General features: G+C 44.1%; 2 protein-coding genes across 2 annotated transcripts; one reads left to right on the plus strand and one right to left on the minus strand.

Moving 5' to 3' along the window:
* The first annotated feature begins 24,342 nt into the window (after positions 1-24,342).
* On the plus strand, positions 24,343-30,976 carry RMI2 (RecQ mediated genome instability 2). Its single transcript, XM_054042465.1, has 2 exons — positions 24,343-24,663; positions 26,050-30,976. The coding sequence occupies exons 1-2, from the start codon at positions 24,393-24,395 to the stop codon at positions 26,196-26,198; spliced, it is 420 nt and encodes a 139-aa protein (XP_053898440.1). The 5' UTR covers positions 24,343-24,392; the 3' UTR covers positions 26,199-30,976.
* Positions 30,977-37,519: 6,543 nt separating this feature from the next.
* Positions 37,520-226,245, minus strand: LOC128844959 (uncharacterized). Its single transcript, XM_054043145.1, has 74 exons — positions 226,110-226,245; positions 217,193-217,243; positions 210,990-211,150; positions 208,229-208,299; positions 205,300-205,465; positions 203,954-204,091; positions 202,335-202,524; positions 200,418-200,545; positions 186,314-186,417; positions 181,903-182,068; positions 177,268-177,447; positions 170,427-170,579; positions 162,412-162,556; positions 157,864-158,022; positions 156,769-156,887; positions 155,314-155,595; positions 151,271-151,426; positions 150,579-150,763; positions 148,170-148,352; positions 145,142-145,233; positions 144,744-144,913; positions 142,751-142,910; positions 142,039-142,118; positions 140,090-140,270; positions 138,479-138,634; positions 136,375-136,508; positions 135,519-135,677; positions 132,694-132,874; positions 131,092-131,303; positions 129,680-129,868; positions 127,463-127,602; positions 125,401-125,563; positions 125,202-125,288; positions 122,984-123,118; positions 122,342-122,461; positions 120,950-121,042; positions 118,874-119,091; positions 116,758-116,951; positions 115,395-115,697; positions 113,898-114,127; positions 111,191-111,352; positions 110,192-110,269; positions 105,709-106,065; positions 104,072-104,428; positions 102,409-102,759; positions 98,137-98,268; positions 97,190-97,339; positions 96,266-96,382; positions 85,629-85,802; positions 84,658-84,865; positions 81,776-81,942; positions 79,580-79,692; positions 78,238-78,319; positions 76,734-76,871; positions 73,376-73,538; positions 72,535-72,656; positions 70,668-70,808; positions 66,905-67,018; positions 66,240-66,368; positions 65,448-65,609; positions 63,545-63,709; positions 61,957-62,122; positions 60,868-61,052; positions 59,189-59,281; positions 55,090-55,294; positions 53,503-53,690; positions 52,520-52,617; positions 51,990-52,174; positions 51,020-51,222; positions 50,242-50,431; positions 49,637-49,746; positions 44,715-44,837; positions 43,948-44,089; positions 37,520-38,640 (listed from the first exon to the last, which is right to left on the minus strand). The coding sequence occupies exons 1-74, from the start codon at positions 226,207-226,209 to the stop codon at positions 38,636-38,638; spliced, it is 11,709 nt and encodes a 3,902-aa protein (XP_053899120.1). The 5' UTR covers positions 226,210-226,245; the 3' UTR covers positions 37,520-38,635.
* Positions 226,246-239,750: the final 13,505 nt, after the last annotated feature.

Raw genomic sequence — 239,750 nt, forward strand, 5'->3', positions numbered from 1 at the left:
CAATGTCCTAAAATTGCTTCATGATAACATGAAAATGACTGTTCTGAGCAGCACTGGCTCCCAGAGTGAACCTTTCAGAGTACAAACAGGAGTCAAACAGGGCTGTATCATCGCTCCAACCATGGCATTCAGATACTAATTACAGAGATAGGGGCCATATAAGTACCTAAGGGAAATCAGCCTAATTACATTGGAGGAATATTACCGTGTTGCTGTCCATGCTGTAACAGCAGATACGTGAATATTACTCTCATTGGCTCTCAGTCTAACCCGTCCTTCGTAAACAACTAATTCACTTCTGAAGGCCAGTCTTTAGGATATACCTGCACTTATGTAACAATGTCCTGTATGGCTCACTATACACATGCCTTTGGGATTAAATAATAGGGCATATAACTTGCAATATAGGTGCAGGTTTGAGTTCAAGAACAGAAACCGAACCTTCTGCCACCATTCTAGACAGTCACAGCATGCCAATAACTCTCGTTCTGAGCTGGTGCAGTTTAAAGGGCGTCTTCCTAACTATCAGTTTACAGCACATGGCTACTGCAGGAGAGATTTGCAGAAGCACAAAGGCAGCTACAGTGATTGGTAGCAGGGAAACTCCCTTTATGAGAATGGAGAAAAGGGCACAACAATAAGTGATTTTCACCTTAAAAATCATGAGATGAATGGACAGAGTCCTGCGTCTGCTTTCACTTTTGTTCCCTTTGGTTGGGATTTTTTTTTCCTGAGATGATCATGCCTCCAACCAAAATTCATGGCAGTAAACCATGACATTTATAAGAAAGAGAAGAGAAAGTAACCGCAACTGACAGAAGATGTGTGTAATGGTTCACTGAAGAGTGAAGGCATCTTAATGGGTGAAGGCAGCTAGTGGCAAGCATACATTTGAGGCAGGGGTGGGCAAATTTTTTGGCCCGAGGGCCACATCGGGATTCTGAAACTGTATGGAGGGCAGGGTAGGGAAGTCTGTGTCTCCCCAAACAGCCTGGCCCCTGCCCCCTCCCACTTCCCACCCCCTGACTGCCCCCCTCAGAACCCCCGACCCATTCAACCACCCCTGCTCCTTGTCCCCTGACTGCCCCCTACCAGGACCCCCTGCCCCTAACTTCCCCCCCCCCGGGACCCAACCCCCATCCAACCCCCCCGCTCCCTGTGCCCTGTCTGCCCCGACTCCTAGCCACACTCCCACCCTCTGACAGGACCCCCCAGGACTCCCATGCCTATCCAATCCCCCCAGTTCCCCGTCTCCTGACCGCCCCCCCACCCCAGAACCTCCGCCCCATCCAACCGCTCCCTGTCCTCTGACTGTCCCCCAGGACCTTCTGCTCCTTATCCAACGCCCCCGCTCTCCGCCCCCTTACAATGCTGCTCAGAGCGACAGGACTGGCTTATTGGAAAGCCTGGGAAGTGGGCGGGTGCAAGCTGTGATACCTGCATGGCGGCGTAACTGCGGGGGAGGAGGGACAGCAGGGGAGGGGCCAGGGGCTACCTCCCCAGCTGGGAGCTCAAGGGCCGGGCAGGATGGTCCCATGGGCTGGATGTGGCCCGTGGGGCGTAGTTTGCCCATCTCTGATCTGAGGCATAATGCTGTGACCTTGCCTGAATGAGGACTGTCACACCCACAAGTGACAGCAAAATCAAGCCAGCTATGACAGAGGTGGAGATTTTTCACACTCCTGAGAAACATAGCTATGGAGACGTATGTTTTCAGTCTAGACCAGGCCTTAGACTTTTCCTGGTATAAAAGTGTCATTAAAATACCACACACCCCAAGCGACCCCACTATACCGGCAAAAGTTTTAAGTGTAAATCTGTGCCTAACTTCCCCATCTCTAGCATGGGGATCCATCCCTACAATTTTTTATAAGGATAATTACATTAAGGATAGTGAGGCATTCAGATGATGATGATGGGCGATCACTCGTTACCGAGTATGATCATCTTCTATGGGAGTTATGGGCTCTCAGGTGGCTAATGAGGCCAATCCTTGAACCACGAGTTCTATTGCAATGAGGGCAGATGTTTTCAGGCTCAGCAGGAGGATGTTGACCATGCCTGGAAGCCAGTGTCTCCTTCCTCCTGTGCCTCTTGTCCTCTTCAGCTTGTCATCGAGTAAGTTCAAAATGCAGGGGACCATCACATAGGACTTCACTCCATTTTAAGTGATCCTGGGAAAGTGTCTCCCAAGTGTCAATGTCAATATTACACTTTTTTAGGTTGTCCTTCAGCAAGTCCTTATAATGCTTCCATTGTCCACCCACGTTACGGTATCCTTCTTTCAGCTGAGAGAAGAGGGCCTGTTTTGGGAGGCGATGGTCTGGCATCTGGACAACGTGACCAGTCCAGCAGAATTGCTGACGGATTATCATTGCCTCGATACTGATGGTCTTTGCCTCTTCCAGAATACTAATATTGGTGCACCTGTCTTCCCATTTGATCTTCAGAATTTTATGAAGGCAGCATTGATGGTGCCTCTGAAGGACTTTCAAGTGGTGTCTATAGGTTGTCCAAGTTTTGGACCCATACAACAGTGTTGGAAGAATAATGGCTTGATAAACAAGAAGCTTGGTGTCTGTTTGAATGTTGTGATCTTCAAAAACCCTGTGCCGTGAACGAGAAAAAGCTACACTGGCACAGCTCAGGCGATGTTGAATTTCTGCATCAATATGTTAGATAAATGTCTATCAGGGATGGTCTAGACAGTATTTGGTCCTGCCATGCAGGCAGGGGACTGGACTGGATGACCTCTCGAGGTCCCTTCCAGTCCTAGAATCTATGAATCTATGAATCAATATCTGCTTTGGATGAAAGATGACTTCCAAGGTACAGGAAATGATCAACATTCTCCAGTGCCACTCCATTGATTTTGATAGATGGGGCATGTAATACCTCATTTGGAAAGGGCTGATAGAGCACTTTAGTCTTCTTGATATTAAGAGTGAAACCAAGACATGCGTAAGCACTGGCAAACACATTCAAGATAGTTTAAAGATCTTTCTCAGAGTGAGCAAAGATTGTGTTGTCATCAGCATACTGAAGTTCCACAATAGATGTTGGGGCGATCTTATTCTTGGCTTTTAGCCTGATAAGCCTGAACAGTTTTCCGTCCATTCTGCAAATGATTTCAATGCCAGCTGTAAACTTCCCAGCAATTAGGTAAAGAATGACAGCAATAAAAACCACATTTTCATATTTTCTGTCTTATTATCTATCACTTTCCTAATGATTCCTAACATTGGTAGCTTTTTTAACTGCCACCGCTCATTGAGCAGATGTTTTCAGAGAACTACCCAAAATGATTCCAAGATCTCTTTCTTGAATGGTAACAGCTCATTTAGACACCATCATTTTGTATATATTGTTAGAATTTTGTTTTCCTATGTGCATCACTTTGGATTTATAAATATTGAATTTCATCTACCATTTTGTTGCCCCATCACCCTGTTTAGTGAGATCCCTTTGTAACTCTTTGTAGTTTTCTTTAGACTTAACTACCTTGAATAATTTTGTATCATCTGCAATTTTTTGCCATCTCACTGTTCATCCCCCCTTGTCCAGATCATTTATGAATATATTGAACAGCACTGGTCCCAGTACAAATCTCTGGGGGACACCACTATCTATCTTTCTCCACTGTGAAAACTGACCATTTTTTCCTACCCTTTGTTTCCTATCTTTTAAACAGTTACTGATCCATGAAAGGACATCCCTCTTATCCCGTGACTGCCTACTTTGCTTAAGAGCCTTTGGTGAGGGACACTATATCCACTGGATCATCCTTGTCCATATGTTTATTTAACCCCCTCAAACAATTCTGATAGATTGGTGAGCATGATTTCCCTTTACAAAAGCCATGTTAACTATTCCCCAACATAGCGTGTTCATATATCCGTCTGATAATTCTGTTCTTTACTACAGTTTCAGCCAATTTGCCTGGTCCTGAAGTTAGGCCTACCGGCTGTAATGGTCAGAATCGCCTCTGGACTCGCCATTTTTTAGAAATCAGTATTGTACTGCCAATCAGTAGCTATCTGCCAATCATCTGGTACAGAGGCTGATTTAAGTGATAAGTTACATATCACAGTTAGTAGTTCTGTAATTTCATATTTTAGTTCCTTCAGAACTCTTGGATGAATAACCTTGGGTCTTGGTGACCTACATAATAGTAGCTAATCTGAATCTAATCATATCTACCTATGAATTACTTTGTCTACCACTGTTCAGTCACTTCTATGGTAAAAGTTGGGCAGTATTTAACAACACACTGCAACATTGTACAGTAGATTAGGACAGAAAGTGAAACTCACTGAATCCAGCTGGGATCGCAGAGTGAAATCATGTGAGTTATAGTTTCTCCAAGACACCAGTGGTAACAACCCTGATCTTCTAAACAGTGCCATCAGTTTTTACTGGCCTGATTTTCATATAGTTAGATGCACTATTTTAGTAATTGCACAAAGACATGACCAGTCGTGATTTGAAATGGCAATTTGCAGACACAGTAATGAGTGAGTGTGGAGTTGCAATATTTATGTGCTGTAGCAGGGTGGTCACCTGCTCCTGCCTTAAAAGGCTTAAATCAGCCCTGGGAGAGTGCTGAGGATGTTAGAGTGTTGCTGCTAGGAAAAGGAGCAAGCCTCGGCTGATTGGGGAACCAGCCACAAATGTGGCCAGGCCCCAATCAGGGCCTAGCTGGCCCTTATAAGCGGTTGAGAGGGATGGGACTGGTTGCTGGGAGCTGAGCAGGATATTTAGACTGGAGCAGGGCTGGGGAGCGGCCAGAGGAGCTGGGGAGCTCCGGCCTGGAAAAACCCTAGGCTGCAGGCCTTGCTAAAGGCTGGAAAAGGTACTGGGGTTGCAGAGGGCAGCCCAAGGGTAGGGAAAACAGCAGGTCCAACCCCCTCCCCCCCATGCTGGTGATGAGTGGCATTTACACTGCGGTCTGCCCCAGTGAATGGGGGCTAGATCGAGACTGGCAGTAGCCATAGTCTGAGGCGAGGTGGGGGTTTCCTGGGAAGGGGAGACCCAGATCTCTGGGGGTACTGCCAGGGAGCAGCACCCTGGCCTGCAAAGGGCACTGGGGTCCAGGAGGGACTCGGGCCCAGCAGCAAACAGGACACCGGCTTGCAGAGGCCGCTCTGGAGGCTCGCAAGCTAATTCCCTGGACGACCAGCAGGAGGCACCGCCGGGTGAGTTGTTGCCCCGTTACATGTGCAAACTTCTATACTTGTCTGCACGCTTAAAGTTCTGACAATCAATCCCCTTGATGACCAGGACCTTGATTCTATATCCAAAAGATGGCAGGTCACTGTTTTGGTTCTGCTCTTTCTCCTTTGCACTGCTTTGGTAGCTCAATGGAGACTTAAAGATGCCCTAATGAGCCCAGAGGACTCTGTACAGCTGGAGTAATTGGCTCTACTCCATCCCTTCCAGTCCCCATGGTGTAGAAAGGGGGTGTGACTGGCGTGGGCTCGGCTCCAGTGGTCTCCACTGGTAGGTTAGCCTTTAGGGAGCCATTAGAAGATAATACAGTTTTAAGGGATGGAGGCGTGAGTAGGGATAGGAATCTTTCCCCCCTCCCTCAAATAAGCAGAGTGTTGCTCCACCTGCACATATCTCTGATTTAGCGCTTCCAATATAGCAGCACCTCCAACAGTCTGGGGTGCTGGGTCACTAAAAAAGAAAACCAATTCATTTTGGATTACTGGAATGCAAAAAGCTGCAGTGGCCTGTATCAAGCAGGAGGTCAGATTAGATTATCATAATGGTCCCTTCTGGCCTTAAAAGCTAGGGTTACCATTCGTCCGGATTCCCCCGGACATGTCTGGCTTTTTCGGGTTAAAAATAGCGTCCGGGGGGAATTTGTCAATGTCCGGACTTCCCCTCCTTCCCCCTCCCATGCAGAGCGTGCGCGCGCTTACAAAGCAGCCGGTGCTCCGACAGCCAGAGCCAGAGCTCGGACAGCCAGAGCCCTGCTTGCACTTCCCCCTCCTCCCTCCTGAAACTTGACACCCCCCCTCCTCTCCCTCCCTCCACTCACAGATCGCCGGCTCGGACACTGCTGCCCTCCCCCGCTGTCGAGCACGCTGCTCTGCAGCACAGTAAGGGGGCCGGGGGCCAGAGAAGCGGCAGGGAGGTTCGGGGGGGGTAGTCAAGAGACAGGGAGCAGGGGGGAGGGTTGAATGGGTCAGGGAGTTTGGGGGGGGCTGTCTGGGGGTTGGGGGTGTAAGGTTTTGGGTAGTCAGGGTACAGGTGGGGGGTCTCAGGAGGGGGCAGTTAGGGGACAAGGAGCGGGGGGGTGTTTGGGAGTTCTGGGGGGGGCTGTCTGGGGGTTGGGGGTGTAAGGTTTTGGGCAGTCAGGGTACAGGTAGGGGGTAGGGTCCTGGGGGGCAGTTAGGGGATAAGGAACAGGGAGGCTTAGGTAGGGGGTGGGGTTCTGGAGGGCAGTTAGGAGCAGGGGTCCCAGGAGGGGGCAGTCAGGGGACAGGGAGCAGAGGGGTTTAGATGGGTCAGGAGTTCTGGGGGGGGCTGTCAGGGGGTGGGGGTGTGGATAAGGGTTGGGGCAGTCAGGGGACAGGTAGGGGGGTAGGGTACTAGGGGGCCAGTTAGGATGTGGGGAAGGTCTCAGGAGGAGGCAGTCAGGGGACAAGAGGCAGGGAGGCTTAGGGAGGGGGTGGAGTCCTGGGGGGCAGTCAGGGGACAAGGAGTGGGGGGGAGGGTTGGGGGTTCTGAGGGGGCAGGAAGTGGGAGGGAGTGGAAGGGGCAGGGGCGGGGCTAGGACAGGACGGGGGCGGGGCTAGGACAGGGGCGGGGCTCCTCCCGTCCTCTTTTTTGATTGTTGAAATATGGTAACCCTATAAAAGCTATGAAAGAAATTAAAGTGATAATTTAGGACAAAATCTACTACAGATTAATTTCGGGTATCTGCAAAAATAATTATCTGTAACCACAGTGTTATCTGTGCTTGTAAAGATAAAGTGTGGTTAAAAACATTGCTAGAGTATACAAAGCTGCATTAGTAGGAAAAAGAAACTGTTTGTTAGTTTCTCTTTCACCTGGATGCTTTCCCGTAAATCAGGCTGTGTGATCAGCAGCTGAGGTTCAGGAGTCCAGGTGGGTTTGGTTTGCAAATTCATGTTCTTGTTTCATTCTCAATGGTTAGAAAGTCTCTCTTATCTGAAATTGATATGAGCTTAAGTTGTATTAGAACTATTTGAATTTAAGAACTTGATTTTCATGTCTTCAAAAGCACAGGACACAGTGCAAAAATGTGTGTGCGATTTCACGCCTAATTTGCACAAGCATTTACCATGATTGTGCATGCAAATTAAGTATTTACATGTGTGACTAGCCCAGGAGGCATGTTCTGCCCATTTGCCCTTGTGAATAAACAATGACTGCAAGTACCCATAAGAGAGCAAACAATTGTGGGTACATTTTTATACATGGACCTGCACTTCTGAAGTTTTGCAGATCAGGTCCATTGGCTTTGCTTTTGTGACTTATGACTAGGCCTTTATCATCCAGCTTTTTCTTATTATGTCATTCTCTCTCTCTCTCCCCTCCCCCACCCCACCCTCCTGATTGGTTAAAAAACCTGGAGTCAGATCGTCCTTGGTATGAACTGGTGAAGCACCCTTGGTTTCAATAGAGCTAAGCTAGTTCACACCAGCTAAGAATCGGCCGCTTTATATTCCTGTCTAGCTTGTAAGATGGGACATTCAAGATTCAGTTATCAGCCTCAGCTGTTCAAGATTTACTGTGTTGGCAATAAATAGTCTGATCCCTGTCCCATCAAATTCTTATTTGACCCTACCTGTTCTAGACATAGTGGACACAGATGTTCCTTAATTGGGCTGGAAAGCCTTAGTCAAATGTTTAATAACAAATGGTGTCCAGAATACAAACCAGTATCTTTGCTTAAAATCAAGACATGGAGGAGGTTTGTGGCATTTTATATTAAAGTACATTTTTGATTTGACATTTCCACTTGAATCTGGGAGATTGTATCAGTAAATGGGCTAGATATTTCCAACTTGTGTCTTAAATGACCGATTTGTCTTCAAAAAATACCAGAAACCCAACCCCCTGTGCAAAAATGCACAAGCAATTGAGTACTAAAGTTGTGCACTCAGTGAATGTGCTTCTGTGACGAAGGCCTGCACGAGACCTGTCTACCATGTAGATCTTACTTAAGCCCTGTTCTGAGGGATAGGCCTTGGGCAGCCCTCTGCACTGGGGTGAATTTCATCCAGAATTGCCGTTACTGTACACAGCAATACTCAATATGCATGACAGTAGCCATATTTTAGATATTCTGTTATCAATTTGCATGTGTAAATGCATATCATATAAATAGTAAATGCATTCTAAGGTTGGGCTTGCAATCTCACTCTCATTTTGCACATCGCTGTATCCCACAGATAGTTTGAAAACTGGGCCTTAAAAGAGTAAGAAGGAGGAAAATTGAGTTCACTGAGACACCAGTCCTGCAAAGCTCTTAAGCAGACACTTAACTTAAAGCATGTGAGTAGTACCATTGAAAGGGCCCTAGGCAAGAGATTCCCTATTCTCTACCTCAGTTTGCAAGCCGCGGTGCATGCACCACTGGGGGTACACAGAGGTCTTCCAGGGGGTACTCAACTCATCTAGAACAGTGTTTCTCAGCCTGGGAGTTGCAACCCCCAGGGAGGTTCTGGGATGGGTTTAGGGGGGTTGCAAGTGCAGGGCCAGCATTAGGGGTGGCAAGCAGGGCAATTGCATGGGGTCCACACCACAGGGGCCCCCGCAAAGCTAAGTTACATGCATCAGCCCTGGGCAACGGGGCTCGGCTTCAGACAAGACTCACAAGTGAAAAACAGGCTTAAGTATCACACTGAAATCTAAGTACAATATTTATATTTCAATCAATGTATTTAATTATATGATAAAATGAGGAAGTATGCAAATTTTTCAATAATATTGTGCTGTGACACTTTTGTATTTTTATGTCTGCTTTGTAAGCAAGTAATTTTTAAGTGAGGTGAAACTTGGGGGTACGCAAGACAAATCAGACTCCTGAAAGGGGTACAGTCATTTGGAAAAGCTGAGAATCACTGCTTGACCTTATTTCCTCTTTTCACTCATTTGTACTTTTGCACAGTTACTCAGTTGTCCCTTCTACATTTATGTACTGCTTCCTCCTCACATAGAATCTACAAACCACCTCACTTCCTTGGCTTTGATTTCTGCTCTTACCTTTTGCACCTGCCAATAACAACTTATCCCTGATAAATACTGAGTAATACTCAGGGCTGGCCTTATGGGTGGGCAACCACAAGAGGCAAGGAGCAGGGTGGGCCTGGAGTAAGAGGCCGTGGAAGGGAGCTCAGAGCAATGTGGGGAGAGAAGGCAGCGGATGGGGGGTAATGGAGGGGTGGGGACACCTGGGAGGCAGTGGGGACTGGGTGGGGACAGGGGTGATGGTGGGGGGGGGTGAGCCTGGGGAGGTAGTGGGGGCCAGGGGCAATGGGAGGATGGGTAGGGAGCCCGGGTACACAGCAGGGGTCAGATGCTATGTGAGGGGAACCTGGGGAGGCAGTGGGAGCCGGGGGGGATGGATGGGGAGGCAGTGGGGTCCAGGGGTACCAAAATACAAATTCGTCTGGGGTGCCATTTTCCCTAAGGCTGGCCCTGGTAGTCCTTTTAATCTCCATTTGTTTCTTCCTCCAGCCCTGTCGCTCAGTGAATAGTGAAAGAAGCAACTTACAAAGTTTAGATCATCCAATCAAGGACCAAAAACAATACCATGTGACTTAAGTGACCAATCACACATCTCGAATATAAACTCATTAAGTCTCCACAAGCTCTTTATTAGCATTTGACTCAGTATGCTAATAGACTTCTATAAGAAACACAGTACATAATGGGCCACTAGGAAAATATGTCTCCTACGTCCTATCTGGAGAAGTTTGTCTCCAGGCATGCTACCTTTGAGTGACTTGTCTGTGATGTTTTACTCCATATTCTCTATGAAAATATGCTTATGTTATGAATATGACATAACTGAGATGTACTAATGCAAGATGAGTCTTGTAAGATATCATTGGAAAAGTTATAATTTACTGAATGTGATTATCCAATTTGTATGCCTGTATCATTTCTGTATCTGAAGTTAGGAATATTGACTATGTATCTGTATTTCAACTTTGCTACTTTGGGTGGCACCCACTGCTAACACTTGAGGTACAGCAATGGAAAAGCCAGACAGGGCTGATGGCCCATCAGCGAGGACAATGACTGTGAAAAGGCTTGGCCTTCCTGGGGACTCTCCATACAGCCACTGACTCATGGAGGCTGTGATACTACAGAGTCAGGTGGACTTGTCACCTGATACTAAAACATTACCTGGGACTTCTTTTAACTTTCCACTGCAAGGGAACAAAGGATTGGGGAAGAAAGGATTCCCGCCTTATGTAAATCCTACTTAAGGGTGGGGAGGAAGGCAAATGTGACTAGGGAACAGGAACGGCTAAAGGGAGTTTTGCGAGGGAGTTTAGAGGGGGAGTCTGAGCAGGGGCTAGAACTCAACATTCTTTAAACTTAAAAGCCAAAAACACCCCTTGATATAAACAAAACAATAACAAAGGAACCACCTGCAGGAGTAAAAAAAGAATGCAGGCAAAAGTCCAGCAACAGAGTTGGGGCTACCCAGTTTATTGCACCCAATGCAGCATGTATGATTACCTGCCTTACGGCAGGTGGCGTATGTGTGCATTCAGTGCAAGGAGCTCCTGGCCCTCAAACCATGTACAGGCTTTGGAGACCAGAATGGCTGAACTGGAGGAGCTGAGGGAGACTGAGTGGCATAGGCAGGGCACGAGCACCCCAGCGCCAGTGGGTGCTCATGCCCTGCCGCCCCTGCCCCCGACTCCACCGTTTCCCCACCCCTGCCCCACCCCCATTCCAACCTCTGCCCCAAAGTCCCTGCCCCAACTCTGCCCCCTCCCTGCCCCTATTGAACCCCTTCCCCAAATCCCCGGCCCCGCCTCTTTCCCCTTCCTCCCAGCTGCACAAAACAGCTGTTTTGTGATGCAAGCGCTGGGAGGTAGGGGGAAAACCGGGCACACGGCACGCTCGGGGAGGAGGCGGCGGTGGAGCAGAGGCAGAGGTGAGCTGGGGGGGGAGAGCTGCCGGTGGGTGCTGAGCACCCACTAATTTTTCCCTGTGGGTATTCCAGCCCCAGAGCAACCATGGAGTCGGCGCCTATGCAGTGTGGTACATAAATGAGACTTTCCAGGACACAGTAGAATGGTCCTACCCCCGCTCTAACAGCCTCTGTGCTGTTGAGGAGGATGAAAGTCCCAGGGAAGGAGAACATCTAACTGGAGCAGAGGGAAACAATCCCCTAGTTGGGACCCTCCTTCCAGATGATGTTGTAGTATCCTCTCACACTGAGAATACATCTCCAGGGGAGGGAACTCCAGCTATTAGGAAGAGACAGGTATTAGTAATGGGCGATTCGATCACACTGGTCTACAATTTTTGAGAAGTCGTCTGCTTCAGAGATAAAATGTGCTATTATGTATTTTGATGTGCTGAATTCAAATATGACAATTAAAACAACTGATGGGCTACTGTTTCTAAGATATTTAAGTTTTTACATTTTATGTCTATGTATATTGTGTAGATAGTAGAGTTTTAATCATAAATTGTAAACCTAGGTCTTTTCATGTGTTTATGGTTGCTTTACATGATAATATTTCACCTGTCCTGTTTATGTAACACTTTAAAAATCAGCAAAAGGGTTATAGAAATAAAATTTATTATGAAACAAAAGGCAAAAAAAACTATTATGTCCATAGTTTAGTCCTATTCAGTGTCTACTCGGCGCTTCTTGGCTTGTCTCTTGTATTCATGAAATGGAGCATCTCTTGTCACTGTCCAGCAATAGTCTACAAGCATTGATGGGCTCCATTTGCCCTGATAGCGTTTCTCCATTGTTGCAATGTCCTGGTGAAATCACTCGCCGTGCTCGCCGCTCACTGCTCCGCAGTTCAGTGGAAAAAAATCTAGATGGGCGTGCAAAAAATGTATCTTTAGTGACATGTTGCAACCAAGGCTTTTGTATGCCTTGAGGAGGTTTTCCACCAACAACCTGTAGTTGTCTGCCTTGTTGTTTTCGAGAATTTATTGCCACTAACTGGAAGGCTTTCCATGCCGTCTTTTCCTTGCCATGCAGTGCATGGTCAAATGCATCATCTCAAAGAAGCTCACGAATCTGAGGACCAACAAACACACCTTCCTTTATCTTAGCGTCACTTAACCTTGGACATTTTCCACGGAGGTACTTGAAAGCTGCTTGTGTTTTATCAATGGCCTTGACAAAGTTCTTCATCAGACCCAGCTTGATGTGTAAGGGTGGTAACAAAATCTTCCTGGATTCAACAAATGGTGGATGCTGAACACTTTTCCTCCCAGGCTCCAATGACTGTCGGAGTGGCCAATCTTTCTTGATGTAGTGGGAATCTCTTGCACGACTATCCCATTCGCAGAGAAAACAGCAGTACTTTGTGTATCCAGTCTGCAGACCAAGCAAGAGAGCAACAACCTTCAAATCGCCACAAAGCTGCCACTGATGTTGGTCATAGTTTGTGCACCTCAAAAATTGTTTCATGTTGCCATAGGTTTCCTTCATATGGACTGCATGACCAACTGGAATTGATGGCAAAACATTGCCATTATGCAGTAAAACAGCTTTAAGACTCATCTTCGATGAATCAATGAACAGTCTCCACTCCTCTGGATCGTGAACGATGTTGAGGGCTGCCATCACACCATCAATGTTGTTGCAGGCTACAAGATCACCTTCCATGAAGAAGAATGGGGCAAGATCCTTTTGATGGTCACGGAACATGGAAACCCTAACATCACCTGCCAGAAGATTCCACTGCTGTAGTCTGGAGCCCAACAGCTCTGCCTTACTCTTGGGTAGTTCCAAATCCCTGACAAGGTCATTCAGTTCACCTTGTGTTATGAGGTGTGGTTCAGACCAGAAGTTTCATCCTCTTCCTCTTCCTCGTCTGACTCAAGTGAGAATGATTCTGGTGCATCAGGAACCGGCAGTCCTTCTCCGTGGGGTACTGGGCGTATAGCTGATGGAATGTTTGGATAATGCACAGTCCACTTTTTCTTCTTTGACACACCTTTCCCAACTGGAGGCACCATGCAGAAGTAACAATTGCTGGTATGGTCTGTTGGCTCTCTCCAAATCATTGGCACTGCAAAAGGCATAGATTTCCTTTTCCCGTTCAACCACTGGCGAAGATTTGTTGCACAAGTGTTGCAGCATATGTGTAGGGCCCACTTTTTGTCCTGATCTCCAATTTTGCAGCCAAAATAATGTTATAGGCTTTCTTAACCATAGTGGTTATACTGCGCTTTTGTGATGCAAAAGTCACTTCACCACAAACATAGCAGAAGTTATCTGCACTGTTCACACAAGTACGAGGCTTCTCTGCTCACTTGGGCTAAACAGAAATGTGTCCCTTTGCAAAATCAAACACTGACAAATAAGAGAGCATGACCCTGTATGATTTTTAGAGATGATATAGGGCAATTTGTTTAGCAGAGTGATGTAAGCTTCGTTATGATTACATCATCCATGACTTCTAGGAATAACATGATGCAATTCATATCATGTATGACGCAATACCAGCTTCAGATTGCATCATTCATTGTTTTGCCTAAAAAGCAAGTACTGTCCAAACCCAGTCATAGATTTATTCATAGATGCAGTCAAAGATGTATTTTAGTCATTTCTGGTTTAAATTGAGATCCCTTCCCTTTCTAACTCACTTATCCTCCACCATTCCCAAGTCAAGGGTCATATATACTGACCCAATAGCATATCTTGAAAACTAGAGCCAATCAACAATTTTAAGCATCATTTTCGTTCTCAGTGACCCAGAATTAGTAAAGTTTGACTACATTTATTTCAGAAGCATTTTGGCTGTAGAGCAGTGTCATTAGAAACATAGCTGGGTTTGCGATAACCAGGAGAATCGCATTGTGACTTGCCTGCCTGGTGCGAAGGTTGCAGATCTCTCAAGACATCGCAATAGACTTATGCGTAGTGCTGGGGAGGAGTCGGTGGTCATGGTACATGTAGGTACCAATAACATAGGGAAGGATAGGAGAGAGGTCCTGGAAACCAAATTTAGGCTGCTAGGTAAGAGACTGAAGTCCAGGACCTCCGTGGTAGCATTCTCTGAGACGTTCCCAGTTCCACGCACAGGGCCAGTTAGGCAGGCAGAACTGCAGAGTCTCAATGTGTGGATGAGATGATGGTGTAGAGAGGAGGGGTTTCGATTTCTTAAGAACTGGGGAAACTTTTGGGAAAGGGGGAGCCTATACAGGAAGGATGGGCTCCACCTAAACCAAAATGGAACCAGATTGCTAGAACTTAACATTAAAAAGGTTGTAGAACAGTTTTTAAACTAGGGGCTGGGGGAAAGCAGACAGGTGCGGAGGAGCACATGGTTTGGACATCGCGTAGGGGAGGAACTATTAATAGAGAATCTCTATATCCTAGTGAGGACGAGAAGATAAAAAATGATAAAATACAGGCAGGATCTGATCAGAAACAGTCAAATAAGAGTCCCATTCAATTACATCCTGTAATGGCAGATAGCTAAAAGGAGACAAGATTGAAAAGTGCTTATATACCAATGCTAGAAGTCTAAATAATAAAATGGGTGAACTAGCATGCCTTGTATTAACTGAGGATATTGATAAAATAGGCATCACAGAAACTTGGTGGAATGAGGATATCAATGGGATACGGTAATACCAGGGTACAAAATATATCAGAAGGACAGAACAGGTCATGCTGGTGGGGGAATGGCATTATATATGAAAGTGTAGAATGAAATGAAGTAAAAATAATAAATTAATTTCTATAGATAGAAATTCCATGCTCTAATAAGAATATAGCAGTAGGGATATATTACCAATCACCTGACCAGGATGGTGATAGTGACTGAAATGCTCAGGGAGATTAGAGAGGCTATTAAAATAAAAAACTCAATAATAATGGGGGATTTCAATTATCCCCATATTGACTGGGTACATATCACCTCAGGCCAGGATGAAGAGAAAGTTTCTTAGACCTTAAATGACTGCTTCTTGGAGTAGCTGGTCCTGGAACCCACCAGAGGTGGCAATTCTTGATATAGTCCTAAGTGGAGCACAGGATCTGGTCCAAGAGGAGAATATAGATGGACCGCTTAGTAATAGTGACCATAATATAATTAAATTTAATATCCCTGTGCCAAGAAAAACAGCACAGCGGCCCAACACTGTAGCATTTAATTTCAGAAAGGGGAACTACATAAAAATGAGGATGTTAGTTAAACAGAAGTTAAAGGGTACAGTACCAAAAGTGAAATCTCTGCAAGCTGCATGGAAACTTTTTAAAGAAACCATAATAGAGGCTCAAATTAAATGTATACCCCCAAATTAAAAAACCTAGTAAGAGCACCAAAAAAGAGTCACTGTGGCTAAACAACAAAGTAAAAGAAGCAGTGAAAGGCAAAAAGGCATCCTTTAAAAAGTGGAAGTTAAATCCTAGTGAGGAAAATAGAAAGGAGCATAAACACTGGCAAATGAAGTGTAAGGGGAAAAAAAAAAAAAAAGCAATTAGGAAGGCAAAAAAAGAATTTGAGGAACAGTTAGCCAAAGACTCCAAAGTAATAGCAAAAATTTTTTAAGTACATCAGAAGCAGGAAGTCTGCTAAACAACCAGTGGGGCCACTGGACGATCGAGGTGCTAAAGGAGCACTCAAGGACAATAAGGCCATTGCAGAGAAATTAAATGAATTCTTTGCATCAGTCTTCACGGCTGAGGATGTGAGAGAGATTCCCAAACCTGAGCCATTCTTTTTCATAACACAAGAACTAGGGGTCACCAAATGAAATTAATAGGCAGCAGGTTTTAAACAAATAATAGGAAGTATGTCTTCACACAACACACAATCAACCTGTGGAACTCCTTGCCAGAGGATGTTGTGAAGGCCAAGACCATAACAGGGTTCAAAAAAGATGTAGATAAATTCATGGAGGATAGGTCCATCAATGGCTATTAGCCAGGATGGGCAGGAATGGTGGCCCTAGTCTCTGTTTGCCAAAAGCTGGGAATGAGCAACAGGGGATGGATCACTTGATGATTACCTGTTCTATTCATTCCCTCTGGGGCACCGGGCCCTGGCCACTGTCGGAAGACAAGATACTGGGCTAGATGGACCCTTGGTCTGACCCAGTAGGGCCATTCTTATGTTCACCTCTCTCCATGGCCTGTCTGCCCAAGAAAGACTGCTAAAGCCACCTGAAGGGAAGGCAGGGGGAGTCCAGTCTGAAAAGAAATATAACTGGAACTCAAACACAGAAACTTTGCAATCTGCCTAAAATAACATTTAGGGCAGGGGTTCTCAAATTGGGGGTCGGGACCTCTCAAGGGGTCTCGAGGTTATTACATGGGGGGGGGGGGGGTTGCGAGCTGTCAGCCTCCACCCCAAATCCTGCTTCACCTCCAGCATTTATAATGGTGTTAAATACACCTCTATTCCGATATAATGCTGCCCTCGGGAGCCAAAAAATCTCACCGCCTTATAGGTGAGACCCCATTATATTGGGTTAGGTCCGGTACGGCGTACCGGCTAAAGCCGGTATGCCATGCCGGACTGGACCGGCTTCCCTGGCAGTGATTTAAAGGGCCCGGTGCTCCAGCCGCAGTGGGGAGCCCTGGTCCCTTTAAATCACCGCCGGAGCTCTGGCAGCTGGGATCGGGCAGGGTTTCAAAGGGCCCGGGGCTCCCCGCTGTTTTACCGCGTTGTATCCAAATTCATGTTATATCGGGCTGCGTTCTATCGGGGTAGAGGTGTATATAAAAAAGTGTTTTTAATGTATAAGGGGGGATCGCACTCAGAGGCTTGCTGTGTGAAAGGGGTCACCAGTACAAAAGTCTGAGAACCACTGATTTTAGGGTAAGAATTTACATTTTTGTAACCCATTTCTTAAGTACATTGAGCTTAGCTTCGAATTTTGCTTTATTTAGTCAGCAATCTGTTTTGGTCTGTCAGCTATCTCCTATATTCACTTAAAATTCACCTTTTGTAGTTAATAAACTTATTTCTTGTTTATAATATAACCCAGGTTATGTAACTTCTAACTGAGGGGGGGCAAGAAGTTGTGCACATCGTCCTCCACATTGAGGGAGGGGGCGAATTTCATAAAACCTTTGGGTTTGTACTCCTAAAAGGGAGAGGGCACCAGAGTGTTGGGGGTAAGCCCCTAAGGCCGAATCTTTCCAGAGCGGATCTCTGTCTCTCTATGCAGCTGGGTGTGGTCCTGCCTGTGTGCTTGGCTGGAAGAGGTTCGTGAGCCTAACCCAGCAAGGCCAGGTAAAGGGGGCCCAGCCTGTCAGAATAGGCTGACTCAGTAGCATCCCAGCACATCAGGTGACACCCCAAAGGGCCCAAACCCATCACACTGCCTTTAACTATAAGGCCTAGAGAACATAATTTTCAGTATATTGACACAACTCCTCACATATTTTCTGTACGTACATCTTGCAATGAGTATGATGATTGATGTGACACAGGCTTTCATTCGGGACTGCACATGAAATTCTTTTGGTGAAACCAGGGGATCGCTATACCCCTATGTACTCCTGTGCCCTCTGCCAGATGGGATCAAGAGGTCCATGGATCACAAGAATAGGTTAAGTTTGGGTCGTGGTGGGGACAGCAATTAAATTGCCAAGTATGGTAAGGTTGGCTTTGCGTGCTGAAATTTCAGCCCTCTCTGAGGTTGGGAGTGAGCCAGCTCCTGCATACTCATCTGCAGCACTGTGGGGGTATCTGTCATTGCGTTGGCAGCCGTTGTAAGCAGACTCCCTGCGTGTGTCCCCCACGGACACCATGTGCAGCATGCACTACATTTTTTCCTGCAGCAGCTCTCCAGCAAGCACATGGGGAGGTGGTGTTTTGCACCTGTTGTACTGTATGGGAGTCCTGCAGCTGTTGCCCCTTTCTCCCCATTGGTTCCTGTCTGATTTACATAAGGAAATATCATGTGTAGTGCCAACTAAGACTGATAATTTTTGAGGGATCCCATCAATTTTTTGGCAGCACTTCACTGTGTAAGAATTGGCTTCTGATGCAAGGCTGGTTTTGTTTGCTGCTCACAGTTACACTCCTCCTCTTCCAAAAGTTGCTAAAAATCTCATCTATGCAGGGTTATCTATCAGCTAATACTCTGGCAGATCACTTAGAGTTTTCATGTCTCACCATACTATTTGCTTGTCTCCTAGATTAGCATTCTAGACAAATCGGCTCCAAAGTTTAAAGGAAAGGTAGCAGAATCTCATATTAGGAAGGTGGAATGTCTGATTGTTAACCTATTAGCTTGGCACTAATTAAAAGTCAGTGATGATAAAAATGCCATAAAAAGCTGGAGGCTGAAAATATCTTCCCACATCTGGCTCTAATATTTTGTCAGTTGATCACGGCAGCATCTTCTGTGCAGTGCAAAAGCAAGGACCAGCAAATATTAAATTTTACAGATGTGTGACTGATTTATATTGCACCAGCCACACACAACTACATAACACAGTGCTTTCACAAAATGAAAACGTGTGACCTCTAATAAGAGAACCCTGGTCCTCTCCCACAACCTGTCTGCCAAGCTGCTGTCATCTGAATACAAAGGAAAGGAAGATGATTTAGCTTGGATCCCTTTTTCACTTACAGAAAGTAACTCATTTTCATGAAGTACTGTTGTCAGCCTTGTTCCTATTGTACTTCATTTCTATAGACTACTTCCTTTTACTGAAAAAGGATCTGAAAGAAACAACCCTGTCACTTGACTCTACTGTTTACAATATGGTTTGGGACAGTAAGGCCCAGATCTACAAAGGTATTCAGGTGCCTAACCCCTCCCATCTCACTCTCCCCCGGCTCAAAGATTGTTCCACTGTGGATACTTAAATAGTCATTGAGTGAGAGAGAAAGAAAATGACTCTGTAGTCTGGTGGTTAGGACATCTATGTGAAGGTGGGACTCTTTGGGAGCCACACATCAGAATACCCTACAGTGGTTAGCACACTCTCCTGAGAGGTAGGATTTGAACAGGGGTCTCCCTTCATAGAATATCAGGGTTGGAAGGGACTACAGGAGGTCATCTAGTCCAACCCCCTGCTCAAAGCAGGACCAATCCCCAACTAAATCATCCCAGCCAGGGCTTTGTCAAGCCTGACCTTAAAAACCTCTAAGGAAGGAGATTCCACCACCTCCCTAGGTAACCTATTCCAGTGCTTCACCACCCTCCCAGTGAAAAAGTTTGTCCTAATATCCAACCTAAACCTCCCCCACTGCAACTTGAGACCATTACTCCTTGTTCTGTCATCTGCCACCACTGAGAACAGCTGAGCTCCATCCTCTTTGGAACCCCCTTTCAGGTAGTTGAAAAAACTATCAAATCCCCCCTCATTCTTCTCTTCTGCAGACCAGTTCCCTCAGTTTCTCCTCATAAGTCATGTGCTCCAGCCACCTAATCATTTTTGTTGCCCTCCGCAGGACTCTTTCCAATTTTTCCACATCCTTCTTGTAGTGTGGGGCCCAAAACTGGACACAGTACTCCAGGTGAGGCCTCAACAATGTCGAATAGAGGGGAACGATCACGTCCCTCGATCTGCTGGCAATGCCCCTACTTATACAGCCCAAAATGCTGTTAGCCTTCTTGGCAACAAGGGCACACTCATATCCAGCTTCTCGTCCACTGTAACCCCTAGGTCCTTTTCTAGAACTGCTGCCTAGCCACTCGGTCCCTAGTCTGTAGCAGTGCATGGGATTCTTCCGTCCTAAGTGCAGGACTCTGCACTTGTCCTTGTTGAACCTAATCAGATTTCTTTTGGCCCAATCCTCTAATTTGTCTAGGTCCCTCTGTATCCTATCCCTACCCTCCAGCGTATCTCCCACTCCTCCCAGTTTAGTGTCATCTGCAAAGTTGCTGAGGGTGTAGTCCACACCATTCTCCAGGTCATTAATGAAGATATTGAACAAAACCAGCCCCAGGACCGACCCTTGGGGCACTCCGCTTGATACTGGCTGCCAACGAGACATTGAGACATTGATCACTACCAGTTGAGCCCGATGATCTAGCCAGCTTTCTATCCACCTTATAGTCCATTTATCCAGCCCATACTTCTTTAACTTGCTGGCATGAATACTGTGGGAGACAGTATCAAAAGCTTTGCTAAAGTCAAGGAATAACCTATCCACTGCTTTTCCCTCATCCACAGAGCCAGTTATCTCATCATAGAAGGCAATTAGGTTAGTTAGACATGACTTGCCCTTGGTGAATCCATGCTGACTGTTCCTGATAACTTACCTCTCCTCTAAGTGCATCAGAATTGATTCCTTGAAGACCTGATCTATGATTTTTCCAGGGACTGAGGTGAGGCTGACTGGCCTGTAGTTCCCTGGATTCTCCTCCTTCCCTTTTTTAAAGATGGGCACCACATTAGCCTTTTTCCAGTCATCCAGGACCTCCCCGGATCACCATGAGTTTCCAAAGATAATGGCCAATGGCTCTGCAATCACATCCACCAACTCCTTTAGCATCCTCTGATGCATCCGGCCCCATGGACTTCTGCTTGTCCAGCTTTTCTAAATAGTCCTGAACCACTTCTTTCTCCACAGAGGGCTGGTCACCTCCTCCCCATGCTGTGCTGCCCAGTGCAGTAGTCTGGGAGCTGACCTTGTTCGTGAAGACGGGCAAAAAAAGCATTGAGTACATTAGCTTTTTCTACATCCTCTGTCACTAGGTTGCTTCCCTCATTCAGGAACGAGCCCCCACTTTCCTTGACTTTCTTCTTGTTACTCTTAACATCCCTTGGTAGCTGCAACTCCAAGTGTGAGTTGGCCTTCCTGATTTCACTCCTGCATGCCCAAGCAATATTTTTATACTCCTCCCTGGTCATTTGTCCAATCTTCCACTTCTTGTAAGCTTCTTTTTTGTGTTTAAGATCAGCAAGGATTTCACTGTTAAACCAAGCTGGTCGCCTGCCATATTTACTATTCTTTCTACACATCGGGATGGTTTGTTCCTGCAACCTCAATAAGGATTCTTTAAAATACAGCCAGCTCTCCTGGACTCCTTTCCCCCTCATGTTATTCTCCCAGGGGATCCTGCCCATCAGTTCCCTGAGGGAGTCAAAGTCTGCTTTTCTGAAGTTCAGGGTCCGTATTCTGCTGCTCTCCTTTCTTCCTTGTGTCAGGATCCTGAACTCGACCATCTCATGGTCACTGCTTCCCAGGTTCCCATCCACTTTTGCTTCCTCTACTAATTCTTCCCAGTTTGTAAGCATCAGGTCAAGAAGAGCTCTGCCCCTAGTTGGTTCCTCGAGCACTTGCACCACGAAATTGTCCCCTACACTTTCCAAAAACTTCCTAGATTGTCTGTGCACCGCTGTATTGCTCTCCCAGCAGATTTCAGGGTGATTGAAGTCTCCCATGAGAACCAGGGCCTGTGATCTAGTAACTTCTATTAGTTGCCGGAAGAAAGCCTCGTCCACCTCATTCCCTGGTCTGGTGATCTATAGCAGACTCCCACCACGACATCACCTTTGTTGCTCACACTTCTAAACTTAATCCAGAGACTCTCAGGGTTTTTCTGCAGTTTCATACCAGAGCTAGGGTGACCAGATCAGAGAGATAAAATATTGGGACGCGGGGGCGAGCAAAAAAAAAAAAAACAGTTTTGCTGCACACGAAGGGCCCGGGGCCAGGAGCGCAGCGCAGAGGCTGCTCCAGCCCTGCGGCCCGCAGGGCAGCGCGGTGGATCCGGGCGGGGGCAGCGCGGAGCGGGCAGGGGCCGGGTGGGCGGCGCAGGGGTGGGGGCCGAATCCCTGCTGCTGCCGCCGCCGGGGGAGCCCCGCGCCTCTCCCTCCTGCTCTCGGCTGCGCTGCGCTCCAATGGCTGCGGCTCCTTCCCCACACGCGCTGCCCTCCCCACGGAGCCTCCCACCCCCTGGGCACATGCGGTGCATGTCCTGCCGCTGGTGGGGAGCCCCGCGCCTCTCCTGCTCGGCTGCGCTCCAGTGGCTCCTTCCCAGCGGGTGCCCCGTGTCCTGACCAAACATCAGTCGGGACGTGGGACAAAGAAGCAAATATCGGGACAGTCCCGATAAAATCGGGACGTCTGGTCACCCTAACCGGAGCTCTGAGCAGTCATACTGCTCTCTTATATACAATGCAACTCCCCCACCTTTTCTGCCCTGCCTGTCCTTCCTGAACAGTTTATATTAATCCATGACAGTACTCCAATATTCCCCCTTCTAGGGGGAGAATTGCAACTGGGTCCCACACATCACAGGTGAATACTCTAACCGTTGGAATAAAAATTATACGGTAGGCACCACCTCCTCTGGCGATTTTGTGTGGAGTGAGGCAGGAGCGGAATTCATTCCTGCAAGAAACTACTTAAGTTTCTAAGCTGCCTGACTCCAGGCAGTGGGTTCCCATTCGTGGATTGCTAAGCAGAGAGAGATACCTATCTCTGGGAAAGGGACAGGGCTTAGCACACAACCTTGTCCATGGCATCTCCCACTGGCTAGCTCAGGCAGCTCCTTGCCTAGCATTCTGGCTTTTGTGGACAGTGTTCTGAGCTGCCTATCTCTTTCCATTCATTGTATAGGGAGCCTAGGTGCCTACTTCCTACTTTGTGGATTGCAGAGTTGTTCCTGTAATTTTCTAAGCACCTAAAAGTTCAGCACCGTTACTCTCAATGTTGTACCAATTGAGTCGCTTTGTGGACCCCACCTTCAGTGTCCGGAAGTACACAAAGTATTACAGAATCTGCATGCTGACACTAGAGCTGTAGTTAGCACAATCCCTAGGGGATGCTCCTCTGAAGTTCTGGGGCTGGCATCAACAATGTTTCCTAAATCATTTGTTTTGAGAGTTTCTAGGCCATTCAATTGTTGTCATTTTAGCCCACATGTTGGTTGGTCTTATGCATCATGTTTCATCTTCCAGTCACCTACAAGTCATCTATCTAATGTTAGTATTTTTTTTTTTAAATCAGTGACAAAAGTCTTGGTTGTTTGAATTCCATAACTGCTTTTAAAAGTTGTTTGAAAACTAGTTAGTGTGGCTTGCCAGACCTTTTGGGTTTTTGGGGAGAGAAATTGTGAAGAAAACTCAAGTAACTCTTCTATGTAACATTAACCAAGGGCTGAGATAGAACTCCATCTCTTCTGTCTGATGGGTATGTTGTTGTTGTTTGTCAATACAATGAACTTCTGGTCTGGGCAAAAGTGATTTTCTTTTCTTTTTTTTTTAATTTGCCGTTTCTGCTTGTGAAAAGCTGCTTTCTATTTTCTACAAAAAATAGAGGGGAAAATTAAAGAGGCTTAATAGGTCAGCTGACACTGTGATTGGTGGGTAGTGGGTGAAGACATATGTGTTGGGAAAAAATTTCAAGCCGCTTTTTCTTAAAAAGCAAGGATCATAGTCTTTTCTCCTTTACCCTACCACCACCCCAGTGGAGTAGTGCCAGTTGTAACTGGGGAGAATTTGGTGCCAAATATCTATTGGACTATATATAATATTTGTGTTTGTATTGTCTGAGTTTATTACCCAAAGAATATGATCCTCTCTCTCATTGGTGTCAATGAGAATAATCTGGACCTCCTCACCAGTTTTTTCAAAGCATGACATATGGTGCAAGAGTGGGCAGAAGGTGATGGCTTGCTTATTTTTTCCCAAGGTTAAACGCAAGATCAAAGCAACAAGTAGGCTAGAGTAAACAAACAAAGCACATAAAAAAGCAAACAGGAAAAAATTAAACAATCAATTAAAACAGTTTTGTTGGACACCCCCCTCTCCTCTGACTGGAGCCTGTGTGTGTCCCCTCCCCAGCGAGCCCTACTCATGGTGCTTTACCGCAGGCAGCGTGGGCCGAGCAGCCCCCTCGGCTCTAAGGAGAGAGCAGCACGTACATAGCGGCCAGGCCTTAGCGTGTAACGCCCGGGCGGGGGGCCCAGAGGAGAGACCCCGGAGAGCCAGGGCTGGAAAGAGCTGTGCTCAGGGGCTTTCTCCCCACGACAATGTGGGGCGCTGGGGCTAAGCACGTGCTAGCGATGGGGCCGCGAACCCCCCGGGCCCTGAGGTACAATCGCACCCGGGCAGCCTGTGGTTGGAGCCCCGGGAGCCCTGAGCGCGCACAACCCTCCGCCCCCCACGGCAGCCCGGCGTCCGCCCACGCCCCTGCCCGCCATTGGGCCCTGTGCCGGGAGCCCCTCCCCAAGCGGGGCTGCAGCCGGGCCCGGGCCGCGCTGGGGGCAGCATGGCAGGGGAGCCGCGCAGCCCGCCGGTGAAGGTGCTGGCCGCCCAGCTGAGGCAGTGCCGGCGGGCCGCGGGCGGGCCCTGGCTGCTGGGACGGGAGGAGGCCGGGCAGGGCCCGCTGGCGGTGCCGGTGGTGTGGATGCAGGGCACGGTGCTGGCGGTGGAGGCCGGGGGCGCCCGGGGCGGCTCGGCCCGGCTGCAGGACGAGAGCGGCCCCTTCACGGTGCTGGGGGTGGAGCGGGTCCCCAAAGGGCGGCCGTGCCTCAGCGCAGGTACCTCCTCGGGGGGCGGCGGCGTGTGGGGGACCCGCATAGAGGGTGTGTACTCCCGCCTCGAGGGGCACAACAGTCCGGCGGGGACGACGACCCCCACGTCCACTGCCATTGTGGGGGGAACTGCGCCTGCCCCGTGGGGTCCCCCCCACCAACTGCCACCAGGAGGACCCCCCCCAGCGCCTTCAGGGGGAGGAGCCCTGCTCCTCCTGTCCCATGGGGAACCCCCCACACAGGGGGGCCCCCAGACACAACTGGGGGGGAGGGCTTACTGCTCCCTTGCCTTGGTGGGTACTCCCCCACATACTGGAAGCCCTACTGTATTTGCCTTGTGGGGTTCCCTGCACACACACACCTGGGAGGGTCTACTTCTCCCTCCCCATGGGTTTCAGTCCTAGGATTCACACGCATACACACAGCGACTCACTACATGCATACAAGGGGGTTATATTGCAGAGGATAGGCAACCTGGAAAGATGTTTATGCCAGATGCTTTCAGGCCCAGATGTTCAGTGCACATAATCATATCTCCAACATTTCGAGAGGGTAAAGTATGCTTCAGGACTAGGAGGCCCTGGCAGCACAGGTGGGTGCTGCCCCAGTGTGGGGAGGCCCTGGTTGGGGCATTACAAAATGAGCCTGTACGACGCTCAGCACACAACAGCAGGTCCTGATGAGGCTCAGCTATCCGCTCCAGGCACTGCAACCTGGCCCCTGGCGCACAGGGTCGCGTTGCACATCACGGCTCAGGATTGGCCTGGCTGCCCCCAAACTTGTATGAATGGTGCTGTTACCTATCACACATGGTCACAGTGCCATTCTAATTTCTCACAGTCAGAGGGCCAGACACACCTGAGCATCACTGGAACCCTGTGTGTCAGGCGCCAGGTTATAACACCTGGAGCATGAAGCCAAGCCCAGCCAGCCCCATGAGACAGAAGCATCTTCAACCAGGACAGGAGGTTTGGGGGTCAAAAAGTCCCGCAAAAGTTGGGACTGCTGGGAGGTATGTATAATTGTTGCATGGGGGAAGGAATTTCTTCCTAATTCCCACCTGGTGATCAGTTTATGCTTTGAAGCAGGAGGATGTAATAGTCCACCATATATGAGCTAGTGGGACTGCAGATGCTGTTCTTACTCATACTAATACCTAATCCTTTTTCTTAAATGTATGGCCTAATTTTGTGACATGGTAAGAAATTCTCAGCTCTTCACACTATCAAGCCTTTGATGACTCTTAACATTTTTCTCAGAGGCTCTGCCCTGCATCACATTTTGGCAGGTTTGAAACAAAATAATTGAATAGTTTAAAATGAAATAATATTGTTTCCTGAGCAAGAATAATGAAAATGTTGAATGTTAATTGTTTTGTTTTCTCTTTTCTAGGAAAGTATGTAATGGTGATGGGCTTGGTACACTCCTGCAGTCCAGAGCCTATTCTTCAAGCTGTGAAGATGACTGATCTTTCTGATAATCCTATACACAGGAGCATGTGGAGTTTTGAAGTGGAGGATTTGCACAGAAACATTTCTTAGATGCTGGGTATTTTTGTCAGCAGCCCAAAGGACCTGGAAACATAAATGTTTGCTTTTACACCACATGGACCTCAACTCAAAGCATTAGACTCTCAGGAGTAGTTATAGCCTCATCTGGAGAATGCTTTGATAGTCAAATAACTTAGTCCACTAACTAACAGTTTTAAGAGTTATGGACAGGAGACCAAATTTACCATTGGAGAAAATGGGTACAGCTCTACTGACTTCAGTGAATTTGACTGAGATTCAAGATTTTAGAGATCTTTATGCTCATGATAACTCATAGGGAGATGGTTCATTCTCTGCTCCAATAATGTTTTATGCCAACAGACTAAACTGCATTAACTTTCCAGATAATCGTGGGTATTTCAATACTAGCTCCATTATTGTAGCTGTCATGTGTTAGAATGTAGGGCTAGGCAGTCATAGTACCATATTCTGTCCTCCATTTTGCATTACACTCTTGCTGCCAGTGTGAATTCTATACCTGGAATAAGGGCAGAATGTGGTCCATACTGTTTAGATTGTGTTTATGGTAAGGAAATGGTACCTTGGCTCCGTGCTTTTTCTTTCAATAACATCCGTATCCAGTTTGCTTTGTTGACAAGACATATGTCTTTTCTAACTGTAACCATAGTTCGGTGCCTAAAACTCTGCGGGTACAGCATTCATCTCTACAATATTAAGAGTAGCATGGTAACAAAACCTATACTTCCAGTAAACTAAACAGAGATTTGACACAGACTCACAGGGAGTAGATTTATCCAGGTCCAAAAAGTAAGTACTCTCACCACATCACACAGTAAGATTATCTCAGTCTAATTATGCATCTTTATATTAAGTTTTCTTTCCCTGGAAAGACAGTGTTCCAGCATACACTCTCTCTTTAAAGTTACTGTTAAATGTATATTATTTTTACCTTTGTTACACTTGTCCTTTACAGGAAGAGGATGTATGATACTGCTCTTTTGCCCCCAAAATATTGTATTTGGTCAAGTTTCAATGATAATTCATGTGTCCTAAATAAATACCACGTTATCCATATACTGTAGCTCTGTAGGTTGTGGGGAAAGAGACAAGTTCAACAGTATCAAATAACAATGTTAACTAACTTTGAGCCTATGAAAACAAGCTTTTTGCCTTACTATAAACCACAAACTGAATTTAAGATCAGGTATTGCACTTTGAACAAAGCTTTTTCTCACAATTCTATCTTGAAGTAAATATTGTCCTCATATTTGCAGAGGCCCCTTTGAGGGTGTTGATGAAAGCACTTCGATTAGAACTTTGGGACTGCATACTTCCATCCTTGAGTGACCATGTCACTTCAGAGGCCTGGGTATAACTGAGAGGTTGTATTAAATGAGACCTTGTTGATTATATGTGGGATAAGCCAAGACGGGTGTACAGAATTTTGACAGTATGGGTTAAATTTTTTTTTTTTAATGTTGGGGAAAAAGTCCACTTGTAAAATGTAGCCTGCCAGCAAATTCTCCTCGGTGTCAACATTGTCAGACAACCATTTTTAGTTGTTTTGTAACAGGTCCCTTCACTTCTTAATGGTTCTTATTCTAAGAACTTGAATTTCATCTCAGAATGAAGAAAAATAAAGTTCACCTTGACATGCATGGGAATTAGATTGTGTGTAAAAAGTTTTGATGAAAGGGGCCAAATTCAAACCTTGTGTAAGGGAGTGCAACTCTGCTGGCTTCAGTAGACTTGTACCACTTATATCGCAGCTAAATATGGCTCAAAGACCTTTTACTCATAGTTGGCTAGTACATAATGCAACAGATGTGAGTAGTGCATGTTCATTAAATGTATATCTCAGAAGCAATCTTTACTCAGTGTTGACTTAAGTATTGCTGACTTGAATTTAATTAGCAATATCTCTATATCCTCCCCACCCTCCTGGTTCATAAGTCAGGGAAGCCCCAGGGATCCTGCTGACGCTCCGGCTGCTGCCAGGGGCAAGCTCTGGGGTTCCCGCTGCCACTCCTGTCACTGCCGGGGGGGAGGGGAAACCCAGGGGGCCAGCCACTACTCCGGCTGCCCTGGGACCGCTGCTGGGAGACACCAATCTGTGGCGGCTCCCACTGCCCCCGGGACCACTGCTCAGGCAGTCCCCGGGGCCAGCTGCATCAGCCACTGCTTGGACAGTCCCCAGGGCCAGCCACACTCTTCACTACAGAAATCACAGAGCCCTACTTATGAGCAAGCTATGCAGCTCTAGTTTTGGGTTATTAACTATTTTGTTCCTTAAAGTTGAGATTGTCCCAAACTAAATCACTAGATCTGATCACCCCAAGCTTTGGGATGTTTCAGAATCTACATGTGGATCTAAACTTTGTAGTTGGAGTTCTCTACTTCTATAAAAACTCAAAACTGGAGACAAAACTCTTGGAAAATTGGTGACCTTTGTTTGGCCTAAAGCAATTACTATATTTGACAATCGTTGGCTTGTAAAAGTTGCCTAACTGTAGTGTGGCTTCAGAGTTTCTTTGTAACAAAAAGCAACTTACAAAGTATACTGCAAAGATTTTATGTGGATTTTTTTTATAATAGCATTAGATGGTTAGACCAGCCTGAGTCGTTGAAACCAGGTTCTTTTCTGGGAACTCAAAACTGAAACAGGTTCCTAAAAAAGTTGAACTTGGAGCTTGTTAGCAAATGAACAGTTCTCTCTTTTCAGAGCTTTTGCCCTTGCTTCATATTTATAAAACAGCAACAATGTTGTGTTTTGCTCAGTGAATTGCTGTTGACTAGGCACGTGGACAATATGTCCCAAGTTTTATGGTATTGTCTGTGGTACTTGTCTGTGGTTGTGTAACTTATTGTGCAACAATGCAAGTGGTGAAATAAGTTTCCTTCAAGTCTTTCCATTTCCTAGTCCACACACTGACTTTCTTTTTCTAGAGCCTAGGACTTGGAAGGGGAATGGGAGGTGTCCATGTGAATTTGAGTGCTTTGGGGTAAATAAAGGAAATAAGAAATGCTTACTATATGAGTTGTAGGCACTAGAAATACTGAGTACTCACTATTTTTCAAAGGGCTTGATACTCTACATCTCCCTGCAGGGAAGGCCAGTATTGATATGTATGGTTGTTGAGGTACAATGAAGTGAACTGATGTAACTTACCCAAGCTGACACAGACTTTGTGATAGATATCAGTTAAGAACTCAGGAGTTCCTGGCTCTTGCATTGTGTTCAAACTGCACACCTGGTCTGACTAAACCACACGCTTACTTGAGAGAGCATTGATATGTTCCTTACACAGCCTTTCTGCTGTTTGCCATTTTACAGTCTCATTCGCATACTAAAATACTGTCTTTATGTGAAGCATAAATATTTCCACAATACCTTTGGCAAAAGCACTTCACAAATCAAGCTGTCCTAAAATTTTCACTAACAACTTACAACATCACTAGTCCCACTCTAGTTAGCAGCTTAGTGGCCAAGCATCATTTTTTAAATACCTAAAATCCTGAAACTGCAGGTTTGAATAGAAGCAGGGTCAAATCCCAGTGACTCTGAAGGGACATATTCTAGGAGGGCTTGTGACTTCTGAGAATCATAAAAAGATTTTAGGTGGTCTGAGTGATGGTTTTTGCGCTCTCATAATCTCTGGCCACTGTCTGTTTTACTCTTCTTGTCATGTTCTATAGATGAAATAGCAATGCACTGCTGCCATTTTAGCTGCAGAGCTCCCTAAGCCAGTCAACAGGAAGTGCAAGAATGTGTATTTTGCACTCTCCTCCCCAAAGGCTCTGCCAGTTTGATACATGAAAGACCTGATCTGACCCAGTTCAGGGAGCTACTTTTCCATCACGATGGCATCCTGCCATCGTTTCTGGGGAAGCTATAAATTGCCCACTTAAAAATCATCAAGAAGAAAACTTACCGTGCAAAACAGTAACACAAGAATGCTTAAAAAATGATTGGCCTGTTTTGTTAACAGAGGAATGGATAAGAAAGATATTACAGGTTTCAGAGGTTGCTGCTGTTTTAACTCAACAGTATTTTTGTACAGATGTCTACTTTACAAGAAGCACTGCTCGATGGGTACTTATTGGCATCTCTGTTGGCAGTCTCTGCAGAGAATGGGCATGGAGAATGGAGTAGTCCCTCCAAGACACAGCTGGTACACAATTATGGGGCAAAGTGGGGAAACTTGTGCTGCTCTTGCCCATGCTGTACTTATTCTGTGGATAAAGCAAGAACGTCAGTTCAACCCTAAATTCACCAGCAAATAATTTATTTAAAAAGTAGCTTTGTTTTTTAAATTGGTATCTTGTTTTCAGTAAGTGCATTGTACAGACACTTTGAGAACAACCTGTTTTTCTTTCTTGGTTTGAGTTCTATATTAATATCACTTACAGTTTACTTTGTTGTTAGGGTGTTTGGAGAGAAGCTTTTCAGTGTTTGAACAGCAGAGATAGGAGGCAAAAATCAAAAGTTTTCTGTTGAACTTGGTGTTAGCACCACCTCCTGGTCATTCAGTGGCATGAGTGTACTGGTAATACATGTCAGCATAGCTCAGTATGCATGTATGACTTTAGGTATATTACTGAATGCCTGTTAGCTTTCTCACCTATTGTACTGATAAGTATATGGATGCTCACCCTTTCATTTCTATAAGGTGGATAGATCTCAGAAAGGCTCACGATGGGTTTAGTGTTGCCCATCACACCCCAATTGTATATCATATTTGACTTTGTTTGTAATATAAAATGTGGAATATTTAAACACTAATTAAAGAGTAATGTTTTTTGATGGATACAGTTATTTTAATGTATTAAGGCATGATGCAGTCTGTTAAACAGGTGTTGCATTTTGTGCCAGAAGTGTCCGCACCTTGTACATCACCTAGTATCTTACCTATCTTGCAGGGGCATGATGTGAGACTTAATTTTTTAACCTGTGGAAAGCATTTTGAGCTTGCCAGATACAACAGCAGAACAAAATACTCCACCACTAGGCTTTTGCTTGGCAAAACCCATTTGTCAGTGTCTTGCTTAATCTCCTCTGGGCCTTCTTCCATGCACCACCCTCCTCTGTGGGTACAACCACTCAGTACACCTCCACAAGGTCCCTCTTAAAGACTCCCTTCTGCCTTGTCATCTACAATTTCTGTGTATAAAAAAACTCCTCTGTCTACTTCTCTGTATGTCCTTAGATTGTGAGCTCTTCAAAGCCAGAACCATCCTCTTCTTGAATGTCTGGCAGGGGCCTAGTACAGTGTGGATGCTAAACTAATAATTGGCCTCAATCTCCATTGTGGGCTCTAGCTGTACTTTAATATAAATACTAAAAAGTATTAATTTAAAGCAGCAATGAGAGCTCTTATTAATTTCTATCTGACTGTTCTCAGACTCTCTATGTGCTGACATTTCACGTTGTCCTTGCAGTTCAAATGTTTCCATGAGTATGATCTCAGCAGGCATATGAGTGCTTGGAATTACCAGCACAAATTGGCCGATTTTTTTTTTTTAAAAGAAGAAATTTGTATAACAAAGTCCCTATTCACCATTTACAAAGCTCCTATAAATCGTCAGACCAACTTCCAAATAATTTCATGGCAACCTAATCTTCACATGTTTAAACCTCAGACTTGCTAGCACCACCTTTTTGATCAGCATGGGTGGGATTTTTTTTGTCTTCCTAAAACTATGGTATAAAACCACACTGTAGACAGTCTCTCAAGGAGCTTAGACCTTGTTTTTTGTGAGGGGGCGGGGAGAGTCCCTGTCCACATTGGTTAGAGAAACCAGGCTAGCAATGGTCATATTTAAATGCCTTATAAACAGCCCTTACCATAGTTTCATATATGTGCCCTGAACACGTATCTACTCCCAGGAAGTCTCCTGTGCTTGCAAGAACTCCCACTGACCTGAATGGGGCTTCCAATCTGCCCATGTGGAGCATCTTTGCAGAATTGGGTGTGTACAGAAGAAGCCTCTCTATTAACATCAAAACTGTATTAGAACCATGATATGGAATTGTACATTAGCTCTGTGAATGCTGCTTAAATATGATAAAATACATAGTGTACACAGGACCTTAGAAACTAATAAGGTTGGCAAAAATGGTGGAGCCATAGATCACATCCTGGATTAGAAACTTTTTCTACTGTTGAGCTATGTTAGCCATGAAACTGGGGATATCCCCATCTATTCTTGGATAAACATCAAGGACAAAAGCAAATCATTCTTGTTTGAACACCTCGGACAGACAGCACCTGCTCTCATCCATTGATACAGGTAATGTGGAATTTGACTGTTTATCTAAGGTATTATTTGTAAAGCACCTATAATCTTGCTACCTAGATATGAAAGAAATAGTGTAGCAGATAAAAATTGCAAAGAAGGAAGTTTTCCTGTTTCCATACCACCACCATGGCCTTTTGCCCAGCAGACAGGCACATGGATTTGCCTGCAAGTTAAAGCCATTTTAAAATGTAGCTATTTGTTTGGAGTACTCCATACCCTGTCTTTCCCCTACTCCTCTTTGAAATCTATTGTTATTTATAGACACAAATTATAAAATAACTCTGGCCATCAATATGACTTTACTTCTAAGTGATTGGACTTTTCAGAGACCATAAATGGAGAGCAAACTGCAAAGTACTAATACAAAATGGCTGTGTGATGAGATAGATAGATTAGATAGCTCTTGAGTTTAGTAATGCTTTTGATACAGTCCCACGTGGCATTCTCATAAGCAAACTAAGAAATGTGATCTAGGTGAAATTACTGTAAGGTGGGTGAACAACTATTTGAAAGACCATACTCAAACAGTAGTTCTCAAAAGTTTGCTGACAAAGTGGGAGGTGAGTCCTGGGTCTTGGAATTTTCATTAATAATTTGCATAACGGAGTGGTGAGTATGCTCATAAAATTTCAGATGATTCCAAACAGGGAGGGGTTGCAAGCACCTTGGAGGACAGAATTACAATTTAAAATGACCTTGAAAATGGGAGAATTGGTCTGAAATCAACAAGATGAAATTCAATAAAGACACGTGCAAACTACTTCACTTAAGAAGGAAAAATCAAATGTACAACTACAAAATTGTGGGTCACAGGCTAGGTGGTAGCACTGCTGAAAAGAAGCTGGGGGGTTGTGAAGCACAAAGAATATAAATCAATGATCTATTCCAATTGTGGGAAAGGCAAATATTTTGGGGAGTATTAACAAGAGTGTCATATGCAAGGCACTGGAGATAATTGTCTCACTCTCCAGTAACTCCTTGCTTAACATTGTAGTTATGTTCCTGAAAAATGTGATTTTAAATGAAACAATGTTAAGCAAATCCAATTACCCCATAAGAATTAATGTAAAGGGCGTGGGGGTTAGGTTCCAGGGAAATAGTTTTCACCCAACAAAAGACTCTCTCTCTCTCTCTCTATATATATATATACACACACACACACACTATAAGATTTAAACAATTTAATACTAGCACACAGCGATGATGATTGCGAAGCTTGGTTGAGGTGGTGAAGTCAGAAGGTGGGATATTTCCCAGGGAATGCCTTACTGCTAAATGATGAACTAGCAATCGGCTGAGCCCTCAAGGGTTAACCCGTTGTTGTTAATGTAGTCTCACACTCTACAAGGCAGCACGAATGGAGGGAGGGGAGACAGCATGGCAGAGAGAGAGACACACACCATGTGTGAGAGAGAGAGCTGCGCATTGCCCCTTTAAGTATGCTGACCCCACGCTAAGTACACTGCTTTTTTAAGTAACTTGGCAAGTTGAGACAGCAGCTGCTGTCGGCAGGCTCCTTCCATCCTGAGTCCTGTCGTGTCCCCCCTCTGCTCTATGGAGATGGGGTAAGTGGGGGGCAGGAGCAGGGGGACACCTGACAGTACCACCTCTTCCTCCCCCGCCCCTGCACAGCAAGCAGGAGGCTCTGGGGAGCAGCTCCAAGGCAGAGGGCAGGAACAGCACATGGCACTGGGGGAAGGGACAGCTTAACTGCCTGCAATGGATGGTTGCTGCACAGGGAACTTAGGGTAACTGATGCGGGGGGAGCCTGCTGGTCCACCCTGGTTCCAAGCCCCCACCAGCTAGCTCCAACAGACTGCTCTTCCTGCAAGAAGTGGCCAAAGCAAGCGGCTGCCAAACGATGTTATAAGGGAGCATTGTGCAACTTTAAATGAGTATATTCCCTAATTGAGCAGCAACATAACAACGTTAACCGGGATGACTTTAAGTGCGGAGTTACTGTACTTGGCACTGGTGAGGGCCTAGATGGCGTATTGTGTGTGACACCTTAGGAAAGATGTGGACAAATTGAAGAGAGTCCAGAGAACAGCAATGAAAGTGATAAAAGTTTAGAAGCCCTGACCTCTGAGGAATGGTTGAAAAACCTGGGGCATGTTTAAGCTTGAGAAAAGACAACTGATGGAGGGACCTTACATAAGAACAGCCATACTGGGTCAAACCAAAGGTCCATCCAGCCCAGTATCCTGTCTACTGACAGTGACCAATGCCAGGTGTCCCAGAGGGAGCGAACCTAACTTTCAAATATGTTAAGGGCTGTTATAAAGGTCTATGCCTACTGAAGGTAGGACAAATAGTAATGGGCTTAATCTGCTGCAAGGGAGTTTCAGGGTAGCTATTGGGGGGGGGGCGGGAAGGGAGGGGTGAATTGACAATAAGAGTCATTACGTGCTCAAACAGATGTCCAAGGGCTGTGACTTTCCCCTCATTGGAGGTTTTTAAAGATCAGGTTGGACAAACACCCATCAGAGTTAGCCTAGGTTTACTTTGTCCTGCCTCAGTGCAAGGGCTAGAGTTGATGACGTCTTTTGAGCTCCCTTCCAGCCCTATAGTTCTATGATTCTGTGATATAGCTGTCCTTTCCCCAGCAATACCTTATTTCCTATCCACCTTGTTTCTGTTACCTTCCCACAGTGCAGTTACCTATATGACCTTTTTCCCAGCATGCTTTTCTAGGGAGCTGGCCCTTTATAGTTGGCAGAAACAAACAGCTGCAGCCTTACCATGGCCATTTTGGAACTGATTACTGCTTCCTTTTCTTTCCTAGCTGGTGAGCACTTTTAATTTTTGTTATATTTTCTGTGTTTTGTGCCCAAGGAGATGGAATGTTCTCAGAGACTGCAAAATGATTTGGGGGGCTGTGTAAGGTTACCGTATCTAATAAATAAAAAAAGAGGACCCTCCACAGGCCCTGGCCCCGCCCATTTCCCCACCCCTAACTCCGCCTCCTCCTCCCTCCCACTCCCAGCCACGTGGAAAGGGCTGCCCGAGCGTTACCGGCTTCACAGTTTGCCAGGCAGCCCCCAGACCCTGCGCCCCCGGCCGGCGCTTCCCCAGCGCAGGGTCTGGAGGCTGCCCAGCAAACCGTGAAGCCGGTAGTGCTTGGGCTTCGGGCAGCCCCCTTGCCTCCGGACCCTGCACCCCCAGCCGGGCACTTCCCCTCCCGGGCTCCGGCGGTGCAGGGTCCGGAGGCATGGAGGCTGGAGGCTCTGCTCCTCCCCTGACTCTTCGGCTCTGTTTAAGAGCCGAGCTGCCCCAGCACTACCGGCTTCGGGCAGCCCCCATGCCTCCGGACCCTGCGCCGCCGGAGCCCGGGAGGGGAAGTGCCCGGCCGGCGGCTGGGGTCCGGAGGCAAGGGGGCTGCCTGAAGCCCATAGCGCTTGGGCAGCTCGGCTCTTAAACAGAACCGAAGAGTCAGGGGAGGAGCAGAGCCGCCATTTTCCCGGACATGTTCGGCTTTTTGGCAATTCCCCCCGGACGGGGGTTTGAGTGCCAAAAAGCCGGACATGTCCGGGAAAAAGAGGACGTATGGTAACCCTAGGGCTGTGTGACTAGTAGTGTTGCGAGGGACAACTCACTTACTCGTTGGTTGTGAGGCTATCTTTTCTAGAAGAAATGGCTAATTAAGATTCTCTGTAATGGAGTTTATGTGAAAATGAACAGTTTCTCTTACACAGTTTCTTAGTGAAATAAATTATACTGATTGCCTGAACCAATCCAGTTTCTCATTTACATAGTCATTAGCTGGTGAGTAAACAATGCAGTACTCACAAACTACTGGACGTCTCTTGGCACTGATGTAAATGAGCTGAAAAATCAATATATTCTACTTCAGAGGCAGTGTGAGCTAGTGGTACAGGGCAAGCTGGTTTCTAGTCCCAGCTTTGCCACTGACTTGCTGTGTGATTTTTTGGCAAGTCCCTTAACCTCTGTGTAACTTTATCTTCCTCTGGTTGTGATGTGAAGGCTGAGACTGCTAAAAGTTCCAAGTATGATTTACTCTCCCTATTCATTGGTAACCAATGTGTCTAATCATCTCACTCACTCACTCATGCCCATCACCCCAATCTGGGTATGGGCCGCCTACCACAGATCTCCAGAGTCCTCTATCCTGGGCCATTTACTCTAGCTGGTTCCAGGTATAGCCCATTTTTATGCTATCAGCCTGAAGTTTGCGTTGCTAGGTGTTTCTTGGACGGGTCTCGCTAATGCCTAGTAGGGTCAGGTTGTTTCTCCTCATCTCTGCTGCGACCTGCGCCGTCTTTCTTGACTCGTACATGGTCCTCACGTTCCATGTACCAATGGTAATCCTCCTAGTTGCAAGAAGGGTAACCAGCTTAGTGGCTTCCTCACGACTTTCACCATCCAGCATCATGCGTCTTCGAGTTGAAGGCCCTTCTTTTCCAGGCTAAAAGTCTCTGTTATCTCTATTGTTGGCGTTTCTGTAGCAAGTTAATTTTTTTACGGGGTGGAGTTGCTAGCCCCACGCCCAACCCTCCTCCTTTATCCTGACTTGGGACAGGCAGTTGGCCCCCAAAGGACCTCTCTGGTGGAGATTTTGATCACCTAAGCATTATTAAATATCAGCAATTCTCCTCATGACTCCTGGAATATCACCAGAGCCGGCCCACAACATTTTGGCACCTGAAGCGGATTATATCACACATTTTGTTACACTGACTCTGCTTTTCAGGCATTACTAATATGCTTTTTATCTTACCAGCAAGTAATGTTGACTCTAACATGATTGATACATAGTCACCTTTCCTTGCCTATACAGTTGCCTACGGTATTATGAAGATCATGTAGGCTAATAGTATTGAAAAATGTCACTGACAATCATAGTATAAAATAATAAAGGTTTTCAGATATTGTGGCGATGTTTAGGGTACTCAGCATTGCCTCACCTAAGTCTCTTTGTGGATTTGGGCCTTTATTCAGAATTACATTCTTTTAATGAAAATTTCCCTTCAGGAACTGGCCAGATATCTGCATGCATTTTAAACTCCATTAACTAGATAAACACATTTTGCTCCATAGATCAGGACAACTTTATTTTTAAAGACAATTAATGAAAGTGCATCACAGCAAAAATAAGGAAAGGAAGTAAAAACTTTCATCAACATAATATATATTGCAGGACCCTGTTATTCCAATTTATGACAATAATGCTGAGTAATGGCTATTGAATATTTGCTTTGTGTTTCCCTCACTAAAAATAACCACTTTGAGGTATTCCTAGTGTTGACTGGAAAAATGTGTATTTCAAAAAGAAAATGAGCTTTTCTTATATAAAGATCAAAATATTGAAATCCATTTGATTTAAAATATCAAAAGTAGTTTAGCAGTAAGACTTCAAACAGTGATGTCTAAAGATGCCATCTGCATCCTGTTTATAACTACCAAAAGGTATGGATTAGCTCTGTCACACTATCTAGCACACATGGAAAGATATCTGAAAGTGAGTCTGAAGGAAGGAAGGGGGATGTGCAACTGATAGGTGGGACACTACGGAGAAGATTGTTTCTCTTTGAAAGTGGTGTGCTAATTGAGTTTCATACTGGGAATCAGGCGGGAGAGCACAAGGAATGGCTATTTTTCACCATCTCAAAAGTCCTACTTTTGGAGGGGGTTCTCTTTAGTAAGATGGGTTAGACATAAATCTCTCCAGAACAGATCAAATGGCTGAATTGGATTCCTAGAGAACAACAAAAGATGGTACTTCCATACAATCTTAAGGCTTAGTGTGCTGACAGAGCAGCCAGATTTTACTGAACTGGGGTGGAGGAGAGACAATGTGATTGTTTAATTATATTCAAATTATGAAAATGAGATACTGTAGCTGAAGAGGAGGGCAAAACAAGAGGTTTATTTAAAAAAATAAAAGTTACTCTAACGTGCTCTCTCTCATGTCAGAGTTATCCTGATGTGATTAATATAATGACAAGTAACTGTAAAAATTAAATTTTCTTCAGGCTCTTTAGCCTGAAAAGCTTTTCTTCTTATAATCTGTGCTGTAAATGCTGGCTTTCATGGACACTGTTGCTGTTTTTCCATACTGTTGCTTCTAGGTTATCAAACCAGGGTTTTTTCAGATGTTGAGAGAGCTTTTTCATCTTCAGGGTTCATAGTTGCAATTAAGAGCAAATTCAGACTGCAAGTGAAAAGAGATACAATACTAGACAGTGTTCTCTGGAATCTCAGATGATAAAAAGGCAATTAGTGAATCAAACTATATAAAATAAATACAATCAAATGTCACACTGAATTAGGACACCAATAAAAGGGATCAATGGAAATAAAAGTTTCATTGGGTTATTCCAAAGCAGGACAGGAAGTTTTACTTACACTATGAATATGTGACTTTGTACACTTAAAATTAAATCAGGCCCAGATCTACTCCACCCTAAGTTATATTTAGAAGAAGGAAGTCTTTTTTTCTTTTTAACTAAAGTTTGGCAACACAGATAGGATCCAATGCTGAAATCCCTACTCGGGAAAAACTAGCATTCAAGTCAGGGCAAGTCTTGTTTGAATGAGAACTGCTAGCATTGGCCCAAATGTTGATAGGTCCCCAACAGTACTGAACTCTTAAGGAATTATATAGGTTAATGTTACTAGCTGATTTCACAAACTTCATAGAATATCAGGGTTGGAAGGGACCTCAGGAGGTCATCTAGTCTAACCCCCTGCTCAAAGCAGGACCAATTCCCAGATAGATTTTTACCTCCGTTCCCTAAATGGTCCCCTCAAGGATTGAACTCACAACCCTGGGTTTAGCAGGCCAATGCTCAAATCACTGAGCTATCCCTCCCCCCTTGACAAACTTGGTCATCGGCCTATTGTAAACATGGTTTGCATACATTAACTGAATATTCAGTGTCAGGCACTTTTTTAAAATTTAAACAAATATCTGTCTTTGTATTTAGAGAAGTTAATTCCTCTCTGTGGGTCTTAAATATGCTATTAGAGATGGAGCCCAAATAAAACTGAATACACCTGAGATTTAGTGGGTTTAGAATAAAATCCAGATTCAAATTTTGCAGTTGGGTATTGTCCAGGGGCGGCTCTAGACACCAGCAAAACAAGCAGGTACTTGGGGCGGCCCATTTGCAGAGGCGGCAGGGATCCAGCATGGGAGCTGAGAACCAACAGGGGGCCCTGGGAGCTGTAGTTCCTTGGTTAGCTCCCTGCCTATAGAGCCAGCCCTGGAGCAGGGAAAGAACTACATTTCCCAGCATTCCCTTGGCCACTACCAACAGGAAAGGGAGGGGGAGGGAGTGAGGTAGCTGAGACCTCATGCTGCAGCTTGCTGTGAATGGAGAGCTGCACTGTGAAGGGTAGAGATACCATATTTTAATATTCAAAAGAGAGGACACTCCACTGGTTATGCTGGTCTGAGTGGCACGGTAATGGGGTTGGGGGGTTAGAGAAGGGGTAGGGGATTCAAGAGGGGAGTCAAGGGACAGGGAGCTGGGGGGTTGGATGGGTTGGGGGTTCTGGGGGGGGCCTGTCAGTGGGCAGGGTGGGGAGAGGGGTCAGGACACTCAAGGGACAGGGAGCAGGGAGGGTTGGATGGGTCGGGGGGGGTCCTGTCAGGAGGTGGGGGTCTGGAGAGGGGTCAGGGCAGTCAAGGGACAGGGAGCAGGGAGGGTTGGATGGATCAGGGGTTCTGGGGGGTCTGTTAGGGGGCGGGGTTGTGGAGAGGGGGCGGGGCAGTCAGAGGACAGGGAGCGGGGGGGTTGGATGGGGTGGAGGTCCAGGGAGGCAGGCAGGGGCAGGGAGCAGGGGGGGTTGGATGGGTCAGGGTTCTGGGGGGGGCAGTCAGGGGACAGGCAGCAGTTGGATAGGCATGGGAGTCCCGGGGGCTCTGTCAGGGGGCGGGGATGTGGATAGGGGCCAGGGCAGTCAGGGGACAGATAGGGGGTGGGGTGCTAGGGCAGCAGTTTGGGGGGTGGGTCCCGGGAAGCGGCGATCGGGGGACAAGGAGCAGGGGGGATTAGATAGAGGATGGGGTCCTGGGGGGCGGTTAGGGGCAGGGGTCCCGGGAGGAGGTGATCAGGGGACAAGGAGGAGGGGGGGTTGGATGGGTTGGGGTTTCTGTGGGGGGCAGTCATGGGGTGGGAATTGGGAGGGAGTGGATGGGGACACCCCCAGTGGAGCACAGCCCCCCTCCCCACCCAGAGTGCTGCCGGGATGATGCGCTGAGGCTGCAGGGGAGGGGGGGAGCAAGGGAAGGGCTCTGGCTGCTGGAGGCCCCATGCGAGCAGCTCAATCCATCCGAGCTAGCCTGTCAGCCGCACCGCGCTCTGCATTGGGAGGGAAATCTCGGACCCTTTGAGCGTTTTACAAATTCCTCCCGGACGGCCATTTCCAACCGAAAAAGCTGGACATGTCCGTGAAAATATGGACATATGATAACCCTAGTAGTATGCCCAAGGAGTAGGCTTTGGCCCAGATATCCCCTTCAGAGACTTCCCCAGACTGGATTAGGGATACTGGTGTGACCTCACCTTGCAGCCCCCAAAGAAGGAATTGGGTGGACTAAATGGACAGTGCCCCTCTCTATCTGAAGCCTAGCAAGGGAGGTACGTGGATCCCACTAGAATTTAAAATGAAAAGTAAGGGAGGGGAGGCTCTACTAGGGGACCTGGGCAGCTTTAGATACAGTACCAGGCACATAGGAGGATTTCCACTTCTGAGCCATGGAAGCAGAAATTGACTTTTCCTTTCCAGATTTAGCAAATATTCAGAAAGGGAATCTAGCACCTGCCTTCCAGATTTGAACACCTCATAATTCAGGAGTGCTCAAGCTCAACTTGGGCTGCTGTTACTTCATTTCTCCCAAATCAAATGTACTGATCCACTGTAACTTGCTGTAGGAAAAAGTAGGATAAAATTGAGCAAGAAATGCTTCCCAGTGGTTATTAGGACTGGAATTGCTATTTTCAACAGCCATTGCCATTTTTTTAGTTTTATTTGTTTAAAAGGAAGACAGTGATATTGCATTGGCAAATTCCCCATAGAAAGAAAGATTGGAACAAAAGAATAATAAAGGCACCTCAACTTTTCCTCATTTATGTAGGCCAGTCTTATAATATGCATCCAGATATCCTCCAATCACACAAGCTGAAAATTGTTCCACTTTACTGCAGTTCTGTAACCATATGGGAACCAATCCTGTCTGTGTTCTGTGCACATCCAAAATTCCTGCTGAATGACCTGCCCTGGGAGCGAGTTACCAGTGACCCAGGGCTGGGGTGGAAGGAGGGTGCAGGTGGGGGGAGGGCAGAGCCCAGGGCTGGGGCAGCAGAGGGTGCAGGTGGGGGTGGGGAGAGCCCAGGGCTGGGGTGGGGTGCAGCCAATTTTTTTTTTTTTTTTTTTGCTGGGGGCAGCAAAAAACATAGAACCGGCCCTGGTATTGTCTATACGCTGGGCAGCCCAATCCCCCATATTCCCTACTGATTTATCACGATCTCCTATGAGAAGTATGTAATACTCATGCACACATCTAGAAGTATGCATGCACATACATGTGTACTGAGCGTTCTTTTGATGAGGCTTTATTTATGTGGCCTCATTCACAAATATCTGATGATCGTCCCCTGTGGTCATGTGTAAAAGAATCTTATATCCTTGTAGTTTTTCTAGCTTGTTAAAAATGGAATTGTACGTTTGTAGTCACCAAATCAATTAATGTGTTTACAAATGCCAGGGAATAACTCGTCATATCATTTCATGTATCAAGAGAGCCTCCATTTTCTCATTTCCAAGCCTCAGCAGTGCATACAGCAGACAAATTAGCAGCGTAAATTTAAGTGCTTCAATCCTAGCAACTGCATAATTGCCTTATCTGCATAGTCCTATCACTTACTTACAGTATATGCTTTTCTTTGTAGTAAACAAGTTGTAAATGGGTCATTACATCTTACATTATTATTTGGACAAGTGTGGTAGTAATTAGGATGGCAATGATTTGTATGTCTGTTTCCTTTAATGTTCTCAACAAGTGAAAGTGATGTAAGGACTTCTTTTCTTCCAAATAAAGGACTGTACTCTACATGTAAACAAAATGGTAATTATTGGGGTCAGTTTCAAAGATTCATATGGCCGTTTGTCTCAGAAGATGATTATAGCCTCAAATGTTTCCATATTTGAAGCCATTCTTCATTGCGCTTAGGTGGCATATAATGCAGAACAAGGAACCATGTCAGCAGTTGTAGTAGGTTTTTAATTATTTATCTATCTACTGTAGTCAATAAACAGCACATACAGTTCAAGAAGGGTGCTGTTATCTATAATATCAGGAAACAAAGAGCCAAAACAAATTCTTTGTGCAGGAGGAAGTTGAAGTGTGTTGTAATAATTCAGGAATGCATGTGATTCTGTAGGAAACACCTAAAGTTCAATGTGCCGTTATTTATAATCCCTAAACTACAAGATGTATCAAAACATTGCAATTCTGCCTAAACAGATTGCTTTTCATTTAGCTACTGGTATTGCACACTTGTGTTTACAATGGCTGAGGATCAGCACTAGAGCTACAATGTATGGAGGCAGAGGACAGATGATTCCATACAATGTAAATGGGAATAATAGTAGTTGTCTCTTGCCATTGGGAAATGATCACTATAATTCAGCTGCTTAGAAGAAACGGAACAAGAAGGTAGCCAGAATATAGATGGAATAATGGAATGCGCTACTCCATATGCTGTTGGGCACCATCACTTAGATCAGGTGATGGGCCTGATTCTAATTTCCACACCAGCGTAAATCAGGAATAAGTCTGTGGAGATACATCAACCGACAGCAGTGGCCCAATCTTTCTCTAAATTACTCAAGAGTAACAAACATTCTTTCATCTTGGCAGGGACTCTGGTGTAAATGGTTACAAACCCCAAGGATCACTCCTATGAAAGTTTTCTACCTCTGCGTTCTAACGAGAGAGCAGCGGAGAGATGGATCTGAGATAACTGATGGTCAGATTAAAATAGCGGTTTTTTAATCTTGTATTCTAAGGAATGCAGATCTCATTAAAAAGAGTGGAAGGAAAGGAACCTTTTATGTCTTGTTTGTTTTTTGAATCACAAAATATATATTTTTGATAATATGAATCCAGATAAATATTCAGAAGAAAAACAAAGGAACAAAGCAAAAAGATCATCAAAGAATTAGAAAACATGGAAAAAATAAATTTATAATACTGTAAAAATGTTTTCACTAAGCAAATTCAGAGGAAATAAAGTAGCCAACAGGGAATAAGAAACAGCGGTGGTGTCTGCTCTACTGAGTTAAAAACAAAGGCTGAAATATAAACTGGAGGGACAAAACTGTGGAGATAAGCAAAAAACTGTGGAATAGTGTTTCTGTGATTACTTATAGCCACGTTACTAGATAACATTTGTATGTTAAGTCTGACATCCTAGGCAGAGTGTTTGGGATGAACAGAAATGAAACTTACCACATTGAGAAGGAATTTCCAAGGGGACAAAATTCCTGCTGCACAAGTGGACAAATGCAGCTGCCAAGTTGCAGGCAGCTTTCAACTCACTGGAGTCACAAGCATCATACACGCACATGCTGTAGAACAGCTCAGGGTCCACCTTAAACATGAACAGAATGATACGTAATGTCTCAGTTACATGAAGCAAAGTATACAACTCTTCTAACAGGTTGATGATAATTTGGAAATGTGAATAAACCTTCTTTTAGCTTGTCTTGCGTTGTCAGCCTCAGCTGCACATGAGAATTAACATAGGTGAAAGGAAGGTATTTAGACCATATCAACAGTCTATAAAATAACTCTCACAGTTAATTTGCCTGATTTGCTGTAAAGAATGAAATCAAGAACTTCAGAGGAATTGACTTTTTTCATTCCACATGTCTGGTTTCTGAAATCATTATTAATACATCTTTTATTATGACTGATTCTAGGGCTCTACTGTATTTCCATATTCTACACCAATATGATAAACTACAATGTCAAGCCAAGGTAACATTCCATAGATCAGAGAAACGTATTTATGTGGTGGAGAGAGTGTGACATTTGGTTAGTCCTTCTGTGATACTGTTCTGATCACTACAGAGGATGAGTTTCAACTAAACTCCCGATAGTTAAAAGTAAGGACACTGTGGAATGTTCACCTTCCCTGCAATCTTTCATAATTCATTAATGCAGCTTTGAAGAGTGGTGTTAGGAGGTCCAAACTGATTCCTAGTAATACTTACAACTTTGAAGCAGTTCCTAAGAAGAGAGTGGGGTTCTTGAAAAAACACTTTACAAACTTTTTGCTTAGCTGTGATGGAACACAGTTTCACCTTCTTCTGTACGTAGCTGCAGTGACTGCTCACCTGAGAAAACAAGACTAGTCAATGAATAAACACCCTTTTTTAAAGCACTAATGCACTGTAAACCCCTTCATTTACATTGGGAGAGATCACTGCAAGCACTATAGATCAAGGCTTGTTAGACTTTTTTTTTATGCTGCTCTGAATAATTTTTTATTGTTTCATTAATATTAGGATGTGCCATGCAGTCTTTATAAATGAAACAAAGATTGTATCATCTTATAAATATTACAGGTTAGAAACATTGTTTCCTTTTCTTATCGATTTTTGTGATTCATTAGCTGCTGAAACAAGTTGTTGGCTAGCTGTCTTTTTTTAATCTATCATTTATAACATTATTAAAAGTAGTGCTTTTATTAGGTCCTTTTGTAGAGAGAAAAGTTACTCAGATTCTTTCTGACTATTGTACTTATTAACAAGAATATTTATAAAGTTTTAAGAGAAAATAATCACAAGTGGAAGGTAGTGGCAATGACAAACATTTCTGCACAATGAGATGTGGATGGATTTTTGTGATGCTTGGTTCAGGTCCAAACACAAAATAGTGATAATGCAACATCAACAAAATCAGAAATGAGCAGCATTCACTGCAATGCTGTGATTTGTTTGGCACAAACATTGCAAATGCACATTTGTAGATCAGATCAGTACGCCATGTGGTCAACCCTATATTCAGGCAGAACACAAAGGTAAGCTCCCAAACAATTATTTTTCTATGCAGGTGTTCAATTGCATGGCTCCTGGCCTGCAAAGTCTCCTGTGGCCTCACGTTCTGCAGTTCAGGGCTCTCCTGGGAACTGCACCGGGGAAAGGAGCAGAACACCAGCAGCTCCTCCGGCCAGGGGCGGCTCTAGGCACCAGCAAAGCAAGCAGGTGCTTGGGGCGGCCCTTTTTCAGGGGAGGCAGGGATCCAGCATGGGAGCTGAGAAAGAACAGGGGTCCCTGGGAGCTGTAGTTCCTTGGAAACTACATTTCCCAGCATTCCCTTGGCCGCTATCAACAGGAAAGGGAGGGGGAGGGAGTGAGGTAGCTGAGACCTCATGCTGCAGTTTGCTGTGAATGGAGAGCTGCACTGTGACGGGTAGGGATACCATATTTTAATATTCACAAAGAGGACACTCCATGGGGGGGGGAGAAGGGTAGCCCCACCCTGCCCCCATCCACTCCCTCCCAATTCCCCCTGACTGCCCCACACAGAAACCCCAACCCATCCAACCCCCCCCTTCTCCTTGTCTCCTGATTGTCCCCTGATCACCCCCTCCTGGGACCCGTGACCGTAACCACCCCCTGGAACCCCACCCCCTATCTAAGCCCCTCTGCTCCTTGTCCCCTGATCGCCCCTTCCCAGGACCCCTGTCCCTGATCGGCCCCCGGGACCCCACCCCCTATCTAAGCCTCCTTTCTCCTTGTCCCCGACTGCCCCCTCCTGAGACCCCCGACCCTAACTGCCCCCCTAGGACTCCACCCACTACCTTTCCCCTGGCTGCCCTTGGCCCCTATGCACACCCCCGTCCCCTGACAGACCCCCAGGACTCCCACGCCTATCCAACCCCTCCTGCCACCTGTTCCTTGACTGTCCTGACCCTGTTCCACAACCCCACCCCCTTACAGGCCCCCCCAGAACCCCCAACCCATCCACCCCCCCCCCAGCTCCCTGTTCCTTGAGTGCCCTGACCCCTCTCCACACTCCCGCCCCCTGACAGGCTCCCCCGACCCATCCAACCCCTCCGCCACCTGTCCCTTGACTGTCCCGACCCCTCTCCACACCCCTGCCCCCTGACAGGCCCCTTCAGAACCCCCAACCCATCCAATCCCCCCCCCTGCTCCCTGTTCCTTGACTCCCCCCAGGACTCCCTACCCCTTCTCCAACCCCCCGGCCCCCTTACCGTGCTGCTCAGACCAGCGTGTCGGGCTCCGCATGGAGCCCATCACGCTGCCACAGACACGCTGCTGCGCTCCCCTGCGGAGCACACAGCCCCCCTCCCCCCCAGAACGCTGCCGGCGTGACACGCTGAGGTTGCAGGGGAGGGGGGGAGCAGGGGAAGGGGCTCTTGCTGCTGGAGGCCCCATGCGAGCGGCTCAATACGTCCGAGCTGGCCTGTCAGTTGCGCCGTGCTCTGCATTGGGAGGGAAATCCTGGAGCTTTTGAGAGTTTTACAAATTCCTCCCGGATGGCCATTTCAAACCAAAAAAGCTGGACATGTCCGTAAAAATACGGATGTATGATAACCCTAGTAGTATGCCCAAGGAGTAGGCTTTGGCCCAGATACCCCTTTCAGAAGACTTCCCCAGACTGGATTAGGGATACTGGTGTGACCTCACCTTGCAGCCCCCAAAGAAGGAATTGGGTGGACTAAATGGACAGTGCCCCTCTCTATCTGAAGCCTAGCAAGGGAGGTACGTGGATCCCACTAGAATTTAAAATGAAAAGTAAGGGAGGGGAGGCTCTGCTAGGGGACCTGGACAGCTTTAGATACAGTACCAGGCACATAGGAGGATTTCCACTTCTGAGCCATGGAAGCAGAAATTGACTTTTCCTTTCCAGATTTAGCTAATATTCAGAAAGGGAATCTAGCACCTGCCCTCCAGATTTGAACACCTCAAAATTCAGGAGTGCTCAAGCTCAACTTGGGCAGCTGTTACTTCATTTCTCCCAAATCAAATATACTGATCCACTGTAACTTGCTGTAGGAAAAAGCAGGATAAAATTGAGCAAGAAATGCTTCCCAGTGGTTATTAGGACTGGAATTGCTATTTTCAACAGCCATTGCCATTTTTTTTAGTTTTATTTGTTTAAAAGGAAGACAGTGATATTGCATTGGCAAATTCCCCATAGAAAGAAAGAGTGGAACAAAAGAATAATAAAGGCACCTCAACTTTTCCTCATTTATGTAGGACAGTCTTATAATATGCATCCAGATATCCTCCAATCACACAAGCTGAAAATTGTTCCACTTTACTGCAGTTCTGTAACCATATGGGAACCAATCCTGTCTGTTTTCTGTGCACATCCAAAATTCCTGCTGAATGACTCGTCCTGGGAGCGAGTTACCAGTGACCCAGGGCTGGGGCGGAAGGAGGGTGAAGGTGGGGGGGGGGGGGGAAGCCCAGGGCTGGGGCGGCAGGGGATACGGGTTGGGGGGGGAAGAGCCCAGGGTTGGGGGGAGGGGCATCCAAAATTTTTTTTGCTTGGGGCGGCAAAAAACCTCGAACCGGCCCTGCCTCCGGCATTGCTCTACCATCCCCAGCCCTGTCCTCCAGCAGGGCTGCTGTAAAGACCCTAGAGAGATGCAGCTGCGTGGAAGGGCTGGGGTGGTAGAACCACGTCAGAAGAGCTGCTGGCGTTCTGCTCCTTTCCCCGCGAGAACCCTAAACTGCAGGGCTCTCCCGGGAACCGCAGCGGGGAAAGGAGCAGAACGTGGGGCCACTAGGCAGCCTCATACAGCAGTTCCTCTAGCGCAGCTGTACTGCCCCCAGCCCTATCCTTCTGTGGAGCTGCTTTACAGACGGAGGAGACCCTGTGTGGAAGGGCTGGGGCGGTATAGCTGTGCCAGAGAAGTTGCCGGCATGGGGCCGCCCAGTGGCCGTATGTTCTGCTCCTCCTGTGTCTTTGCGGTACGCTGTACCAGCTATAAATATCTTGCTGGTATGGCATACCGTACCGTACTGCCCTACTTGCACTGCTGGAGAGATGTAAACTCCACTTTACCAGTACAACTAAATACATTGTCCAGCAGGTTATTTCCACTGTATTGTCTCATCCTACCCCTTTAAAAAGGTTTGTAGTAGTTGGAATGAATTCCTGACTTGGCATATTTGTATTCCTGGCTATTGCTTTAATGATGTATATCAATGGTACATTATCAGCAAGTAAATCTTTTTATTACTTTTTCAGAACGGGATAGGAGTCAAACTGACTGCAAGCAGCACACAGAGTTCAGCTAAAGTCATCTATAGATCCTTCTTGGCAGTGTTCAGCACTCCAAAGATGCTGTGTGGCATATAAATAAAATGTAGCAATCAATAGTATAAGCAGAATCATTATGACATCAGCCACTTAAAAAGGTCATGCATGCCTCCCTAGCTTGTTTACGGTATTACAAAAAGTTTCTTATATATTGTGTTAAATTGATTATTTTTACTAACTCAACTTGCCCAGGTGCTTTTGCATTGGGTGCTAATATGTATTCTTAAATAAATGGAAGGAAATTAATAATAAATAAATAGTTTACATTAACAATACACCTCTGTCCGTCCCACCGAGATCCTGGCCATATTACCCACATAAGTATACTCTGCACACTCATTAGAATCCATCTGATTCTCCAATAGCAGAACAGAAGTAAGATATCTTGAACCCTTCTGCTATTTGGGGTAGAGTTCAGAAGCCCTGAATTGGAGTTAGATGGTTGCAGTGGTTCTGGGTGTGGAATTAGGTCATGGTCTTGCAAGTGAAGAGAAAGGGAAGAGCCACAAAGTCTCAGTGGCATCATCTGCTTTGGGTATTTTTTTTGAGTAAGCTCTTTAGTAAGTGATGTGGAAAGGCCACAGGGGAGTTAATACCAACCAGAGTTGGTGCTCTCAAAGGCAAACAACTTGGCCAGGCATTGCAAGCTTAATTTTCCTTTTTCTGCGTTAGTCCTGTAGTACAGCTTATGAGCTCTGTTCATTTTTCCTGGAGAGCATGCTATCAAATATATATTAACTAGTCACACTCTTTGTGTTCCAAGTGCCACATGTGATCTCAAAAGACAGATATCTTGCAACAGTGCTTGCTGATAGCAGTGAGATAGCCAGCATACCTGCCAGCTCCGTGTGAATTCCTTCACGCTATCAGTGTAGGAGTGATTGGGAAGCATCCATTCATTTCCAGCTTCATTATCATTGGTACCAAAAAGACCAGCTGATACACCTGGAACCAAATGAAAGCAGAGGAAGATAAAAACAGAGCCACGGGAGAATTCTGGTTTTAAAAGCCACCTCTGGCCTTTTACTATCCTGCCTAATGGAGCTCAGGTGTAATGCAGAGGTGATATGTTTGGGTTCCAGAAGGATGGTATCCCTTGGCAGAGTAACAGGTTGAGGGAGCTACGTTGTCCTCCCATGTGTTAGCTTTTCCCTCTGCCCTCCTGCCAGAGAAAGGAGCTGCCATGACAGAAGACATGTATGTCTATAAAGATACAGGGTGGTACGCTGTAAAGTTTGGGCATCAGTTTGCTGCTGTTACTATAGGAACATATTTTATGTCTCATCACATTCACTGGCAGTGTCTTGTGCCATCTCCAGGGCTTGAGGGAAAGGCTGATGCAGGGCAGCCTGTATTCTGAAACCTGAGGTTTCTAGAATTCAGAGAGAGAAACAAATTAGAAGCAGAAGGGAATGGCTATGCTGAATGTTTAGTACTTACCATGATGCCATCCATCCAGGGTAACAGTACAGAGATCATAGTGAAAGTCGCAGGAGACAGAAATTCCATTCTCGTTCAATACTTCTATTCTGTTAGCTTCTTTTCTCACAGTGATGCCGTTCATTTCAAGGGACTGATCCAGACTGAGGCAGTTCTCTTCCATCAGGGAAAAATTATACATCTTGTATGTCTATTTTAAGATGATGATAAAAATGTTCAGAGTAACTAACTTAGGATGGACCTTGCAAGGTGTTGATTCCCCTAAACTCCCCAATGAAGTTGTACTTTCAAATATCTGGAACATAACTTATGTTAGAAATGGCAGCTCCAGGTTACCGGGTTGGCTCACAGTTTGCACATTTGAAAATGGATGGTGCCATTTATGCACAGCCCCATGTGGAGGATAGAGTGGAGCTCCTGAGGGAGCAGTGAAGCACAAAGCCTCCCAAGTGGACACAAGGAGTGAGGTACAGCTTGTTTCTCCAAGCACAGGTGCTGTAGTTCTTCCTGGCTTACATGGATCATGCAAGAGTTGGAGAAAGATTCCTTGAGCCTTCCCCATCTCATGTATCCACATATGGTCCAGGCAGACTGTGGTCCAGGATTGATGGTATTAGTTTCTCTTATTGAGGGCTATTCCCTTTTGCTGATATATTAGTGGGATTTTCCTATCTTTGCATTAACTTATGTGAGCCACTGTATGCTAAGTCTGAAGTGCAGATAAATTCAGGGTTTGGCTTCTTTGTCAAAGGGCAGTGATTTCAGTGGGCATACCTACCTTCAGTCCTGGGTAGATATCAATGGTAGTCCGGTTCATCTCCACGTGCAATGATCTCAAGCCACTACTCTCCTGGTTCAGCACTACAGTAAAGGTATTGTGAACAAAATCCTTGGCAAGAAGCACACTGCACTTCGATGTCAGATCATACATTCTTCCATCAAAAGTCCTAACGTGCTTTTTGCCCATCAGCACAGCATGATCTAGAGGATGATATTGCAAAAGCAATGTCACTGTGTTGTTCACAGAGCTCAATGGGTGGCACTTATTAACTGCTTGCCAGAATCAGAACATTTTCTTTGCCTGAAAATCTTATGTCAGAAGCCTCCTTTTAAAGCCCTCCATTCTGCCCAGGTATTGGCGCTAATGAAGCATGAGATACACTGTCCAAAAACGACTGCTTCTGGAAGATCTGTTGTCTACTAATTGTTGGTCAGATGTTCAATGAGAACTGCTCCTATTAGCAATACTCCCTATCTAATGCGGTCTCTGAAGTGTCTGCAGAGCCATCTTGTGCACTCTGAAGTTAACAGGAGTTATGTCATTGACTTCAATTAAATTAGGATCAGGCCCTCAATATGAGACCCAGATACTACCTCAGCCAAAATGCATGCTCTGAGACCTCATCACAATGGGATGTAGGTAAGATATAGATATATTCTACCTGCTCATTCCCCATTTCTCAACATAGTGATGTTATAACACAGCTTTTTTGTACGGTATGTAATTAAAAAAATAAGAAAAATTCTCATGGAGATTTGCTGGAGTTGAAAGTTCACAAAAATGGCTTATTTACTGGTAGGTGACTGTTACGCCACCAAAATACCAGTCTACATAAAATACTATAAAATGCCATCCATCGAAATATGGTGTTAATTAACAATCCTCTCTAGTTATGCAAAATTCTGTCTGGAGCTCAGAGGGGACTGGGACCTGCTGAGAAATATATTAGAGCTGTCAAGGAACTTACATTCAAAGGGACTCTCCATCATCCTCTGTTTGATTCTATAATACTCAGCTACTGGGTTGATGTTGTAGAGGTCCCTGAGGGGCCTCATTAGCTTTTCTTCAATGAGGTAGTTAGTGATGTTTGCCAGGTCCACAGAGTGGTCTCCTTTAGGCAGCATTGGCAGTTTCACTGCCATTGAACAGTTCCTGTGGGACACAAATGATTCACTCGTGTTGTTACTGGTGTTAAATTGATTCAATGCAGTTAATATATCAAATGTTATAAAATGGGAAAGAAAAGTGCTACTTAAGGCTGAGTGTTCCAGAGTTATTCTATTTGCTGGTGGATATTTATTCTCCGAAGTGGAAAAAGCAGGCCATGATAGTAGATGATAACTTACATTGTCAATATTAACTGGTATAAAGGGTGTCCAAGGATAGTTGCTTGGTTCTGTACCCTAATAATGTAACTTGATGTGAAAAAAAAATGTAAATATCTGTTTAGAAGACTATACTGCAGGAATACCCATATCCAGGAATACCCACTGTTACCTGGCAGAAAAACTGTACAGGTTTGATAAAGGCTTTCGGATCTTGCTCACAGCTCTGGAAAACTTGGCTTCTGCCCACCTCAGCATCTGGTGTGTTGCCTAGTGGGGAACCAGAACAGCACATTATAAAATCAACTGTGACATTAACGTGATTTTTGGACCAGCCAGAACGTTGCTTTGATATCAAAAGACTATTCACAAACACTCAATCCTCCCTCACATTTGTCACTTGCCTGACTGCATGTCATCCTGTTATTTAGAGGTAGCTTGTGAATGAGAAGTTAGCCATGTTGATATCAGAGAGAAATACAGCCTTCCTATGATGATATCATTTAAAATGTACCAACACTTCAATGAGTTGATGTGCTACGGTTGCTACTGGAGAGGATTGAGATCTCCATTATATGCATTGGTTCTGCAGCACAGACAACCTCCTTTAAATAGTTTTAGGTATATCGTACCTCTGAAGGTCCCCAAATCTATTTACAAACTATAGACTGACAGGAATTACACAGGTAGCTCTGGGGTGGGAAGACAGTAACCATGTGGACAAGCAGCACACTGCTAGTGGTGTCATTTTGGCCAAAGATACCAGAGTGACAACCCTCTAATATGAAACATGTCACTGAGATACCAGGCCACTTTTTCAAAATTTGCAAACAGCCATACCCATATATTAGCGGTATGTGAACAAAGCAGGAAGGTGGAATTCTACCTGTGTAATTTGCATAAACAAAAATGTTGCTTAAAATTTTAGGTGTAATTTTAGTAGCTAGTTTGAGAGCAGGTTGAGGAATATGGCCCTTGATGTTCACACAGAGCAGACAAAACCTTGAATTTTATTAAGATCTCATTTGAACAGCCTGAGTGGGACCTGAACCAGACCTGCGTATAGAGAGAGACTTGATATTTCAAAGCTGATGCTTAGGCCTGTAAGCCATCCCCTCCGACCCATATAAAAATGAAGTGTTGTTTTATACTAACCATATCCAAGCCTGTTTTCATGGCTCTTAATGTCACCTGGATTGGTTCCATTAACCATACATCCTTTACAATACTGGGCACAAAAGCCTGGATTTTCTTCATATATCCCTCTGTTTTCTCTTGCCAAACTTCGTCCAGTGGCTTCAAAGTCACATCATAGTAGGCATCCTTCAGAGTTGCTAATGGCTCTGCAACAAGTGTGAAACTGACCTTAGCAAATAGATTTTAAAGTGGTCCCCAGCTGTACCTCAGGACAAAATCTTCACTGCCCCAGCACAGGGGGAGGATGGGAGTGCAAGAGAGAGAAAAGGGGATTTTTCCCTGCACAGGAGATGGGTGCTTCAGTCCTTTATCTTCTCTGTAGGACAGGCTATTGAAAACAGGTATGGCCCTGGTCCACCTTTCCAGCATCCAGCAGCAGACACTGAGATGGTGGGGAGCGCATGCTGCTTTTTCAAATCCACTGTAAGGAATGTTACATAACATGCTTTCCTCGGGCTCCCTCAGTCTGTCCCTATCTGCCCTGCATGGACAGAATGCCTCAGCACCTGGCTGCTCTATCATTGCAGCTCTACCTCCCACCTCGTCACCTTCCAAGGAGGAGCAAGGGGATAATTTGGTTATTATAACCGAAAGTACAAATACACATTGAACTAGAGTCCAAGGACTAAGTCCTGGTATTGGCAATAGGGAGACAGATCACATTCTGGGACTCGGTTAGAAGTTTTCTCTTGTGCCATGATGAAGGCAGCTGTTAATCACAAATTAATACAGTTCACATGATTTTCCTCTTAGTTTGACTGCAAATGTCATCCATCTGAAACATCATGTGAACTGCTAGCAATGGAATGGCCTGGCAGCATACTAACCATAGAACAGGTACAGTGCCCAGAATCTAGCTAACACAAGTTCCAGCAGTCTAGTCCTCAAGTTAATGGTTCTTTGGTTTAAATGCTGGGGGTCGGGGTGGCATTTTCAGCATGTGCTCCTTGACTGAGGAATCCGCTGCCAGTCTTAAGCCTTGTCTACACTACGGAGGGAGAGGGATCTAAGTTATAACGATCTATATGAATAACATAGCTGAAGTTGATGTACTTAGATCTACCTACCGCGGGGTCTCCCGTCGACTCCCCTTGCACTTCTTGTTCAGGTGGAGTACAGGAGTTGACGGGAGAGCGATCTGCCGTAGATTTAGCGGGTCTAGACCCACTAAATCGACTGCCGATGCATCAATCACCACGCATCCTTCCCCTGGTAAGTGTAGACAAGCCCTAAGTCTGACGGAGCCTAGATTTACTGACCTTCAGGGCATGAGTCAGACTATACTTCCAGGATTTCATTAGAGGGTTTGCTAAACCAAGGTTATTTGGCAGTTTTTTTATGATCTATGTGAATATGGATGCAGTGGAGTTTGTATAGATATTTATAAATAATCTATCACAGCCCAGAGTCTAGATCAGCGCTTCTTTAGAGATCAAAATAAAACCTATTCAGCATCTTATTTATTCAGTTTTCTAGCCCCTGCTTATTTCCTGCACTGACCTGACCCGTGCAGAATACCCCCTTGCTTTAGATGGCTCTCCTTACTTTGAAGTTCATTTTGCATTTGCTGGACAGTGTCTTGAATTTTTTCCAAGTACAGTGGGAGGTTATTCCTCAGGGTTTGCCTGATTCCACTCTGCTTCCACATCTGGGCGACAGCTTTCCCCACATTTTGGAGGATTCCGGCAATCTCTTGGGAGGCTTTCAAAGGCCAACCAGCTGCTTCATACAGGAAATCAATTTTCTGCACCTGCAATGGGCCCCAAACAACAAGAAATGTAGACATATGCGGTGATTTTTAGCAAACTTTTGGAGCTTGTTTTCCTACGACAGTCATCAGCGCTCCAGAGCTTCAGGACTACCCTGTCTTTAGCAGCAAACCTCACAGCTTTCCCATAATGCTTTTGTGATGAATGTGGGAATTTTCTGTACTATTTGTAAGAACTATCTGTATGACTCTGTACCCATCATCTTGGCATCACTATCCATGGGGGGGAAGAACTGATTTTCTCCCTAGGCATGGGAGATCAGGTTAGGTATGTGAGACATACAGCCACTAGAACTGTCTGGGCTGGAATCAATACATTTGACTGGAAGACCCTACAGAAACAATAGGAACCCCAATGACCAAAAATTACCACTTAGCTGCACAGGCAGCTGCGGATGTGAACACAGCATGGCTGTGTCTGGAGAACAAGACAAGAGGTGTCAGGTATCTGCATTAAGAGGAGCAGGGTACACAGAGCACTCCTGGAACTGAGAGACAAAGGAGACAGAGCGGGCGAGGATGGGCTCAGGTATAGTACAGAAGTACAGCATGGCAACACCATGGCTTCCACAAATAGGAACCATATCCTAAGCCTGATCCTCTCATGCTAACCCAAAGACTTTGAGATTCTGCATGCCAGGTGACTAATACATTGTTAGCTCATGTTGAAGAGGCTGCCGGGTGTAACTGCGGATCACAGAATCATAGCCGTGCGCAGCCCATTTCATTAGGGTGTGCACCCAGGGAGCCCCGCCCCTGCCCTGCCCCCATCCACTCCCGCCTACTTCCTGCCCCCTGACTTCCCCCCTCAGAATCCCCAACCCCCCCTGCTCCTTGTCCCCCCCTGACTACCCCCTCCTGGGACCCCTGCCCCTAACTGCCAACCAGGACTCCACCCCCTACCTAAGCCTCCCTGAGTCTTGTCCCCTGACTGCCCCCCTAGAACCCTACCCCCTACCTGTCCCCTGACTGCCCCGACCCTTATCCACACCCCCGCCCCCAGACAGACCCCTGGGACTCCCACACCTATTCAACTGCTCCCCACCCCGACAGAACCCCCAGAACTCCCAACCCATACAGCCCCCTCACTCCCTGCCTCCCCCGACCCCTCTCCACTCCCCTGCCTCCTGACAGCTCCTCCCCAGAACTCCTGACTCATCCAACCCCCCCCAGCTCCTTGTCCCCTAACCACTCGTTCCAGAGACCCCCCCACTTACTGCCCCCCAGGACCTTCCTTGCTCCCTGTCCCCTGACTCCTATCCACCCCCTGCCCCCTAAGAGACCCCAGGACTCCCGTGCCCCATCCAATCCCCCCTGCTCCCTGACTGCCCCCTCCAGAGACCCCCTGCTCCTAACCACCACCACCCGGGATCCCACCTCTTATCCAACCCACCCTGTCCCCTGACTGCCCCCACCTCCTATCCAACCCCCCTGGCCCCAGATCCCTTACCATGAGATGAGGCTCCTAGCCTCTCCGTGGAGCTAAACAGTGCCCCACAGGAGCACGCAGTCCCGGCCCACAGAGCGCTGCGCGCAGCAGCATGGCTCCAGGGGATGGGGGAAGGTGGAGGAGGGGCCGGCAGCTTGCTGCGCTCAGCCAGGTGCTCAGGCCCGGGAACGTGGACCTCGCGGCTTGCCACGCCGGGGAGTGAAGCCATTTGCCCACCCCTGCATTAGGGTGTGCCTAGGCACACCCAGTGCGCACGCCTATGCATAGAATATCAGGGTTGGAAGGGACCTCAGGAGGTCATCTAATCCAACCCCCTGCTCAAAGCAGGATCAATCCCCAGACAGATTTTTGCCCCAGATCCCTAAATGGCCCCCTCAAGGATTGAACTCACAACCCTGGGTTTAGTAGGCCAATGCTCAAACCACTGAGATAGAGTAGTGCACCTTGAAGGCGTAAAGAACAAGCCTCCCACAGGAATGTGGCCTGTCTGGGCTCACTATAGGGAGTCACAGAAAGAGGCAGGGATTGCTGGTGCCCAAGGCCCAATTTCAGACTTGTGGAGGCCATGGGCCTGCCCCTGTGGGACTATGGGGACCCTTGTGGTCTAGCATGCTAAAGGGATCACTCCCGAAGGACGGCTACAGGCTGGCACATAGATCAGAGCTGGTGAATCTGTGACAGTTTTGTATCTTTCTTCCTAGATTCCTATAGAAAAGGGCTATCTGATTTATTGAAAACTGAAGGTAGGTTTATAGGACCAAATCCTGGAAGGTACTGAGTGCCCATAATTCCACTAAAGTCTCTGGGAGTTGAGGTGGGTCAATATTCCTTAGGGTTTGTTACAAAGACATGGAACCTTTATAAGGCTGGAGTGTGCTTTTCCTTTATATGAACAGCAGTGTCCACAAAGGCTGAACCATTTAATAGTTCAAATTAAACAAAACAACCAGAGTTAATACAATGGTGTTTAATTTGTATTAATGACTGTGACCGAAAGACCTGTATTCACACCATACACACTATTGTCATAATCTCTGTACAAAATATGCCTTGTGAGGTATCATTTGAAAACTAATAATTCACTGATCAATAATATGATTATGAAATGCAGGTAGCAAAATTATATGTAAAGTTCTAATTCCCCCATATGATGTTGTTAGCATGTATTCAAACTCACGTAGCCCTGACTAGGCAGAAGATGTTAAACAGTCTGTCCTAAACAAAGGCATGTGTGTTTACCTCAGTTTACATATAAGTAGTAAACAGAGTCCTTGAGACAGCAAGAGAGGGTAAATCAGTTTTGCAAAGATAAAGGACAAGCTCATGCCTCTAGCCAGGTGTCATCAAAGTTGACTGTAAATCACCAGTCAAGTGGCCATTCTTTGGCAAAGAAGGGGGGCAGGACCAGATTGATCTGCATTTTAACAAATAAGATGGAACCTCTTTCACCACGAGCCTCCATGTCTCAGTCTTCATAGTGGGAAGGAACTTTATCTAGGGGTAACCCTCAGGAAAATGCATTTCAAAGGGGGACTGGACTATAAAAGTGAGGGTCAAAAACACCCCAGGTAGTCTCTCTCTCTCTCTTTTTTCTCTCCCCCCCCGTCTCCGAAGAAGACAAAGGGACCAGCCTGTTGACTTTGGAAGGGATCGTGACATGAACATTTGCAGGGAACACGTGGCAAGGATTTTACCTTGAACCAAGAGTAGCCTAAGTTTTAGCTACTAGAAAATGTTCTATTCCTCTTGTAACCATTTTTTACTTTAATACTTTGTACTTGTACTCACTTAAAATCTCTCTCTTTGTAGTTAAATTAATTTGTTTTGTTTTTGTTCAAAACTAAACCAGTGTTGGGTTCAAACTGAACTGTTTGGGTAATCCCAGTTAAAGGAGCAAACTGCTGGATACTGTCCCCTTACAGGGGCAATGGACCTCTAATATCTGCCCAGGAGAGGACTAGACTGTGCAGAACACAGATTTTTGGGACAATTTGGGACTGGGAGTGTGTTGGGATCACCCTGCAAGTAGTAACCAAGGCTGGTGGAAGCCAGAGTGTGACTGGAGTGTTACTGACAGGCTGCTGGGGTCAGAGCTGTTGATCCAGAACTGCAGCTATACACAGACCCTCAGGCTGTTACCTACATGCTGTTAGGCTGTTTGTGAGTGGACTAGCTTGGGAGCTACACCAGCAAAGCATGTGAGACACCCAAGGTTGCAGGGCAGGTGGTGAGACAACCCCTCACTGGTCTGGATTGCACCCCACAATGACTCCTTCCCAGAGAATAGCAAGGATGCTTCTTGCACAGGATTTCATGGTGCTCTCCGGTATACTGCATGACAGAATGGGACCATCCTGCATTAGCTGATTTAGCCATTTCTAAGATGTTAACAATCTTTAAGCCAATTGGTCATGTTCATTACTTACTGATCTCCTGAATTTCCAAACAGATTCATCAAACTTCTTGATCTTCTCCATGAGTTTGGCTTGAAGGTGGGACCCAATTTCATTAAGTTTATTCTGTGAAAATATGAAATATCAGGATTTTATGATTTAGGAACCACTTGTGCTAGGCCAAAATCATTAAGAGTCAAACTCCAGCACAGGCCCCTGGTGGTTGAACTTCCAGCCGGGAAACAAGCTGCACATTGCTCCAAAAGGGTGCAGCCTGGGCTAGAAAGGGGAACAGGAGAAATTTGCAGACTCCACAGCTCTCTGAAGACTCTCTTCCTTACAGCACTCCTAGGGAGCCCTGGTGGGAGTTCAGAGTCTCAGGAACTGAACTAGGATTCAGTAAACCTGGGTTCTATTCCTGCTGGATGACATTGGGAAATTGCTTCCCTCTCCCCTTTGGTCTGTCTCTTCTTTTATACAATCAGCTCTTTGGGGGCAGGGTCTGTCTCTTACTATGTTTGTACCTAGCACAAAGAGCCCCCAGCTGAGATCAGGGCCCCTAAGTGCTATTGTGATACATATAATCTCCACCCCTCCCCCAATGGATAGCACACAGGAGGCTGCAGCAGAAACCGTACCCGCCCTCCACGAGCGTGAATCTTGCAATGCAAGAGGCCTTGCCATTGCAGTAAGGCATGTTTTCCATATCCCTGCCGAGTTTGACCCACTATCTTCTTACAGTAACATTGTCACGTATGTTCTATATTCTCCCTGTGGTCTGAGCACAGAGCTCCCATTGATCTCAGTAGGATTTTTATGCTGGGACAGTGTCCTTACTGTCTAGCTCTAGGTGGGTTGATCTTTTCAACTCCACTTTTTGCAAAACCCACCCAAATGCTGACTCATCCCAGATATAAAAATGGCAGCAAAATATACATTGTTATCAGGGGAGAATCCCAAACACCTCTAATGTGCCATGTTATTGGATACAATCTACAAATGAAACCCATCTGGAGGATGTTCCACTAATTTGCTGAGGTTAAGACCGAGGTGGGCAAACTATGGCCCATGGGCCACATCCGGCCCGCGGGACCATCCTGCCCGGCCCCAGAGATCCTGGCCCAAGAGGGTAGCCCTGTCCCCTCCCCCGCTGCTCCCCTTCCCCAGGGGGCAGGGGGAACAGGGGGTTGAATGGGGTCAGAGGTGTGGATAGGGGTCGGGGCGGAAACAGGGGGTTGAATGGGAGCGGGGGTCCCGGGGAGAGGGGGCAGTTAGGAAGGAGGGGGGGTTGGATGGGGCAGCAGGGGGAAGTCAGGGGCAGGGGTTCCAGAGACAGTCAGGGGACAGGGAGAAGGGATGGTTGGATGGGTTAGGGGTCCCAGGGTGGTTGTAAGGAACGAAAGGAGGGGTTGGATGGGGCAGCAGAGATCCAGGAGTGGTCAGGGGACAGGGAGCGGAGGTGTGTGGATGGGGCAGCGGTCCCGGGGGGGCCGTCAGGGAACAGGGGGGGTTGGATGTGGCAGGAGTCCCTGGGGTAGGGCAGATAGGAGGTGGGGGTTGGGCCACGACCCCCTCCCCTAACCAGCCTTCCATGCAATTTATGAAACCCGATGTGGCCCTCAGGCCAAAAAGTTTGCCCACCCCTGGGTTAAGAAAATATTCTGTAGCTCAAAATGCAGCACTACTATCAACTGCTGCTAAAGGCATCTCACCTCAACTTTAACTACTGGATCTCCACACCCATGAGCCACCAAACTCAAACTCTGGTTAACAGCAGTTAGGGTCAATTGTCCCATTCTTTCTTGCCTTATGCCATTAACGCTGAGATAAGTATTAATGGTAGCCATCTGTTGTCCATCAGTACATGCAGTGAGCTCTATTCCTTCCTCCAAGTCCCCTGGGAGAGTAAAAGGAGATATACATTTGCACAGACAACATTGGCAGGCATTGGTGTTTTAAAGCCAGCTTTATAATTAATTGAATAGAGTGGTATTTATGCAATAGCTATAGGGGTTATGTCCTTGCAGAGAGAAGCAAGGACTAACTAGCAGAAACGTCAAATCAGCTTCATTATTAGGGTTTCTCCTGTTGTGTAACTTGTATATATTTTATACTAAAAGCGTGTAGTCTTTTTGAAGCATTGGCTTAATATAATAAGGTGACATTCTTCTCTCAGATCTCCATAATGACTATTGTGCTCTCCCTTTGACTTCCGCAGTCTTTCACTGCTGGAGACTTTAATTCAAATCCTGCGTAGGTCACAAATGAAAATGTGTTGGGCAGTCTAATCACTCATTAACCCTCCCCAAAAATGACTTTATGCAGTAGTTCCACACACTGAGCCATTTCTGTGCAAGAGAATCCCAAGAAGGGAGAACTGAGGTGTTGCATGGCTTTTGCAGGCATTTCTCACAGCCTCTACATGCACAGGTTCTGAGTCAAGCCATTGCTCTCAACCCTTCATTTGCACATTAAACCCCATATAGGCAAGGGGAGGATCAGTCACTCAAGACAGCTTTTCAAGTACATCACCACCTATTCAAATCCAGACTTGGTTGGGAGTTATTCACAAGTGACTACCACCCAGCCTATATGAAATGAGTTGTTGGGCTCAGTATACAGGGTCCATATAGTGGAAAAACTATCCTCATAATTGGCACCTTTGTTGATAGGCTCAACTCCTCAGATTGAATGGCAATGAAAACTGAACTGAGCTGGCACTCTTTCCTCTCCTGTGTGTGCAATGCAACTGGCTGTCAATCGCAGCTTATTTTTATCAATTGCAGCCCTTATATACTTACCCTTTACATATCCCATGTAATACTGATGACACTCCTTTCCTTTAGAAGCAGCTACTTTTACTTTCTCTTTTTGATCAATATTTCCCTCCATCAGGACTTGGCTTTGAACAGCTGAGGAAGTAGCAGTTCCTGTCAGGCCTAGCCAAATCTCCTCAGATGCTTTTAGCTGCATTCATAAGAAGAAGAAAAAATACATTGATACAGAGCCAAGGCAAATAATAAATGAAGCAACATTCAGTGATGATGTCGGAATGCCAATGGATTCTACATAAGACTAGATGGCAATGGAGATATTTTTCAATGCCTGTGCTTTACACACAAGAGATCGTGTGTTGAAAAGCTCAAGCAATAGGATTATTGACTTGAGACAGAACAATTTGATAGCAAAGTGGGTCAATCAATTACAGCATTGCACATTGTGCCAGGCAGGTGGATAATCTTTTAATGGTAGCAATGAAAGAATCACTGATAATCAGTTACTTGCTATGCTGCCAGCTTGTGCCACTCATTCACAGTGCATGTGCTGGAGTATATAGCCCATATGCACGAGTTGAGTTTCCCACTTTTAATATCTCTTCTTTTGATATAGTTCTTTTAGAAGAATGTCCAAATCATTAAAATATTTGAAGTGGTAGCTAATGTTGCATAAAATAATTATGGTTAGCTATCAGTGTTCCTCCCTAAACATGCTCAACAAACGTCAGGTGCTTTTCCCTTCCCCATGAGCTCCTCTATCTTACTTGCTATCTACAAGTTAAAAGCGAGAAAGAAAGGTGTTTGCCTGACTTATGATCATAGTATCAGGCAGTTCTCCATCTCTCTTGCAGAGACCAGTGTTGTTTTCTGGCAATGGCCCCTTTGTTTGAGTCTAACATTTTGTTTCCCCATTAATAAAACATGCTTGTTTTGGCTAAGATCCAGTTTTATGCTTCACCAACTAGGGCAGTCACTTAAACTGCAGGTGCTGAATACAGTAGCTAGGGCCGGCTCCAGGGTTTTGGCTGCCCCAAGCAGCCAAAACAAAACAAAACAAAACAAAACAAAAAAAGCCGCGATCGGGATCTGCGGCGGCAATTCGGCGGGAGGTCCTTCACTCCCAGGCGGAGTGAGGGACCGTCCGCCGAATTGCTGCCGAATACCTGGACCTGCTGCCCCTCTCCGGAGCAGCCGCCCCAAGCACCTGCTTGAGAAGCTGGTGCCTGGAGCCGGCCCTGACAGTAGCAGGCAGTGGAGACCATTTAAAAAGTATAACATACACTCCAGTAGAGGTACACTTACTGCATTTGTCACCAAAATCTGCAACTGTCAAGTCTTGGTACTTTCTTTTCTCTTGTGGTCACACTGCATTTGCAGTGCACACCAACACGGTAAAGGGGGTTGCTACCAAAATCAGGAAGCGCAAAATCCTTTTTGATTTTAAGCCTGCATTTCCCCCCATTTCACTGTCTTGTTAGTCATTTACTGCATTCACACAGATTGGAAGCTAGATGGCAGTATGTCTTCAACAGAGAAAAAGTGACACTGGGAGTGCTATAAAGCCCTGATTTTAAAAGGCTTCACAGATGTCCGTGCCCAGTATTAAACTCACTTCAAATTCCATCAAATATTTCTTCACTTTAGCTGTGCTGTTATTCTTTAAGGCTACTGTGAGCACCCCATCCTCTCTGCCATCACCAGTATGGTGGAGTCTGCCTTCTGACTGCAGGATGATATCTCCTCTGTTGAGCTGATGCCTTCCAGAGAGAATAATTACCTAAATATGGAAAATGTCACTATTTAGGCTTAGTTTTACTATGGAAATTAAGAAGAGTAAGAGAATCTGCAAGAGTTGCCACAGATCTTGGCATTCTCTCAGTCACTCAGCAAAACGATGAACCACACTTGTCATTTCAGAAACCAATGCCTCTTAAAACTTACAGCTCCCTCTTACTCTATTGTGCCTCTAAATCTTTGTGATTTAACTACTGTACATTCAACGATCACTTATGTCTACAAGACTAGATGAATGGCTGAACTAAAATTGCACTTCTAATAAAACAAGTGAATTTCTTTCTGGTCTTGTACTGAACTACTGTAGCTGTCATTCTTGTAGATACTTTTTTATATATAAGCAGAAGATTTTTAAAGCAGGAGGATACATTAGATTTTAAAGTGACATGTTAAAGATAGGCCCAAACTTCAGAAATAAACAACCCCCAAACTTTGAAAAAGTTTTACTGGGACCAAGATGAGAACCCTATTTTTAACTGGGCCCAAACCAGGGGTGAAAGTGAGCTGGTATGGGCGGTACTCTGTACCGGTAAGAACCCGCACTGGCCCATACCCAGCCCACATTAAAGCGCTGCCATGGCAGCGCTTTGAAGTCCCTGCTCCTTTTGCCTCCCCTGTCGGCAGCTCTGCCGGTAGGGTCCGTACCAGCAGAGCCGCTGACAGGGGAGGCAAAAGGGGCAGGGACATTAAAGCGCTTTAAGGATGGTCCTTTGCCGCGGCAGCACTTTAACGTTTCAGCACTGCCACGGCAAAGGACCCTGCAGTGCTTTAATGTCCCTGCCCTTTTGGCCCCCCCCCCCCCCCCCGGCAGCCTCCGAGGGGTGGGGGGGGCAAAGGGAGCAGTTGCCCTGGGGCTGATTTAAAATTACCTGTGGCTCCGGATGCTGCTGCTGCGCTAGCCCTTTAAATCAACACGGGAGTCCCGGGGCCAGGGGGCCTGGAAGGCCTGGTTGGGGGATGCTGGCTCCCCAGCCCCGCCCCTTCTGCCTGAGGCCCCGCCCCTTCCAGGGGCCAGAGGGCCGCCCTGGCCCATACCGGTAAGTGTCCTGACTTACTTTCACTCCTGGCCCAAACCTGCTGTTCTTGCCAACAAGGGAAGCAGCTGGGAAGAGACCAAATTTATTTTACAAATACAGACCTTAAGTATGCTGGTGAATATTGTGACGCTTTTAATATCTACAGGGAGCTCTGGATTCTAAGCATGAAAACAGGACAGAACACAGAAAGATGACCAGTTTATGTGTGTAAACTAAAAACGAACATCAAGCATGGGACCAACGCTTGACCTCCAAATTCTACCACTAGCACCAGAGCCAGCAAAGGCTGGGAATGCTCTCAAGGCAATATAGCCAGGGAAGAAGGAGAGCCTGATATATTGCTCTCTGGTGACCTCTCTGACCAACTACTGGAACTGCATAGACGAGCTTGGGAAAGGCGAGGGCCTTTGAATGAGGGCATGGGAATGGAGTGACTGGCATTCTTAAGGGGGACTAGAGAATCTCTCCAAATGGGGCATACATAAAGTAATGAGAGTTTGGTGGTAACAACTCTTTTTCCCTATCCCAAAATGCCATTCAATTTTTATTTATATTTTGCTAAACTCTAGAAACAAATATCTGGTGGTAATTTTTGTGAAACACTGAGGCTCCATGAAAATCAGTCATTTAACTGGCAAATACTTGTGAATTGCAGTAGCAGCAATATACTAATATCTGACTTACATTTGGAAGGTCACACAGTGCAAGACTCATGTAATTATCCAGCCAAGTTGAGAAGTCTGTTTCTATTTTACCCAGCATATGTTGCTTGCTGCATGAGGTCAGAAAAACATTTTCCAAAGTGGCTTCTAGCTGAATTTTATCTGGATACAATGGTCTGTTTCTCTGTATTAAACCAAGAAAATACTCTGTTAATGTAGCAATTGAATGAAAAATTATAGTTATCCAAAACAACAATTTTCTCCCACACATCAGGTTGCCAGCTTCACTCCCCATCCCATGCTCACGGTTTGCTTCTGAACCAAAAGAAGGTCCAATATACATATATAGCCAGCTAACTGATGGTGTCAGTTCCATGTCTCACCCAACTTCTGTCACCCAAAGAGCCAAAGCTTCAACATAATCCAAAAATACAGTTCTTTCATTAGGAAGCATGTTGGTTTTTCAGCATAACTACTGGGCCCCAATGTATAGCATCACTACAGTATCATTGACAGGTTTCAGAGTAGCAGCTGTGTTAGTCTGAATCCGCAAAAAGAACGGGAGTACTTGTGGCACCTTAGAGACTAACAAATTTATTAGAGCATAAGCTTTCGTGGGCTACCGCACCATAGATGGGTATTCTGTCCAAACCTGAACTAACTGCAGCTGATGCTTCAAAATCCATTCTAGAGTTTTCACTGAGTTCTAAGGTGATTCATGTGAAATTCAAAAACTAAGGATAAACCCCGTCAACACAGAAATTGCTTCTGCAAAGTATACGATGAGTAAACAGATATAATAGCCTTTTGATACCTCATATGTCAAATTCTGTGAGATCTTTTTTCCATCCCAGTCCAGATCTAGATATTCAGTAAACAAGACTGTTGCTTGTTTTATAGACCCACATGCCTGAAGACTTCCTACAGTTAATACTTTCTGAAGCTGGAAGAGAGAAAAATGGCATATACATGTTAGTGCCTTTGCCTGTCTTATATTTTTTTTCTGGAAAATTAGTTTGCAGTTATACAAAATGCATTTTATAAACTCTTAGAGAATTGCTATCGTGGCACGTGCACCAGAATAGAATCCATCCCGGTGCAGAGAGCTATCACAAGTGGAGCCTATGCACCATTTAAGTTCTGCTTTGTTCCTGTTGCGAAACTTAAGTGGTGTGTAGTCCTTGCCATGGTCATCAGCACAAGAGTGCGTTTCATCCCGAATGTACAAATTATTTTTAGGCTTGAAATGGAATTTGTCTGCACAACTGTGAGAACACTTTAGATGGGAAAGGAATACAGTTAAGATTCCCCAGAGGTTTTATTTTACCCTCCCTAAAGGTCTGCTAAGAAAAAGTCTCCTTCAAATACAATCAAAACTCAAGTTTTCATGACAACAGATGGGAAGCACTTTCAATTATCATAGCTGTTAAAGCTCAGAAAGTAAAATATGCCTACTCATATTGAACTCCAAATTCATACCTGACCCGAAGAAACTGCCACACAAGCATCCCAGAGGGTGATGTTGAACTTAGATTTATCTTCCAAAGTAATTTTGAAGTCAGCAGGCTGCCCACCATTCCAAGTGAGCTGTATCTAAAACCAGAAGAGATGGATTTCTACATTGATCCTGGGCTGCAGGACTAGAACTAATGGAACAGCCTGATAGAATCCTCCCAAAGATAATGTCCAGTGGAAACAATCATATTTGTTGCAATGACTACTATGGAAGGCCAGTATTTTCTATTCACAAAATGTTGAGGCATTTCTAAGTCTGTCCATGTTCCATGTCCTAGACCTAGTCTACACTACGGGGTTAGGTCGAATTTAGCCGTGTTAAGTCAATTTAAAAATGAATGCGTCCACACAACCAACCCCGTTCTGTCGACCTAAAGGGCTCTTAAAATTGACTTCTGTACTCCTCCCCGGTGAGGGGAGTAGTGTTAAAATTGACTTTGCTGGGTTGAATTTGGGGTAGTGCAGACACAACTAGACGGTATTGGCCTCCAGGAGCTATCCCAGAGTGCTCCATTGTGACTGCTCTGGACAGCACTTTGAACTCCGATGCAATAGCCAGGTACAGAAAAGCCCCGGGAACTTCTGAATTTCATTTCCTGTTTGGTCAGTGTGGCGAACTCAGCAGCACAGGTGACCATGCAGTCCCCCCAGAATCGTAGAGCGTAGAATGTTTCTATGCTCCCCTTATCATCTGTCCCTGAAGTTATCACAGATTAGAAGGCGAAAAAAACGCACTCGCAATGACATGATTTCCGAGCTTATGCAGTCCTCCCGCACTGATCGGGCACAGCTTAATGCATGGAGACATTCAGTGGCAGAGGCCCAGAATTAAGTGAGCGTGAAGAGCGGAGGCAGGATGTGATGCTGAGGCTAATGGGGGAGCAAACGGACATGATGAAGCATCTGTTGGAGCAGCAGGAAAGCCAATAAGAGCACAGACCCCCGCTGCATCCACTGTATAACCGCCTACCCTCCTCCCCATGTTCCATAGCCTCCTCACCCAGATGCCCAAGAATGCAGGGGGGGAGCCACTCCACTCCAAAGGATGGCCCAAGCAACAGAAGGCTGTCATTTAAACAGTTTGATTTTTAGTGTGGCTACAAATAAGGAATGTGGCCTTGTCCTTCCCTCCTCCCTCACCCCACCCGGGATACCTTGTCCGTTACCTCATTTTTTTTTTTAATTAATAAAGAAAGAATGCATGGTTTCAAAACAATAGTTACTTTATTTCAAAGGGGGGAGGGTGGTTGGCTTACAGGGAATTAAAATCAACAAAGGGGACTGGTTTACATCAAGGAGAAACACACACAACTATCACACCGAAGCCTGGCCAGTCATGAAACTGGTTTTCAAAGCCTCTCTGATGCGCAGGATGCCTTGCTGTGCTCTTCTAATCGCCCTGGTGTCTGGCTGCTCAAAATCAGATGCCAGGCAAATTGCCTCAACCTCCCACCCCACCATAAACATCTCCCCCTTACTCTCACAGATATTATGGAGCACACAGCAAGCAGCAATAACAATGGGAATGTTGGTTGTGCTGAGGTCTGACCAACAGCACCAGTGAGCTTTTAAACGTCCAAAGGCACATTCTACCACCATTCTGCACTTGCTCAGCCTATAGTTGAACTGCTCTTTACTACTGTCCAGGCTTCATGAACGGATCCCCCGAGCTTGTCGCTGGGGAGCAGGAGAGCAGAGTTGCAGGGGAAGTGATGGAGCCATATACCATGCTCTGGAGGTTGCTAGGAGCCGGGCAGGGAAGACATTCCCAGAACCCCCAGCTAAGCTATATGTTCGACGAGGACGGTTACCAGTCCTACTGCACCGTCTGCTGCCAGCAGCACCCAGGATGACCAGTACGGATCCCCCGAGCTCGTCACTGGAGAGCAGGAGAGCAGAGTTGCAGTGGAAGTGGTGGATGACGACGGTTAGCAGTCCTATTGCACCGTCTGCTGCGAAGGCAAGGACCTGCTGCTGTGTAGCAATGCCAGCTGCTGCAGGTGCCTCTGTGTCGAATGCTTGGAGGTCCGGGTACGGCAAGGTACCTCGGCCAAGGCAAAAGAGCAAGAGCCCTGGAGCTGTTACATGTGTCAACCACAGAAGTGCTATGGGGTGTTACAGCGCTGACCGGACTGGAATGTACGGCTGCAAGACTTCTTCACCAGTGACAAAGGACAGGAATATGATGCACCTAAAATCTAAAAAGGCCCGCACATTTCCCAGAGTCATTACCCTTGATAACAGAACATCAATGATTGCATTGGCTACTTGGATCACAGCAGTCCCAACAGTAGACTTGCCCACAACAGCAGCGGTAATGGTGAGCTGAGCGGGCTCCATGCTTGCAGTGGTATGGTGTCTGCACAGGTAACCCAGGAAAAAAGGCGCGAAACGATTGTCTGCCATTGCTTTCACGGAGGGAGGGGCGACTGATGACGTACCCAAAACCACTCGCGACAATGTTTTTGCCCCATTGGGCATTGGGAGCTTCACCCAGAATTCCAATGGGCGACGAAGACTGCGGGAACTGTGGGATAGCTACCCACAGTGCACCGCTCTGTAAGTTGATGCTAGCCATGGTAGTGAGGACGCACTCCGCTGACTTAATGCACTTAGTGTGGACATATGCAATCGACTGTATAAAATCGATTTCTAAAAATCGATTTCAATTAAAATCAACCTAATTTCGTAGTGTAGACATACCCCTAGAGAGTGTGAATGTTCTACTGAATTGCATGTTGTCAGGCCTCAAAAAACACCTTCTGCTTCTCTTGGCAAGTCCATAGGTAAACTGCACTTTTAGAATGAAGTCAATGAAAGTCTTTCTGTTGACTTCATTGGGAATTGGATTGGGCCCATAGTCCTTCCTCAGCAAAACTACCTTTGACATTAATAATTCCAGTGGGAGTTTTGCCTGTATAAGAACTTGACAAACAAGACTTATCCCTAGACAAATACTGATCACTACAGATACAATCACTTTTGTATGAAAACAAGTTGAGCGCGCTCTGTTATCTGTGCAAGCATCGGAAAGAAATCCCAAACCCCAGAGAGAGTACTGCACAATTCATGCGGCTTATTATTGGCATTATTATCAGCTTCAGGTGATAACTTACTGTGCAAATGCTATGTCATGCATACATCTTTCAGATAGGTCATGTAATATTTTCCATTTTTCTTATTTTGGGGGATGATTTGCAAACTATTTTTTCCATTCCTAGCATAAGCACTTTGCAGACAAACCTGGCCAAAATGTATTTTAAATCCTTTTTCCTTTCATGCAACAGATTTTCTCATTGCTCCCTACCTTCTTTTTTGTGTGGGACTTTCATTTGTAGCCTAAAACCTTAAGTTCTGTCCGCGCTGTATATGCATTAAAGAACTCAGAGCAGTTTTTATAGGAATAGGGATTTATGTGGCCGTTCTAGGCCAAAATTCATTTGACCCCCCCACTGCTGTGCCCACCAAAGTGTGATATGTACACTGAACATCAGTAAAATGTTATCAGTTCCCAAGAGTTACATGCAAGGGTATCTGATAAAGCAGTTATGTGTCTATACTTAGAAAAGGAAATAATCGAGGTATCTGTGACACTAGGACACAGCAATGTTTGGTAAATTACAGCTGTATAATGGTGACCACTGTATACGACTCTGGAAATGAAGGATACAGTATAAATATATTATTATAGATATTATTTAATTTGCAGCACCTCCCATTATCGTACCTGCTGGTTGTACTTTCCACCTTTTCTTTCAGACAGGGAACTGACCTCCAGTTGCCTCAAGGTGAAATTAAACGGGTGCACGACAGTGGCTCGGTACTTTACATGCTCTTTTCCAAATTTCAGGGAAGATGAAACTAATACCTGGGCAACATCAACAAACAGAAGTGGCATGAGCAACAAAACTCCTTACACGCACTGAACTGGGATATCCAACATAAAGCTGGGTTTGTAGTTTTTACTCACATGAATGACATGCTGAGCCCTAGAAGTCAATTTTAGAGCATTCTTACTATCTAAATCTTCTCTGTGGTTTCAGCAGGATTAAGCATTTCTCTTTACCAGTGCAGTAAGGCCATGATCTTGCAAAGACTTACGTATATGTAACACCAACAGACCCCGGTCGTCAACAGGCAGGATCAAACCAAGGACCTTTGGGGCTAAATACATGAGCCTCTACTGCATGAGCTAAAAGCCATGGCTTTTAGCTATGACTGTAGAGCAGACTCATTAAATCTTTCTCTAAGTGGTCTCAGTGCCACTAGATGGGACAGAACACCATACCCAGGTGGTGTGTGGGTTACATACGCACTTAACTTTAAGCACTGCGAGCAGTTCCATTGGCTTCAAGAAGACTTCCCATGGCATGTGAAGTTTAAGTATATGCATAAGTTATGCAGAATTGGGGTCTAACTTGTGTAGTGTTATGCGAGAACTGTTTAACATCACACACCACACATGGAAATGGCAGCATACATTTCAGCAGTGGTTGAAGGGTTCCCTGTATATTCCTCTTCTACATTTCATTTGGGATTTTGGTGCTTGTACATTATTACTCTAAGGGAAGCTTGACTCTTTATGGAGGCAAATTCATTTTCCGTTACGGTAATGAGTTTTATACTTTACTTTTCCCCTTCCCATCATTAAGAAAATAATACTCTTTGAAATATACCTGTCTTGAGTAACATTATGCCAGTGTAACAACTTGTTTAGTGCCTCAGTATGTTGGCAATTATACCTTTGATCCAAATTCAGAGTATACACAAATTGCTTTAAGTCAGAGCTTGATATGAACTCAACTATTCACCCATGTTTTTATGTTATAACTGAGATGATTCTGATTAAATTATGGTCCTTTACTTTACCAATTATTTTTAAAGGCAGATTTGCTCCTTTATTTTAAAAACTGAAACTGGTTTACCTATTACAGTGTAAAATGTATTAGACATCTTATGCCAAATGTATCATTCTTATTGCTAATTAGGAGAAATCAAAGAAGAAAAGGCTGTAATGAAGTCACTGATGCTAAAAATGCCTGCCACTTGGGGTATTTATTGTCTAACTCCTGTTAGTATGAATCTGACCCACTTCATTGAAAGAAACAATCTCTTAATCCCTTACAACCACCTCCCCCACTTCAGTGCCTTCTCACCTAATTCAAAATTCTTTTTTTGTCTTTGAAATTCCCCAAAGACTTTCTCCATTCTACCTCTTTGACCCTATATCCATCCTCTGCCTCATCCTGGTCATTTGCTCCTCCAATCTTGGCCTGCATGTTATGAACAGCTGTTTTTTGCCCTTTAATTTTGGGTTGAAATTCCTATAGTCTTCTACTCTGGACCATTTCCATTTAGCCTTTGGTTGCCTCTCTTTGTAAAGCAGTTTGTAGGGTTGCTGTATGTAGGATGTTGCACACGATAAAAGGCACTGCATTTAAGTAGCTCCACTAAGAATAAGGACTGCTCCACATTGGTAGTTTTTCAAAGTTATCTTAATAAGTCTACAGTTTTTCTCCTTCTCAAATTCCTTGACTATCTTTCTGTCTCATTTAGTCTTCTACAAATCTCTGCTGTGCTATGTGCTGTTTTACCTGGTCCTTGTTGTTCCAACCAATGGTGATGTCATCCTGATGCTTGTGTGTTGAATGCTCCACATACAGGTTGACCTTGGAATGCCAGGGAAAAGGGATAGAGAGAGGATGGAAAAACTCCACTAAAAGAAAGAGTTCAAACAGATTAACTTCAGATTACCGTGCTGGTTTTCTGTTACTTTTAATTAGTGACAGGGCACATGCCATAGCACCTCAAGAAGACAAGGACAACATTTGGCACTTAGCAAGAATATCTTTTTCTTATAAAATCATTTTTTTGCGCCATGTGTTGATTTCTACTGAACCACAGAAGGTGTAAAAATTCTCTATTTACTAATAAATCAATCATGCATTAATTAAAATGGTGACATCTGCTCAGAAGAAATTCCCATAGGGAACACCAGGAAAGTTTGTTATTTTCAAATGAAGAAATCTCAGCATCGGGGGGCTAGATGGTCTTTCTAGACAGATCCCTTAGGAAGGTGGGAGCGGTAGAAGGCCACTGCCCTAGGGAGAACACCACAAAGCAATGTGCATAATGCCCCTGGGGCTCCTGGACTGCCTTGGTGGAATGTAATTTACTACAAGCAGTTTCTGAAGAAGGCCATATGAAATAACCTAGCTCGCTTTACAGTCTCATCCCAAAGGATAGAAACAAAGGACCCAATCTTGAAGTCCTTATTCCTTGAATTCATTGGCAACTTTGCCTGAGCAAGATCTCTAGGATTGATCCCAAAATGTTTGAACCTATCTGGCATTAAAATATTTAGATAACCAGCTTTTGTGTCCTTCACTTTTATGTTTCTGCTATCAAGGCTTCCTAGAAATTTGAGAAACCTACCCTTAATGTCATGACCTCCAGATAACCTTGGGAAGAGTCCAGTGTAAGTGCCTGTTACTTTTACCTCCTTGCAGTCCCACAGCACAATGTGTCTCAACAAATGAGTTCTGTTACTTTTTTGGTAAACCGTCATGAACACAAGCTGCCTTGGAAGAATTTTTAACTGAAAATAGAAGGGGAGGGGGGGGGAGGAATCCATTAAAAACCAGGGCTTCGGAGACAGAAAAATCTAAAATGTGTAATTTGGGATTGAATTCACTGGGGCCAGTAGTCATCTATTAAATAAATGTTTGTATGGTGTCAATTCAATCAGGGCCGGCTCTAGGTTTTTTGCTGCCCCCAGCAAAAAAAAATTTGGCTGCCCCCCACCCCAGCCCTGGCTTCTTCCCCCCCGCACTCCCTGCCGCCCCAGCCCTGGGCTCTCACCCACCCGCACCTGCACCCTCCTTCCGCCCCAGCCCTGGGTCACTGGTAACTCGCTCCCAGGGTGGGTCATTCAGCAGGAATTTCGGATGTGCACAGAACACAGACAGGATTGGTTCCCATATGGTTACAGAACTGCAGTAAAGTGGAACAATTTTCAGCTTGTGTGATTGGAGGATATCTGGATGCATAATATAAGACTGTCCTACATAAATGCGGAAAAGTTGAGGTGCCTTTATTATTCTTTTGTTCCACTCTTTCTTTCTATGGGGAATTTGCCAATGCAATATCACTGTCTTCCTTTTAAACAAATAAAACTAAAAAAAAAAAATGGCAATGGCTGTTGAAAATAGCAATTCCAGTCCTAATAACCACTGGGAAGCATTTCTTGCTCAATTTTATCCTACTTTTTCTACAGCAAGTTACAGTGGATCAGTACATTTGATTTGGGAGAAATGAAGTAACAGCTGCCCAAATTGAGCTTGAGCACTCCTGAATTATGAGGTGTTCAAATCTGGAAGGCAGGTGCAAGATTCCCTTTCTGAATATTTGCTAAATCTGGAAAGGAAAAGTCAATTTCTGCTTCCATGGCTCAGAAGTGGAAATCCTCCTATGTGCCTGGTACTGTATCTAAAGCTGCCCAGATCCTCTAGTAGAGCCTCCCCTCTCTTACTTTTTATTTTAAATTCTAGTGGGATCCACGTACCTCCCTTGCTAGGCTTCAGATAGAGAGGGGCACTGTCCATTTAGTCCACCCCCTTCTTTGGGGGCTGCAAGGTGAGGTCACACCAGTATCCCTAATCCAGTCTGGGGAAGTCTTCTGAAGGGGATATCTGGGCCAAAGCCTACTCCTTGGGCATACTACTAGGGTTATCATACGTCCGTATTTTCACGGACATGTCCGGCTTTTTCGGTTTGAAATGGCCATCCAGGAAGAATTTGTAAAACTCTGAAAAGGTTCGGGATTTCCCTCCCAGTGCAGAGCGTGGTGCGGCTGACAGGGCGGCTCAGCCAGACTGAGCCGCCCACATGGGACCTCCAGCAGCCAGAGCCGCTCCTCTGCAACATCGGCGCACCACGCCGGCAGCAGCGTGTCGGGCTCCGTGCGGAGCCGGACACGCTGGTCTGAGCGGCACAGTAAGGGGGATGAGGGGTTGGAGAAGGGGTAGGAGGTCCCGGGGGGAGTCAAGGGACAGGGAGCTGGGGGGGTTACATGGGTCGGGGGTTCTGGAGGGGCCTGTCGGGGGTGGGGGTGTGGAGAGGGGTCGGGGCAGTCAGGGGACAGGGAGCAGGGGGGTTGGATGGGGCGGAGGTTCAGGGAGGCAGTCAGGGCAGGGAGCAGTGGGGGTTGGATGGGTCAGGGGTTCTGCAGGGGCAGTCAGGGGACAGGCAGCGGTTGGATAGGTGTGGGAGTCCTGGGGGTCTGTCAGGGGGCAGGGGTGTGGAGAGAGGTCAGGGCAGTCAGGGGACAGGGGGTTGGATGGGGCGGAGGTTCAGGGAGGCAGTCAGGGTCAGGGAGCAGTGGGGGTTAGATGGGTCGGGGTTCGGGGGGGGGAGTCAGAGGACAGGCAGTGGTTGGATAGGCGTGGGAGTCCTGGGGGTCTGTCAGGGGACGGGGGTGTGGATAGGGGCCAGGGCAGTCAGGGGATAGGTAGGGGGTGGGATTCTAGGGGGGGCAGTTAGGGTGGGGTCTCAGGAGGGGACAGTCGGGGACAAGGAGAAAGGAGGCTTAGATAGGGGGTGGGGTCCCGGGGGGGTGGTTAGGGGCAGGGGTCCCGGGAAGGGGTGATCAGGGGACAAGAAGCAGGGGGGCTTAGATAGGGGGTGGGGTCCTGGGGGGTGGTTGGGGCAGGGGTCCCTGGAGGGGGTGATCAGGGGACAAGGAGAAGGGGGGGGTTGAATGGGTTGGGGTTTCTGTGTGGGGCAGTCAGGGGGAATTGGGAGGGAGTGGATGGGGGCAGGATGGGGCTACCCTTCCCCCCCCCCTCGGAGTGTCCTCTTTTTTGAATGTTAAACTATGTATCCCTACCCTTCACTGTGCAGCTCTCCATTCACAGCAAGCTGCAGCATGAGGTCCCAGCTACCTCACTCCCTCCCCATCCCTTTCCTGTTGATAGCAGCCAACGAAATGCTGAATGCTGGGAAATGTAGTTCTTTCCCTGCTCCAGGGCTGGCTCTATAGGCAGGGAGCTAACCAAGGAACTACAGCTCCCAGGGCCCCATGCTGGATCCCTGCCGCTCCTGCAAATGGGCCGTCCCAAGCACCTGCTTGCTTTGCTGGTGCCTAGAGCCGCCCCTGAATTCAGTGGAACCCTGATCCCTCACTGAGGCTTTTATTTACTACCATTATATAAATGAAAGTGCATGTCTGCTGTCAACTATCCTACTCTCTCTACTGTAACCAAACATACACAGTAAAGTACTGTAACCTTTTTACAATATCTGTTTTTGTACACTTATTGCATACTCTGCCATCTCTAGCTGACCACACATATTAGGCCAGGGTATTCTCTCTATTGCACCACAATGTCACCATTTAAAAAAAAAATCCAGCGTTTGCACAAGCAGTTACTACAAACAGTGGTATAAGAAGTTTTCACAGTTTTCTTCTCTACTTAGACTAGGAAGTATGTGTGGTAACTGTGTAGCAAGAGTTGGCTAATATTCAATTTTAAATATATTACAACATTTTCTCTACAGCATGTGTTTGTATATAGTGTGTACTATGTATATGCATGTGCAGACAAACCCCAAACCAAACAGTGGTTACATTGTTGGACACTAAACTAAACTAACTGTGATCCGTAGAATACTACAGGCCCACTCCTGCTGCTAATGTAGTTGATAGCAAAACTCCTAATGGCTCCAACAGGAGCAGGGTTAGTCCTGAGCATGAACACAAAATGATAGTGGCTATTTAGCTGATGGTACCAACCTGGGGTACTGTGTGCATCATTTCAATTACTTTTCTGTAGCTGGTCCCAGTGAAAGTTAACTTAGTTGTAAGATGGAAATCCTTTTTTTCCATCCTGATAGAGAACCCACCTTCTGCTTCCTTCATGGAGTAATTTACCTACAGGAATTGCAGTTAAAGTGAAAGAGAAAACTGACTTAATTAGATTCAGACTCTTGTTTCTGTGACAGGTAATATTGCATGGAAAGGTGGATGTGATTTGTCATTTTCTTTCTTACATTCATATTGTAGCATGTAAGGTTACAAAACAAACTCTGTTCTCAATGCTACGCATATGTAAGGCTGTGTGTCTGTCACGGAGGTTACAGATTCCGTGACTTTCCATGATCTCTGTGATCATGTTGGCTCAGGGACTGCTCGAGTCGGGAAGCCCCTGGGCCAGCAGCAGCAGTTTGGGTGTGTAGGAGGGGGCTCAAGGCTATGGGTGGGGGTGCAGGGGTGCTTACCTCGGTGTGGGAGGGGTTCCCTGGCTCCCACCAGCACGTCCCTGCAGCTCCTAGGGGGATGGTCCAGAGGGCTCCGCACACTGCCTGCAGCTGCAGGTGCCATTCCTGCAGCTCCCATTGGCTGCAGTTCCCGGCCAATGGTAGCTGCGGAGCCAGCGCTTGTGGCAGGAGCAGCGTGCAGAGCCGCCTTGGCCACCCCTCCCCCTAAGAGCTGCAGGGACATGTGTAGCCGGGTAGGGAGCCTGCCAGCCCTGCCAACTCTTCCCCCACCCCAGCACCAGCAGGGATCCCAGGCCGTGCGCCACCTGCCTTCCCCTCGCCCTCCCCCCAGCCTCCCATCTCTTGCCCCAGCACCAGCTGGGGGTCCCGGGCCTCCCCCGCCAGCACCTGCGGCACCTCGGACCTCCCCACCAGAGCACACCCCCACCCCCTCTGGCCCAAATCAGACAGGTCACAGGCCGTGAATTTTTGTTTATTGCCCGTGACCTGTCCATGACTTTTACTAAAAGTACCTGTGACTAAAACATAGCCTTACACATAAGGAATTACGCTTTGTTACTCTGGTAATAATTACTCACACACAAGTTGTCTCCTGTGGACAAATGACCATGTTATCCTTTTCTCCCACTTTGCTTTTGTATTCCACACCCACTGCTACTAGCCAGTTTCCAGAACAGTTTCCTCACTGACCATTGTTGGTTTTTTTTTTAAATAACCAACATAATACAGCTTTGGGACTGCAAAAAAAAATCTTTATGGATACAAAATTCTGGCATTGCTTTATCCAGTGCTTAGGAAGTGGAATCTATGGATATAAATGAATCCCTCCTATTGTGTTAGGAATGCTGATAATATTGTTTTGGAACATATCCAGCATCTTGGAAATGTGCTGTGCCAAAAAAAGCACCAATAATAAAAAATTAATAGCAGTTAGTGCTAAAAATCCTGCTGTTAGAATCTTGAAAAATTAGATGGGTGTAGCAAAAGACATGGAGAGTGGATAACCTGTAGATAGTTACCTTTGAAGAAAGTTCAGCTGTGCTGGGGAAGTACTGAAGAAGGAAGGGGACATTCTGTAGGGCTTTTATATTCAGTTCTTCACTAGAGGAAAGAAATACATTGTTTGGACAAAAATATTTCTAAAACTACCCCTGAGTCACTGGAACATAACACTCAAAAGGGTCCAAACCACTGCTGGGATACGTGAGTGCCACTGCATAAGCCTCTGAATCTACCAGTCTTGTGAATTCTGAATTGCACTTAATAGACTTGTTCAAGGCAAAAGAAATGAAACAACAAATTCTGACCTCTATGGAAGATGTGCATTCCAAGGAAGTATTTGGCCCAGTATATAGGAATATGATTTTTTTAGATTGTATCACATGCGCATCACTGGTTTGATCATGGGACTTGTACTAGGGAATATGGGGCTATTAATATATTCAGTCATTGTTTCCAGATGAAAATTTGCTATTGTCAGAATTCTAGTTAAATGTGAATGAGTTCTTAGTGCAAAGGTCCCTGGCTGGAATATACTGAAATACATTAGTAATTTTCCAGAATTTCCAAGAGACAAAATAATACAACCTCTCTTAGACCCTTTAAAAAGCTCAGAAGTTTGTGCATTAGTCTTTCCAAGTCCTTTCTATTATGATATTTTCTATCTAATCCCTCTGAAGTGAATCACTTTTCTATTAATCTTTCTTAGAACATCCTTGAAAAGTTTTAGAAGAATTCTGGAAATAAACACCGTAAATACCACAAGTGTTATGCATCAGAGTGCCCCCAAATTAGAAGAATCAGGAAGTCTTCACTATTTTTACTGAAGTTTAACTGTGCTGAAGTGACTTTAATGGGAGTTAAAACACATGCTTAAGTACTTTGCTGGGTCAGAACCTCAGTCGTCTGGTCACCTCCAAAGGAATACAATGGCAAAACTCCATGGAAATGCTGCCTTTCTCCTGCATGGTTAAGTAGGGAAGTGGAAATTTCTTGCAGAGGGATTTTACTCTCCATACCACAGCTTCTTCATAGAAATGTTGGAGGTGGCGGCGGGTGGTCAAGAGGCTAGTACAAAACATGCATCTACTTTCCCAAACCCCTGTGTTTGGAGCAGGCGAGGGGAACAGCAGACCATGCCTGCTAAATTTTCCCATCACCAGCAGTAAGGGACTGATACCATTCTTCAGCCCTGCATACATTTCCCTGAGCTAACAGCCTGTTTATTAGGGCTGTGTATTTTATTTAAGGATTTATTATCCACTTCCTTAGTATTTGGGCCATTTAATAAGGCCTTAACTGTATTTCTGTGATCTCATCAGCCTAATTGAATCTTTACAATTACCAAAATCACCCTCTCACCTTTGCTGTTCATTTTTCACAGTGATGGTGACTGAGAGGTTTGTATTTGGTTCACAGGTCAACTTCAGAGAGCCTTCAATTTCATTTGCAGTCAGGACTTTGAGGAATGCTATCTGGGGAGTAAGCAGAAAGATAGCAAACAGAATGAGTAAAGGGCAGTCTCTCACTACAAGGCTCTCTGGTACAAGGCTAGTCTCTAAAGCTGTTGTGTTGGAGCTGCTAACTCAAGCAAAGCCCAATGCAAAGTGCCCCATTATACAACACAGTAAAACATGCAGGGTCTTTTAGCTCTTCACAATAAGTTATATGGGTTGTGTGCCCTTGCAATGTTCCTCAGAGTTGCCCAAGTCTTGATGTTGCTTTAACGTATCTTAAAGTGCTGGGCAAAGAAGTGAAGAGCTGACTGGCAGATGATAATTCTGCTTTGTGGCAGCTTTCAAGGTTTCAACATTTGTTTTCATTCCATGAACAAACCTTCCGAATGATTTAATGAAAGTGGGAGTGTGCGTGTGTCAGTCAGTCTCACTCAATGTAGCCTGGTGGTCCGAGCACTGGCCTTGGGAGGCGGGAAGTCCAGGTTCAAATTGCTGCTGTCTGATTCAGCGCAAATGTTTTCATCCCAAATCAGACAGAGCAGAGACTTGATCCAGCGTCTCCCACAAAAGGTTTGTGGAAACTGACACAGCTCTACAAAGTGTCTCCGCTTTAACAAAGCAGCGTATTTGCTGAATACTCTACTGCTCACATTTAATGATTTAATAGTTGGTGACTTTAACACTGAGCTATAGTGGAGCTGCGGGAGACTTAAGTCATATTAAATGGTATTTCCTGCCTTCGCAGTTATAATGCTGACTTACATATTTTTGAACACGTTGGTTTAGAAGTAGATTCTCTCCATTTTCCACCTGGATCCCTTGATTATCATAGTTAATCATATTGAAACAGACAATGCAGGCTTAACTCCCTTAACCTCATTTGTACCACACTCTGATGCACTCCAGAGCTGTACTACATTACTACTGTGTCCATGAACACCGGTTAACATAAATGTATCCATAGGACCTACATGCTTATAGACTTATTGCAAGATACCTCATTTAGAGCTTCATCCTACAAGGTGCTGAATTCTCCCTCATGGTACTGAATACCCTCAGCTGCCACTGAAGTCAGCATGTGTCGTGTATGCTGAGTCAGCAGGAGCTGAGGGCACTTAGCTCGTCGCTGGAGTGCTCAGTAATTCTGGATTACACCCATGCTTCCTACATGCATAAAGCACTGAAGGAGTCAGCCTCTCAGTGCTCTTCCTTTTCTCATGGAGACTTTTAGAGGATAAGACGTTACAATAAAAGATCTCAAGGTGGGAAAAGCGAGAGGGTAGTTCCTGTCCTCTTTAGTAAGATGTTGGTATTAAATACTTAATATTAGTGTCAACATTGATAATATGAGGATCTAATATGGATCTAATATTTATTTTAAGAAGAATGTACCTTAATCTACATCGGTCTCCTAGCTACATATTATCTCATCTCAGGTAGGAGGCTACATCAGGAGCTTACTAGTACTGCTTCTATGCGTTACCCAACAGATGGTAAGGAGACATTCCAACCAGTACCCTTCCCAAGAGATGAATGTGTGCAGTCTTTGCTGACCCCTTGTGGGTGGCTTGGAAACTTCAAAATATTGCTTGAATAGTAAACTTGAGTATGGCGAGAGACAGTGAAACGTGCGGCAGTCATTGCATCTGGCCAAACGTCCCTGCTGAAGTGCTATAAATGACTTAAACCAAAACACAGGAATTCTATATCACGGTTGTGTGTATAAAGCTGTTTTCAGTAAAGTCTTTCTGGTTTGCTAAGAATCTGTTCACATTAGAAAATGTGATCACCATGGCTTATTTTAAATCTGCTCCTTTTTGAAGTGCATGTTTAACCACGTAAGAACAGAAATATCTACTACCTACTGGATTTACTTGGAAGTGGACTGTTAGCTCTGCATGATATTTATTTATATTAAATAAATATTTGGCTACACTAAGCCAAGACCTGCTCTCACCTACACCATTTTAAATCTGGAGTACTGCCATTGAAGTTACAACGGATTCGTGCCAGTGTAACTAAAATTAGAATTATTATCCATGGTAACTCAATACACTCCTCTAATCAAAGCACACAAAGCTGTCTATCTATGTTTTATTACCTTAATCATGAAGGGAAGTCCCAGATGCTTGAGAACAGTTATTGAATGTTTTACCTCTGCCATCAGTTCAAACGTATCATACAGTTCAAAGTCAGTAACAACATCCATATTCAGAGTTATATATTTGTCATCATATTGAATTTCAAAGGTTGTCTTGGCTTTGTTTTCTAAAAGCAATGAACATAACATTAATCATGCCATTTTAATGGGCTCCATTCCATTCAGTGCAGGCTTATACAAAACCAAAAGTGCCAGTGAATATGCACCTTTTGAGTAAAGCCATAAAACATCAGACACTCTAGAATGGCATAGGCTGTGGTCTTGGGTTTGCTGAGCCCAAACACTGGCTTCTTTAATTGCGTTTGTATATATCAAGCCAGGATCTAGCAAAGCATTTAAGATTGACTCCTATGAGACCAGTTGCATACTTAAAAGTTATACACAATGTGCTTTGCAAGATCAGGGCTTTATTGTCTGTCAATACACATGGTTTTTATACCACCCAGCATACTGGTATAGTTTCCTTTAGCAAATAAGACCTGTTTTGAGGTCAGTCGCGCCCCTCTATTACAAACAGATATCATAATATTTCAAATTAAATGTTTTGTTCTTTCCCCCCCTTCCACTCCCACTTTTTCAGTAGCAAAATGGAAAAAGGACATAAAAGGAGGAGGGAAAACAGGAGGGAAAAAGGGGGGAACCTGAAACCCAGAAAAGCTTTAGAGAAGCAGACAAAAATGTGGAGAGGCATGCAGTATGCTGGCTTGTGATCCAGTCTTTCCTTAGTGGTTGGCTCAAGTGAGAGTGAGCACCTATTAACAGCTAATGGAGTCCCACCTTTTGTTTAAGTAGTAGGGCTTTAGCTATTGGTACTGAAAGTATTGGCTTGGTCCCTGCTGACCTCCATGACACCTGTGCTTACGTGACTGTGGGTTCCTTACATCACACAGAGTTTACCTAAATGTGACCATTCTTCCATTTGGGCACAAAAGACACTTGTTGCAGTGGGAGATAGGAAGTGAAGATGGAGATAAGGTCTGCAACCTCTAGTGCCATGCAGCTGTGGTGGCCCCTTCTGTGTTTATGTTTGGAGGGCAGGCTGGCAAGTGGCTCTGTCTGCACCTAAGCAGATCCACAGGCCAAGCCATGTGGTGGTGGTAAGGTTTAAGGTTGCCATGGAGACTACTATAGCCCTTCATACACAACTGCTGGCCAATTCACCTAGGTCAAGCCTGCTTACTTGCTCTTGGTGCAGGGACCAGGTTTAGACCAGTGGTGCCAACTGAGAGGGCTGGGGTGGGGCAGGGGCAGTTTGTGTCACCTCTGCCCCTAGGCTTTTGCCTTGCTCAAAGTTCCGTAGGCCCCAGAGCCAGAGGCCAGGGCCTGACCACTCCAATGCAGTGGTACCCGGCACACAGGGTTGCAACGCCACTCAAATTTGGCCTGGCCATGCCCCCGTCCAGATGACGGGCAGCTGGGCCAAACGGTGTTGGCAACCCGGCACAAAGGAAATCTGTTCCTGTACAGCTGAGCACAGGGGAGTCTGCCAAGAATTCGACTCCTAGCAACACCAGGTGTGTGAGTAAGAGAGGGGGAACTCCTTGCCCGAGAGAGACCCGGGATCCCCATGGAAAGAAGGGCAGGGGGAGATGAGCAGAAACCAGCACATGCTATTAGTGTCAATGGCCCTTTCATTTTATCTAAGCATTATGAGGCAAATGTTAGTGGTGGTGTGTGGCCTGAATAACTGGGCTGTGCGCTCAGGAGTTCCATATGGGCTTGAGGGAAGGAACCTTTCTCTCCACCTATGCTCTGTTGCTAGGACTGCAGCAATGTGTGCTCCAACAGAGTCCCTGTCATCCGTATTGACAAATAAACCCTGCACTGTAAATCCCTTTGGACCTGTGCTCTGCCGCTGCACACAGTGGTTGGTTTCTGCACCCTGTGTGGGGGCTCCCAATCCTACTTTCCCCCCTGCATACAGCAAAACTGCATTGGTTCCCTGTGGTCAGGGCCCTCCTACTAAACTCCAAATGGAAATCTCATCACTCTTGGATGCACTGCTATTTTGGGGAGGTAGGGAGAATTTCATGCTGCAAGTGGTGTTTTTTGGTTTTTGGGTCGGGGGGTATGCAACAGATGACGATGGGCGGGCCATTAACCAGGTCATTAATTGGTCAATGTTTGCCTTGTATCTCAGTTCTTCTCATTGTTACATAAAGGGAAAGAATGTATGTGATGGAGACATATGTGCAATAGTTTGACTGCTTAAAAAAACCCCTAGAGACTCATCTTTCACGGCATTAATGATTCCAGAACTGCTGAATTGTTTTCAAATAGCTAAAATAGCCTGTAAAAGCTGATTGGAAGCTGAAAACAAAATTATACCTGAAGCAATTTGTGGTAGAGTGAGTGCCCTCTTGGGGTTAAGGCTCTGACCTGGGACTCAGGAGATGTGAGTTCAATGCCCAGCGCTACCACAGATACTCGGTGTGACCTTGGCAAGTTATTTTCCATCTGTGCCCCTCATTTCCCCATCTATAACACAGCAATAATGCTGACCTTTCTCCCACACTTTATCAATCTTGTCTAATTAAATTGTGAGCTCTTGGGGTAGAGACTAGTGTTTTGCACTGTGTTTGTACAGCACCTAGCACAATGGGGCCCTGACCTCAACTGGAATACAAAAAATAATATATCTAACTCATCTCATGACATACACATTTTTAAGTGCTACCATTTTTATTGGAGAAAGGAAACACTGACTTTTTAGACAGTATCGGTGGCACACAGCGAATCAACTTGCAAATAATTACACAAACAGTAGTAACAACCACAAAGTCCTGTTGCATAAAAAGACTGCGAAAAAAACAGCATCCTACCTAGTTTCTGTAACACAAGAGTCAGATTGGTCACCTTAGGGTAGCCAAATGTCAGTAGTGCCTCACTGTTATGTACACTTTGGCAGAAAATTTCCATTTGCTGGCCAACGTAACGAGAGTTAACTGTGTACGTGACTGATGTTTCTCCAGCCATAATTTGCACACGTCTCCCTTGAGTGGAATTTAATCTTTGAAGGGATACAACCATCTGATAAAAGATATGTATAAGTACTGAAAACAGACATTCAAAAACAATATCCTGGCCTGTTCCTTTTCAGAGAAGGACAGCAGAAGGAAAAGTTACTTTTATCTATAATTGTTACTAAAATTGACCCATAAATAGCAGAGCTTTACCCCATTCATTCGTTATCGATTAACATTTCTAGTATCAAATAGATCCATTGGAATGAACTGCCATTTAACTTATGTTTAATCAACTGTAGGAATCAATTTTATGTCACATATTGCTTAAGTTACACCTTATCCCATAAAAAGATGAAAATATAACTAAGATTATACAATAAACCCTTGACGTGTGCGCACACAAAGTTTAGAAGACAGAAGGATTTTTCTCTTAATTCCATGAGGGGATATTTATGGAAATATTTCCCTGTGAAGTACACAATTACCATAAAATCATGGGTGCTGTGTCTCACTGAGCAATGCAATGCTCTGAAAATCTATTTCTTCAGGACTTGCATTGCATTTTAAATTCCTGATCATCATATACGCTATACTATCAATGATCAAAACGGAACAGACTGGTTCACAAACCAGAAAATTCATCCTTAAGGCTCATATTTTGGCCTTACTTAGATTGTAAACTTTTGGGGGCAGATACTATCTTTACGTTGTGTGTGTGCACAGGGCCTAGCACAGCAGGGTTCTGGTCCATGACTGGAGCTCCTTGGTGCTTCTAGATTACAAATAATAAATAATAATTCATCAAATTATTTTAAAATGAAAAATACCTGGATTGATGCTGAGACTCCAAGTTGTGTCAGCCATGGCCAATTGTGCTGGAAATTCCCAGTCAAGTCAGTTCTTGCCTCAGTCTTTTGGATTTGTCCTCCCAGAACCATCAGGCAAGAACCATAGAGTGTTTTGATACTGAAACTCTTGCTATCTTTCAGGTCAATGGTAGCCTGTGCGTGATAATATCAACAATATGAAAAAGGGTGAGTTTACAAAAGTTAGAGCTCTCATTAGTCAGGATTCCTTTTTCAGTTCAGGATGGATCTTTGAGATGAGGTATAAAAGAGACATCCCAGGAGCTTGTGGGTCATTAAGGATCACATGACACTTTTAGAAAGGGAAAGTTAACTTTGGTGTTTAGCAACAAATTCCAATTTGGGTAATTACATTCTGGTTACCTCAGTGTTCCCAGCCTCCATCATGTCCAGACAGTTTGTTTCTTCTCCCCTTGTTTTTCTGTTCAGTATTGTTAAACACATGGTGCCCTGTTTCTCTGTTTGCTCTCAGGTGCAATTCAAGTAGTATTGACATTGATTTATAAAGCCCTAGCAGGTTTGGGCCCTGATACTTGAGAGTTTGCCTCTCTCCTTGTGCATCAACACAACAGGGGAATTCAGCTCACACATCCTCATTCTTAGTCACTGATTGCCCAGGTGCTGGCATAGTGGTGGGCTCTTGGTTCTGGAATTGATTTTCTCCCTGACAGAGCCCAAATCTTGGGGTGTAAGGCAAAGCCAGTCTTGCTTGAGGTGGCCCCTTCACTTCCCTTGTTCCTTTCAGCTTAATTAATAGAATCAGCATTGAAACCGTGCATTGATGTTTATCCAAACATTTCTGTATTGCTTTGCAAATGTCTGTGCATGTGCCCAGAGACCTACTGTATGAAAGAAACTTTAAAAAATAAATAAGGAAATAAATTTCTCCTGCATTTTCAATTCCATCAGCTGTTCTCTCTTCCCATCCTAAAATGCTGTGTTGCTACATGCTGTTAAACAAGTTGTGTTTCAACCCAGAGTTGGCCTTAATATGGAGATGGATCCTTCTGTATAATGGGTGATGCGCTTTGAGAGGAAAGGCATTATGTACATGTCATATTACTAAATAGAAGCATATTACCATAGTGAGGCCAGGACAGCTAATTGCAATTATTGCTCATTAATTAGTACATTATGAATTTTTTAAAAGCATAAGGTGTGATGTTTACAAACAGAAAAATAAATTCTATTTTCCAGAGACATAGTGTATTATAAATGAACAGCATACCTTTCATTTGTCTGTCTAGTTTAAAAAGCCAGTAGTACCAGACAAACTTTTACTGGGTGTCTGCGATGATCGAGCTACTATTGGGAGGAAGCATTAAACTGTTTTCAGCTTCTGCTTCCTACCCCATAAACAGGGCGTGTGGTTCTCTCCATTTACTTCCAAACCCTCTGAGGGAACCTGGTGTTCTGCAAATAAATGTCAAGCTTCAAAGCCACGTTTCCCAAGTATTTATGTGGCATGCTCTCCTCCCGTCAGGCCGCTTTACTGCAGAAGAGTAGTTGGAGATATTTCAAAAGCCGCACATTTTTTTCATCTCTCTCCAATTTAACCCAGACATTTATTCGTAAGCTTTTACCCTAACCTCTTCCATGCAGCTATGGTGTTAATCAGCAGCTGGTGCCATTTCATGGGTCTCTATCTCACGAAGGTTCTCAAGTTTTTTAATTCATTAGTTCATTTCAGCTACATATTGTTGAAACGGAAGAGCCCAAAACCATATGAATAAAACCCTGTCCAGTTCTATATATAGCATTGCTGAAGTGGCTCACAGCATGTTGATAACCTGGGGACTGTGCTCACACCTTGCCAGTGTGCTGCATGGGGCGGTACATGACTCCTTGGATTAGATTGTCCTGCTGCACCATTATCTCAGGTGGTGTGTGTGCACAGGAGCAGCAGCAGGTGCGGGGCATGTGAGGGAGAAACCTAAATGCTGACAGTTTTAAAAGGGGAAGCAGGGCAGACTGCTTCAGTTTTTCACAGAAAGGGAAAAAATAAAGACAAGTGCAAAGTGCTTCACTTAGGAAGGAAACATCAGATGCACAACTGCCAAATGAGGAATAACTGAGTAGGTGGTAGTACTGCTGAAAAGGGATCTGCGGGTTGTAGTGGATCACAAATTAAATATGAGTCAACAATGTGATGAAGTGGCAAAAAAGTCAAACATCATTCTGGGGTGTATGGACAGGACTGTTGTATGTAAGACACAGTAGGAAATTGTCCTCTTCTACTCAGCACTGGTGAGGCCGAGGCTGGAGTACTGTGTCCAGTTCTGGGCACCACACTTTAGGAAAGATGTGAACAAATTGGGGAGAGTCCATAGGAGAGCAACCAAAATGATAAAAGTTTTAGAAAACCTGACCTATGAGAAAAGGTTAGAAAACCTGGGTATGTTTAGTCTTCAGAAGACAAGATTTAGGAGAGATCAAATAACAGTCTTCCAATATGTTAAGGGCTGTTATAAAGAGGACTGTGATCAATTGTTCTCCATGTCCACTGAAGGCTGGGCAATAAGTAATGGGCTTAATGTGCAGGAGATTTAGGTTAGCTATTGGGAAAATCTTCCAACTATAAGGGTAGTTAAGCTTTGGACTAGGCCTCCAAGGGAGGTTGTTAAGAACAGGTTGGACAAACACTTGTCACGGATGGTCTAGGTTTACTTGGTCCTGCCTCAGAGCAAGGGGCTGGACTATACAACCTTCCGAGGTCCCTGCTAGCTCCACATTTCTGTGATTCTATGAAAAGGAAAGTGGAGGCCATCAAGTGTTTTTCTTGACACCAGGAGGAGAATCTCTTCCATTTTTTGAAGGTAAGTATTACGCGCATTCACTTTCCTTCTGTTTAGTAATACATGTTTGACTCGTTCCAAGCAGGCTAATTCGCCATGATGGAACTATGCAGGAGTCATGCTTGTAGTTGAATCTCTGGATTCAGGTCAAGAGTGTGACCGTTGTCCAGAAACAGCTGGTCCAAGCAGCAAGGGAAAGCTTGAGGGGCGCATATTGCCATGCATAGCAGGTAAGGGTACCATGCCTGTTTGGGTCACGTCAGGACTATCAGGATGACTTTGGCCTTGTCTATACATATCTTGTGTATCACACGTGAAATTAGGGGAATCGGGGGGAATGTGTACATGAGTTGTGCATCCCATGTGATGAGGAAGGTGTCCCCCAGTGATCTTGGTCTCATTCCCGCTCTCCAGCAGAACATTGTGCATTTGTGGTTTGTTGGGGATGCAAACAAGTCAATGAGGGGAGTGCTCCACTGGTGAAATATGGATTGCAGGACTTCCCTGTTCATTTCCCATTCATGGTCCAGAGAGAAGTACCTGCTGAGCATGTCCGCCATCAAATTCTGACAGCTGGAAAGGTAGGAGGCCAAAATGTTTATGTTGTGGTGTATGCACCAGTTCCACAGTTTCATGGCTTCGGTGCATAGTGAGTGTGATTGAACACCCCCTTGACGATTGATGCAAAACGTACAGGCAATGTTGTTGATCATTATGCAGACTGATTCGTTCCTTATGTGTGGTAGAAAATGTCTGCAGGCATTGCGTACCGCACATAACTCTAGTAAATTGATGTGCAAATGAGACTCCACAGGAGACCTTTAGCCTTTAGCCATGTGTTGATGCATGTGGGCTCCCTAGCTATCAGCAAGGCGTCCGTCATGATTACTATTGATGGAGGTTCCTGTTGGACCAGGATGCACAGGCATACATTTTCTGGTCTTGTCCACCAGTGTAGAGAGTCCAAGACACAGGGTGGTACTGTAAGTTGTTTGTATAGGTTGTGCTTGCTGCGTATGTATACCGAGCTCAACCAGCACTGTAGGCAGCGCATATGTAGTCTTGCATGTCGTACCACAAACGTTGTGACTGCCATGTGTCCTAACAGTTGTAGGACAGTACGAGCCGGTATTTGGAGACTTACTCTGACCTCCGAGATGAGGTTTGTCAGCGTTATGAATCTGTTCAGAGGTAGGGATGCCTTGGCCTCTATGGCATTTAGATGTGCCCAGATCAACAGTTGTTGAACAGGGATTAGAGTAGTTTTTCATTCATTTATCTGTAGCCCTAGATCCCTGAATAGTTTGATCGTCATCTGGACTGTGTCCAGTGCTTCTTGTTGAGATGGAGCTTTGAGAAGGCGATCATCCAAGTATGGGAAGAACATTATCCCTTGTTTGCGTAGATGTGCTCCTACTGCTGCTAGAGTTTTGGAGAAGACACTTGGCGCAGTGGACAGGCTGAATGGTAATACTCTGTACTGGAAGTGGTCGTGTCCTACTGTGAATGGCAGGAATTTCCTGTGAGCGGGGTGTTTGGTAATATGGAAATAAGCATCTTGGAGGTTGAGGGCAGAAAACCAGTCAACCTTTTGCAGTGCTGGAATGATCATGCCCAGTGTGAACACCTTGAACTTGTTAAGTGCAAATGAACTTGTTGAGCTTCCTGAGGTCCAAGATAGGTCTCCACCCCCCATTCTTCTTCTGGGTCAAAAAGTAGTAGGAGTAGTACCGCTTCCCCTTGTATTACAAAGTACCCGTTCTATGGCCCCTAGTTGTAGAAGATGATTGACATCTTATCGTAACAGGTGCTTGTGAGAAGGGTCCCTGAAGAGAGACAAGGAAGGGGGTACGGTAGGTGGTTGGGAGGTAAAAGGGATCGTACTATCTCCAACACCCATTGGTCTGCGCTTATTGATGCCCAGATATGGTAAAATGAGTGAAAGCAATGACCAAAACATGGGGATGGATAGGGTAAGCGCTGCCTGGTGAGAGAGGTCTCTCAAATCCAGGACCAAAACTTCTAAATTGTGGCTTGGGCAGAGATTGAGATTGAGGTGCTCTCCGTCGCTGCAACCGTTGGTGTTGTCATTGGTTCTCGTATTGCCGCTTTTGTTGTCGGATAGAAAGGGAATCTCTGGTTCTCTGATAAGGTTGGTATCGTCTTCTCTTCACAGGTGGAATATAGATTCCCCAGAGCGTGAAGGATGGCTCAAGAATCCTTGTCTGTCTTGGTCAAGAACAACTTCTCTCGGTCAAAGGGCAGGTCTTCGACCTTGGTTTGGAGTTCTTTGGGAATGCCCCAGGATTGCAGCCAGGTTGCCTGGTGCATCACTACAGTCATGGCCATGATTATGGCTGCCATGTCAATTAGGTTCAAGGACTCTTGGAGGACTGTGCAAGTGACAAGTTGGCCCTCGTTTAGAATGGCCTTGCATTGTGCTTGTTGCTCTTCTGGAAACTCCTCAGTGAAAGAGCTCAGTTTCCCATAGTTATAATTGTATTTTGCTAACAGAGCAGAATAATTGGTGACTCTGAATTGTAATGTCGCTGAGGAGTAAACTTTTTATCCAAAGAAGTTGAGCCTCTTGTATTCCTTATCTTGTGGGGCTGATTAAAACTGTTGTTGTTTGCCTGGTTGATTAGCGACGTCAAACATGAAGGAGTTGGGAGGCAGGTGGGAGAAGAGGAAGTTCACCCCTTTGGTGGGGTCTTAATACTAGTTCCTATCCGCCCTTTTGCATATCAGCAGAATCGAAGCCGGGGTCTGCCAAATTGTCTCTGCCGGTTCCAGAATCGCATAATAGATGGGCAGAGTGATCTTGGAAGTAGAGGAAGGTTGTAGAATTTGTACCAGTTTGTGCTGGTTTGTCTGAACTTCCTCCAATGGGTTATCCTGGGTGATCCACCTAAACAGTTCCTGGAACTGTTTGAAGTCATCTGCCGAAGTCAGCGGTGGTGGCATGATTGCTTCATCCGAGGAGGAGGAGGAATTGTGAGCAGGAGATGTAACTTCCTGATCTGTGCCTGTTTCAGTGTCATCTCCAATGTCCTGAGCCTCCTTTGGCTGCGGGGTGGAGGACGCGGGATTAGACCTCAGCTCACCTCTATGAGCCGTGGGTAACCTGGAGTGGGGGCGCCAGTAAGCTCATCAGGGTTCCCAATATGCCCATTGCATTGGAAAGGCCATCGGTGGGTACATCCACAGCACTCTGTACCACAGTTGAGCCATCTGGATGTAATGGTATTTGTGCCCCATATGGCTCTAGTATGGTCTTCGTTCGGTCGTTGATGATGAGTGGTGTGGTGAAAAGGTACCTGTCCCCTGCACATGATCATAGAATCATAGAATATCAGGGTTGGCAGGGACCTCAGGAGGTTATCTAGTCCAACCCCTTGCTCAAAGCAGGACCAATCCCAAACTAAATCATCCCACACAGGGCTTTGTCAAGCCTGACTTTAAAAACCTTTAAGGAAGGCGATTCCACCACCTCCTAGGTAACCCATTCCAGTGCTTCACCACCCTCCTAGTCAAAAAGTTTTTCCTAATATCAAACCTAAACCTCCCCCACTGCAACTTGAGACCATTACTCCTTGTCTTGTCATCTGGTACCACTGAGAACAGTCTAGATTCATCCTCTTTGGAACCTGCTTTCAGGTAGTTGAAAGCAGCTATCAAATCCCCCCTCATTCTTCTCTTCTGCAGACTAAATAATCCCAGTTCCCTCAGCCTCTCCTCATAACTCATGTGCTCCAGACCCCTAATCATTTTTGTTGCCCTCCGCTGGACTCTTTCCAATTTTTCCACATCCTTCTTGTAGTGTGGGGCCCAAAACTGGACACTGTACTCCAGACGTGGCCTCACCAATGCCGAATAGAGGGGAATGATCACGTCCCTCGATCTGCTGGCAATGCTCCTACTTATACAGCCCAAAATACTGTTAGCTTTCTTGGCAACAAAGGCACACTGTTGACTTATATCCAGCTTCTCGTCCACTGTAACCCCGAGGTCCTTTTCTGCAGAACTGCTGCCTAGCCACTCGGTCCGTAGTCTGTAGCAGTGCATGGGATTCTTCTGTCCTACGTGCAGGACTCTGCACTTGTACTTGTTGAACCTCATCAAATTTCTTTTGGCCCAATTCTATAATTTGTCTAAGTCCCTCTGTATCCTCCAGTGTATCTACCACTCCTCCCAGTTTAGTGTCATCTGCAAACTTGCTGATGGTGCAATCCAGGCCATTCTCCAGATCATTAATGAAGATATTGAACAAAACCGGCCCCAGGACCGACCCTTGGGATACTCCGCTTGATACCAGCTGCCAACTAGACATGGAGCCATTGATCACTACCCGTTGAGCCTGACAATCTAGCCAGCTTTCTATTTACCTTATAGTCCATTCATCCAACCCTTACTTCTTTAACTTGCTGGCAAGAATACTGTGGGAGACCTTATGAAAAGCATTGCTAAAGACAAGGAATAACACGTCCACTGCTTTCCCGTCATCCACAGAGCCAGTTATCTTGTCATAGAAGGCAATTAGGTTAGTCAGGCATGACTTGCCCTTGGTGACTCCATGCTGACTGTTCCTGATCACTTTCCTCTCCTCTAAGTGTTTAAAAATTGATTCCTTGAGGACCTGCTCCATGATTTTTCCACGGACTGAGGTGAGGTTGACTGGCCTGTAGTTCCTCGGATCCTCCTCCTTCACTTTTTAAAAGATGGGCACTACATTAGCCTTTTTCCAGTCATCCGGGACCTCCCCCAGTCACCATGAGTTTTCAAAGATAATGGCCAATGGCTCTGCAATCACATCTGCCAACTCCTTTAGCACCCTCGGATGCAGCGCATCCGACCCCATGAACTTGTGCTTGTCCAGCTTTTCTACATAGTCCTGAACCACTTCTTTCTCCACAGAGGGCTGGTCACCTCCTCCCCATATTGTGCTGCCCAGTGCAGTAGTCTGGGAGCTGACCTTGTTCATGAAGATAGAGGCAAAAAAAGCATTGAGTACATTAGCTTTTTCTACATCCTCTGTCACTAGGTTGCCTCCCCCATTCAGTAAGGGGCCCACATTTTCCCTGACCACCTTCTTGTTGCTAACATACCTGAAGAAACCCTTCTTGTTACCCTTAACATCCCTTGCTAGCTGCAACTCCAAGTGTGATTTGGCCTTCCTGATTTCACTCCTGCATGCCTGAGCAATATTTTTATACTCCTCCCTGGTCATTTGTCCAATCTTCCACTTTTTGTAAGCTTCTTTTTTATGTTTAAGATCAGCAAGGATTTCACTGTTAAGCCAAGCTGGTCGTCTGCCATATTTCCTGTTCTTTCTACACATCGGGATTGTTTGTTCCTGCAGCCTCAATAAGGATTCTTTAAAATACAGCCTTCCCCTTCATGTTATTCTCCCAGGGGATCCTGCCCATCAGTTCCCTGAGGGCATCAAAGTCTGCTTTTCTGAAGTCCAGGGTCCATATTCTGCTGCTCTCCTTTCTTCCTCGTGTCAGAATCCTGAACTCAACCATCTCATGGTCACTGCCTCCCAGATTCCCATCCACTTTTGCTTCCCCTACTAATTCTTCCCTGTTTGTGAGCAGCAGGTCAAGAAGAGCTCTGCCCCTAGTTGTTCCTTCAGCACTTGCATCAGGAAATTGGATGATCATCATACTCTTCACTAGACAAATGTAAAACTACCTGAGAAGTCTGGGGATCCCCGCTATAATTTTCAGGGAACCCTCGGTACTGAGCAAAGGGGACTGTGGTGCTGAAGAGATAGCCAAGGCTCTCTGTTGCAGCAGATTCTGTGGCATTTCAGGTGGCGGTACCATCGGTGCCAATGGGGGTGCTCTCGTCGGTGACTACATCAGTGCCATCAGGTATTGTGGCAATTTAATCGTGTGGCTGGTCCTGATTTGGCTTTCTCTACTGGTGCCAACTGCGATGTTGGTGCCAGAGGAGGAGGCATGTTGCCGGAGGAGACACTTTGTACCAAGTCCCTCACCGGTGAGGAGGCATGTCTTCATCTGTGCCTCCATGCCGTGGAGGAGGCATGTCTTCATCTGTGCCTCAACTCCATCTCCTTCGCTCAGGTCTTGGCTGTGCCAGAGGTACCTGGAGCATCATAGGTGCTCACTCAAGCATGTGTCGGCATCGAGGGTATTAACCTGGCAGGAGACCGCCGTTGTTTCTGTGGTGCTCTCTGCGGAGAGGTCTGTGCCCTCTTCCTTGGTCTTTTAGAGGAAGGCATGTCTCCTGTCCCTGAGGGGGGTGTGCCTGGAGAGGTGGCCGCGGGTCCATCTCAGGTTGGAGAGATTTCTTCCTCAAGGTCATTTTGAGGAGGAGATCCCAGTCGCGCCAGGCTCTCGCCTTCAGGTCGCTACAGTGGACACATTTTTGTGGTATAGGCACCTCCCCGAGACATCTTACACACAATGAGTGCCCGTCAGAAATGGGCATTGCTTCACGGCAGGAGCTGCATCACTTAAAGCCTGGGGAGCCAGGCATCTCCGACGGTTAACTGATGGTGCGGGGAAACTACGGGGAGGGTAAATTTGGGAGAAGTAAAGTAAAAAAAATTTTAAACAACACTAACTATAACTTTCTAACTCATTAACTAACTATTTAAACTACTATTTCTAAAGGTATGGGAAGAGTGGTGAACACTGCCCCAGAGCTCTGTCTTCAGCCAAGGATGGTTGAGAAGGAACTGGATGGGTCAGGTCATGTGCATGCTAGACGCAGCACCAGCAGCACCACAAGATATCTACCATGCACGCACGACACTGCTACCGTAAATCTCCGATTGACGGTGCCGGGTCGCACTGACACCTGAAGTGGAGCACCTACAGGGACAGCACTCAAAGAAGCAGCAACAGATTTATAATCTGCCCATTATGGCATGACATGCAAAACCCAAGTGTTCAGCCATGTTTCACACAGTCAACTGGCTTGTGTCACACCCTGGCAGGTTTGAAGATTGCGAAGTATATTTGTATACAGACTACAAATGTCCTAGTACATTAAATGTCACAACCGGTACAACATATAACAATTAAAACTTTGTGATCAGTGCTGGGACTACAACATGTGTGCTCATGAGTTAGTGTCCGAGTGTGGGAAATATCAGAAGGCTCAAAATTAGGTTTTGGTGGACAGGAACAATAGCTGTTCTCTAGGACAGATGGATTAAAGGCAGAGAAGGTTCTCAAGAGCAGCACGGCAGCTGTCTGGGGCAGAAACGAAGGAAGGAACAGTAGCCTGGGAGTGATTATGGAAACAGAAAGGGAAGATGAGTTGGTGGGATGGAGGGAAAGAGATCAGCTCAGATGCTTTAATATGCAGGCAGGAAAAAGCCAAGAAGTTACCAAACGTAAGATTAAGCAGCTAAAATATTGGAAACAATCTATGCTACCTGCAGCTACTGGGGCCTATTTGTTTGTGGTACCAAATTGCTACTCATGCTAATTTAATGTAGTTGAACTGAGACGTTAAATAAAGCAGTATTGTACAGCTGCTCTGAAATCTCCAGTGTTGTTGTTTCCTCCAGAAGGGATAATACAGTAATAAAAACACAAGAAGGAGAGAACAAGAGCAGTACATCAAGATGGAGAAGCATTCCATCATGTTCTATCAATAATGAGTCCTATTTTTTTTCATATGTTGTAGGTGCTGCATACAGTAACATCTACATTCCTCCTTTCTTTGCCATTACAGTTCTGTTGTGTTCCTTTTGCTTCCCTCATAGCCTGGTTATTGTCTGGATGTGTGCCACTTTCTTACCATACAAACCAAAGGACAACATACCTGCAACTCAATCCTGTCTTCTATTCTCAGTGCCTTCAGTGCCTCTATGTTATGTGTGAGCTTGTAGTTAATAGACACATGGTCCAGCTTCCGAATAAAGCTCAATTCTTCTGTAATCTGTTTTGTCAGCACAAAATATGTTATCACTTGTATGTAGTGCATCTCCAGTATAGACTGCATAGTGACCAATCATAACTATCATTTCTACTGCATTAGGGAAAACATTTCATAATGGAGATCATAACACTTGTTTATGTTATAAATAGAATGTGGGTTTTGTCATATTTATTGTTTTTCTAAAAACTGGAGGGAATGTAATAGTGATGGCACAAAGAAAAGACTCTTAGAAAATGAACAGTTTTGCTACACCTTTGGAGATGGGCATCCTGGATCATTCTTGCCATCAAATGCATTGTTATAAGAGAAAGTGCAGTTTGAAAGATTGAAAAAAATGTATTGGGGACTGGGCGACCCAGGAGGTTAGGGCCCAATCCAGCACTCATTGAAGTCTATGAGAATCTTTCCATAAATGTAAAGGACATTGGTTTGGGGGCCCTACGCCCGATTTAAAGCCCATTAGAGTCAATGGAAAAACTCCCATTGACTTAATGGGCTTTAGATCAGGCTCTTAATTAGTTAGACTTTCTATTTAAGAATATGGATAAATATCCAAGGTGAGTCACAGTGGTCTTGTGAATGGTCTCATGCTATTCCTGAGTGGGCATGTGACTGTGGTGCAATGACTTTCAAGCCTTCTTTAAGCGTAGCTTGTAAGGCCATGAAAGTATATCTTTTAATGCATCATCCATAGTTCTAACAAGCCTCCCTTTGTCACCTATTCAAAATGAAAAAAAATAATGGTCACCAAATCAGTTCAATGTTTCTAACCTTTACTCTGAACAATAGGTATGAGGAGACACTTACTTGTTTGCCGTCCACACTAAACTGAATTAATCTTTTATAGAGGTCACCATTTTTTTCTGAAGTCACATCCACTAATGTTCTTGCAGGAATGCCAAGGTCAATGGCTCCTTGAATATTCTGAGTTATCAGGGCATCCAGCTCTTGTTTGTCCTGTTAGCAATTTAACACACACACAGGTTTAAAATATGATATTCTTCTCAGTGTGTGCAAAAGAGCCTAGCTCTTGTCGTTTATACACAGCTCAAAGGACAACCCAGTGAGTCTAGGTCTTCTCACACTCTGGTGTAAATTAGAAATACTTGTATTGAAGTTAATAGCGTTACACTATTTGTACTCTTCTATCTAGCAATATCTGAGCACAAGAAAAGCTATAACCGCCATAATTTTATTGTGTCATTGAAGGAAGAAATAGAAGATGATTGAACTAGCCACTGCCCTTTCAAGTTGCACTGTAAAACAGAGTTCACTTTATTAATCAGAAACCTTTTATTTCTTCTATTATGTGCACTGCTATAGACTTTTAGGACTATTAAATGGTATTATAGTAGGAGGAGATATATTGCATCTAGTCTGATGTTAGCTTCTGTATCATTGTATTGTGCATAGTATTTACTGTCCAAATATAATAAAAGCCATAATAGTACAATATAAAAACAAACAAATCTTCAAGGAACATAAACAAGTAATTATGAAACTTGAGGTGAGCTGTATTATATTATTCGTAGCATTTGACTTACTGTACATTATAGCAGCCAACTGTTCAATTACTTAAATCACATGCTGGACTTTAATGTTGCCTCAAACTATATATTTGTCCATTACTTAACAATTGTTAAAAGACAAAATTGCAGTTTCCCTACCTGTTTTTCCTAGTAATAAAATAGCAGTTTGCAAGTATGAGTCACACTTCTCCTCACACTCATTTCAATAATCAGCATGATACTTACGTTAGTGGCTTTTAGTATAAGAAGGCCCTGTAATGTACTTTCATCGACAATTATTAATATTTGTGAATCTAGGTTCATTCTATCTATCAGGATGTAGCCTGAGCCATCAATTTTTATTGGTGTTCCAAGCTCCTGCAATAAATAAAATAAACAATCCGCTTGAAAATGACTTGCTGTACCATCTTTTATATTTATGTAACTTTTTCCCCCTTTAATAAGTGGACCATGTGGCATCTGGCTGGAAGACTAGTAAATCAGACAGCATGATTGTATAGTGCATGGTAAATATCAGAAACCTTTTATAAACAGTAAAGAGAGTGTATACATTGCTTCTTCCTCCTGCCTATTTTAAAATGTTTGCTTATATTTTAATATGTGGCATAGCATAAATAGAGCATAAGATAATGTGGAAGCCTTTCTTGACTACTCTATGTCAGATTCAGTGATGTGACATAATGCAGTCATATATTCAGTGAAGCCAAGTTTATGGCTGCTTTGCATGGCAGTGATGCAAAGCGGCCAGAGTGTCCTGGTAAATCTGGCCCCATTCAGTGATAACATATTTCCAAAACTTTCCACCTTCACCTCTTCTCCTTTTCGTTCCATCTCCTAGCTACCTGGAAGCACTGTGGTCTATGGGATCTAGGCTCCTGGTACAAAAATGTAGCATTGCAATAGGATTTTCCGTAAAGGACTATGCTGTCTATCACTTAGCTTAGCTGCCATTTTTACTAGGAGTCTGATTCTCTTCACTCATAGCTCACGGGTATAAATGTATCGACATAGTGCAGGACAGTAAGGTGCTGCCAAGTCTGGAGTGGCAGTGTTTTGCATTCACTTCACACAGGTGTATATGGCTAACAAAGTGTCGGGGCAACGAAGAGTCAGGCCTCTGGGGTTTTTAGAGGTGGACATTTCTCTTCTCTCCCCTACCCCTTCCCCCCTCCCTCATTTCTTCTGCCCAGGAGAGGTGCCAGCTTGCTCCTGAGCTCCCTTTTTGTGAGCAATCCTACCTGAAGAGATGGGGTGGGTCTTTGTCACTGCAGCTGCATAGTACAAAAATCCTCATTCCATTTTCATTTTGTACATGGTGGGTGGAATTCACCATCTATAACCAGTGGGTGGTGGTCACCAATGCAGCAGGTACCACTGATAAGGGCACGGATAGCTATGTAGTGGACAGACATACCCGTGTGGATGGCAAAGCTTGGTTCCTTGCCAGCTTCACGTTGCCCTTTTGATGTCGGATGGTTTAGAAATAGGCCAGGGGTGAAGCAAGGTCATTGCAGTTACTGACTGCAATTACATGGATCCTGTGGCCACAAACTCCAAAATTAGGACCTATGCAGAGTTGTAACCTCCACTGAAGGCCAAGGGTTGGAATAGGGGCAGCAGACATGCTACGGAGCTGCACCCATGGGTTATGGGGGTTGATTCTATCCCCTCCGATCCCCTGCTTAGTTCCCTGAACAGAGTCTATTTACTTTGACTACAAGTAATGCAGTGGGGTAAATGTCACCCAATGTGAAGAGCCTATTCATACTATGGGCTTAATTTTGTGTCTGTTTAATTAATAGAAAATTTTCCACTGAGTTTAATAGTGCAGGATTAGGCCCCATATTTGCTAGTAGTTGCACGGATTTCCTTCATATGAAGTTGACTGAAATCAGAGCTGATATTGTTCTTTAAGATATTCCGCTTTTAAAAACTATTCCAAAGCAACAGATGTTCTCCAAATGAAAAGGTGCTGCATAATTACTAGGACCACTAAGCCCAGGGTAGGGTCCACAACTGCACAATTATACAGGGTACTAAAAAAGAATATTTGTGTATATACAGGGAGGAAACTTTCCACTTTGGAGAGAAAAATGTTATAGTGCTGCTTAGACATCCTTACATGATGATAAACTGTTGTGGAAAAGTTATAATTTTTTAGGGCTAAATATCTGCTCATGTTCATTTGCTCCAAGTAATGGCCGCACTTGTGAAGGTTCACAGAAGGACAGTCCCTCAAGCAATGATTAATTACAAAATAAATGGAAACCTATTGCATTTATTGACTAATAAGCTAAAGCTGAGAATAGCAGGACAGGGCCCAGACACAGTATATGACTGCAATAAATCTTGACAGATTTAGGGTTTTACCTGTGAATGACACAGATGAAGAATTCTCACAAAAAATAAAATACAAATGAATTAACTGGCTAATACTACTGGGATATTTGCTTCCTGATTCTTTTCTGCTGTGACAGTCACAGCACCCTTGTTTTATCATCCTGCCAGAAACACATCAGCTTAAAAACATAGTACTGGTTGTGATATGTGAGACACTACAATATTTTCATGTACTCAGATATGGAAGTAACTAGAGGTGCTTGAAATTTTTTCAGCAAAAGAAATTTTTTGTTGAAAAAGTGGCCTATTAAAAAAAAAATCAAACTTCTTTGCTCTCCCCCAAACACCTCTCCTTGAATTTTCAGATTTTCCTCCCTGCGTCCCCCAAAACTTCCTTTTTTTCCAGTGGAAAAAAGGAAAAACTGAAAATTTCAATTTCCAGAAACTTTGCTATAATTTCCAACCCCACTCCATCCCCCAAAACAAAATATTTTTGAAAACTTTCAAACAAACTGAAGTGGATATGGAGTTGCTATGTAATAATCTAAGAATACTGATCTATAATTTTATGAATACTGTGTGTGACCTGGCCAGTGAGGCAAATTAACTGTATAACTATATGGGCTTCTTAAACTTTCCTATATGAATATATTAATCTAGGTTAATAGGGGGTGGTTGGAAAATCAAGCAGAAAAGAAACACAGTGGATCTAGACATATAACTTCCCAACAAACACTTTGGGGGCCTATCAGACAATCGCGTACTTCCAGGCTCCAGCCAGTGCCAGGAACTAAGAGATCAATCAAAGGGCAATAAACAATTTAAAAATTACCTGTTTCCTTAGAAGGGAGGTGATCAAAGAACTGGCCAAGATGTTTTCAGCATAATTTGCCCATTTGTCAAAGTTTACATGTTTTTCAGTCTTTCGACAAAGTTCCCCCCAAAACCAGGCACGATCCTGACAGGGACCTGCCTGCCAGGTTTTAAAAACTGCCTGGTTTCCTGCCAGCCCTCCATGCAGACTGCCTTGAAGTCAGGGGCAATTTTTTGTTGGTTTGTCTTAACACTGTTTCTCTCTGCTAGCTAAGTTTCTATGGACAAATAAATCATACTTGTTTTTGATGAAGCTGTCCTGAGTCACTGCCTTTCATACTAGTCACAAACTTCCAGAGAGGATTTTATAGTTGGACCCAAACATAGCTGTGCCATTTGATTAAATACAGTTCGTGAAACAGGGGGACTTGTAGCTTGTGATCCAGTCTAAAGTGAGGTGAGCTATGGGTTCTATTCTGGGAGAAATGCAGGTCGAGGCCTGTCACTTGGAAGGAGCCACGGACAGATGGGGGAGAGATCATGGTGCAGTTCAAACCGGAATCAGAACACAAACATTTTTTGGGGGGAAATTATACATGGATTTTTTAGTTTTTCAACCAGCCCTTTAAATCACTCATTTCTAACACTACAGTATGTGGCAACTATTGGTACATATTGACTTTTCAAGTCTGTGATTTCTAAGCAAAAAGGGTTTTTTAAATCAGTCCATTAGCAATCTCAATGTTCTATAAAGATGCACGAAAATTTCCATAGTTTGAAATTATCTGATTAAAATTATATTTACATTTTGTCTCCGTAGGTGGTTTGGATATGTTTTACACAGTTTGGGGCATGCTTTTTAGCAGTGCTGAGCAACCACAACTCCAGCGAAGCCAATGTGAGTACTCAGTACTTCTGAAAATCAGCACCTGAGATGCTTTTACTGTTGTCCCTTACAAAGTAAATACCAAGGTATTTTAAAGTAAATATCCACAAACAATATGGGTCAAATTATACAAATCCATTCACTTTGGGATGTAAGTCAGGGCAGAATTTGGCCCCGTGCCTTATGATAGTATTGCTAGTGTTTTTGGCTGCAAGAGTGGATTATTATTTTTTATAAACTTAGAAAGGAGCATGGAGTCCCTACAGGATTCATTTTTGTTACATTAGCATCATCTACATTTCTTTATAGCAAAGTCCTGGCTCTGCTCCCACTGACATCGTTAGCTAATCCTCCACTGACTTCAATGGGAGCAGAACTGAGCCCTATGTTAGAACTAGCTGCAGCTAGCAACAAGTAAAAGCAGTTATCTTACTTCATCTTTTTATTCCAGGCAGTACCTGCATTGTTGTGCATTTGTTTTCCATAAGCATTTTCCATTGAAGTTTGTTTTCCACTTGAAGGTCCCCATTGGCTTGAAGTTCACAAGTACCTGATTTCAATTCTATGTCAATACTATATTTTAACTCTTTTTCTGCCATGATGGACAACTTGTTTTCTCCTGGTATTTCCTTCAGCTGAGGCAGTTCATGCCTGAATTCAATTTCCACTGTGACCTTTGGCTGGCACTCTGTTCTCACTTTCAGATGGGCAGACTTGCCATCTGTTTTGAGGGTACAGAGAAGTTCTGCTTGGCAGCCATCCCTCTGAATAGATCCAATGAGCTGCGACTGAACCGGGATATTGAGATCCTATCAAGAGACAAATATCCTTTTGGATTATAAATCCACTTTGAGACTCGGATTTCCTTTTTCCCCATCAACTCATGGGCCATGAGATGGTCACATTAAAAAATTCAGAGACAAAGGCTGAAGTCTTTATAAAGCCATTTACTCAGGCAAAACTGCCACTGCGGCCATTGAAGTGGGAGTTTTGTCTGAGTAAAGACTGAAAAAGGACTTTGGGGTTTGGCCCCTAGAATTTACAACTTCTTTACAGATAGTATAAAGTCTTTAAATTACAAAAATTCAAACTTCCTAGTTCCTCAGTCTAGGAAAGTTTATTGACCATCCCTTGTTTAATTCAGACCAGAACCATTTGGAATTTTGAGAATACACTAACCTGCATAAAAACAGGTAACAAGTTTTTGCAAGTGGGATTCTATGCAACCTGATGGAAAAATGGGAAAATAATTTTGCAAAACCAATTGAAATTCCAAAGCTACTTCTGCATGGTTTTTGTGGTTCAAAACTGACTATTTTTTTCAAAAGCTTTCAGGAAAAATATTTTAAAATTTTAATATTTTGAATTGGGTTCTTCCTCTTTCTGTCACTGAAGGCAACACTGTGAATGGTAGCAATTTTCTGCCTTTTTTCCTTTTGACACCGCATAGCCTTTTTAAAAGAAGTTCATGTTGGAAAAATTAATGGCAAAAAAAATGAATAATTGGAAACAACCCTCAAAAAGCCCCGGGAATCATTCTTTCTAATACATTCAGTGGGGATACAAGGGAAAAACCAAAAATTTCAAAATTTCCGGTTTCAATTAAAATAAAACTGAACTCTTTTGAAAGAACCAAAACTTTTGACAACCTCTAATGGAGCATGGCGTTCAAACCTTGCCATGGTGACAACGGGCAAAAATTTTCATCTAGTTCTGTTCTGTAGGGGGCATCTGTCAACATCAGAGATCTGTGCAGTTTCCAGTGCCTCAATCCAGTGCTGTAGTTGAAGACTGAGCTCTGCTTGCAAAGCAATACAGAGAGGCTTGAGGAACCCACCCATAGTGTACTCTAGCTAAATCCCCATTAGTCCTTACTTTATTGATCCAGAATCTAAATTCAATTAATGGAGATATCCTATCTCCTAGAACTGGAAGGGACCTTGAAAGATCATCAAGTCCAGCCCCCTGCCTTCACTAGCAGGACTGAGTACTGATTTTGCCCCAGATCTGTAAGTGACCCCCTCAAGGATTAAACTCACAACCCTGAGTTTAGCAGGCCAATGCTCAAACCACTGAGCTATCCCTTCCCCCCCTCTCTCTTGTAAAAGCCACCCAGTCTACCTGCAGAAGCTGACATTCCGTTTCTGTCTCCAATGTCCATTCAGTTTTATTCTGGGTCTGTAGATCTCCTCTAGCCTTGAGCTTGCATTCACCAGCCTGTAGCAACAAAATGCCTTCAACAGTGGATCCTTTAGCTGCAGAAAGTAGGACGGAGTTTTCGGCAGGCAGCCCTATGTCACTGAGCTGGGGGACTGAGTGCCTCAACATTCCTTGGAAAGCGTGTTTGTGTCCGCAGGAGCTATCTATTTGCACATCAGCTGTTTTGCCATCGCACTGGAGGTTTATTGTTAAGCTAATATTGCAGGTGTTCACAATGAACGAGCCCCAAGTGACTAGAGTCTGAGGTAATCCCACCTTCTGTGATAGAAGAGAAAAATTGTGTCAAAAAAATAAGCCACATATTCTTGTAGAAGCAACTGTCCTATTAATCGGATTCTAATTGATTACAAGGCATTTCTCCTTCCTGGTCCAACAAGCCCGGGGATGGGACCATTTAAGGCAGCCTGTTCCACAGAGGAATCAGAAATGGCCTCAGGAATAAACAATACAATGAGAAAAACTCTTTAATAAATACTGGAGAGGAAAAGTAAATTTCCAAAATCCTAATCCTAGACAGAAAGGATATGGCTTTATTAGAGTCTGTCACGGAGTCCCCGGGTGATGCTCTGGAACTGCTCCTCACAAAGCCAGTCAGGACTTTGGGGAGCCTCCTCTCCCTTGGAGCAGACTGACTTCAGGGCAAGAAGCTCACACAGCTTCACCTTCCTGGGTCTGACTTTGGAGCATTCAGCATATGCCCCTCCGTGCACTTCCCACAGCGAGTCCACCCAGGTGGGCTCCTGGGGAAGCCAAAGGGTCCTGCACGCACCCCCACTTCGCAGTCAGATGTGACTCTTAGCCAGCCAGTAAAACAGAGGTTTATTCAATGGCAGGAATATGGTCTAAAACAGAGGTTGTAGGTACAGAGAACAGGATCCCTCAGCTGGGTCCATTCTGGGGCCCAGCGTGCCAGACAACCCTGTCTGCACTCACCCCCCATCCCCAGCCAGCTCCAAATTGAAAGCCCCTCCCGCCCCTCCTTTCTGGCCTTTGTCTCTTTCCCGGGCCAGGAGGTCACCTGATCTCTTTGTTCACCTTTAGCTATTCCCTTGCAGGGGGGAAGGGCCCCAGCCATTTGTTGCCAGGATACAGAGTGTCGGCCATTTATGCACACTGGAGATTTAAGAAATGCATAGGGGAAACTGAGGTACCCACACAGTATTCAGAGGAAACATTAAGAACAGTCCCACTTCGTCACAGAGTCTAGGAGGAAGGAGTTCTTTTAATTACAAAGTTGGGATTAAACATTATTTTATGGCAATGACAGTAACATCTGTCACTGTATTACTCCAAGCTCTCAACTTTAAAACATCTGCCTCTGCAAACACTAACTTGCTGCTACTACAGGACACATTTGATAACCAACCTGTCTCCTCCACCTCCAGGGCAAGATTCTGCCACCCTTCCATTGAATAGCTTCTTACTCCAGGAGTAAGAGTGGCAGAAGGTGTTAAATATGGAGGTAGTTCTCTGTGCCCACTCAGAACTTGAAACATAAAGGTTAAAACACTTTATAGAAAAGCAAATTGGATAATTACCTGAAGGGTGACACACGTATTCATCAGAGTAACTGTCCATTCTATATCTGTTTCATTGCTTGCTGGTCTCACTTCTCCATCTGCTTTGAAAGTGCACTGTCCAAGGACAATATCCAGCAGGCCCTTATACTTATCTCCTCTTACCGCTGACATCTTCAGTTGGTTCTCTTTGGCTATGCCCAGAGACTGAAGCTGAGGCAAGGAATGCTTGAAGCCAATCTCTACACTGTGCTGGAGGCCACAGGTGGCATGGAGGTGCAAGCGGACGAAGGCATCACTGGAAGAAACATGTCCAATGAAGTTGGCCGTAGAGTTGCTGGTGACCACTGACCCATTAAGTGAAACTCTTGCTGGAGTCTAAAATAGAGAAGAACTGTATTGCCAATTTTGTTGCCATGTTACACTGCATGTTGTTTTAAAACGGCTCCTTGGAGAAACAGGGCCCAATTCTGCACCACAGTACACATCATATAGTCATTTATATTTGTTCTAACAGGATGTAAAATGCTAGTTAGCATCAGTGTGAGTGAAGAATTCTCATCTGGTAGCATTTCATACCCACTTTGCACAGATATAAATGATTACACAAGTAGAGAATCTGGCCCAGAGTCTTTATACTGAGTTTTCCCCTCACTTTCGTCATAATACTAATAAAATCAGACTGGAGTTAGCTCTAGCAATTTGGGGAGCTTGATATGGCTAGCTGCAACCAATAGGCTGAATTCTGACTCACACAGGGTCAGTTTCCTATTGACTTCAATGAGAATTTGCCCAGTGTTAGTGGGGATTAGATGCACATAAATTAGGTTAGAATTAAAGTATATTTGTCTGTTTGCTAGTGGCTAACAGAGGCTCCCACTGATGCTCATAGGGCACCTCTCCCTTTCTGATGCCAACTTTAATATCCTGTACGAATGCTTGCTGTAAGCATATTTTTAATTAAATGTTCAGAAAATGTTAGAATATAAGGAATGTCTTTCCAAAACTGTTCAAATTTTGCAGGTGTCTTCCCGAGCAAACTAACAAATAGGAAAAAAAAGAGAGTTTGTACAAGAAAATTCAAACACTGTGAATTGCACTGGCAACACAGCTATATCAGGATCGGAACAACATCAACTCTGTTCATCTTGGCTAATGTGTTCAGATGAAAAACTTTGGGCATATTTGGTTTCTGTCTCTTTGAACTTGCTGCCAACATTGAAATAACTGGTCTAAACTAATAACTGCTATATCGTTAAATAACAAATACATGATTTGTCAAACCCCAGCCCAGTTACAGTATGTCATCATGACCATTCAAAGATTCAGTAACTAAAAGGTCTCTTTCAGTTTTGCTTTTTTTTAAAAAAATAGTCCTATTTCCGCAACCCTTGAATTTATGTAGCCTAAAAAACGTATATGCTGATTTGGAGGGAGAACCATAAACAGACTCCTCTATGGTTCTTTGGCTTTAACATTTAATTGCTAACCGTCCCTAAGTGACCAAATGTAAAACTTCGTTTTTAGAGCAATCACATTAGGGGTGTGGATGTGTGGGGAATGGGGGTAGCTAATACGTGAAAAGGCCAGGCAGGACACAAAATAAAAATAAATCTTTGCTAATGGATATTGCTTACTGGCATGATCATACGACTATACACCTCTGTTGCAACCACATGTTGTGTCATGAACTCAGACAGTAACTTGTGTTCTGATGGCTCCACGGTGCATGTAAAGGCCATGTACTGTCATTTTGCAAATTTTCATTGCTGTTGCGAAAGACAACAGAATGAAAGGACTGAATGCCTTTGTGTGACTGAGACCAGTGCTGGAACATCAGGCATTCTTTAAGCACAGTCATTAGCATCTGATCAGTGTCAGTGTTTTATAGATCCTCAGACACACTACCTCTCTCACACCCTAATCCCTTTCCTAGTATACCAAAAGCTTCTCTCTGCTACATTTTGTGAGATCACTGTAGCCACCGCACTATTACCAGGGAGTGATAATGTCCATGTGTTGATAAACCAACAAAGTGGTAGTGTCAATGAAAGAGAACCTTGCTTTGAATCTCCTGCCCTGCTCAGAATGGCAGAGGTTTCTTATCTGAACACCACTGCTGGAAATCCAATTACAGCACTTCACACATGCACATTTGGCTTTCTTGAGCTATTACAGTCTCTTTATAGGATTCTATGCATCCGAAGAAGTGGGATGTAGCCCACAAAAGCTTATGCTCAAATAAATTTGTTAGTCTCTAAGGTGCCACAAGTACTCCTGTTCTTTCTAGGATAGCTCTCCTTCTGTCATGTGCCTTCTCTGTGGGATGAAGAGAAGTGTTAGATAACACTGAAGGGCAGTTCACACTACAATCGATTTCATTAGGTTCTTTGCTTTTTTCGTAAATGTTCATGGCATAAAAAGGGATGAACAGGGAATTTGGGGTAATCCAAACAATGCGATGAGTCCTCTTACAGGAGGCTTAAAACGTTCTCTTTTATCATTGGTCCAAGGGCCACTGCTGGGGGAAAAAAATTACTGATTCTGATCCAGCTCAGAATAGAAGTTGTGAAAGATAAAAAGGGTAACAAACTGATATGTTTTTAAGGTTTATAATCTTGTGATTTGACAAAGACACAGACATTTTATTGGACCAATACAATCAGTAAGTTCACCAATTTGTATTTTCTCTGAGGCAGACATTCTCTTTCGCTCCCCCCACTTTTGCTCCTAGATTCAACTTATTCCAGGTTGGTTGCTCAATAACAGAAGAGCTTTGCTCATGTTGAAGTAGTTTTTATTCCTTTCCACTTCTAGTTTACAGAGACGGTTGGCTTTTTCCCACAGTATTCTTGCCACCAAGTTAAAGAAGTATGGGCTGGATGAATGGACTGTAAGGTGGATAGAAAGCTGGCTAGATCGTCGGGCTCAACGGGTAGTGATCAATGGCTCCATGTCTAGTTGGCAGCCGGTTTCAAGTGGAGTGCCCCAAGGGTCGGTCCTGGGGCCGGTTTTGTTTAATATCTTTATTAATGATCTGGAGGATGGTGTGGACTGCACTCTCAGCAAGTTTGCAGATGACACTAAACTAGGAGGCGTGGTAGATACACTAGAGGGTAGGGATCGGATACAGAGGGACCTAGACAAATTAGAGGATTGGACAGAAAAAAACCTGATGAGGTTCAACAAGGACAAGTGCAGAGTCCTGCACTTAGGACGGAAGAATCCCATGCACTGCTACAGACTAGGGACCGAATGGCTAGGTAGCAGTTCTGCTGAAAAGGACCTAGGGGTCACAGTGGACGAGAAGCTGGATATGAGTCAACAGTGTGCTCTTGTTGCCAAGAAGGCTAACGGCATTTTGGGCTGTATAAGTAGGGGCATTGCCAGCAGATCGAGGAACGTGATCGTTCCCCTTTATTCGACATTGGTGAGGCCTCATCTGGAATACTGTGTCCAGTTTTGGTCCCCACACTACAAGAAGGATGTGGAAAAATTGGAAAGAGTCCAGCGGAGGGCAACAAAAATGATTAGGGGTCTGGAGCACATGACTTATGAGGAAAGGCTGAGAGAACTGGGATTGTTTAGTCTCCAGAAGAGAAGAATGAGGGGGGATTTGATAGCAGCCTTCAACTACCTGAAGGGGGGTTCCAAAGAGGATGGAGCTCGGCTGTTCTCAGTGGTGGCAGATGACAGAACAAGGAGCAATGGTCTCAAGTTGCAGTGGGGGAGGTCCAGGTTGGATATCAGGAAAAACTATTTCACTAGGAGGGTGGTGAAACACTGGAATGCGTTACCTAGGGAGGTGGTGGAGTCTCCTTCCTTGGAGGTTTTTAAGGCCCGGCTTGACAAAGCCCTGGCTGGGATGATTTAGCTGGGAATTGGTCCTGCTTTGAGCAGGGGGTTGGACTAGATGACCTCTTGAGGTCCCTTCCAACTCTGATATTCTATGATTCTATGATTCTATGACATCACCCAGTAACATCAATGAGACTCTTGCTTTTGCGTGATCTCTATGTTTCATGATGCCACTGGACTTGTTTCCAGACACAACCACTTGCACTGAGTTTTTATTTTAAATCATGCAACTTGTCTGTTGAATGATGCTCAGATATCACCTTTGAAACTGCACCTGTCTGGTCTGTAAACCCCTTGCCCCCGCTATGGGCTTTAAAGAAAGTGTGCATGGCTGTACCAAGGATGCAAACGTATACCACTGGAATATAAATTGTGTTGATGCTTCTAACTCAGAATAAATTTCCCATCCAGTTGTGGCAAGACTGAACATTGACATGTGCATGTCCAGTTTTTGTTTAACAAGTGCTTTGACCTGCATGTCCCTGGTGCTATTAAAGCAGTGAAGATACTTGAAAGTGTGTACAAAACCTCCTGTTAACTCAGACCCATTTCTGCACCTACAACAACCTCCAATACTTACTCTATGGGAACTAGGCCTTAAAACAGTACATTGTTGGTGGCAGAGTTCTGAGAACAAAACTTGTACCTCATATAAACGGCTGGCAACCTCTCCATTGCAATGACCAGAAAGCTGATTAGTGGTAGATTCTCCATTGCAATTGACCTGCAGGCATATCAGCATAACATATTAATAAAAAATAAGAGTAAATCAGACTAAATACTGAGCAGATAGTTAAATGAGTAAGTGAAGAGATTGCTTTTTAGGAGAAAGAATAGGGAGACATAAAAATACCAGCCTAAGTTGAGAACGATAGATCTGGCTCAAATAGATAAGTAGCAGGTCAGCTCTGAGGCTAAAGCTTGTCTTTAAACTGACCCCATTGGGCTAGAACATTTACAGGAGAGAGGAGAATGTTCTCAAACAGCAGGCAAAGTTTATTTACTGAACATAGAGTGAGATCCATTCTTTAAAAAAAAAAAATCTATTAACCACACTGTGAATTTGACTTTGCCACGGTATTGCGGTATTTCCTATGTTTAAAATGAAAATGACATAGTAAATGTAATTATCACCAGAATAAATATTAATGTGTTTAATGCCACCTGCTGTACATTTTCAAGTGATATCGATTGTAAGCTCTATGGGGCAGGAACTGTGTCTGCACAGTGCCTAGCATCTTCTGGCCATTACTGCAAATCTCAACAATGAACAGTAATAACAGCTGGACCCACAAAAACCAAGCCTGCCTCATCTGTAAATCACATATTACAACATGAGTTAATAGGCACCTGGTTACCTGATAATGATGTAAATGTGCTAATGAGTCTGCATTTTGCATTTTGGTGGGTTCAACCATTGTGTCTTGCTTTGAAAAATTAGTCCCATATGTCTTGCAGTGCTTAAAAGAACAATGGGATTTTGAATGATGTTCAGTCTTTTCATGCTGGTCTTGTTTGGGAAAAAGGTCTCCCCCTTTTGACCCACTAGCTCTCTTCTTTACAAGAGTTAAACCTGAGAAACCTGAGAGCATGAAGGGCAGTGAGATATATCACATATACCCCAGGCAAGGATTTTCCTGCTAACCTGTACCACTGGTGGGACAACATTAAGCAGTCCTCCCAGGTCATGGTGGAATGAAAGGGCAATTTCCACGGTACTGCTGGTGCTTTTCTTCTCCACTCCCACCTTCAAGTGTTCCTTCTCCATCCTGGTTGTTACCCCGGCAGCTATCCTCTTGCTGAAGTTCTAACCAGAAGAGAAACCAAATTGTGAGAAAAAACAAACAGCAACAAAATAGTAGCAGCTGGCAAACATGGAGAAGTTATTTCCACAGGCTCTGAAGACAATAGCCTCTGCAATGAGAGCACCGTTCAGAATCATAATCAAAGGGACACTGCACAGGCTTGCTCAGTCTGGCTTTGTCTCCAAGATGGAATCTTCATGTAAGGCTAAATCCTGCAAGGTGCAACTCCCTCAGCTCCTTTGGATCCCAATGTGAGTGGAGAGCACTCAGTACCGCGAAGAACCAGATCCCGACCGCTTGGCCAATTACAACAACGATAGTACCAGTAAGGGACTGAAAGAGCAATTGCACAGAGTCCTCTGGAGCAGGGGACTTCATGAATTTTACTAGTTTTCCTTCCCATAGTATCCGAGTTCATCTCTGACAAGAATGATCTTAGCCTGGCAACACATCTGAGTGGTAGGGAAAGTACTTTGCACCTCAGTTTCTCCATTTGTATAACAGGGGTTGAAGAGGTTGTGCTTTGCTCGCACAGAAAGTCTATGGCAATGGATTGTGATTAACCACAACACCGGAGTAGGAAATAACACAGGAGAAGAGGGAAAGCCCATGTTGATCAACAGCTTTGAAGGAAAGGGCCGTGAAGTTTAGCTCTTTAGAACAGATGTGAAAGGGAAATTGTCAAGGTTGGTTACAGCAGTGTTAGATCCATCAGTAGTGCTTTGGTTTGTGGGCACTCTCCTGACAGCAGCCTGTGTGCTGCACAATCCCTGTAGGCTCTGCCTACCTGCTTCATTTTTCTGTGCAATCAGGCTATACAAATGGACAAGATTGTACTCTTGTACAACAAACTACTAACTTAAATCCAGAATTTAACATAGTTTATTTAGTTTAAATCCAGTCCAGATTTGAGATGATTGATGTAAAGTATGACTAAAAGCTGTGCAGAAATCTTTCTTCAATACAGCAATTCAGCACACACGTGTAGGGCTGTACTCTGCCACCACTAAATGCAGCTACCTCTGGAGTGAAACGCAGCATTTGATTAACAGCCCACAGGAACAATCTACAATTGTTTCACATGGTTTTGCCTGAAACTGAACTATTCACTCTTCTTACCCAGGCATAAGCTTTTGTGGGTAAAAAAAAAACAAAAAACCTCACTTCTTCAGATGCATGAAGTGAAAATTACAGATGCAGGCATTATATAATGACACAAGAAGAGAAGGGAATTACCTCTTGTGAGGAATTACCTCACAAGAACCTGTGTTGACAGGGCCAATAAGATCAGGGTGGAGGTAGTCCACTCCCAATATAGATGAGGAGGTGTCAATTCCAGGAGAGGCAAAGCTGCTTTTGCAATGAGCCAGCCACTCCCAGTCCCTATTCAAGCCCAAATTAATGATGTTAAATTTGCAAATGAATTTTAATTCTGTTGTTTCTCTTTGAAGTCTGTTTCTGAAGTTTTTTTGTTTAAGTATAGCCACTTTTAAATCTGTTATAGAATGTCCAGCGAGATTGAAGTGTTCGCCTACTGGCTTTTGTATGTTACCATTCCTGATGTCTGATTTGTGTCCATTTATTCTTTTACGTAGGGACTGTCCGGTTTGGCCAACGTACATGGCAGAGGGGCATTGCTGGCACATGATGGCATATATAATGTTAGTAGACATGCAGGTGAATGAGCCCTTGATGGAGTGGCTGATGTGGTTGGGTCCTCTGATGGTGTCACTAGAGTAGACATGGGGACAGAGTAGGCAACGAGGTTTGCTGCAGGGATTGGTTCCTGGGTTAGTGTTTCTGTGGTGTGGTGTGAAGTTGCTGGTGCGTATTTGCTTCAGGTTGGGGAGCTGTCTGTAAGCGAGGACTGGCCTGCCTCCCAAGGTCTGTGAGAGTAAGGGACAGTTTTCCAGGATAGGTTGTAGATTGTTGATAATGTGTGGGAGAGGTTTTAGCTGGGGGCTGTACGTGATGGCCAGTGGTGTTCTGTTATTTTCCTTGTTGGGCCTGTCCTGTAGTAGGTGATTTCTGGGTACCTGTCTTGCTCTGTCAATCTGTTTCCTCACTTCCCCAGGTGGGTATTGTAGTTTTAAGAATGCTTGATAAAGATCTTGTAGTCTCTGTCTGAGGGATTGGAGCAAACTCCCTTCTCTTCATGTGTCATTATATAATGCCTGCATCTGTAATTTTCACTCCGTGCATCTGAAGAAGTGAGGTGTTTTGTTTTTTTTTTACCCACAAAAGCTTATGCCCGGGTAAGAAGAGTGATTAGTTCAGTTTCAGGCAAAACCATGTGAAACAATTGTAGATTGTTCCTGTGGGCTGTTAATCAAATGCTGTGTTTCATTCCAGAGGTAGCTGCATTTAGTGGTGGCAGAGTACAGCCCTACACATGTGTGTGCTGAATTGCTTTCTGAAGAAGTGGGTTTTTTACCCACGAAAGCTTATGCCCAAATAAATCTGTTAGTCTTTAAGGTGCCACCAGACTCCTTGTTGTTTTTGTGGATACAGACTAACACAGATACCCCACGATACTTGTCTTCTTACCTGGTAATAGCAGACACCTTCTACAGTAAAAGGGATCCCGTGTTTTTTTAGCTTTGTGATGTTGTGCTTCAAACTTGCAGTTAGTTGGGACTTAGGAGATTCTAAGGACAGCCTCTCAACTCCAAATGCAGCTGCAATCCTTTCGCTGCCACTCTGTAAGGCTATAGTAACAGTGTGGTTGGCAATGACATGATTGTACATGGCAGTGATAGTGCCAGCTATAGGAAATCCTATTGACAGATAGAGCCAAATCAGAACAAATGATACACAATGCTGCAAAGAAGCATTCAAGGAATTTTCAGTACCATTGAGTGGCAATTATCTATAAAATTTTATAAACAGAGAAATTGATAGTTTCTATCACTTTTCATAATAATAGCCTAGCTTTTTCTAACATTACTATAGATCAGTGAGTTGCAGCTTCTACTATGTATTCACAATATGGACTGATGGGAATGAAACCCCCTATAGTGTTACAGGATTAACAAGGGTAAATTTAAAGATATTACTTGGATTTGGAATGTATTTTTGGAAACCAAGGGATCATCTTTCCTAAATAAAGGGATGAATGATTCTTAACCGGGGGCGGCTCCAGGCACCAGCGCACCAAGCGCGTGCCTGGGGCGGCAAGCCGCGGGGGGCGGCCTGCCAGTCACCATGAGGGCAGCAGTCAGGCTGCCTTTGGTGGCATGCCTGAGGGAGGTCCGCCGGTACCGTGGCTTCAGTGGTGGGTACGCCAAAGGCACGGAACCAGGGGATCTCCCGCAGGCATGCTGCCGAATCCGCGTTACCAGCGGACCTCCCGCAGGCATACCGCCGAAGGCTGCCTCACTGCCGTGCTTGGGGCGGCAAAATACATAGAGCCGCCCCTGTTCTTAACTCTCCTGTTCTGTATAGTCTTTGAGAATCTATACCTGGGGCCTTGCTGGGACATTCCAAAGAATTCTGCATGATAGGAGTATGTTGTGTGTAGCTCCACCATACTGCATTTAGAAAGTTTAAAAAAACAAAAACAAAACAACCAAACCAGACTATTCAAGAGCAGAGGGCTAGGTGCATTCAGCTGGCAGGGAGCTATCAAAACCTACATACCAGAAAAGGCTAAAACATTTGTTTTTACTCAGCAAATGGATGCTTAGAATATCTTATTCCACAAGGTGGTTCATTCAAAGACAATTGGAGTTTTACAAGAAATTATTCTAACTTGTCCTAAGGGAAAACATGTACAAAAATGATGGACATGCATTAAGCAGGGATATACATAAGCGTTTAAATGACTCTAATAGGTCTTGCATCCACTCTGTTGCATTTTCTTAAGAATATCAATAAGGATGTTGCTGAAGTTAAGGAGATGGGGCAAATTTGGCCCTGGAGTAAGCAAGTGCAACCCCACTGACTCCAGATTGTTTGGGTTTGCACCCACTTACAGTGAGGTTAAATTCACCTTTACCATGTTTTGTTACACACCAATTTGATTGAAGCGTAGTTTTTTCATACCTGCATTTTTTAAAGAGCTGACGTTATGTATGAGAGTCCCAGTGATTCCTTTCTGTTCCTGATTCATGACATTGGAAACATCTACATAGAGAGCTTGCTCATCCACCTGGAAGCTGGCTAGACCCCTTTTGATCCCTTTATTGAGCTCCAGGTGTCCTTTTAACTTTGCTTCCATTGGGATTGCCTGGCTGCCGTTCTGAGTCAATGTGAAAGTGATATTGTGCAGGCTGATATTCCCAAACACATTTCTGTTCCTGAGATGCAGCCCATACAGTGCCTTGTTGATCATCACACTAATGTTACCTGTAAGGAACAGAAACAATAATTGCACAGAGCCCTTTAGATTGGGAAATTGGCATGAGAGGAGAAAAAATAATTAGATTTGACAAACATGAACAGTAACCCTTTAATTTAATATAGACAGGAATTAAATGCATTTCCATTAGCTGTCATAAATTATTTAGCTCATTCCAGTTAGGGAATCTGCTTACTGAAAGAGAGAGACAGCAATTAGTCAGCTAGTGGAAATACCTTTTGATGAGAGCACATTATCTTATAATAGTATTTCTGAGGCAATTGCTATTTGCCATAGGTTTTTTCTTAAAAAGTTGCTTGATATTTAAGAGCCAAACTGTGCTTTTCAAGGCCTGGGATTGAGTAAAATGCATCATCCAGGGAAACTTGGTGAGGGATTCTGACACAGGAAGCACACAGTGCCCCAGAGGCACATTGTACTATGCCAGTGCATGGTGTGGGATGAGACAGCCCCCATGTGTACAATCCCTCCCAGAGCTCCGCAGCACACCTGTCAGCTACTCCTCCATTGCACTCCACAGACCCAGCCCAGAAGGGGATGGAGCTATGGGCCAGCCCCCGCCCTCCCCCCACACACACTGTATTTTCTGTAGAGATGGTTGGGAAATGTTATTGCTCCCAATGAACAATGGCAATGAAGAAAAACTTGTTCATTTTCCCCAAATTTTCTTCAAAATGTTTTGGGTTTTTGTCAAAAAATGAAACCTTGAAAACCCAAAAAATTCATTTTAAGCCTGAAAGAGTTTAAAATGATTTCCAATGAAAACATGTACATTTTCAGTCAAAATAGAAACCTTTTAATGAATTTTGTTTATTGCCAATTTCCATTAAAAAAAACCCAATTTTGATCACCCAGTGAACAGCTGTTCACATCACAAGACACCATCACCATAAATACTAAATTTATACTTTCTGTTTTAGGCTGCTAGTTTTAAATGCGCTAAGACACCACAGTGGGAGATGTCTTATACTTGAATAATAATAAATCTCCTTTGGTAGCTGCATTCTTAACTATCCCCTTACAGCAAAGCACATAGTGAGGAAGCACCTTCATGAATGTTGTTCTTGCGCTTCAGAGATCCATTCAGAGAAAAGAGCTGTGGTACGACCTTCAAACCTCCAATGTTGTGTTGGACTTTCCCATTCAGGGACAGGACAAGACCAACTTTCTGCTCCATAGCTCCCACAAAATCTAGATGAAGCCTGTTCTCATTTCGCTTCAGCTCAGAAGATAATAGAAGTCTAAGAGGGAACAGAACAAACACAAGTTGCTCGCGCACCATTATCAATAAAGATTTGTTATCAGTGTTCAATATTTAATATCACTCTATCTCTGTTAATGTAGGGCAAAACTGACCCTCCATTTTGCACAATGGCTATTTAGAGAATATTCTGCGCTTATGCTAGACAAGAGTAGAACACGGAAAAAAAATCCACGAAACAGGTCAGAGAACAATTTTTCCTTCACTTAGATTTTGGTGACCATAAAGACACCAGACATAAGCAAGCTTCCTTCTTATTATTTTCATTTGCTTAGAGCAGATTTCACTGCTTCTCACTAGAAAAAAGAATTCCAGAGGTTACCCTCAACGGTCAAATTTTAAACAAGATTCAAGGCTGCTCCTATTTATTTACACTCACATTTGTGCGGGCAACAGAGCCTGTTTGGCATCCCGCTATTGGCTGATTGCTCACCACACCCCTCCCCAATGCACAAGACACTCTTTGTTTATGCAAAAATGAACACACAAGCTGAAATTGTGACCCAATGTACTCGAAGAACTTTTAAAATCTACTGTGGAATACACTTTAAAATCTTGTAAAACTAGCTACTTTTACCAACATGGTCTAGTGGATAAAGAGGAAAAGGACTTGCAGTGTCTGATTGAGAGTGCATGGGCACGTGCACATTCAGCATTGGAGCTCCCATAAGAACATATACTCGAAGTAGTCATTTCACAACATTTTTCTCCTCCGCCCCAATGAAATTTTGCACAAAATACTTGGATTTTTGTAAAAATGTAAAGCCTCTTTCAGTGGATAATTTTACATTTGAAAGTTTGAAAAAAAACTGCTGGAGGAGTGAGAGGTGGTGCTGGTGCCAGTGCCCACTAAAACAGTGTTCCTCAACCTTTTTTGATAGCAGGGACTGTCTTGCTGCCTTCCTAAACTGTGTCAGGGAGATCTCAGCGACCGGCGCCGGTCCACAGACCAGCTGTTGAGAAACACTGCTCTAAAAGAGACATGGTCTAATGCAGAGGTGGACAACCTGTTGCTCCGGAGCCACATGCGGCTCTTCAGAAGTTAATATGCGGCTCCTTGTATAGGCACCAACTCCGGGGCTGGAGCTACAGGCGCCAACTTTCCAATGTGCTAGAGGTGCTCACTGCTCAACCCCTGGCTCTGCCACAGGCCCTGCCCCCACTCCACCCCTTCCCACCCCTGAGCCTGCCCTCACTCCTCCCCCTCCTCTGCAGAACCTCCTGCATGCCACGAACCAGCTGATCGCGAGGTGCCGGGGGGGAAGGGGAGGCACTGATTGTCGGGGCTGCCGGTGGGCGGGAGGCGCTTGGAGCAGGGGGGGTGGAGCTGATGGGGGGTTGCTGATGTATTACTGTGGCTCTTTGGCAATGTAAATTGGTAAATTCTGGCTCCTTCTCAGATGCCAGCTGGCCACCCCTGGTCTAAATAGATTAAATCTAGGGCTTGGAGTTAGACAAGCTAGAGTGCTAATTCCATATCTGCCCCCAATGGTCCTTCACAGAACTTTTCAGATATTGGTTAATCATGATGGCTCTCACGATCCCCCTAGTGTAACTGCTAAATATCAATTCTGCTTCATCTGACAGAGGACAAAAAATGAGAAAAACAACTGATAACATGAAGAACTAATTTATTCACAGGGAATTTTTCCTGTTCTCTCCATTATCTATGAACAATGATCTAAGAAAGCAACCAGTAGAGAGAGGGTTACAAGATTGTTTTAATGTTTCAAAAACTTAAAAAGCAAAATACTCAAGTAGTGAGGAGAGTGCATGGAACATTGCCTTCTCAATGGCTTTCTGCACATGTCAGAATGCAAACTGCCATGCTTAAAAGAAAGAGCTCAGATTTATCTTCAGAACTCCTTTTAAAGAAGGTTACTACTACGCTGTTTTCTTTACCTTGATGGAGATACTTTGCCCATTAGCTGCAGCTGTACAGACTCTGGTTCTGTCAAAATTGCCTGATGCAGGAGAGCGCTCACTCCAATAATCCTGCTGTTCTTTCTGGTCTCCTTGCTCATATCAACCTCCATCAGCACCAGATCCTTTCCACTGGAATGAAGGTAAAGTGATCCATTGACACTGTTCTCACCATAACTCTTAACAGCTGCATGAGCCTACACACAGGGGAAAAGGAGAACAAGACATCTGCTGCATTAGGAAACTCAGATGACACATGACAAAACAGTGTGGTGTCACATTCAGCAACCCTACTGCTAAGAGCAATGTACAGGACGAGGGTCTCAGAAATCCCTGGTTAAAATCTGACAAACAGTACTAACAGAAAGGCTGGAGTGATTTCCCTGTCTCTGATGAAGTCATCCTCTCTGGACACTGCTAAATCATTATCCGTGAAGCTCAGAAAAAAATACTTCAGAGCAACAATTGGTTTTGCCTTTGGCATTTACTGAATAGATATTTTCAATACAGTTTCCCACTGAAGGATAGTACAAGATCTTCATCAACACAACAATTTCAAGTTACACAAGCTGGACACTGGGCTAGACCACCAGTTCACTCAGTACATTTTTGAGGAACCAAATATAAATACCTCCAGTGAGGTGCTATCACTTATTCCTTGGTTATGTGAAAGCATTTTTGCTTAAATGGGAAAATGAATAGATTCCCTAACCACTCACTCCACTGTTTTAATCATATAATCCTGGTATGAGGGATTTATTACAGGCTAGAGGGGAGCCCCAGATCAAAATATTGGTAGTATTTCATTGGCAACAGTGAATGTAAATGACAGAAGTTAGAAGGAAGAGACCTGTTGGATCACTTAGTCCATTCCCCTGTCAGAACAGATAAGGGTACTAGAGGAGGTAGGAGAGAATGATTTAATAAGAGACTACATATGATCTTAGCCATGTCAAAGCTTTACATACTTACGTGAACTTATTGTACATCTGCTTGCAATTAGAATGAAGCATTGTTTTTTTAAAAGAAAAGTCCGCTTCCCCCGTGCTTTAGGGAGTTTGGCTTCATTATTGTATTTGTATGATATGATACTACCATATTTATTGCTTTAAGGAAAACCTTTTTCTGTGCAAGGCAGGAGGGCCTTTTGGCAAGATAAGCACATGCACTGCTTTGGAACTGCCATATGGCCCTACACTGACTAATCAGACCAGATGCAAGTGATTGGCCATATCTCACTCTGTTTGGAACATGTAATAGGAGGAGGAGAAAATACCATCCTCAATTGTGGTGATTAAAACTGGCTTTCCTGAGCAATCACCAGTGAGGTCCTCCCCTTTCCATTGTGTATCACTCCTCAAAGACCCTGTGCTGCAGCCAACCATGCCAAGCTAAGTTGCACCCAGATCCTTCCGCAGCCTGTTCACCAGGGCCGGCTCCAGGCACCAGCTTCTCAAGCAGGTGCTTGGGGCGGCCGCTCCGAAGAGGGGCGGCAGGTCCAGGTACTCGGCGGCAATTCGGCGGATGGTCCCTCGCTCCACCTGGGAGTGAAGGACCTCCTGCCGAATTGCCGCCGCAGATCACGATCACGGCTTTTTTGTTTTGTTTTGTTTTGGCTGCTTGGGGCGGCCAAAACCCTGGAGCCGGCCCTGCTGTTCACACTGCTCTGTCAAGCAGCAGTAACTCTAGAGCAAACTGAAACATATCCCCCCTATGGAGCCTGAGCTCTCCCAGCTCCTGGTAGTATGGGAGAGGGAGACAAAGGCTAGAATTTGTGGCCTCAGCTCAGATGGTCAAAATACGGTTACTAAACTGCACAACCAATCTTAATACAGATTAAGTGGGGTGTGGGCTACTGATTCAAATGTCCTGGCTATGGAGTGATTGATACTGTACATTCTACAGCTGACTCCAGTGACTAAGTTACCACCACATGGGTTTTGTGTTTGGTTTGCTGAACTAATAATAAAACTGAAAATAGTCAAAGAGGGAGAATGAAAAGAGATAAAGAGAAAACATACCCCAATTAAAATTTCAGTTAAAATTAGTTTGTACCTGAAAGCTTTGGGGGAATTTTGACTGATATGGATGAGTAAACCGGGAAGAAAATCCAAAGTGAGTATTTGATCCATTTAGTTGAGCAATGAACTGTTGGCACAAGAGAAGTTACACAGCTGAAATGAAGAATTATGGTGAAATTCCAGCATAATTTAACTTGAGTTTCATGATAATTTACTCCAAAGCTTTCTGAATTTTAGCCAAATCCTGCTCCCTGTGCATGTGTACGGATACACACACACACACACACACACACACGCACTTTTCAATACCTATTTAGGGTTATGTCTACACTGCAGAGTTAAATCAAGCTTTTACTCGGAGAGTCCCTGTAATTCCCTTCCCATCCACATGAAAACCCTTCTCACTTAAGTTTGATGCGTTTACCCCCAGCCAGGTCAGCTAATATGGGTTTTAGGCTAGAGCTTGGATGCTGATTTCACTTGGACACAGTAAATTGGGTAAAGCTTGCAGAGTTGCTGCTCCCATCTGGGCTAGGTTAACCCAGGTGCTGATCACTTGAATACACTCTGCAGTGAAGACATTCACATAGGGTGAGGAAACCCCCCCAGCCCAGGTCAAGAGACTCGGGCTAGCAAGGCTTGCACTAACACTCTAAAAATGACTGTGTAGACAGCATTTTGAAGATGCGTCTCAGGCTTGAGCTCAGGCTCTGAAGAGCTTTGTGTGGCTCAAAAGCTTGTCTCTCTCGCCAACTGAAGTTGGTCCAATAAAAGACATTACCTCACGCACCTTGTCTCACTAATATCTGGGACCGGCATGTCTAGAACTACACTTTTCTTAACATGGGTCCATCTCCTAGTTCTGAGAAAAATATCCACCTTCCTGGCATTGATACTTTCAACTAGCAAATCTTTTCTGGGAGCATTTTATGTTTCGTGTGTTGCTAAACACTTGGAAGGTTCTGGAGTTTAAGCATCAGAGGTATTTTATTTGAGGATAAATTCCTCATAGCAAGTGACATTCTGTAAACTTTCCAAAGTTTGCGATCTCTGAAATAAAAACAAATTCCAACTGTGCACAGCAGTCAAGCCACAATCTAACCACAGAAACCTAGCTAGGTGCTCTGGGTTTCTCCCTCTCCATAACAAGACTCATCTGACTCCCCATGAACTGCATGGCCTTCTGAATGTTGTGCTCCCCTCCCTGAATGCTGTTCCCCAGGAATTTATTCTACAAAGTTAAACCAGGCCATATAAACTTTTCAGACAGTTAAATTCACTCCTATGGAAAGAGCCAATACAAGACCTTGAGGTCATGAGCAACACACTGTTTTTATGCTCACCCTTCACAGGAGTGAATTAATAAGCAGGTGCATCACAATAACTCCAGTTCATACAATGGAACAACAATAAATAGGAACCTGACCTGTGAAGAATCATTTCTGTTGATGGTGGCTTTTATATTCACACCATAGTCAAAGACTTCCAGTTTGGTTTGCGCAGAAAAGAGTTCTCCATTCAGGGCCAGTGCTTGTGGAAACTTGAGCTGTTCAAGTAAAACACAATTTGTGCATAATGACTATTTTTATACAAGTTAACGTTCATCATTTTCTATCCATACGTTTACTGCAAAGTAAGTGTGTGTGTGTGTGTGTGTGTGTGTGTGTAGATAAAACTTTTACTCAATACATACAATGACCCCTTCCCTGGTTGAAAAAAAATTCCTAATTATTACAATTAAAAAAAACAAATGATCAGTATATTTTAGCTCCCCCCAGTCAGATTCTTAATTACTATTATTAATTATCTGTATTGTGGTAGCACCTAGGAGCCTCAGTCCTGGGCCAGAATCCCATGGTGCTATATCCTGTGTAAACACAGAAAAAAATGAATATTAACTAGAACTCTCCAAACCAAAAGAATGTTAAAGAAAAACAATGGAATGTACATTGAGAGATTACTGAATAGCAGAAGGGAAGAGACACAAAGAAAGGGGAAACTGTATCTTGGTGGGGAGGAAATAATTGTTCTTAGTAAGTACGGAAGGTGTCAGTGTCAGTGCAAATACCTGGAACGAGTGAGTCATGTCCATGTGTAAGAGATGTCTGAAATGCGTCTCACTGGATTTGTTCTGGTACTTGCCCAGAAGCCTGACGGCATCTTTCTTATTGACTTTCAGAATAGCTTCGATCTCATGCTTTGCCTGTGTGTTGAGATTTGAGTTTTTAGAATTAGCAAATCAAGCAGAATATTAGCCCGACTTATTATGAGATGTGAGTGATATCCCGTTAGTAGGGAGCTGTTGCATTATGACTCTGAAGAAACTTGCTGAGCAGCATAAGAAAAGTAAACTAATTTTGGTAATGAAGTGAAATGACTTGCCCAAGGCCAGGATTTGAACTTACAACCTCCTGCTTCCCAATGCAAATTCTTAATAATAAATAATAATAATAATAATAATAATAATGCTTAACATTAATTTACTCAGAATATATCTGTTCCTCTAACACGGAAGAGACACCTCCCACACAGTAGCGTAGCTAGGGGGGGAACAGGGAGAGCGGCCGCTCCCCCACTGAGCACATTCCACAAAAGTGGTGCCTTTTTAATTTTTACACTCACGCGGGGATGACGTTACGGGCTGAGATCTTGTGTTCTGGAAGCGCCTCCTTGCTCACGGCTGTCAGCTCGCAATGCAGTGGGCGCGGCTGTCAGCTCGCAGTGCAGCGGGCGTGGCTGTCAGCTCGCAGTGCAGCGGGCGCGGCTGTCCCTTTAAACCGGACGGGAGAGGGCGTTCCCATGGTGCCTAGCGGTGGGTGGCTTGGATTGAAAATCCTAGTGGCCGGCAGCAAGAGCGGGGCGAGGTCAGCGCAGGGCTGGAACTGCGCGGGGAGCAGGGCAGGGTTCAGGAGCCATGGGCAGGGGCAGGATTACGAGCGTGGTGGCCGGGAAGGGGATGAAGTTGCCGGGCGCGGCGGAGCCCAGGAAGGCAGCTAGGGCTGGGGCACTCACCGACAGCAGCGCAGGAAGTGGAGCAATGTGGCCTCAGCCTGCTCCACTCCGCCAGCTCCCAGCCGCGTTGCTCCGCTTCCCGCCGCTGGTGAGTGCGGGGAGGTTGGGGAAAGGATGCCCCCCTGCACTCACCGGCGACAGGAAGCGGAGCAACGCGGCCCCAGTCTGTTCCGCTTCCCTTGCCCCTGCCCCTACCCCAGCCGTGTTGCTGGGGAAAGGTCCCCCCTCCCCTGCACTCACCGGTGGCGGGAAGCAGAGTGCCGTGGCTGGGAGTTGGCGGAGTACAGCTGGCTGGGGTCGGGCTGCTCTACTTCTGCCGCTGCTAGTGAGTGCATGGGGGGATCCCTACCCCCAAACCCCCTCCCCTGAGCGACATGGCTGGGGCTGGGGCAAGGAAAGCGAACAGGGCCGGCTCTGACTTTTTTGCTGCCCCCCTCCTCCCCCCCCCAAAAAAAAACAGGGTGCAGGGCAGCCGGACCCGAAGGCAAAGCCACAAAAAAAAAAAAAAAAAAAAAAAAAAAACCCAGGGCGCAGGGCGGCCGGACCCAGAGGCAAAGCAAAAAACCCCCAAAAACCCTGGGTACAGGGCGGCTGGACCCGGAAGCAAAACAAAAAAAACCCAAAACCCCAGGGCAGCCGAACCTGGAGGCAAAGCCAAAAAAAAAAAAACCCAGGGCACAGGGCGGCTGGACGTGGAAGCAAAGCAAAAAAATCAATAAATAGGGCAGCTGTGCCGCCCTAGGATTGGATGGAATGCCACCCCTTAAAATCTGCCGCCCCAAGCACCAGCTTGCTTGGCTGGTGCCTGGAGCCGGCCCTGGAAGCACAGCAGGCTGCTCCCCGTCTCCTGCTAATCCCCTGGGCCACTCTGGGCCTGCGGGCCCCCAAAAGTGCCCCCCACAGCTCCTGCCTCCCAGACCCTCTGGGTCTTTGGCGGCGGGACCTTCAGTGCCACCAAAGAAACTCGGAGCGAGTGAAGGGCCTGCCGCTGAAGACCTGGAGCGCTGCCGGGTCAGTAAAAGCGCCGCAGCGGGTGGTGCCTTTTTTTTTTTTTTTATTGCTCCCCCTGTTCCGTCCACCTGGCTATGCCACTGCTCCCACAGCAATTCACTTTGTACTTCAGCTTCCCCGCCTATATTCTGGTAGATGCTGTGAGCAAATTGGCAAAACCAACCAAACTTCTAACTAGATCTGGTAGATCTTAAATTGCTGTGTTATACAGACATGTAATGGAGCCTTTCTCATGGATTAATCTTAACATAAAGTTTACTTACACTTTGGTGACATCGGGTTAAGGCACATAGTTCGACATTTTGGGGGAAAATCTTGCTGTTATAAGGATGAGCTAAGCCAGCACAAATCTAAAAAAATGAGGAACAAAAGCCAGAGACGTGAGTTACAGTAACCTGTTTATTTTCTGACTATGTCACTATCTGAAGTTACAGGCAAATTCTCACATCAGGTATCACTCACATAGGGATGTTCAGCTTGGTAGCCAAGTGTAAAGGTTTGAACTGATTCATCCAGCCCATTTATCAAAATTTTAGTCTCCAAGAAGTAGTGTTTTTGCTTTTTGTCTACAGTAAATGTCTCCTGGAGAAGGAAGCTCTGGGGAATGGGCAGTTTAAATGGATGTCTGGGACAAAACAAAAAAGTAAAGATTTTAAGGTAAAACCACAGAGGAAAAAAAAAACAGTTTCTTTCTTCAGCTGAAACTCTTAGACTTTCAATTGCAAACATCTCTAGTGTCAATTATTGAAACAAAGCAAGCCTACATGAAAGGTTGAAAAGTTACAGGAAGGATCAAGAAGGGAAAAGAAAGGTTTGAGAATGGTACCTGTATGAACATGCTAGAAGGACACATACTATTAGAGTTTCATACTAGTTCAGAATGTAAGCTTTGGGGAGTTTTGTATATGTTCAGAACCTAGCGCATTGGGCTCCTGATCCATGACCAGGGCTCCCAGGTGTATGGGAATACAAAGAATAAATAATAATACATAATAATAGCGTTACACATTAGCCAGCATTTCTGATGGAAAATTCCTACCCTAGCCCACATAACATACCCAACATCTTCTAGCATTTAAAGTAACTGAAATGATGTTGGGTTCCGTCTATACGAAGGACAGGCACAGAGCACCTGAATCAGTGCCTCATGTTTCAGGGGGGTAGCTGTGTTAGTCTGTATCAGCAAAAACAATGAAGAGTCCTTGTGGCACCTTAGAGACTAACATTTATTTGGGCATAAGCTTTTCTAGGCTAGACCCCACTTCATCAGATGCATGGAGTGAAAAATACAATAAGCAGGTATAAAGATGGGATATCTCCATTTATTATTATTATTATATTATTTATTATATACAGCACATGAAAAGATGGGAGTTGCCTTACCAAGTGGGGAGTCAGTGCTAACGAGGCCTCATGTATCACTCACACAGGGACTTTATGTATCTTGCAGCTGAAGTGTGTGACTGTCAAAGACTCCAGGAAGATATGGATGCACAATTCCCATTGATTTCTAATGGGAACTGACCCTCCCTTATCCTTCAGACAACTTTGAAAATCTCAGCTAACAAGTACATTTTTTGTACTCTGTAGAAACAATACAACTTGCATCGAATTCACTGAACTAATTTGGGTGCCCCAGGAAACAGATGTTCAGCTAATCCTCAGCCCAGGGCGTCGTTTATTACTTAGCTGCAGCATTTTATAGACTTCTCTGAATAGATTTAGCTGAAAGCTTAGGAAGGAGACATTCACTTTTATAATCTCACACTGGACTAAGTTCACGTACAGCAGGACAGCTAACATCATTCCTCATTTTTCATTCGTGTAGTTTTTCCACTACTTAAACAGCCTCTTATACAAACGTTTGGCAGCTCCTAAGGGATCCTGGGTAATTGTAGCTCCTCCTGACCTTCCTGGACATTGAGAATGCTCAGCACCTCTCTGGGGATGGACAACAGCCCACAGACTCAAGCCCTGAATTTCTGTAGGGTCCCTGAAATTACTGAAATTTCAATAATGACACGTCAAGGGGCAGATTCTAGAGTTGGCCAAAATCAAGGGACCGTAAATTCCTTCCCAGGAGTAAATGAAACACATTCCCAAACTAAAACGACATGTTTTAGGGGGGATATATTTGACATTAAGGCAGTCATATTGTTCCCTAGGAAATGGGAGAAAAATAGGCACCTACATGGCTCAAGAAATTGATTATAGGTGTTAGAACCGTCACCATCTGAAAGTCTGACCATCTTGTGACTTTTCTGTGGTCTTTGTGAAATGAGCTAATGCTCTCTGTAGAGTTCCTAATGAACAGATGTCCATATTACAAAATTAGCTATTGCAATTAGCAAGTCTCACCAGAGAATGGATACAAAGACTCAGTCTATGTAGTGCAAAGTTAGGCATATAGGCAGAATGGGGACTTCAGTCTTGTCAAGCCCAGCACCTTTCACAGGAGCACTAAAACTCACATTAAAATTTAAGGTAAAACATTCTGTGAAGACATGAAAAAAAGTGACGACACCTGATATGGATGGTTCCACGTTTCTGGTAGAACATCTTATCTTTCTTCAGCTCTTCTATCTGACCCTCAAGCTGCAACACAACTGGCAGACTCTTATGGTCTGTCCATAGAGCCTTCATGGAGAGGTTAGTCTTTTTAGGCTGCAGTCGAAGTAGCAGGAGAATCAGGGTAGCATTGAGAGAGGAGAGTTGAGTCAGATTTGCTGGACCCGTGGTGTAGAGGTGACTAGTCACAAACCACAGAGTGAACCAGGCTGCAGTGAGGTTGTTGTCTTACAGGACAAGGCCATTCCTGCTCCCCATAAAGCCAACAACAAAGCTCCCAATGGCCCATTTCTGATTATTTACACCAATTTCAACACTGGTATAACTCCAGTGACTTCACTGGAGCTACTCCCAATTTACACCAGTTTAAGTGATGTTAAGCTCTGAACCAATGACTTCAGCAGGATCAGACCTTAAATTAACTGTTTTTGATAAATTAACTGTTATTAATAAATAAATGGCTGTTATTGTTTTTCATTGGAGATGCTCATCACATTTGTGCAGCAAAACATTGGGCAAAAATGAGAGGTAATTGCTACGAAACGTATGGCCATTGTACAGCAAAGTAACCAAAAAATACCATAAAGTACAAATATTTTTATGTCTGATTTAAAAAAAATCAAAGTAAATTTGAAAGTCTTGCTTTTATATCATAATAATACTGGAGACAATAAGGATCAATCCTGCAAGATGCTGAGCAGCACTGACTCTATCTGAGCTCGACTCTTCACAAGATCGGGCTTACAATAGTGATTAAATTTAGGACACAGTGTCTTGTAAAAGCAACGCAAGCATCAAAACTCTGAATTTGCTACCTACTGTGTATGAGTCCTAAAACTTGAATGCACAGTAGTTGCAGAATATGCATGCATTCAGTACTGCACAAGATTCCATTTAAAAGAGCCATCCGGCTGCAACAGATTAAAACCTGTTCCTTTCTGTGAAGAGCAAAAGGAGTTATCTTTGTGGAAATACAAACATGAAGCACAAGTGCAAATTACAGGACAGGAGTTGCATTTGTATTTCTGCAGGGACATAATGCTCATGTTTTAGATAAATTATTGTATTTTAAGGTCAGTTTCACATTTCAGTTGAGCTGGTTTGATTTGCGAGGCATCTGAGTACCGTGAATGGAACAGGGTTGTTTTTTTAAACCATATGGTATCCTGAGCTGGTCAAAGTATCTTTTTAGAGGACAGGCTGTTGATTATCTGCCATGCACTGTAGATACCAAGCAAAGTAAATATAGCCTCAAACAGCACTGTTGTTTGCATATTAAAGGCTAGTTTCTGATATTGGGTAAACTGAAGAGCAAGTGGTAGTGCATGAAACCAGTTACTGCTATCTAGAGCTATGTGAAATGTTTTAACCAAAACTTTTTTTTGGCAAAACCTGCAGATTTGGGTCAAAGAAAACATTTTTTGGGGAATTAATGTTGATTGCCACAAATCATTACAGTAAAAAAACCCAAACTCAAAATTCTAAAAAAGTCAAAACATTTTGTTTTGATATTTTTGAAACTAAACTTTTCAATTTAAAACCACTTCTTTTTGAAATTACCTTTAATTTTATTTTTTAAAGAAAAAAGATCAAAATCAAAACAATATTCTGTTTGACCCAAAATGAATTTTGGTTTTTGAGTCACTGAAAATTTTTGAAATTTTCATTTTTAGGTCGACTGGAACAATTTTTTCCCCCTCCATATTTCAGAATGGCCAGAAATCCACAATTTATATAGCTCTTCTGTTATCCTACATGCAGGCATGGTACCTGATAGTTCAAAGTATTTAGCAATATTGTCTGTACAAATCACACACCCGCATATTTAGGCTTTCACGTTTTCTAGGAACACAGCATCCCTCAGCACCCAGTGTGTGCCACTGGCCCCTAAGAGCTGAGAGAAGAACTCAAACTTGAGTACACCATAAAAATGAAGGAGAAAAATCTAGTAGTGATGACGGATTTCTTTAGCCTACATAAAGTGTTTTTTTAAAAACCTCAGTTTTACATTTCAGCATTTCTCATAGCATGGCAACAACGTAAAAGGATAAAAAAAGCTAACTAACGGTGTGCAAGATTGAAGTCTAATAAATACATGATGCTCCTCATTTGGCTACACCAGCAAGATACAGTCCCAGATCCAGAAAAGTTAACATTTATACAACCATCTTACCCCCTGCAGGTGTAAATAGTCAGCTGACAAATTAAATTCTTGCTTTGTACTCTTTATCTTAAAGCAAAGAAACTTGGCTTCCTCGCTATTCTCCAAATGAATCTCATTCCTCACGAGCTGGTTCCACACTGATACCACTTCACTGTAGCTATGCAGAACATTCCTCTCAAGGTGATTGACTGTGAATGCCTGAAAGACAAAGATAAATATTTTGGACCTGTTGAGTTACAGCAGGTAGGATCCTTTTTTCTCTGCAGTACAGCAGATAAATGAATGGAAGGAGTTTCCTTGGACAGAAAGCTCCATGATGATTATAATAGCATCTATTAGAGTTAAGTTGCCAGCATTTCCATTGTAAATACATTAATCTCACTTTCAGGGTGTTATAATTCCCACGAGGAGGTCAATATCTATCTTTGTTCTTTTTATTTTATGTTCCACCCAAACAAGGGAGGGATAGATGGCTGGACATCTTCAAAGAAATTAACAAGTAAGCCAATTTTTTCTTTCCAACAATCCTCAACTGGGACTAGACCAACAGAGATCTAATGGGGAAAGGGTGGGACTCAAAATAAAGGAACACCCTAAAGTAACCTGAATTGTGGGTTTGTCGCAGCAGGAAAGACATTTCAGCTGACGGCTGCTTTCTCTTAAACCCTGACCTACAGTTTTAATTCTGAATAATGTATGCTATAAAGAGGACTGACTTTTCAAACGGAAAGATCCTGATTCTGATCTCACTTGCACAGGGATACCCAAACTACATCAAAACATATGGAGTTACTCCAGGGAAAATCTAGTGTCTAGTGGCAGATGTTAGTTCTGTTGTTTAATGCACACCTGAGAGGTGCTCAGAAACTATGGGGTGATGATCGTGGTATTAGAACCTGTATAGACCACAGTTGTGTTAGTGAAATTAGAATCAGTCCTAGAATCAGTAGACTTGGTGTCTTTGGTTAAAATCTGTTCTGAATGTCAGATATTAGAAGTGCCGCACATCCAGTGGCCCAAAAGCTTTGAAGAAAGGGCCGGGGGCTGGATTAGTGGAACGGTGAAACTCCATCCCCCAAATGCTTTGTGCAGGGAAGGATGAATGTCACCCTCAGGAGAGATGTGCTGCATATGCACGCACAGCTAGCATGCACCACATTTTTCAGAACTGGTTAGGAGGTATCGACTATGCTTGCACTGCAAGGTGGGGGATGGAGAGGCCTAACAAGATGCCAGGGTGAGGATGAACAGCACATTATACAAGCCCAGGAAACCGATGAACATATGCATTTCAAGACACTGTCTGGTAGAGTCACACACAAAGATCACTGCACGCTGTGTGCTGAGAACTGCTGTATAACTACTGCTGTATGATATCCATCCATGCTGGGCACTACGAAAGGAAGCAATGAGTTACTAACCCGCAGGTAGGTAGTAGTTGGTGTATAGATGTGAATTTTCCCTTCTTTTTCATTGCCTTTGTCTTTACAAAACATTTCCACCACCAGGTTCTTGATGGAAAGGGCTTTCCCAGCTGTTAGCTCCATTGTAGACAGATAAGCAGATCGCTCAGGTTGGTGTAGTTTGTGAGCCACATACAGATATAGCCAAGGGGTATCCATGTTTAATTCACCTGAAAGCAAATTAACAGGTTGTAGTAAAGCTGGTTGAAATGTTAGGTCTTGTGCTACGTGACTTCTAAACTTGCAAAAAAATTGACTTAGACTGAGGCTAAAATGGGTTGGTATACTGTAAAGGTCTTTGATCTTATGAACCATATGTGCTGCACTACTGAAGGCCCATTAATGATGGGACAAAATGTCGCCTAGTGGTTACACGGCAAAGGCCCTGGATTACACTGAATGACCTGCCACCATGTGCACAATCTTTATTCACACAGTAAGTGATTCTGGAGCCTTTATGCACATGATTAGTCCCATCAAAGCCAACAGGACTGCACATATAAAGGCAGAAGGTGAATTTTGAACAAGGTTTATAGTGAGAACTCTTTCAGGATTCTGTCAATTATTATTGTTTATAATTAGATGTTAGGACCTTTAAATTTTATCTAAAGATTCATCAGATTAATGCCATTCACAGCTTGTGATATGTTCAGGTACATCTCAGATAAATATGTGCCATGTCAAATGACATTTATGACCAGACATTGCAAACCTTCAAAAGAAAACATCAAAAAGTATCTTGTTAGGGATCAAATTAAACACTGGTATAATTCAACTGAAATCAATGGAAATACCCCTGGGTGAACTTGGTTCTTTACATCAGACTACTCAATTTGCTACAAAATGTCCATGTGGGCACACACAAGTGAGTTTGGTACAGATCGACTTTGGAAATATAGCTCTTAAGGGCCAGTACACAGATTGAGCCAAATACTACCCAAATACTACACAACACGTAACCTCACTGAAGTCAATGGAGTGTAAGTTAGGGTGGAATTTGACCCTGTTGGGTTGATCAATAAATATCAGAAAATAGATATTTTTTTTACAGACAACAACGAAGTAGGTAAATCAATACAACCCCCACTTTCCAAGCAACTCTGGAAAGGCAAGATACAGAATATAATAATAAAGGCCTAGTTCTTGTTCTCCTTACTAAAACAAAATTTCCTTGACATAAATGTGGGGTTTTAAACATTCATACACAAAGATATTGATACACACACACATTGAAAAGAATTACTATAGATAAGTGTTTGACTTATAGCCTGAGATACCCTTGATATTCAAGTCACGGTCACTTCTTATTTTTTCCTCTCTTGAACGTCAGTAACATAGATCCAGTCAGTATCTGCTAGGGCAAACAATTCAAAATGTGGATCCTTTGAGAATAAATAATCCCTTAATATATTTAATCCATATCTGGAGATATCTGCCTCTAGAAAGTGTCTCACCATTAGCTTACACAATAACTCTCTACGACTAAGTCATAAAAATACTAGGAGCACCTTTATGACTGCTTTTCAAGTCAGAGGTTGGAAACTTTTAGTGGTACTTCACCTTCCCACTTCCTAAGGTAATTTCTGGATGTATCTTTCCACTGCAGTCCTGCCACAAATGGCATGCGGTCATTATACTGCACCTTAAAGTTGGTGCTACTCTCCGAACGGCCCTGAGAGGTACGCGAGTGCTGCAGCTGGGTTCTGTAATTCACCTGCTTTTCTGGGACTTGCATGGTAAACTGGAAAACAACAATGAATTCTGATTAAAATTAGAAGCATTTCTCATCATCTGGACCATCAAGACCAACAGAACATTCACTTGGGTTTAGAAGCAGCGAGGTCAAGCAGTTCTGCTTTGCACATTTGTAATTTCATTTTATAGCTGTTCAAAGTTCCTTAGACCTGTTACAGACATTCTATGTATCGCATTTTTATATATGGTTAATTACGCATTTACAACCTGATCCAAAACCCACTGAAGTTGATGGAAAAACTTCCAATTGACTTTTATGGACAAACTCCCATTCACTTCAATTGGCTTTGGATCAGCTCCTTAGTCATTTTAAAAAAGTCATGATAATAATTTCATGTTATTTGGTGCTGGTGTCTCAGGTAAAATCTATGCTCTAAAACAATATTGAAATATACAGTATACGTTATGATAGTTCAGATATAGGCTACATGGAAAGGTCACCATCTATTCTAAAACAACAGCGTTTGTTTTCATGTGCAGCTACTGCCTGAGAAGATTTGTAAAATCTGTGCCCCTGTGATGGGGTGTACCTTGCCTTTGTGGTCCACTGCCAGAGGCTCCGTGGTCCTACTACACCTCCCCCCAGGAAAGGAGGCCTGCCTAGAGAGGCTGCACAGAAGCAGTGAATCAGAGCCCAGCAGGCTCAGATAAAAGGAGCTGCAAAGCATTCACAGGTAGTTCCTGGCTGGGACCAGAGGAGCAAGGCAGAGTGCTCCTCTCTGACCAATGGTGCTTGAGGGATAATCAAAGTTTGGTTTTGGCTGAATTTGCTTCAGTTGGGAGGGAGAGGACCTGAGAACTGTAACTCTGAGATATGGGGTGAAAATAAAAGGGCCAGGTGGGAAGAGGAGCAGGGAAATAGCAGCAATAAATGGAAGTGAGTGGGATGTAGCTGCTGTTCATAAGATCTCTGAGTTGAAATCCGTAGCAGTGAGCAGGCCTGGGTTTCCCCATTGACAAAGTGGTGTAAACCCCAAGAAGGGGACAAGGCTTGTTTGGAAGCCTGAGTGAAGGGCTAAATGTAAAGGCCCCAGAGCTGAATTTGAAGAGCCTGGTGAAGGCAGGTAGATGGTTTTATTGCTACTTTTGCTACCACAGAAGGGTTCCTTTTGAACTCTGTGACTTGGTTGGAGGTTTGAGACACACAAGGCCTCCAGCCACTGAAGCTCTGTCAAGCTAAGCCAAGAACCTACAGGGGGCGCTAGGAGCAGGAAAAGGACTAGAGTAACTGCATGCAGCAGCAAGAGGCACTGAAGAGGTGAGTGTTTCCTGTTACAGTCTCCCTAAGAACGAATATAGAAGTTTATATGCATAGTTTCTGTAAAGATCCATTACAAATCCAAACAGGACATGAGTAACACAGGAATTGCCATGTGATCCATTATTCTATCTCTTCCAGCACTCAATACTGTATGCTTCAAAGGAAGGCACAAACTTACCATAATGCATCTAATTATTCTCTACTACATTACTGGGGAAACATTTTTCTGATCCCACAGTTTATGTCTGGAGGAATCAAGAGAGACAGTTTTGTAATATAGTCTAGCTATTGTAATTCTACAAAAAAACTTCTACCTAAATACTATATGCTCTGGGTCCCTTCTTGTGTTTGATTGCTAACATTACAGATCCCACTGCAGCATCTTGTGCACAAGGTAAGCTTTATTAAGACTGGCAAATCAGTTTGCATAAGCAACCTAAAACCTCACAAAACTCAAACCAAATCAAGCTTGAACCTTTTTTTGAGGTTTGAAAAAAGTCCAACTAGTGGGTTTTCTTGATGTTTGGTTTAATTTTCATGCATCTTTGAACTTCTTGGTCTCAAATGGATCTGAACTTTTTCCACATATCTAGATATCTGGTTCATCTAATCCACACACTGTAATTTTACCTTTAAAACTCTTAATAGGCCAGGCAGACCAAACACTGAATAAGGGACATCCCTTAATGTAGAGGCATGAGTAATGTCCGACAACCCACATCAAATAATAAGATATCACATGAATGAAATACAAAGTTTTCAAGTAATATTTGTGTAAGAGTTCAGTCACTGTCACATAACATTCTGACTTTGCACAATGAATAACATTTGGTGACATGGTATCCCTCAAAATAAGCATGCTTCAGAAAAATAACTATGCAAACAATGGAGTCATCTCACTCAGATTATTCTTGATGTGTATTCCATCAGTTTGCTTTAATGAAAAAAAATTGTCTATAGGGCTAAAACTGTTGAGAGTGGGCTGGACTCTATTCCCCGTGCTCCAAGAGAAATGTTTAGTGAGTTCCATTTACTGCATGCAAGTTGTTTGCACAGGAGTAAGTGAGGGAACATTTTGAACTCCAAAAAATTATGTTATTAGTGTTCATGGTTGAGTTGGGAAGAATTCAGCTTGACTCTCAGATCCCAGGTTGAGTTTGCCAAGCTGGTAGTTAGAGAAAATCTCTTTTGCTTGCAAACTGAATGTATTTGATCTTGATGTCATTGAAAGATTAACATGGCTGGCCACTACACCATAATCACTTTTTCAGAGCACAAGCACAAGTTATGCCTCATTTCATATTTTTTTATACGGTTTGCCCTTTACTTCCTGGCAATGCAGGTGCTATCCAACAGCAGATGCTATTACCTCCATGAAGTAGTTGACCTGAGATGGACTTGAACTATTTTTAAATGTCTGGCTGATCAGTAGCTTCCTCTTGTTGTTGATTTCATCCCAGTGTTTGCCATAGTTGACTTCCAGCTGGGAGTAGAGCCGAGATTCACTCTCTTCATGCCGCAAATGAACCTGCAGAAACAACACACCATTTCCCTGTGTCATCTTTTCCCCCTTATAGATGGTGCTGTGCAGATACAGAATGTTAGTAGCCCTGCCTACAGAAATACCCCTTGGTAGCAGGCAAGTGATAGTAAAAAGTTACATCACAACTAATGCTCAATATTTAAACTAGACAGTATTATATGTTATTAAGCTTCAGCTCTGCATCCTAACAATTCAGAGAACAGTGAGTTTTGAAGATGTTAATTAGCTGAAGATTAGTTAGTGTCCGAAGGACATCACAAACTGAACCTGAAAAGTATTACAAATCCAGGTAAAACCTTCTAATTTCTGGACATGTAAGTATGATGAAACCATGACTTGGATGGTCTCTGTATGCTTAAGAGGATTCCTGGATTGCTGACTACAGAAAATACAATGAAATCATACATTAATATGTAAATACTGGGATTAAAAAGCATATGCAAAATATTCTACAGAAATTATATGAATGCATATATAAGAATTGAAGTCACTGGAATTACTCTGGATTTACACAGCTGTAACAGAGAGCAGAAATCGGTGACTTTTATTTTTGATGCCCTAGCCCATCATAGGCTATAAGCTAAAACAAAAGGAAAAAAAGATTGTCCCAAAACTGACCTCTGGGATATCCCTGTGTTTAAAACCCCACAGCTAATACATTGCAGCATATTGAACTCTCTACCTTGTGGTTATAGGATGGAGTCTGTGTACAGTGAAGCTCATGTCCCAAATCCAATTTATATGCTTCATTTGAACTGGTCTCCACTTTAATTTTCTGTCCTGCATTACATTCATGCCGAAGATTTTTTGCATCTCCTGTTTGAGTCAACACACGCACATATGGAAATGCTTTGGCTTTTCAAAAATGAAAGATTCAACTCATACAGAATAAACTATCAATATAACCCTAAGTCTGCATTAAAGTTTTAATTTCATGTAATCATAACAACAGGTTCTTCACAGAAATATAATTTATTTTATCCTAAGAATCTTGAGGTAAGAACACTCTTACGGTATCAATGAGCATGTATTTAGGGATGATGGGTTTGTGTTTTCTACATGAGAACTTGCCTCTGAAAATGAAAACGTTAATTAACAAACTAAGAACCAGATGATAAAGAAGTATACACTTCATTCATTTAAATGGGCTGACAGTTTGCACTCAGTAATATCCTTCTCTGAATCTTCTTCTGATTGAAACCAAAGGTTCCCAGCTACTGGTATGTATTACTAGTAACAGCATTTCAAGCTTTTAATCCAGGTGTCCCATGCTCTTCCGATGGGGCCCAGAGGTGTAGCTAGTGCCTGTCTAACATGCCAGGGAGCAGTCCAAGTGCTATAGTAGGTTAGAGTGCATCGAAGTGTGAATGAAAGGTATCTAGCAGAGGCTGTTTTAGCCGAGGTCTCGGTCCGATAAAACTGCTTATCAAGGTTGGGGATGACTGGCTTAAGTCATACAAACTTTGATTTATTCCACAAGTTTCATTAGAAATGAAAATCCTAAAATGATGGGCCACATTATAGATTTTATTTATGATTTTGGGCCTCTGTTTATTTTATTTTCTAATAAAATAAAAGATGTTTCCAAGTTTAGGAAGTTGGAAACATCTGTTTTACATCAGAAGGCAAAATGAAAACTGTCCAAGTCTTTAGTCTGATTTTGGCCTAAGGAAAATCAAGATACTGCTTATGTTTGTTCTGACATATTTTCTGCAGTTTCTCTCTCCTCCTCCATCCCAGCAGTAAGAGCAACATCCAGGCATTAATTTTATTTCTTTGGTGGAATTTTTATTGAGGTAAAAACTTTTCAAAACCCGAGCAAGTAGCAGATTGCCAGCTTTTGTGATTTTTATTGTGGGTCTCACAATACTTGGGGTTTTTTTGTTCTTGTTTTTAGTTAAAAGCTTAGCTCCTGAAGCTACACAATGACATGAAAATCTTGGCTTTCATTTAAATAAAAAGTAAGGGCTGATGAGAAGAGCTTGAACGCTCAAACCCTTTAAGCTCAAACACCAGAAGACACAATAAAACACAATTTTTTTTTTTAAATTGCATGACAGTTAAGCCAAACTCATGATTGAATACTTAGGATACACGGTACGTAACCTTATTTTTAGCACCACGCTCAAAGATATTTGCTTTCAGTGGGTATTTGTACAAACCAGAATAGCCATTGTACTGCACAAACACTTTCCATTTACTAATATGGTTGAAGAATATTTGTTTCCCTGTAAATGATATTCTAACTAACATGACACTAAATTATGACTTTTAGCAAAGTAAACCATATCTGTGCTGGTCTAAAAAACGTCATACCACTACACGTGACCCAGGATTAATATGCCATATGCGTGCACACAATCAAGATTTAATGCACTCTATGCACCAACTGCTATAGCTATTCAGCCAAAGCCATAGAACTCCTTTGATTGTCTGATTGCTTTGGCTGCCCAGTAAATTTAATAGCTCGGCATTTCTAGTAGCTGGCGAAATTCTGCAAAACATTTTCTGGATATATTTCCTCATTTTTAAATGAATTCATTGAATTTGTGCATCTGTTTTGTTCACTTTTCATAAACATTCTAGCAACTGCGGAAATATTTGCAGAAATAGTGTATTTTCAAGCAAATACTGGAGAATGTTCGCAGAAACCACTTTTTAAATTTATTCTGGGTTTTTTTCTTTGGAACTCTGAGAGTTGCATTTATCCAGTTGGTTAACAGAAGACAGTTCTAATGTTTTGGCTTTGCTCTTTAGCATAACAATAAATGTCATTTACACAGTACCTAGGAGTCCATATTTTATTCTCAGAGCATTAGACCACAGGCTCCCTCGTTGCTGCAGCAGGCCAATGGTGTGAGATCCAAGAATACCTGGAAAGTAGGTCTCCCCTTCAAGTGAGTACTGCCTCAGTTTATCATCAACCTTTTTCTCCAGAAATACTACAGAAAGAGCAGAAGTTACCATGCAGCAGCACACGATAAGAACTGTGCAGTCAGAAAAAGGATACATTGTTGGGAAAAAACATACACCGCCTTCTAAAAAGCCGCCCTAGAGCCCAGTCCTGTGAGATAGCAAGTGCCTTCAGCTCCCCCAATGAGAGGGCAGGACTGGCCCTTTTAGGTAGTGATAAGGACTGGCCAAAGGCTATAGGGTTTTTCATGTCTACAGTAGCTCATTGGTTCAAAATCAGCCCAGATTACAATGATTCGTACACCATTACTATGAGGTGGTCTGCATGAAAAGAGGAGTAGATTCAGCCAAATTCCCAGTGGATAAGAGTCTACAAAGAAACAACATTGCAGCTGGCCCCAACAAATGCCACTTTTGGTAGCATCAGCAGCCTGGTTCAGAACCAAATAGGGACAGAGACTGAACTCTCACCCTGCAGATGATCTCCCTGGAATGAGATGGACAATGTGGGGAAGCTCCCACTGGGACGGCCTGTGCTATAGATGAAGACAGGAGCTCACTTTCAGGCCTGTCAATAAGGCATCTTTCGCCACTTTACAGCTCCTTTTATTTATTTTTTCCTATTTATCTAGCCCACTCCTTTATTATGATGTAATAAATATCGAGCTCTACAATATTTCTCGAGAGAAGCAGTGCTGGGAGGGCAAGCATGATCCACAGGGGATCTTTGGAGATTCCACTAAGAGCTTCTCAAACTGGGGTGCCTGGAATGTGTTCGGGGGGAAGGGGAAAGAGGGGGTATGAGAAGCTGCTCTGCCTTCAGAGCTGGGTTGCTGGAGAGCGGCGGCAGCTGGCTAGGCGCCCAGCTCTGAAGGCAGCACCGCCGCCAGCAGCAGCAGATAAGTAAGGGTAGCATGAAATCCCTTACTTCTGTGCTGCTGATGGTGGCAGTATATGCACTTGTGTGGCAGGACCTGGGTGTGTGTGTAAAGGACTACAGACACAAAAAAGGGGGAGTGCGCGATCAAATAAGTTTGACAACAACCACACTAAGATATTTTGTCAGAGGGAAAAAATAGGGAGCCTAATTTTTACATCTTTGATGTATTCCAGTATATGAATTCTCCTTTTTATCTAGCCACATTACGAGCAGCAGGGTTTTTAACACAATAGTGAATGATGGAAAATAGGATTTAAATTTTTAAAAATAAATGACTCCTTGCAAATGTTAATGCTACTTAAACTTTTTCTTTTCAGACAAAGGGATTCAAGGAAGATGTTTAATTTACTGTATAACTGCTATTATTTTTCAATGGTAAGTAAGTGTTACACAAACTCATACATTTTAAAAGGCATCCCAATTAATTTCAATGGGATTTTAGTTCCTATAAAACCAGGGAGCTAGAACATATGCTCTCTCTCAGCATAAGTCCCAAGGACACCAGATCCCACTCATTTATGTGACAAATACTTTGTCCACCAACCTGAAAGAAATGCTGCATCCTTCAATAAATTATGCAGGGACACTGAAAAAGCCATTTTCTTGCCAAGTTGCTTAGTGATGTTTCCTGACAGAACGATTGGGCTGCCTTGCTTTATCAGCTTTACCTCCAGCTGGGTTGTGTATCTCTGCTCTCCACTCCCTGTTTGCAAACCCGTCATTCCCTAAAAAACCCCGACCCAACAATACAGTTTGATTATGTTTTGAGAAACAGACTCAGTCAGCATTTGGTGACTAGATACTAGAGATGGGCACCTTACCAATGTGAGAGGAGGAGTGAGAATATTTATATTTTCAATTTAGACAAATGTTGACAAATAATGGGTGAGAAAACAGTGGATTTATTTTCCAAACAAGACAAAGAACCCAGTCTTGTGAGGTGCTAGGTACTCTCCACTCCCACTGACTTCAATGGGAATTGAGAACACACCGCATGTTGCAGGACTGACCAAAAAACTGAAACACAAACTGAAAACAAAATTTGTTTGATATGGTGTTATTGAAAACATTGACTGGATGGCAGTTTGGAACTTTATTTTGGTTGGCCAGAATGCAAGTTAATTAGTGTTTGATTTGCTGCTCTGCTAAAGAGAAAAAAGGTTCAAAATGTCTGGGTTGAAATTGTATTGTAGGGAAAAACAGTTGGCAAACTACTGTAGTTGTTGAAAAATGTGTAACTATTAAGTAGGATTGGGACTACAGGCCCACGTTGATGCGGCTGCTAAGTTGCCGATTAAGTAATGAAAAAAGGTGAATTATTACAGTCTAAGTCTGTGGGGAAATAAAAATCTCAGTATAATTTCAATGTTAAATTTCTACCCACGTGATTTTTTTCCTTTATAGTTTTAGCATTGGAATTATCCTGTTTATCTCTCAGCTATGATGCAAACCATATCTTTAAAAGAAGAATATTTGGGATATTCCTGTATCTACAAAGTTCATGCCAGTGAAAAGCTAACTCTGGGTTCAGTCACAGACATTATGCATGACCATTGTAAAAATTTGTGATTGCAACTGAAAGCCTGCTCTAAGAAATCACTTCACTTTATTCATTTAGTACCAAATGCAAGTGAAAAATAGGCCAAATATTGTTTAAAGCCCCAATCCAGCATACGGAAGCACATGGGGGAATGGGCTGCTGCACTCACACAGAGCCTCATAGGCTTCAGTAGGCTCTGCGGGTGCAGAGGTCTTCCTACTTGATTTTACTTTGAGGATCAGGCCCTCAGAGTAATAGCACAACGAACTAGATTAAGGCCAAACTCTTTTCACATAAGCCACCAGTGATAACTTGTAACCTGGAGACAGTGGCAGCGGTATACGTATTGTAACTCTGAACTATGTCGACGACCAGGGCCAGAAAATAGAGTTCACTATTAGAACTCTCCAGTCTGACAGTTCATTAGTCAGTGTTGCTGTGGGCACAAATGAAAATAGCTACAGCAGCTGGAGGTCAAAGGCTCTGTATTCAGTTACCAATCTTCCAAGCTACCTATCACCCAAACAGCTCAGCTCTCTTCAAAAGTAGCTGAGAGGACATGGGAGTTTAAACTATATACACACTTACTAAATCAAAGCCCACTGAAGTCAATGGGAGTAGTCCCACTGACTTTGGATCAGGCTCATAGTGCACAGCTATTGGTGGTTGTAAGGACAAAATCTGAATGGAACAAAATTGCTTTTGCTTATATGTTGGTGCTTAAGGATATTTGATTATAAAAAACCACAATTTAGGGCTGATCTGTATGTATTATCCCTACTCGAGTGAATGGATGTACCTGTAATAGAGAACTCACTCATTCCCGTAATTGATTATTCAGACACTATTTCAGTATACATGGGTCTTATTGTCCTTCTATGGGGATTTTTTCATCCCGTTTCTTTGTGTCTATTTCATCCTAGTATTGAAAACTTTGTATTTTGAGGCTGTACCTTAATGTAATAGACATCTTTGTCATCTAGTATCAGCTCCAGGTGTCCAACTCGTGAATTCTTAGATAACTCAAGTTTTCCTTAGAGAAATAGGAAAGAACACAGGTGTTTTCTTATTTTGGTACATATAAAGCTACTATACATTTTTTACTGTATCTTACGTAAAAACGTATCACAACATGTTATTCACAATTACTGTGAATAATACATTTACAGAATTAAATAACAAATAATAGCAGAGCAAAGGAAAACAGTAAGAGGGGTGGGGTAAAATTTGACTTTGGAGCCTAAGTCCCATTTTCAAAAGAGACATAGCTTCTACATACTTAAGTATTGATTGATTTTTCAGTGACACTTAGGTTCTTAAGTGGCTGTCATGTTGAAAATGGGACTTAGGCTCTTAAGGAAAGCTGGCCGGAACCTAGTATTCCTCCTGCAGGAAATTCCAATTATTTTTTTTTATTCTGATTTTTGGCTCCCAGTGAGCTCGTGAACTTTTGGGAGCATCTAGGATTAACAAAGATGCAATTACCCCAGCTAATGGAGAATCTATAATAATGTCATCTACATTAGCTGAATGGCTGTCATACAATTCCGTACAAATTTACAGCTAGATCCTCCGCTGGTGTATATTGGAGTAATTACATTGACTGTAATGGAGCTCCCCTGATTGCTGCTAACAGAGGATCTGGCTGTTAGCTGAAAGACCTACCATCGACTTGGATTTTTTTCTTGGGCTGTATAAATTTGATTCTGAATTTTTTCTGTGGGACATTAAAATTGAGGTCAACCCCAACATCCCTTTTCAGGTCTGACTTTGGCGTCCCAATAAAGAAATGAAGGACAACTTCACTTGGAATCCAAGAATCCTCCTAGAAAAAAAGAAATGATCATGACATCTGCAATTGGCAGAGCATTTACAAAATGGAGCTGGCCATATGGAATTACGTCAAGGAATCACAGCAGGCTCCATTGCTAGGATATTAACACTGTTTTTCCAATCTACTTCTATAATTCTTGTATAAACCATTTCCAGGTGTGCATTTCCCATTTAATTTTATCTTTTATTCCAAATGTTTCTCATACATATGATAGTATTAATTTGCAACTAGCTGAATTTTCCAGTCCCCGCCCAGTGATAGACTTGTGAGCTCTCATTTGAACACTTAGGATTTCACAGCAGCTCAGAGCCTCTTGAAATTGTGCTGCCCCCTGCCAAACTTTGAGAAAATTCTAACCCATGATCCAGGTATAGAGCTTAACTCACTCAAACCTTTTCTACTATTTTCTTTAAGTACCTTCACATTCTAGGGCCACATTCAATTAGCATTAGAATGTTTTCCCCCTACTATTCCTGGAAGCCTTTGAATTTAATAGGACAGAGTTTAACAATAGAATGCTAAGTTTTGGACTAAAATCATAATGAAAAAAATATTTTTTATAAATGTTGCTGAAAACACAGATTTGGAGGCACTAGTTTATGTGATATTTTAAATGGTAGACTCTGTAATTCTGTACTAAATGCATGACAAGTTCAGAACATTGTGGGCCAATCAGAGAGAAGCTCTACTGTCCATTGTTGTGCCAGTAATTTTACATGGTCAATCTCTGCGTTTCTCCTGCCCCAGATCTGGATATCCCAAAACTACAGTACTTTTCTCAGTTACAGTGTCTACAGCATTGCAGGCTGCAGATATCAACACATGGCTTTGCTAATATCACATCCTATTTTGCCTGGAATTTCTCAGGCCTGTTTACAATTTCCTGTCGGGTGGGACATAAAATGTGTCTTTGACTGTCTGTTTCAGACCAAAATTCTTTTTGCATCATCTTTGGTTACTCCATGAATTCATGCTCCAGTCATCTTTTGCTTCCCTCACTTAGCTAATTACAAATGGCTAGAGTTTTTCCTGGTTTTATTCACAAATGAGATCATCCCAACCCAGATTTATATCTTCCACCACCATAGGCACCAACTAGCTAAACACTTTTCCGAAGCAGTTTCCTGAAGATATCGTCAGTAACCTTGGAACATTAGCACAGCCAGAAAACAGCCCTCAAATATTTTGAGTCTATAGATTTAGAAAAGTCAGAAATCCTTGCTGTCTTCTCCACAGTGCAGAAAATCCTCTCTCTTAGGCCTTGTCCATACAAAAAGCGCTACATCAATTTAAAAACTAATCTTGTTAAACTGGAGCAAAGCCCTAAAGTAGACACACTTAAGTCTGTTTAACTCTTGCTTAATTAATTTAGTTTAAGATGGCTTCTTATTGATATCAGCAAGTTTTAAACTGGCGAAACTGCACTTAACATTATCAGTTCATATTGATTTAAGTAGCTTGATTTTTAGGGCAATTTTGCACTGTGCAAATATAGAAAAGGGGTTAAAGAGAGGCAGTGTTGCTTTGTGGTTAGCTCAGGGCACCAAGTAAGGAAGCCTGGGTTCTGCCCCCAGCTCTATCAATGTCTGACTGTGTGACCTTGGTCCAGTCACTTAACTTATCTGTTCTCTAACTGTTATATAGGGATAATAATAATTATCCACCACAAGTGTCAGGTAGTAGTTTCCATGTAACTTTTTTCTTTCTATGCCAAACCGGATCCTCTAGCTGCTGGCAACTGGCTGGGCTGGAGCATGCAATGTGCTAAAACACTCGAAAAGAATATATCTACCAAACCAAAAATAATAGGTGCTATAATTGTACCTGAGGAGTATAGTTATAGGTGGCTTCCATCAGGTACAGTTGCAAGCCTCTATCTTGTTTCTTTAATGTCACAGCTGCTTTTGCTGGTCCAGAGAATGGGAAAGGCAAGCCACTGGTTTTACCAGGGTAAGACATTTCAGAACACAACTGCCAGCCAAAAATCTTGGACACTGGTGAAACACAAGAGCATTGGGTTCAGTTAGAACAGCATTATGATTAAGCCAAGAGGACACACAGACTACCTGAGGAGAATTACTAATGTGTAGATTATTCTGAGGTAATGGAATGAGAAGAAACTCACAATTGTGTCAAATGTGCTGTTTGTTATGATTCAGACCTCTGTACAAATTTGAGAGGGATTTAATTCTGTATGATAGATACAATATCCACAAGCCTACCTTCCTCACTAGTGCAGGATTTGGTTTCTATTTGGTCTTGGAAACCTTCAATATTTTCCATCCCATCCATTGTTGTGAGGTAAAATTTGGAGCTATAACAAAGAAATGCAAATAGTCATTTAAAAGTGATTTATTTAATCACTGTTACAAGTTTTTATACATAATTGCGCTGGTTTGGTTTGCTTTTCTTTCAGGTCTGTTTCATCTTCTCCTAGGTGGAAAAATATTATTAGAAAGGTGACATTCTACTGAGGTCTCTACATGTTTATATTCATTAGGAGTGCAAGTCTCTTCTTTGTGGAAGTCTTGTATAAAGCTTATGCACCACTTTAAGCCTTAATAGGGACTTAAGTGGTACACCCCCCCCCCAATTTAGGGTATGCCCTGGCCAACAACTATGTTCCAATCCTGAATTTCTTGCAGGACTTCAGTGGGAGTTAGGGTGTGCAAAGACTCTACCCTTGATAGGCATGAAAGGGTTAATAAAGTAGAAACAGAAATAAAGTTGATTTAATATTATGGTAAAATGATTATTTAAGATTATTCTGAGATGAAAATGTTGGCTGTGGGGAGAGAGAGAAGTTGTGTGCATTTGGAATTGGATGGACATTGCATTATACTGAATTTGTTGCCATAAGCCAAATACTTGTGCCATCTACAGATTTGCCTCCTGCCTATGCAGTGTGAACTACAGCTATCTAATTCTGCTTTGTTCTTTAGCTGAAAACTCATCAAAAGTAAATTAATGCTCTATCCCTTGACTTTTCCATGATTGTGAAAGCCCCTGAAGACAGAGTGCAAAACAAAGACATAGGTTAAAAAAAAGTAGCCATGATCCACATGCTGTAAATGTTTTATAAATCTGTTGTCTCATCTAAGAGGCTAGAGATGTGGTTTATAATATGTCAACACATCCAGCCATCTTGCTGATCCAGAATTTTCCACTTGGACTTCGGTCAACTCTGAAAGCAAGAAGAAAAGAGAAAACTGCTGGAAATATACACTACAAAGCCTAGCCCTCATTAGCACAAACAATTCATCAGTTTAACTTCTGGAAGCTGTTGAGACATGAAGCATCCTTTACCCAACATTCAGTGATGTCAGCAGGTACTCACCTGCTGGGTACACCTCATGAAACATGGTATACCAAGTGAGCCCAGTTATGTTGCTACATACTATCAATCTGCAGGGATAAAGCCACGTTCTTGCTGCACTGGTGAAATTCCCTGAAATATAGACTGCTTGGATTCAAAAGCTCCAGAGAAGACAGAGCATTGCTAGTCAGTGAGAAACTGGGGAGAGGAAATGTCTTTTGCCGTTTATTACAGTCATATCTCTAATTAAAACAATACCGTACAGAGAAGTGGTTGTGATATGTTTATATTTCACTCTGGTAATAGGATGAACACAGTTATAGTATGTATAGCAATATAAACATACAGTATAAGAGAAAAATTCTCCCATATGGGCATGCATTGTTAAACAGGAATTTCACATTGTTCCCCTGTTATCACATAGATTAATTGATAATGGAAGTGGTTGTATATGCTGCCAGACAGCCCTACTGCTTTGACCCCAGCCAGATCTGACTATTTTCCTGACTTTTGATATCAGTCTTGGATTTAAATACCACTTTGATGACCGTGCGATATGAGAATCTTCAGCCGATCGAGTTCTTGTTATTTCAACTCTTGCCTTCCACGATGCCCTTGCACAGATAGGAACAATCCCATTGCATTCCTGGTAATATTTCTGTTTAGTTTGTCATGTATCATATATTCCCACCCATCATTGCCTTCTTGCTGAAACACATTGTTATCATATGCAAGACACTTCTCCTGATTTCTTCTGAGCTGACCCACAAATACCTTCCCTTTACAAGCCCCAGATCAAAACCAGCTGCTTTTGCTAATATAAGCTTAAATACATTTTCACTAAGTGGCCACTGCAGATCCATACAGAAGAACCAAAGGAAATAATGCACTGTTCACATCTCATGATCCCAGTGGCCTCTAGAGCCCAGGAACCTTTTCACCCCCAAAGTTACACATTCTCACAAAGATGAAGGGGTAAACTGATTCTTCTCTGTGGGCCAGTAAAACGTACAAGAATCCTAATCACTTCAGAGACCAAGAGTCGAACCAGTTTCATTTTTCTGCCCCACCAACCATTAGCCTATGTAGAGAATCATAATGAATAATCTAAAACCTTCTGTGTTTTCTCTCAGTCCTTACTCAGCAAAACCCCCACTAAAGCAATGGAAGTTTTGCCTGAGTAAGAATCAAGCAAAAATTGAACGGGGATATCAGGATTTAGCCCAGTGCTTTTTTCCACTTTTACTAGCTCCCACTGGGCCTTCATAAACATCATATGAAAGATCTGAAGTGTGAATAGACCCAATGAGTGTCTATTTTCAAAACGGCAACTTTGTACGGGGCATAGCTATACCATACTGAGTCACCCTGTTCAGTTTAATACCAAAGTACAGTCACTATAGCTACAGGGAGAAAACTGAATTCAAATTTAGAGTCCCGCATTGTTAACAAACCTGCCAGCTAAGTTCAGATTTTAGAATGTTATCACTGTTAATTATCAGAGGGGTAGCCGTGTTAGTCTGAATCTGTAAAAAGCAACAGAGGGTCCTGTGGCACCTTTGCGACTAACAGAAGTACTGGGAGCATAAGCTTGCATCTGAAGAAGTGAGGTTCTTACCCACGAAAGCTTATGCTCCCAGTACTTCTGTTAGTCTCAAAGGTGCCACAGGACCCTCTGTTGCTTATCACTGTTAATGTTCTCTGGACATTGTGTAACCCACACACCTCCTGGGTGTGGTGTTCTGTCCCATCTAGTGGCACCGAGACCACTGAGAGAGAGAAAATGAGTCTGCTCTACAGCCTTAGCTAACAGCCAGTTGGCTTTAAGCTCAGCGGTAGAGGCTCACGCACTAAGCTCCAGAGGTCCCCGGTTCTATCACGCCTGCCGACGACTAGGGTCTGTCAATGTTACAGTTGCACTCATCTGTTCTTACCTGAAATCGATTATCTCCATGGATTCTTCGGGGGTATTCAAGAAAACTTTAAGCTCTTGTCCTTTTTTCACCTGGATTCCTCCATCAAGGCTGGTTGATGTCCTCAGTCCTGTTACCCAATTCAAGCCAGCTCTTCCCAAATTCCCCACAATTCCCATTTGGGCAGAAATCTGGATAAAAGCACTGGCAAGAGATGTAAAGAAACACAGTTCCCACTGAAAAGCACCTTCTTATTTACCAACATCACTGCCTAAGCCACAGGCTTCTTATCCTCTGTGGCACTGTACGTGTTTCACTGCTAATTTTAAAATTGGGGTGAACATTTTGTTTTTTAAAATAACTTTGAAATATTCAGACACACGCATCTTAATACAAGCCACAGCAAAAGTCTGTGTTCTAACAGAGAGGTATACAAGCTGAGGAATTTAGACCTGGATTCAAATCCAAACTCCACCAGAAGAGGCAAGGGAAGTGGTTGAATCCAGTGTTTTGGTTCAGGCCCATCTCTATTTATACGGGACATAGCAAAGATCAAATAAATAATTCAAGAACAGAGCTAAAAGTCTGACAGTCAGGTAAGCTAATATAGGGCTAGATCGGGGTAGGCAACCTATGGCACGCATGCCGAAGGCGGCACGCGAGCTGATTTTCAGTGGCACTCACACTGCCCGGGTGCTGACCACCGGTCCGGTGGGCTCTGCATTTTAATTTAATTTTAAATGAAGCTTCTTAAACATTTTAAAAAACCTTGTTTAGTTTACATATAACAATAGTTTAGTTATATATTATAGACTAATAGAAAGAGCCCTTCTAAAAATGTTAAAATGTATTACTGGCACGCAAAACCTTAAATTAGAGTGAATAAATGAAGACTCGGCACACCACTTCTGAAAGGTTGCCGACCCCTGGGTTAGATCCTTGTCTGCTATAATCTGGAATATAGCTCTATTGACACCAACTGGATATATTTGACCCATAATTCAATTTATTCTCATATGCAAAATTAATTCATAATACCACAGATTATGGAGTGATGCTCATCAACATAGAGGAATAAGTGGGTATACATTTTTTTAACCAGTAGCCTCAAAAAAAGGATGAAATACGTTGGTCTCCCACATTTAATTTTGGGGCAAGGATTTCTATCCATAGCTCAGAAAAATCTTTAAACCAACATCTCATCTTCAGGAAACTGCTTTGGAAAGTGGTATAGTTGTGAAAGAACAATGTGAGTATGTAAGACAAACACAGGAGGTGTGTAATTTATGAAATTGGATTCAAAACAAACCTCCCTCCCAATATTTTGTTTTAACAGGGCTAACTGATTGGTAGGAACACAGCAAAAGAATATTCCTGCCTGAATGACTTCAATGGAATGGCCTCATACAATTAAAAAGCACTCAGACCATACCCCATCCTCCAGGTCCCATTGGAGACAAAATCATGGAGATCCCTATGAAATCCAAGGGAGAATCAGCTGTATTATATGAAAAACAACTCGTGAGATCACCCGCCTGCAAACATTTGTAAACTTGACTTAGAGGTACTATAGATGGGCTGGCTAAAAAAGCAGGACTGGAGAAGCACAACAATAGAGAATTTAAAATGAAATGGACAGCATAAAAAACTGCTGCTTCCTGATAACATGGCAACATATAGCACACTGCTGGTCACTGAATAGTTCTCCGTGGATTTCCTAATTGATTGCAGGGCACATCCGCATGGAACTTGTACCTAAAGCATCACTACATTCTCCTCACTGTCGGAAGTGTGTGGAAGTAATAAATACATGGTAACACTTTGCAGTTATATAGCACTTTACATCCATGTGCCTTATAAAAGTGAGCTCTTATTATTAATCTCATTTTATAGATGGGAAACTTAAGGAATAAAGGGTACATCTACATGGCAATAAAAGACCTGTGGTACAGCCATGGCTAGACGGCCAGCTGATGAGGGCTTGTGGCGCTTGGACTGCGGGGCTAAAAATTGCAATATAGACATTCGGTCTCAGGCTGGAGCCTAGGCTCTGAAACCCCAGAAGAAGTTTTTAGCCTTGCGAGCCCAAGTCAATTGATCTGGGCTCTGAGACTCAGTGCCACAGGGGTTTTATTGCACTGTAGACATACCCAAAAAGGCAAAATGTCCTGAGGCAGAAGCAGAACCAAGGACTCCTGATTCCCATTCACATGTTCCAGACACTAGACCATGCTGCCTCTCTTCTACTACTACAGTTCTTAAAGATGTCAACCAAGCTCTTTCAAAGGTTCCTAGGATACATTTCATGATATTGGTACACAACCCAAAGTCTGTAATCACAGTATGGTTCAAAGTAATGACAGTTTAACTACAATGTACCTGAATTATGAAGATCTATAGATATTGCCTACTATATAAAGCATCTTTTACCTTGGTTTGATATATCCATTTATGAAAAAATTTGATCGTTGTTTGAAATCCACATTCCCTTTGATTTTTACATTGGTTGCTGCTGATGCATTTAAAGCCAGTCTAACTTGAAAGCCTGAAATTGATGGAAAGAGCAATTCTTCGGTAGCCAGACTCAGTCTTTTATTAAACTGGACCTCTTGTCCCTATGGCAAAATAATGAAACAAAATAAAATTGCTATGAATATTATAAAGTCAGCCACAAGGATTTTTCCAGACTTTTGCTTGGGACAGAACCATCTGCTGTGTTTTCCATAGCATTTCCCCTTCTATAGCAGGTCCTTTTCATTGAGCTGGATTTGGAAATTAATGAAAAACCAGCACCAAAGCTTATCTTTGGCAAGCCGTGTGAGTGTTTAAACTAGACTAGGTATTATTTTGATCTGAAGTATGAAAGTTTTTGGACAAGAACAGGGACAAGCATAATCAAGACATTAAACTAAATTTTGTTCATAGTGACACAAACACATCCCCTTCTGATACAACCCAGAGTAGATCCCACGTATTTCCCAGTCTTAGAGGTTTCTAAAAAATATTCTGACTTGGTTCGATTTAAACAAATAATAATCCCCTGTTCTTCACCCTCTCACATATCAGTTCAAAACTAGTTTCTCCAAGCACCCACTTTCAAACAGCAAAATGGTTCCTTTTACCTTTAGAAGCTTGACAGCCAGCTCTGCCAGGTTCAGGGAATAATGTTTCACTTGCTTCTTTATATCCTCACAGTCCAAAAAGCTGAGTTCATTTCCAAAAATCTTGATGCTCAGTTCGCATTTCAGCTCCTTCTTTTTCCCCATCCTTTCAGTAAACTGACAGAGTGGTACAGAGTTATTTAGGAGCAGGGGCTATTTACACAAAATGCCATTCAACCTCACAGCAAACACATCGCCAGTGCAGTTCCGATTATTAGTAGAGGGGATGGTGAGGCATTTGAACCCACACAAATATGACAAGCTCACATGAGCTCCTGGTTATTAGGCCTGGTGTGTCCTGTACACAGGGCCGGCTTTAGGCCGATTCGCCCGATTCCCTGGCACTCACCCCGGTGGCGGTCATCTTCGGGGGCCCCGCTCCCCTGGCCAGAGTGCCAGCCGGAGCACGGCAAGCCCTGCGGCCCCGCTCTCCCGGCTGGAGCTCCAGCCGGAGCGTGGCAGCCCCGTCGCCCCTCGACCCCGGCCGGAGCACGGCAGCCCCACGCTTCCTCCTCCCCCAGCCGGCAATCCGAAGTGCCGCCCCAGGAATCGGGCCCCGCACTTGCTAAAGCTGGCCCTGCCTGTACAGCATTCCACACACCAAGGATCAGCTACTTTCAGCCAGGAGCAGAAATGATAGATGCTCCCAACTGAGCATATTCAAGATGGGTGAGTGACGGGGCTCCTGAAACGCTGAACACTGCTGTGCCAGAGACAGATATGGCTTTGGGGAAACAAAACCGCCAATCCCCCTGGAATAATCATGGGCGCCAGGTTTGTATAATTTTTGGCGGTGCCCAGAACAGGTCCAAGCAGAGCCGTTCCATCCATAGGACGCACCGGGGCAACCGCCCTGGGCCCAGCACTTTGGGGGCCGCCACAATTCAGGGGAATGCGGGGTCCAGGGCGGCCTGGGGAATTAGCGGGAAACCTGGCACTTGCAGCAGCGAGTGACATGGCCCGATCCTGCCCTGCTCCACTCCGCCCCGCCGGCTCCTGGCGTTGCTCGGGGGAGGGGGCGGAAGCCGGAAAGGGGTGGGGCAGGGGTTTGGGGGAAGGGGTGGAATGGGGGTGTGGAGGGGGCAGAGCAGGGATGATGAGGCAGGATGGAGGCATGGGGGAGGGGCAGAGCAGTGCGCAGTGGGCTGGAGCCAGGTTGCTCACTGCTGCCAGGGCCAGGCCCCCCGCTAACCCTCCAGGCCACCCTGGACCCCACGTCCCCCTGAAGTGCAGGGCCCCCCAAAGCGCCAGGTCCAGGGTGGTTGCCCCAGTCCATCCTCTGAAAATATAAACCCAAACATTGGTGGAGCACAGGCACAACGGGCCCATATAAATCGCCGCCTATGGGAATAATAATCTTTGACTCTTGCTGTGAGTGGAACTCACCCATCCTGTGGGTGCCATGTTTGCCTCCAGATGTCACTAGCCTTCACTGACTGCCACCGCGATTTCATACCCTTCAAAGCAAAGCCTCTCCCCCTGACTACAATGTTGAGGAAGTGGCAGAGGTGGACATATTGGAGTCACGTGGCTCCTAACTGCTGTGAAAATCTGTTTGGCTATTTCTCCATATGCCCCTATATAATAATTTTAGTAAAACTAATTGAATTTTTTTTTTAATTTTCAAATTTCAACCAAAATTGGGCAAATATTTTCATGAAATTTTCATGAATCATCCCCTCAATTTTTTTACCATCTTTATTTTTTAGGGGATGTATGTCCTTAAAACTTTCAACTTTAATCCATGTGATGATTTAGGGGTTCCAGCTTTACTGCTTCTGAATTGTTGATGAGTTTATGAAACCGTATCATGAAATTGCTGTGTCAGTTAAGCCTATACGTATATGGATCCACCAGGAGTTAGCAGGGTCACGTCACATCTCTGCCAAACCTGAGATAATGATGGATGACCAGCACTCAGTGATTGTCTAGTCAAAGTAAGACACTTTGGGGACAATGGGTTTGCTCTAGCTGGGAGAAGACACTCTCTCCTCTTGCTCTGGTTTGGGAGCAGTGGGAAGTTACCAAAAGGCAGAACAAAAGAAGCAGGTGACCCCAGCAGGAATCTACAAATGGACGCATGGGGGGAAGGGGAGAGGGGGGAACAGAAGACAGAGCCATTTTGCACCAGATTAAGATGAGAGAGGCAGCTGCAGGGGCAAGGCAGGTAAGGGGGCGAAGGACCCTGCCAGCCTGAGGGAACACAGATAAGCCCCCAAGGACTCCCAAGGGAAGGGTGAGCTAGTGAGGAACATTGCGTTTAGGAAGTGTTATTGTTCTCTGTGTGATCTCTGCTCGCTTGTGCTTTACGTGATTATGAATAACAGAGCATTAATGTGTTAGACTCTGAGCAAAGTGTCTCTGAATGTTAGTTTCACAACGTCTGCGTACCGCTCAGCGAGCTGAACTGTGAACCAGAAGCGTCACGCCTTTGCGGTGGAATTCTGGGAGGGGGTTTCTTGGTGGCTACAGCTTGTTCTGGGGCCTAGGGTGGTGGGCTGAGGAGCCCCATTTCTGAGGAGTAACAAGACTGAGAGTCAGTGCCCAGGAAATGTGCCAGAGAGACCAAAAGAGAACTGTCTGCTGCAGCTTCAGAAACTTCACACACACACACACACACACACACACACACACACACACACACACACACACACACACAGGCTTGGATTCCCCTCACAGCAGTCTGACTGGGTAGCAGGAAGAAGGTGCTTGCTAGGATCTGTGACACCCTGGCAGTACAAAATAAAGCCTATCGTGAAAACATTCACACACATGCTTAACTTTAAGTGTGGGAGCAGTCCCCTATTAATTTCAATGGGACTTCTTAGGAGTTTGATGTAAAGTACTTGCAGCAGAATTTGTATATAAAATAAACACATTAAACAATGATTATAATAATAAAGAGCTGAACCGAAAAATTTTAACAATTTAAACATTTGTTGAGCCTCTGTTTCCAGATTTTGCCTTTCTCAGATGCATTTGTTATTTGAACTTATTAGACAACATTGCTTGCTATTAGAAAATTGGCTTGTGTTGAGTAGTTGTGATCAGTCAAATAAGTCACATGGTACTGTTTCTCTCCTCTCATTAGATTAAAATAACATGATTTTGCTGGGTAAATTCATAAAAGAAAATTTAAAATTCTCCTTCCCTTGAGTATTCACATAAGCCGAAAAGCTGCTTTCTGAGACCACATACGCTAGTGAAAGTTGATTTCAAGAATGTCCATGGAAAGAGGCACAAATACAGCCAAAGAAGATCCAAGCACAAATATTGTCAAATTTAGTGCTCACAGAAATATGTTTCCATTATCTGCTCAGCTCTAACATCAATCATGTGCAGGCTCCTATAAACCTCAGCTGTCTCTTAGTTTCCAATAGGAAAAAAAAAAGATGGTAAATATACTGTACTCCAAAAAGACCAGCCTTTCTGAGCAATTGGGGTAATTTACCAGATTATAGCTCAGATGTTGCAGCCAGTCCCCACCACCTTCCAGTCAGTTCTGCCCAGAGCATGGGTTGCTCCAAACTCTAATCTTCATTTCATTGGTCGCTGCACATTGGAATTCCATTGCAGCTCAGAGCACACACAGCTGAATAAGAAATAAGTAACAACAGTGCACCAAGGCAGAAGCTCAACATTAAGGGTCTGCTTGTGTTCCTCTTGAAACCAATGGACAAAAAAAAAAAAAAAAGAGAGAGAGAGAGACAGACATCAATAGGAACAAGATTAAGCCTTAGATTATGGAGAGACAGCCCAAAGTACCACTGTCTGGGAACCAATGCTCTGAGATAATATAGCTTCTGCAAAACAGGGCATTATTCTCCATATCTTTGATTCTTGCACAGTCATTAACACCTGTGCAAAGTGATTGTAAAACACTGCCACATCCAAAGGGCAGCATTCTACATCCTTTTTATACAGGACTTCTAAGCAATTCTAGATCAGACCCAGAGACCACGTTAGAGCATCAAGTCTTTACCAGGATATGTATATTCAGTTACCTTTTTCACTAACTCACTCATCTTATTGTACTTTCCACCTGGACAGCTCTGCTTTGCGTTTCTTAACTTGGGCTTGGCACCTTTGGTCACAAGACGATGTCCACGGCTGTCTCTCTTTGAAGTCAGCTTCTTTTGTTTGGATTTTCCAGCTGCCTCCACTGGATTTTCTGACTTGGAGTTTCTTTCATCAGTATTTGTAAACAAGTATTCACTAAAAGTAGCAGAGTGTTGGCCAACCATCTTCTGCATGAGATCTTCCGCATTCTCTAACCGTACGTTAAACTAGAGGAGAATATATTTAGAAGACCACACATAGCTGGGCATAACCATATTCTATTCAGCAAATAGAAATTTAACTACCAGCATGGCTCTGGACTGGCAAAATGTAGACTTCTATAGCAACAATGAATTAGCCATACCAGGCCAAACCGTTAGTCCATTGAGTCCACTATCCTGCCTCAGGCAGTGGCCAATACTGGATGCCTCAGTAATAACTTCCAGACCACAACTATAGCCAACCATGCGATGCTTTATATTGGGGAAACATTTCTTTCTTAATCTGGCAGCAATCCATCTACACCCTGAAGCATGTATTCTGGCTACACCTAGTTGAGCATGTACAAATAATATTGGTTGTAAAATTACACACCTCTTTTTTCTATGCTACATAGAAACTTCAAGTGTAGTTCTGTTCAGAAATCTGACTAACATGGCATTATGAGGGTCAATATCCGATTGGTGCACATGTCTTGTAAAAAGATTTTTTTCTAACTACTCGCCCTGCAAATGGTAACCTGGAGTCTGAAAATTAAGATGAATTCTTTCCCTCATGGGCATCTTCATCAGCAATAAAGATTATGGAAGCCAAACCTCACCTTCAGTTCCAGCTGTGCAATTCCAGGTATAACCGAGGACACAATTTAAAGACAATGAGGTTGCATATGGGTCACCATTTTGTAATGACCACAACCATGAGTTGTCAGCCGGGATTGAACCTAGGGCCTTCAGCAACAAAAAGCAGTCTTGAACTAAAGGAGTAACTCGGTTGGGTTGCATCCAGCTCCCATTGAAGCCAATGAAAACATTCCCAATGACTTCAAAGGAGCTGGATTGGGGTTTAGTTGGCAACAGTTCTAGATTTTATCTCCAATGTGGATAAGGCACTCGTGGAGGATATGAGCTGCTTGGCTAGTCTGCTACATTAACACAGTAGAGAGAGTTATCAATTTGAACACAAATCAACCTGTTAAATTGAAGTGTTGAAAAGGCTGATTTGTGTCCAAACTTTCATAAACTCACCAGATGAATCTCATATACAACATTCATTAATCTCAGGAAAAAATATACAACTTGATGAAGAAACCATAACTGGAAACTATACCCAGAAACTATAAAGCATTTACTTCTATTTCAATACACTAGGCATTCCACAAAGAGGGAAAAAACAGAATTTACCTCCAGTAGATTTATAGCTCGCCCTAGGGTGTATATAGTCAAGTTTGTCATTGTTGATCGTGGGATGAAAGATGCAGGAGAAAAGACGAGTGCTGCCTCCACATTAGCACCTGCAGTTGCTGCAATATAAAACATCAGACATCAGGTCATTTTAAGATCAAATATTGTCATTTACTTTTCAAGTTCCAGCCTCTCTCTGGGAAATGGCAGTTTTGTCCTTTATGGAGAAGAAGAAAACATTCAGCAAACAAATAATCCATTTATTAACCCTTTAGCATAGCAAAAACTCAATGGACACCACAGTATGCACAAACCCTAGCTGACCTACAGGAAGGTGCACTTATGGTTTATATCTTACATATATATACTTAAAGAGGAAGAGTTTTATAGTACATGAACAAAAATACTAATCTGACTTTGCTGCTGAGAAATTAAAACCAAAAACAAATATGCGGGGGGTGGGGGGGAGAGAGAGAATTTGCCTTAATCTCCTCTTGGATTAGTGTAAATCCAGTGAAGTCAGCATAGGTGCTTCAAAATAAAAACAATGCAAGTGACAGGAGAAGCAGGCCCCAAGTATTTCAGAGAGAGTTCTGTTTAGTGGTATATTTGGTGCCTAGTGGTATGGGGCTTACTACTGATATGTAGGAAGATAAGAGTTCAGAGGTGAACTCAGGGAACCTCCTCCCCAAGTCAGCTTATGACACGGAGGAAGCTCAGTTGCTAATCATATCTCCTTAGTGTCCGTGATTGCACTAGCCTGAACACCACTCTTGTTGCTGCTCTGGAGGTCCATGCCCCTCTGGAAGAGAGTGTTGTAGAGTCAAAGGAATGACTGGAAAGTACCAAAAAGTCGATTGGATTGGATTTTCCTTTCACTCACACCTGTTGTACACTGTCACAATCAGTGGCCACTGATTTGCACCAACAGAAGTGAGAGCAGAATCAGGCCCCATGTTTGCATATCTGGGTTCTATTCATTCATAAAAATTAAAATATTCTGTGGGAAAGTGAGGAATAAAGGAAAAAGAAAGCCACTCAGGGATTTAAAGCATGCACATGTGGCACAAGGTCCAATTTTAAAGTGAAATATACCTGAATGGAAAGTGACATCTGAATATGAGGAATATTTCCATATCTCCCAGTCAAACTCTCTGCTGAGAATGTCATCAGGAAGAGAATCTCTAAGATGTTGCTTCAGTGGATCATCTGTCTCCAGGAGCTGAGAGAGGTGACTCCAAACAAAAGAACCCACTTAAATTAGACAAAGAAAGAGGCTTGTCAATCACAGAAGAGGGTTTTTTATTTTTTAATGAACTAAGCTACAGTACCAGATTCTTCACTTATTTACACCTGTGCAAATCCAGAGTCACTGCCCCAACCGCACTGGGGTTAACTCCAGTTTACACTAGTGTAACAGAAATCAAAGTCTAGACCACTAGCTAATCTCGTCACTGGCAGTTATTTAAAACATCCCATTTTAATGCCTCCTCGTAAAAGCCAGAGTTTGTTCTATGTTTCAGTGATGGTATTTACGAACTTTCCAATTGCTGTAGTTAACTAACTAGTATTTAAAGATAACCAACCTCACTATTTGCAGTATTCAATGTTTTTTTTTAATAATAAGTACAGAATAGCACAAGGAAATGCACTGGATTGGAGGTAAAATAGACATGCTGCTCAGTACCAACAGCGTAGCTCCAAAAATTTAGAATTATTCTGGATTTATATTAGTGTAACAGAGCAGAAGCTGGCCCTCTGGCACCAAATAAACCCATAATGAAGAGGTCACTCTGTTATGTAATTACATTAAAAACTATATTAAAACAGCATTAAGGCTGCCCATGCTAACTTAATTCAGCCCCCTTGTAAGTATGCATTATGATCGGTTTTCCCCAACATCATATAGGAAGTCTATGGAAAAATCTGGAATGGAACCTTGCTCTCCTGTGTTTCAATCCAGTGCCTTAAACACAAGAGAATGGTCTCTTCTTGGAACTGTTGCTCCATTTTACTGTCCACCCTGTACTGTCTTATACAAAGATCTTGTACAACAAATAGTCATATAATTAAAGACTGCATATAATGCAGAAGGGGGTTGCAACAAGATTGCATGGGCAACCCAACACAGGCATTTCCTAAATTGTGAGTGCCTGGACTTTGCAACCCTAACATTCGTTTAATGAAGTTTTTGGCATGTAATTTCTTAAGTTATTTTAAAAAAGCAAATGTAAAAAAATTATATCATGTGGACTTATACCAGTGATTCTCAAACTTTTGTACTGGTGGCCCCTTTCACATAGCAAGTCTCTGAGTGCGACCCCCTTATAAATTAAAATCACTTTTTTATATATTTAACACCATTATAAATGCTGGAGGCAAAGCGGGGTTTAGACCGGAGGCTGACAGCTCATGACCGCCCACATAATAACCTCACGACCCCCTGAATGGTCCCAACCCCCAGTTTGAGAACCCCTGAGTTATACTGACCTCTTACATGGGTCTTTGGCAGAGTCAGAACCCACAGCTTTTAAATCTGTAGCACAAAGCTTGATTACTTAAGCTACAAGTTACTGGCAGCAGTAGTAGGCTTTTATCTTCCAGGTGGACCACCTGCTATATGGCACATACTTTGCCAGTGGCTTCCACAAATGTTTGATAGAAAACGAGAATTTGGGGAATCAAGAATCTTGTGTTCTATCCTGGTTCTAATGTACAGTCTAGTTCAGGGATCGGCAACCTTTGGCCCGCGGTCCACCAGGGTAAGCCCCCTGGCGGGCCGGGCCGGTTTGTCTACAGTGCAATTAAAAACCCACGGCTGGCCCTTGCCAGCTGACTTGGACTAGCAGGGTTCAGGCTGTTTAACTGCAGTGTAGACTTCTGGGTTTGGGGACCCTCCCATCTCACTGGGTCCTAGAGCCTGGACTCCTGCCTAAGTGTGGAAGTCTACACTGCAATTAAATAGCCCTGCAGCCTGAGCTACGTGAGTCCGAGTCAGCCGGCACGGGCCAGCCACAGGTGTCTAACTGCAGAGTAGACATACCCGGAGAGTCTGGACAGTATGCTTAGTGCAGATGGAATGTACAGAGATTTTTAACTCCAAGCCTCTAACAAGCTCTACTAAGCATGAGCAAATGGTGATCTTTCAAATCTTAAAACTTGACCAAAACTAGAGGTATTTTCATGGGGACAGCAGGAGGTCTCTTTATCCACTGAAGCATCCCCCTTGCCAAATTTCAAGTCCCTACTTCAAGGAATGGAGGCACTAGAACACGTCAAAAATGATTTGAAAAAAAAAACAACATTGGCCACATGATCAATTATTCCCTAACCTCATTCTCGGAAATGGCAGATCCATTTTGGTGAAACTTAAAAAAAAAAAAAGTTAGGCTGGGATGGAGAGCAAGCACAGAAAATTCTGGAGTAAACAGTTAAAGTCTGGCAAAATTATAGCAATTGAAAACAGAGATTTGCAATGGAAAGTGTTAGGCAACCTTAAATACAGACATCACTACCAGCTCCACTTACGGTACCACCTAAATAAACTCACGTAATGAGTACTTTTCTCAAGGTTTACAATTCCACATGCAGTTCTGTTTCCATCGTACAAGACAACTGGCAATGAAAGCTCTTTACATAAAGTAAATAAATCTGAGGCTGTTATATTTTTGGAACCCAATTCTCTAACAGGAGACTGCCAATTGCTTGCTGCACTGGCTGCAGAGATGAGTTCCCATGCTCCAGCTTCACATATAGAGTTGCAGTATTTATATGATTGTTTGGAGGGGTTGTAATGCAGCTTGATTTTTCATGTGTTTTTATTCTGAACAAGGATCCTGAAAACCAATGTGTGCTTTATGCCCTGAAAGGCATCTATTACCCATGAATCTATTATATAGCTAGTGTAAATTCCACATGCTCAGAAGCCCAACAGAAAAATCAAGACAGTTTCTAGATTTTAGGGTTCTTGCCTTCAATCATTGGTGCAACCGGACAACAGTTTTCGATTTCTGTGCAGATCTGGCTCATAAATCAAAACTAATACAGATTTTGTCTTTTCCAGGTTACAGAGAAGAGGATCACTATCCGTGCTGATTCTGGACAGGGTTAAAAGCACTGGATCAAATTATAATTATTCCTTGTTGATTATGGTGAAGTTGTTTATAGAAAATCCCTCCTTCATCCCAAATCCTGGATCATCTTAAACATGTGCTGCTTTTGTATAGGAAGCTGATGAGATTCTTCACTTCTATGTAACCCAGATGCTTATCATTTTCACACTAGTTGAAATGGCTTCCCCTCTGGAAAATCTACCACATAAACAAAGGCAGTGTTTCAAACCAAGCACAATGGATTTTCTATGCAGCGTCAGTTTTCAATTCAGCATCTAATATCAGCAATCTGACTCACGTCAGGCGGCAATCAGTCATGGGTTGATCTGGAATTACTGAAACAGGCAGTATGAAGTAAGGAAAAAGACTGCAATACCGTTGCCTAGAAACTATGCATCTGAGCATATTCCAAATATTTAAAAATATCTCTCTGACTGTTTTACGTAATATCCCTTCTAATCCAGCATGTTCCCCTTCCCACACTTTTCTTCTTCTCTGGATTATTAATGTTTTGTTGTTGCTGTTGTTTGCTCCTAGTTGTTTGCCAAAGTTGTCAAACTTTGTACCCTACCCAAACAGGGTAGGTTAGATAAATGTCTACTAGGGATGGTCTAGGCAGTATTTGGTCCTGCCATGCGGGCAGGGGACTGGACTCGATGACCTCTCGAGGTCCCTTCCAGTCCTAAAATCTATGAATTTAGTCTCCAGAGCGTTTCCAGGTGGTCTGAAGAGCTGCTTCTGTCATAACGATGAAGCATCTCTCAGTAAGTCTTGCTGCTATTTGCAGACGAGTCCAAAACACTTAAGGTTTCCATAGAATGTATGATCAACTAAATTAAAATTAATACACCCCTCTCTGTACTCTTCAGAATTGTGTTTGTCTGGTGTAAATTCAACCATGATTAAAGATACAGATGACACCAAAACTGATGGACAACAAATGCAAAGGAGGACACCACTAGACAGCACAGTGTCCCAGAGAGAGAAGTGGAGGTGAAGCTGTAGGCAATAAGAGGGGATCCAATATTAATAAATGTGTAGTACTATACCCAGTGAACAACTAATATAAAATGGGGAGATGGGGGACATTTTAAAGGGGCACTGTGAAATACTTTGTAAACAGCTTTTATAATACCTATTACCTGAAATAATTTTCAGAAGCTTGGAAATTTATTTATTTTTTTGCTTCTTTTTTCCTTCTCCATTCAGCAAACTTTATAATTAGCCATTTGTGTTTGTAATGTAATAAAACTCAAGCATGGCCTGTTGTTCCTCTCTCAGGCTCTTTGATGATGTCAGTATGTGTTCATTAAATGCTGCCAGCCAGGAGAGATCACACCTGATTTTCTTTTGTGCACCACACCAAATTGTTGACAATTAAAAAAAAATTAAAACCCCCAATTCTAACAGTTTTAAAGTAGGTAACGTGGAGCTCAAACCTCAGGCACCTCTAATAGGAAGCAAATAAAAAATCAAGTCTAGAAAATAACATATTTAGGTATTTTTAACATTTCAGTAGCTGTCTGCTGACCTTGGCTGGATGTCTCCTCCTGCAAAGTCTGTTGTACTTGGTTAAACAGCTCATCACTCGGACATTTCATTGCTATATAATATGAAGCAATTCTTATTTCCACGTCATCATCGGCTGCTTGATATAAACGGACTAATACAGTACGCTTGAAAAAAAAAAAAGATTAAGGTACTTACTCCCCTAAAAGAGCTGAGGTGCATTAATTTCTAGGTATAAGCGGCTAGCCCTTGCAACAAGCATTATGAGGAAAGTAAGTTGTTTTATACAATATCAATACACACACATATATGTACAGCACAGCATCCTGTTCACAAAGTCCCAGGATGCTATACTATTACACAGTTTGGGATGGATCCATTGAGCTATAGGGGAGCATTACTATTAACATAAATGAGTTCAGGACTGGACCCCAATACAGTAATCATTAATACAGTTTTAAGTAGTAGAATTTACTAGTCCAGGACCAAATCCTCGGTTCCTTATTCAGAGCCGGATCCTGCTAACACATCTGTGTCTGAGTAATTTTTCTTCACATGGGTAGGTCTTCTTCCATATCTTACAGGTGGAAGGAAGTCATTTTGTACACCCAGTGTTTAGTTCATACAATGTCATTTATTCTTTTCTACTTAATGGTATTCCACGTGACAATTTGTTTTTACCAATGAGAATACAGTAATGAGTGGTATAACCATATAACCCAGTTATACCCTTGAACTGCACACAAAATTTCAATAGATTTCAATGAGCCTCTGTATTTGTCACAATGACAGGATCAGGCTGTGTGTCAGTATTGGAAATAAATCAGTTAAACAAATGAGGAGGAAATGCTTTGTCTTTTGTAGTATACCTCAGAGTGAGAGTCCTCTCAAGTGTGGGAGGAAATTCCAGGTCTATCTAGCAAGACATGCTATAGGCTAGTTTTGCCTCAGTAAGGCCTGGTGGGCATGGCTTTACATTTTCCTGTGTCTATCAAATGCTGTGTCAACCATTTACTTCTCTCTAGCCAGCTAAGAATGGGAATGTCTCAGGTGTAACTAGGCTTATCCATTGCATAAAACTTCCAATATTTCACATTGCACAAAAGGAGGTTGAGGAGGAGGTTGAAAAAACACCACCACATGAGCCCCTCAGGGGCTTCACCGAGGCAAGGAAAGCCAGGCAGCTCAAGTTACCACCTTTTATCAATTCGCCAACAGTTACCACAGTGGGATGCTGAAGTTATCTAAGCATAGCGCTACAGTGATACCTGCAATATTACAATGTGGTAATTGTACTGCACTTTCATTATGTTAAAAGGGAACTTTTGCCTGCGAAAAGATCACATTTGTCAAGAAAAACATCTGAATGCTTTTTTTTTTTTGCTTCTCCAGCAAGAACACAGTCCTTCCCAACCTCCCCTGCAGCAGAAAGAGTTCTGCTGGGAGATGCTTTTATACTCGGTTCTTATTTGTTTGCACACTCCAGAATTATTTCATACAGGGGCACCATTTTAGATTTTGGGGGAGGGGGACAACTTTAACCATGATTCCAAGAGCTACTTAGGCACCTGAAAACTCTAGGATTTTGGGGTTTTTTTTTTTTTTTCAGATAATAACTTAGAAATTAGCTGATAGGGCACTGTATCTAATTCCTATATATAAAAAAAGGATTAAATAAATATTAGACCCACTCAGCTCTAATACTAACATGTTCTCACATCATGTATCAAGTCACTTAAGGGACAGTGATTAGGTTTAACATTTTAATGTATATTCTTTGTTACTAACTCTTGAATACAACAATTGAAACAATTATAGAAAAATCTAGATTACTTTCTATCACTTTTTTGAAGTTCATCAAGCCTGGAATAGATCATTTAACTTTGGAAACATCCCCTACTAGGCAAGGCCCCATGAGTTTATATTGTACCTGCCTGGGGCTTTAGAGGTGTTACCTCACTACAGATAATAGACTAGAAACTAACTTTAAACAGGAGTGAAACTGACACTTTCAAGTCACTTTCACAGTGTTGCCAGGGCCAGTGCTACCATTAAGGCAAAGTAGGCAGTTGCCTAGGGCGCCAAGATTTGGGGGCGCCAAAAAGCTGTGCCCCCAATTTTTTTTTTTACAGTGTTCCTGAGCACGGTCGCCGCTCCACTTCTCTTGCCTCCCAGGCTTGCAGCACCAATCAGCTGTTTGGCGCCACAAGCCTGGGAGGGGAGGAGAATTAGAGTGGGGGTGGCGTGCTCGGGGAGGAGGCGGAGCAGAGGTGAGCTGGGGTGGGGAGCGGCCGCACGGCTCCCCGGGGCAGGGAGCTGCCGGGGGGGGGGGGCGCTCAGGGCGGAAGGAGGCGGGGAGCTGCCTCAGGGCTGGAGGGGGCCTCAAGGTGGAAGTTTCGCCTAGGGCGCGAAACTTCCTTGCACCGGCCCTGAGTGTTGCCAATCTCAAATGTTCAAAAACCATGAATCAGGCTCACCAAAAATCATGAGATTGGTTTTTAAATCATGAGATTATTTAAAAATAACAGATTTGGGGTTCTTTTTATTTGCCTTCTGCTTTTAGAGCCTGCTTTTAGAGCCTGCTTTCTGCACAATCACAGCGACTAGAACTTCTTTTTCTTTAAGAATGAAGGCTGAAATAATCACATATCCACTTGACTCTAGAAGCTGGGGCTTTAAGGAAAACAATTATCATGAGACTCATGACAAAATCATGAGAGGTTTCAGAGTGGTAGCTGTGTTAGTCTGTATCAGCAAAAAGAACGAGGAGTAGTTAGTATGGCAACACCCATTTTTTCATGTTCTCTGTGTGTATATATATATCTTCCTACTCTATTTTCCACTGTATGCATCTGATTAAGTGGATTTTAGCCCACAAAAGCTTATGCCCAAATAAATTTGTTAGTTTCTAAGGTGCCACAAGTACTCCAAAATCATGAGAGTTGGCAACACAGCTTTTACTTCTGTTTAAAGGCTAGTTACTTTCCAGAAGGCTCTTCAACTCAATCACTGTAGTGTTGTGTTTCATTTCTCACAGGAGAATATTTAAAGCCAAACACCAAGAAAATTCTATATTTTAAAGTTGAGAAAAGAACTCAGACTTCTGAGGAATATCACGGCCACTGCAGGCAGGAAAGGAAAATAAACAGGCACGGGAGCTCTGGGCAGCTCTTCCTCTAGAAAGAAGGTTGGAGGGTCAAAGCTTCTCGTCCTTAATCTAGTAAAACTTCTATTGCCATCAGTTCCTCCATTCATAGATATAAACATCACCGTGAACATGTGATAACATGTGTGGTCAATAACTATACACTTCACACCTAAATATCTGAGCCATCTTATCCAGAGTTACACCGCTTATATGCACTGGCTTAGGGACTGGATTTTCTGGCATATTCTCAATAGTGCTGAGCACACAAATGGTGCACAGTGAATAATGCAAATCATGCCAATAATCGTTGACTTTATGGACTCTGTGGATGCAGTTTCTGTTCTTTGTTCTGCAATTGGCCTGAATACAGCTGAAACCCTAAGAATTTGAGGCATAAACACATCTGAAACTCATATAGCACTTTCTCAGTCCTTCCTTTTCTCAAACTCAGAACAAAAAATGACTGAACAAAATGGTTTCCAGTTAACATGTAAAATTACACAGCAGCCATTGCTGTTAGGGTGACCAGACGTCCCGATTTTAGGGGACTTGTCCCACGTCCCAACCTTACATTGGTCAGGACGCACCTTGTCCCGACATTGGGGGGACCGCAGCAAGCTGGCACCGCCAGCGCCACTCACCTCTTCCTCCTGGGCCCTGGGGCAGCGCCGGCACAGCAGTACCAGCCCACTGGCCGGCAGGAGCCTGCAGAGTGCAGCCCTGCCCCAGGCACACAGAGGCGGCAAAAAGGTCTCCACTCCGCTGCGTACTGCAGCGAAGCAGGGCTTGTAGACACCGGCAGCGGGCAGTGGGCAGAGAGTCCCCCCCACACTCCCCTCAACCCAACCCGCCCCGACCCACGCGAGCGACGCGACCCTAGGAACCAGAGGCAGGGACCTGCCTGCTGGATGCTTCCTGGGAGCCACTCCAGCAGGTAAGCACTGCTGGGACTCACCTGGCCCCCGGCAGGTCCCTCTGTGGGGGCTCCTGGCCAAGCAGGTGTGAAACCTGGCGGCCAAAGGGGGGACTCCCAGGGAGGGTTCGGGGCAAAGCTGCAGAGAAGGGAGCAGGGTGGGCTCGGGGAGGGGAGACCAGCACCAAGCCACTTGCCTTTCTCCCTGTCTGCACTGCAACAGATTTGGGTTTATCTTTATATTAAGGGGTAAATTCACATGCAAAATTTTCATTGAATTCAATAGATGTTCCATGCATATAATGACGCCTGGAGATGGCCCATAATTTACACACTGTTTTTTTGCTCTTCTCTGGACTTTCTCCACAATCTTTAACATATTTATCCTCACAACTCCCCTCTGAGGCAGGGAAGTGCTAATATCCCCATTTTACAGATCGCCTCTCTGTGCATCAGTTCCCTAAGGCCCAGATCCTCAAAGGTATTTAGGCGCTTAACTCCCATTAAAATCAATGGTAGTTAGGTGCTTATTTACCTTTGAGGATTTGAGCCTTAAGTGGCTTACCCAAGGTCTGTGATGGAGCAGGGAAGCTGGGTCTCCCAAGTCCTGTGCTAGCACCTTAACCACTGCACCCTCGTCTCTCTTTTATGTTTCATCCTAATCTGTGTCTCTCCATACTTTCTTTGTCTGTCATTAATGTAATATTCTTCTAAACAAGATTGTAGTAGCGCAGTGCACTGAAGTAACTGCCACCTCTTTTTTTAACAACACACTCTCCAATAATGATTTCTACAGGCGCCATGTCACTCTTCTCATCGAATGAAATGTTGCTCAGATTGATGAAAGGGCAACAGATATGTAATCTATTAATTTACAATACTTGGCTATGAAGGGCTAGATTGTGCCTTTATAACTCAGTCCTGAGTAGATACATAGAGCTGAAACACCCCTATGGGAGCTCAGCAAGGGATTTCACCATGGGGTGACACAATCCAACTGTGAACTTCCAGATAAGCCTGCTACCCCTAGTCCTGTGCTTAGCCTGCTCTAGTCCTCCTTCTTCTCTTCCTTTGAGGAGATTTATCTTCCTGGGGTGTGCACAGAGGGATCAGTCTCCGTGGTCCCTCAAATGCAGTGACTATGGCTGGCCATTGGCAGGGCTTCATTGGGGAAAGGTTTTGTGCCTCCACCAGCATCCCCCCACAAGGGCAAGTTGCAATCTGGTCTTAAGAAAAGCTGTTAATTGGACAAACTTGTGTTCAGTTACTGGTAGTAGTTGAAGGCCTGATCCTGCAAATGCACATGTGAGTAACTTTACTCCTGTGAGTAGTCCCACTGAAAGTCAGTGGACCCACTCATGGTACTAAGCACTCTGCCCCTAGGCTTTAGTCACTATAATGTCCTAAGTGGGCCATAAGCCTGAGCCTTCCAGAAAGTCATTCTAGGCTTTAGTGGCGAAAGGACTAGCTATTCTGTCTGTTTTTAGAACTAGAGGTCACCAAATTAAATTAATAGGCAGCAGGTTTAAAACAAACAAAAGGAAGTATTTCTTCACACAATCAATCTGTGGAACTCTTTGCCATAGGATGTTGTGAAGGTGAAGACTAAAGAAAGAAAAGAATGAGACCAGCAGAATAAGGACAGTGCACTTCAAAAAAAGCAGACTTCAACAAATTCAGAATTTGTAGGGAAGAAAATGGGATGGGAGGAAATCTTAAGAGAAGTAGGAGTTCAGGAGAGTTGAGGGTTTCTCAAGGAGACAGTATTAAAGGCACAATGGCAAATTATCCTGATGCACACAATGCACAGTCAACCTGTGGAACTCTTTGCCAGAGGATGTTGTGAAGGTCAAGACTATAACAGGGTTCAAAAAAGATCTAGATAAATTCATGCAGGATAGGTCCATCAATGGCTATTAGCCAGGATGGGCAAGGATGGTGTCGCTAGATTCTGTTTGCCAGAAGCTGGGAATGGGCAACAGGGGATGGATCACTTGATGATTACCTGTTCTATTCATTCCCTCTGAAGAACCTGGCATTGGCCACTGTTGGAAGACAGGATACTGGGCTAGATGGACCTTTGGTCTGACCCAGTATGGTCATTCTTATGTTCTTTTCTCTGGCATAGCCCTGGTCTACATTTAAAATTTGGACTAAGTTGGACTTAGATCTCTTAGAGATGTGAATTTTTCACACAACATAGCGCTGTAACTAAGCCAACCTAGACCCTGGTGTAGACACGGCTAGGTCGACAGAAGAATGTTTCCAGTAACCTAGCTGCCACCACACTGGGAGGTGGTTTACTAGAGTGATGGAAAGCCCCCTTCCATTGATGTAGAAAGTGTCTACACTATGGTGCTGCAGCAGCAGAGCTGCAGCTGTGTAGCTGTAGCACCACTCCCGGCAGTGCTTACTTGAGGTGGCTCCCAGGAAGCAGCTGGCAGGTCCCTGAGGTAAGTTTCAGAGGCTGCATCCTCCTCCCCAGCAGGGTGTGTGCAGACCGGTCCACCTTGCTCATGGCAGAGCCAAGGAAAGGAGGCACCTGCCTCTGCACATGCTGGTTCTACGCAGGGCAGGCTGGGGCTGAGCACTGCTAGGCTGCTGCCCAGTCCACTTACCCACATTAGCAAGCAGGGATTGCATCTGGCAGCATACATCTGTTTAATGTACAATCGGGACACCATTGTCCCGATATTCAGGTAAAATTTTGCATTTGGTAGCTTCCTAGGGCCCCCTCTCGCAGCTTCCTAAGGCCCCCTCTCATGGCTCTGTGCACTTGTGTCTGTCATTCCCCCCATCCCCCCTTGCTCGCCCAATGTGTCTTGATATTTCACTCTTGCGATCTGGTCACCCTAATTGTTGTACAACCCAGCATGGGGCAGAACTTGCCACCCCTTGGGAATTAAGTGATCTCCTCTCATCTGACTCTCTTTACATGCTGTCAACCACCACATTCATCCCAACCTTCTGACCGTTTGCTGGAGTCTCAGAGAATTGGCCGCCTTGGTTTTGCTCCCATCTATCAGAGTCCTCTTTTTTTGCAGCATATGCGGGGAGGGAGAGCGAGAGAGAGCGAGAGAGAGACTGGTCTCATCTGCTGGATAGGGAGCTAGTCCTGAAAGACCTAGGTTCTACTCCCCCCATGGACTTCCTGTTTGACCCCAGGCCAGTGCTTTAAGGACAGAATTTCAAAGATTTTTAGGCACCCTAAAGATGCAGCTAGATACCTAGTGGGGGCTACAAAGCACCAACCTGCTAAGTGCATTTGAAAATCTCACTAGGTGCCTAAATACCTTTGAAAATCTGGCTCTTAGTCTGTGTGTGCCTCAGTGCCCCATCTGTACAATGGGGATAACAGCACTGCTCTACCTCACAGAGGAGCTGGGAGGAGAAATAGGTTAGACATTGTGAGATGCAGCCTCAGATACTATGGTGATGGGGCCACATAAGTATCACAGGTAGAGTGGGAACTTCTCTATACACTGGTAGCCCTTCCCTGGGTTTGACTCCTTCTTTTCACCTACGCCTCCAAATCTCCCCCTTTTCTGAACGCAACCTTGGCTCAGTGCTTTGCTGTATTTTTTCTGATTCTCTCTCCTCCCCCAACTTCTCTCTAAAATAACCCCTCCTACCTCTCCCCCCTCCAAGGAGGGATTCCTCTTTTACAGACTAAACTTCCATATCCTTAATTTAATCACCAGCCCTTTCTTATCTTAATCACTCTGCCTCTGTTTGTAAACAAAATACTGACTCCCTGCCCCAGAGGCACCTCTCCTCTGCAGAACTCACACTAGTGCTGCAGATTTCACACTAATGCCGTGTGAGCTTCACCTGGGAGCTTGTATACCTGTATGAAACTCGGAGGGGGGGGGGAAGAGGGGGACTCCCTGCCCTCCCCTGCCCTGACCCTGATTTCACACAGCACAGATTCCAATACAGCACCAGTAAATCATCAACCACTGAACACATTACTTACATTGGCAGCACAGGGAATGCGTCTGAAGGCCTGTATGGCAGCTAAGCGGATTTCAGTGGGGTTGCTTCTCAGGGATGCACAAGAACTCAGGATAGGTGTTAGAGATGTTGCTGCCAGCCCTGCATTTCCAATTGCTTTTAACACTAGCTGCAGCTGAAAATACAAAGCAAGGCAAAATGGGAAACTGAGGTCATTGCTGCTAACCATCCCATCACCTGCACAAGATAGTTTATTACTTTTATATTATCACATTTTCTTTCAAAATAGTCTGCCTAAAACAGATCTTTGCTCACCATTTTATTGCTGCATGGGGAATTCTCAATCATGAACCACAAACATGAACAGATCTTTAGAATGAACTGCAGAGAAAAATTGCTTGGACACAGGATGCAAAGATATCATTTCAGACACTCTTGTATCATTGCCGTGTTCTTGCAAAATTTCAGAACAGCAAATACTGAGAGTGTCCTTGGAGATCGCCTGGAATCAATTGTTTAGATCAGAGAAGGTGATAGCAGAATATCTGCCTATCTGCCAGGGTGTCAGGCTAGGTCACAACTCAAAAGATTTGCTGGCATAGCTATGTCAGTTCGGAATGTAAAAAATTTGCACCCCTAAGTGCAATGTGCCAGCAAAAGCTAATGTAGTTACACTGGCAAAAGAGTCCATATGCTTATATCACTTATTTCATTCAGGGAACTAGTATAAAGTACAGCTCCCCTAAGGGCATGGCTACACTTGCAGATGTAGAGCACTTTGAGTTAAACCAGCCTTCAGAAAGCGATGTAGGGAAAGCGCTGAAATTGTCCACAATGACAGCTCCAAGCGCACTGGCATGGCCACATTTGAGGCACTTAAAGCGGCATTGGGAGCGGTGCATTATGGGCAGCTATCCCACAGAGCACCTCTTCCCATTCTGGCAATGAGGCTCGTGGGAAGGGTTCCAGGAGTGCGGGGCATTCTGTGTCCTGACCCAACTCTCCATGATGCTTCAGTTCGCATCCCTGGGCTTCTGTCCACATTTGGTGGACAACGTTCTTTGTACTGCGCGCTCTGTCTTCCCTTTCGGTCTGCGGGAATGGAGTCCGAACTGCTGAGGAATACGCTGATGAGTCTCGCCAGCACGTCACGTTTGGCAGTCGAGTTACTCCTTAAGAGCCAAACTGACAGTGATGACTCCGACAATATCGACTCGAGTAACACATACGACACGCATACGAGATTGCTTGTGGCATTCACGGACACGCTCACCACCATGGAACGCCGCTTTTGGGCTCAGGAAACAAACACTGAGTGGTGGGATCACATCGTCCTGAAAGTCTGGGCTGACGAGCAGTGGCTGCAGAACTTTCAGATGAGAAAAGCCACTTTCATGGGATGGCGCTCACCCCTATCCTGCGGCGCAAATACACGAGATTGAGAGCTGCCCTGACGGTGGAGAAGCAGGTGGCTATCGCAATCTGGAAGCTGGCAACTCCAGACAGCTACCGATCAGTCGCTAACCAGTTTGGAGTGGGAAAGTCAACCGTTGGAATCGTGTTGATGCAAGTTTGCAGAGCCATTAATCATGTCCTGCTCAGAAGAACTGTGACTCTGGGTAACGTGCATGACATTGTAGCTGGCTTTGCACAAATGGGTTTCCCTAACCGCGGAGGAGCGATAGATGGGACGCATATTCCAATTCTGGCACCAGCCCACCTAGTCTCCGAGTACGTTACTCAGAAGGGGTATTTCTCTATGGTTTTCCAGGAGCTTGTGGATCACCTTGGGAGTTTCATTTACATTAACGCAGGCTGGTCCGGAAAACTGCATGACGCATGCATCTTTTGGAACACTGGCCTGTTCAGGAAGCTGCAAGCAGGAACTTTCTTCCTGGACCAGAAGATCACTGTAGGGGAAGTTGAAATGCCCATTGTGATCCTTGGAGACCCCGCTTACCCTTTAATGCTGTGGCTCATGAAACCCTACACAGGGAGCCTTGACAGCAGCAAGGAGCAGTTCAACAACAGGCTGAGCCAGTGCAGAATGACCATGGAGTGTGCTTTTGGCCGTTTAAAGGGCCACTGGCGATCTCTGTATGGGAAGCTGGATCTGGCCGATGACAGCATCCCTGGGGTTATATCCGCGTGCTGTACCCTCCATAACATTTGTGAAGGGAAGGGTGAAAGATTCACTCAGGCATGGAACTCGGAGGTTCAACACCTGGAGGCGGAATTTGAACAGCCAGAGAGCAGGGCCATTAGAGGGGCTCAGCGGAGGGCTGCAAGGATTAGGGATGCCTTGAGGGAGCAATTTGAGGCTGAAAGCCACCAGTAATATTTGGTGTCCTGCACAGGAGTGAAGTGCAGTGGTTCCAATGTTAGAAGGAATCTGTGTTTGCTACGCTGACTTGCCATGCCTGTTGCTTTCCTGGGCTAAGGTATCTTTTACTTTATGCAATAATAAAGAATGTTTTCAAAGGAAAAAATCCATTTATTGAAAAGAAACACAACTGCTTGGGAAACAGAAAGGGCAAGGGGATGGGGTGGGGAACAGTACAATCACAGATTTGCATATGTCCTGTTGTCATACTCAGCCTTCCTCTCTGGCAATGAGTGCTGCACTTCAGGATGGCTATACTGCATGGTGATGGAAAGTGGGTTGGAGGTGATATGGGGGCACAAGGGAAAGAGTTTTGGGACAAGAGCTGCGGGGAGTGGGGGGAGAGGCAGGTATGGTAGTGCTCTGCCTGCATGGCTACGAGTGCCTGGATTGAGTCCGCTTGGCGCTCCATGATGCTTATCAGCCAATCCGTGCGTTGCTGCCGGAGCACCACGCTTTTGTGCCAGCACTCCTCATTCTGCTGGTAGATCCTCCTTTCACTCTCCCTTCACTCCTTTTAGATTCTCGTTAAGGGACTGCTGCATTACTTCATGCAGCATGACTTCTTTGCTTCTACGTGGCCTCTTCCTGATTCTTTGCAGCCTCTCGGACGGTGATAACATGGACGGCTGAGATCTCAAGGTTGCATCTGTAAAGGCAAAATGCAACACCAGACAGAGCAATGATTCCCCCGTACTTAAGGGCAAGCACAGTCTACACAATAGCAAAGCGAGCGGACGTAACCCACGGGAGCCCCAAAATAGTGAGTCAAGGGGGACTGATGGTTTCATGGCCGTACTGTCCTCTGGGTTTCTGTGCCTTGGGGAGAGCCAACAGCTGCAGGGAGTTCCTATACTGAACACTGTCCCCACATTTTCCACAGGAGTTAGTCATGGAAGATATCTCCCTGCTGAGGGTGACCTGGAAAGCAAGGGAGGGTCTTCTACTACAATGCAGCTTCTGCCATAGCCCATATGCAGCTTGCCCGTGTGCAGCAATGGTCCCCCACCCCTCACAGCACAGTGGCGCGGACATGTTAGCCTGACTGAGACAAGGACCGCAGTAGCTCTCCCAAGGAACCTGCGCAAGCGCATTGCCCAAGTTCTGGATGAGACCTTTGAAGAGATCACTGAAGCTGATTACCGCGATGTGAGAGCACATCAACGCCCTATTCCGCATCTAGGCATGCATGCAGCCCTAACCCTCCTTGCCCCAAGAGCCTGCACCGAATAACTTCCTTCCCAAAATAAAAGTCGCTTACCGGGCACCTCCTCTGGTGTTTGTCCTTCCCCAAGCACCAGCTGCCATGACTGGCTACCTTCCTCCTGACCTGAGAACTGCTCCTGGCTGCAAGCATCTAGGGATGTCGGGGTGTCTTCCTCTTCCTCAACACCCTCGCTCCCGCTTTCCTCCTCCTCCTCCTGCCTTGCTGAACTGGGGTCTAAAGTGTCCATGGTGGTCCTCGGAGTGGAGGTGGGGTCACCCCCAAATATCGCGTCCAGCTCTTTGTAGAAACAGCAGGTCACGGGGGCAGCACTAGAGTGGCGGCTTGCCTTGCGGGCTTTCCAGTAGACATTCCGCAGTTCCTTCACTTTAACCCTGCATTGCAGTGTGTCCCGGTCATGGCCCCTTTCCATCATGTCCCTTGATATCTGCCCAAAGGTATCGTAATGCCTATGGCTGGAGCGCAGCTGGGACTGGACAGCTTCCTCCCCCAAACACTGATGAGATCCAGCACCTCGCCATTGCTCCATATTGGGGATCGCCTGGCGCATGGAGGCATGGTCACCTGGAAAGATTCGCTGAGAGCACTCCACGCCTTGCTGAGCAAACAGGAAGGGGATTTTCAAAATTCCCAGTGAATTTAAAGGCGGGTCTGATGGTTGGTCACCTGAGCGCAGGGCAATAGAGTTCAAAGTGATGACCAGAGTGGCTAGAACAGGCATTGTGGGACACTTCTGGAGGCAAATCAGAGCGCATTAACAAACCAGGGTGTCCACACTGGCGCTGCGGTGCTCCAGCGGGGGCGCATCAAACGTTATTCCACTCACTGAGGTGGAGTTCCAGGAGCGCTCTAGCCACGGAATCCGGGCGCTCTACGTGCCTTGCCAGTGTGGACGGGTTGTGAGTTAGAGCGCACGAGGCTGCTTTAATGCGCTCTAACTCGCAAGTGTAGCCATGCCCTTAGAGGGTTTGCCATTATAGGTCAATTGGCAAACCCTTCCTGGTGTAGACAAGACCATACATACCCATAGTTTGCTCTTCTATAAACAATATAGCACTTTTTAAATGAAATTTGGTTTGGAACTGTGACGCTGCAAAAGTATCCAAAAGATACAGTGCATATTAATTTCAGTGTGAAGGCACAGACAATGCAACAAGTAGGGGAGGGGGACGATTTTCAAATATATGAAAGCTATGTCTCAGTTTGATTATCTATAGATCAAAACGCTGCAGGGTAAAATGCTTAGTGGTAAAGGTTTGGGGTTCTGAATGCCATGGTTGATTAAGTCATTTACCACAATGTTACCACGGTCATTTCCTATACTAAGTATAGAGGAAACCGGAGGAATTTCAGAAACCAATGGACATAGTAACTGTTGGAAAATGACGACTTTTCAATAGCAAGCTCTATGCCTAGACTCCCTATACCCATAAGTTCAACTCCTCATAGGCTGACCCACCTTGCATTGTTCTTAGCTAAATTGTGCTGTATACACACACACACACACACACACACACACACACTAGTTCAGGAGTAATTGCAGAGTTAAAATGTGTCAGAAACTGCTGTAACTGTGTGAGCTAAAGGAGACTCAGACCCTATTTAATGTAGGATGCTTATGATGAGGCTTGAGACATGAGATTCTTTCGATGGTGCATGGATATCAAAGATGACATGGCCATTTTAGTAGAATTGTCCTAAGCCAAAAATATCCTCTCCCCTGCACCCATTGCGCCATATTGTTGCTCAGCTGGTGCCTGGCCTGCCTCTCCTGAGGTGGCTGCATTTCAGTGGGTCTCAAAAATCAAGCCACTTGTATTTAGGTGCCTTGCTTTGTGTTGAACATCTTGGCCAGATTCTGTACAGTCCTTTGGGATGCTTCAGGACTGTAAATGTAAATTATTATTTTCATGACAAGCTCATGCATGTAACATTAAGGAAAAAGCCCTTCCGTTATTTGAACGGTCTTTTAAAAGAAACCCAGCTTTAGTCAGAAATGCATGTTGAAGAGATTAAGAGAAGTCTGGCTTACTCTCAGGAAATAGTTCCTAATGGTGAGAGCTATTAGACTATGGAATAGTCCCCCAAGGGAAATGGTGGAAGCCCTATTGCCCGAGTTATTTATCTAGGCACAACACTAGAAGGTACACAGTAGGGAGCAATTCTGCCCCTCCCTAGGAAAATGGACTCTATAACCTCATACAACAGATTTTTCCTGCCTGTCTTTCCATCTGCCTTCTACGATTCTATTGCCCACAGGAGCAGTCAAAAAAGTTCAGGAATGACATTTTGATCTTAAAAGCTCAATTGAAATTCCTATAAAATAAAGCCTGGTGTTTAAATAACTGCTGTAACAGAACTGAGAGTGACAGATTGCTCAGATGATATGAAAAAAATAACTAAAACCAAGTGTGCTTTGCACATTGGGACCTTAAATTCTGGAAGGTGCAAAATACCTCGGCTAGCATAGCAGTTGGGGTCCTGCTACACTTACTAACTATCTGGTACACTGTCACTGTGGTCTCTAAGGGTGAGAAGGAAGGAGCTTAGGAGGATGGTGAAACAGAAGGAAGATATTTCTTTAAAGGTGAAGTGCAGTTAAAATGAAGAATCCAGAAATATGGGCTGAATTGCTCCCAGTCCAACAGAGAAATCACACACAATCAACGGACACAATATCATTTCCCCTTTCCTTGGCAAGTCCTTCAACATCATGCTAGTCAACTCCAGTCATGCTGTGACTCCCCAGAGTGCATCATCCTATGATGTTACAGCTACCACTAACTGCATGAAGCCAATCAAAAGAAGGGACAGGTAAATTATTTCTCGTGTTATCTGTAGTTTTTAAAAGGTTTTTCATTTTATATCCAACAGCTTTTAAAATAATATGTTACAAATAAAATTTTAAAATCTGTAGAAAGGATTAAAAAAGATCCAACACACTTGTGCCTTTTTAGACAATTTTCTAAAAGGTTTTGTTGTCTGAATACCCACGAATATCCATGAAAGCCACTCTTTTCTGTCCAACAAGCCTCTTTTGGCCATATGTACTACCAAAGAATATAGCTGAAATGAGTAAAATAACATTTGCTTGTAGATTCAAAAGGTATCCATATTTTCACTCCAGACACCATTTCATGTCATTTTCATCATACAGGTTCTTATTCTGATTGTGTCTAAAGGGAGAAAAAGGGAGGGATGGCTGTTTGAAACTTGTCTTCGGGGTTACTCCACGCTTGTCTAAATGACTGTTACCTGGCTGAGTCCTGATTCTTGCAAGGTGCAGTTTCCTCCCAAGTATCCTTCCAGAATACTTGTCACCATCTGTACTGCAGGCAGACGGTCACAGGCGCTGTTAGCTGAACAAAAGTGATGCACCAAAGCAGTTATTCCTAAGAAGACACTCTGACTTGCTCCTGGTGACTGCAGCAAAGGCTGTTAATCAAGACAAGAATGACAGGCGGCTTAAAAACTGTAAGCCTCATATTTATTATAATACCCCAAGCACTCTGATGGCATGTACATCTTCACAGAGATTTACAAACATTAATTAATTCATCCTTATACGCTCTTATGAAGCCACAGAAAATAACCCCCATTTTCAAATACTGACTATTGTGTCTTTGAAAGATTTTAATAAAAAAAACATGCTGGGGAGACTCAGAGGAAAACCCCAGATGATATGGAGAAAAATCTACCACTCTCATATGCTTAAGTGAAGACTGAATTAGTATGATCCTTGAGAGGACTCAAGGCCATTCTATAGTGAAATGCATTCCAAGACACTCCCAGTGCTTAGAACACTCACATTGTTTATGTTGCAAAATATACTGCCTGTCCCCATAGCAATGGGCTCTCCAAGTCAGGATTAAGCTGTAGCAAATAGAAGCTTTTGATGCAAAGGTGCTGTACAGTGCATGGAGGAGACTAATACAAGTGGCCATTGTCCAGCACTCTCAACAGGGGAGTGCTTTAAATTAAGGATACCAGTGCAGTGAGAATGTAATTTAAATTGGCTATAAAATTATCACCTACACTTTTACTGAGGTATAGCAATAGTGCAGTATTTCACGAGTCACATTTTATATTAAGTTTCCCCTGATAAATAGCTTATAAAAGATAATACAAGACTATAACAATTTATTAACCATTTATTAGTTTGTTATTGTGTCCAACAGGTTGTTTATAACCAGCAGCACCTACCACAATGGGGGTTCTGGTCTAGGACTAGGTGCTACAATAATACAAATAATAAATAAACAAATAACCTAAAACACATGTTAGTGTATTACAGATAGTTATATAAGCGCATGCTAATTATGTCTGTAATATGCTTACAACACCTATAAATCATTTATTAGCCTTTTATAAAAGGAACCTAAATATAAAGTGTGACCCATATATCTTACAGGGCTTAATCCTGAAAACCACTACTCCAGTAATTCTATTGAATTCAGTGGGACCAGGACTAGTTGAGGCCAAAAGGATTGCAAGATTAGGCCTATGGTTATGCACAGTTTGCATCTGTTGTGACTTGTTTTCTTTTTACAGCACCCCCCTACTGACATTTTCTCTTCCTGCCACTTTGGCAGCTGCTGTTTGTTTTTTAGATGCAGCCAGCTCTGTAGGAGAGAGAGACACCATGAGCGCTCTCGTGTAGACCCTACTTTTGTTCTTTCTTGTAAAAGCAGTTATAAATAAATATGATAAATAAATGGTTGGTGTTTGTATATACAAAATTGTAACAGGGCCCCTAGATGTGAATACCTATAGATTAATGCCTGACAGAATGGTATGTTATTTTTCTCCTAGAAAACAACTGGCGTTTGCAGTTCAGCACAGACAATTTTAAAAAGTGCCCTCTAGTAGCAGGTCTCTGCTGCACTCACTGGCAATCAAGCAGTTTCTGATTGCTCTTTCTGTAATAAAAGATCAGCCAAGAACTTTTCAAACCTCTCCCAATTTAGCTTTCTAAATAGAAAGTTAAAAGTAGCAACATTGCAAACCCAGATCCAACCAGCACACTGAGAGCAGCTGTTAAGAATCCTGGGAGGAAAGGAGAGAAAGAGCAGCTGGAGAGGGTGGACAGAGGAAGAAGAAATGGAACAGGAAATGCATCTGGAGGGAGAAGAGCAGGGAGAAAGGCCAAAGGAAGCAGAAGACTGAAAAAAGCTATAGCTGAGGGAGGGAGGGAGACTTTGCATAGAAAGTTATAGTCCTAGCATTCTAACGACACAAACAAATTCAGCCTCATCTCCTTATGAGGCCAGTGTGTAATGAATGTATGTGCATCTACCAGAGCTGTTCATTTTATACACATCAGTCAATATTTTAACATACCATACAATAAATTTCATTATGAGCACTTGCATGAGTAAAGAGACACACGTGTTTTCAGGAACAGAGCCCATGTGTTTATATGGGAACCTACTCTGAACTGTTTGCATTCCATAATCATTAGCAGATTCTTTCCCAGTACACAAACTTGCCATGAATTGTAAACATTTCTCAACTACAGGCATTTTGGAGAAGAGGAGCACTGGAAGCTAAGTGGGTCCAAGGCACAAAATATGTTTCTATTTGTCCAATAAAGCTGTAGTCAAACCCCATATTTCCATACACCCTGAAGTAAACATGGTTTTGTTGAAAATCCCATAATTGAAGTGATGACCCAGAAGACTAAATGAGCTGGATATGAATTATCTCAACTAGGAATTCTGGAAAGCCTTCAAAGCTCTGGCAGCCGGCGCTTTATTATCCTGGCCTGTAATTGTTTGATAGGGAACAGCAAGTTGTGAGATTGATTCTTCATGAGTCTGACCAATCAGTGGGCCCTTTGCTGCCAAGCCAAATAGACCCAGGCAGTTATTTTATTCTGTTTAAAAATAATTTGCAATTGCTGACTTTCCCTCAAAGTGATCTCAGGCTTTTCAAACACAGTAAGCTACAGAAGTAGCTATTAAGCTATCCCCACCTGAAATGGAACAGGACAACCTCAGGAAGAACGTACCAGGCCCAAGTGCTCACTCACTGGGCACAGATAAGTCAGAAAGTCACAATCCCCCTGCTTAAACCCAGCAAGAAGATTCTGCTGTAAGTCAGGGCCGTTGCCTTCTGAACCATTACGTTTCCCCACTCCATTAAAGGCAAGAAATAGAATTTCCCTCCTTCCTCCCTTCAATGGCTATGAGATACAACACACACACATGGAGCCAGATTCTAGGGTACCCCAATCAGGAGCAGCCTGTAATTTCTACACTTTGGTCTGATGCTGGCTGTGGGCAGAAGGATCCGTGCAAGCTTTTCTTGTCTGCCTCCACATGCTCCATCTGGCCTTGATGTTGCTTTCTCACCAGAGTATTCGGGATTCATTATAGCTGAAAACTGGAATAAGTCCAATGGGACTTTTGTGTACTGACTAAATGAGTCAGAAAAAAATGTCAACTAGCAAGAAATGCTAAGGGTATAACATGTCCCATTGCTTCCCTTCCTATGCCTGGTCCCCTGTTCACTGCAGGGGCTGTGGAAAAATGGCCATTTTTCCACAGATAAGTTTGGGACATTTTGTACCTTGGTCAGAATTTGGTCTACTATGTATTTTATCCAGCAGTCTTATTATTACCTTGTTTTCCAATCACTAAAAAAAAACAAATCACGAGTAATGCTGCTGAGGCAGAGGAAACTAAGTGAGAATTGCCCAGTATGCTGCAATAACTCGCTCTCCTTTTTACAAACACCCACCCACCTCTATTCATGATCCCAGAGTAGAAATATTACAAGCCAGGTTGCTCATTCCAGTCTGCACAGATGTAGGAAGTACTTGGAATCTTGCAAACACCTTGCCAGTTTGCTCAATTTTTAGCTCAATCCTGAGCTCAATTTTGCATACCCAGGAAATTTGGTTACTTCTTCAGAGAAGCACACAAACTGAACCAAATCCTTTGAGGCCCTCCCATCACTAAAAAAAACGCCCATTTACAGCAGTTTCAATAACAGCGTCCTGCAGAAAGTGAAGCCCAAAGAAGAGGGCACTGTGCAAATGTAAAAACCATAGAGCAGTAAAGCCCTTTAGGGTGTATGTAAAATTCCCTGTATCCTTTCCTCCAAATCTTGGAAAATGACACATGAAAGGTGACAAATGCCATTCTGAGCTGAAATGCATGGTGTACATCATAATCCACAAAGGGACTGCATTACATATTACCTTAGGGGAAAACCACACTATAAAAATGTGAATACTCAGCACATATAATCAACTAACAAGTCAAAATCTGAAAAGCAGCTGTAGGCCTGGAATGTCTGTGGGTGTTAATTATAATACTCCTAAAAAGGTGCTGAATTAACAGCACTGGAGAATGAAGCCTCTATCCAAAAAACAGGGACAGCAGAACCTGTAATAGTATCAGCTTCCTCACACTGTCCTACCTTTGAACCTCTACCTTGACCTGCAGAGAGCACCCTTGAGGGGCCAGTTCAGTCTCTTCCCTTCTATCTCTACGCTGCCGGTTCAAATCAAACCCCAGGAACTAAAGGCTGTTTGCACCCTCTGTTGGAGTCTTACATGAAATGAGCTGGTAGTTTCAGTCCACTCCCAGAACACATCACTAAAATCACCTCCAGAAGCAGAGTTTCATGTAAATCTGAGTGGGAGTGAGACTAATAGTCTAAATGCCAAGGCTAGGTATAAATATAATATATGCCTATCTCATAGAACTGTAAGGGACCCTGAAAGGTCATCAAGTCCAGCCCCCTTCCTTCACTAGCAGGACCAAGTGGCCCCCTCAAGGATTGAACTCACAACCCTGGGTTTAACAGGCCAATGCTCAAACCACTGAGCTAGCCCTTCCCACAGTTGGCTTTAATGATAAAATGAAAAACTGGTCTGCTCACAGCAAGAGAGTCGATCATGCCTGTGGTGGGTTCAGGAATGAATGACAATGACCAAAGGAAAGATTCCATTTTGTCCTCCTCCACTTCTTTTGCAACAATAATTTCTTTCATCAGGACAACACAGGCCTCTGTAGCACACGATGGGAGAGCATCTACTAGCGGCTGCCTGAAACACAACAGAAAAATGTCAAAATCTACATGAACTGAAGTACCTAAGAGTCAAAGAATATTTGCCTTCTGTCTTCCTGAGACTGAGGTTGCTTCAACGGAAATAAAAGTCCACTAAAAAACTAAGGGGCATATCCTTAGGGGCATATCCTGACCCTACAAAAATCACTGGGAGGTTTGGCATGTATTTAAATGGGTGCAGCACTGTACCTCCTAGGCCAAGATTTTCAAATGTGACTAGTGAATCTGGGCATCCCAAGTTTTTGCTTCTCCTCAAGGGACTTGATTTTCAAGAAAGGACTCCTCTAAGATGTCTCAAATTGGGCACCTAAAGACTGAAATGTCTCAAATCTTAGTCATTTAAGTCTGCGGTTCAGAATTATGTCACTTGGGAAAACTGAAAAAAGACATTTGTATAGCAGAAGAAGAATGTCCACACAGGGAGCTATACTGGTGTAGCTATACTGGTATAATTGGTAAGAGTTTCCCATGTAGATAAAGCCTTAGACTGCTATGGGCAGAAGATGACCTGCAGTTGTAATTTTTCTCTGAAGAATAATGTAGCTATTTGTCAGCATGAGAGAAATTAAGTGATTTAGGGTTTTTCTTATAACTAATGTAGAGTTAATGCCAATTTTTCAAGTTTGTGTCAAGTGAAGCATGAACCATTGTTACAAATCCAGAGCAGCTGTACAGAAAATTTAGTCTAAGCTAGATAATATTTTGGCCTGAAAGCACATTAAATGCCTGTTTCTATGCTTGCAGTTCTCAATATATTTACTTGTATTTGCTAGGAAAGCCCACATTGTTGGAAGGAGGAAGAAAAACAAGATTATAGGCCTGATCCCACTCTTACTGAAGTTGAGGGACAAACTAATTGACCACAATAGTGTAGACTCAGCCTTATCAAAGATCCAAACCCTCAGATCTGAACCGGTCCCAATATCAGAGATGTTTGGACCTTGCTGTAAACATTGTGAGTGAAGCTCAACTCTAGATTATATCAAGGAAATAATTTCCATCTAAAAGTTTCTTCAATCAAAACTGGGAAAGCATTTTCGACCACATTTTTGTGGACATTGGTTGAGGGTTTTTTTAAGTCAGCTCTGGAAAGGCTAGAAAGGGATTTTTGACCTTCCGTGCATGCAGTCAGCATTGTTGCTGAAAGAACATTCCATTAGGAAGGATATAATTTTAGTGTTCAGTAAACTGGTTTGGATCAGTGAACAGACCAAAACTTTTGCAAAAAAAAAAAAGAATCCAAAAGTTCTGTTCACTTTTAAAATTACTTTTCTTTTTCACCTTCCTCTGTTATTCTCATGGTATTTCTGGTAGGACTGAAGGGAGGAAGTGGCAGAAATCTCATAAGAAAACCTTTTTTTAATATAAGGTCTCTTCCAGACCAATTTTGCAGCCTCAAAAGGTTTAATCATGTTGGGTTAAGCATCTGTTTTGTAATTACCTTGAACTAGACCAAACCTCAGAATCTTTTAATGTGCCCACAACAATAATAATTTGACAACGTCCAAGGTTTCACCAAGGTAGGATTCTCCTTGCCCTGATTCCAACCAACACGTATGAATAATTTCCAGATCGTTTGATTTATACTAACTGAGGAGGAATAGCTGGACAAGACGCATAAAAATTGAAACAAAAATGATTTGTTTGGTCATGCAAAAATGTCAAGACTGAGCCAATGTTTTAGAAGCACACCACACAGAGGAACTGAACAAAAATAGCTGGACTCCCAGTGTCTAGGAAACTCCTCATACACACACAGAAATAGCCCATCCTCCACTCCACCAATCACGTTTCCTGCACAATTGACACTGTTAATCTGGGAACAGACTACAGATGGATGTAAAACAAATTGAACACATCAGCTTTGATGAACATCAATCAAGATGTGTTTCTCTAATGAAGCACATCAGGAGCAGCTGCCACTTTTAATTCATTCCACATTGGAAAGTTCATAATGTTCCCAGTGGGATTTTCCATATTTTTCCATTATGACCGGTGCCTAACAACATAAATCTTGATTTACATCCAGATGGTGGAAGCATGACCTGAGCTTCCCGTTGGTATTGTTCCTGGAATGGCTGGAAAATTCTCTTCGCGAGGAAGTGGACAGAGAAGGCAACACTGAACACTGTGCTGGATCAATGACCAGCACTGACAGGGTGTTTCTAGCGGAAAAGGCTTTACACTAATACCATTAACAGTGGCCACTTCTATTATCAGCACTGGCATTAAATACCAAAACACATAAAATTGGGAATTGTAGAATATACACATAAAATACCCTTGAAACAGAAACAGAAATCCTGTTCTATGTGCTCCCTCTTCCCATCCTATTTGTACTGTTTTCAATGGACTCATTTAGTGTATTTAATTCATTTGTATACACCCATTCCCTATAGACTTCTGGGCCAAATTCTTGCCTTCATTTACATTCATACAGCTGTGCTGACTTTGACTCTGTGGGCCTGAGCCTCTTTTAAACTCCGCTGGTGTAAGTCAGAATCAACACCACTAGAGGCAGTGGAGTTACACCAGTTTAATACTGATCAAGTTTGCAGATGACACAAAAATTGGGGGAGCAGTAAATAATGAAGAGGTCAGAGGTCACTGATTCAGCGTGAACTGGATCGCTTGGTAACCTGGGCGCAAGCAAACAATATGTGTTTTAATACAGCTAAGTGTAAACGTATTCATCTAGGAACAAAGAATGGAGGCCACGCTTACAGGATGGGGAACTCTACCCTGGGAAGCAGTGATTCTGAAGAAGATTTGCAGATAGTGGTGGATAATCAGCTGAACGTAAGCCCCCCCAGCTGAACGTAAGTGTGATGCTGTGGCTAAAAGGGCTAATGCGATCCTGGGATGCATGACAAGGGAATCTTGAGTAGGAGTAGAGAGATTATTTGATACTGTATTTGACACTGGTGCAAAATGCTGCTGAAATACTGTGTCCAGTTCTGGTGTCTACACTTCAAGAAGGATGTTAATATATTGGAGAGCATGAAGAGAAGAGTCATGAGAATGATTAAAGGATTAGAAAACATGCCTTATAGTGATGGACTCAAGGAGTTAGTTTATCTAGCTTAACAAAGAGAAGGCTAAGGGATGACTTGATTAGTCTATAAGTACCCACCTAGGAAATAAATATTTAATAATGGGCTCTGCAATCTGGCAGATAAAGGTAGAACACGATCCAGTGGCTGGAAGATGACACTAGACAAATTCATACTGGAAATAAGCCATATATTTTTAACAGTGAGAGTAATTAACCATTGAACAATTTACCCAGGGTCGTGGTGGATTCTCTATCACTGACCATTTTAAAATCAAGATTGGATGTTTTTCTAAAAGATCTGCTATAGGAAGTTCTATGGTCTCTGTTATACAGGTCAGTTTAGATTATCACAATGGTCCCTTCTGGCCTTGGAAGAGAAGAGAATCAGACCTGCTAGGTGGCAAAATATAAGCACGGGCTGTATAGTGTTCCACTCATAGGAGACACTACCTTGTTTATCATTTATATTACAGCAGCATCTAAAGGCCCCAACAGAGATGGGGGCCCCCATTGTTCAGGTCACTCCAAAAAACACATTGTAAGAGACCTTCCCTGCCCCGAAGCATTTACAGTCTAAACAGACAAGTCACAAAAAATGGGAGAAAGGAAGCGTTGTTATCCCTGTTTTACAGATGGAGAACTGAGGCCCAGAGAGATCAAGGGACTTGACCAAGGAGTCCAGGGAGTCTGTAGAAAAGCTGGTCACAGAATCCAGATCTCCTGAATCCCAATCCAGCATCTTAACTACAAGACCGTTGATCCTGTCTCAAAGCACATCTCAAAACACATAACTGTGAACCCAAGGCAGGGCTTTGCCACTGGCGGTTTGAGAAACTTATTTCAAATATGAGCCAGCAGATTCCTTTCTTTTGGAGAGCTATGCAAGTCTTGTGCACTTATCACTATATTCTGTCACAGAAATCACCTGGCTTTGTGGGAAGTGGGTCTTGGAATTGCTTGAAGACACTGATACATACCTTGGAAAGTTATCGAGTTACATGCTTGAAGGGGAACATCATATTTCTGTCATTGAAATGAGAGACCCACAGTAGAGCAGAGCAGAACGTAACAACTATTTTGGTGTAGGATCTGATCAAAATAAAGGTAAAGGAAATACATTTCTTTACCATAAAAGAATACAACTGCTCACTGTTAAAGGGGTCTTACCAGTTGTCTCTGCATTTAAACGAAGATCTACGCCAAAGGCCTATTAAAGCATCAGCAGAGAGACTTCGAAGCTCAAACACCAGAGTCATGAAGAGGTCTGCAGTCTAGAAATAGAGGACAGTACAGGTTATATCAGGGGTAGGCAACCTATGGCACGAGGGCCAAAGGCGGCATGCAAGCTGATTTTCAGTGGCACTCACACTGCCTGGGTCCTGGCCACCGGTCTGGGGGCCTCTGCATTATAATTTAATTTTAAATGAAGCGTCTTAAACATTTTAAAAACCTTATTTACTTTACATACAACAATAGTTTAATTATATATTAAAGATATAGAAAGAGACCTTCTAAAAATGTTAAAATGTATTACTGGCACACAAAACCTTAAATTGGAGTGAATAAATGAAGACTCGGCACACCACTTCTGAAAGCTTGCCGACCCCTGAGTTATATAATAGTTATAGAGGAAGCATGGTTCAGTGGATAGGTGCACTAGAGTAGGACTTGCTCAACCGCTGAGCCTGCAGTGTAATCTTTGGCCACCCCTGTTCTGTGTTTCTGCCTCTCCTTCTGGTCTGTCTTTTCTATTTAGATTGTAATCTCTTCAGGAAAGAGACTGTCTCTAACTGTTTGCACAGTCCCTATCACAGGGGTGGGCAAACTTTTTGGCCTGAGGGCCACATCGGGGTTCTGAAACGGTATGGAGGGCCAGGTGGGGAAGGCTGTGCCTCCCCAAACGGCCTGGCCCCCACCCCCTATCCACCCCCCTATCAACGCCCTCCCACTTCCCGCCCCCTGACTGCCCTCCTCAGAGCTCCCAAACCATCCAAACCCCCTGCTCCTTGTCCCCTGACCATTCCCTCCCAAGACCCCCCACCCCTAACTGCCCCCCCGGGACCCCACCCCCTATCCAACCCCTCTGCTCCCTGTCCCCTGACTGCCCTGACCCCTATCCACACCCCCGCCCCCTGACAGACCCCCCGGGACCTCCACGCCTATCCAACCCCCCTTGTTCCCCGCCCCCTGACTGCCCCCGCAGAACCTCCGCCCCATCCAACCGTCCCCTGCTCCCTCTCCCCTGACTGCCCCCCAGGACCCACTGCCCCTTATCCAATCCCCCTGCTCCCTACCCCCTTACCATGCCGCTCAGAGCACCAGGACTGGCAGCTGTGCCACCCAGCCGGAGCCAGCCATGCTGCCACGTTGCCAGGCAGGAGCTCGCAGCCCCACCTCCCAGAGCACTAGTGGCACGGCGAGCTGAGGCTGCGGGGGAGAGGTCGGGGGCTAGTCTCCTTGGCCAGGAGCTCAAGGGCCAGGCGGATGGTCCCGTGGGCCTGATATGGCCTGCAGGCCGTAGTTTGCCCACCTCTGCCCTACCACAATGGGGTCCCAATCTTAGTTAGGGGCCTTGTGGCACTACCGCAATACAAATCAATGACAGTGTGACTGGGTATAATTTGGAGCAGGGACCATCTTTTTGTTCTGCATCTGAATGGCACTTGTTTGTAGTGTTCTTATATACGTTTTGGTCCCAGGATATTAGAGAGACAAGATGGGTGAGGTAATATCTTTTATTAGACAAATTTCTGTTGGTGGGAGAGACAAGCTTTCTAGCTACACAGAGTTCTTACACACAGCACCTCCACCTCGCACACAGCACCCTGCACAATGGGGTGTTGCTGCATGACGGGGGCTCCTAGGCGTTACCACAGTACAAGCAACACAATAACAAAGTATAATATTATATGATACGTAGCACTTATGCAAAACATCGTTTATCTTAGTGATTTATTAATGAGTTACATCTCCCCTCTGTGAAGTAACGTACACAAAGCTGAGAGAATTTATTTCATGTCAATTTATTTAAAAACATGAAAATTTGGGCCTAAATTGAACAGTGCCTCTTTTAGTATTTAGTGCATTGCCACATCAATGTACATGTAGCTGGAGGAAACTAATGCTGATTTGGAACTAAATCAAGTTTTCCAGTTCTAAGAAGGCACTGAAAAGCAGAGCGACTGGACTAGACTGTGCAAGTCCATGATGCACTGATAAAGAGTAAAGAGCTGCTCTTCCCAAACCCCTTTGGATGTATACTGCACTATTAGTGCTAATTTTCATTCTCTAAAGCCTGATGTTGGAAAGATTAACTAAACAAGCAGATCTTTTGCAGTTGGCCAGTTTTGGCAGACTGCCATCTCTTCCAGGAATGGTCATAGTTAAAGCTCTGTGTTTGTCACGAAGGTCACGGATTCTGTGACTTTCCGTGACCTCCTTGACTTCTGCAGCACTGGTGCGCCTGGCCCGGGGACAGGGCCGGCTCCAGCTTTTTTGCTGCCCCAAACGGCAAAGCGGGAAAAAAAAGAAAAAGAAAGCCTCGATCAGTGGCACTTCGGCGGCAGCTCTACTGCGCCGCTTCATTCTTCGGCGGCGGGTCCTTCGCTCCGAGAGGGACTGAGGGACCCGTAGCCGAAGACCCAGACGTGCCGCCCCTTTCCATTGGCCGACCCAAGCACCTGCTTTCTTCGCTGGTGCCTGGAGCCGGCCCTGCCCGGGGGCCACCTGAGCAGCTCAGGCAGCCCCTGGGCCAGGCACACTGGCCGCTGCTCAGGCAATCTCTGGCGCCCCCTCCCCTGAGCAGGAGTAGTTTGGGTGTAGGGGGCTCAGGGCTGAGGGTTGGGGCCTGGGGCGGTGCTTACCTGGGGCGGGGGGGGGGCTCTGTGTAAGGCCAACAGCAACTGCCCTCCTTCAGCTCCTACCTCCACATGCTGCATCCGCCCGCAGGCACCGCCCCTGTAGCTCCCATTAGCTGCAGTTCCCAGCCAATGGGAGCTGAAGAACCAGGGCTTAGGGCGGAGCGGAGGCAGCACATGGAGCTAGGAGCTGGGTCGCCGCTTCCCAGGTACTGGGTAGGGAGCCTGCCCCAACCCCACCACCTGCGTCACCCCCCTGGCCGCAATACCCCCCCCCAGCACCCGCAGCGCCCCTGGGCTGTGACTCCCCTCCCCCCTCCCTCACGGTGCCCCCAGGACCACCCTCCTGAACCATGCCACCCACCCACACCCAAGTTTTAGTCAGGGTAAAAGTCAGGGACAGATCACGGGCCGTGAATTTTTGCTTACTGCCTGTGACCTGTCCATGACTTTTGCCAAAAATACCCGTAACTAAAACATAGCCATAGTCATAGAATCTTGTATCTAATTATGGGCTTGTGTGTTGCTGGTCTGGAATCTATTTCTTGACCATAGTTTCTTTCCCCAGTCAGGTGCCTCCTTCAGAATGTGGCGAGTTCTACTCTTAAGACATTTTCCAGGTAAAGTTTTTTAGTCCTCTTCATTCCATGCTTACTCCTGATGAGACTTATTTTGGAATCTACCTGCTTATTTTGGCCAATATTCAGCTATGATATTTTAAGATGGATACATTTGGAGAAAAGCAAATGTTTCTCTGTAGTTCTCATGGTCACTTACAGAGCTCGTCAAATTTTCTTTTGATGGAACACTTTTCCATCAGAAAATACCATGTCTTCAAATCAAATCTTTCCAGGGGAACATCTCAATTTTGATTAAATTTAGTTTAGAAAAACATCTAAAAATTAAATTTCCTGCAAATTGGAAATTCTGGTTCCTGTACAGTTCTGGTCACTGATTTTTGTGTAGAGTTTTACTATGGAAACTCACAAGTGATTGATTGTCTCCTTTTTTAATGGAGGCCTTTTCCCTGAAACAAATAGCTGTGGTAGCTTCTCTTTTCATCTGGTTACCGGAGCTGGTCCCCCTTTTTTATATCAGTACCACTGTTACATACAAATGCTCCAAGCTAGAAATCACTAAAACAAATCCTCAAAGACTACACAACTGTGAAAGTAATGAAAACTGTGCATCAAGAAATCACATTAAACAAACATAGGTCTGTATTCTCCACATATTGCACACAGCTCACTTAATGTAAATAGAGTTATGCATGCTCAGCAAAGACAGTGTGCTTTTGATTTTTATACAGGAGTCTTATCTATCCAAACCCCAATTATCTGAAACTTCCTATTATCCACATACAGACTGTCCTCTGGTGGGAAGGGAATTACTTACCAAATAACACCTCTGATTTTGATAAACCCTATTTATTCTAAGTATTTTTGATCTCCTGTAGGATTAGGATGATATTTTATTACACCTGGAGACTTGTGTTTTTCTTTTAACATACCATACATTTTAAGGTGTCCAAGCTTTAGTTGGTGTTGCACTTTAATTGGATTAATATCACTGGATTAATTTAAATTATTCATTTCAGATTTGAAAGGCTGTAAAGTAAAAATATTATTCTTACCAAAAGACATCACTATGGGTCATATACACACACACACACACACACACACACACACACACATATATATACCTAGACGAGAGAGAGAGCGTGCATGGTTTAATTCTGCCAGATCACAGCTCCAAAAAACAGGGGGCAGATCTAATTTGGCTCCCTAACTTCTAGCTGTCCTGAAATTTCCTGTGATCCTGTACACTTGCAGTGGGTTTCTACACAGAACTGCCTCCTTGGTAAACAGCCCAATCATTTACAGGTTTCTTACTATTTATGTGGAAAATGAGAGCTCCAAAACTGCTTCCAAGAGCAACGAGAACTTGGTATAATCCCATGCCAGAATTAGATCTTCATTAAAGCCTGCCAGGAGGTTTCATTAAAAAGGAGCTGGCACTATGTAAGTAGATGGAGTAATCTCTTACCATATCAATTTTTTTTAGAATACTTTCACAGGTCCGTGTGTGTATAACTCTTTATGTTTTTGTTCTAATTGGACTTTGCGCAGCAATAGCACATTAATCTAACCAAAATAAAATACACTAAAAAGAAAAGAACAAGATAATTCCAGCATTATCTTTACAGGCACCTTCAAAAATGAAACCACCAAACCCTGAACATTATAAACTTAGGAGAGTCATTGATATCCTGTATCTGGCAGAACATCCAGACAAGTATACTTAATAGACTTCTTCCAAAGCATTGGTAAAAATCTGTGTCAGAACATTTATTGTACAAGCAATGGGCATGAGTGCAATAACCCTGTAGCTACTCACACGAGTAGCCTCGCTGAAGTCAATAGGAGCACTTGTGTGAGTAACTGCTGAGCACTTGTGTGAGTAAGGGGTTCACAAATTGGCCTTATGCATCTAACAGTCTTGGTGCTGTAGCTACAAAACGTCAATAGGACTCAAGCACTTAAGTTCTTTGCTGAATACAGATGGACTTACACACAATGCTTAAATGCTCTCCTGATCTGGGTCATGTGGGCAGCCATTTTCTATTTTCAGAGGTGCTGCAGACAGTGCGAAGGAGATACACCCATCCACACACACTGTGCTCTCTTTTTTCCAAGCTTTATTGTGTCTCTTCCTTGTTGCTGTTTCCTTTAATCTAATAATAGTCATTTTAGACTGAATAATACACTTATTTTGCTCTTTGTAAAGGGACACAACAAGTAATAGGTAACGTTTATAAATCCTGTTGGCATTTAAACTTCACTGTCCTTCTATAGGACTGTGTTTCCTAAGTCTTTGAGACACTTTTGAAACTTTTACCCAGTTTCAATTCTAAACTAATGCAAAAACTAAAGGATCTGATCCAACGCCCATTGAACTCAATGGAAAAATTGCCACAGATTTCAATGGACTTTGGATCAAGGCCTAAGACCTAGGAGTTGTGACTTTCCTTCTCTCTTTAATATCAGCATCTCACTTGCTTCATTTTAACTATATGTACTAGATAGGCCCCAATTTAGCAAAGCACTTCAGCATGTGTTTAATCCCACTCCTACTTGGCAAGTACATAACAGTTTTAAAATGGTGCTGAAATCCCATTGACTTCATTGGGATTTGCACACCCTAAATTACCTGGCTGAATCGGGGCATTAGTTCTTTGATGAACGGGGTAGGGGAGCACACACAGGTTTAAAATTAAGTATTCGTTTAAATACTTAACCTTATTATGGCCCTGATTTAGCTAACTGGAAATGTGCGACAACTGACAGAGAAGGAAAGGGATGAAAGTGTCCAATCAAAGTGAGAAAGAATTGCTGATGACTGGGGTCTAAAGAAAGCATGTCAGGAGATTGGGAAAAATGCCCCAAGCAGTAATAATGTAGGGCAGTATTTCTCAAATTGGGGTCGCCGCTTGTGTAGGGAAAGCCCCTGGCGGGCCGGGCCAGTTTGTTTACCTGCCCCACCCGCAGGTCCAGCCGATTGCGGCTCCCACTGGCTGCGGTTCGCCGCTGCAGGCCAATGGGGGCTGCTGGAAGTGGTGGCCAGTAAGTCCCTCGGCCCACCAGCAGCTCCCATTGGCCTAGAGCAGCGAACCGCGGCCAGCGGGAGCTGCGATCAGCCGGACCTGCGGACGGGGCAGGTAAACAAACCAGCCCGGCCTGCTGGGGCTTTCCCTACACAAACGGCGACCCCAGTTTGAGAAACACTGATGTAGGGGCCTCAGCAGACCAACTCCGTTTCATTTCAGCACTCATCTTCAATTCAAGGAAGTTATATTTTTCTAACACATGTTCAATTAAAGAAAGACAATCTAAGACACCTTCAGTTTTCAAGAGTAAGGAGAAGAGGGAACTATATAATTCAGAAGCAGCATGCTAATAGTATCAGATAAAAGGAAACCATACTTGCATAAAACCCATACACTAATAATCAGACTGAACACATTCTCAAAACAACCTCCCCTGTGACTTTATAAGCTCTAGTAGTTGGCAGCAAATAAGGTAATAAGCTTTAAACAGAGTAAGTGCTTGTATTTAATGTCAACAAAAATACTTTTATCTGGAAAAAACTAAACACCTCTTCAGTTCATAGTTTATTACATTACCTCCCGATTTCAAATACACTCTAATATTTATGTTGTCAAAGAGGGGGAAATAATGTTTATGTTCTTGCTAGAATTACAAAATTTCTTGAGGTATGTGTAAGAGGAAAAACAAATCATTTTTTAATGCTGAGTGAAGGGTTCTCAGTAAGGTTATAGCTTACCTGACTACACCATCTCAACACAACCTAACATCAAGGTTAAAAAAGACCCTTGCACCCTGAAGTAAAGCAGTCAAAGAATATTTGCATTTCTGGGCCAAGTTCAGTGCTGATTTATAACACTCGCAATACCGCTGAATTCACAATGGATGTGTCAGTGGAGCAAGAGAATGGTCCAGTGGTTTGGGTGTTAACCTAGGACTTGTGGGGAGCTGGAGTTAAATCCCTGCTTTATCACAGACTTCCTGTGTAACCTCTGGCAAGTCATTTAGGCTCCTCTGCCTCTGTTTCTCATCTGTCAAATGTGGATAATAATACTTTCCTAACTCACAGAGGTGTTGTGAGGATAAATACACTAAAGCTTGTCCTCCCATCACTATGGTAATGGGAGCCATATAAGTACCTAAGACAGATAAATAATAGCACTTTACACATGTATATGATTAATTTATAACTGAGTAAAATAGGAAAACCACTCCTAAAACTTCTAGAGGATAATGGAATCATGAGCAATAACAGGATTGGTGGACAAGGGAAAGCAATAGATGGATTTGGGTATTGCTAGCATGTCTCCAGAAAATTTGTTCTCAACTAGTGCTGGTTGAAACATTGGGTTCTTTTCTTGTGGAAAACTCTGACTTTTTGTTGAAAAACTGAAAATTTTCATCTAAAACCAAAAGTTTTCAGCCAAAAAAATGTGTGGTTTTCACAAAACATAGGTACTTTTCCATGGAAAAATTCATTTATTTAAAAAAAAAGTCTGACAAAATGCAGTTTAGACAAAAAAAAATTCAGCCAGCCCAACTCATAACATTAATTTGAATGGCCTGATATACAAACATGTAATTCAGACTAAAAACCAGCAGGACAGTAAATACAGGTTAATAATTTACACCAAAGCTTAAAGGAGATGCCTAGCGACGTGCTATAGGGATCACTGTTAGGCTCAGTCTCGTTTAATATTTTCATTAAAGGTCTAAGAGAGGGAGTAAAGAGCACGTCAATGAAATTTGCAGATATTCAGCTGGGAGGAGCTGTGAACCCCAATGAGTACAGTGGAATAATACAAAGGTGCCTGAAAATAACAAACTGTGATTCCACTTGGAAAAAAGCAGATTAATCTCTGTTCAGGGGAGAATAATCCAACCCACCAATAGTCAATGGGAAGTCAATTAGGAAGCATTAATGTTGGAAGAGACTTGGAAGTGGGAACAGAGAGCAAATTAAACATAACTTTACAACAGAGTAGGGCAGTAAAAAAAAAGCTAATGCAATTTTAGGAGGCATATGTAAAAGCTGGGGTAAGGGTCCCTCTCTTAAGCAGCTGGAATGCACAAACACCTAGAATATTGTAGTCATTTCAGGTCAGGGCATTACCAGGAGATATTGACAAACTCCAAGCAGAAAATAGGGCCGGCTCCAGGCACCAGCCTGGCAAGCAGGTGCTTGGGGAGGCCGCTCCAGAGGGGGGCGGCACATCCAGCTATTCTGCGGCAATTTGGCGGACGGTCTCTCACTCCCGCTCGGAGCGAAGGACCTCCCACCAAATTGCTGCTGCAGATCGCGATCACGGCTTTTTTTTTTTTTTTTTTGGCTGCTTGGGGCGGCCAAAACCCGGGAGCCGGCCCTGACAGAAAAGCAACAAAACCGGCTGATGGCTGGGAGGAGGAGATGGCTTACAATGAAAGATTTAAAAAGCAATCATTTTGCTAAGTGACAGCTAAGGGAAGGCGTGATAACTGTCAACAAATGTGTGGATCATGTAAACACCAAGGAAGGAGAGGAATTATTTAGATCCATACAAACGTAGTACACCTAAGGTCTGCAAATACTCCTTGACAGTGGGCTCCATTAAAGTGTGGAACAGTCTCCCATGGCAAGTGGCAGAAGTCCAATCACTTGGGATATTTAAAACTAGACTGGACAAAACAGCGGTAGATATTTAGTGGGTGCAGTCCTGGCTTGGCATTGAGAGGGACAAATTGACCTAACAGATCTGTTCCATTTCTGTCTTCTAAGAATTCAGGGTATGTGATGTTTTCTGTTCATAACTGAGGCCAACTGTGCACTAAGAGTAAGTGCTGACAAGTCCAGGAGGTAAGGAACAGTCGTAGCTGCTAAAAGCAAAGCAATCTATACTGTCTCCCCATCTCCTTTTCTCTTCCAATACCTATGTTACCAGGGTAGGATTCAGCTTTGCTCCCTAGAATCAAAAGCCATGAGTCCAACTCACAGCCCACAAGTGTCCACACCATAGACACCACCCAAATTGGTACTGATTAGCAACTTTTCTGAACACTTTAGGAGTGAGGCCAAGGAATGAATGGGGATGAAGAACAAACTAACCTCTTGATCCTAGAGGTCACCCATCCAGGTCAGAGCTGGGGGTTGGTGGGGAACGCAGTAATAGGGCAGTGTGGGGGAGCTAGCTGTGCCACTGCCCATGCTGCACCTGTTTGGTGAATAGAGGGCGGCATTCTCAAGGGCTGTCAATCCAGTACCACAATGTTAATGGAGGCCACTTCAGAACCTGCATCAGAGCCTCACTGCAAGAGTCTCTGAAAGTGACAGTTGCTTCTCTCCTTTCTTTGACATTTTTTTTTATTCTGCGCTTGTTCTGTTAATGGTCCATTAGCTAATCTCCATCCACATTGAAATTCAATCCATTCTCATAATGGCATTTTAAAAACCCTCAGCTTCCTGGGGAGTGACACAATTTCCCCCTCCTCCTTCGCACTGTTCACTGTTTTGGGGGATTTTCCTCTCTATTTATTCTTGTTTTTGTTTCCTGAACAATATGCATAATCTTGCCTCATTCAGAGCCAGACAATAGGGAGACAAATAAGCGACACATGGCTGCCAAGGAAGCAGTCTCCCAGACAACGCCATGACCATTCCCATAACTCCCTTCCTGGCCCATAGGACATTATATTGGTTGGAATGAGGTGAATGAAAAACAGAAAAAGGGGGATGGGGGAATAATACGGGTCCCATTTCAAACTTCTTGTCACACAGAAGGAGTCTCATGGAACACTGAAAACAGCTGACAACCAATTGTCTCCAGTGTTGGGACATGCATATTATGAATAATTTAACTCTCTTTTGGACATTTGAACAGACAACAGCTACTTGTGCTAATCTTAGCAATTTACAAAACAAGTCTCCCATACAAGAAATCAGTGTGGCTTTTTGGAGACACACATGACACTCAATGGCTACTGGGGAAATTAACTATCATTCCCTTGGGGACACTTTATCCTGGTTTCTGCATTTTAAAAGGGCTCCACACCTTATTTGAAATAGCTTTTTGAGTCCAAAGTGGCAGTATTATGAAATTTTCCAAACAGCACAGAGCTTCATAATCTGTTCTTAAACGCCATCACACATTCTCTTTGCAAGGTCCAGCACATATAAAATTAATCATTCATTTACTGGGAGAGATTACTTTTATAGCTCCGCTAGTCACACTTAGCTCCCGTCTGTTCAGCTAAAGGGGCAGCGGAACTACCTAATACTCAGACAGGGAACTTTCTATCATGCCAACAAAGATCCAGGCAGTCCTCCTTCCTTCTCCCCAGTCTTACCCTTACTCACTGGCCTTTGCTGGCCTGTGATACAAGGGTCAAACAATTATAGCCATCTAATAGGCGAGGAGTAACTACTGAGGTTGTAACTTAGCATGGTTGACTTGGAGTCCCCCTGTTCCAATTGTGACTGTGACCTCTCTCCCCAACTCTCATGCTACACTGAACAAATACCTATACTCACCCTTTGAGCTCATTAACCACTGACCAGAACCAATTATTGCCTGAGAGGTCCACACTCCCTCACTGGAGACAAGAGAGTTTGTATATTTATATTAAACAACAGGCAGCAATCCCCTGCAGAGCTGGGTTCCACAACTTCAGGGCAGTATGCACGCCCTCCATACTCTCCCCAAATCCTGTGCCTCACCTCCCTTTACCTGGGTCCCTTTGGGGCTTAAGTGAGCCAGAAGGATTTGCTTCTCCGGGGTAAAATTTCACCCCAACTGTTGTTGTTTGTATTCCAGTAGCACCTGAAGGCCCCAATGGAGACCAAGGTCCCATTGTGCTAGGTGCTGTATATACATATATTAATTAAGAGACTATCCCTGCACCAAAGAGTTAATCTAAAAATATGGGGGGGAAATTGAGGCAGAAGTGACTTGTCCAAGGTCACACAGCAGGTCAGTGGCCAAACTAGATATAGAACCCAGATCAGCCCTACCCACTAGACCATGCCGCTTCTTTAGCTATATGTTTAACATAGGTAACATTTAAGTGACAAGCACAGTCTTTGGTTTTTATATCTATTTTTTTCATATTGTTCTACTTTATTATTGGCAAGAAACAGAATGGGATATGGAGCCTCTCTCTTTCAGGTCACTGCTGTAAATTCACCTCAGGTCAGTAGTGATCTGACATCATCTGTTGACTGCTCAGTACCCTACATGAAAGGCATCATGATGATCTCTGTACTTCCCACTGGACAGGTATCTACATTACAAAGAACATAACCAATATGAACTGACACTCGTGTTGCCAATCTAACAGAGAAGTCAAGGAGAGAATGAACATAGCTGACAGACAGGCCTCTCACTTATCATGGAGGCCCCTCCAATGTAAAGTGGAAGCTCAATGATGCACCAAAAGCTTGCACTGCTGCAGCCCATGGGGCTCTCAAAACATTTCACCCATATTTTAATGGCATCTGCCCTTCATAATGCCTTAGGTGAGGGGGAGGGATTCTTATTGGAAAGTTCCTATTTCTCAAGGTGTGCAGACAGCTGATAAGTAAGTTCTCCCCAGAAAGAAGCAGCTTTGTAGGTTATTACTAGAACTTACCACGAACACACACAGCCATTTAAGGCTCAGCAGCAATGGTTTTGCTTGAAGTAGGCTAGGCTGGCTTGAGGGGATTAAGGCTATCTTGAGGAGCACCACCGAATCCACAGTCATCACCCCATAGAAGTGGGCTCAGTCCTTCCAAGCATCGAGCACCCGCAGCTCTCATTGAGATCCGTGCTTTACAAAATTGGACTGACAGGGCCAAATTCTCCACTCACCCTGTGCTGATGTAAATCTGGAGTGGCTCTTTTACACCAGCATAGCTGAGAGCAGAATGTGATCCATAATCTTTATGGTAATTGAAACGTAAGTAATGGGTCAGATTATTAACCCCCCTTGGACTGCAAGCATGGACAGTGCCTATGGACAACCCCCTATATCCCTGACTGGGGCCCCTCAATTACTGCAACAACAAATCACACAGACCTTAGGCTAAACTCTCATTGACATCAAGGATCAAGCCCTTCACAACACACTTTATCACCCTAGTCCCTATGTTACACAATTAGACTGAATAACGAACAGAGCAAGAGAATGAAGCCATCATCTCCCTGACCACCAAAAAACAAAGATGTATGACAGCAAATGATGAGTGGAGGTTCCCAAGACACCCTTTACATTTAACAAATCCATTTACGGGGATCTTTCATCTCAATTCTGGAGGCTGGAAGAGAATCTCAACATGAGGTCATGCCAGCAGTACTCAAACCTATCAGCCTGTGCTTTATGACAATGCTAACTGCTAATTCAAACATTCCACTTTGGGTCCTCAGCTATATACCATGTGAAAGCATCACTCTCCTATTTTATTAAAATTAATACAGAGTAATGAAACTCTGAGACATTTCAAATTATTACATATAAAGTGGCACCTCATACATTTTTCCAGCCTTTTAAAAAGGTTAGTTAAATAGATATTTATTTTGGAAAGAATTAAGGATAAATAAATGAATATATTTTTACGTCCTAAACACTGAACCAATTTGAAAGGTAGTTACAGTACACCATTCTCTCTCCTCTCTGCCTCCTCAAAGAGTTCTAATAGGGACAAATTGAGCCAAACCTCAACTCTGATGTAGCTCAAATGAATGCAAAAGAGTTATGCCAGGGATTAATTTGGCCCAAATCTATTCAGCATATTAAATAAATATATAATCATTTTCCAGCCATGCGATATAGGAAACCAGATATTTTGCAACAAATAAAAGAACTTGTGGTCACCTTTACCCTATTGCTTTAAAGTGATTTAGCATGATCTCACACAGCAATTGTAATATGGTTACATTAGAGCTATAATTATGAATAGCTATTTGAGTCTTTCCTGTTACATCTCATGAATAAATCTGTAACAATTTTAAAAGCATTTAGCATGACCCTGGACACTGTACACACTCCTATGAAAACAAGCATTAAGCATTGGGCAACTACACTGCAAGGAACAACCACTATTTAATCCTATATATGCGCAAGCTTTACAATGGCATTCACCACCATCGTATTCGAGCCCCTCACACACGCTAGCTATAATTACTTCTCTAGGGGACTAAGGGAGGGAAATATTATGAGCCTTATTTTACAGATGGATAATTGAGACACAGAAAGCTTGAGTAACTTGCCCAAAGCTACAAAGGAAACCTGTGACGGGGTAGAAACAGAATCCGGCAAGAAGTCAGCAGGTTAATAATGGGTAGACCTGAGCAGCAGTCGGGAGTAGCTGATTTTCTTTCTTTAAAAAAAATACTTTCAAATGATTTGGAACCATGTGTGCAGTAACTGACCTACAAATCCATATAATCTTGTTGCTGTTACCCATATCCTCCTTCCTTCCCATTGTTTGTTATGCTTTTTTGCTATACCCTGTTTCAATTTAGATTTTAAGTTTTCTAGGGCAGTGATCATGTTTTCCTCTATTTGTATAGTACTAGTACAATGGAGCCCTGATTCAGCCTGGGACCTCTCCATGCTTACCACAATCCTAATCTTAATAAATAAGAAGATCATCCTATGCCTCTTGAATCCCAGTTCACACCCTTCCTACCGAGGCTTGGTTCCTATGGAATGATTAAAAGGGACAAACGATATTAGGATATTAACTTGCCTTGCTGGGAGTCATGGACTACATGTGTGAACCACATCATCGCACCAAATGGTTGGTTATGCCACTAAAGAACATGAAGTGGATGTTGTATTAAAAAAAAGGCTTACCTCAAAACTCATGCTGTGTGCTAAGCAGAGCTTCCGCACCAGTTCAGCCACTTCCTCTCCTGTGGATGGCCTCTCATTGTCTTCCCTTTCATACAGCATATTACTCACATAGAGATCATTGGAGTCCACTGGAAACACATGGGGGGAAAAATCAACTATGCAGCAGTCAACTATTTTCTGTGGCTAACACTAAAACCTGGGGAATCTTATGCTCTGAGGCTATGTCTTCACGGCCAAAAAATATGTGTTTCTACTGTGGGATAATTAATATTTATGTAAATTCCTAGTGTAGACAAGGCACTGTAGTTTTGCAAGTTAAATAAATAAGGTCAACCATAGATAGGGATTTAGCGCTGATCTCACCCACCTACCTCACATTAAAAACTACCATGTTTTGTCTCCACTAGGATTTAACAGAGGACCGCTAACAAGTATTAGTTAGACCACAGTAAAAATACACCTTTTTTGGCAGTGAGGACAACATCTACAGCTTCCGTTCAGCAAAATTCTAAAATATATGCTAAATTGAAGTCAACGGATGTACTCGCATGCTTAAAATTAAGCATGTGTTTAAGTACACTGCCTAAAGGAGCATGTAACCTGCAAGGAAAAGTCATAGAAAGACACGGAACAAACAAGACACACATGAAACAAAAACCAATCACATACTCTCCTTCCCACACCTTGCCTGCCTGTTTTCATCACTCCCCATCTACTTATGTCTTGTTACTGGCCCGATCCTCTATTTCTGAACTCCCAGTCAACTCAACTGGAATGTTGGGTGCCAAAGAGACATGTTTGGACTCTTACTATAAACTCTTAGCGGCCTTGTCTTCTTATGTCAGCATATGTATATGGATATTCTGAGAAATTAGAATTTTTTTAAAAACAGAATAAATTATAAGGAAATATGCACCAGTAAAATGAAAGGTTTCCCCATTTAGATCTCCATTCCTTAATCATTACTCACGCAAACCTTCCATTGGCTTCACCAGATTCATTCTGCCAATGGAGACAGGCCCAGGGAGATGAGGAAATGGATGGAAACGGGGCTCTACTTGGCATATTCCTTTGAAGTCCATTGGAATTTCTGATATTTTAGGCACCATACACTGGGGAGAGCTAAGCAGCACACTCTGCCACTGCAGGGGGAGTATGTGCATTGGGGAGGGCCCCAATCAGTGCTGCAGGCATAGGCGCCAACTCCGTGGGTGCTGCGGAGCTAGAGCACCCACAGGGAAAAATTAGCGGGTGCTCCACACCCACAAGCAGTCGAGCTCACCCTACCCCCACCCCATCCTCACCTCCTTTTCCCCCGAGCGCACCGCGTCCCCGCTACTCCCCCTCCCAGTGCTTCCCACCCACTGCCTAATAGCTGTTTTGTGGCGCTTAGGATTTTCCGTGAGGGCGGGGAAGGAGTGGGGACACAGCGCGCTCAGGGGAGGAGGCGGTAAAGAGGCAGGGCAGGGACTTGGGGTAAGGGAGTGGAATTGGGGCGGGGCAAGGTGGGGCGGGGGCGGAGGTAGTGAGCGTCAAGCACCCACAGGGCAGAGGGGAAGTCGGTGCTTATGGCTGCAGGTCCAGGGTTAGGAACGACACGGAACAGGAGTCGGCCATGGAGGAAGTCAGAGCTGCGAGCTCTCACTTGTAGATACCAGCCTCACCATTTTTGGAGACTCACTTCCTTCCAGGCCTATAGAACCTCAGGGCCCTGTCTCCCAGAGCAGGCAATGGGCATCAGCCCAAGATCCACAGTTACAGTCTACCGTTCCATGCCTTTTAGCACGTGAAAGGAAAGATCTGGTAAAATGGGAGTTCCTACAGGCAGACTGAAGGCAAGAGGCAGCCCACATACTTTTTTTCCACCTCTTCCCAGGAAATCACTTTAATTTGCTGTTACTGGAAATATGAAGTAACCTGTTTGGTACAACATCTCTGCTTCCACTTGAAGTAGTTTCAGCGAGGACTGTGTCTGTGTCTTTGCCCCACTGCCCTTTCTAGAGAAAGGTGTGACAAGACTGGATTCAGTGCATTTGGCCTCTGCCAGGATTCCATCCTTAAAGCTCTGAGCGCATTCCAGTTTGGAGGACAGGATCTGCTGCTGCGACTGAGAGAAACAAACATTTCAGAGAAACTCTTTGCAACCTGTGTCCATTCACACAGTCTCTTCTGGGAAACACAGACTTCACAGAGAACCCAAGCTCTGCGACATTCCTGTCTAGACCTGTTGTGATTCCTAGAGAGGGATACATTAATAAGGTCCCAATTTCCGACCTGCACTTCCCTTTTCTGAAATGGAATTCACACCAACTTTCATTATGAACTGGACTCGTTTCATTTTATTCCATAAGGCACCAATTTTACCAGGTCTACTTTGCCAGCAAAGGTTTGAGTGCAACAAAAAGCTATTCATGTCAAGTAGCTGACAGCTGGCTGGTACAGTATGTGTGGTTGACTTATTTCTGTTGCTAGCGTTTGTAAAAGACAGACATGAACACTGATTGTGCTTGGGAAAGCCTTAAGTTTTTAAAACAACTGTTAGTGATTTTTCCAAAAACATGACACTTAGCTCACATACGCCTTTTTTCATCCATAGCTTTCTATTTTTCCCCTCCAATTTTAGTTTTAAACCACCTCTTTAAGCACCATATATTTGGAGCGGTGGAGGATTATCCAACCCATGAGTTTTAACCAGTCCAGTCCCTCCATACATTGCTGTCTGCTAATCAGTTATGTGATTAATGACTCAGTACAAGAAGATCAATAAAATTCATTGCCAAAAAAGCTCAGAATCAGTTTTAAAACTGTCTGCTACTTGGGTTATTTAAGTGTTGCCATTCCAAAGGACCTTTCTCAGTTGCGTAGAGATCACAAGCAGTCAAAAAGCCAGGTGTATGTAATGACTGAATCCAGAGTCCAGAAGACCCTTATTACACTCACTGCATAGGGGGATGGTGTGTTATGATGAGGCTGGGATCTGCTCATTGAACGATGAGGATAAAAAAATAAATACTAATCAGCGCCCTCATCTGCTACTTAAAAACTAGGTAGATGGGCTCTCAGAAAAACCTCAGACAGATATATCGAAAGGTTGACTATGTGTTGTCCAATCTGTGCATTAAATGATGAAGAAAGCCTGATAATACAGTCGATTGTGATTGTGCCATTAAAGATGTTACTGTAATGCAATAATGCAAGGGGGCAGAGTTAAAGTTGCATGAGCATATAGGAACATGCTGTATCTGTCAGATAATGTTCATTAAATACAACAGCAAATCTCAGCAAAAACAAAGGAATCTAACATGGTTTTATTTCTGAGGATTTAAGTAGGTATGGACATACATAAAGTGTAATTGAGCCTGAGTAACTTTTATTTAAATAATCAGAAACATTCTGATTAGCAGAAACACACGTCACTAAATATATTTGACATCAGGATTTGGTTATAAATACTAAACAGGCCTGGCCCTTTTTAATCACTTCAGGAAAATAGCAAGGACTCCTGTTAGGACCACAACCAATCCCCCAATACTTACCAGCACATTAGGCAGAGCTATGGATTGCAGGGAAATAAAACCTGAATACCGGTGAGAACACAGGTTTAAGTCCTTTGTCTTCAAAACAAGAGAGCCTTTCCGCTGATATTTGGTTGGGCATTTTCCCAGAATATCCATCTAGTAACAAACATACAAAACCAATAAAGCTACCTATCTACATATACTCACACACAATACAAACAGACTATATCGATCATTACAGCTATTAACTATAATTGCTTTCCTGAAGTAGCAAAGGCTCAGGGAACTGAATTGTCCCTTGCAATGCATTAGCTTTGCCACAGATACCATGGGCAGGCACATGCATTTAAAATGGCCTGGTGAGATGATCTTGCATTTTAAAAGTCAGATTGGAGGGTTTAACTTCAATCTGAAAGATTTTTAATTACATAATTGCTTAAACACATATTACATATTGCTCCACTTGTTTTGTACCTTAAGCCCTGATTCAGAAAAACATTCCCAGTCAGGGCATCACTTAACCACATGCTTAATATTAGGCACATGCTTAAAGTGCCATTGAGACTTCATATGGCTGTATTGCACGCATATAAACCCACTGACTTCAATGAGTTACTCCAGATTTACCTTAGTGCAACACAGCAGAATTTGACCTTATGTTTTCAAACATAGTGTTCAAATGATGCTCAGCTAAGAGCCTTGAAGCCTGATTTCGCAACCCCTTGAAGTCAATGACAAAGCTCCTGTTGATTTCAGTGGGCGCAGAATCAGGCTCTTGGTTAGGAAAGTCTGGACTTTGCCCACAGAATAGGTACAGCACAAGTCTCCTTCCATCACTCTACCCTGCTCTGCTCGGGAGCAAAAAGGAGCCACCTTCCAGGGTAGCAGAGTAGTAGTTGAGCCAGCTCTGCTTAGACTTCCAACAAGAATGCCGAAAAGAGCCAATTTTATGATGTGTCCACTTGGGGTATGTCTACACTTACCGGAGGGTCCAGCGGCAGGCAATCGATGTTCTGGGATCGATTTATCGTGTCTGGTTTAGACGCGATAAATCGATCCCGGAAGTACTCGCCGTCGACGCAGGTACTCCAGCTCGGCGAGAGGAGTACGCGGCATCGACGGGGGAGCCTCCCTGCCGCGTCTGGACCCGCAGTAAGTTCAGACTAAGGTTCTTCGAATTCAGCTACGTTATTAACGTAGCTGAATTTGCGTACCTTAGTCCGAAGTGGGGGCTTAGTGGGGACCAGGCCTTGGAAACATAGTGAGACCATCAGAGGCTACTGACTGGCCATGAAGCAGCAACAACTTTTGGTCATTTAAAAAGGAGATAGCTAAAAGCCAGTCTGGAGTACAGCAGCGCGCACCTCATCAACAGTTCCACCTCCAGCAGCTGCAGGTGAGGTCTGAAGAACGCTGAGAATGCCCCGTTTGATGTTCAGCACCCAGGCCTGTTCCCACTGCCAGGGGCAGATCTTCAGAATTTTCCCATCATGGAAAGAAAAATGAAGTGGATGCTGCGCTAGTATTTCCCTGCAACAAAGGAGTTCACAGCTGCTAGGTTCAGACACTGGCTGCAATGGGAATTTGAGAGCTTTGATGGATGCAGACATTTTGACTTGGTAGCGTCCCTCCAATAGGATTGGCTCACTCTGTCACATACCCCCACACTTTATAACAGCCCCTCCTATTTCACAAAGTCATCTGGTACCCTACAAGACTTCTAAAAACAAACTATCAAGCGAATTGCTTTGAAACACAGCCCAGTCCACTTAATTGGGACATAATCAGGACAGCTCCCAAGGAACCCATTTAAGGTTAAGTATACTTAATGGCAACAGCTCTTGCTGAATGGAAGACAGTAATACTACTTAATGGTGAAGACTTGTGGTAATTCAGTGAATCTTGGGCCATGCATGGTGTGTGTGTCTCAGTTACATACTGTCCCTCTGATACCTTGCTGCCCTTCAATACCTGTGGTACATGCAGAAAGGGGAGGAATGGCTTCCCAACAGACTTGTTGTTAATGGCTCCTTCCATGATGCATACACATGCCTGGCCACCATAACAGGAGTCACATATATCTCTCCTTGCTGCCAGCATGGGACAGGCAGCAAACTCAGTCCCTATCTCAGGGTAGATAGTGCTTCTGCCCAATTCCATGGCCATGAGGGGCTCTGTAGGCAGTTTCAGCATTAAAATGCTGACTTCTGTTCATCAGGAATTCCTCTGAACAGGGAAGGAAAGGCTATCCATGGGCAGGGGTGCTGGAACTAGTGGTGCTGGGTGGGGGGGGAGGTGTGTGCAGCAGCACCCCCGACTTGATTCCATCATATACATGGTTTACAGTTTTGTTCAATGCCTTTCAGCATCCCCCATTACAAAAATTCTTCCAATGCCACTGTCTCTGGTATCCCTGTGAAGAGGGTTCTACTGTACTCCTATCACAAGGATTGCTCCTATTGTGGGCAAATCAGTGGAAGAGACACATTTCATTTGCTCCTTCCCTACCAAATGAACCATTCTTCCCACCACTGAGAGCAAAAAGTCGCCTCAGAGAAAAATGTCATTTGTGGAACGACATCCAGATCAAGTTCTCACCAAGGGAGACATGGCTGAGTCTAGAGCAGGGGTCTCAAACACGCAGCCCAGGGGCCGCATGCAGCCGGCGGGGTTATTTTCTGCGGCCCGCGAGCTCCTCGCGGCCCCCTGCATTTACCTAGAGTGGCTCGGGCCTGACGCACAGCGGGGGCAGGGCAGACTCCCTGCCTGCCTGCCCTGAGCCCCATGCAGCACCTTGCACTCTGATCCCCTGCCCTGAACCCCCTGCTCCACCCCGCACAGCTCCCCCCACTGCCCTGAGCCCCCTACCGCACCCCTCACCCCTCCTGCATCCCAGACCCCAACTCCCTGCCCTGAGCCCCTGCCACACTCCTCCCCTGGGGGCAGGGAGGGGGCAGAGTTGGGGTGGGGATTTTGGGGAGGGGGTTGGAATGGGGGCAGGGAATGGGCGGGGCTTCATGGAAGGGGTAGAGTGGGGGCGGGGCCGAGGCCGGCACAGGGGGAGGTGTCAGTAATGCAGCCCTCAGGCCAATGTACTAGTTCTCATGTGGCCCTCGTCATCATTTGAGTTTGAGACCCCTGGTCTAGAACAAGGGTATTTCCCATGGATATGCCTCTGTGAGTCCCATTAGTTTCAGCGGGAGTTGCATGCATGTATGGAGGGCTGGCTAAACCACAGTATATACACTAGGCTGAAGAGAATGCAAATAAGGTGTCGCTGTTCTGAATAATTATTTTTAGTAGCCAAGCTTCAGTGAATCCTTTTTTCACCATTTCTGCCATTGCATTTTTGGCTTTTCTGCAGAGAACAATAGACACAACAGCTCTTATCTCTACAGAAAACCCCACAGCCAGCATTCCAGAGGAAGGTGCATCTGGGCCTGAAACTGTCTGAACTCCGATATCAATGCTCATATTGTGGAACAAAAGCTTTTCCTAATGAATATTTTTTAAAGCAATGCATTTACTCAAAACATGCTCTTTCTGACCCTCTGTATTGAACTAATTATATTTTTGAGGGCCTGGTGCAGATCTCTGTGTTATTTAAAGGCTGGGAATCCAAGCCAAGGGACAATACAGGGAGATTAGCCAGCTCAGCCTACCAGACAACAAAACCGCTTTTCTTGATGATGCAAGGAACATCAGCTGTCTGGGAAAATACCACCCCTCCAAGGCTTGTAAGGGTCTTATTGTATAGTCATCCCCGTACGTGTCTGTACATTAGTTAGCCAGAGGGGTGCCCAATAACAGCATGCTATGAATGAGCTACTAAGAAATATACAAGGAAGAAGTTGATATTTGAAAAATATCCTTTAAATATTCTGGAAGGCTACAAAGCATATTTTCATCATGCAAAATATAAACTACTCCAAGATTATACCTTAAGAGTCAGGTTTTCAAAACCTCAGCAACCCAGGGCCTGTGTGTGCATGAAACTATCAAAACTGTGATCCAGATCAGGTATCTCTACATGCAAGTAGCCAGCTAGGTGTCTGAGGCGTTGCACAGCCAATCGTGGTAATCATCCACTGAATGTACAGTTTTGACACAAAAATCCCAAAGAGATCTTTTTTAACCACGTGACCCTTAGCTATTGTTAACAATGCTGTAATCCTGATCAATGCTTGCTCAACGGACAGCTAAAAAGTAAATGAAAGAGAGAGAATGGTAATATGATGCTGCTAAAGAAAGTTTCTAAAGAAAGAAACTGAGCCAGATAAGAAGCCATGTTACCTTAAACTGTCCATTTCCTTCAGAGACTCCTCTCTGGATGCCAGGGTCGTCTTTATCCGTACACCTTGCAACTAGGAAAGAAAATGCCAGTGCAGCGAACACCACTGTCAACAGGAACTTGTGGGCTTCAATTCACACAAGGACAAGGAAATACAAAATGGAATACAAAGCAATGGCCCAATCCTCCAGCCCTTACTCATGTAAGTCAACGCTACTCACACACAAGCAGATTCGCTGAACCCAGGTGAACAACTCACAAGTCAGATTAATTCCCAAAATTTCTTGCTTAATATATATATATATATATATATATATATATATATATAGATACACACACACACACACACACACACACACACACCCATGAATAAGGGTTGCAGGATCAGGCCTTATTGGGCATGTCTAACCTGTATCTGGGAGGAAGCCTCCCAGCCTGGGTGAGACTAATGTATGCAAGAGACATTTTGATTTCAGACAGAAAGGGAAAAGCTGGAGCTTGGCTACACACAATGCCTTGAACAAAATACTTGGCCAACAAACCATGAACTGACCCAGGGACCTCCAGAGCTAACAGCACAAGCTGCAGCTTCAGTTAAAGCTTTGCAGCTGGGGATCTAACAGGTTCGTATCCTGTGTGGGTCACATACAATAGGGGAACAGGTTAAACACTGCCTATTGTCTGAGCCTTCTTTGGGGCACTATTATGCTCCCCCCCCCAATTGTTTTTACTTTTATAGCAAAATGTGCTAGGCTGCATTTCCTATGCTTGGGGGAATTTGTGTGTCTTATACAGCAGTTACAAGCAGACGCTGGAGGTATACCAGTGAGAAAATGGTGTGTGAAGCTATCACCTTACAGTATATCCTTTGGCACAGAGCACACAGCAGATAGAAATATCAGTAAGTCACCCAGTTACCACCAAAAACAAGTATAGGTCCAATTCTGAGCACTCACATTCTGTGCCCCTTCCCAGTTAGGGTGGGGCATTGACCAGATCAGGCATGGGGACAGACACCTCTAGAGCCCTTGGTCAGAGGGAGAAGGATCCAGGCTCTCCTCTCCCAAGCACCCTGTGGCCCAAGTTGGTGTGGGTGTGGTGGCCACATCCCTTCCCACTTATCTGGCTGGTTCAGGGGTTGTAGGGAGACACTACTGGCTCCTGGCCTGCTGGGTATTATGCAAGCATCCAGCCTTTAGTCTACCCTCATTGGCTCGGGGGGGAGGGGAGAGGAGGAGGTATGCTTGGGTTGGTTTCTGGACTTCCTAGGTGTCTGGGGATTTGGCTGTTTACTGTTTGGGGTCAGGAAGGAATTGTCCCACAGGGCAGAACTGGCAGCTCATGTGGTGACCTGTTTATCTACCAGACTCTCAGTGCCCAAGAGGCTGAACCAGGGTTGCTGTTTATTTTGGTTTTAATTTTTGTTGCAGATTCTAAAAGAGAGGACAGTGCAGCTAGTTTTGGCAGGAAATTCCAAGTTATAAGCGGGCCTGAATCAAGACAGAGCACTGGAAGGCACTGGGCCTCGTTCTTGGTGTTGCAGGGTGGTGATGTAGGCTTGAGCATCTCATGCAGCTCAAAGACCCCTCATCTGGACCCTTATCCATCAAGTGAGGTAGGCAGGGGATCATGGCAGCTCCAGCCACTCCCCTTTATTCAGTTAGCATGGATGGGGTAGGAGTAGCTTCCCCTTCTTCTGTTGAGGTCTGCTTGGGTACAGACCTGGCCCAGTTCCTGCTGGTAGTTTTGTAGGGAGCTGCTCAATCCCCATGTCTTTTGTTAGATATGTTAATAAAATTGTGGTCTCCACTTGAAGCACATTTTTGTGCCTTCTTTCAATGTCTGGGTCAGTAAAAGCACAGATATGCCATAAAAGCAGTTCATATTATTCCAGTCACACACATCCCTGAATACAGAATCTTCCCCCAAATTACGCCCAAGGACCTAGGTGCTCAGATAACATTGTGACTGTGTAAAACAAGAATATTAAGTGAGTAAATATGATTATGAATATTAAGTGAGTAAATATGATATGAGCAACGGCATGTGCATAGGGGTCATGAATAAAACAGAAGTCATATATACATCAAAGTGTGGGCCTTCCCCTGACCTAAAGGCTCACCATAGCGCCTCTGTGGGTCTTTGTGCCCAGAATCTATGAATTACCCTCTCTGTGAATTTGAAAGGAAGCCAGAATTGGTACAGGCAATTAATTTCTCCTTGCTGGGCATCTATGCATAATGCTCAATCTGAACTTGGCCTGGATAAAGCATCCAATCTGAGTCTTTGGGCTGTTGCTCCATTTAAGTCAGTGGCAATTTACTGATTGAGTTCAATGGGAGCATTATGTGGCCCAGTGAATTTTATACTGTGCTAGACATGCCTTATTCCCAACAGATCCCAGACCTTTCAGAAGTTTGCTCTCAAAGAAACAACCATGGCTATTTTTAATTTGCTGATACAGATCTGAAAGTGATTAAAAATCACCTTAGTTTCTTTTAAGGACATCGGCTTCATCTCCTCCTCCACTTCTCATGGCACAACAGTAAAGCAGCAGTTTTATTCAGGGAAGGGAGTGATTTATGTAACTTAGCCTTTAAAGTTCTTTACCACTTAATCTGGAGCTCAGTCCTAGAGATTTGTTTATTTGCAGGTAAAGCAAATATTTCCTATGGAGCAGTCACCCTAGGGAGGGGCACTCTCCTGTGTCAATGAATTGCAGTGAGTCACTGAGGCACTTGTTGAACTCATGACAATACTCACTTTTAAGACCATCTGGCACTTTCCTAGGGCTTCAATGATCACTGTGCTCTCCAGAGACATACCACTCCTTTTGTAGATGCTTCCCTGCAGGAACGTATTGGTGGCTGTTGAATACCTATAGCTATATCTGGATCCTTTGGGGAAATTCAGCCCACTGTGTTCTAGGAAACAAACAAATAAACCAAAAACCTGTGTGTGCCCTTCTACATTTTATCAGCAAATAAAGAGAATGTTGGTAGATTTAGGCCAGTGTTTCTCAAACTGGGGCTGCCGCTTGTGTAGGGAAAGCCCCTGGCGGGCCGGGCCGGTTTGTTTACCTGCCCCGTCCGCAGGTCCGGCCGATCACGGCTCCCACTGGCTGCAGTTCGCCGCTGCAGGCCAATGGGGGCTGCTGGAAGCGGCGGCCAGTAAATCCCTCGGCCCGCGCCACTTCCAGCAGCCCCAGTGGGTGCCGCGAACCGCAGCCAGTGGGTGCCGCGATCGGCCGGACCTGCGGACGCGGCAGGTAAACAAACCGGCCCGGCCCGCCAGGGGCTTTCCCTACATAAGTGGCAGCCCCAATTTAAGAAACACTGATTTAGGCCATTTAGGCACCTAAGCAAGTGGCCAGGTTTTCAGAAGTACTCTGCTCCCATTTAGGCTCATAATGGAAGTAGCCAGATTTTCAGTAGTATGAAGCCCCCGGGAGCTCCTGCATGGAGGTCACAGGGAAGAGGAGTGCCCTCCTTCCCCCCAGCACACTCATACAGGACCCAGCCACAGTGTGGCCCATAACATCGAAGGCCCTGTAGTGTTAAAGAGTCTAATCATACCACAAGCAGGGAGGGGCGATAAGGCAGGAATGTCATGGCACAGCAGTCTTCCCACCATCCAAGCAAGATATTTTGATGACAGCAACATGAGACAACCAAGACTTTACAATTCTCCAAGTACATTTCATACATGTAAAAACTTCCCAACTGTCAGGGTGGTTAAGCACTGGAACAAATGACCTAGAGAGGTTGTGCACTCTCCATCATTGGAGATTTTTAAAAGCAGGTTAGACAAACACCTGCCAGGGATGGTCTAGCTATGACTTAGTCCTGGCTTGAGTGCAGGGGGCTGGACTAGACGACCATTTGAGGTCCCTTGAGGCTGGTCTACACTAATTCATAAGATGCTCTCCCACCAACTTACCTTCCACCTCTCGGGGAGGTGGCATACAGACGTTGTGAATGGAAGAACGCTCTGCCATCAACTTAGCTTGTCTTCACCAGACTTGCTAAATTGACACTGCTGCATCGATCGCATCAGTGCCGATTTAGCCAGAAGTATAGACAAGCCCTCCCAGTCCTTCACTTTTATGAATCTATGTGCTGTTAATTGCACATCTGTTATCAGATGAACTGTGGAGTAATTTCTATGCCCCGGTCTACACTACAAATTCATGTTGGAATAACTACATCACTCAGGGGTGTGGAAAATCCACACCAGAGTGACGCAATTATACTGACCGATCTCTCGTGTACACAGCGCTATGTCGGCAGGAGGGCTTCTCCTGTTGACACAACTACCGCCTCTCGGGGCTTGTCTACACTTATAGCCCTACAGCAGTGTAGCTGCACTAGTGAAGCTGCTCCACTGTAGTGCTTGGTGAAGATGCTACCTATGCTGACAGGAGAGCTTCCACGGCCTGAGCAACATACACGGACATAAATTTGTAGTGTAGACCAGGGTTTGGGGCATGGAGTATCCACACTGACAGGAGAAGCTCTCCCATTGGCATACGTGGTGTCATCACTAAGAGCAGTAAGTGTAGACGAGCCCATGTCAGAACTGCCAGTTTGAAATACCAACCTGGAAGGTTTGGGCTGGGGAAAGAAGGGGGAAAGGGAAGGCAGCGGTTGTGTTTGGATTAGGGACACATGATCAGTTTGGTCCTTTCTATCTTCCACTTGTGGGATGAAGCTTCTGTAAGTTTGTTGAATGGAAAGGGGCCTGATTTCCTCCCACTGACAACTGTCGATTGGGGTAACTCTGCTGCTATCAATGAGTGACAGTGGTGTAGGGAACCAGTTGGAAATCATTCCCCAGATTGCCATTGTCCAGTTTGGGGTTATACTGTAGTGTAAGAGTCCAGAGGCGAGGCAGAAAATAACAATTCAGTTTATTAGAGACAAATTCAGCTTCATGAACAAGCCCGAAGGAAAGAGAATCCCTGTTCTGTCTAGTCCCAGGGGAAAACCCACACCTACACAATCTCCCCAGCATGTTTTCAGACACTACAGCCAACACTTTGCCAGAACCAGTTTTCACTGGCTGATCCTAGCTCGAAGCAATGACATGGCTGTCAACAGCTTCAGCCTTTTACTTCTATCATATGAACTGCATTAGTGATATACTATTCAGTAAAATATACTGTGTGTGTCCCTTGAAGAGGGACAGCATAGAAAGTGTATTTGTAGGTTAGATTTGAACCATAGGGCCAAACAGTGATACAACTTTAGACTTTTGAAATTTCAGGCATTCCACATTCACTGGAATTCTTTACTGGCCAAAAAAAAAAAAAAAAAAAAAACTTCACACAGATTTAGTTCTTTTGCATGTAGGTCAAAAGGGTACATCCCAAGCTCAGTGTAGTGTCATACCAGCAGATACAGTCCAATATTTGTTTTATGACAGTTCGAACCTGAATGTATTATGCACTGAGCTATTGACTGTATTCTTTTGAGTGGAACCAGCCTTAGAAAATAAATCATGCTTTGTAATATATGCTGTTACATGTCTTCCTGTCATGGTGTTCGGTACATCTCTCCCCTACAAGGGCTCTGGATAATGATTAGATGCTGTAAACATGATGGAACCTCTATTTTGCTAAGGATTTCAAGATTTCAAAATGTAGCCTATTTCCAAATCAGAACCGGTTTTGGTCAATGAAAACATTTAATTTTGTCAAAATTGAAGGGATTAATTTCATTTTCTATTTTTTTTTAAATGCCATAATACACATTTAAAAAAAAAATAAAACAAAAAGCCATTTAAAAATGAAAAATCTAACCATTTCATTTCAACATTGTCAGAATTTTTTTCCACCGGTTTTTCTTCTGAACAAAATTTTGGCAAAATCCGCAGGATTTCACAGTATCAGAGGGTGGCCATGTTAGTCTGAATCTGTAAAAAGCAACAGAGGGTCCTGTGGCACCTTTAAGGATTTCACAGAACATTTCAATTTCAACAGAGCTGTATTTTAATAGATTTACTACTGATACATGAGTTATTTATTATGCAGAATGCTACCCTCCCTTTCAGAAAGCGAGAATAGCAGGCAAACAATGAAAAAAGCAAACAGCAAAAGAAGGTAACAGGGCAGGGGTGCTGGAAAAATTTGTATAGTGGGGGTGCTGAGAGCCATTGAACCAAACTGTAAATCCTGTATATGAGGGAAACCACTTCAAGCGAGAGGGGTGCAGCAGCCCTCCCAGCACCCCTTGTTAAAGCCCTTATGGGCCTTTTTAGTGGCTATGCCATGATTAATATGTTTGCTCTACCCTGGAAATCTGGAATGTTACTGCTTTCAAAATGTCTTCATCTAAAGTCTTTTACAGTTACATGATGAATGATTCAATTTAAATGATGTAAGCAGAATCAGGATGAGCTCTACCCTGACATCTGGTGGTGAATTATGGCGAGTGTGGAAAAGAACTCCAGGGGCTGATCTTGTTTGCATAGGCACACCCACTCGCCTGGCATGAAACAACAGCAACTCAAAGTGGTTACTTTGGCTGGTGTGGGATCCCCAGTTTTCTCTGTTATTGGGGCAGGAAGAATAAAGTTTTGTTACCCTGATTCTGTGAATCAAGGCCAGTGGAACTGTTCTATGACAGAAGGACTGAGTGAGTCCTTCACCATTACCTAAGTAGCACTTGCTTGACAAGGGGGCATGGGTTACAAAACCCAGTGAATTGAGAGAGGATGGGGACAGGTATTTGTACCTGATGGTATGGGCTTCCTCTGAGAGTTTAAAACACTAATTGCACTACCTCCTCTCTCCACTGTTGAATATCAGAGCTCACTTTGATTCCATTAGGGATCTAGTTACAGGCTGCTGAGCTGACTTCACTTTGGGCCAATGGTGCACTAGCACTGGGGCTCCCCTACTCTGAGCTGAAATCACAAAAGTTATTAAAAGCTGAGATCACTGAGTGCTGTGTTAACTAGTGGGGGAGCCTGAAGCTATATTGCTAAGCAGCTGGCGAAGCAATTTGTGGGGACGACTGGAGGAGCAGCGAGCGGCGTGGAGCCTTGCGGGGCTGGTTGGAGCGGCCCAAGGAACGGTGAGCGGATCTGTTTGTGGGGATGGCTGGAGCAGCTCACAGGTCGGTGAGCGGAGCAGTTTGTGGGACGGCTGGAAGTGGACTGGCTCGTGGTGAAGGCTGCGGCAGAACCCCACGGAGAGACGGCCGGCCGGCCTCGGATCACGTAAGGTGCCCCTTAACACCCTGTGTGTCCCCCCCCCCTTTTACTCTGGGGCTGCACTGACCAGGGACAGAGACTTTGGGGTTTGTTGGACTTTTGGGACTTGCTGGACCCAAGAGACTTTGGGGGTGTTGGACTTTGGGAACTCTGGGTGATTTTTGGGTTGCTGGATTCAAGAACCCAAGGGAAAGGACACAGCCCAATTTGCTGGGGTGGGTTTTTTGCTCATGGTTTGTGTTATGAATCCTGTTTGTGGTGTTTTTCCAATTTAATGCTGATGTTGTTTACCTCATGTTATTAAACATTTTCTGCTACACTCAGACTCCGTGCTTGCGAGAGGGGAAGTATTGCCTCTTAGAGGCACCCAGGGGGTGGTATGTAATTGTCCCAGGTCACTGGGTGGGGGCTCGAGCCAGTTTTGCATTGAGTTATTGAAACGAACCCCTAGATACAGGACCCGGCCCTTGTTGCTGCCAACTTAGATGGGCAGAAGGGTTACAATGATAAAGGGGTTTTGATGTAAACTGTGATCTGATTGCATGACTTGGCTTTCAGCCCATGAATATTCTCTAATAAAATTTAAATCTCTCACTGAACACACGCATCAGGGTAATATTGCTTCTTTCACTACAATCCCCTACAAGATATGTCATTTAAAACAGCCACTTAATTGTAATGAACTGGCTAGAGCACGTGTGCTGTGCTGCCCTCTACTAAAAAAAAGTCAGAAATGCTAATGTGTGTCATAGACTCTATATGGCTACAGTCAAAGAAGAATCTCCTTTAGTTCAGATGATAGTAAGCTGAGCTCTAAGGGCTGGAGGATCAGAGTTGTAACCCTTCCACCAGCATGAGTTCTGGGGGGCAGGGCATGCCACGGTGACACTCAGGAGGACAGTGGTGAAATCCCTAAAAGATCACAAATTTGTAGCTTTATCTTAGCAGTGGAACTACTGTAAAGCAGAAGCAGGAGAGTTTGTTTAAAACGTTCTCTCTTGCATCAGGTTAAGAGGGTGCTGCCTGGGAAAGATGGCCACAACATTTGCCATGTTGCTCTTCTTTAGCTCCACCTGCAGGCTCAGTGGGGAATTGAAAGCCCTTTAAAAACACCAGGTTTTTGTTAGGAATTATGAGGTTGGACTGGAATGATGGCTGAGCAAAAAGACTCTGAGCTACACTGGCTGTGCAGGACAGCATATAGGGGGACCTGGGATCAGAGCGCTCTCTGATTCTCCGATTGTTGTTTGTAAAGGAGCAGTGTGCACTCAAGCACCTGCTGTCAAGATGAGCAGGAAGCTTTGGTTACTGGTGCATGCACACAAGCTAGCTGACCAAACCTTGAGTCTGTGGAGCATCCCCAGGAGCAATAGCCAGGCTCTGTGGATGGAGTGCTAGGTCTTTCTCCTAGCTTGCTACTGTGCAGATAGGATGCGGAAAAAGAGACTCAGGACAGGGCAGGATTTTGCGTTGCATATTTTGTAGCACACTGTAGGCTAGTTTTAACTTTTGTGTGATCTGAGTCCGTAGAATGTTAACTTAGAGCAACTCAGTGCAACATAAGACTCAGCCGTGCGAGGCAGTTTCCTCCATGAATATAAATTAGCTAAACAGCAGTAAATCCCAGCTCAGTTATTACTATCATCCTTCCAATAAAGCAATGCCCACTGAAAAGTCCAGCACGTTACAAACCGCAAAGTCGTGCGTTGTGACTATAAACCTGCTCTGAATACCAGCTTGGCCTTACTCACCAGCACACTCAGTCATACAGGCAGCTTCCGGGCCTAAATTCTCTTGAGATCCTGCAACAACAAATCAGAATTAATTGTAGAAAGGCACTAGGAAAAAATCCATGTGCGGCTTCAGTGACTGATACCATAACTGTTCATTTACAATAACACTAAGATTAAAGCAGCAACATACATTGCAAAGTCCTCTAATAGCAATTACTGAAAAGACTTTATTAGGGGAAAACACCATATACCGCAAGGGACTTGTTATCACACAGTCATTTTGCAACAATGATTTTGCCTTCTTTTCTGGCAAAAGATAAAAGCTACAACATTTGAACATCATCTCTTTTCTAAATTGGATAGAAGCCAACATCTTTCACAATATAAAATATTCTTACAATCCTCAGATCAGAAGCCTTAATGTGTGAGTGAAATGGGCCACATAATGGAGTCCGAAGTTCATTCCATGACTGTTTAGTCCAGGCCGGGACTCTGTTGTGAGACCCACTGGCACAGGTTCTGCTTCATTATTCTGGGAGCCGGAGAACCAGAGGGAGAGTCTGTGTCTGGCTGGCAGCTCCAAGTGAAGAACCGCCATTGTACGCATTACAATAGAGTCTTGTCTCTGTACCACCAGCATTATTACAGGCCTGAGCAGCAAAGTGGAGATCTGTGTATGAAGAGCTCAGGTTTAGGTGCTGCTGCTCATAGAGATAGGAGTCAAAGTTCTAATGAGGGCCTGAAGTTCATTCAGGGGAGTTCAGCCTCAGACTGGTGGTTTTGGTCCACCTCTGTTGATGTTAAACCATTGGTAACTATGTGCACATGAACACTCATGATTTCCCTTTCTTCCTTCTTCTGCTCTAAAGAGGATAAACACTTTCTGAAAACACAAGCAAATAAATGAGACGACTAACATGTTTCCTGTTTCTCGCCCATAAGCTGAGAAGTCCCATCTTCCACTAGAGCTTTTCCAGCATATTTTGACTAGCTTAATTTTTAGTGCTTGAATTAGACTAATTACTCTGGTTTAGATGGGTGGAAGCAAAGTGCAAGATTCCCCTTTACAAGTTCTGTCATGCCTCATTCTAACCATATATAAGTAAATGCCTTCTATCCACACCCTGGACATGTCTTGGGGTTTATATTTTCTAGATTCCACAGTCACCATTAATATTTTCAAGACATGCTGCAGCCTTTAGGAAAGAACAAATGACTTCACAGTCAGCCATAAAAAATCCCCCCCCAGAACTCTCAAATCAGGTTTTGTTTTTTAATCTTCTTTACAAACCAAGTATACTTTAGCCTTCTGAATATAAGGCTCATGGAAGGTGAGGCCAAAACTTGTTCTCCTGCTAACTTGTCCAAGGTCTGACAAAAAAAATCACATAAAATAGCACTGGCCAAGGCCTAATAAGCAAAGGACAAACAAGACATTGTAGGCCAAGATACATATCTCCCATCACCCGTGGTGGAGCTGACTGCTGAATAGAAAAGAGATCCTTTTCAAGCGAAATGGTGCTTTGTCATTCTTTTCTATTGGCGGTAATCAGCACAGTAAATAGTGCTAACTGACCAGGATATATTTTTAAAGGAGACTTTTCTGATCATCTAAAGTAAAAAATCCCTGCACCACCTCATGTCTACTCCTTACTATAAAGGTGGCTGTGACCAAATTTTCTGATAACTCCAAAGTTAGAGGAGTACCAGCATAGCACACACATAGATAAACAAAACCAAGTACAGAATGACCTGGAGTGGTTAATGCACTGGAAGCTTCAAGAGGAGAGATTTGCGAATATTAAATTACTCCTTATACCCCAGGAGAGGAAATAAACAGCACAAACATAAAATGAGAGGCAGGAATAAGAGAGATTTACCAAAGCAACCTCAGAAATGGTATTCACTGTCTCTTTAAAACCTTCACATTATTCTTTCATCTAACTAAGCTCTGTAGTTGCCAGGGGCAAAGTATGGGATTTAGAAGGGAAGTGTTCTACAATATGAAAAATTTTGAGACCCACTGAGTTATTCTAGAGCAGTAATGTTCTGAGTGTAGCTACCTTTAAATAGAACACATAGATATGTCAACTTACTCTCATTCTCATCCTCATCCTCTGTTTATTACCATCAGCCATTATGTCAGCTGTTCAGGGCAGGCCTCATGGGTGAAATCCTCAATGGGAGTTTAGCCATTGTGTTCACTGGGGCTAGGATTTCAGCCCATGTCTTCCTACATGTCTATACCATACCGAGCACATTTTGGACACTACTATAATGTAAATACATAACAATCCCCTGGTAGATTTGCTCAGGTGGGTATGAAAATGTAATTACTTTTCTTACCAACAGAGGAAAGGAAAGACTTTAGTTAAGGGCCTAATTCTGCCATTCTTGCCTGCACCAGGTCCGCCAAGATGGGGGGGCAAGTGGGGCAATTTGCCCCAGGCTCCGCAGGGGCCCCCACGAGAATGGCTGAGGCTCCTGCCCCGGCCCGACCCCACCTCTGCCCCTCTCCTGGAGCCTCAGCGCATCCAGGAGCGTCCCTGGCTCTGACAGGGCCTGAGCTCCTCCCCGCTCAGAGCCGCGTGGTAAGGGGGCGGGACTGCGAGCTCCGGGCCGAGCAGTGGGAGCTCAGGCCCCGCTGGAGTTTGCAGGCCTGCCCCCTTACCACATGTCTCTGAGCGGAGAGGAGCTCAGGCCCCGCTGGAGCCAGGCTGCAGCGCTGTCCAGGGACGCTCCTGGATGCGGTGTGCTGAGGCTCCGGGTGAGGGGGAGCCGGCGGTAAGGGGCTGGGGGCAGGGGGTTGGATAAGGGGCAGGGAGGGGGCAGAGGTTGGGGGGGGCAGTCAGGGGACAGGGAACAGGGGGGTTGGATCGTGTGCGTTCCGGGGGTCTATCAGGACTTAGCGGGGGGGCGTGCATAGGGGTTGGGGCAGTCAGGGGACAGTAGGGTTTCCATAATCCAGCAAGCAAAAAAGAGGACGGGAGGAGCCCCGCCCCTGTCCTGCCCTAGCCCCGCCCCTGCCCCTCCCACTTCCCCCCTCAGAACCCCCAACCCTCCCCCCGCTCCTTGTCCCCTGACTGCCCCCTCCTGGGACCCCTGCCCCTAACTGCCCTCCAGGACCCCACCCCTACCTAAGCCTCCCTGCCTCTTGTCCCCTGACTGCCCCCTCCTGCGACCCTCCCCCCACCTAACTGGCCCCCTAGGACTCTACCCCCTACCTGTACCCTGACTGCCCCAACCCTTATCCACCCCCCCAACCCCCAGACAGACCCCTGGGACTCCCACGCCCCATCCAACCACTCCCCACCCCCTGACAGCCCCCCCCCCAGAACTCCCAACCCCCCCCTTGTCCCCTGACTGCCCCCTCCTGGGACCCCTGCTCCTAACTGCCCTCCAGAACCCCAGCCCCTACCTAAGCCTCCCTGTTCCTTGTCCCCTAACTGCCCCCTCCTAAGACCCCTCCCATTGCCCCCCAGCACCCTATCCCTACTTGTACCCTGACTGCCCAAAACCTTATCCACCCTCCCCCAGAAAGCCCCCCCCCGAACTCCCGACCCCCCCCCCGTCTCTTGACTGCCCCCTCCAGAACCTTCCTGCCCCTTCTCCCACCCCCTTGTTGTTGGCCTTTCTTCACCTAATGTCTCGGTGAACTTGCTCAGGAACTGCCTGAGCCGCTGGGCAGCAGCAGGGGAGGAGCTCCAGACTGCCGGAGCCGATCTGCGATGCAGGGAGGAGGAGGAGCCCTCTCTGGCTGAGTGTCGGAGCCCCAAGTAAGTGACACCAGCCGGCAGCACTGTTAGCCGCGCACGCTCTGCATGGGGGGGAAGTCCGGACATTTACAAATTCCCCCCGGACGCTATTTTTAGCTTAAAAAGCCGGACATGTCCGGGGGAATCCGGACGAATGGTAACCCTAGGGGACAGGGAGCGGGGGGGGGGGGGTTGTTTGGGGGGGGGTCCCAGGGTGGTGGTTGGCGGGAGACTCTGGGAGACAAGGAGCAGGATTGGTCGGGGATTCTGAGGGGGCGGGCAGTCGGGGGGCAAGAAGCGGGTAGGGGTTGGATAGGGGGCAGGGCCAGGCTGTTTGGGAGGCACAGACTTCCCTACCCTAGAGCTCATTCAGCAGTTTGAGGCTTGCAGAAGAGCCAAGCTGTTAGCTTTTCCATTAGGGCTGCCGTCCCTTTCACTTCTCAAATGCCAAATTATAGTCTAGATTTAATTTTAGTGCCATAGGGAGATTCATGGCAGGGGAGGGTAGCTTCATTTAAAATTAGCCACTGGGGAGGGATCACCTGAGAAGAACAATATCCTACACCGCCTACCTCCTTCCCAACCCTACCAAGAGAGACCCCCTTCCCCTGCATTCCCCGAGGCTCCAGAAGGGTTAATTCAGTGGTTCTCAAACTTTTGTACTGGTGACCCCTTTCACATAGCAAACTTCTGAGTGCAACCCCCCCTTTATAAATTAAAAACACTTTTTTATATATTTAACACTATTATAAAGCTGGAGGCAAAGCGGGGTTTGAGGTGGAGGCTGGCAGCTCGCAACGCCCAGTAATAACCTTGTGACCCCCTGAGGGGTCCTGACCCCCAGTTTGAGAACCCCTGGGTTAATTTTGTTTTAGCACCCTGTGTCCATTCATATGCATGTGCTATTTTCAGCATTTCAGTTTTCACAACATAGGCTCATCCCAGATTCTGGAACAAGCTCAAATGCTCAGTTCATGGAGTATGTACATAAGCTATACTAAAGACAAACCCACAGTAACCATCTCCAGTTTGTGAGGGACCCCATGGAGCCAGTCTCTAGGAAACAGATAAATGCATGGAGGTTAAGTCTATTAATGGCTATTAGCCAGGATAGGTAAGGAATGGTGTCCCCAGCCTGTGTTTGTCAGAGGGTGGAGATGGATAGCAGGAGAGAGAGATCACTTGATCATTACCTGTTAGGTTCACTCCCTCTGGGGCACTTGGCATTGGCCATTGTCAGTAGACAGGATACTGGGCTAGATGGACCTTTGGTCTGACCCAGTATGGTTGTTCTTATGTTCTAACCTAAATGAACCCAACGTTATGGAGACAGATATGAGTCAAGGAAGCCAGCAGAGTATCAGAAACCTGGAAAAATCTCTGACTGGATGGGCTCAGGCATTTGGTCACAAGCTGAGGTGGTTCAAAAGTTTTGTATTTTTATTAAGCAGAATTTTTTTATTGTTTCTTTAAACAATCAAACACAGCAAGCAGCAAATATTTGGCCACATACTTCTGAAACCCCAAACCATATTCAGGTTTTGGCAGACTAATTTCAGCTTTTTAATTAAAAAAACCACAACAAATTTTGAAGGAAAGCAGACAGTGTCCATGATTTTTTTCTGCTTTTTAACAACCCCTAGTTTTCGAGCCAAAAAAAGTTTTGACGGAAAAATATTTGTCCAACCCTTTTAATGAGTTTTAGTGCCTTTTAGCAGTAGCTGATGCTGAGAACCAGTGATACCCTGTAAAGAAGTTTTCTCAAAACTGGGTTTGTGCCGAGATGCGGAAGGTTTATTTTTCCCAGGAGGGTGGGGGAGGAGCAAGTGGGGCAATTTGCCCCGGGCCCCCTAGGGGCCCCCACGAGAATATAGTATTCTATAGTATTGCAATTTTTTTTTAGGGAAGGGGCCCCCAAAATTGCTTTGCTCCAGGCCCCCTGAATCCTCTGGGCAGCCCTGGCCTGCACTGGGCAGTACCTAGAAGGATTCTAGGCACTCACTGAAGGATTCTGCTGCCATATTGCAGAGAATCCAGTCTAAGTAGCAATGGGGTGTCTAACCCAAGGAAGAATCGCAATGTACTTTATCCCCCAAGTGCAGATTTTTAAATGAATCAATTGCCTTTCAGGTCATTATCTGCTTAGCAGGAGAGTTTCATTGCCAGTGGTTACACAAGAGAGAATGCAAGTGTCATTTGAAGCATGAACAGCAGCAGGTTTCCACACTAGAGCTGTTCTTTTCCAACACTGGCACACTGAGGAGCAAACACTAAACATCACGTCACAAGGACTTTTTGTTGTTTCATCCGTCCCTGAACACTAGAGAGTCTATTCTCCTTCCTGACTTTCATTCAGGCTTCATGGAGAGGGCAGTGACTCTCTAGAGATGTGAGGGCAAATGCATTGAAATGGATGGAGTGACACCAGAGTTATGCAGGCATAAATGAGAGAACAGTTTGGCCTATTACATACAGATACTCTCTCTGCTTTTTAATTTCAGTGCACATACAGTGTCTGTTAAAACTAATGGCATAGCTCACTGTCATGCTTTGCCTTTGAAATGATCTTCCAAGGGAAGTGGCAGAATCCCCATCACTTGATGTGTTTCAAACACAACTAGACAAAGCACTAGATCAAAAACCATTAAGGGGCAGGACAACAGAGTCAGATTTTCATAGTCTATTAGGCATGCACATGTGTGGCACATTGCCTGCACAATTTCTGCAATTGCATGCACAAACATCGGAACTGGGCATTCAAATAACCAGTTAGGCTCCATCAGAGAAAAATCAGGTGAGCAAAAGGTCCATAGATTTGTGTTGTTGGTTGTCCATCCAATGGGCACTTATATGAATATAGTTCTGAAGATCTGACCCAATAGGCCTTTTCCACTAGGGTGACCAGATGTCCCGATTTTATAGGGACAGTCCCGATTTTTGGGTCTTTTTCTTATATAGGCTCCTATTACCCCCCACCCTCTGTCCCGATTTTTCACATGTGCTGTCTGGTCAGCCTACCACTGTTATTATAAGTGGGAGTTAACTAAATATACTGTGATGAGAATAGCCCCTTTTTATGGATGCTTCTAGGACATGACCCCCCATCCAAGACCTGATCCTGTATTCCTTGCACACACCAAACTTCCTTGGAATTCACTGGGAACAAACAAACAGTGTTGGACTGAGTCCCAGGTATTCTATTAACAAACCTTGGTCACGCTGATACAGTAAACAGCCAAAATCAGATGGGTGATGCAGATTCACTACTGTTTATGGCACTTTCACATGCCTGGACAGAAATGAAAGTGAATTTGCTGCTTTTATAATAAATCATTTACTATTAAACCTCTTTAAAAACCGCCCAACGTTAGCTTGCTATAATCTATAAAAAGCTTGGTTTAAGATAATTCCCTTCAGTATTAAGAACAGCAGCAGTATTTACACCTCTTCCACAAGTTCTATGCTAATGAAACATGCCCTCCAGTTATAACAGAGGTCCTCCGTGCCCCTTAGGTCAATTATTCCTACAGGAGACAACAGTTAACAATGCCTCTCTCTTTACTTGCCATTGCTGTGCTGTTGTATATTTCATATGTTCCATCTGCCTTAAGGAAATCCTTTTGGCAAACTAGCACATTTAAAAACCCCATTCAGATTATTTGATTGAAACCACATTTTCTCTTCTCTCCATATAGACTTTAAAACTATTGGGGGGAAATTCACTGTTTTTGCAACAAAAATAAGTGAGCAGCTTTTCCCTTTGGTATCTATTCTTGTATCATTCTTGAAGTAGAGTTAGAGCTTAATTCTCAGAAGAGTAAAATTACATTTCTGTCAAAATACATTTATCACTTTTTTTTTTCCCATACAAGATTCTGTTACATCTTTGCAGAAACTGAACTCCCTTATGGAAGTACAAACTTGAACTAAAAGAGCAAAATGCAAATGAATTGATTACTGTTGTTTTAAATAAACTTTATCTCAGTTCAATCAGTAAGTAGAAAGCAAGAAGATTTCTGGAATGATGATTGTCTATCTAATTGACCACACCTGGTAATAACATTCTAGGACTAGAAAAATCTTGCTAAATCTATATACCTGTATAAATAAACCTTAAAATTCCAACGGCACTGCTTTTGGAAAGCAATAACACTATTCTGATTCATTTTCTCATAATCCCATTAGAAATTTAAAATACACAAAAAGAAAAATTGCAGCCATACACATCTAAATAACCAAATTTGGGTCTGGAAATTCTTTGGTATATTTAAATGGTTTCTTCTTTCTTGAAAAAGTTGGTTGGAAGCGTAGAAAGATTAATCATCAAGTTAATGGCTTTTAAATGCAATAAATCAGCAATTTCCTTTGCAAGAGCATAGAAATAAATGCAACACACAAAAATCGCACACAGTTCACCTTAATCATGGAGGGCCAGATTTTCAAGAACGTCAGCACTCGCGGAGAGGGCCAGATTTTCAAAAGAGCTCTCAGCACCTAAATGATACAGCCGGATTCTCAAAAGTGCTCAGCACCCAGCTAAACAAACGGAGCTGAGGAGTGCTGAGCCTTTTGGAAAATCTGGCCACTTAGTTTAGGTCTCTGTCTGGGAGCAGAGTCCTGTGAATAATTTATTTTATTTTATTGTTTTTAATTTGTTATCCTGTTTGTTTTCCATTTAGGAAACAGCATGTGTCCAGATTTTCAGCCAAAAATGGACAATATTATTACAGTTTCCCTCATTTGCAGCTAGTTTAAGAACCTTTCATTTTCAAGATATTGTAGTAACCATCATTTTTAAACTTCAAACTAATGCAGCCTTTTATAAACTCCAATCATTCTGTGATGAGTGCATGTATCCACTACAGCAGTCCCATCATTTTCCTGGGCTTCCCCAACTAATGCTGAAGGAAGATACAGTAATACTGTGCTCTTTAACATGCAGGATACCCTCGCACCTGCAAAAGCACCACCCAGGCAGGCCAGCAATACAGAACTGATGTACAGAAAGCCAAGACAAAGTTACTACAAGAAAGTATTCCTACAAGAGCTGCAAGTCCCAACATAATTTACACTCTCCCAGATGCTTTGCAAGTGAGATCATTGCTGTGCAGAAACATTGTGCATTGGCGAGCGAGCAAGCTCAGATTTTAGCAGAGGAAACAATATTTTCTTCTACTTACTCCTAGGCACTCCTGCGACAATCACACAGAATAACAGGACTGAACGCAGCCCCATGACCATCCAAAGTGCCTCCTTAGCCCAGCAATAACAAACCCACATCAGTCCTCCTCTCAGAGGCAGCTCTGAGCCAGGCTGTGAAAGAAAACTTTCTTCACAAAGCAGGACCTGACTATTTCAACTCCCCTCTTCCAGCCAGGGGAGGGGCTGACGGGGGAGCGGGTGGTGGTGTGTGTATGGGAGGGAGGGGGGAAGAGTAAGGGAGGGGGGAACATCTCAGCCACTCAGAGTTCTTTGATAATGTTTTAGACCTACGGCTCCCACCCAACAAGGACCATTTCTAACCTATCGGAAGCTGAAGTATTCGGCATCGAAAGAGATCAGACAGCCTGAACAATCCTGGGCAGTGATCGCCCTGCAGGTGATCCATTCCTGCTGCAGTAATTACAGCCGTGTGGGGGAATGGGCGAAGGCTTTGGGGCTGAAAGGAAGGTGCTTCCATGGGGGGGGGAAAGCGAACAAGTGAGCTTTTCTCCTCTATGCTCACCCAGGGCAGCAACATCCTCTCTGCCAAAGTGCCACTTCTCAGGTGACCAAATGTGTGCCTAAAACCACACAGACAGGCACGTAAAAAAGAGCCCTGAAGGTAGCTATGGGGGTTTAATGACATGCCGGATACATGGCTTCCAGTGTTCACTAGCCTAAAGACTCCCCCTGCAGCAGCCACCTTGAGTTTGCTCCCCACCCAGGCCCTTTCCCCTGCTCTGCCTGGCATGCAGCACTTAACCGAGGTGTTTCCGCACTTCCTCGTCACACTTCCTTCCTGGGGGCTAAAGCTAGAAAGGACCTCTAGGGTTCAGCCCCGTGAAGCAGGGCATGATCAGAAACAGCTGCAAGGCTGCCTGGTTTAGCAAGCAGGGCACCGGGGATGGGCGTCCAGGGCTCTGCTTCCAGGTTTGCTATCGACAGTGCGAGGTCTTGACCCCGCCTAACCCCATTGGTAAAACAGGGCTCCCAGTGAGGGCCTGCACCCCAGAGGTGTTGGGAGGCTTGGCCTGTTCATGCACTTTGAAGTTACTGTAGAACAGCAAGGAATTATTGCTCTGTACTAAGCTCTGAAGAATCATATGTGTGGCGGCCTGGTGCTGCTTTCGCACAAGGGATAACAATTCAAGTCACTGGAGTTAGGCTCTTCCACTCGGTAGGTAGTGTCTTCAGAGCAGCAAGGATTACCCCTACCCTTCCCCCACTATTTTTAATGATAGGTTGAAGGCGGATCTTACTGTGTACTTAAAAGGCTAGGCTAGGGGTAGCCAACCTGAACCTGAGAAGGAGCCAGAATTTACCAATGTACATTGCCAAAGAGCCACAGTGAATATAATTATACAAGTTGATAATGTATATTTATTATACATTTATAATGTATAGTTAACAATGACAATTTAATCTTTTACTTAGTGGAACTTCTGGCAATCTTTGCTTTCAACAATTCCCTTGAAGTTGGTTTGTGTTCAGTTGTGCTCACACGCAGCAGTTCTCTTTAGTGGCTACCTGTCAAAATGGATCAGTGCTTGGATTTCACGTTTGAGTGTCGAGAAAACAGACTCACAAAGATAGGTGGAGGCAAACAGATTAGTTTTAAGGCTGCACCTCTGATGTTGGGGTATTTATCCTTGGGTACAGATTTCCAGAAAGTAAGGGTCTGCTCTGTTTTCTGAACAGATTTCAATCTGTCATCTTCCAAAAGTTCTATTATTTCCATCTGGGATGTTGCCTCATCAGTGACTAAAGGGGACTTCAGACAATTGGCTTCAGCACTAAAAGGGTTCATCAGAAATCTGATCTGAGGTCTTTTCTGCTGCAAATCTTGGAATCTTTCCTCAAAACTGTCCTTAAGATCTTTAATCACGCCACATACCTAGTTGTGCTCTGTTTTAGGGGTTCTGCTGCATCTTCTTTTGATCTGGCTTGAAGTTGTGAAATTGAGGGAAAGTGTGTCAGCTCTCCCTCAAGCATTTGTCTGTGAAACAACTGCAGTTTGTTCATGAATGAAAAGATGCCTTGCACTAGATCAGACAGCAACTGGAATTTTCCTTGTAAATCCACCTTTAGTTTATCCAATTGCAGCAGCATGTCTGCAAGAAATGCTAAGTCTAGAACCCATCCAGGATCTGTAAGCTCGGGGTGTATTTTGTGCTTTTCCTCCATAAACAATTTTACTGGTTCCAGAAGCTCAAAAAAACGGGAAATAATTTTACCTCTCGAGAGCCATCGAACTGCACAGTGAAATGGCAAATCGCCAGGGGAGTCGTCTTCATCCAGTTCTTCAGTTAGATTTTGAAATTGTCCATGGTTGTGAAATTCATTCTCTCAAATGCACTCAATGTGCAAGACAGGTTTCATAACGTGATCAAATTTGAGATTTTTCAATACCAGTTGCTCCCAATGAATAATACAGTGAAATATCCAAAATTTGGGAAGGCTCTCGTCAGACTTACAAGCCCTACTAATCCATTCGCAGAGCCCCACATGGACGAAGCCCATCCATTGCGATGGCAGTGAGCTTCTTTAAAGGCAGTGGCTTTTAGCAACTACCAACATGAACGTCTCCACAAGTTCTCATCCACAAATTCTGTCCTTTAGTGACATGGTATCGAGTTCTTCCCTTACAACACAGTCGTCAGACACAGTGCAGACAAATACCAATAATAAGGTTTATCCTGTGCATGTCACGACTCATCCAAAGCGATGCTCAGATACTCACACTGCTGAAGTCGCGAGAGCAGTTGTGATTCGATGTCACTGTTCAGGTCAAAGATTTCGCGTTCTATTGTGTGGCGTAAAAGCTGCAGGCCAGAAATTTTCTTCTGTAGATTCTCATTCTCTGGTGACAGGATTGAAATCACATCAGTGAGGCATGTTTTTATAGGCTCTCCTTCAGAGTAGGGCTTTTTCACATGGGCTATGTGCCAGGCCACATAATAGGAGGCTAACATTACAGTCTGCGATCAGTTGGCAAATCTGGTGAAGAACTGGGCTTCTACATCTGTTTGTTTTTTCAAAGTTTTCAGTTTTAAAGTGAGGAGTTCAGAACCTTGTGGGAATTCTTGATCCATATGTGCATGGCTAGAAGTAAAATGACGCTGCAAGTTTGAAGATTCGAACTGAGAGATACACGTCTGGCAAAGAAGATACATGGCCTTACCATTTGCGTGCAACGAAAAAGTACTTATTCTCCCACTGTTGGAAGCCTTGATTTTCATCTGTGTATTTTCTTTTCTGTTTGCAGTTGCCTTCCATTGTTAGACAGTGTAAAAAATTTTTTGATTAAACATTTCCACACCAGCTAGTCACTGTGTGCTTTATTCAAGGAGACACTGGTGCTGACCAGGGGGTGCTGGACCCCTGGGTCTGTCCCAGGCCCCAACTCCCACTCAACCCCTTTCCCCAAGTCCCCACCCGCACCTCCACTCCACTTCTTCCTGCCCCCTCCCCCGAGTGAGTTGTGTCCTAGCTCTTCCCTCTCCCCCCGAAGCCTCCTGCACGTCACAAAACAGCTGACCATGGCGGGCAGGAGGCACAGGGAGGGAGGAAGCGGCGCTGGGGGAGGGAGAGAGAGGTGAGGCTGTGCACCACATCCTCTCTTCTCCCCCATCTCCCCCCGAGCCTCCTCAACACTGCAAAACAGCTGATCGCAGCAGGTGGGAGGCGCTAGGGGAGGGAGTGGGGGCTGATAGGGCTGCTGGTGGGTACTGAGCACCCACCATTTTCCCCCCAGAGTTGGCGCCTAGCAGGAGCTGCATATTATCTTCTGAAGAGACGCATGCGGCTCCAGAGCTGCAGGTTGGCCACCCTTGGGCTAGGTCAATGAGAAACAGTGGAGAATCAGGTCCGCTATGATAGACAGACTGGGAGAGCTGAGGGCTGAATCTAGATCCAAATTCTCCAGTTTGGACCAGGAGTTGGAATTTCCTATAATCCATCCCAAATGTTCTGTGAGAAAGACCCATTCTGTCGCCTAATGTAATTTTTGAAAACAGAGCTTGTCTGTTAGATCACTATAATGCAGTTTCTGAAGTGCTTTAATAACTGTGTTTTTTCAAATCTGCTGTGAGTTATTGAATTGAAAGTACAAAACCATTGCACACTTTATACGATACCAATTCATTTGAACTCAATGAAAAGGTTTGTAGTAAGTTATCTAGTAGTTAATTATCTCTGCAATTAGGCTGCAATCAGAAGCCATAGGAGGCAGTAGAAGCAGGGGAAGTGTGGGTTTGTGTTAGCAGGCTGAATTTGCAGCAGAATTGTTTTACGAGGACAACAATTTCTGCTTTTTCCAAATTAATGATGTTGCCAATTCTCCACAATAGTCTGATTTCTTAATCTACTTAATAACTTTCATCCAGGCTGTTACACTGAATACTTCACCATGGCAAAACTTCCACAGAAGTCACTGGGACTTCTGCCTGTGGAAGGATGTCAGAATTAGGTTTAGAGATGACTTTTGTGCATTAGCTTGACTCTCCTAAAACCTGCATGGCCCGATATCAACAATGTACACAGCAGTATTTGTTGGATTCATGTTGTTCAGCCCAACCCTCATAGTAAAGAGAACATTTGGGACACATCAGGAATGCCAACATAAGCTAGTCTTTAAAGGAACTATTGTTTCACTTTGAGAATATGTTGATGTCACATACAGCAGCAAGGTCCTGATCCACCAAAGCACCTCTCAGCACATGCATAAGCATAGGAGTACTCCCCTTAAAATTAAGCAAGTACCTAATTTAAGTGGTTTGCTGGAGCAGGGCAAAATTAGTGTTATTGGCTTTGTATCCCTAACCCAGGCACCATAAACTGCTGGAGGGTAGCAAGCAGGACTAGCAACACTGTAAATAACATTGCTAGTTATTTGTCTAGTTGGCTTTGTGTCACTATTAAAGAAACAATAATTTTACCCTATTTCCTCTTCCTTCTTCAATTAAATCTCTAAATGTTCCCAAAAAGCCTCTCTGCATTGCACACATCTTTGTAATATTGTAAACAAATGTAACTCATGGCTATTAAAACCAGAGGGGACCATTATGATCATCTAATGATCACCAGACCTTAAACATAAGGAAGGATGTCTTGTTTAGTGAGCAGAGCACAATGGAGGGGAGTCCAGAGTACAACCAATAATTCCTGCATCAGGCCAAGTAAATTTGTAGTTGAACTACAGCACTGATTGTAGAGAGCCATGATACAAGTATTCGGACACCTATTTAGATTGAATATTTTATAAACTACCCTCTTATAGTAATTTTTAAAAATACTGGCATTTCTATCACGACTCCCAGAATCCCAGAGCACTGAAAGTCGCAAATGGAACACATGCGCACTACCATGTTAAAATGTACTGTGTGTGCCAGCATGTATGTCATGGCTCAGTCCTAAAGAACCAACCAATGACTTTTCTCAGATGAATTAAGGACATGGCATTAAAATTTTCATAGGGTTGCTTATGAAGTTATGGGGTTTAGTCCCTGTCTTGCAAATTCTTATGCATCTCTTAATTTTAAGCATGAGTAGTTCTACTGATGTTAAAAGGTATTTGTGACAGTTCTTGGGGTTCCCAGGACTGTTGATTTCCAGTCAGGCTTCCAATTCCCCAGCTGTTGCCTTTCTCGGGTGGAGACTCTTGTCTCTCTCCCTCTTGATCAGGGTATTGCCAGGCTGCACAGTTCCCTGTCTTCACTGCGTTACTCCCAGCAAAAGACAGACTGCCTAAGCACATCTGCTTGCTATCTCTTCAGAGTAGGGTGACCAGATGTCCCGATTTTATAGGGACAGTCCCGATTTTTGGGTCTTTTTCTTATATAGGCTCCTATTACCCCTCACCCCTGTCCCGATTTTTCACACTTGTTGTCTGGTCACCCTACTTCAGAGACTAACAACAGAGTGATTGGTAACCTATAACTGTGGCACTCAGCACTTCCTACACACATTTACATTATTCTTGTGGTGAAAGCATTACAGAGAAGACATATTAAAAGTAATAAAAGAATCTACACGCATGTTAATAAGCTAAGTAGAGATCACCCCAATTCTAACATGGCAAGAAAAGTCCTTCAAAACCCCACAAAGGAGTCTCTTCTACGCTAACAAGTTCATAAGAGCCTCAGTTCAGAGCTAGCACACAGCCTAATTGAACCTCAGGGAGCCAAGTCCTTCCAATCCTTCCCTAATGATTGGGGCCCTCCACGGACCAGAGGTCCTGTCCGTTTGCTGCATCAGAAGGCCTGTTTAAAACCAGGCTATTGAGCCAGAACTCTTTTCTTTGTTGGTCCTTGGAGAATCCAGTTTGACCTAGTATATGCGAACCTCTCTAGTGGGTAGCTTCAAAGGGCTGATAACCAGAGGAATTATATTAGCATACACCATTCCTCCTAAAGTAGTAACATACAATGTCACAACAACACATTAAACACTTGCCTTTTAAATACAATGAACTCCAAAAATGTTAAACTTAGTTCAATGAGTTTAACTAAATTAAATTTGTCCAGGATATTGTCTTCTGTCACATTTACATCGAACACCATACGGGGCACGGCATACTTTCCAGAGTTATGTAATTCCTTAACTATTACCCATAGATACATCTCACACTGATTATGAGGCTTGACAAGTTACAAAGTATCAGTCGGACGTTACCCTTTATGAATAGAGTATACCCTGCAAGACGTGTTTGATGTAATGAGTTTGTCAGATCTCAGATGAGCGTTGTTCGCAATGAACAGGGGCCCTTTGCCAACAGGCCTCTGTGTCACAGGATTACTCATACATGTGAAATTAAGTGCATATACAAGTGTTTCTAGGATCATGGCCTATATTTGTGTAAGTGACTAGTGATTCTTGGTGCCCAACATGAGATGCCTTGAAGGGGATGATTTTCAGAAAGTGCTGAGCACTCTTAAGGTCAACAGGATATGAAAAATCCCTAACAACTTGAAAATTTAGGCTCATATACCTGAGGCTGAATACTAATCATTAAAAAGCCCATGAAAACAATTGATTTGGCTTCTTGTATATACACACAACAAATACATTTATTTAAATAGGAATCCAAATTTGGTTACATTTTTATATTACATCCAAAAGATCAAATGTTCAAACGTGGCCCCTTAAAATTTGGCACCTACATTCTTATTTAGGCAACATGTGCGATCCTAAACTGTAGCGCTCCAGTAGAATAAACCTTTTTACCAAAAGGGTCCAGCTTCTTGGGTCTTTTACTTTAGGCATTGCTCCTTGCAGGCCCCATCTTCCCCTTTCATTGGCCACAGAGACCATCAGGGACCCCCGAGGAGGGATGACAGTATAGGAACTCATAACCCTGGGCAGGCACAAAGTGCTTCCTTTCGGCTCTTTTTGATGTGGGGGAGGGAGGTGGGGGTTTACCACAGGGCTTTCACTGGGTCCATAATGGCCTCATTGAGAGGAAGGGCCACTTTCGACTGGCCTGCAGCAGCCAGGATGCTGACCAGGCTATGGGACCCCGATTCTTTCGCTACCTCTGTTTGTAAGCCTAAATTAAAAGCCACCCTTTCTTCAGCAACTCCTTGTGACCCTTGAAGTCATCTTGAGAGAGTGACACGCCCATCCCTGACGCTTATCAAGGTCAGGCCACTCCTCTGCCTGGGCATTGCAGGCAGCACCATTGACTCCGGCCCATTCACAGGCACTGTTGAATCCAGCCCCGGATGAGCCGTTAGCACCAGAGAACAGCACGGCTGGAGGTGTTTGCCGCAGCCAGAGACCTGCTGGCGCACTCAGTACCGCCGTTGTTGGCAGTACAGGAATTGGCAGTGTCAGTGCTGATGGGCAGGAGGGAGCATGTAGCCCCAAGCTGCCGTCCAGTTCTGGGCCCCACAGTATCGTCCAGAGGGAAACCATCCTTGCTGGCCCTGGTTCAAGCTTCCCCGCCCCAATCTCTGGCACTGGTCGGAACTGCACCTCCATGGTCCCTGGAGGAGGGCTTGTCGTTGGAGTTGAAGGTTGGGTCTTACTCCTCTGATCCGAGGAGTCACCCTTGTATCCCTCTGGTCAGCCTTAGCCCATAGGAGTATCATCGAGCACTTGGCCCAGTGGTCACTTGGCTATACCAATGCAGTGGCCCTTTGGGAACCCATGGGGATTCCCCACGATGCCAGGGCCCCACTTGAAATGCTGTTACTTGGTGGCCTCTAAAAGAAGGGTCTCTCTGTCCCATTGGGCAGCACCTGACTCAGACTCCAGTACTGAGCCCAGTACCAATCTTCAGGATCTGCGGTATCCCATTGGCACCGAAGGGGAGGTGCCTGATGAATCTATTTATGGCTGACAAACCGAACTGGAGCACGACACAGCTTGTTACAAGTTTCACAGATCCATGTGTTGTCTGAGTTGGAGTCCAAGATTACAGCATGCTGCTTTCTTCTTTCTTGCTTTGATCCATCCTTGGATCAAAGCCGCTTCATATTGAACTGCAGCCAGCGCCAGATGTTCCTTCCACATTGAATGGGATTCTGCGTGCTCTTCCCAGCTGTCTACCTTGATGCTGAACAACTTCACATCATTTTTGCATACATCGTGGTACCTCCATAAAGGGCAACCTGCCTTCTAGAGCCGTCTTGAATCTCACTGTACAAAATATTCTTGGGGATACGGTCTCCTCCCATTCTCCTGACATGACCGAGCCATCGCTATCTCCTCTTCCTGGTAGTAGTTTTTAAGTGAGGCAATGCTGCACACTCCAGCACCTCTGTGTTTGGTATTTTGTCTTCCCCACTTTATTTGCAGGATCTTGAACAGGGATCTCAGGTGGAAGCTGTTCAGTCTCTTGATGTGCCTAGCACATCAGTAGTCCATGTTTCTGAGCCATAGAGCAGAGGTGACAGCATGCAAGTCTCATAGATTTGCATCCTCAACTTAGTGGAGAGTTTGCTGTTACTACATGCATGTTTCTCTAATAGTCCAGAATTCTTAGCTGCTTTTCGGTTCTCTTAATTAGTTCAGTCTGATAGTCAAGATTCTTGCTGATCATAGAACCCAAGTAGCAACAGCAGTCAATGAAGCCAAGAGATTTACCCTTCAGAATAATATCAGGCACAGATTCTTCCACTTCTTGGTACATGATCAATCTTCTTGAAAATCTGCCCAAGAGATTTTGGAGAGAAGATTCACTGTGGGCCGTCATTCCCAATGAGAATATGTAGAGAAGGAAACAATAGTGAACATAATTAAATCATAATGAAAAACAAGAACCAACCAACTTCTGCATATTCAGATATATGGAGAGAGGTAAGTAGCGGGGGTCACTCAAGGATCTGTACAGGGACCTGTGTTGTTCAACATATTCATAAATGATCTGGAAAAGGGGGCAAACAGTGAGGTGGCAAAATTTGCAGAGGATACAAAATTACTTAACATAGTTAAGTCCAAAGCTGATTGTGAAGAGTTACAAAGCATCGAAAAAAACTGGGTGACTGGACAACAAGATGGCACCTGAAATTCAATGTTCATAAGTGCAAAGTAATGCATATTGGAAAACAATCCCATTTATGCATACAAAATAGAGTGTAAATTAGCTGTTACCACTCAAGAAAGATCTGGGAGTCATCCTGGCTTGTTCTCTGAAAACATCCACACACTTTGAATACGGCATATAATTCTGTCTGCCTCATCTCAAAACAAATATTAAAACTGGAAAAGGTATAGAGAAGGGCAACAAAAATAATTAGTGGTGTGGAACAGCTTCTATATGAGGACAGAAGGAAAAAGACTGGAACTGTTCAGCTTAGAAAAGAGACAACTAAGGGGGGCAATATGAGAGAGGTCTATACAATCATGAATGGTGTGGAAAAAGTAGTATTATTTACCCCTTCAGATAATATGAGAACCAGGGGTCATCCTCGGCAGCTTTTAAAAACTAGCGTAACTAACTTCTTCCCACAATGCACCATCAATCTGTAGAACTCGTTGCCAGGGGATGGTGTGAAGGCCAAAAGTATAACGGGGGGGGGGGAGGGGAAAGGGGGGAGCAGAGAAGAAGATCAAAAAAGAATTAGATATGTTCATGGAGAATAGGTCCATCAATGGCTATTAGCCAAGATGGTCAGGGATGCAACTGCATGCTCTGGGTGTCCCTAAACTTCTGACTGCCAGAAGCTGGGACTGGAGGACAGGGGATGGATCACTCAGTAATTGCCCTGTTCCGTTCATTCCCTCCGACACTGGCCAATGTCGGAAGAAAGAATACTGGGCGAGATGGACCATTGGTCTGACCCAGTATGGCCATTCTTATGTTCTTTATATAAAGTAACAGTATAGAATAGATAGATCTCAGATTCCACTCCAAAGCTCCTGACACAGCAAACATTAACACACGTGGATATTGAATCCCTGCTGACTCCCTACATTAAATATATTTATGTGCCTAAATCTTTGCAGGACCAGGGAGTAAATGAATGAATGAGATTGGAATCCATAGAATCACTAGGTCTATTGATATTTGTGAGCTGAAAGGACTTGGAGTGTGATCAACAGAGAACACAGCAGCAGCATTCAAGCTGGAAGTAGTATTACTATTAAACTAGAAACGTTGTTTTATACTCCCTTAAATCATTTAAACATGGACATTGCTGATAATGTAAGGAGTAAATGTAAGGAGCACATTGAGCAATAGCACCGTTGAGTCCCACTGCCGAGAGTCAGGCTAGACAGAGCACGGTATTGCGATCTGTGCAAGACTGAACTTTAAGGAATCTAGTATATTGTTTTTATAATACCAAGAACTGAAACTTTAAGTCAATGCAAAAGAATATAAAACGTGACTTTAATAGCTTCCCTTAAGGAGAAAATTCACCAGCATCTTCTCAAAGAAGCAAAAGCACAGAGAAAATTAAGCATAAATTATTATACATGCTATTTTGCACACATCTCATTATGCCCTAGGGAACACACTTTCTTTGATCTCTGCTAGGTAAAGGACATCTGACTTAAATTCCCCTTTCTCCTTTATAGGTCCTACTGCCTCAGGGAATAACATGAGCACCCTCTTGTGGTGAGCAATTTAACACCTGCAAACATCAGCTCTTAACAGAAAGAGTATATAGCCCAATGGATGAAGCAGGTCAGCTGTGGTACAAACGTTCATGGTTCAAATCCTTTTAGGGTTCATTTTTATTGCAAGTACCTCAATTTTTTCCTTTGAAGACTGAATGGGCTCAAGACAGCTTTGGCCCTCTTTAATATCTCTAGTAAACTAATAAATACATTAACTCTTACTTGAAGAATCAGCTAATATTGTTTGATGAAATCTTACACAATTCTGCAAAGCCCACATGACACCAGGGTGGTCTCACTACCATCCGCATAGTAATCTTTACTATAAAAAAAAATGAAGATTTGACACAGGGCCATGATAACTGACAGGATTGCTTGTGACAAGAGATGGAATCTGGGTAAGGGCCTAGCAGCTGCTGATTTACAGAAATCTGCTGCCTTACTCTCCAAGGCACTAATCTGACTGAGCGGCATATCACAGTGCCCAGCAAAGATAACGTAAGGAGAAGAGACATAGGAGCCATCAGAGTTAAAGTCACCGATGAAAATCCCATGTAGTAATCAATAAAGAGGAGTGTTGACTCCTGCGAATTCTCCTGCAGAAAGCCATGAAGCCTACTTGGTTCCATTGGTGTCTATGAACAACCAGTGAATAAAGGTCCTGTGTGGTTTGTATAAATGCACAGAGCTGGTACGTAAAAAAAATTTTTTTTTTTTAAATTCAAACATTACAGACTACAGCCATGAGCACTTCTGTAAACCACAGCAGTCTGCAATTCCCTGATGGGTTTCTGCAGTCTAGAGATGCACCTGCCAAGATGAACAATAACCAAATGTCTCTGCAAAATACAAGGAACCTTCTTACATAATTGTTGCTCCACACCATCTGCCCCATCAGAAGCTAAGGCAAATCCTAACACACACATGTATGCGAGTATCTGTCCTTGTAAACTATTCTGATGCTTTTGTGAGACCTAATCATTTAAGTTCATTTATTGCTGAATTTCTATGCTGTGCTTTAGGATCACTTGGTTATTTGGTATTAGATATATACCATACAATATTGTATATGATATACATACAATATTTCAAGAGTCTTCATGACCACACATCAATCATCATCATGTTCCTATTACACCTCCGGCGTTTAGTGCAGTGATGAAGCTCCTACACTCTGTCTGTTTCTGGCAAGTCTTTCAGTGGTTCCTCATGACCCCATTTTAAAGTATTTTATTGAAAGATCTGTAGTCAGATGAGCTTCTAGGTATAAGAGGCAAAAAAGAAAGAAGTGGGCGGGAGGTCACATGTCGTAGAACAAATGACTGTCTGGCAAGATTTTAATTTCCCACTGGACTTTACCTGAACTCATTCTATATTGTGCAAGCCACAAAACAAGCTGCTCACCAGACAGGTTTAAATTCTTACATCCTGAAACTAGAGAAAGATTTTTTGGGGGGAGGGAGGAAAGGGGGAAATCAAGTTTGCATGAAAGGCTTTTTTCCTTATGCCACTAGACCTTAATGTACTACACACACACACACTTTATTTTTTTTAGTGTCCTGGTTAAAAGACAGTAGATTAGCAGTGTCAACGGTAGATTAGCATTATATGTCATCATAGGTCAAGCTATTAGAGGGTTACATCAGAATGCAGAAGTCACAAGAACCCCATAAAAAGTCATCCTGAGATCACAAGTTTTACATCTTGTAATTTGATCACGAGATCAAGGGTTGAACAAAATTTAAAGAGGGTAGAGCCACAAAGATTGGTTTACCATGAAATACAAGTAAATCAAGTTATACATGAGAAATGTGTGTCCCCGTGTATAAGTATTTATCATTTAGATTTTTCTTTTTAAATTGCCAGGATGTTGTTGCTCAAATATGAAGTACATTAAAACTGGTGTAGGTTAACAAGATCATGTTGCTGGTGCCTCAGAAGAATGAGCTGTGATTAGACAACCAACCACCCATAATGAGAAGTGCTTTCAGAAGGGATGCTGTGAATACCCATTATGAAAATAGGTTTGCTTTTACTCCACAAATCTGTATCTTACATATCATCGATAGCTGCTTGCTTTTTGTTACTTTTTGTTCCTCTTGGCAAGACAGCAAGTTCAATTCCATTCTGGCTCGAATGTCTTCAGATTTAACTTGTCAGTTGCTCAATAGCAAAGCCTATTATATTTGTATCTCCAATGCCATCATTTTTTTAAAATGCGGTTTCCCTCCTATCTTTTAAGGTTATTGCTGATGGCCATCCAGGCTGAATGCGCTCACAGGGTTCAATTCCTGAAGGGAACCATGCAGCTTGGTCCACAGGGCCTGCAAAAAAAAAAAAAAAAAAAAAAAAAAAAAAAAAAAAAGACAAAGCACGTTGCCCCTGCAAAGGGCCCCTCCTGGCCTTCCGCTTTGGCCCCTCCAAGATTCCCCAGAGCAACTGTGCTTTCCCACCTTCAAGGTCTTCAGTGTTCGAATCTCCTGTGCTTTTATTATAGGTCAATTCAGGAGTGACTGATTCTTCCTAAAAATGGGGGGGCACGAGGCCTCCCTGCC

Source organism: Malaclemys terrapin, chromosome 10 (assembly GCF_027887155.1).
Source record: "Malaclemys terrapin pileata isolate rMalTer1 chromosome 10, rMalTer1.hap1, whole genome shotgun sequence".
Lineage (NCBI taxonomy): Eukaryota > Metazoa > Chordata > Testudines > Emydidae > Malaclemys > Malaclemys terrapin.

Coding starts and splice junctions, on each gene's coding strand:
- RMI2 (XM_054042465.1), top strand. CDS start 24,393: ATGGCAGGGGAGCCGCGCAGCCCGCCGGTGAAGGTGCTGGCCGCCCAG. Junction 24,664..26,049: donor GCGGCCGTGCCTCAGCGCAG/GTACCTCCTCGG, acceptor TCTCTTTTCTAG/GAAAGTATGTAATGGTGATG.
- LOC128844959 (XM_054043145.1), bottom strand. CDS start 226,209: ATGTGGGTTTGTTATTGCTGGGCTAAGGAGGCACTTTGGATGGTCATG. Junction 162,557..170,426: donor GCATTCCCTGTGCTGCCAAT/GTAAGTAATGTG, acceptor TTTTTTTTCAAG/CGTACTGTATTAGTCCGTTT. Junction 78,320..79,579: donor GTGAAAAATGAACAGCAAAG/GTGAGAGGGTGA, acceptor TCTTTCCTCTAG/TGAAGAACTGAATATAAAAG.